Source organism: Mercenaria mercenaria, chromosome 14, assembly GCF_021730395.1.
Source record: "Mercenaria mercenaria strain notata chromosome 14, MADL_Memer_1, whole genome shotgun sequence".
NCBI classification, from domain to species: Eukaryota; Metazoa; Mollusca; class Bivalvia; order Venerida; family Veneridae; genus Mercenaria; species Mercenaria mercenaria.
In genome coordinates, this window is record NC_069374.1 from 39,938,597 (window position 1) to 40,226,954 (window position 288,358).

General features: G+C 35.9%; 3 protein-coding genes across 7 annotated transcripts; 2 read left to right on the plus strand and 1 right to left on the minus strand.

The window, feature by feature from the left end:
* Positions 1-16,334: 16,334 nt before the first annotated feature.
* LOC123527414 (uncharacterized) lies at positions 16,335-46,232 on the plus strand. The gene is made up of 4 exons (XM_045306843.2): positions 16,335-16,492; positions 40,241-40,376; positions 45,385-45,496; positions 46,156-46,232. Exons 1-3 carry the CDS (start codon positions 16,417-16,419, stop codon positions 45,491-45,493), a joined length of 321 nt encoding a protein of 106 aa, XP_045162778.1. The 5' UTR covers positions 16,335-16,416; the 3' UTR covers positions 45,494-45,496; positions 46,156-46,232.
* Positions 46,233-77,178: 30,946 nt separating this feature from the next.
* On the minus strand, positions 77,179-181,510 carry LOC123527412 (uncharacterized). 5 transcript variants are annotated; one of them, XM_045306837.2, is made up of 5 exons: positions 181,186-181,510; positions 144,567-145,415; positions 115,091-115,137; positions 98,237-98,383; positions 77,179-79,584 (listed from the first exon to the last, which is right to left on the minus strand). In XM_045306837.2, exons 1-5 carry the CDS (start codon positions 181,454-181,456, stop codon positions 79,498-79,500), a joined length of 1,401 nt encoding a protein of 466 aa, XP_045162772.2. In that variant the 5' UTR covers positions 181,457-181,510; the 3' UTR covers positions 77,179-79,497. The 5 variants fall into 5 exon arrangements, with proteins under 5 accessions (XP_045162772.2, XP_045162771.2, XP_045162773.2 ...); XM_045306836.2 differs by having other exon boundaries at positions 181,081-181,510; XM_045306838.2 differs by lacking the exon at positions 98,237-98,383 and having other exon boundaries at positions 181,081-181,510.
* Positions 181,511-210,510: 29,000 nt separating this feature from the next.
* Positions 210,511-247,986, plus strand: LOC123527411 (60S ribosome subunit biogenesis protein NIP7 homolog). Its single transcript, XM_045306835.2, has 5 exons — positions 210,511-210,669; positions 223,406-223,492; positions 233,349-233,487; positions 238,186-238,326; positions 240,897-247,986. Exons 1-5 carry the CDS (start codon positions 210,614-210,616, stop codon positions 241,014-241,016), a joined length of 543 nt encoding a protein of 180 aa, XP_045162770.2. The 5' UTR covers positions 210,511-210,613; the 3' UTR covers positions 241,017-247,986.
* The last annotated feature ends 40,372 nt before the right edge of the window (positions 247,987-288,358 follow it).

Consider the following 288,358-nt stretch of genomic DNA (forward strand, 5'->3'; position numbering starts at 1 on the left):
ATTTTGTGCTAGAATCTACCCAAAGACTTTTGAATCTTTGTGACTTCCGAAAAAAATATTATTTGGCATCGGTGCGTGAAACAACGGTGACGTATTTAAGCTGAGACGTCACAATATTATTAATAGCGAAGAACAATCATATAGTGTGTGTAAATACAGAAACCTCATCATGCTCCAAGTAATCAGATCGCCAAGAATTTTAATTTGCTCTCCTCCCATGACTATCAATGTTTGCTAAGTTTCACGACTTATTCGTGACACCAAAACATTAAAAATGTTGCAATCCCACTTCTTTAATTCATGGGCTGTTGTCTTTAAACTCCGCCACCTTGTTAAAAAAGTTTCTACAAACGACCGACCCTGCTAAAACAACAGTAGAAGTCAGTGGGGTTCACCAAGCTAGAAACTAGACCTATCTACCCCAAGATCTGCTGTTTGACTTCCGCGCAGTTTTGAGATAAGGAAAAGAGCAATACTCATGAAAATCGTCGGGAGAAGACGCAAATTCCCCCTTGCTATATTTTGATTCAATTTTGCTTAAATGAAATTAAACAGTTTCAGTAATCGGGGACACATATGTAGGCCAACATCGAGAAACTTTGCATCACGCGAACACCCACATAAGATAAGATAAGATTTATTGAGTCGGAAAGACAATTACAAGTAACATAAGCTCTAATGAGCTTTTAACCGACTATAAATTCTCGTTATGCACTGCTTTGATTCTATTTTGCTAAACAATCTGTAGCTATTACTCTGTTTTATTAACGTTTCGGCGTTAATGGTCTTTATCAAAATGACAACTTTCATGTAAATTTTTCAATTTAACAACAATTAAAATACAAATCCAGAACTGACGCAATATTGTTAAAAGTCATAGTCAAGTACCGCTCATATTCACACCCTATTACCTGATGTCCACCACGCCGAGGGATGCGGATGCCACAGAGGTCAGAAATCAATAACGATGAGTAGTGGTGTTAGTCTTTTGAGCTGTATTGTTTCATTTCGACTTTCCATGAAAATGTTCTGGTGCAAGCATACGTGTAAATGCCTTAACATAGTATATGATTAATCCTGGTCGCCATCTTTGGGAAATAAATTAATGCGAAAATCATATTCAACGGCCCCATTCGAAGTGTTTACAAAATATTTTGATCGGGTTTACCTCACACGTCAAACGATCAATCATCTGGGGATAATCCTGGTAAGTTTCAAGTATGCCCGTAGGTCTACACCGACGTTCTGACCCTCCAAAGGGACCCAGGTATAGTTACCTATGATAAACTTTACCGCAGAGGGCATTTTTAAATGATGCCCATCCCGCATACAAGATATAGCACAAAATCGGCCTGCCTAATAAACTTTGCTTTATCTAGTCAGTGTCAAGATATCACTTTTGCGGGAACTTTTGAAATCACATATTTTATCAAAATTTTGCATTGGAACTGTCACCATTGTATTGGAAATGCTTAAACTTAGAAAATGAGTGGTCAAATTATAGGTTTTTACCAAGAAACAAAAATGTTATTGCTATTTTTCACTTTTACAGCACTTCAGCAGGAAATTTTGAAAACACATTTTTTCCCGAATTTTTCATAGAAACCGTTATCATTGTATTGGAAATGTTCTAAGAAAATAAATGGTAATATCAAAAGTTTTTATCCAGAAATAAAAAGTTAGTGCATTTTTTAAATTTTATCCACAAATAGAATTGCACTTGCAAACGTCATACATGGCGTCAAGTCTGCACGCTGTTGCTCTTTCCGACGACTTTTCCCCCTATTTTCTGAACAGATAGGATAAATATAATATTAGATTACTGTCTGAAATTTTTAAATTTATTAGGCTCGTCTACGAAAAGATATAAGGCTCGGCACAGCCTCGCCTAATATATTTTCTTCAACTCGCCTAATAAATTTAAATTTATCAGACAGTAACCTAATATTCTCTATGTATCATATCAAGAAATACTTTATCCTTCCGGATAAATTCAGTCTTTACCAGCTTTCGTCCTATAATTGCCGATAAAACGCTGTACTCTTCTCAACGTGTTTCGTTTATTTCAACACGCGCCGATTACACAAGGATTTTTATGCATAAAATCGTTTATCTATACCAATACTCGTATTTAGAAAATTATGGAAAGTAAACAATCAACTGTTTGAATACTGAACCCGTCTTGCAAATAGCAATCTTATGATCTGTACTTCACTTGTGAGTTCACTGAACCATATCTTGCGAGTCACCAAGGGAGATTTCCATTGCCTTTATATCCACCTTTTGTCTTTTATCGTACCGAATGTGAAGTTACTGTGTCCACAACAATTATATGGCGCATCTAAAGTTGCTTTTGGGTACTATATGTACTATATGTACTATAAGTAATGTTAAGCATTTAGCTGCACATAGAATGACTGGTTATTGCCTAAACGCATCCCTACCTGGAAACAAAAATATTTACATGAATCTGATAATTAATTATGGAAAGAGAAATTATATCTTGATATGATATCTCCTCTGCGTTTGCAACCATTGTTTTTTTTTTGTATTTTAGCTCGACGATTCAACGAATAGTCTGAGCTATTCTATTCACGTGTTCATGCATTGTCGTTGGTGTTGACGCCGGCGTAATGCTTTGCTTAATGTTTTGCATGAAACTTTATCTCTCCAAAAAACTGAAGGTAATTGGTAGAAACTACGCACGTCTTCGGGGTCAACAGTATCTTGCCATCAAGGCCCATAACTCCAGAATTTGATTGACTGATCCCCTTTCTACATAGAGATGCTGGTTAAAGTTTTGCGTGCCACTTCATGCCTTCAGTACTGCTGAAGGTAATTCGTTGAAAAGGGCAGTATCATACCATTAAGACACATAACTTTGTCAGGCATATTTACTGAATTACCCCGCTTTTTGCAGTTATAAAATATTTATCCGATGGTTGCTTGCAGGTTCATATATTAAAGACTACTGCAGGCTTTGTTTGGACGACTTTGTTTCAGTTTTTCAGCCAAATGAGATATTTTTCTAGACAAGTCAGTGATGGCACAGTGATGGCACAGGAAATTAATGACAGAATCTTCTGGTCGATGAAGGAATCTTGTAAATTTTATGTACATTTCCATTTGCTTTTCTGATTTTAGGTAGTCTAAAACATCAGGGATATGTTGAATAATATTTTCAATTGTGAACATATCAGATTCGTCGCATGAGTCTGTGCTCAGGACAAAGCAAGGGACTCTTTGCGTTGAAGATGTGGATTCTAGCAAAGTCATATTTTGGAAAGAAAGCTGCATAGTATCTCCATCTTCATCTTAACTCTCAATATCCTCAGATTCTTCCAGCAATCTTTCACTGGTGTTTTTTTTTTTTTTGGTTTTGGAGCTTTTTAATGGGCGAAACGTCTTCTAGCCTTGAAACTCTCACTGTTTTTGTGTCATCATTTGGAATTAAAGTTCTTTTAGAGTGTTTTAAATTGTTTGAAGTCTTTTGAGTATGAAATAATTTCCTTTCTTTTTAAGTCGAATTTTGAAACTTTGATCCTTAGATTGTTTACTTCATGGGTTTCCAAATTCTGAAAAATGATTTCACCAAAGTTTATTGTCCGGAACTTGCAGTTTATGCAGCTGAATTCTTCCATTCTGCCTGAAAATAAACAAAAAATGCTTTAAATAATAAATTTCTGGTCCCAAGAAACGTAAAGCATCTTCGAAAATACTCCCAAGACATGGTACAGATAGATCGCGTAAACTCGCAAGTGAGGTTCAGAACAACCGTTCTAGCCTGCGGCGAGTTTCATGAATTTTATTGTCTTAATGCTAAATTTTTAACTAAACTGTCTCGACGCAAAAATGGCTAACTGTTGTAAATTTAGCAGTCTTATTAAAACTGATTTATTAATTGATTCTACTGATGAGAAACTTTGGCCTCTGCTCTGCCACCAGTTACCCTCATAAATTGCTTGGGACTGGAGTGTGTATCATTTTGTATCATTTTATCTGGGTATGTTGTCATCATGTGCCATCGTAAACATGTCTGGTTTGTTAGAGTTAGAGGTGGTTCCATATTTGGGATGGTACCATCAGTCAACAGTTATCCTCATAAATATTAGGGGTAATCTTTGGCTTTCATCACTATGATACACTCCAAATATGCACGGTGGGGAAACCAAGAATGCAACGTCATCAAAACCCAGCGCAAATGAGCTGACCACACACAAATTTACGTCGATTCAGGTCAGAAAAGTCTTGTAACTTTTTTATTACTGCAGCTTTCGACTCGAGATAAAGAGCACCGTACCCGGCCTGGAGTATACTATTCTGCGGTAGTGTTCCATATTGTACTTATAGCTTGGTTTTTGCTCGAAAACGCGAACAGTTGGCAAAGAGGGTATGAGCTGTACCACACTTTTGTCTAAGAAAGTGAGTTTTGACCGTATTTTCGTAAAATGAGGACATATTTGACGCTCATTTAATATCAGTGACGAGCATAATAGTCAATCATTGTTTTATTTTGCGATTTTCAAGGATATCTGACGATATTTTATTCAAAACAAACAACATTATTTAAATGAGAACATCCACACTGACGACGTTGTTGGAGAACATCCACACTTTTAATTACCATTATTGCAGTTATTCGTCCTAAAATGTATGTATTAGGCAGTCAAGCTACGTTGTTCAACAACAAATGTCGTTGGGAAATTAATTTTGGTAAATCAACATTTACTTCCAGTCGTTTATTAACCCGGTAAGTCACATACTGTACGCGGAGCTTAAATTTGTTAACAAAAATAATTTTAAACACTAAACAGGTTAGCCAATAATTAGAAAAATAAAACTTCTCATTCCATTTAAATAATTTTGGCACCAATTACATATGCGAGATAACAAAGTATATGTAAATTTCTTTTGCCAAACCACAAACCTATACTTAAAAACCCTTACAATTTTCCTGGCTGAACTACTATTAACGAAAAATACGGCTCAAGCTCTATAAAATAGTTTGAAATTATTAAGATCTGCTAAATTGTAATGTGAATAGGTGTCCGCAACTAGTAAATTTATTAATACAGTTGTAACAGTATTTAGTGTTTGAAATTATTTTTTGTCCAATGGCATTGCAATACATTTCAAATTATGGGAAATTTATTTTAATAAATCAGCATTTGATTGAAGTGCGATATTGGAGGCTAACCGGAAAACCTGCTCTGCGGGAACACTTAAGACAGTCTCAGCGGAGAGAGAAATCCAAGGATGTGAGGAGTGTGGAAAGGTGTATAAATACTGACGAAAGTTTAAGGCCTCACATGAAAATCTTTCCCGTATGATGCCTAAGGTAGTTCTACAAGTTCGGATCCATTTTTTTTCTTCACTGATTTAAAATTTGATTAAACTCCGATTTTTTTCCAAGTTATAGAATAAACTTGCAACTTTTGGCAAATGTAAATTGATAGTGTCATGTGATTTTTCTGCTTAACAAAATGTTTTGACCTTAAGTAACTTTTTGTAATATGTGCCTATATGAAATCATCTTTTCAAAAGTAAATTATCCCCAATGAAGCTTTTAATGAATCTTCTCAGTCGAAAATATAAGCTTCGGTCTTACGTGTGCCTTAATTTTAGTTTATACAGAATTCATTTTAGGTCGATTGTGAAGGAAGTTCTACAACTTATATTATTCACTCTCGACCCCTCATTCCTGATAGGATCAATCGCCACGAGGGTATGAGAGAAGAGGCCAGTTTCCCTTTTAATGCTGAGCGCCAAGCAAGGGAGCTACTGGTACCATTTTTCACGTCTTTGGTATGACGCGGCCGGGGATCGAACCCACGACCTCGCGCGCTCGAAGCGGACGCTCTTCCACTAGGCTATAGACGATGCCTTTATTTTAAGAGATCAGCGCATTTCAAGCTGATTTAAAGACACTATTTAGAACTATTTAATGTTCGGACAATTTTATTATCACGTTTTATCTTTAGAAATATAATATTGTTGTCATGGGATTGCCATTCAATAAATGAATTTCGGTTCCGTATGCAGAACCCAGACTTTAGTCTACGTAATGATAATACATTGTATGCCTTTCTGCCGGTTTATCAAATGTGCATAATCACCTTAAGTGATAATGCCCTTTTTATGTATAAGGTTGGATTGTATTTGATATTTGAAAGAGACTTCCATTTGCTGAAATAAGATTTAAAATATCTTACAGTTATAATATTTAGTTAAAGTTGATATGCAAGACATGTTAGACTTTTTAAATGAATGGTGCCGAAAATGGAGACTTATGATTAACGAGTCAAAATCAAAGGTTATACACTTTAGAAATAAAGGTAAAAGGCAAAGTAATTTTTCTTTTAGAATAGGAGATATGTGTATTTCGTATACATCGATGTATAAATATTTAGGTTTTACCTTACATGAACATTTAGACTTTTCACATACTGCTGATATACTTGCAAAGTCAGGAGGTCGGGCATTAGGTGCAATCATATCGAATATTCAAAGTAATAAAGATGTAGGTTTCAAGACATATTCTAAAATGTATTATTCTTGTGTGGTACCTATTACTGACTATTGTTCATCAATCTGGGGTTTCAAGAATTATAATGTGATAGACATGACACAAAATAGAGCAATAAGATATTATATGGGTGTGCATAGATTCGCTCCGATTCTAGCAATTACTGGAGATATGGGTTGGATTTCAACTCAACACAGACTTTGGGTCAATATGCTTAGGTTCTGGAACCGTGTTGTAAATATGTGTGATGAAAGACTGACAAAGAAAGTGTTTCTTTATGATTATAACACTGTTGGAAATACATGGTGTTCTAACATTAAGTATATTTTACAACAGGCGAATATGTCGAATTGTTATGATAACAAACTTCATGTAAATTTGAAAGATGTTGAAGATTCATTATTTTTATTACATAAAAGAAACTGGTGTGAAAATGTTAGAAATGTTTCATAACTTCGGACATATGTCAATTTTAAACAAAATTATGAAACTGAAAAATACATTTTATCTTCTGTAACAAAGACTGAACGTTCTCATTTAGCGCAGTTTAGGTGTGGCATTCTACCTCTCAGAATTGAAACAGGACGATATTCTGCCTTAATGCCAGTGACAGATTATGTACTCTTTGCACTGAAAATGTTGTTGAAGATGAAACTCATTTCCTACTAAATTGTCCAAAATACAATGATTTAAGAATAAAGTTGCTGTGTAAATCTAGAGAATCAAACAGAAATTTCGATAGCTTGTCAGACTTAGGAAAGTTTACTTATGTAGTACAAAATCATTATGTTTATGTTTCAAAATTCTTAGTTGAAAGTATGAATAGACGGAGATTGTATCTTTATAGAAACTAATAGGAAACAAAAAAGAATGAACTATTTAACTAGTGAATATGTTTAGCAACTCGTTACTATGTTTAATCTAGTTTTCAGAATTGGTATATATGGAATATGTACATGTAAACATTCTTGTGTTTCAAGTATTTCGAATCTTTTATTTAAGATGGCAGATATGTAAGCCAGATCATTTTAAGTACTTAAGAAACAGACATTTATTTGAAATTAGATTACTACTTAAATAATTAAATTACATGTACATATTGAGTAGCTATGTAGTTGTGAAATACTATTAAAACATTTATCACATAATGACATAATGCAATTTTTCCTGTTGATAAATTTCCACTTTTTCGCATGTTAATTATCTACTGGTATTTATCATTATGTACATTGATTTTCGAAACTTTAAAATTTAAAGTGACTTATAGGCCCAACGTGGCCGGGTGTTGTAAATTGTAAATTTATATGTATTGGTATTGTACATAACACGATGTCACTATAATAAAACTTACTTTCTTACTTACTTACTTACTTAAAGTACTAACTATCCGTGTTTTATGCACTTTGGGGTGGATATAGTTATAAACAAAATAATACAATAACTATTCCAATCCTCTATTTGCTTTTAAACTTTGTTTGCAGGACTTTTATGCAAATTTGTCTTGTTATCTTAAAATAATGTTTTTCCTAAAATGCAATCAATCTTAACACCGTGTCCTTATGCCACGCTATACACAGAGATTAATGTTAGCCTAACATGTGCTCAGCCATTGCTATATGATTTGGCAGATCTATTTTAACTGGTCTATAGCCTCGCGGTAAATGGTTAGAACTGCTGATTGTATGTATAGACGACATTTGTTGTTGAACAACGTAGCTTGTCTGCCTAAGACATAGATTTTAGGAAGCATAACTGCAATAATGGTAATTAAGAGTGTGGATGTTCTCCAACAAAGTCGTCAGTGTGGATGTTCTCATTTTAATAATGTTGTTTGTTTTGAATAAAATATCGTCTGAAATCCTTGTAAATAGCAAAATAAAACAATGGTTGACTTTTATGCTCATCACTGATATTAAATGAGCGTCAAATCTGTCCTCATTTCACGAAAATACGGTCAAAACTCACTTTCTTAGACAAAAGTGTGGTACAGCTCATACCCTCTTTGCCAACTGTTCGCGTTTTCGAGCAAAAACCAAGCTATACTTAAAATATGGAACACTACCGCAGAATAGTATACTCCAGGCCGGGTACGGTGCTCTTTATCTCGAGTCGAAAGCTGCAGTAATAAAAAAGTTACAAGACTTTTCTGACCTGAATCGACGTAAATTTGTGTGTGGCCAGCTCATTTGCGCTGGGTTTTGATGACGTTGCATTCTTGGTTTCCCCACCGTGATATGGGAGGGTACCTGCTTTTGTATATAAACCTAGGTCAGAACTAGGGAGGGAATTCTTTACTTTTGGCTCGGACTTTGAAAATTACAGATCATAGAAACAAGAAATGAAATATTTTACAGTTATAATAATAAGTGACTTTAGACCAGAGGAATGAGAAAATTATAATTTTGACAACATTATTTCCATCATTTAGACTATTTATCCATCACATAATAAACTGATGTAGTAAACTGGATTTTAAGTGTATTTTATCAATGGAGTATAAACCCCCTCACCCGAAGCTACGTTTTTCAACACTGGTGGCAGCGACGGAAACGGACTTACACACGTGCTTATCAGAAATTTGGACATATATTTCTATTTAATATATTTGTGGTGACAATTAAGTGACAATCATGGGACCTAAAAAGCAACAAGAAAAAGATTCTGTCACAAATGAAGATGATGACAGTCATGAACATCTAAGGGGTGTCAGACTTGTTTGAAGAAGCACGATTCCTGGTCAGATTTTGCACAATTCAATGACGTTGTTCCATTATTCGATAAAAACTTGAATATGGGGAATCAGAATAGGCCAGTCATATTACGAGCGAAGGCTCAAAATAGTGGGTTATGGAGCAGTATTTGTGTGCTCATGCAGCTGCAAATCATGAAGTTGATAGGATGTTTCAATACACTTTTCCATGGATTAAAACAGACTGGGAAGTACTTCCGAAATCGTGTTCAACGACTTCGATTCCATAATAGTCTGGATTTAAATGGGTACGTACAAAGTGGAAATAGCTTCAACTTTGGTGACAATAACGAGGAGGTGTTGAACAAGGACGTAAATTCTATACTGGATGAACATGTTGCATTATCCGAGGATGCAGCGCAAACATCTAACTTAGGTTGTCTCAAACAGTTTAACACAGTTAATTGTTCACCTGTCAAAATGGCCAAATTACAGAGAGCTGATCCAGATTTAGGAATTGTGATACAGTGGCTTGAAGAAAACAGACAACCCCTGAGAGATAAGGTAGCTGGGAATTCATCAAGTGTGCGGAATTACTGGCTAAATTATGACCTGTTAACTCTGATTGATAGAGTGTTATTTAAAAAGTACATTGTCAGTGCAAAGGACCATCGGCTTTTGTTGATAGTGCCTAGAGTACTATTTAAGGAACTTTTGATATCCTGTCATGATTCAATTACTGGAGCACATTTAGGAATTTCAAAGACATATTCAAAATTACATCTCAAATACCACTGGTATAAAATGAAGGAATACGTCCAGTTGCATATCAAAAGTTGTGAAAAGTGTGCATTCCGAAAAAGGCCGAAAAACATACCAAGGGCACCATTAACAGAGTACACAGTTGGTCATCCTATGGATCGTATACAAACTGACATAATGGAACCACTTAATGAGACAGAATCCGGAAATCGGTACATTATAGTGCATCATGACAGATTGAAGCCGTTTCATGGAAATAAAACGACCCATTGGCAATCAAACATGGTGAAGTCTGAGGAAAATAATAAAGCAAAAATGAAAGGGTACCAGCAAACTTCCAAATCCTGCCTGGACAGTACCAGTCAACAAGTGAGGAGAAGTTCAAGGAACAGGACCCAATACAGACCATACCAACATGGTACACAATAGTTATAAATATTAAAAGTGTTAATTGTTTTGGATATAGTTCATATTCCTTCTGGATTTTAAGTGCTAACTAATATTCATCCTGGATTATAAGTGTGTAATTATTAATTTCATTATTCTTTGTATGTATTTAATTAGTGGCTGCATTGGTAATAATAATCCCATTCAGCCTAAGTGTATTCAAATGGATTTATTATTCTTTGTATGGATTTAATTAGTGGCTGCATTGGTAATAATAATCCCATTCAGCCTCGGTGTATTCAAATGGATTTATTTATGGGTTTCATTTTCAGATATGAAAATTTGTGCCATTTATTAAAATAATTTGTTGTATAATTAGATATTCTAGGCACACAGGACTTAAAACTTTGGTAGAGACGACTACCATAGCCATTCGAATCAAAATTGTGCCTATTTCTATCATCATACTGTGTTAATGTTAAAATAAATAAAGGCACCAGGACTTAGTGTGAGTGAAATAAACATTGTGTGAAAGTGCTTACAAATATATATTCACCTTTTAGATGAACTGAATTCAACACTGGATTTTATTTTTACATGTGTTTTACTAGGACAGTTGGTGATTTTTTTTTGACACTTTTAATGTTTCATACACACATTAGTATAATAGTCATTTTACATGTATACTACTTTGAGAAGTATTTAGTCACATAGTTCTTCCGAACTATAATCCTGATTTTTATTTAAACACAGAGTATAGCATGTTTGCTAATATTCATGACATTTAATCATTTATATTGAGGAGCAATTTCAGTGATAATATAGTTTAGGTATTCATATTCCTATGTATCTTCACATAGTATTTGAGAGTAAGAGTCTGGCTCAGCAGTCACTTATATTTTAATGTTAAAACTTAATTGGGGACAATTAAGAAGCTAAGGGTGGGGCAGTGTTGTAAATTTAGCAGTCTTATTAAAACTGATTTATTAATTGATTCTACTGATGAGAAACTTTGGCCTCTGCTACTAGAGATGTCATTCACCAGTTACCCTCATAAATTGCTTGGGACTGGAGTGTGTATCATTTTGTATCATTTTATCTGGGTATGTTGTCATCATGTACCATCGTAAACATGTCTGGTTTGTTAGAGTTAGAGGTGGTTCCATATTTGGGATGGTACCATCAGTCAACAGTTATCCTCATAAATATTAGGGGTAATCTTTGTCTTTCATCACTATGATACACTCCAAATATGGGAGGGTACCTGCTTTTGTATATAAACCTAGGTCAGAACTAGGGAGGGAATTCTTTACTTTTGGCTCGGACTTTGAAAATTACAGATCATAGAAACAAGAAATGAAATATTTTACAGTTATAATAATAAGTGACTTTAGACCAGAGGAATGAGAGAATTATAATTATGACGACTTTATTTCCATCTTAGACAAAATCTCATAATAAATTAACATTGAAAACTGGATTAAAAGTTATTTTATCAATGGAGTATAAACCCCCACACCCGAACCTACGTTTTCAACATAACACTGAAATCCACTCGCAAGATCCGGTTGGGGTTCAGTTCGTTTATATACTGTGAAGATGTACAAAAAAAAGAAAGTCTGTCCAATAAGATAATAAATAGTTCCAGATTTGAATAATAAGATAGTATGAATATTATTATTATTGGAAACGAATACAGTAACATCAATTCAACAAAATTCTTGTAATTACAAGTAATTAATTGCTAAAAACTATTGTAACAAGAGAAAATTCTTTAAATCAAGCTTGTAAGCAGTTATATTATTATTTATGAAATTTAATGTAAGAAGGAAGTGAATTCCATATGTGTGCAGCTTTGTAGCTAAATGTTTGTTTCAGGTAGTTCGTTTTAGGTTTAACAATAGAAAGATCCATGTTTTCGGTTGAGCGCAGACTGTAATGATCATTATGAACAAAATGTAGTAAATCTGAAATGTATATAGGACAATCCCCTGTTTTACTTTTGTACACTAATAATGAAATATGGTATTTGCACCTGTTCTCAAAAGATAGAAGTTTTGAATTTCTTAATACTTCATCAAAGTTGCTACACTTTGATTTTGTAATTATTTTTATAGCGCGTCTCTGCAAAGATGTAATTTTATCAGTGTCCGATTTGTGAAAAGTCCCCAGACATTGCAACAATACTCCATGGTTGGCATAATATATGCATGGTAATACAATAGTTTCATCTCATCTGTTAAGAAAAATGCAATTCTTCTAAGTAGAGCAATTTTTGAGTTTAGTTTATTGGCCACGGTACTAACGTGGGATTGCCAAGACAGAGTTTCATCGATATATACACCTAGAACTTTCTGACACTTCACGTTTTCAATGACCGAACCGTCTAAAATTAACTCAAGTTTTTTAATATGTTTTATTTGGACTCTAGTGCTCAATACCATACATTTTGTTTTTGAAGGATGAAGTGACATGTTATTTATTTTACACCAATTATGGACACTATTTAGGCTATACTGAAGTTCAGACTGAATTTTTGTAATACTGTCGGCGGAATTATGTAGGGTGGAGTCATCGGCATATAGATCAATGTTGGTTGTATTTGAAATTAACGCCATGTCATTGATATATATCAGGAAAAGTAGAGGTCCTAGTATGGATCCTTGCGGGACACCGGATTGTACTGTCATTCTTTTGGAATGCAGCTTCTTTACTTCTAGAGTCTGTGTTCGATTAGCTAAGTAAGATTTAAATATATCCAATGTTCTGTCTGTAAAATGGTAAAGTTTCAGTTTATAAATCAGTATTTCATGATCCACCATATCAAAAGCTTTCCTAAAGTCAAGAAAGATAGCCCCTACATACTCACCATTGTCAATGTCTTTTAGCCACGTTTCTATTAGATATGTTAAAGCAGTCTGACAGGAGTGGTTAGGTCTGAATCCTGATTGATTTTATCTCCCATCGTTTGTTTTGGAGTTATGTATTCAATATTAAACTGTACATGGCGCAATTTCGCATTTGAATAAAGAGAAGTAATTCAGAAATCTGATCTATTTTTAGATGAAATAAAACAGTTTATCATATAGCTTACTCCTACACAGTGACCTCCCTTGCCATTCGATTCACTGCGTAGAAGTCGGGACAGGTAGAAAGAATTGCATGTAGATCTATATACAACTACAAAAAATAATTCAGATCATAAGCTGCTTTATAACTGACGAGTGCATTATGTATTAAGGCTAAATTAGAGAAATCTTTTTAATACGTTTTGAACTTTCTTTTTCACGGCATATTTTCATACGCTTCGGTCACGTCTGGTGTTTTTCTGAAGTGTTTAAAGGAATACACCTTCACTTTTCACCTTAGTCATGCTCGATGGATCAACAGACATAAAAACATAATTTTAATGCGAAATGACGCATTCTTCAACCTTAGTGTATTTACATATGTATGAAAATTTCAACGGACTGTAGAACAATGTTCAGAAAACAGTTTATATCAATAAGAATATCTGTCGATTAGCCTGAAAAAACGGGTAAAAACCTTACAGCGGATTAATCTGTCTTTCAGTGAAAACTGTTAGTCTGATATTTTTGCAAGCTCTGAAATACGGTAATTATAGGTCTCAACCGCTTCGCGGTTTCAACCTAAAAATCAAAATGATACACATAGAAATAAACTCTCTATTGCGCCATTTGATACTTTTGAAACAGTGAATGAACCCCTACCTGTCCATACAATTATTCTATAATATTATTTATGGTGTTCTTGTAAAACATGCGTCTTTAGAAACAAAAAGAGTTAAGCGTGATACTCAGCCAACATGGTTTAATGAAAGAAAACCTGCATAAGAATAAAGAATATGAAAAGTGTAAAATTCTGCGTAATAAGGTTTCATCAATGATTAAGAAAGGTAAAAAGGATATTTACAATCAGGCTGTAAAAGAATACAAAATCACAAGCTATCTTTGGAAAAATATTAGAAATATCTCAAACATAAGTACTGTAGATGAGGGCATAGTATTAATACATTAGAAATGCTAAATGAACATTTCACCAATAGATCAAATATTATTGAGAAAACAACTTTTGTAGAATCAGGTTTCTCAAACATTAAGAACTTCATTGATAGTAACATTATTGAACCTATTTCGAAGTTAAGAAGACCCAAATTTTGCCTACAATTTCCAAAATATTTGAGAGACACATATCAAATCAGATCCATTCCTTCTTTGAGAAAACTAACATCATTCATAAAACTCAGTCAGGATTTAGACAGTATCATTCATGTCATAACAGTACTAACTAGACTAATAGAGGTAATGACTTACAGATATAGATTCTGCTAAACACAGATATAGATTCTGCTAAATATGTGTGTGTGCGTGCGTGCGTGCGTGTGTGTGTGTTGGGGTTTAACGTCTTTTTCAACAATTTTTCAGTCATATAAACGACGGTGTCTGCTTGTAGCAGTGAACACAATGCCTAACTTTATAGTGCTGCCTCACTGGAATATCACGCCGTAGACACGTGGCATGATACCCCCACCCAGTCACATTATACTGACACCGGACTGACAAGTCCTAGCACTATCCTCTTAATGCTGAGTGCCAAGCGAGTAAGCTACTAGTACCATTTTTTACGTCTTTGGCCGGGGGGATCGAACCCACGACCTCCGAAGCGGACGCTCTACGACAAGCTAGGCTACCGAGGCGGTGGTTGGTAAATATGGTAAATATGTCGGAACAGTAGTTTTAGATCTACGAAAAGCTTTTGATCTTGTTGATTAGAACATTTTATTGCATACATTGAAACATTATCATTTGTCAGATAAAAGTGTTGAATTTTTCAAATCATATCTATCAAACAGAACGCAAGTCATAAAAACGAGAAGCACCACTTCTAACCTCAGGGTTTTATTTCTTGGCCCAATATATCAATGATATCGCTTTAGCTTCGAAGAGTGGCAATATAGAGACCTCTATGCTGATGACTCTACTATGTATGAATCAGATTATGATTTAGATAAAGTGCAAACTTAACTCCAACGGAATTTAGATGTTGTGCATCAATATAAATAATTTGCCACTTCATCCGCACGGTTTTGTGTACCAATTGTAAAGAATTATTTTTAAGTATTTCCAAGCAAGCAATAGAAAATGTCAAGGTGCAAAAATTATTAGGTGTTTAAACAAATGGGATGTTCAAATTGAAACAGTTGGCATTTGATATAACCAAAGAGATTCTTAAAGCAGTCAACTGTAAGATATACTTTTTATACTTATTTTTAAAATATGTTAGAGAACATGTGGAACGAATTTCATTTGGTATTGAATTCCAAACAACGAAAATTTGTACGATGTTTAAGGTATAACGACGTCATTATGAGCAGCAGATCTTAGATTATATTTTTCATTGCTACAGGGGTATATGAAGGTGCTTAATTATTATTGTAAGCCTTAAAGCCCGTGCGGAAAATGAACTTAAATGACACCCACCCAAGTTCTTTTAGCATATCTTTTGTTTTTGTTTGGAATGTTTTATTCAAAATTATTCTTGCAGCCCTTGAATTTTCATTATTTTCTTTAAAGAACTCATATCTCCTTGACACCATACAGTACAACAATAATCAAATATGGACATTTAATATTAATATAGAATAACGTTTTCATTTCATCTTTGTTGTAGCTGCACTTATTTTTTAATTTTACCGCCTGTAATAACCATGAGAAAGTTTGATTCATATCTAGATCAATAGTGTACTCTTTTGATATTGGATAAATCCTGTTTAGTTTGTTTTGCTTGTTTAACGCTGCACCGATACATTTTTAAGTCATATGGCGACGTTTTAAATCCTATTAATGTCATGATAATTTGTTTTCCATCTTTAAAGGAAGTCAATAAATATGAGCTCACCAAAGATAAGACAAAATGAAATGATAACCTATATCGGGGCCTAATGCAGTTCATTTAGCTAAAGGATTGGTTTTTCTTTCCTTTATCAGTGGAGGTCATTACTCAGGGAATAATTATTTCTACCTCAGGGAAAATGACAGATCTATGCTGTGTGGTTTTCGTTTTTGTTACATTTATTTGGTTAGGATTTAGCTATCCTGTAGAGAGAGGTATGTTAACTCATAACGTATGCATGTTTTACTTATTTATGACGACAAAATTGAGACATTAGATGAACACAAAAATATAATAAATTTAGTATGATTATGCAGATTACTTGTTTCAATATTGTGTAGAATAAATTGTCAGAATGAGATGTAACCTAGGTTACGTTGTATCACACTGTATATAGAGACTATATCTAAGTAGGCCACATTCTAGAGACCTTATTTGGTACCTTTACTAATTGTACATATTTGTCTTTATAAAATCAAAAACAACTTAACAAACAGTGTTGTCTGCGATAAATAAACTAGGTAAAGTCAAAGAAAAAGTTCGTAACCACTCACTGGATAGATCAAAGAAAACATTAATACCCGACATTGGCTCATATTTTAAGATTTTCTTATTTAAAGCCTTTCTTACGGATTAGTTAGCTCATAAAAACAGGCGGTTGGGATTGTAAATTTATTGACAATTCTTAATAGAAGATGCATAAAATGTCTTAAGGTAAAATCAATTAAGAAGTTTTGAGAATATGGACCCTGGTAAAGTTCGAAACCGGTTTATCTGGAATCAAACTATCGGTCAAATCATGGAATACCTTTTCTCACACCTCAACGGTCACCTTTTCTATCTTATCTAGATGAAACATGTATAAAATGCGCTTGTTTTGAGTAAGTCTAATTCAGATTGAAACTGGGTCATTTGTTTTCAAAAACTAGATCAAAACATAGAAACACCTTGTTAAAACTCCAGAGGTCACGTTTTCTATCCGAGTGAAACCTATCTTAAAAATTTAGGTCAATTTTAAAAACCATGGCTTTGAAACAAGGTCATTAGGTCAATTCCTTGAGAAAACGTTGTGAATACTCCAGAGGACACATTTTCTACCTCATTAAAATATAACCTGGTTAGAATAATATTATGTCAAGCTTGAGCGATATAACTGCATATGTATAAAAGAATTATTCATATAAAACATAACCAAATATGTTGCAATATATACAAGAAATTCCAACATAAAATATCTTTGACATCAAACTTGTTCATATCCCATCTACATTTCCAAGTTTGTCTAGAATGCATCCTCGTTTCATCTGGTTCGACAGCGGTTGCATTTCCTGCTAAGAGCTGGAATGTAATAACTGGTAGTGATGATAATCGGACAGCATAGGGATAATCGATTAATCGGATATAATCGGAAGGCCTTCCAGGCGATTAATCGGAAAATAATCGGACTTTAACACTGAACCTTTTGTAACTTATTAACCATTAGCTCACTTGACTAACTGCGTTAGCATTTATTTAGCAGGAGTGATGTAAGTTGTGTGTGGAGTTTTTACCCTTGTAGTCAGATATCAATGTGGCTAATTGAAAAGTATCTTTTGTTTATTGAGGTATAATGTGGCATATTTTTATGATTACACCCAAACGTCTGTGGGACTATCAGGAGTTTCTGAGAAACTGATCCTGCTGACAGACCTAAGAAAATGCTATCAGTTTTGTTTTCAAACTTCAATGCCATCCATTTTTTATTTCTAATTTTCTATTTATAAATATCATCTACAGCTGTATATCAAAAATGTAGAAGCAAAATGCTGATTGAAATTATGAAGTAAATCAACCCACATTACAAAAGTGGGTGGGGTACCATTATATGCGGTCTTTACGGCATAATCGGCAAACGACACTCCCCATTTTTTAAAAAATTTCTTTCACTGCTGCACCTTCACATATTTTGTAGAATCTAAACTACCTCCACACTGATTGTATGGTCTTCCCTGGCTGGGGGATTATAGCTTTGATTGGACATTATCTGACCGAACGCAGTATGCTTTGCCTCCGTTTTGAAGAGTGGAAAAGAAATTAACCTAAAGAGGAAATACCATCAAAAAGATGCGTAACTCACATAAGCGTCAAATAATCGATTATGCAAGTTTATAATCGATGTCGGCGACTTTGGCTCATCAAATGATCGACAATCGATTGTCGGCGACAATCGGAACATCACTAATAACTGGGTGTTTCTTTGCCACCACGCGGGGAAAGGCGGGCTAGAGAACATATGCGGATATTGTATTATGACGTCATAGCGTCTGAGCAATTTTACATCGTATTATGACGTCATAGCGTCTGAGCAATTTTTGATTGATGATATCTTTGAACAGGTTACAGTAATATCAACAGTAGGCAAGAAAAATGATAGCCAGAGTAAGGCAGGTGATTTCCCAACTCTCGGGACAGCGTAGATAAGACACCTCGCTAGTGCTCGGTTTTCCATTCCACGCTGTCCCTCGGGTTTGGGAAAACCCTGTCTTACAAGGCAGTCATATAGAGTAACTTGCCCTATTATCGACACCTTAAGCATGAACGAATACAGTTGATGATAGAGCAATCTATTTTGCAATTGAAATTTATCTGTTTACAAAACCGGATTTCATTTGTTAAAATATTGATGTGCAACTTCATTATCTTTGCACATTGACCAATGAGAATTATTTTAACAAATCTAGTCAAGTTGTTGGAAATTTTCAATTTGCCTTATATCGACACCCCCTCTCCTAATACCGACACCTTTAAGAAAATGTTAATAAAGTTTTTTACTAGCAAGTTTATTGATAATTTGCATTAGATTTTTAAATATGATATCAAATTTGTCTTGCAACTATTACTGTAATGTATTTGTTCTGGTTGCAAAGACCAATGTAACAAGTATAAACCAGACCATGAACAGTTCTTCCTATATGTCGTTAATAATGTAAATAGATCTACACTTGTATTTTTGTTTCTTGATACATAAATAAGGCACAATTTGTACACTATATTGACAGAACTTTCATATTACAATGTTTTCGCTGTAACTGAAATACCCAAAGCCCTATAGAAGCCAGCTGCATTTTGTAACCACCGTAGTATATTTCATTACCATTATCTAAGCTTGAACGAATCATATTTTCCTCTAACGGTATTGCTGAGCTGAATGCCATTTAAAGTACATAATTATAGTATTTGTTTTCTTATTAAAAACTAAGTTTTTATAATTTTACTTTGTTTCAGGGTAGAAATTTAAAATATTTCATCTGGCCATTAAAGTGTCGGTATTAGGAAGAATAATTAAAACGACTTTTTAAAAAAAAAACTGAAATTGCTCTGTACATTTCAGAAAAATGCAGTTATTTAACGTACAAGTACAGTGCAAAAGAATGGAATGAACAGCAATTCCTGTTTGAAGTAAATTGGCTCAGAAATTAAGTAATAATGGAAAAGCGCAATGGTGTGGGTATTTGGAATGTGTCGGATTTAGGCAATGTTACTCTATATAGGATCCTGATAGTCTTACATGTTGCTACAATATCCAGCACAGTTTTCTCCATTCCGCATAGGGCATGACAAATCCTCAAGTGCATAAAAGTGCACCAACAAAACATAAAAGTGCACCAACAAAACATAAAAGTGCATCAACAAAACAAATTTGAATGTGTCATCATATATCACTGTCAAAATTGCTCACACACAAACTGCTGTGGAATTATGACATCAGTTTCATCCTTGTTAGTCCTTAAATTTCAATGACAATTCCATCTTTAAGGAGCCTGTGTTTGTCAACCTGTGACTGAAGCTTGCATGTAAATCTCATGGCCTTGTCTTTGTGGTACTTGCAAGCTATGTCTATCAGTTCATAAACTGATCGTAAAACATATGATCCTGACAAACACAGGCTGCAGGGAGCAGGCTATGAATACTGATGGAAGGAACTGGTGCTCAGTGAATGATAGCTGAATCTGCAGCAACATGTAAAGGTACATAAAAAAATCAGCTATTGTGCCCTTGTTATTACCTACTCCTGCCCTGTCTGTCTGGATGCGATAATGTATCCAAGCTAAGTGGCATTGGATAGACAGCCGTTGCCCAACAGCTGACAACAGAGTTCATTTGGACAAAAGTGGGAATGTCAATGCAGATATGAACAAAGTTTTTGAAGAAGCTGTTTCATTGCAGCCTGTTAGGATAAGAAAGGAGCTAAAAGTATATGCAACATCCCGGTTATATTGTTCTACAGCTCACTTCACCCGCACAATCTCTCAATATTATATGAGCCGTGCCATGAGAAAACCAACATAGTGGGTATGCGACCAGCATGGATCCAGACCAGCCTGCGCATCCGCGCAGTCTGGTCAGGCTCCATGCTGTTCGCTTTTAAAGCCTATTGGAATTGGAGAAACTGTTAGCGAACAGCATGGAGCCTGACCAGACTGCGCGGATGCGCAGGCTGGTCTGGATCCATGCTGGTCGCATACCCACTATGTTGGTTTTCCCATGGCACGGCTCATATATGGACGAAGGCTATTGGTGTAATATTCAGTGATACAGATGGTGATTCTAGTGATTCTGACAGAGACTTCGAAAACTGAAGGGAGATGAAAAAAACAACTCCGTCCAGCAGTTAGATGAAGATGAGAAAATCTTCTGCTTTTTAAACAATCTAGATTCACTCCATAAATAATTCAGTTTCTAAAATGTTGAGGGCATTGTGTTAGATATCACAATGATGAATTATTCACATGCTCTCAATTATCCCTTATCTTCGATCCCCTGCATCCCTGTATTGCACACATTACAGTTAATTGTGTAAACCAAGTGCTTGAAAGCTGTAGATAAAAGTGATTTATGCCTAGTTCCAAAAACATAGGGTCGACCCATTGTACAATAGGTTATTTGACTAGCTATTGACCTACTTCAAACAAATGCATAGTAACTGTATACTTTGAAACTGCTAGAGTGAAAATATATATCTCTTATAACCAGGTCAGTATTTTTGGTATATTGGAATTATATAGTACTTCATAAAATTAGCTGGTCTTGATTACTCTGATGTACCCACATTATAAAATGGAGTGGTCACTGTGATAAGTTAGGTAAACTATTTCCGTTACCATGAAAGTTAGGTAAACTATTTCCGTTACCATGAAAGTTAGGTAAACTATTTCCGTTACCATGAAATGCCATTGCTCTGATACTGATGCAAGAAGTAAAGTTGAATTTAAACTTCTTAACTTCCTCCAATCATGTAAATTATCAGTATTTAAATAATGGAAAATATTTGTAGATACCCTAGTACATACATAGTCTTTTAAATTGTGGTTGAATATCTACTACATTTTTAAGCTTCATCAAATTAAATGGTTTTCAAAAAGGAAAAAGGCATTCCCTTATGTTAGACTTCTATCGCCTACGTTATGTCATTTGTGAGTGGTGATGAAATGCACTACTTCTCTCATGTCTATATTTTAGAAGGAAACGAAGGAAGTTAATTCCACACAAGTATTACTGCAAACTTAATATACTGAAAAAATCTGTTGTTTACAAATTCATATATTTATGTTAAATATATTCTAAATTCTTTTAAAATAAGAAAGCTATTATTAAATTATATGTTCAAGGGCGTAATCGGGGTGGGGGGGGGGGGGGCGATCGCACCCTCTTTTTTCGGCAAAGCTTGCTTTTTTCATTACACCAAACTAGGCCTACCCTTGAATGTCCATTCTTTGATTTTTTTCGGCTCGCTACGCTCGCCAACTTACATATGATTACTAATATTGACGCTGTAACCTTTGTATAAAGTCTGTTGATGACCATCTATATCTCATAGATCAATGGATTGAGTCCCTGCAGCTTTTTTTTTTTTTTTTTACAGATTTTTACCTAATGTTTCAATGTTGAATCTGGCGATTTTACAGAAGGTTGGCTGTATCTATCAATACAGAGGACTGTTATTACAACCATCATATATTTAGATTGATCGGCTATAATTGACAAATTTGTCAATCTTCATCAAAAGAAACTCGAGCTTAAAAGTCTTATTTACTGAAAGTGAGAAAAGACTAGTGATATATGGATAAGGTGCTGATATGACAAATACATTACTGTATAAGTGTTTGTTTATCTAGCCTGATGAGAAATATAAGTTATTCTGTATTTTTACATGAACTGCATATGAAATCAAATTTTATAGCTGTGCCTTTTCCTTTCAGTATATTTTTAATAATAGATATATTATAAGAAAAATACAGTGTCACGCTACAGCTGCTAAAAACATAACATTTATTTTGTCGCGCGTAAAAAAACGCAATGACGAATTTTCCGTTCATAGACATAGATTTCCCTGCGCTTTCGTGAATCTAGATTAGATTTGAATTATCCGAACCCCATTTCTTTTCTTTCTATGGCTAATGCCTAATTCACATTTGACCCGGGCGCCGTGCGATAATTCCTTGCGGAATTTGGGGCATCGTAGATGGCTACGGGCTACGGCGTATGTGTTCACATTATATACGAGTATCGTGCCATTCTTTGTACAGGCTCTTTGAGAAGGCCGGGAGAAATCCATAACGGACGCTGCGCGTAGATTATACGGAAATCGTGCAATTTCAGTGCAGTTACCGTGCAGTCTCCGCAAGCTTCCCACGGAAATTGTACGACGTCCATACTGCTTCCGTGCATGCAGAGGCTGAGCGGAGAAGACACGGTGACGGTATAAGCCTGGACGGCAGTCTAGGTGCTTAGAAATTCTGGGGATCAGTCTGTCCACCATCTCCCGAAACATGGTTGGCTCGATTCTGAGGTAAGCTTAGAAGTCCCCATGGGATTCCCGCATCAACTCCTGCATCGCGGTGTCGTAGTGTCCCAGGGTGGCCCGTCTCAGCAGCAAGGTCTTCACGCACACCGTCCTTTTCCTGTGCCTCTTTCGGACCTGCTGCTCAATTAAGGACGACCAGGCTTGTAATCATCTGCTCTCTTCTCCTGGCCTGCCTCAACTCTCTTAGTCTTAGTGGTACTATGATTTCTCCGAAGAATATATAATATCTATCTGAAAATTGTTTGCGGCAATGATGCGGCCGCGGCAGGGTTGTCGCGCGATGATTGCTTAATATCCGTGCGTTTTCACGGGTACCGCACGGGGCAGCAAGCGGCTACCTCGTTGCAGCTGTGCGAGGGCCGTGCGAAGGTCCCCACGAGTCTACAATCTCTGTACGATTTCTCTTAGGCAACATGTCTACGAAAAATGACCGTAATTATTCTTTGTATCAAAGAATGTGATTTTAGAAAGCCCAGAGCATTACTTTTATGCGAAAATGATTATGTATAGCTATATACCTTTTCACAATAGCGAAAATGACAGTTTAAGTTTACATTAATTTTCTAATAAATGATCCAATGTAAACTTTGTTTCATAAACAAGAATTACCTTATTCTATGCACATCCCATCTGTCATTTTTTTTTAAAAATAGTGTCTTTCTTGATATTACTTTTGTATTATTATCATTATCTTAATTTATTGATTACAAATAGATTAACTGAACTTAAAAGACGTTATGTACTATTCACAGAAAAAAAACGAAAAAATGAGTCACATATCTACCCATCAGTAAGCTTTCAAATGCACGCCAAATCGCACGAAATGACTTCTTGCTTTAAAAATTTTCTGGGGGAGGTCCCCATACCCCCACCTGCGGCAGGGGGGGGGGGGGAAGCCCCTTCCACACATACCCCAACTCGTCGTTTCACGACTCGTACCCCCCTCCGAGAAATTCTGGTTACGCCTATGATGTTCTGTCTTACATATTACTGAATAGTCCGTTTATGTTCGTTAAGTTTTTCATTTATCCTTCATGAATATATCTAATGTACACGTGTTATACGACAAAATTGAGGGGACTTTTCAAAAGTTTTTAAATACAATGTCGGACACTTAAGTGACCTTTGCATTTCTTTCATCATCTGAGCTCACATTATGTGCCTTGTTTTCTTCCTATCGTGCACTATCGGTCGTTATTATCAACTGCATGGCTTGTTAACTCTCTAGTGGTCATAAGTTTGGCCCATTTTAATGACACTTGATCAGAATATTTTCTTCAATAAAACAGCAGTAGAAAATGATACTGGATCATTTGGCGTCGTGAGGCCACTAGATTACATTGTAAATAAATAGAAATCCTCAATTTCTACATGTAATATGTATATGAATATACCTAGTAACCTTGTTTTTGACCCAAAGATTATCCAGTTTCCAATAATAATACATTGTATAAAGTCTCTGATCAGGTTTCGTTTAGATCAAGTAATAATAAGTATTTTTCTATGCTCAGATGTAATCTATAATCTCAGATTCAGGTTTTATAGAGACAATTATACTGACTGCTTTCCTGTAGATCTTTTTGAAAATTTTGTCCCAATGAACAATTGACTGTCACTTCAAGTCAATTATTCATACCTATAATAGGACATTTCTGTCAATTTTTCTGTTCATATTTTATTACACAATATTTGTATTTCTCTTGATAAAGTGTAGGTTCTATTCTGTTCGTAAACATTAAAGAAAATGATTGGGGAGACGTTTATTTGCTGCCATTAAATTACAATAGTTTTAGATTTAGTTACTGTGTTGAAATTTAGAAATAAATAATTTAAATATTTGAATGAAATATGATGTGACGACACTCCGTTGTTAAAAGAAGACGTACAAATGAACATTTCGGAGTTGCAAGAGTTAAATGATCCGGAATATTTCAGATTCTAAAATTGAAATGTTTACACAATTCAATGCATTACTACTTGGATACTGGAATATACGAAGGGTATCCCAGAAGTTACGTCCTTGTTCACAAATGCAAACACCAATCTGTTTGAAATTAAGTATGGTTTGCCGATTATAAACAAAATTTCATTTTTTTCCCTAATCTCGATATATCAGCATCCATAGCAACTGATCTCCCTTTACCCGGTACAGACATTAATATGGGCGTCGTCAGTTAATATCACTGAAAAGCGGATAAATTTTCCGCGAAATGACGTGACGTTTACATTGACGTAATCATATGGGAAAATTAGACCCATCGCGAAAATCACCACAAAAACCGATTGGCCAGGTAAATCGGCTGTCGAGACTGTTCGCTAGTTTTCGGCCTACTCCGTATTTCAGGCCGATGTCTAACCCTTCAAGGCTTCGCCAATGTACAGTTACATTAATACTTTTGATCATATGGATTTAGGGATATTGTTAAGTCTAATTTACAGTGATTGCAAAGATAGATTAGAAAATAGAAACCTAAATGGCTATTGGTGGTTTATTCAGAATACCATTTATAACGGTATTCTCAACAAACACATTATTATAAAACCAAACAATGACTTTCCAAAAGCAATTTCTACTTTCTTACAATCAGATGGAAACTCGCTTTTATAATACTTTCTTTGATGTTCATGATTATGAAATAAAGATTTTAAGTAGTTTTTTATGTAATCAAATAACTGCACATTTATTATTATGTCGTGAGCGGTGTCCAACTAGCTTAGAATTTATGCCAGCTCGAAGATCGAAATTCAACTTCATAACTTATTGAAATTTGATACTAAGCTACACCTGAAGATTGAAAAACGTCAAATTGCAAAATAGCTTTTAATTTCGGCCAGCTCAATGATCGAAATTTATAATATTCCAAAAGCCAAATTTCGATCTCGTATTGAATGAACAGCCTATTCCAAGACTGATGAAATGAAAAAGTCAAATATCGAGCAAGCAATTAGTGTCGAGCCATCTCGAAAATCGTACTTCAAATTTTGAAAAGCTGAATTTCAGTATAATACTGAAACTGCGATCTGCTCAAGATTCAAAGATTAAAAATCGTGTAAGATCGGATATATCGAAATTCAAGTTAGTTTTTATGCCTCCGGCATCTACTGATGCGGGAGGCATATAGTGATTGTCCTGTCCGTCCGTCCGTCCGTCCGTCCGTCCGTTCGTTCGTTCGTTCGTTCGTTCGCCCGTCCGTCCGTCCATCCGTACGAGGTTAACCAAATGGGACCGTTTCGTCTAGCATCAATACCCCTTACTAGAATGACTTGATACTAATGCAGATGTAACCTGTGACCATTCCTCATCTTCAGACATCACCTGACCTTGACTTTGAACTTGACCTCGTTTTGGACTTAGGTTGCTTTGTATCGACAAGGATGCCACCGGGGGCATCAAGCGTTTATTGAACACAGCTCCTTGTTAAAGATCTAAATAGATTATTCTCGGTATTATATTTCAAGCATGCTCGAATTTTCAAAGCAATCGAATTTAAAATTGGTATTGAATGTGAAACTATCTTTTAAACAGCCAGCTTCCGGGAAAACCCAGTACTGGTGTCATATGAGAAGTCATGGTCGTGACCCCTTTCACGGATGCTCGAACCCACGACCCCTGGGTTGAGCGGCCGACACATTATTCACTGGACGACCGCTCCCCTCAAAATATTTGAATTTCGGTCATTCTGCTGGATCTAATTTCAATTCTGCCTCGAAATTCGACGAATTCTTTTTATTTTAATTTTGATTTCCTAGTCTGTGCGAAATTCAATGTAACCGAAATTCAACATCATCCTTTCAAAATTTGAATTTTGATTTTCTACTTCTAACTTGCCCAAAATATGCCGCCTAAAATTTCAACGTTTCTTTTTTAAATTTTGAACTTCGATCCTCAAGCTGTTTAAAATTGACTATTGGCTGTAAACAAATCATATTATGGAGCGTCCGATAATTTTATAAATCTGTACATGTGTGCTGTTTAGCGGATGAGAAGATATCAGTCTTAAATTCCGTAAGGATTGACGGAAACATACGAGAATGTTCGAGTCTTTCCGATAAGGAAAAAAACCTATACTCATCTGCAAAATGCTTAAAAAAGACCATTTTCTTCTTCACCTAGAAAACTGAAATTAGTATGAAACAATAGCTAAATGAATATAGATTACTAAGTCGTTTGCAAAGGTCTTTAAGCACACATAATAATCTATTTATTCTTTGTTTCAGCAAATTATCCATATTTTACTATATTTCTAATTGTAGGTAGACAGACATAAAGTATACGCAAAAAAGACCATTTTCTTTTAAATTCATTTTTAAAATAAAATATTCATAAGAAAGACAATGCATTGAATATTATCACATCGTTTGCAAAGCTAAAATACCTATAATACTTTTTCCATGAATTTAATAAAGTAAAGGGCTCCTTCTTTGCGCTATAAAAAATATTTTCACTCGTGTGAAAAATCGATGGGCCTAATTTTCCCATATGTTCCTGAAAATTTCAACGTCATAGCTATTTCCGTTTAAATTTCGCTGTAACTTTACCACAGGGGAGGAAGTGTTACACGAAGGACGGAGTTCTTCTGATAACCTGTCATGTTTTCCTCTGATTACTGTTACGGAGTTCCTGGAAAACGTTACAGAGTTCTTCTGATATCTGTATGACAAAACAAAGAATCAGTCGACAAAACATAGTTCTCTAACATTATTAACAGAATTCCTGTTCTTCTACATAAATACTTAAACGTTAATTGGTACAGCATTCGGAGGATAAAAATCACTGTCGGCGTTTTGTTTGCCAAAAAATAGTAAATATTTATCTCTTTTTTGCAAAAGTAAAAATTGTTTCTCTAGATCAGTGGTATGTACGTCTGCTGAGACATGGTTTAACACGTGAAACACAGTATATTGATGTCTATCAAGCGTTTAATGACAAAATCCGAAATTTTGATAGAAAATTATCTAAAAGAAGTTGATTAAAATATGTTTCAACCATATTTTATGCACATTTGCATCGATAAAGACCCTCTTTAGGCATGCAGTTATAATACGAGGTAGAAAAATCAATGTGGGTCTAATTTTTCGTGGTTTTATAGAATGTTTCAGTTGTGGGGTGCTTCTTCTGGATGTGTTACAGATTTAGGATGATACTTTTTGGAATACATTTTGACAATATACAATACCAGGATAGCAAATAAAATTTAGATACCATGAATTATGCGGGATTTCTTGTAAGATGTAACAAATATATTATACCAAGTGCATTTTTTTCTAATTTCGAAATTCTAAATCTGATTCAACAGCTATATATAATAAAATGATATATAAACATTTTTAATGGAAAGCTAGTGTTCTATATCTAATGTATATGATACCATAATCACCAATTCGCATTGAATCGTCGTTTGCACTTTAATAAGCTGTTCTTTCATAAATAGTACCTGTTTATGCTACATGTATTAAGCTAGCAAACGATGTGTCCTAGCTTCGGAAGAGCTTGGCAATGCGTGTCTTCATCAACGATTTCAATTCCTCATAAGCTTAAAAAAAAATATCCTCTCGGAATCGGTAATGGAGAACTTAAGAAATTAATTGGCTTTTTTCACGACAACTCGCACATGTGCAATAAAACTTCATTTCAAATAACAAAACATGTATACGTGTTTACTGGTGGAACAACCATCGAATCATAGTCTGCCTGCAGGCGCGTAGCTGCCTACAAGCAGATATGCATCTGCGCAATGAAGATTTGGCAAGCATGCACAATCAAATAGGCTAATCTGAAGCATTGAATCTGTTTGGTCACAGTTAGGAGCCTAAATCATTTAACAGAGGATTTTATACGCAGTTCATAGTTAAAATGGATAGTTTCAGGATTTTCATCTAAAAGTATATGCGTCTTTGTCTTTGTGTGTATGACGGTGGCAAGGGCTTTTCAGGACTGTGCGCCATTAGAAGGCATGTCTCAGGACTGTAGGCATTGCGTAAACGCGAGCACGAGCACATTAAATTCGGGTTGTTCAAAAATTAGGAGATACCTTATAAACATAGTAACTCACTCTCTTTTTAGATTTGAACGAAAGTAACTAATTTATGTGAATATAAATAAATAAACACATAACATTTTTCGATATCGCTCCGCGATATCTTTGGTGATTTATTTAGAGGTTATGGAAAAACATTTAGCAACCGATGTATTTAGAGATTGTTCAAACGATCGGTCAATTTGCATGAAAAAGGGATGGGAGATTTGCTCTGAATAACTTGTATCATCAACTGTTCATCATATGTGATTCTTGACATATCACAACCGACATCTTGTCCCGTTAGGTGGACTTTCCTGTGTTTTTAAACGTCGTTACAGCAACGCCACTCTAGTACATGACTGACTGCCTCAAATGACAAAATAAATGTTGTTTAGCAGTATTTACATCTAACAACAGAATCCTGAAGAAGGAAATAGTATCGTCCTAAATCTGTAACACATTCAAAAGTAGCACCCCACAACTGTAACATATCCGGCTAAACTGCAACATTCTATAAAACCACGAAATATTAGATCAACAGTAATTTTTCTACCTCGTTTTATAAGTCCATGCCTGAAGAGGGTTTTAATCAATGCAAATTTGCATGAAATACGGTTGGAATATCTTTTAATCAATTTCTTTTAGATATTTTTCTATCAAAATTTCGATTTTTTTTTCATAAAACGCTTGATTGACATCAATATACTGTGTTTCGCAGGTTAAGCCATGTCTCAACAGATGTGCATATCACTGATCTAGAAAAACAATTTTTATTTTTGGAAAAAGAGATAAATCTTTACCACATCTTTGGCAAACAAAGTACCGACAGCTATTATTATCCTCCGAATGCTGTAACGTTATCCAGGAATACTGTAACAGAAGCATCCTAAATCTGTAACATGATATCCTCCACAACCGAGTCTCGTGTAACAGTTCCTACCCCGTGATAATGGGCACGCGACTAGGCGTGCGATCGAAGAAAATATAATAGAATATTCAAAATGATAAGGAGAAAGTGTAACATAGGTCTAGGAGCAACGGGACCTGAAGGACCCCCTCCCACAACTATGAGAGTTTGGGTACAGCATGTATTTTGCACCCCCCCCCCCCTCTCCCCGTCGTCCCCCAAACTTTAAATTTAAGAAAGAGATTTTTTCCTAGAATTAACAGAAAAGACCATTTGAGAGAGCATTTATATAAGAATTTGATGCAACGCAAATAGTCCAAAGATTATAGAAACGTAGGAAGTGCATATATTGCTTTAGTGTAATGTACTTTGAGAGAGAGAGAGAGAGAGAGAGAGAGAGAGAGAGAGAGAGAGAGAGAGATTTAACATAACTATGCATACCAAACCTGAACCTGAAAGAAATAGAATGCATTATAGCTGACGAAGGTTTTCATATACGCCGAAACCTAAACCGAAATAAAAAGGAAACCGAAACAAAAACATGCACGTTGGGGGCCTAAATCGGGCTGAAGATGATTAAAAAGAACATTTTTCCTTGCTCATGCAAAATGTATGTCAAATAATATATAGGCTTCTTGTCGTGCAATTCCACGGGAATTAATCTCTCTATGTTTATATATGTTATGCGTAATATGCTATCCGTTTCTTATTTTGGCGGGAAAACTGCACGTGTTTTCTATTGTGCTCCACCGGTTCATTAACATAAAGTTACATGTTGCCGTCATGGTTTCATATCAACAGAAATGATAATGATTTTATCATAGAACGTAATGTTGAATTATTCTGTAAGTTAACCAAATGAAAATGCGCGATTCTGAGTTTGAATGAATTTCGTTTCTGTACGACGGTGACTAGCTGTTTATGATAATTTTCTTTCGGAAATATTAATATTTTGATTATGCATTAAACTTCAAAAAGAACGTTAAGTTGAATCACAAAATGACTGTTAATGACGATCCTTTCACTTATTCTGGCGGACAAAAATTTAATTGCCAACTGAGCAATGTTTAATATATCCCTGTACACCTCGTACTCTCACAAGCTCATATACTCTCCGTTTTCAAGGACAAACATGTACAAGTTGTGGATCGAATTGGATACGATTAACCAATGTTGCTATAAAATATTATTTTAAAAATAACAATAAAACGTTAAATTGATACCTTTGGAAAATAGACCATGGCCCGTTCTACATTTATTTTATCACAGTAGTGACTAAAGGTTCATTCGCACATCCAGCCAATTTTCTCGGAGGGGGCCCGAACGAACCCTCACTATGACCAGGAAGGTCTAATAAGTATTGATCAGTCGTTCCAGCTATGACAAACACGTGTCTTCACACACTAAATGTTTTGATGTGTGTGAGTTGTGTGGATGTTAACCGTTTAAAGGTACAGGGTTGTTAATAAGTTTTTGTTGAACAGGTTGACTAGAAAATGAGTCGTTCAGCTAGGGGGGTTCGGGGGCATGCCCCCAGGAAAATTTTGAAATTCAGCGCTTCATTTCCTGCCTTCTGGTGCATTTTAGGAGCATTTAAGAACACCTTTTCCACTGCAATTTTAGATATAATATACCCTTTATTTTCACAGTTTTATGGGCTAACCTGTTAATTTGAGAAAAATGATAAAATTAAGTTTTCTTAAAGGTAAAATTCTTAGTTTCTTTGAGATAATTAATATAAATATGAATTACGTCGGGGTCGTATGTAGCAGCAGCCACATACACTTTGAATGCGGTTCTAATGTTGCCTTTTCAAAAAAAACATTTTCTTTCCTTCTTCTCTTCTTTCCTTTTCTTTAAAGGATTTTCCGGGGGGGGGGGGGGGGGGGGGGGGTCCGGACCCCCGACCCCCCCCCCCTCTGGATCCGCGCATGAGGAATTTACATGCAAAATATGGAGTCTTAAAGAAAATGTGTTTAAGTTATTATTTTTCTGTATGTTTTCCGAATACTCACTAGTCTAGGGCATGAATTTAAAATTTGGCGTTTCAGTGGAACATTTACTGAAACTGATATTTCTTTATTAGATCCGGGTCCTAAATATAACTTAAAAATACAGAAATATTAACAAGATTATTTAGGAAAAATCAGTATTTCTATTTCTAAACGGCCACGATGGCCTTTGTAAGTATGGACATATTTTAAGTCTCACCGGCGCAAATAATTTGAGTAGTAGACATCTAACCTTTTTATGTTAAAAATCACGCACATTTGTTTTTCTTTTTAGAAATCTCCTTGTTTATTTTTTTGGTTTTTATGTGTTTGTTTCTTTCTATTTTGTTATCTATTTATTTATTTATTATGTTGAGATGGCCTAACATAAATTCACCCAAGTATTAACTTGATACGATAACAAACACAGTCTTGTCAAATATTAACTCGGGCATTTTAGTTTTGAGTTGACACCTAGTTTATTGCGCGACGGGCGCCGCAATATTGGAAAGTCGATGTAACGTCATATAGCATTACGGTCTATGGGGAAAAAGAAAAATGCAAGATTATTTCTTTAAAATACACTTTATTGAAAAAAGGTCTAGAGATATTGATGTATGGTATATAAATATGTATTTTTGTACGACTTTACCGATACTGATAATTCAGAAACGAGGTAAAAGTAACAGGTGAAACAGACTTTACTTTAGTATACAATGTATACTAAAAATGAAATCTTATTTAACAATCGGAACGATACTTGTTTTTACGTGTATCAATCCCGTTCCATGGTTGACATCGATTTTAGACGTATTGGTAAGAGTGTTGTCCCATCGGCTTGCTAGTTTTCTCCAAACGGCCAAGAAATATTTCGTATGCCACTGTCCATCATTATAGCCTTCATTATTGAGTAATAGCCTCGCCCGGCTTCAGAAGGTCCCTTTGATAGGTTTGAAGTGTTGCTCCCGGAAGTCTTGTTGTTGAGCATTCCCTCGGTTTATTAAAGCTACAAGCAAGCATTTCTTTAACATTGTCAAAAGTTTCGTTTGTCTAAGAACTTTAATAAGGATGCCTTCTTAGAATCTCTCAATAGAATATTTATAAATTTCTTTTTTGTATGCAAATCTTGTTTCCTGATTTCTGTTTTTCATTTTTTTTTACAGTTTTTATTTCACAAAGCGTTGTCGTGTTAAGTCAGGACTGTTGAAAACTCTGTAAACCTCTAATAACTATTCGAGATATATTTACTGTAAGATTCAAACTATTATGCAATTTCCTTCATAATGTTCAAAAAATCATTCTAATAATAGACAGATCTACGATGTAAAATATGTTTTTCTTATACACAAATTATCCTTAAAGAGAATTCCTATAGTTTTTTTCCTTTCATAGAATTTTTTTAAATTCACATATATGATAGGACAATTTGTGCTGAAAACAATGAACAAATAAGAACAATAGATCACCAGGCTTGTTTTTGGAAAAATTGTTTTGAACACACCCACTGTTGCTGAAACTGTTAGCGATTTTTCAACATTTTCATAATTTTCTGCTTTTTTATAAATACCAACCAAAATATACATCAAAACAGCACAATAAGATTTTTTTTCTTTTTACAGATTTTACTATATACTTATTTGATATCATAGTCATATTTGTAATACTCTATCCTTACAATAATGGGTACAAATGAAAAACAAATTGTTTCGTATTTACTTTTGTGAACTTCTTTCAGTGAAAAATACCCATAGTGAAGAATATTTTTTTAAATTTTGAAAAATTTCTTTCATAGAAATTTTTCCAGTTATTCTTGTGTATAGATGATTGTATTGTGAGCATAAAAATGGCTAAAAATGTATTGGTCACCAGGCTTAATTTTATGTTAAGACCGCTAGAATACAACACCTGTTCGGACGAAAATGGCGCGAACTTGGCCAAATTGATTACATGTATGTCTGCTAGAAGTTAAAAAAAAGTTTTAAAACTTCTTAATTCTTTCTATAATTGAATACCAAATAATCTGAAAGGTGATATTGTCTTATCAGTACTATGTCAATTATCTTACATTATATGAACAACACTGTCTTTGTACCAAAATGCGATGTGAAAACACAACCACAAAAATATACCTGTCAGGCATGATACTTGTCAATACAACATAAACCAGTATCAACATTTGATTACTGATAAAACTTATCAAAAATGTTATTTCATTCAAGATTCCTCATATCTAAGACTGTCTGTAACATGTTTCAACAAATGTTGACTGCAATTCAGTTTTTCATAGAAAGTGTCGGCTGCGCAGAAAGATGCGCATAAAAAACTATCGGAATTCCCTTTAAATCTTAAACTTAAATTCATAAAATACATGGAATAATCTCTCTCTTTTCTTTTCGGAAGTCCGTCTTAAATGCTTATAATGCATTGAAATATTTTACTAATGAAACAATTTCCAGCTAATTAACAAGTACTACAATTCATATTGAAACATAACCGCAACTACTCTGAAGCAATCTCCAGGTTTGACTGCCAGGGTCGCATGTCTAGCGACATTATTCTCTAAGACTCAATAATAAACTTCATGTTCCATATTAATACATGCTCGCTTTCCTAGCGACATAATTCCCCTAAGACTCATAAAATAAGAAACTTCTTGTTTCATAAACGGTCGCATTTCTTGCGACATACTACTATGTCACGGCTACTAAACGCTAGCGCCACCACCAAATTGTGGTGATAAGGAAAAGAGCTATCGACATTTCCGCGGTGCAGCTATCGCCCGTTTGAAAATGTAAACACGTGAGTAAAATTTATATATTATCTTATATTTTTATTGATAGAACTTTTTTCAAAAATCGAAGAATGTAGTTCCGTGTTACAACACTTTAACTAGCGGTTGGCTATGATTTTATTAAAATAATATGCAAATTGTGGTGTCAGGAGCTATTCTCCCGAATCTGACAGTCGCACATTTTCATATCGGCCAGTATTCGAACACCATTTCGATTAATGGACACACTGTAAGAACATACCTGCGCATGCAAATAGTGTAGAAATGATAAATAACTATATAGGCACACACCATGAATAATAGAATCTCGGGTTAGAAGAAATATTCCAGGATTTTTAAAAGTGGTGGCGCTATAACTCTAGTGATGGCGCTATACAGTAGTGGTGGCGCTGTTACGGCATTCAGTAATACGAACTGCTGACGCATCCGGACCAAAACAAACACCAACATTCTCTAACTGATAATATTCCTGCAAGGAATCATGTTATTAAAGAAAGAAAAACACGATCATAGTTTATTTGTCTTTATGAAACATTCTCTATCCAAGAAAAAAAAGAGAACAAAATACTCACAGACCCTTGGGACTCTTGTAGTCAAAGTAAATTTCCTTTGTTTAAAATGTTAATGTAGAATTATTTTCTAACCTTTAAATATTCTACCTAAATACAAACGTAAGTGTACTTTAAATTCAGGTCATGAAAAATAGTAGCAATACTTTTATTTCAAACAAAGATTTGTGTAGAATTTATTTGTTATATTTAGATTCTGAAAGTTACTTGCCTTTGTATTTTTACGTCGTTTGCATGCATTGTAAATAAAAGACCATACTTTCACAATTCTTTCTAAACAGTACAGTACATTTTCAATTCCAATCGATTAAATATGATTAATCAATACAGCTTAGATGCACAATCTGAATCCATATACATGTAGATTATTTTGCGATCATGTACAGGTTACTACATGTATTTTGTTGAGTAACGTAATTTGGGTGTAGTGTGGGATAGAATGGTAACATCAATTATTGTAGAAATTTCCGCGGCTTCCAGTCAGACATTTTCATATTTTAAAATTGAATATATCAGCCACTAATCATATACAACAGCGCCACCACTACTGTATAGCGCCACCACTTGGGTGATAGCGCTACCATTTTCAAAAATAGTCGTGTTTTAACTTTTTAACTGTGTTTTTTCGTACTTCTTTGGTGTACTGGAATACGTGTTATTCAGTTCTACACGATTTGCATGCGCAGGTATGTTTTTACAGTGTGTCTTATCATCGGAATGGTGTTCGAATACTAGCGATATAAAAATATGCCACTGTCAAATTCAGGAGAAAAGCTCCTGGCACCACAATTTGCATAATATTTTAATGAAATTACAGTCAACCTCTAGTAAAAGTTTTGTTACACGGAACTACATTTCCCGATTTTCGAAAGAAGTTCTATCAGTAAAAATATAAGATCAAATATAAATTTTACTCACGTGTTTACAAGTAGAAACGGGCGATAGCTGCACCACGGAAATGACGATAGCTCTTTTCCTTATCACCACAATTTGGTGGTGGCGCTAGCGTTTAGTAGCCGTGTATGTATAAGCATTACACATGCTCTATGATGGTTTGTGACACATCATACAATCGATACATCATAATAATACGTTTAGCGTTACACACGCCTCACAGACGTTGAGTGGAAACTTTAAAAAATCTTCTTGTGTGAAACTACTGGCCTGATTCTAAAATAATTTTTACACAAATGGTCCTTGTGACCCTCTATCAAGATTGTTCAAATTATTTTGATTTGTAAAAAAACATGGCCGCCAGATGGCGTGGTCAATTTTTCCTATATGTATATAGTCGAAACTTTAAAATTCTTCTTGTGTGAAACTGCTAGCCCGATTTAAAAATAATTTTACACACATGGTTCTTGTGTGACCTTCTACCAAGATTGTTCAGATTATTCCGATTCGTCAAAAAACATGGCTGCCAGGGGGGCGTGGTCACTTTTCCCTTTATGTATACCATACTTGTTCAAATTATATTGGCTTAAGGTAAAAAATAAATGGCCACGCCCCTGTATGACATGTACTTAATTAGAAACTTTGAAACTCTTCTTCTCTTAATCAATAATAGTTAGAGCCTTGATATCAGATTTGTAATGTCTACCGTAATTGTTCAAATTATTGCCCTATGTTCAAAAGTGTGTGTGACATGTATATAATATAGGCTTACATAGAAGAAACCTAACTCTGTACTTATACAAACACACCTGACGCCTTGTACACAGGTGAGCGCTTTAGGGTCAATGGACCTCTTGTTATAATTACTCTTTCATTTATCCCGTTATTCAGCTGTCAAAACAATTAGTAATTTTGAAACATACATTGCTGGACAATGCATAAACTGGGTGAAATAATGACACCTGTCAGTTATTACACATGACTGATTTCTAGACCGGGAAGTCAAGTGTGAAAAGGAATGCAAAACTATTCTTCAAGTACATGACTTATTACCGACCGAAAAGCTAACTGAAAAGAATGCTTAAAAACTGTTTGGTATAATGGATTTTTTTTAAACCATTATACCACAAATCCCCTTAGGGTTCTGCAGATGTTAAAACACGAAAAAAACTAAAAAAACCCAACAAAAACAACATGCGTAATCCCTACATTAATAACAATTTGCCTTATGACAAAAGAAATGTTAAATTATTGTTAATAATTTAAACATTATTCTAATATGCCTTTCTTCTGTTAAAACACTCTTACGCTAGAATGACGTCACGTTAACGTGCGGTGACGTCAATGTTTTTGTTGCGACCAAGAAAGAGCGCTACTATATTTCATCTACTGTTTTAGATTAAGGGCATATTAGAATCGAAATAATTTATAGCAAAACCGTGTTTTAACACTACTTATGCACGATGGGCGGTTATACGTCGGGCGTAATAATTTCACGAGGACGCAGCCCGAGTGAAATTATTTGTACGATTCTTTTGCACACACTTTTGCTATAAATTATTTCTTAAATATTCTAATATGCTTGTCTCGGTTAAAACACGCTTACGCTAGAATGACGTCAAATTAATGTGCGGTGACGTCAATATTGTTTAAGATTAAGGGCATATTAGAATCGAAATAATTTATAGCAAAATCGTGTATTAACACTATTTATTCACTCGGGCGGTAATACGTCGTACAAATAATTTCACTCGGGCTGCGCCCTTGTGAAATTATTACGCCCGGCGTATAACCGCACATCGTGCATATATAGTGTTAAAACACTCTTTTGCTATAAATTATTTCCTAAATATTTTTCAAAACATTAAGACACCTGATCGTTTAACAATTCGATATTCATTTTTGCGGAGAAACCTTATTCAAGCTTTCTGAAAGAAGCGACCGAATGCAGATCTGGAAAGTATTATTCTACGTCAGGAAAATGCACCGGCTTATGAGCGGCATCAACACAGCTTGAGATCAGTGTCTTCGAATTCAAGTTGTTAGAGAATCCGCCCTATAATAGTCCTGATCTGGTCCCCATGGACTTCCGTACTTTTCCGGAAATCAAAGCCCAGTTACGCGGCCAACGCTTTGAGTCGACCTCTTACCTTATGCAAACCACACAGATAATTGTTTTTACTCTTGACATAGAGTGGTTCGAAATGGATCAGCAGATACCGGAAATGTGTAAATACCGGCGCGGATTATGTTGAAAAAGTGAACAGGGAACTTGTAATGTAACGTTTTGTAAACGTCATCGACGTTGTATATGCTCCGGTGTTTGTTATCGGTGATTTCTGATTCTTATACATTTATGTTTCGAAATATTAAATATTGTCCTGCTGATTTCTTTGTTTAAAATAACCAGTATTATTGAAAGTTATTGAAAATCAGACTGGTTCAACAATTCTGAGTGAGTTATGGCTCTTTGTTTATTTTTATAATTAACACTTTGAAAATCTTCTTGTCTAAAACCACTATCAAATTATTCCCTAGGGTCAAATATGGCCCCCGCCCCGGGGTCACATGGTTTATATAGACTTATATAGGGAACAAATTAGAAAATCTTCTTGTCCAAAACCACATGGCTTAGGACTTTGATATTTTGTATGTGACATCATCTAGTGGTCCTCTACTAAAGTTGTTCAAATTATTTCCCTATGGTGAAATATGGCCCCGCCCTGGGAGCAACATGGTTTACGTAGACTTATACAGGGAAAAACTTTGAAAATCTTCTTGTCCAAAACCTCAGGGCCTGGTGCTTTGATATTTGGTATGTAGCATCATTTAATAGTCCTCTACCAAGTTTATTCAAATTATCCCCCCTAGGGTCAAATATGGCCCCGCGCTGGGGGTCACATGTTTAATATAGACTTATATATTAGGAAAACTTTGAAAATCTTCTTGTCTTAAATCACAGGGCCTAGGGCTTTGATATTTTGTATGTAGCATCATTATCTAGTGGTCCTCTACCAAGATTATTCAAATCAAGCCCCTAAGATGAAAAGAGGCCCCACCAAGGGGCCCCAAGTTTTACATAGACTTATATAGGAATTAAAAAAGAAAAATCTTCTTGTTTGAATGTTCAAGGGTTAGGCCTTTGATATTTGGTATGTATCATTGCCTAGTTGATCTCCAACAAGATTCCGAAATGAAATTTGACCTTGATTTTGACCTAGTGACCTGCTTTCACATTTCTCAAGCTACAACCTTCAAATTTGGACCACATGCATAGTTTTGTGTACCGAAATGAACTTTGACCTTGAGATTGACCTAGTGACCTACTTTCACATTTCTCAAGCTACAAATTTGGACCACATGCATAGTTTTGTGTACCGACATGAAATTTGATCTTGACCTAGTGACCTACTTTCACATTTCTGTAGCTTCAGCCTTCAAATTTGGACCACATGCATAGGTTTGTGTACCGAAATAAACTTTGATCTTGACATTGACCTAGTGACCTATTTTCACATTTTTGAAGGTACAGCCTTCAAATTTGGACCACATGCATAGGTTTGTGTACCGAAATAAACTTTGACCCTGACATTGACCTAGTACTTACTTTCACATTTTTGAAGGCACAGGCTTCAAATTTGGACCACATGCATAGTTTTGTGTTCATTTCTACATGTTAAATGGTCAAATAGATTTATGAAATATAAAACTGGATAAAAATAAAAAATACAGCAATAACACACATTAAGATGTTGATCAGATTCCTTACAGAGAGCACATTTTTAAGATGTCGTGATTTTGGAAAAATGTATATAAGTTAATTAGTGTTCCTCACAGGGATGTAAACTAGTAACCCTTTATGTAATAAATAGTATCAAGTAATTTGGTGCCGCACACAGTTGTACAATACAAGTTTCTAAAGCCTATTGATGTTTTTTTTTTTATAGATGTGACACCACCGCCGTCAAGTAGCCTCGTTTGTTCGTCTGTGTATCACGGGCAGTGTATAGATACATACAAGTTCCAGTGTATGGGTTTAGCTATTCCAGGGGTCTGTGGAAATACAACATCCCAACATTTCAAGTAACTATACTAATATACTGTCGTTAAAAGATAATTTTCACCCGTTGAGAGTTAATGATGCACCTCTCCACCTCTCTTCGAAGAAGGTGGGGTATATTGTTTTGCAGATATCGGTCGGTCGGTCCGTAGACCAGTCGGTTTCCGGACATTTGGGCCTAAGATCATGCAAAGTGATAAGGAGGTTGGTCATGACCAGCAGATGACCCCTATTGATTTTGAGGTCAGTTGGTCAAAGGTCAAGGTCACAGTGACCCTGAACAGTTAAACGGTTTCCGGATGATAACTCAAGAATGCTTGGACCTAGGATCATGAAAGCTGATACAAAGGTTGGTCATGACCAGCAGATAACCCCTATTGATTTTAAGGTCAGTCGATCAAATGTCAAGGTCACTGTGACCTGGAACAGTTAAATGGTTTTCTGATAATAACTTAAGAACACTTAGGCGTAGAATCAATAAAGCTGATAGGGTGGTTGAACATGACCAGCAGATGACTTCTACTGATTATGAGGTAAGTAGGTCAAAGGTCAAGGTCACAGTGATCCGGAACAGTTAAACGGTTTCTGGATGATAACTCAAGAACGCTCGGGCCTAGGATCATGAAAGTTGAGAGGGAGGCAGACAACCCCTATTGATTTTTGTAGATCAAAGGTCAAGGTCACAGTGACCCGGAACAATTAAACCGTTTCCGAACGATAACTTGAGAATGCTTGGGCCTAGGATCACGACACTTAATGTGGATGTTGATCATGACCATAGATGACCCGTATTGATTCTGAGGTCAGTAGGTCAAAGTTCAAGGTCACATTGACCCAGTACAGTAAACTCTTTTCTTTTACCAACTAACTAGAGAATGCTTTGGTCTAAGATCACATTTGGTACCGAGTTTACTTATGACTGGTAAATGACCCATAATTATTGATGTGCCCGGAACATCCAGTGCACTGTGACCAAATAATTTCTGTTCCTTGTGCAATTAGTGAATGCATCAAGGGGGCATTTCGTGTTCTACGAGCTCTTGTTTACGTTTGATTCCCTTGAAATAACTGGTGTAACAATGCTCCACAATGCACTTACTACAGTGGCAGTTACAAAATATATTTGACATAAACAGTCATTGGAAATTAGTATATTGTGCAATTACGACGGTAGGATGCGTTTATCGCCCTTCCAGATTTGTTATGCACATGAAAGATTAAAAGAAGTTCGTTTGACTAGCTAGATTTCAATTCTGAATGACATGGGGGCCGTTGTTGGTTATTCCTGACAGCTGTCATTACATAATTGTCAACATACACATGTTTTATTGCAGACGGAGGTATCTGCATGCGAGAAAATGAAATGTAAATATGAGATATTTGATTATTCAATGTATTTTCTATGTCCTGTATTACAATATACGGAATGAAGTATTGAAAATTTGTTTTTTAAAAAAGCTGATGCTATTGCATGTAAAACATATCAGAATTCAGCATTCAGAATTCAGCATTATGTACAAAGAATGAGCTTAATTCCGATATACGAATTTTTAAATGCCACGTGTACCATGCGTTACTTATAAAATTAATTAATATTATATATGTAATTTTTCTTAAGCTGTTAACCTGTTTCTGATTGGTATAAAACATTTATAACAATTTCAAGTTTATCTCAAACTGCCTTGCTTCTGATTAGTTTGACTGATTTGTTAATGATTTTTTTTAACATAAATTTTATCAAATTAATGTTGGTCCTTATTCAAAAAATTATAGCTGTTATTAAACCTGTGTCTTCGATACCAGCTTTATCAAACGAAACAACTGATCATCAACTACTCGACCCAGGATGAATATATATGGATCGGAGACCTTTGCAAACATGAGCATACGCCGCATGCATGAGCGACTAACCTTTCCTCAACCCACCTAGGTCCAAACCTTAACTCTAGTTTCAAACCGAATGTCTATAAACCTTAACCTTGTCCAAAACATCACCAAGGTTAAGCACATTATCCTTTAATTATCAGCTTACTGCGACCCGGACCAGTAGAATAAGTTGATATCAAGAAGGCCCAACAAGCATGAGCAGAAGTCGCAAGTATGGGAGCCTCATTATTACATCAAAGTCCCAGTGATAATTATGGCTTCATTATTAATTATTTTTCTCTCCGATGTGGACGGTCTGGCCAAAGTAGATCAGAAGTGTTTGTATATGGCCTAATGACGTCATTGGTATACGGATATATCTTTGTCTTTTACATAGGCCACTGTTTACTAATATTTTTATATACAATATCCGGTTAGTATACACATTTGAACCTTGTCATGTGCATCAAGGTAAGATTACCAATGATTGATGATTAAATATTATACACAACTTACACTTTGCTAAACAAATACTTCACAAATTTATATATAAACAAGCTTCGCTTTTTAAAAAAGCTAGTATGTGGCCCGTTGTCAACTTAATTTTGTGAAAATACATGTACACGGCTACTAAACGCTAGCGCCACCACCAAATTGTGGTGATAAGGAAAAGAGCTATCGACATTTCCGTGGTGCAGCTATCGCCCGTTTGAAAATGTAAACACGTGAGTAAAATTTATATATTATCTTATATTTTTATTGATAGAACTTTTTTCAAAAATCGGAGAATGTAGTTCCGTGTTACAACACTTTAACTAGCGGTTGGCTGTGATTTTATTAAAATAATATGCAAATTGTGGTGTCAGGAGCTATTCTCCCGAATCTGACAGTCGCACATTTTCATATCGGCCAGTATTCGAACACCATTTCGATTAATGGACACACTGTAAGAACATACCTGCACATGCAAATAGTGTAGAAATGATAAATAACTATATAGGCACACACCATGAATAATAGAATCTCGGGTTAGAAGAAATATTCCAGGATTTTTAAAAGTGGTGGCGCTATAACTCTAGTGATGGTGCTATACAGTAGTGGTGGCGCTGTTACGGCATTCAGTAATACGAACTGCTGACGCATCCGGACCAAAACAAACACCAACATTCTCTAACTGATAATATTCCTGCAAGGAATCATGTTATTAAAGAAAGAAAAACACGATCATAGTTTATTTGTCTTTATGAAACATTCTCTATCCAAGAAAAAAAAGAGAACAAAATACTCACAGACCCTTGGGACTCTTGTAGTCAAAGTAAATTTCCTTTGTTTAAAATGTTAATGTAGAATTATTTTCTAACCTTTAAATATTCTACCTAAATACAAACGTAAGTGTACTTTAAATTCAGGTCATGAAAAATAGTAGCAATACTTTTATTTCAAACAAAGATTTGTGTAGAATTTATTTGTTATATTTAGATTCTGAAAGTTACTTGCCTTTGTATTTTTACGTCGTTTGCATGCATTGTAAATAAAAGACCATACTTTCACAATTCTTTCTAAACAGTACAGTACATTTTCAATTCCAATCGATTAAATATGATTAATCAATACAGCTTAGATGCACAATCTGAATCCATATACATGTAGATTATTTTGCGATCATGTACAGGTTACTACATGTATTTTATTGAGTAACGTAATTTGGGTGTAGTGTGGGATAGAATGGTAACATCAATTATTGTAGAAATTTCCGCGGCTTCCAGTCAGACATTTTCATATTTTAAAATTGAATATATCAGCCACTAATCATATACAACAGCGCCACCACTACTGTATAGCGCCACCACTTGGGTGATAGCGCCACCATTTTCAAAAATAGTCGTGTTTTAACTTTTTAACTGTGTTTTTTCGTACTTCTTTGGTGTACTGGAATACGTGTTATTCAGTTCTACACGATTTGCATGCGCAGGTATGTTTTTACAGTGTGTCTTATCATCGGAATGGTGTTCGAATACTAGCGAATATAAAAATATGCCACTGTCAAATTCAGGAGAAAAGCTCCTGGCACCACAATTTGCATAATATTTTAATGAAATTACAGTCAACCTCTAGTAAAAGTTTTGTTACACGGAACTACATTCCCCGATTTTCGAAAGAAGTTCTATCAGAAAAAATATAAGATCAAATATAAATTTTACTCACGTGTTTACAAGTAGAAACGGGCGATAGCTGCACCACGGAAATGTCGACAGCTCTTTTCCTTATCACCACAATTTGGTGGTGGCGCTAGCGTTTAGTAGCCGTGATGTAGTTACTTTAACATGTTTTAAACTTTTAGAAAGTTCGTTCAAATGTAATTTTATGATATGAGGATTTGCTTAACAAGAAATATTTAACAACGCCCATCGATTACAACATCTCAGACGGAGCCTATTCTATGCTGTTAAAGGAGGAATTGGTACTATTTTTCACATCCTTGGTAAACGCGACCGGAGATTGGATCCGCGACCTTCCGCACCAGAGGCGGCCGCTCAACCATTAGACAAAATTACTTCACTGAAATTGGAATCGTGTGTAATGATAGCTCAATGGTACAGCGTTCGCCTCTGGATCGAGAGCTCCGGAGTTTGAGCCCCACCGGAGAGATAAAGCATTGCAACTGGTCCGACGCAGAGCATTTATTCTTGAGAAAGCGTCTTCATATTACAATTAAGCGCAGCTGCTGGTCAACTGCAAAGAATGTATTCCTTGGCGGGAACCTTATAATCAAAAATGTAAAAAGATATATCATAGTCTACGAGCTAGTCTAGACACTTTCAATGATGTTTTAACAGCACAATTTTTCTCCCAATATTCTCCCGAATCCAGTGTACAGGTTTTTTGGCAGTGGAAGAAAGTGGTACACTGGCGTACATATTTGCTGTGTCAATTCTTTTACACGGAGCATGGCTAGTTAAATGCACGGATCATTGTTAAATAAACAATGCTAGTAAAATACACGGAGCATGCCCAGCAGCTGATCAAGTTTTTCAACTTAAATATGTTTTACAGTCTAGGATATCGGCCTGGTCATTTAGGTAACGATGCAGGAGGTAACCATGGCTTTCCAATCAAAAAGAAATCATTGTGGCTAGAAAATAGCGAGTTACATATCTATTTTAGTTCCATAGATTTTGGAGCCCTCACAGCCATACAGTGTTGTAATGGATGGAATATACCCGCTGTAGGTAACGATGCAGAAGGTAACAAGGACTTTCCAATCGGTCGGTAAAAGGTAATCTGCCTTATAATATCCTGTATCTTGTTGTTACAGTAAATAACAAGTAGTTCCGACTTTGTCCAGTCCCATAACATCCTATGATTTCTAGCCCACCAGTATGTAGCAAGCTTACCATAGATGAGACAAGTTTAAATACGTTTCAGAAGATTTAAAGTGGAATTATGTACATTTTCCTAGTAAAAGTCTTAACAGAAATAGATGTGTGTGTAAACAGGATGAAGGAAATAATAGCTTTAAAACTATTACTGGATAAAAATCCAATATACCAAATTGTTACCAATACGAAATAAAAACTTTCGAAATAAGACTTTTCTTATTTTGACTTAGCAGTCTTTTTAAGAAAAGTCAAACTGCATGCAGGAGTTGCTTCCCTTCCACTTCAGAAATCCCTATATTTAGGTAAGGGAGATTACTGCGTAGGGGATTGAGGAAAAGAACTATTATTTTACTAGTCCGATTTCTTTATTTCTAAAGCACCAACTTCAAATACTTTTGCGGCATTGTCGTTAACTTAAATGCACAGCAACCGAAAATTGCTTTTATAAAACAGTCACCAAAACACACTATAAGTTGCATAAGGCCACTTTAATGACAAAAAATATAAGTCGTAACCGCAAAGTCGTTAACTGTTACATTTATTTTTCTCGTTTTAGATTGGCGAGTGTTGCAAAATCAGTTGTGGTACTTGTTTTGTATAAAATTGGAAAATAAACATGCACAAGTACACATATGATGTTATTATACAAAAACTTTTTACTGCTTCTACCCTTGTTCAAACATACGAATTTTCGTACTAACACATGTGGCACGCCTAAACCTATTGATGTCTGCGTAATTATTCGAAATGTGTATAGTACCTTGAATTTTTAGTAAGTTCTACTTTATTTGGATATGCTTCTTTTAATTTGGATTAAATGAATGAGATTTTTATAGGTCACAAATTATCTGTTTGGCTCAGCCAATTATAATATCTTTAAAAGAACTGTTTCTGACTTCGTAGCAATGTCCTTCGTGACCTACATCCTGGTATATATTAAGAGTTTGTCTGGCCAACTTAGATCACGTGACATACATAATGTAACAACTCAAAAGTATCTTGTGCGACCTATAGGAAATAGGAATTTACTATCAGCGCTTATTTACACACATAGCCCAATGTGAAGATGGGCAGCGGATGATAGGTTGCTTATATATGATATTTAAGTCTTGATTTTATCATTTTGAGGCATGTTATTTTGGATTTCCAGAAACTTCCTATTTAATTTGCATGTAACCCGCTCTTGCAAATAGCCCTACCGTTCAAGCCATAGACAAATATTTTATCCCCAATTATAACAAGATTATTTCGAGATTAAAACAAGAGTGCCAGAATGTCACAATATACGCCCGTCATAGCAAATTTCCTTACGCTAGCACCTGTATTTGCAAATGGAATTTTAATTCTGTGGTTGCGTAGTAATTATTGTAATTCTTTTGTTTTTCTAAATCCTCAAAAAAAACTCCTTACCAGGTAGAGATACCTTAAAATACATCTAAAATTTGAAAGTAACATCTATGTTGTACCACAGAAAAGTGGTCTTGGTTTTTCCCTACGGTCAGTTATAAAAAAGTTACAATATAAGTTACTTATAGTAACAACAAAGGAAAGTTAATCTTAAAAAAAAACAAAAAAAAACATTTCTAAGTCCACACAAAAATCCTTACCAGGTAGAGACAGGTCAAAATACACCTCAAAATTGGATGTGACATGCATGTTGTACTACGACTAGTAATGAAAAAGTTACAATATAAGCTATTTATAGTAACAACAAAGGGAAGTAATTCTAAAGAAGGGACCTGGACATGACACTCCGTCTCATGTTGGTGTACAATTGTGCCAAGTTACATCAAAATACCTCCATGCATGAAGAAGAAATGCTCCGGACAAAGTCATTCTTGCATCTGACGTTTGTCCTCTAAGTGTAACCTTGACCTTAGACGTAGGGACCTGGTTCTTGTGCATGACACTCCGTCTCATAGTGGTGAACATTCGTGCCAGGTTCTTTCAAAATCCCTCCATGCATGAAGAAGAAATGCTCCGGACAAAGTTTTCATCCTTGTTTTCTTTGACATTTAAGTGTGACCTTGACCTTTGACCTAGGGACCTGGTTCTTGTGCATGACACTCCGTCTCATGTATAACAAACATGTGCCAAGTTACATCAAAATCCCTCCATGCATGAAGAAGATATGCTCCGGACAAAGTCATTCTTGAATTTGACCTTTGACCTCTAAGTGTGACCTTGACCTTAGACCTTGGGACCTGGTTCTTGCGCATGACACTCCGTCTCATGATGGTGAACAATTGTGCCAAGTTTCATAAAAATCCCTCCATGTATGAAGAAGATATGCTCCGGACAAAGTCTGTGGACGCCGCCCGCCCGCCGACCCGCCAGGGGCGTTCCCATAGTACGTCCCATTTTTTCAAACGGGCGTATAAAAATGTATGACAACGAAAATGTTTTAATAAAGTATATTTAGATCCACTATTAATTTAGATTTAATGTTATTTGTACCATATCACAAATCATATATAAAAACAAGAAAAACTATTTACCATGAAAATTGACATTACAAAGAAATGACATCAAGAGGAGGAACACTTTGATTTGGTAAGTCACACTTGACTGAGCAACTGACTTAGAAAGCTGTTGTAATTACAAGCCGGCCAAAACTTTAACAAGAAGTTTTAAATTCACAGGGGAAATAATTTGGCCAAAATGCATGTCAGAGTTATGGGACTTGATGCTATAACCTAGTTTTATGACCCTGAAGATACAGTAAAGTTTCAATTCAATATCTGCATTTGATTTGGAGTGCAAAACTTTAACCAGGATTTTCTTATTCCGGAAGGAGGTATAATTTGCCAAAAATACATGTCAGAGTTATGGGACTTGATCCATTGAGGTTGGTAATTGACCTAGAAAAGAAAAAAATAAGTTACAGAGCTATATGCCTTTAAGTAATAGCTATATGTACTTGAATGCAAAACTGTAACCAAGATTTTCTAAGTCCAAAAGGGGGCATAATTTGGCCAAAAAGCATGTCAGAGTTATGGCTCTTGATGCTATCACCTAGTTTTATGACCCCAAAAACACATGTGTAGTTTCAATACAATATCTGAATAACTTGCATGTAAAACTTTAACCAGGATTTCCTAAGTTCAAAAGGGGGCATAATTTGGCCAAAATACATGTCAGAGTTATGGGACTTGACCCAGTGAGGTTGGCAATTGACCTAAAAAAAGAAAAAATAAGTTTCAAATCTATATGCTTTTAAATGATAGCTACATGTAATTGCATGCAAAACTTTAACCAGAATTTTCTAAGTCCAAAAGGGGGCATAATTTGGCCAAAATACATGTCAGAGTACAGGCGCTTGAAGCTCTATCAATAAATATATGCATTACCATATCCCAACCACCTAATATACTATTAGATCTATACACAGAGCTCCGAATTCGGCTATCCCTATCGGGCCTCAGTCAGAGCTCTATTCCCTTCATTCAATTTGGAGATGTGGGATGTCGGCCATATTGAACAGTCGAAAATCGATTTTTGTGCAAAATAATTGGCAATATTGCAAGAGACATTCTGTCTTCATTAAAGTGGTTGGTGCGAATCGTTTGTATGGACTTAGATAGTTGTAAATGCGGTGCTATCAGCTTTGTTTAATTGGGAACGCCAGTGTTCTGTGGTCTTTTTGGTCAGCATGCCACCGAAACAACAAAAGAATAAAGATGAAATTGAACAGATTGCGCAATCTGTGGCGGCGGTGCTTGACCCACGTTTTGATGCATTAGAAGCAATGATTGAGAGTTGTGCTAAAAATAGCGACTTGCAAAAAGTAAAGAGTAATGTTTTATCCATGTACATTTTGTATTATAAAATGGATAGTAGTGAACAGTATTCAAGAAGGGAGAACTTGAGAATTGGTAATTTCAATCCATCTGGAGATCTTATGAATTCTGTTGCTGACTTGTTGAACCATATGGTGGATCTCAATCCTTCAAACAATAAATATCGCATTGATGAAACTACTAAGGTTGCAGTCCCAGTAAGGAAAGATGGTCAATCAAGTTACACATCTCATGATGCTAGTGATGATGAATTTGACAACATACGATCTCAGTCCTTACTTGATAATCCGGTATCCCAGACTGCTTCGGCTCCAGGTGTATTCAGCAGATCAGATATAAGTGCATGTCATTCCACGAAGCCAAAGTCTAGTAAAAAGAAGCAGATTACTGTTCGATTCGTTTCAAGAGGGTCTGTTAGAACTGTCTATGAAAATAAGAAATACCTGAAATTCTCCCCTAATCCAGTGTACCAGGAGGTTTACATCACAGATGATCTCACTCCCCTGAGGCTCAAATTTAAATCTGTCGTTTCACAAATTCCCGGCGTTGAGAAAGTGTTTTTCCGTGATGGAAATGTGCAGTGCACATATAAACATTCAAATTATACTTTGTCATCTCCTGATGACAAATTTAACCAGTTGAAGGTAGACATCACAGAAGACATGATGAGGCGTTTGGGGCTGGAACGTTTCCTATAGGAATGGAAGGAGAATGAGTTGATTGAGACTGAAGAGACTGTTGTTATTTGTGATGGAGGGACTTTACAGCATTCCGCTGAAGTTGAAGCTGTTTCAGATGTTTATGACAGTTATATTTCTAGTCAAAATTTTAATTTTGCTCTTTCTGAGCACAGTTATTATTCCTCAGATAAGGAAAAAATATTGAATTTTGCTTATGTTAATGTTTGTGGGTTAATTTCAAAAATTATCAATCCAGATTTTGTTTCGTTTGTGAAAGAATATGATGTTGTTCATATTGCTGAAACGAAGTTGGATTCTTTTGACAATCCTATCATTGATGGTTATACTTATGCTGGCAAAAAGAGGTAAAAGTAAATCGGGTGGTGTGGGCATTTTCATTAAAAATGATTTGTTTAAAGACTTTCAAGTGCTCGACATGAGCAGTGAGCATTGTTTGTGGTATAAATTTAAGGACTCCAGTTGTATTTTCGCCGTTGTATATATACCTCCTGAAGGGTCTCGTTATGGCTCGTTAGATATTTTTGAAAAGATAGAAAGCAACATTTTAGACATTGTGTCTCAATATAATGATGCATCTTTCGTTTTGTTCGGAGACTTTAATGCAAAAACTGGTAAATTAACAGACTTTGTAGAATTTGATCGTTATATCGCTGAATCTAATTTTGATGATACTGCCGATTACAATCTGTCTATTAGTAATCTGTCTGATCTTGGTATCCCATTACAACGTTATTCAGAAGACTGCAATAATGTTAATAATCATGGACATAGATTACTTGATTTATGTAAGTCAACAGGTTTACTGATTGGTAATGGTAGATGTGGTAGTGATATTTATGTTGGGAAAAATACCTGTGACAATAAGAGTTTACTTGATTATGTATTATTGTCACCTTGTAATTTTCCTGTAATGAAAAGTTTTGATGTGTGGGATTTTGATCCTATTTTTTCTGATATTCATAGTTGTTCGTTGTGAAACTTCGATAAATAGTACAGTGGACGATTGTGTTTCTACTTATACTGATGAAAATGTAAATGATGCATGTGATATTCACACTAATGTTACACGGCTACTAAACGCTAGCGCCACCACCAAATTGTGGTGATAAGGAAAAGAGCTATCGACATTTCCGTGGTGCAGCTATCGCCCGTTTGAAAATGTAAACACGTGAGTAAAATTTATATTTTATCTTATATTTTTATTGATAGAACTTTTTTCAAAAATCGGAGAATGTAGTTCCGTGTTACAACACTTTAACTAGCGGTTGGCTGTGATTTTATTAAAATAATATGCAAATTGTGGTGTCAGGAGCTATTCTCCCGAATCTGACAGTCGCACATTTTCATATCGGCCAGTATTCGAAAACCATTTCGATTAATGGACACACTGTAAGAGCATACCTGCGCATGCAAATAGTGTAGAAATGATAAATAACAATATAGGCACACACCATGAATAATAGAATCTCGGGTTAGAAGAAATATTCCAGGATTTTTAAAAGTGGTGGCGCTATAACTCTAGTGATGGCGCTATACAGTAGTGGTGGCGCTGTTACGGCATTCAGTAATACGAACTGCTGACGCATCCGGACCAAAACAAACGCCAACATTCTCTAACTGATAATATTCCTGCAAGGAATCATGTTATTAAAGAAAGAAAAACACGATCATAGTTTATTTGTCTTTATGAAACATTCTCTATCCAAGAAAAAAAGAGAACAAAATACTCACAGACCCTTGGGACTCTTGTAGTCAAAGTAAATTTCCTTTGTTTAAAATGTTAATGTAGAATTATTTTCTAACCTTTAAATATTCTACCTAAATACAAACGTAAGTGTACTTTAAATTCAGGTCATGAAAAATAGTAGCAATATTTCAAACAAAGATTTGTGTAGAATTTATTTGTTATATTTAGATTCTGAAAGTTACTTGCCTTTGTATTTTTACGTCGTTTGCATGCATTGTAAATAAAAGACCATACTTTCACAATTCTTTCTAAACAGTACAGTACATTTTCAATTCCAATCGATTAAATATGATTAATCAATACAGCTTAGATGCACAATCTGAATCCATATACATGTAGATTATTTTGCGATCATGTACAGGTTACTACATGTATTTTGTTGAGTAACGTAATTTGGGTGTAGTGTGGGATAGAATGGTAACATCAATTATTGTAGAAATTTCCGCGGCTTGCAGTCAGACATTTTCATATTTTAAAATTGAATATATCAGCCACTAATCATATACAACAGCGCCACCACTACTGTATAGCGCCACCACTTGGGAGATAGCGCCACCATTTTCAAAAATAGTCGTGTTTTAACTTTTTAACTGTGTTTTTACAGTGTGTCTTATCATCGGAATGGTGTTCGAATACTAGCGAATATAAAAATATGCCACTGTCAAATTCAGGAGAAAAGCTCCTGGCACCACAATTTGCATAATATTTTAATGAAATTACAGTCAACCTCTAGTAAAAGTTTTGTTACACGGAACTACATTCCCCGATTTTCGAAAGAAGTTCTATCAGTAAAAATATAAGATCAAATATAAATTTTACTCACGTGTTTACAAGTAGAAACGGGCGATAGCTGCACCACGGAAATGTCGATAGCTCTTTTCCTTATCACCACAATTTGGTGGTGGCGCTAGCGTTTAGTAGCCGTGTGTTAGTAAGAAAGCGTTTTGGGATAGGTCTGTTAAAGAACAATTTATTGACAGCTTTGATTTAGAAATCTTATCAAATTTACAAGACGAATGTCAAAATATTTTTGAAAATAAACTATATAGTGATAGTTGTATTAATAGTATAACAGAAAAGATTTCGGAGATGATTTATTCAGCTGCTGATAAATGTAATCTTGTTAAAGATGTTAAACCTATAAAAAAAACTACTGGTACAAACACGTCTAAAAAGAATCAGCGGTGGTTTGATTCTGACTGTAGTGTTGCTAGAAGCAAATATTTACGTTGTAAGAATTACTATAGACGTAGTAAGACTGATATTTATTTTGCCAATATGGTTGCTAGTAGTAAAAGTTATAAGAAACTTTTGAATAAGAAATATAGATTGTTTAAAGATAGTGTTAATAAGGAACTTATAAATCTTCGCTCTTCTGATCCTAAAGCTTTTTGGGGTTTGCTTAATAAATATTGTAATGAACGCAAAAATACATATCGAAGATTTCTAAAGAGGTTTTTTACAAACATTTTGTGGCGTTGAATCAATCTACTTCTGGTGAAGATTCTGATAATTTACAGGATATTAATATTGAAAATATTACTTGTGATAATGAAGTGTTGAATAAGTATTTCAATGTTGAAGAAATACGTAGTGTAGTTAGAAAACTGAAAAACAATAAAAGCCCATCAGTTTTTGATAATATTTTAAATGAATATTTGAAATATGCAAATAGTGAATCTTTTTTACCTTTATTGTGTCAGCTATTCAATATGATATTGGATTATGGTATTTTTCCAGATGTGTGGAGCTGTGGTATTATTTTGCCAATTTAGAAAAACAAAGGTGATACCTCCGTTCCTAACAACTACAGAGGCATTACTATTCTTAGTTGTCTGGGTAAATTGTTCACCAATGTGTTAAACACAAGACTTAATAATTTTCTTGAAAGTCATAACTTACTAAATGAAGAACAGGCTGGTTTTCGTAAACAGTATAGTACAATTGATCATATTTTTTCGTTAAAACTTCTGGTTGATTTTTATTTGAGTTCAAATAAGAAATTGTTTTGTGCCTTTGTTGATTATAAAAAGGCTTTTGACTCTGTTAATCGAGTGCATCTCTGGCAAAAGTTGTAAATGCATAATATTGATGGTAAATGTTTGAAAATAATTTATAATATGTATAGTAAAGCTAAATCCTGTGTTAATGTTAATAATGACTTGTCAAGTTTTTTCATTAGTCATACTGGCGTCCGTCAAGGTGAAAATTTGTCACCTGTGTTATTTTCAATATTTTTGAATGATCTAACTCAGTTCATGTCTGCAAAATATGAAGGCTTAGTTAAATGGACGCATACTTTGAAATTAGAAAAAAGTGGGTGGGGTATGATAAAATTTACCTGCAAAAAAGTACAAGGTTTTGGTACATGAAATGGATACTGTTTCAACTGTTATAAGTACACAAAGGATTGCTCACTAAAATAAAAATGAGAAAACTGAAACAAGAAAGTTATTGTTGAATTACATAAGACTTATTGTGTACATTCAAAGTCAACAATTAAGACTTTTTGGTGCGAAAATAATAGTGCTTCACCTTGTCCAAACATTTATCAATGTCCTACAGATTCTAATTTAAAGAAAGAATGTGAAATATGGTCACTGTCTTGCTTTTCATTTCGCATATGTAAGCTAAAACACATTATTTAGTTTGTTTACAAAGTAGTAATGTGTATATGTGCAAAAGTAACATTCTAATCTTGTTCACAAAAGTTACTAATACACAGCAGGCATGTCAATGATCAAAACTGGACGAATATACAGTTATCCTCACTTTAATGTCATTTATAATTTGTCCTTGAATTCTCCACCATACTTTTCATAACTCTGTTTGCACGAGTTGCACGAGAATGCTGTCGTTCACGTAGAAAAATGGGGTCAAATAAGTTGTAAATGCAATATCATCTAAACGTAATTAATGAATTATGCAGTTCAAGATAAACTTTATCTCATAACGTAACGAACATGTATAATGTTGTAACAACAACTTTACTTACACTGATTTAAGTAGCAGTCGGTTTATAAGTGACTTTATTGATTCATTTTGTGTTTTGTTATTGTTGTCAAAAAGTATAACGGAAGTGCCTCACAACTGAAGCGGAAACCAGTTTGATGCGCAAAGTAGTCCAAAGTAAGTAATATTTTTTGACAGATGTCCACAGAAATTAATAATTTTCTAATATTAAAGACGAATATCTGAATAGGATTCATTATTTGATAAGAAATTATAATCATCGACATGTTGTTTTTTTTTTTAAATCGTACACGTGCTGACATCTAAGCTGTCTCCCGTTGTTTATTAGAGTTACCTTTCGTCCGGCGCAGTAATACATTTGCAGTGAATCGCCGAGAAGTCGTGGGAAAATTAAAAACCATGTAAATAAACTAAAATTAACCACCTTTTCAAGATGAATTTCAAGTGATCGCCATTATGCATTTAACCCGCCTGACCTGTGTAGCATCTTAGATATCTGTTCTAAGGTATTCATTGTGTAGAATGTCATGTTATGCCCTTGCAATGCTAATCCCACTCTGATTTTTTTGTTTACATTTTTATTAATGAGAAATATGGCGTCCATCCCGAGCTGAAATGACGTGGCGTTAAATTGTTACATGTTTAAGCAAACCTGTTGTGTTAGAAAGAAAATCTCATCCCTTCAACATTATTTGGAACACTGTTATTGTAAAAAACCTGTTTTTTCCTTATACAAAAGCTTAATATTTTGTGTTGAATGTACTTTCACAAAGACCTCTGTTTTCCTATTACATTCATAGTACCACATCCTTATCCACAAAATACTGAATATTACAAGTGTCCATCAGTATTATATCAGTTTAGGAATATGTTTTTTATTTTCCCACCATCGATTTCTTGAATATGCACCCCTTCTGCATTTCTGTATGAACTGTGAATGTAGCAATATGCGTCCCCTTAAAATGTCTAAAGCAACTTTTGAAAGTCTCAGTGATGACACTGTTGATGTGTATTTAAGGCTATTTTTGTTATTGTACGCAGATGACACTGTTTTATTTGCAGAAAGTCAGGCGGATTTGCAGAAAGCTTTAGATGCTATGTTTGAATATTGTGAGATATGGGATTTACATGTTAATGATGCTAAAACTAAAATAGTTATATTTCGTAAAGCTAAACGTAACAAAAGGGCATTCAGTTTCATGTATAACGGTAAACAGCTAGAAATTGTTGATGATTTTTCATATTTGGGCATTCTTTTTAATTATAATGTTACTGTGAAATGCTTTTCTTTCCATTGTCCTAAATAAAGAACTCGATCTCCAGTCTATTTGCGCTTTCATGAAGGTTTAATATTACAAATCAGAGCAAGTGAAATTTGACTATGGACAAGTGGATTTTAAGTGTCCGTGGACAAGTGAAAAATGTAAGGATACCCACATCCCTGTCCCGTCAGTCCATGCATCACTCCCCCACCCCACCACACCACACACACACACACACACACACACACACACACACACTTTTCTTCCCTATTTACCGTCTGAAAAATATCATATTTAATAATTAATCATAAATCTAACCCCATTTAAACAATATCAAAAATATTCCATTAGCACCTCTATAAAAATCTCTTACACTATACGTTATACAAGATTTGAAACAAACACAATTCTTCTGAAACAGTGTGTGTGTGCGTGTGCGTGTGTGTGTGCGTGTGCGTGTGCGTGTGCGTGTGTGTGTGAGGGAGAGAGGGTTGGGGACTACAGAACTTCGAACATCGGTGGTATTAAATAATTTCTTATGTAAATATAATAATTTTGACTTTTATACTGAGTTATTTTTTAGGGTTTATCCAGATTTTTCCAAACATTGCTATTTGCATAATATTAAAATTATGAAAAAATATTTGACTGTAGTGGGCATACATATAACATCTTAAAATTAACGATAAAGTTTGAAGACAATACCGCTTATAAAGTAATGTTTACAATAGACCTTTATCACGGACACGGACATGGCAATGTAAGTGTAAACTTACTCTGTACAGCGGTCAAATTTGAGGGGTTTTCTCAAACATATTATTGTAATCATGGTAACTTTTTGTACTTCGAGTGTATCGAGAATATGTATAATTATAATTACAGCGCATTGTCTTTTAAATTGTGTAGAGGTAAAGTTTAATCCTGTAAAGTTGCATGCTGTACATACTTACAAAAACAGTGATTTTTGACGTATTTGTAACTGTTTGGAAAAGGATGGGGTGCTCTAAAACAACTAAAAGATACACAGGGAATTAAAAAAGAAAAGAATATGTCGGAATAGAAATTACAAAGATAACTGACGGTCGGTGTAGGAGTGTAACTAGGTGGTTTAAGGATCTGGGTGTTTGGGACAATACTTAAAAATTAGAACAACATAAAACTTATTTGTTTGTTGTCTCATGATTTGGTAGTCAGGGTGTAAGAGTCAGAGGGATGGAGGAAAATAGATACTTAGAAACAATATCAGCTATAACACGGCCTGTAAACACTGGATCCACATACTTTTGTTGGCTAGTAAAGTAAGTGGAGGAAAGGGTTAATGATACTTCCGAGGAGGCTCTAAGTAGCAAAACAAAAAGACTACTTTCTTTAACAATTTGGAACCTTATTTCAGTTAGACGTGCAATATAGTTCTAATCACAAATGACTGTAACTGACATTTATGAAGATCGATTATCAGAGATTACCTGTTTTATGTCAGCGCTTTCGAGAGTTATGATACAGAGCCTGTTCAAAACGAAAGTTAAGTTTTGCAATATATTCCGCTCCGGTTGGTAAAACATTAGTATTTCACAGAAATAGTACCTATTTATTTGAGAAGCTTATTTTATTATAAAATAAATAATGTAGTTGACTGTTTGTTCTTACTTGCCTATTTGCACTTTTGAGATACGAGATGAAGCCATCACCAGTTGTACAGGCGTAAAGAGTTGGAGCATATGAGAAATTTATCCTTTAATAAGATCAGTCTTTAAGAAATGTTGCTTTTTTATTATAGTGATTGTAGTAAGAAGGCACTGAGAAGGTTGACTTAAACATTGAACCAACACTATTACAAAATATGAGGTTTAATGATTATAGAGGCAGTTACTAGAAAAATTTAGAAGGTGGCCAACTTTGACCCGAGAGCAAAGAGCACAGACGTCGGTGTGAGTACATATTATAGAAATCCTTATTCGCTTAAATTGATTGAGCTTAATTACAGTAAATGACAACGAGATGTTATGACAAAACTTTGTTTATAGGTAGCTTTCTAATATAGAAAGGCTTGGATATAAATGGGGTAGCTGCTTGTTTGTTACTGAAAATAGAAAAATGGTTTTCGGTCAAGAGTTTAGAATGACATATTATCACCAAACATGAGAAATAACATAGCTAAAAAAACACCAGCTTGCAATTGCATTTGAGATGTTTGGATCAAAGTCGCTGTATCTAAATTAATAGATAATGTTCTGCCATAAACTATTCTTATTTGAGTGAAAAGACCTAGCAGTGGTCTATTTGAGTTGAGGTCAGAATTGTTTTACCTATACAAAAAACAGTTACCATCCAATGAATTTAGATCAAAATGTAATTTACTGCCACTACGATGAAATTTGCTATAATCGCGTTGCTTGCCGATAGACTGTCAAAATAATTCTCAAAAATTTCAAAAGTAAAAATATGGTATTTAATCAAATGGCAGACAATAAATAAAATTACAGGTATGTGACGTTTGATTAAACTGAACATGGTATTTTTTTCATCTGATGTATATGTAGATATAGAGTGTTCGTCTGTGTTCTCCTTGAGGAGAAGAGAAGATTTATTCGCAGGAGAGGACAGCACTGCCAAGAATTATAAAGACATGTTGTGCCTTGATAATTATAGTTACGCGAAAACCTTTATTATATTAATATCTTAAAAAAAAACGAAATCCTGTGGTTACAATTTTTGTGTTTTGAGAAAATCCCCAGATATTGACCATAGTACATAGTACGATTACATTGTCCGTGTCCGTTATAAAGGTCTAATAATCAGACCATGTACATGTCAACTCATTCATTTCTATAGAATACTAGTCAGTTAGGTGTTTATTCGTCACACAATTTCGTGTAAGTTAGGTTTTTATCCATTCCTCATGTAAACTGAGTTCAGTTTTTATCAAATCAAAGTTAGGTTTTTTTTTCCCTTTTCTCGCTGTCAGTACATTTGAACATGTATTGTGTCAACATGTAGTGGGTTAACAACATAGTGTAAAGGGGCCTATAAAGCAGTATATCTTTGCTTTCAAACAACAAAATAGTCGAGGCATCAAAAGCATAGAAGTATTTTTAAAGATTTTTTGTAAAAGTTTTCATTGAAAAAGTTGCCTTGTTCGTCGTTTTTCCACCTGAATACACAAAGGTTGATATATTTAACATGATACATTTTGAAATAAATATACACTTGATCAATGGAGATAGATATAACAACAGAAACATTCCTTTATACATCGTAATTACACAGAAAACAAAGTTGTGTCGGCTTTACATCCGCCATGTTGGCACTGAGTTAGGGTCGCTGAACAGAGTTACGATTATCCGGGTACATGGCGTGTTTCAATCCATGCAATATTTTCAGAATAGTTTTCCAAGTTATAAAAAGAAATTAACAGAAAAACAGCACATGTCAGTTACATATCGGCCATATTGGAATGCCCATGTGACGTCACACCAAGTTATTTGTCACATCACGTGACTTTCATTGAGGAAATGTAAACAAGGCAGACGTAAATTTTATCCTGAAAAATTATTTTTTATTATAAAGAGTCTTCGATGAATCTTTTGAGGATGGGGAAAAATATGTTTTATTTGATTCAAATTGAAATTATGCTAATAATTCATGTTTTCTCTGCATAATTCATCTTCTTCCAAGAAAAAATTCAAAATGAAAGTAAAAAGTTTTCCCACAGTTTGCACATGTGCGGTGATAGATCTCGCGAGATATAAGTCAAAACTAAACATGGCGACGGGCCAAGGGAAGGAACGGCTCACGGGCTTCCGACGATAATTCCTCCAATTTTACAATCCACAAACAGATTTCATTTTAACTTTCTGTCTCCTCGACGTCATCATATGTCCAGACTGACTTCGAGATGTACGACGATGAAATTCAGGCACCAATCGCACCATGCTCTTGAAACGATGATTCATTGAATTCAACATCATTTCCAAAAGCATGGTTCAAAGATAACCTGTAATTTAGTATCCTAATTGAATTATTTCCAGTTCCTTTAGCAATCTTTTTTTTTTCCAGCAGTTTTAATAAATGAATAAAATATGGTTATTCTCTATGTTCGCGTCCTTGTTGTTACTGTTTCTTCTCCGAAACAGATGAAGTATTAAACAAATGACGTAAGAAGGCCGAGAGCTTTATGCAAATTTACATGAGGCGCATTCGGGTATCTTTAAATAACGAAAGTTTAACGTGAATTATACGGTAGAAGGCTACAGTATACTGAATTTCTTCAATTGCCAGGGCTCTTTCTCCGGACATAGACATGTTACGTAATTGTCTAGAAATATAACGAAGGTTTTATAACTCACTTTTTAATAGAGAAGGCGAGTTCAGTTTTGAAGAGGCAGTAAGAAATTGTGTTTTAAATATAGTTATCATGCCTTAACTTAATTTTCGACTCGTAACATTACACATAATTATGCGCATTTGTATTGTTAGAAGAGTATAATAAATTATGAGTCAATAAGGTTTAAGTAATTAAAATATGATAATTTTGGGACAAGTAATTTATTTATTTATTTGGGTTTTACGGCGCACCAACACGGTATAGAAACCAAAATATGGCGCCAAACAGGACTACAAATTTTGGTTTCACATCTCATTTACATCAAAATAAAAACATGAGGTATGGAATCAAAATGTGCATACCTGCTGGAATCACAGAGTTACGGCAAAACCAAGTGTTAAGACCGTATTAGTCGCCTCTTACGATCATGCAAGGGTAAGGCAGTGGTTCCAATTCTTTTCATACATAGATCGTCCTAGAACCACATGGAACAAGTAAACATCGATGTATAATTTCTTGTAGATCTAAATGTTTAAAATTCGGACGTAGAATAAATGTTTTGGTTATTAAGAATGAAACAATTAAGAAATAAATTACTGTACGGCTGAACTTATTTCCATGTTGAACAGAAGTCACTTAAGTCAGTGATAGTAACAATCCCCATCCCCCACCCCACGCCCGGGCGACCACTTTCCCGCAACTGCGTCTTCGAGGCAAGGAACCTTGCACTGTCTATTTCGACATTTCGAGACATGTAGAATAAAATACACTGCCGACATACCGGCCCGCACCTTGGATTAGCACACAGGCGGCGTATTTCAATAATCAAAAGGGCTTGTCCACTTTGCAACAGCAAGTTGTAAGAAGTTACCATTATAGTAGGCCCTATTCACGTTTCTTCGAGTGAAATTTCTAACGATGGGAAGATCACAGCCAAGTGTCCTAGATAAACAGTCGAGGGAGTAAGACTTCCCTGGCACCACTGTATATTTTAAAAAAAATACGACCAAATATGCTTTCTTTTTCTCTGTTGAACATGAAACTCCATTTGTCGGCCAATTCCAGACCCGGGTCTAGAAATATTTGACTCTGTGTGTGTGGGGGGGGGGGGGGGGGGGGTCTAGAACTAAGACGTCACCGTCGAGGCGCATAGCGCTGAGAGCCGGTAGGTATTGAAGGGGGCCTCTGCCCATATAAGGGTTGGGGGGGATCGGGTTAAGAGGTCTCTCCCCTGGAAATTTTTTAAATAAAGGTATGAAACGGTGGCCTCTGGTGCGTTTACTGGTGGGGCACTACCCTCATTATAGAAGGGTCAGGGGGGCTCTTTCCCTGAAAAGTTTTGAAATAAGGCATGAAATGGTGGTCTCTGGTGCATTTCGAGGTAATGGAGAGATTACTCCCTTCTTGATGGTGGGGGGGGGGGGGGGGGGGGTCAGGGAAATCCCACCCTGGAAAATATTGAAATACAAGTATGAAATGTTGGCCTCTTGAGAGAAAATAGTTTTTCCTTTGCCAAAAATAGTAGGGTGCATCTTTGATTAGTATGGGTCACTTCTCAGTCAACTGTGGGGTGCACGAGCCACCTTGGCCCGGCCCTGGAGCCGGGCCTAAAGTCCGAATCTGACTGTCATTAAGACAAGTAAATGGTGAAACAAATTTTATGTTTTTTATATATAAGTACTATACGCGCATGGGTAGGGGTGAGTTATGTCAATTTCTATATTTACTTTATAAATGATTTATATAATATTTATCGATCTGAAAGGGTCGGTGGTTAGAGCGCTTGTTACTGCCCTTATCGCGCACAATGCTTGTTCCTGTCCTTATCGCGCACAGCGCTTGCTCCTGCCCTTACCATGATACTCAAAATCCTGATGGAAAACAACTTGATGTAAGCACCTTCGTAACGGGAGCACTGGTCTAGAGGTTAAGGTGTCGGTTCGTAGGTTCAAGTCCCACTGAGGTCACGACCACATCTTCTCATATAACAATAGTAGACTTGCTTTTTCAGGAATCAAACAAACTTGAAGCTTTTATAAATCACAATCGAGCTAAAATAAATTTGTATTAACTAACACCTTAGTATATTATGAAAAAATCCATTACATGCTTCCCTCAGTTGTTTACAAATACGATACTGGTAAGATGCGTATCTTAAACAATAAACCCGTTTAGTGCCTCATTTTCTTTATGCGCATATGACCTTGGCATTTTGATTTATGGTCAATCAAGAATCAAGAGCAGTCACTTAAAATTACCATACCCGGATAGTAACACAACAGATTAAAAAAAAAACATTCATCACTATTTTCTGATTATTTTCTGAAAATAAAGTAATGGTGTTCTGCAACAGAAACCCGTGGGAAACCACACGTTTGACCCCAGTAATTTGCATATCTATGACGTCATTACAATGTGGAGAAATTCGTAAAATGGCGGCCGCTGTTAGAAAACATGACAGAATCACAGCGGTGAGGAAAACGTTTTTCTTGCAAATTAGAAGCATCTACACTGATTCAAATGGTATTCATTATAAAAAAGGATAATTTATGTTTATTTTTTCTATACTTTATTTTCGAAATCTTTGCGTGGAGTTTCATAGCACATTCTCAATTTTCCTTCTTATATTGACATTTTTTGACAAGAGTGGCCTATGACGTTAAACGGCATGCGATCAGTATGGGGCGCCGTTTTACTATTTTATAGGCATTTTTTGATATCAAAAATTCGATTTCTTGGTATCAAGAATTCCATTCCTTGATACCAGAAAATCATTTCTTGATATAAAAAAATCAGTCATATTTCTTGATATCAGAAAATCGATTTCTTGATATCAAGAATTCATTTTCTGATATCAAGAAATCGATTTTCTGATATCAAAAATTCGATTCTTTGATATCAGGAATTCATTTTCTGATATCAAGAAATGCTGTCCATTTTCTGATATCAAAAAATAGAATTTTTGATATCAGGAAATGAATTTTTGATATAAAAAAATTGTGTTATTTCTTGATATCAAGAAATCAAATTCTTGATATCAATAAATGATTTTCTGATATAAAAAAATATACTTCTTGATATCAAGAAATCAATTTTTTGATATCAAAAAATCAAGCCTATTTTTGATATAAAAAATTCGCACTTCCCGATCTAAATATAGATGGATTGAACAGGATCATATAGAATTGTATAATCCCCGCTATGAAACGCCTAGACTGTCTTGACATGATGATTATTACTTCATCATGTGCATTTCCCAATATATTCGGTACAAATTATAATATTTCTTGTAGATAAAACAGTTTGTTATGTACATTTACTAGTTTGTCCGGTACATTCCTTAGTTTGTGTTGTGCATTCACCAGTTTGTGCTGTACAATTGATAGTTCGTCATGTGCATTTTCCAATATATTCGGTACAAATTATAATTTGTCTTGTAGATTAAACAATTTGTTGTGTACATTTACTAGTTTGTCCGAAAAGTTTCTTAGTTTGTGTTGTGCATTCACTAGTTTGTGCTGTCCAACAGTTCGTCATGTGCTTTTCTTAATATGTTCGGTACTAATCATAATTTGTTGTGTAGATAAAACAGTTTGTTATGTACATTAACTAGTTTGTCCGGTACATTTCTTAGTTTTTGTTGTGCATTTACTAGTTTGTACTGTCCAATTAATATTTCGTTATGTGCTTTTCCCAATATTTTCGGTACAAATCATAACTTGTCTTGTAGATAAAGCAGTTTGTTATGTTTTAATAAACAGATATGTATTAATTATCTTTTCAAAAGTTTCCGAAAAAATGATAATTGCCGAAAAGAACTTATTTAACATAAGTAGTATATTTGTTGTATGTATGAGAATCCACTTGTAAAGACAAAAATTGTAAGGGTACTCGTTGTGTAATTTAATATGAAATCGGATATTTTTAAGCAATCAATTGGACAGCACAAACTGGCGAATGCCAGGGTTCCCACGCTTCCTGGAAAACTGGAAAAGTCCTTGAATTTTTCATTTCATTTTCAAGGCCTTGAAAGTACTTGAATTTTAAAGAAAGAGCAAAAAACCTGGAAAAAGTTCGGAATTTAGTTCTTTCTGTATGCTCGCAATATTGCCAGTGTACATAAAAAATATTTAAATACAGAAACACCGGCATTGCTATCCCTTTTCTTGAAAAATTTGCGTCTTTAAGATTCTTTTCACTTCAGTTGAGATGTTAGTGGTGTTACACCTACTTAGTCTATACGGAGTTGTCTTTCTTTGTAAAGCGTCTGGTGATTAAGATCACAGGAGCCTGAAATTCTATGCAAAAATCACGAAAAGTCTGTATATGAAAAAAGACCCCACTTTTATATAATAAAAAAACTACAGGAATGAAACACATTCACTCCCCACCCACCACGAGAAAACAAGAAAATTTCAAAGTAAGCAGTGCGAGTGTTCTCGGGTGGCGTAATTATCTAAAGGCAACTAAAATATATGCGTGACTGTGCTTACTGGTCGCTTCACCGTATTAACTAACACGAAATCAACGATTTCAACAACATTTCGTTCATCGTCCAAACCATTGCGTGACGTCACACCTTCATGTATATTTCTGCGCCAGAGAGAATACAAAATAATTTCAAGAACCAGGTAAAAAATATCTGTATATGTCATGTTTTATTATTAATATATTAATATTTCTTTCAATAAATATTACATCTTTGAATTTCTTTAACCATTAAATAATAAAAGAATTAGGCATATCATGTTGGAAAAAACCCATTATGGGAACTAACTCTAGCATTGACAAAAGAGGGGAAGTAACTCAACCATTGACGGAAGCAGCGCATAACAGAAAAAAGAATATCATGGCTGCTCAGCTACGCTTGGTGATACGGAATGAGTTTTCTGATATCAAATATTAATTGTGTTGTAAATGACAAATGACATTGTTTACACGATGCTGTTCTGTTCTGTTCTAAATTGTGTACGGATCGGGCCGGATATTGGCATTTACACAAAAGCATTGTAACGAAAATATAGTAGTACATAAGTGTCACTGATCCCTATAATATGACAACAAAAGTTACTTCCCTTTTATTTACTTACCTGCAGAAAACGTTTGCAGAACGATATAAATAAGCAACAAGAATACTCGTTAAAAGTAAGTATTTTAGATATTTTATCACACAAATATTGTCAATATGATCTTAAAAAGTACGATAACTTACCTGTCACAATGATATCTATTGGTTATTGTTAGTTTGACGCATTTAATGGATTGGTTCCTTGTGATCAATACGATATCTATGATTTTGTCATTGAGACCGGTTAACAGAATATTAGCCAATCAAAAGCAAGCACGTAGATGGCGCTACTGTTAGCATGTAGGTTTAAATAGGCGGATCTAAGCAGTGGTTGTCAGAATTTATTTGAAGCTCTTGCAGTGCAGATCGGTAAGAAGATAAGCTGAATTAATATCTGGGACTTTGGATAAATAACTACCTTTCCTGACTCGTGTTTCTATAGTGTATATCGCTACAGAAAGAGTAACAGGAAAAATAGAAAGACCGTGTCGCAGATTAATATACAGGCTATAGGACAGATGCCCAGGTCTACGGACGTAGGCTATTGACATTTAATGAATATAAGGAATATAGGATAGTAGATCAAGGATACAGATACTCAAACCAATCAGTATAGATAATATAGGATAAAGACCTATGCCATAGACTTTATAATTCGTTGTTTTATGCCTCTTGATTCATAGTAATTTATATCCTTTTAATCATTGAAGAAATTAATTGTCTCAAATCATTAGGGTTTGGAAACCCATGCAAAATTAGTATATGCGTTTTAAGATAAATACTGTAGGCCACAGACAAATTGATATACCATAAATTTGACTGATTTGTTACATATATTTAATATTTCTTGAATAATTGTTTTAACAAAATCAAGATAGCAAAGAAGCTAGAGGAAAATTTATATATATTAGAAGGAGTCTGCTCGATACACGTTACAAATTTGGTGGCAGCGGTGGGATAAGATAGATAAAATCACCATTATCTTCGACTCGCAACTCTATATATACAATGGCTGAAGGTGTGACCCAAACCTATGACGATGAGTTATTATTGTTGCATGAGCAATTTAGAGAATTGCAGCGCCAGAATGAAGCTCTTAAATTGCAGAACGAAATACCATCGTTAGAAAGAGAGATAGACTCTATGCAGATGTCATTTCAACACCAGCTTCAAGGATTGAAAGCCAATGAGGAAGATCAAGCACCTCTATCCTCAACACCTAAAATTATGAAGAGAAAATTGGCAACATCACTTGATGAGAGACGACGTAAGTTTCTTCCGCCAACACCTGTATATAATGCAGGTTTGAAAGATGTTAAAACAGAGATATTCAAAACATCGCCATTGAATTTCAATACAAATATGAGTCCCCGAGACAAATTCGTTACATTTCGAGATAGAAAGCCTAAGCAAACGTCTGAGCAAAATACGACTACAACGAGTAATATAACTACAGAAAATCAATGCCAGACAGAAAATATGAATGGTGAATATGGCTCAACATCAAAAAGAACTGTCATGATGAAGCCAGCTACATATGATGAAACTAATTCTTGGATAGATTATAAAGCACATTTTGAGGCATGTTCGGAGATAAACAAATGGACAGAAAAAGAAAAAGGACTTTATTTATCAGTTTCGCTTAGAGGACAAGCGCAGGGCGTTTTTGGCAACTTAACAAACAAAACACCAAATTATGAAGAGCTGGTTTCCGCCCTACAAGAAAGATTTTCGCCACCCAATCAAACTGAGTTATATAGAGCTCAGTTACGAGAACGTAGGCAAAAAGCTACAGAAAAGTTATCAGAAATGGGACAAGACATAAGGAGATTAACAAATTTAGCATACCCGTCAGCGCCGTCGGATGTAAGGGAAACTCTAGCTAAAGAACAATTTATAGATTCGCTAATAAGCTCCGATATGAGACTCAGAATTAAACAAGCTCGTCGAACTAGCTTAAACGATGCTGTAAGACACGCCGTTGAGTTAGAGGCTTTTAACAAAGCAGAAAGGAAGACATTAGATGGACAGGGATACTTGCGATCATTCAAACATACAGATGATAGTCAGTCCAAATTAAAACAAGATGTAGGGAGATTACAAAAGGCAATGTTTCAGATAGAGAAATCATTACGGGAAGGTAAGATGAAAACCGCTTATAACAGAAACGATTTTAATAGAACAGGTCCTCGAAGTAGAGAAGGACATGAACAAGGTCGAACCTTTAGAAATTCAAGTCGTGAAGTAGGTTATGCCAGATATAAAAATAATTATTACACAGAAAGAAAAACTGAGAAAACATGTTACGAATGCGGTGAATATGTACATATGAAATTCAATTGTCCCAAGCGACAAACTCAAAACCCTGTTTCTTCTGTCAAACATAATTTAAGGTCTTCAGCTAAAGTAGGCTCCGGGATATATGTAAATGCCAATTTTAATGGTTTCACGGCTTCTTGTTTAGTCGACACAGGTGCCACATTAACTGCGATTTCTGGTAAATTAATGGACCCTATAAGTGCTCCAACAAACTTAGATTCATTTGATTCTGATATTGTAACAGCCTCTGGGGCACCACTTAATATAAGAGGACGAACACGTGTAACTATTGAAATTGAAGGAATAGAAACTTTAATAGGAGTTGTAGTTTCGGACATAGACGTGGATGCAATAATAGGATTAGACTTCCTGAAATCAACAAATGCTTCTATCAGTATTGCAGACAATACAATGACACTGAATGGGAAAATTTGCCGTCTAAATAGTACAGGTCAAATGGGTTGTTATAGAATTGTAGTTTCTGAAAGGTCCGTTATTCCGGCTTATGCAGAAAAGATAATTGATGGCAAAATTGGAGATACCCATAGTCCAAATAAGGGCTTATATTTGATAGAATAAATTGATCGCCCTATCATGGAAGACAAAGGTCTTGTTGCACGAACTTTAGTAACGGCAGAAAACAAAATATCAGTTAGAATAATAAACCTCTCTGAAGATTCTCAGACACTATTTCCCGGTACTCACATAGCTTCAATGAGCCCTGTAACAAACGTCAGGTCTTCAGTAAAGCCGACTATAAACAAGAGCACCGCCTTGCGGGTGCTGACGCTCATCTGATTTTTTTTGTGTAATAGAAATATTGTCCTACCCATGATTTTCTAAGTCTAAAAAGGGCCATCATTCTTGCAAAAAGCAGGATAGAGTTATGTTTCTTGATGTTCAGTGTCCACTTATGATGGTGAAAAACTGTTGCAAGTTTTAAAGCAATAGCTTTGATAGTTTATGAGAAAAGTTGACTTAAACATAATACTCAACCAAGAAAATGATTTTCTAAGTCCAAAAGGGGCAATAATTATTGCAAAAAGCAGGATGGAGTTATGTTGCTTGCTGTACAGGGTCAGCTTATGATGGTCAACAAGTGTTGCAAGTTTCAAAGCAATAGCTTTGATAGTTTAAGAGAAAAGTTGACCTAAACATAAAACTTAACCAAGAAATCTGATATTTTCTAAGTCCAAAAGGGGCCATAAATCTTGCAAAAAGCAGGATGGAGTTATGTTTCTTGCTGTACAGGGTCAACTTATGATGGTGAACAAGTGTTGCAAGTTTCAAAGCAATAGCTTTGATAGTTTAGGATAAAAGCTGACCTAAACATAAAACTTAACCAAGAAACTGATTTTCTAAGTCCAAAAGGGGCAATAAATCTTGCAAAAAGCAAGATGGAGTTATGTTTCTTGATGTACAGGGTCTGCTTATGATGGTGAACAAGTATTTTAAGTTTCAAAGCAATAGCTTTGATAGTTTAGGAGAAAAGTTGACCTAAACATAAAACTTAACCAAGAAATCTGATATTTTCTAAGTACAAAAGGGGCCATAAATCTTGCAAAAAGCAAGATGGAGTTATGTTTCTTGCTGTACAGGGTCAGCTTATGATGGTGAACAAGTATTCCAAGTTTCAAAGCAATAGCTTTGATAGTTTAGGAGAAAAGCTGACCTAAACATAAAACTTAACCAGGCAACGCCGACGCAGACGCCGACGCCGACAACCGCTCAAGTGATGACAATAACTCATCATTTTTTTTCAAAAAATCAGATGAGCTAAAAATAGCACAAATTTACCTAGTCATATGTTAGATCTCTATCAAAGAGCCACAAGTGGTTTAGACGAAAAGCAATGTAAAGCTGTTTTAAAACTTAAATAAATTCTCTCATATTTTCTCTAAAACGGATGCAGATATAGGGCGAACAGGTATCATACACCATCATATTCCTACAGGTGATGCCCGTCCAATTAAACAGTCAATAAGAAGGTTACCGGAACATATGAACCAGGAAGTTAAAAGACAGGTACAAGAGATGCTAGAAAGAAATATCATCCAGCCATCTTCAAGTCCATGGTCAAGTGGATTGGTACTTGTACAGAAGAAAGATGGGACACGTCGTTTCTGTATTGATTACAGGAAGGTCAACAATGTCACGACGAAAGATGCATACCCAATCCCTAGGATAGATGAATCACTTGACCAGCTATCTGGGTCAAAATGGTTCTCCTGTTTTGATGTAAACTCGGGATATTGGCAGGTAGAAGTCGATTCTAAAGATCAAAAGAAGACTGCGTTCATGACAAGGCAAGGTTTATTCGAATTCCGTGTAATGCCTTTTGGATTATGTAATGCCCCAGCAACCTTCCAGAGGTTGATAGAAACTATTTTAGCTGGGTTACACTGGTCCATTTGCTTAATATACCTCGATGACATTATAATCACAGGGAAAACCTTTGAAGATATGATCAACAATCTCGATCAAGTGTTTAAACGTTAAGAGGATGCAGGCCTAAAGTTGAAAGCAAGAAAATGTAATTTGTTTGCTAAAAAAGTTGAGTTCTTAGGTCATATAGTGTCGGAAAAATGTATTCAAACTGATCCTAAGAAGATTGAATGCATTCAGAATTGGCCAGAACCAGAAAATGTACATGAGCTGAGATCCTTTTTAGGCATTTGTGGTTACAGGAAATTCGTATTTAATTTTTCAGAGATAGCTAAACCCTTACACAGACTTACAGAAAAAGGAAAACGTTTTATCTGGACTGAAAAATGTTCAGAAGCATTTGCAACTTTGAGAAGAAAGCTAACAGAATCACCAATATTGTCTCATCCCGACTTTACCAAACCATTTATTCTAGACACTGATGCAAGTGACATAGCAATTGGAGCTGTTTTATCACAGAACATTGAAGGCCAGGAACACACATAGCATACGCAAGTCGTACATCGACAAAATCTGAGCGTCAGTATTGCGTAACAAGGAAGGAATTGTTGGCCTTAGTTCATTTCGTTAAATATTATAGACATTATTTGTATGGAAAAAGATTTACAATAAGAACAGATCATGGCTCATTACGTTGGTTATTGAACTTTAAAAATCCCGAAGGACAGGTTGCCAGATGGCTAGAAATACTTTCATCTTACGATATGAAAATACAGCACAGGCCTGGCAAATTACATAAAAATGGTGATGCTTTAAGTAGGATTCCATGTAGACAACGTGGTCTTAATGGCCATCCAATTCAAAGACGAATCCACAAATTAGCATCTGTTCAGTTGACTGAAACAAATGAAGGATCGTTGTTATGTGCTCAACAGAATGATACAAACATTCAGACTGTTATGAAATGGCTTGAAGAAGGACATAGACCGGACTACAAAGATATAGGTAGTGAAAGTTATTATCTTAAGTCACTGTGGACACAGTGGTCGCGACTGGATATTAAAGACGAGTTATTGGTCAGACAGTGGGAAGACCTAGACACTGGCACTGTAAAATGGCAAACAGTTGTACCATTAAGTTATAGACTTAAGGTTTTAAAATATTCCCATGACATAAAAGCATCCGGCCATCTTGGTATCAAGAAAACTTTAAGTAAAATACAGCAAAGGTACTATTGGCCAGGACTTCAAAATGATGTAAGAACATACGTTTCAGGTTGTGAGGCTTGTTTAAAACGAAAAAGTCCAATACCAAAGAAGAAAGCACCCATGCTAGTTGTACGATCAGGGTAAATGGAAAGGATAGCAATAGATATATTAGGAGAATTGCCAAAGACAGAAAAGGGAAACAAATATATTGTAGTGGTAGCAGATTATTTCACAAAATGGACAGAGGCTTTCGCTATGCCAAAAATGGAAGCTAGCGACGTTGCAAAAAAATTGGTTGAAGAAATAATAACAAGGTTCGGAATACCAAATATTATACACTCAGATCAGGGTAGACAATTTGAAAGTGCACTTTTCCAACAAATGTGTGAACTTTTGCAAATAAAGAAAACAAGAACTACTGCCTATCACCCTCAGTATGATGGAATGGTAGAAAAATTCAATAAAACATTAGCCACTATGTTAAGCATGTTCGTTGAAGACAACCATCGTGATTGGGATGAACAACTGCCCTATGTCATGATGGCATATAGAGCCACAGAAAATGAAACAACTGGAATGACACCAAACGTTTTAATGTTAGGTAGAGAAACATCAACACCCTTAGACCTTGCCTTTGAAATGCCCCCTATTATAAAATCAATACCTTGTTCACAATGGGTATGGGAATTACAAGAAAAATTAGAAAAGGCCCATAAAGTGATTCGAGAAAATACAGGCCGTTCAATTGTACGTCAGAAAATGTATCATGATAACAAATTGTCCTTTACAAACTTTAACATAGGTGATAACGTATATGTTTTCTTTCCAGTTAAAAAGGTAGGTTGTGCATCAAAGTTCACATCGTTCTGGCGAGGACCATTCAAGGTAGTTGACAAAATATCTGAAGTCTTGTTCAAGGTAAACTGTGGTTATCTCGAATCTTTACAGGTTATACATATAAACAGGATGAGAAAAGCCAAAGACCAACGTCTCAAAGAAGATACAGCAAATGAACAAGAAATACAGACACAAGAGATAGAAGAAATAGAAAATAACGATTCTTTTGTTATTTCAGAGGGAGATGAAACCTGTCTATCCAATAAAGAACCTGTAAGAGTGAGTGAGTGAGTGAGTTGGGTTTTACGGCGAATCGACACAAAATGGTCATATATCGCCGAGAAGAAGTCATACTGCCGAGAAGAAGTCATATTGCAAACGCCAACTGTAAAGCCTAAACATTGATGTAAAAATGTAAAGCATATCTAAAAACATTCATGTAAAAATGTAAAGAACACTATGAATAATGTAAAACATATCTAAAAGCATCCATGTAAAAATGTAAAGCATATCTAAAAACAGTAATGTAAAAATGTATGTACGTGTGTGTTAAAATATCAGCTGCAAACATAATAATATTGCAAGATGTAAATAAAAATAAGAAGTGTTAGATCTTTTGATATATTCCTATCTGCTTTAAAAAAGGTTAAAATATTTCCAACTGAAACGTTGTCAAATAATTCTCTCAAAGATTGAACGTCATAATATGTACTGCGTTGTGTAGCAAAGTCCACACAGTCGATTAAAATGTGTTTTATAGTTAGCGGTGTTTGACATGGTACACATTCGGGTTGATCTTCTTTATTCAAAAGGTAAGTTGATGTCCCTGCCTTCAGTTTGAATCTGTCTGCAGGTTTCATCTGTAAGCTCTCTGTATTTTTCCAATCAGCCTTTTTGTAGTTCCAACGAGGTAAGCTTGGTTCCTGTAAGGTCCTATACTGCAAGGTGAGGTAAATAGGACGGTGGTCGCTACTGCCTAGTTGCTGGCCTACTTCTCTTGCAATATTCTTGGTGATGTCTTCAGAGCAGAAACCAAGATCAGGAGTGGAAGTGGTGTGCCAACGTCTGGAATAGAAAGTGTCCTGGTCGTCAGGGTTGTTGATCAGCAATAAGTTGTGATCATCTTGCCAGGATTCTACCTCTTCTCCACGCCTGTCTATGTGGTCATATCCCCAGCTCTGTGAGTGGCTGTTGAAGTCGCCAATGACTAGGAAGTTTGAGTCCTGCACTGGGATCGTGTCACGGGATAGAGGTTTGTCATTTGGGGAGTAGAGGTTGGTAACATTTAACTCCACATCTCTAAGTTTTAGGCGTAACGCCTGATACTCAGAGTCATCCATGTGCACGGTGATCTGTGTTGCTGCTATGTTGTTTCTCACCAGTGTTAGGATTTTTCCCTTGCTCCTACCCCATCTGTCACAACGGAAGCACTGGTAGCCTCTAACCTTGAAGGATTTGTCCTCGCTAAAGTGAGTCTCTTGGATGCAGCAGACCTTAATGTCCTAATCAAACAAGATGTTCTCTAAGTCCATTTTCTTATTGAGGAGTCCTTCTGCATTCCAATGCATAACCTGTAAAGGTTGCATTGGCTTCTTTTTTTTCCCGTGTGGCCAGTAGATTTCCTCCCTCGTCTCCTAGCTCTAAGGCGATGGGAGTTACCTCCAGTAGTATGAGGTGGACTCTGGCTCAGAGCCCGGCACTGATTCTGCCTGGAAGTATCTCAAAGAACCAGCGCGATCACAACTAAATCTAGATGATTGTGTAGTCATGGTGTAACTGCCTTTTACCATAGTCTGTTAGGGAGCGCCAACTGGTATCAGGGTTACCTCTCCCTTAGATTCCAGCCAAAAGACCTACCCTGGAATCACAAGGGATCTGTTCATTGGCAGCAGGACATACCCAAGCATCGGTGAGCCTTGCATGCCGCATGTCTGGGGGCAGACCTCCACCGAGTCATACAGTTCTGCCTGAGGCCACAGTGTGCTCAGTATCCATGTGTCGCCACGAGAAGGCACTGCATAGGGCTTATCTACAGAGAGGCTATGTACTGGCAGGGAAGACTTACGCACTCACTAGGCTTCCTTTTTGCCCACAGGGCTAGCCAGCGGCAGAGGCTGAAAGGGGAAGGTGACAAGCACACAACACACAGCACACCATACTAGACGCATCAGTAGACATTGATGTTTTAAATATATTATCGTTGCATATAGAAAATATTGATAGTAGTTATCATAGAGAACAGTTGTTGTTGTTGCTGTAGTTTAGTAGAGTGAACCCTTAGACCCTGTTACACAACACGGGTTGAATTGGTACCTTAAAGGCACCAGGATTTGAACGAATCTTCGAAACGTCGCGGACACAACACGAATTAGGAAGTACTACCAACTATGACAAGGGTATCCAGGAGAAAAATAGACGATCATACCTTCTGCATCGGTGAGTGAAAATTTCTTTGCTTTTTTTTTTTTGTTGGCTTAGTCATGGCAGATCAAGATATTGCAGCAATTTCCGAAAATTTGGGGCGTGAATTGTCTAACGTTTCGGCTATTGTAGGTACTCAAAGTATATCTCAGGTTATACCACAATTTGATGGGGATCCAAAACAATTTAAATTTTGGCTGAAAAATATTGAAAAATACGGTGTCCTTACGGGGTTAACTGGGGATAAAAATTAAAACTAGTTGCTTATCAATCAAGCAGATAGGCAGTTAGTGATTTCATACAAAGATATCTAACGGAAATGTTGATAAGTAAAAACAGAGTTGTCTTCAAGGTTCGCTGAAATACATGATCCTCAGCATGTATTCTGTTTACTTAGAATAATGAAACAGGCTCCAGGCGAGAATGTTCAAATTTATGCTGAAAGACTTCTTACTTTGGCCAAAGAACTATAAAATACACAGAATGGCAACTTGGGATAATCCCGCATCATCTCGTGTTAGCGTGTTATCTTATTTCAAGCGTTTGCCAACTTGATCAATCATGATCAAATCAACAGACGCTTACTCAAGAATAAAACTGGTGGTACGCCCGGCACGTAATAAACCAATTTGAGTCCTTTTTCAAACGAAAACTGTTGATGTCTCAGACTTTCAATCATAAATTCATTCCTTCCCCGTGTAGAAAATACTAATAACATTAAAAAATGCATCATTATCATGATAAACAAATGATCCGAAAGTAACCTTATTTCAAAGCGTTAGCTGACTTGATCAATCACGATCGACAGACGCTTACAACGAGATCTCATTCAGCTGTCACGGGATGTTGGCGAGATTTGCTCTATATGCCTTTCAAGTTGCCGATCTGTTTATTTTATAGCTCTTTGCTTTGGCAGAAGCTTTCGTAGGTCACAATGGTGATTTAAATTTAATAGAAAGACAAATGATTGGATTTTTTGTAGATGGTTTGGCACACGACTTTTTAAAAATGAAAGTTATGAGAGATAATCCACAAACTCTTCAGGCCGCTGATATGATTAAGGTGTTCCTGAAAGGATTTACTAAACACGATGACATCATCAACGTAAGCGATAGCAAATGATTACTTCTTTCATTAAAGATTGAAAATAACCTGGTGAATTTGAAAGCCCAAATCCCATAGAGTTAAATTCCATTAATCCGTGAAATGGCGTAGCAAAGGCAGTCTTTTCTTTATCTTGTTCTCTTATGGGTATTTGATGGAAAGCGCTGGCTAAATCTAAACTGGAAAACCAGCAGCTTTTTCCTGATATTGGTAGGATATTGTCTATACGAGAAATCGGATATGAAGTCTGTCAAAAACCAGGTCATCCGGTCAAATCAAAGGGAAAGCTTGTCTCTCGAGGCCAATTTTATTACCCTATCTTCATGAAATTTGGTAAGAATGCTTATCTTGATGATTCTTAGACCAAGTGTGACACTGTTCATGTAATGGTCAAAAACTTGGTCACGTGCTCAAATGAAAGGAAAAGCTGATTAACACTCTAAGAGGCTATATTTATGACCCTATCTTCATGAAACTTGGTAAGAATGTTTATCTTGATTATTCCTAGGCCAAACTCGCGACTGGGTTATGTGGCGTCAAGGCCAAGTTTAACAGGTGAGCGATATGGGGTCATCATTTAACCCTGTTGTTGAATTTGTTGAAAGTTTGAATGAAATTTATTACACCTGAATATGCCAATGAACAATTTTAAGCATGGTTCTTCATCACGTAGTTCTTCATAATTTTATAAACCGAAAGTAATGAAGTTACTTCATAGTTCTTGATAACATAGAATAAAGCCTATGTATGCACTACTGATGTTCGTGTGTTTACTAAATGACAATGCCACTATCTTTCTAAAATAGAAATTCAATTGTTACAGTGTTTACAATGAAACAATTCCAATAATGTCTTCACAAACTGTGAGAATTTTTAATAAAATCTGCACTGTAGTGCAAAAATGTTATAAGAAGTGCGATTTTCCCATAAACTCCAATTATAAAATTTTGCTTAAGGTCCAGATTCTTTCAAATCAGTCTAGTAAAATGCAAGCACGAGAATATATATATTTTGCGAATTTTTCTTAATGTGTCCTGAAATTCTAAAACGGGGTGGTTTAATAAAATTCTACATTGTAGATTATATTTTACCTTTAATGTGCAGAACTACCGTAATTAAATCCACAAAAATCTGTATTTGATTTGTTATATTAACAAAATAATTGTTACACAATGCAAATTCATATCAGTAGAGATAATTTATCAATTTACATGAACCAGAGAATAGAAAACTTAAGGCTTTGACTTTATTTCATTTCTTTTTTCTTTTTGAAAGTTCTTTATAATTTACAAGGAAAATGTTTTTTTAAGATGTTTTCAGCTTGAGCATTTTTATACGATCTTTATTACAGAATAAGTGCAGTGCATATCTACATTATTTGTTTTTGTGTAAGGTGATACCACTGTATAGCAGAGTTTTAAAACAGGACAGAACTGAATAAAATTTTATTAAAAACCTGTACATGGTACATCGGCATGCATAATTTAAACAAGATCAGGTTCAATCTGAAAATGGTTCTTTTAGCCATTTCAAGGACATGCTATTACAGATTCCGTCTTCAGTAAATGACAGACACACAGACATACTTAATATACTGGTTGGGAACCATTTTCCGGACACATTTTCATATTTCGGCTCCATTATTCCCTAAAAAAATATTTGAAATAAATGAAGCCCACACAGCACAAACTTCAGCTCCTTCCACATCCGATGTTGTAATCAGCATCGTGTTGTGATGTAAAATATAGGTTCCATGGGGCCTCAAATGGGGTCACTAAAATAAGTTATTTTTCCCGTCAGGTAAACCAGTATCCGGACAAATATTTTGACGGTGTTTTGTTGTTAATTTGATATCAAAATAAGTAATTAAACTATTTCTACACCTCTTTTTATCATTCAACTCTTCAAATTTGCACATGAAACATATACCGACGTTCAATAGCAGCTACGAAAGCAAACCGAGGTTGACTATAAAAAACTCGAATTTCGTCTTATACGAATTCTTGATAATTCCAATAGATATAGAATAAAATTAGTGCAAAAATCGACAGCCCTGCATCTTACGTAACTTTTAGCGTGAAATTAAAAGTAGAACATGTTATCACCAGACAATCATTATGTAGTTTGATTATTTCTTCCCCACTTGATACCTCGGCATGTGTGAACTACTGCGCATGCGCAATGCTATCTTCATGCCCCGTTAAGACAGAAAGTTGTTTTGTAAATGCAGGTTAGTTATCATCCAAAACCCAAACATTATACAGCCTTATAAAATAGTGATTTGTTGTAGACATGAAGAACAAACATCTAAATGATCTAGATAAAACAATTACATGAATAACAACGAAATAAAGCGGATATTACATGTGTCCGGAAACTGGTCCTGTCCGGAAACGGGTTCTCAACCAGTATGGATGAAATATAAGGATAAGCATATTCTTCAGACTGCCATCTATTTATAAAACAGTTTTTTTTTTTATAAAGTCGTAGCAAGTTCTACCTTATTTGACTGATGGACAGGCAAGCATATAGTTAGAAAATTAAATAGCATCTACAGGTATTTTCAATATAGTCTTCTTATTATAAAATTTCCTCATGGAATTTATTCTGTGCTTTGAATTATATTCTAATGATAGGACCCATTTTATTGTCATAGTTTTTAACTAATTTTTGCACAAAATTGATTAACGTGGATGTCTTATATCCATATATCAAGTTTCCTGAAAAATATGGGCAAATTTAAAAGACATGCAGTAAAATGCACATGCCTTCACTATAAACAGTAGACTGGCATCAGTCCTTACAGACTATTTGATCTCAACAGACTTTGTAAGTCTATATAAACAGCACACTATCATTTTAAATTATGTTATTCATTAATTCCTGCATCAAGGAAACTCTGGCCTTAGCTTATCAGTATTGTTACAAGTGATTTATTGCTTTTTATTGATTGCATGCTGGTAAACTGGCCATCACCTCTGAAGCTACCTAGGGTGCGAGTAGTTTCTACTCTCTCTCTCTGGGTCTGTTCCAGTAACTGTATAGCTGTTCTATGCCAGTAGTAGTATTTTTATGCCCCCCCCCCCCCACCACAGACAACAGTTAGAGGCTTCAAGGTATTTCCTAGCCTGTTTCCCTGGCTGCATGGTTATTTTTTATATAAATACTGCAAGCAAAATAAAAAAAAATAAGAAAATCTTAAGCCTCTAAAATAGCACATTTTATCTGATGGCTGAACCATACATGTTCATCCTATGTTCGGAGCCAGGGGCAATAAAAAAAGTCAATGTAGAAACAACCTGCTGGAGTTACTTCCCTCTTAACTAAAAAACATATATATGTATAAAATAAGAACAAACATAGGGATGGGAGCCAGTCTAGGTATTTCCCATTGAAACCGATTTTAACAATTTTCATTGCTTCAGCATTGAAAACAAAATTATTTTACCATGTAGAAGCAGAACATTTTTTTTTTCTGTAACAAAATTAACTTGCTAAAGCAGTTTTAATATTATAACTTATAGTCCATGTAATTAACAGAAACATTGTGAGAGGATTAAATGATGTTAAATGAAAAAGTTTGTAAAAACTGATTGTCTGACCTTCTCCAAATTAAGCTCAGTGTAATTATGTATATGTTTTCACTGTCTTATTTTTGTGTATGCTTGCTATGCCATGATGGGCTGACAGCCTTATGGAATAATGTTACAAATAAACTCCTAATAATCTTTGTAATTTGAAAATTGCTGTTATAATTTATTCAATCCTTTTGCTTGACAAAAGTCCATGAATCTTTTGTTTTCCAGCTCTGTCATAATTTTGTTCAATGCATATATCTGAAAAGAGAAGAAAAAAAAACAGACTTCAAAAGAAATCTTGAAATTTTAAAACTTAAAATTTAGTGACTGTTCTGTGTTCAGATGGTCACTATGTTGCATAACTATTGAAGAAATCAGTGCAAGAATGCTATACTTACATTTGATAAAATCATCAAGACCTTCTTCAATTTGTCACAGTGGTTTCTTTTTTTATCAAAGGAATTTATTACATAAATGTTCAGCAAATACATGTATAAATACAAATGTCATATAAAGCCTACTGTTTGACCAACCAATTCCATAACAGGGCTTTTTATTAATTTCTTACCCAGATACTAAAGGCCTTCATGGATGGTAGAAGGAAATGTTTGAACTTTGATAAAAACCATTAATCAGTTTGATTTTCTAGGAAAAAATGTATTTCTCATAGGAAAATGCCTGAAAATGGCCTATGAACATTTGATTTTATTGCATTTTTACATGAATATGTGTCTGTATGCTAACTAGCTGAAGTTTCTAAAAGTTTTACATAGATCCAGCAATAAACCTCTTTTTTTTTAAAAAAAGGTAGAGGTATCACTTAGTAGATGTAATTCATACCTCTTGGAGGTATCACTAGATGTAATTCACACCTCCACTTAAACCTTTGTTGGAAAAGGTTATAAAGCGTAAAAACAAGAGCTGTCACAGGAGACAGTGCGCTCGACTATTTTGATGCTGGATAGTGAAACTGGGCACATCTGAGAGCAAACTGGAGCTGTCACTGGAGTGTTTTATGACTCCAATGGTGGATGAAGATATTGCACAATAGCTTGAGTCTGTGTCAAAACTAGACCTATCAGGCTATCACTGAAGGTGATGAATGTACCCCCTGCACGCACTGACACAGTACATTGCAATTTGACGCACACAAGACTGCATAATAATATGGATTGTAAGTATAAAGACTCTATGTATATAGTATAGTAACAAAAAACAAAGTCCCATTACTTTGCAGAATATTTATCTAAAAGAATGTAACATGCACCATGCACAAGTAGGGTTAGTACTGATCACTTGTGTGAAGTTTCATTAAATTGGGTGCAATGGTTTGGGAGATTAGGCGCGCACAAGATTGCATATGCAGACTGTACATCAGTCATTATATAGCATAAAACAATGAATGCTAAAGTATAACCAAAGGCTTCACAAAGATTTTATAAATAATATGCATATATGAAAACAGATATCTTTAGGTACTTTCTTTGAATGAATTCATCATTATTTAAGTGTAACTAATCTTTCTTCGAAACTATGTATATGCTTAAAAAATATTCTAATCAGTCACTTTTAACTGGCAAAGATTCATTTTCCTTGTTCAAATATATCATATAGTGTTTGAAACTGCAAAAGTGGTCACATGCAATAAAATCATATTGCTTGTACTGAAGTGTTATTGCTCACTATACATGTACTGCAAAAAAGTCTATAAATCACATTTATTGCTATAGAAAAATACTGTCAGCAGAACTTCCTGGACGACTGCGGAATAACTCCGAAAAATTGTTCATGGACGTCCGTGGAATCACTCCGGTAAATTGTCCATGGAAAGTTCTCGGAAATCCCTGGACATTTTTCCGCAGTTTTCCACAGTATTCCATATCAAGCTCCTGAAAGTTTGTCCGATTACTCCAGAGTCTGGACTTCCATGGAAATTCAAAGACATTCCATGGAAATTTCTGGAATTTTGACAGCCGGGTTGTGTCATAGGATGTGGGCGATAAGGTGGAACAACTATTTTAAGTTTGAATCAAATCCATTTAGTAATAACTGAGACACAGTGAAAGTGTATCAAAACTTTAACCTAATTCTAAGTAAAAAAGGGGGGATAATTCATGAAATACTGGTGCAAAAGTTATGGCCCTTGTGTCATATGATCTGAGTGATGATGTTGAAGAACTATTTAAGTTTGAATCAAATCCATTTAGTAATAACTGAAATAGAGTGAAAGTGCATCAAAGTGCAAAACTGACTGGTCAATTTCTTCCCCCACCTAGCAGGTCAAGTATATGCTAGGGGGGAAAGAACTGACCAGTCAATTTCTTCCCCCACCTGACAGGTCAAGAATATGCTAGGGGGGAAAGATCTGACCAGTCAATTTCTTCTCCCCATCTGACAGGTCAAGTACTGGTAAGGTGGAAAGAACTGACTGGTCAATTTCTTCCCCACCTGACAGATCAAGTACTGGTAAGGGGGAAAGAACTGACCGGCCAGTTTCTTCCCCCACCTGATAGGTCAAGTACTGGCTAGGGGGGAAAGAACTGACCAGTCATTTTCTTCCCCCACCTAACAGAGCAAGGACTGGCTGGGGGGAAAGAACTGACCGGTCAATTTCTTCCCCCACCTGACAGGTCAAGTATATGCTAGGAGGGAAAGAACTGACCAGTCAATTTCATCCCCTGCCTAACAGAGCAAGTATATGCCAGGGGGGAAAGAACTGACCGGTCAGTTTCTTCTCCCCACCAGACAGGTCAAGTTCTGGCAAGGGGAAAAGAACTGACCAATCAATTTCTTCCCCCACCTAACAGAGCAAGTACTGGCTAAGCGGGAAAGAACTGACTGGTCAATTTCATTTCCCCACCCGACAGGTCAAGCACTGGCTAGGGGGGCAAGAACTGACTGGTCAATTTCTTCTCCCCACCCAACAGGTTAAGTACTGGCTAATGGGGAAAGAACTGAATGGTCAATTTACTTCCCCCACCTTACTGGTCAAGTACTGGCTAGGTGGGAAAAGAACTGACCAGCAGTAATTTCCTTACCTTAGAAGAAATTGAAACACGAAAAAGGCCATCAATTAAAAAAATATAACAGAAATTAAAATAAGTTCATTTAAAAACATTTCTTTAATTTACACAAAATATGAAACATAAATGAAAACCGACTATCAGAAATAAAAAACAGGCTAGTTAAGAATAACCAAGAATAACCAGTTCCAATTCACTAACGGGAAATAATTGAATAGCCAGGAAAATTGACGAGGGGGGGGGGGGGGGGGGGGGGGGGGGAAAGAATTGACTAATTAGTTTTTTCCTCCCATAAGAATGATCAAGAGACTAACAAGTTGCAATTCAGGGGGGAAACTAGAAGATGCTTTTGTAAAAAAGTGCTTGTCTCCCCCAATGCATTGTTAAGTCGTATAGACAAGAAGAAGTCAATAGGGGTCAGGAGCGAAAGTCACAGAGACACTTATGGTTGGCTGCAATAGGGATCATCTACTTGATAAGTCCAGTCATCCCGCTAAGTTTCAACATTCTTGGCCTAGTGGTTCTCAAGTTACTGTTCAGGCTCCTGTGACCTTGACCTTTGATCAAGTGACCCCAAAATCAATAGGGGTCATCTACTCTGCATGTCCAATCATCCTATTAAGTTTCAACATTCTGGGTCAAGTCGTTCTCAAGTTACTGTCCGGAACTGATTTTACATGACCAGGCCCCTGTGACCTTGACCTTTAATAGAGTGACCCAAAAATCATTAGAGGTCATCTACTCTGCATGTTCAATCATCCTATGAAATTTCAACATTCTGGGTCAAGTGGTTCTCAAGTTATTGATCGGAAATGGTTTTTATATGTTCAGGCCCCTGTGACCTTAACCTGTAACAGAGTGACCCCAAAATCGATAGGGGTCTTCTACTCTGCATGCTCAATCATCCTATTAAGTTTCAACATTCTGGGTCAAGTGGTTCTCAAGTTACTGACCAGAAACTGTTTTCAAAGTTCAGGCCCCTGTGTCCTTGACCTTTAATAGAGTGACCCAAAAATTAATTGGGGTCATTTACTCTGCATGTCCAATCATCCTATGAAGTTTCAACATTCTGGGTCAAGTGGTTCTCAAGTTATTGATCGGAAACGGTTTTCAATGTTCAGGCCCCTGTGACCTTGACCTTTAACAGAGTGACCCCAAAATCGATAGGGGTCATCTACTCTGCATGACCAATCATCCTATGAAGTTTCAACACTCTGGGTCAAGTGGTTCTCAATTTACTGACTGGAAACTGTTTTCAATGTTCAGGCCCTTGTGACCTTGACCTTTAACAGAGTGACCCCAAAATCGATAGGGGTCATCTACTTTGCATGAACAATCATCCTATGAAGCTTCAACATTCTGGGTCAAGTGGTACTCAAGTTATTGATTGGAAATGGTTTTCAATGTTCAGGCCCCTGTGACCTTGACCTTTAACGGAGTGACCCCAAAAACAATAGGGGTCATCTACTCTGCATGACCAATCATCCTATGAAGTTTCAACATTCTGGGTCAAGTGGTTCTCAAGTTATTGATCGGAAATGGTTTTCAATGTTCAAGCCCCTGTGTCCTTGACCTTTAACAGAGTGACCCCAAAAACAATAGGGGTCGTCTACTCCAGCAGCCCTACCATCCTATGAAGTTTGAAGGTTCTAGGTCAAATGGCTCTCCAGTTATTGATCGGGAATGAAGTGTGATGTACATACGTACAGACGGACAGGGCAAAAACAATATGTCTCTCCTAGAGGGGGGAGGGAGACATAAAAATTGACTATGTGGAGGGGGAAACTGACTGGGGAAAAAACTGACCGTTACACCGGGGCTTATCTTTCAGTCCCACACCTTTAAATCATGACGAAATTGAATTTGCAAATGACATCCTTCTTTTTAACAGACATTTATGTTTGGCACAATTTTTTCAATGGAGCATTATTGATACCGACCAGCAAACACCTTTCAACACAAGTTCTGACTTCCACATGGTAAATCCACCAATTTAAATTCGTACATCATATCCACCATTGTCAACATCTTAAAATCCAATCAAATGTCACACCAGCCAAGAGAAGAGCAGTGGCATCCTTAAGAAATAATTCCGACATTGTAATACAAGAGGGTCATGATGACCCTGGATCGCTCACCTGAGTAATATGAGCTACATGTTTCAAATATCAAACTGATGCTAAAATATTAAGAAAATCAGTAGGTTATATTCATGGTCAATGAAATTCAGTTTTACAATCGGTGTGCAAAACTGTGTGTCATCCAAATTTCAAGGCTGTATCTTAAAAAACAAGAAAGTAGGTCAGCAGGTCAAGGTCACAGTCAAGTGAAATCATATTACTTGTGGTCATCAGGTAATTATAATTAAACAGTCTTGGAAATAGGATCAGATAATTTTTTAAGTATTTTCTCCTATATAATTCACATAATAACTAAGTGACCCCAGGGCAGGGCCTCTTTTCACCCCAGGGGTACAATTTGAACAAAATTTGTTGAGGACATAAGACAATGCTTACAAACCAAATATCAAAGGCCTATGTCTTGTGGTTTCAGACAAGATTTTTTTCCTATATAAGTCTATGTAAAACTTGGGACCCCCTGGGCGGGGCCATATATGACCCTAGGGGGATCATTTGAACAATCTTGGTAGAGGACCACTAGATGATGCTACATACCAAATATCAAAGCCCTAGGCCTTGTGGTTTTGTACAAGAAGATTTTCAAATTTTCCCTATATAAGTCTATATAAACCATGTGAACCCCAGGGCAGGGCCATATTTGATCCTAGTGGGATAATTTGAACAATCTTGGTAGAGGACCACTAGATGATGCTACATACCAGATATCAAAGCCCTGTGGTTTTGGACAATAAGATTATTAAAGTTTTTCCTTTCGGTTGCCATATGGCAACCAGAGTTCTGCATGGAATTCAATTCTTTGAAAATTTTTTAAAGGAGGTCACCCAAGGATCATTCCTGTGAAATTTGTTGCAATTCTGCCCAGTGGTTTTCAAGAAGAAGATTTTTTTTAGAAAATGTTGACGGACACACGACGGACGATGCACGACACACGACGGACATAATGAGTGGTCACAAAAGCTCACCATGACTACATACAGAAAGGGCTTAGACAGCTCAACATGAATAAAGACTTCTATTCTGAAATACCATGTGACGGAACTAAATCTCAAAAGAAATAAATTCATTCCTTAATTATCTCAAGAAGTACAATCTCTTACCTACCAAAGATATCCAGTTTTTGCAAGCAAAAAAACTACAGAGCCCCCGTGTTTTATATGCTTCCTAAAATTCATAAAAAAGACCAGTCCTATTGTTTCAGCATGCGACAGTCCGACAGAAAAATTATCAGAATATAATTATGTAGATTTTTTTATCAAGCCATTGGCTCAGAACGTACCATCTTATCTACATGACACAAATGACTTCCTGTTGAAATTCTAGGTAAAATACCGGCAAATTCGATCTTGGTCACAATAGACATAACTGCACTCTACCACATAGAGAAGGTATAAGCACTAAAATCAGCTCTAGACAATCGCAGGGAACAGACTTCTAAAACTTGGATCATACTTCATCTAATGACCTTTATCTTACACAGAAGGTAAAGCCTATAATCTGGTGGAGATATATTGACGATATATTCACGATCTGGCCACACACACACAAGAGGAATTAACTTTCTTCATTCAGGCCTTAAACAGTTTTCATGACCCTGAAGTGTTAACCTTTGTACAAGGCTTCAAGTGTGTTTGTATAACATAATGATACAAGTGCAGAGTAAGGTTTCTTCTACGTTAGCCTATATCAAAGCTCTAGAGAAAAAGATTTTTAAAGTCTGATAGCTGAACACTTATCTTTAACAAAAAAGACCCATATGTTCAATGAACTGGAACTATTTGAACAACTTTGAAAAAGGGCTGCCAAGATATCATTTTTGTAACAAGTTTCATTGAAATACATTCAGTGGTTTTGGAGGAGATGTTGTTTAAAGAAATTGTTGATGAAATTAGTGTCCATGCCGTCTGGCAGCCATTTTTTTTGATGAATCAGAAAAGTTTGAACAGTCTAATTGTAGAAGGTCACAAATGGAAAATTTGTGTGAAATTATTTTAAAATCGGGCTAACAGTTTTACACAAAAAGATTTTCTAAGTTTCTACAAATTATTAGCTCACCTGTCACATAGTGACAAGCTTTTGTGATCACCCTTCGTCGGTCATCAGTCCATCCGTGCGTCAACAATTTCTTGTCTGCACGATAGTGGTTTCATTTATGATTTTATTTTAAACAAACCTGCACACAACTTGTATCACCATAAGATCATGGTTCCTTTCTTGAACTGGCCAGATCCCATTATGGGTTCCAGAGTTATGGCCCCTGAAAGGGCCAAAATTAGCTATTTTGACCTTGTCTGCACAATAGCAGCTTTATTTATGAGCTGATTTTTACCAAACTGGCACACAACTTGTATCACCATAAGATCTTGGTTCTTTTCTTGAGGTGGCCAGATTCCATTATGGGTTCCAGAGTTATGGTCCCTGTAGGCCCCTGAAAGGGCCAGAATTAGCTATTTTGACCTTGTCTGCACAATAGCAGCTTCATTTATGATTTTATTTTAACCAAACTTGCATACAATTTTTATCACCATAAGATCTTGGTACCTTTCTTGAACTGGCGAGATTCCATTATAGGTTCCAGAGTGATGGCCCCTGAAAGGGCCAGAATAAGCTATTTTGACCTTGTCTGCACAATAGCAGCTTCATTTATGATTTGAATTTAATCAAACTTGCACAAAACTTGTGTCACCATAAGATCTCGGATCCTTTCTTGAACCGGCCAGATCATATAATGGGTTCCAGAGTTATGGCCCCTGAAAGGGCCAAAATTAGCTATTTTGACCTTGTCTGCATAATAGCAGTTTCATTTATGATTTTATTTTAACCAAACTTGCACACAACTTGTATCACCACAAGATCTTGCTTCCTTTCTTGAACTGGCGAGATTCCATCATGGGTTCCAGAGTTATGGCCCCTTAAATGTCCAAAATTGGCTATTTTGGCTTTTGCAGCCATATAGAGACTTCATTTATGGTTTTATTTGATACAAACTTCCAAAATATCTTCAACAATAAATTTTGGATTCCATGACAAATCAGATCCAATCGTAGGTTCCAGAGTTATTTTATATCTGATTACCTCCCCCGATTGTAATCAAAATGGATTTATATCAGTAAGTACTTAGGACTTATTTGAAATTTCATTATTGCTATTAGTTGGACTGAGACAATCATGGTAGATAACTATGGACTGATTTTATGTCAAATTACCTCCCTTTATTTCAAATTAAAATGGGTATATCTCCGTAACTAGTGAAGATACTGATCTGAAATTTCATTTATGTCAACAGATTTATTTGGCAGATCCTTTTTTTGTTCACTCACTATAAATTTTGTTTTTAATTACTTCCCTTTTACGTTACTATAAATAGCTTATTTTTAGTAACTTTTTTATTATTGGCTGTAGGGAAAAACTGAGACCACTTTTCTGTGGTACGACATGGATGGTACCTCCAATTTTTAGGTGTATTTTGACATATCTGTACCTTGTAAGAATTTTTTTTTTCTTTTTGGTTAAATTTCTTCCCTTTGTTGTTCCTGTCCTTTGTACTTATATATTTTTTCTGAGGACCTTCTTGTCCTCAAGTGCAATGATAACAGGTGAGCGATATAGGGCCATCATGGCCCTCTTGTTATATACATATAGGGAAAAGTGACCATGTCCCTTGGCAGCCATGTTTTTTGACGAATCGGAATAATTAAAAAAATTATTTTAAAATCGGGCTAGCAGTTTCACACAAGAAGATTTTTAAAGTTTTCACTATATATATACATATAGGGAAAAGAGACCACGCCCTCTGGCAGCCATGTTTTTTGACAAATTGGAATAATTTGAATAATCTTGGTAGAGGGCGGGTCACACAAGAAGCATTTGTGTAAAATTATTTTAAAATCAGGCTAACGGTTTCACATAAAAAGATTTTTAAAGTTTTCACTATATACATATAGGGAAAAGAGACCACGCCCTCTGGCAGCCAAATTGGAATAATTTGAACAATCTTGGTAGATGGTCACACAAGAACCATTTGCATATAATTATTTTAAAATCAGGCTAACAGTTTCACACAAAAAGATTTTTGAAGTTTTCACTGACCATGCCCTCTGGCGGCCATGCTTTTTGACGAATCGGAATAATCTGAACAATCTTGGTAGAGGGTAACACAAGGACCATTTGTGTAAAATTATTTTCAAATCGGGCTAGCAATTTCACACAAGAAGATTTTTAAAGTTTTCACTATATACATAAAGGAAAAGTGGCCACGCCCCCTGGCGGCCATCTTTTTTGACAAATCGATATAATTTGAAAAATCTTTGTAGGGTGACTAAGGACCATTTGTGTGAAATTATTTCAAACTTTATTTCGATTTAGGAGATGTTGTTTGAAGATTTTTCTATTTTTAGCTGTGGCGGCCCCTATGTGCAACCAAGTGGAATCGTTCGAACAACTTTGGTAGAGGACCATCCAAGGAACACTCACGCCAAGTTTCATCAAAATCCATTCAGTGGTTTTGGAGGAGATGTTGTTAAAACACAATTGTTGATGACGGACGAATGGACGCACGACGGATACAGTGTGATCACAATAAGTAACAATGAGCACTTTGTGTGCTCAGGTGTGCTAAACACGATCTATCACAGGAGAAAGTGCGTTCGACTATTTCAGTGCTGGATAGTAAAACTGGGCACATCTGAGGAAGCTGGAAGCTGATGACCCAAATGGTGGATGAAGATATTGCACAATAACTTGAGTCCGTGAAAAATTGGTGCCAGAGTTATGCAACTTGTGTCATATGATTTAGGTTATAAGGTGGAACAACTATTTTCAATTTGAATCAAATCCATTTAGTAATAACTGAGATAGAGTGAAAGTGCATCAAAACTTTAACCTGAAATTCTAAGTAAATAGGGGGGATAATTCATAAAATACTGGTGCAAGAGTTATGGCCCTTGTGCCATATGATGTGAGTGATGATGTGGAACAACTATTTTAAGTCTGAATCAAATCCATTTAGTAATAACTGAGATAGAGTGAAAGTGCATCAAAACTTTAACCTGAAATTCTAAGAAAAAGGGGGAGATAATTCATTAAATATCGGTACCAGAGTTATTGGCCTTGTGTCATATGATGTGGGAGATGTTGTGGAACAACTACTTTCAGTTTGAATCAAATCCATTTAGGAATAACTGAAATACTGAAAAGACAGGACCTCTTAATTAAGCTTAGCATAGAACCAACGTGCGGGAATCACAACAAGAGATATCCGAACGATCCCCTTCATCTACACATACAACACTATCAAATCCCCAATAAAAAGGATACTACAAAGCTACTCGGCCTAGATTTCATTAAGGTAATCATTCTGACCAAATTTCATGAAGATCAATTGAAAAATACAGCCTATATCGCATACATAAGGTTTTTCCTTGATTTGACCTAGTGACCTAGTTTTTGACCCTAGATGAACCATTTTCAAACAAGGCCTAGATTTCATCAAGGTAACCATTCTGACAAAAATTCATGAAGATCAATTGAAAAATACAGCCTCTATCGCATACACAAGGATTTTCCTTGATTTGACCTGGTGACCTAGTTTTTGACCACAGATGACCCATTTTCAAAAAATCCTAGATTTCATCAAGGTAATCATTCTGACCAAATTTCATGAAGATCAGTTGAAAAATACAGCCTCTATCGCATACACAAGCTAAATGTTGACAGACGACACATGGTGGACGCCGGACATCGAGCGATCAGAAAAACTCGCCTGAGCATTGTGAGCTAAAAATGCATCAAAATTAACCATGAATTCTAAGTAAAAATGGGACATAATTCATGAAAAATTGGAGCCAGAGTTACAGACCTTGTGTCATATGATGTGAGTGATGATGTGGAACAGCTATTTTAAGTTTAAATCAAATCCATTTAGTAATAACTGAGATAGAGCGGAAAGTGCATCAAAACTTTAACCTGAAATTCTAAGTAAAAAGAGGGAATAATGAATAAAATATTGGTGCAAGAGTTAAGCCCTTATTTGTACCCATTATTGTAATGATATAGTATTACAAATATGACTTTGATATTAAATATGTATATAATAAAATCTGTAAAAAGAATAAACCTTATTGTGCTGTCTTGATGCATATTTTGGTTGGTATTTATAAACAAGAGGGCCATGATGGCCCTATATCGCTCACCTGAGTACCATTGCTCTAAATGATAAGATCAAGTTTTGACAAAGATCACATAGGCATACACATAAAATGTGTGATTATCATCAGGATAAACATTTTGTTGTAACAGTCCCTTTTGACCTATGGGTCACATACTAGTCAGGGCCAATTTCAATATCAAGTTTGAGTATCCTACTCTCAAATGCTGCATTTTTGTACTAGCATGACTATTTCTTACCCTGGAAGACTTAAATAACATTTAAAACCAATCTCATTAGATTCTGCCAAGGAATATTCATCTACATGAAATAAATGGAGGTAATCTGTCATATATTCAGTCAAAAGTTATCTACCCTGATTGTCCGAGACAATCTGATGGCATAAATGACATTTCAAATCAGAACCTTCATTAGTTACCGAGATACATCCATTTTAATTTGAAATAAAGGGAGGTAATTTGACATAAAATCAGTCCATAGTTATCTACCCTGATTGTTTCAGTCCAACTAATGACAATAATGAAATTTCAAATGAGTCCTATAAATACTTACCGAGATAAATCCATTTTTATTGAAATCAGGGGAGGTAATTAACAATATATTAGAAAAGTATTCATATTGATAAACGTTCAATCAATAGTTATCTAACATGACTATTTCTTACCATGGAAGACATAAATAACATTTCATATTTCTTACCATGGAAGACATAAATATCAACCAAACAAGAGGGCCATGATGGCCCTATATCGCTCACCTGAGTACCATTGCTTTAAACAAAAACAAAAAGAAAAAATTCTTATAAGGTACAGATATGTCAAAATACACCTAAAAATCGGAGGTACCATCCATGTTGTACCACAGAAAAGTGGTCTCTGTTTTTCCCTACGGCCAATAATAAAATAGTAACTAAATAAGCTATTTATAGTAACATAAAAGGGAAGTAATTAAAAAAAATTATTGTAAGCGGACAAAAGGATCTGCCAAATAAAAACAAGAGCACTGCAAGGCAACGCAAATGCAGAGCAATATTCACACAAAACAAAGTCATATGAGCTTTGACCCCTAAGTGTGACCTTGACATTGAAGTGAGCCATCCGAAACATGCGCTCTGCATATTGTTTCAATGAGGTGAACATTTGTGTCAGGTTTTTCTGAAATCCATCAAGGGGTTAAAGAGTAACAGAGCGGAAGGGAAATTGCTAACCAACACACAGACAGACAGACGGACACTGAGGCGATAACATAATACATCCCTGCAAGCGTATAAAAAGGAATCCATATCTTATGGTGATACAAGTTGTGTGCAAGTTTGGTTAAAATCAAATCATAAATGAAGCTGCTATTGTGCAGAAAAGGTCAAAATAGCCAATTTTGGCCCTTTCAGGGGCCATAACTCTGGAACCCATTATGGGATCTGGCCGGTTCAAGAAAGGAACCAAGATCTTACGGTGACACAAGTTGTGTGCAAGTTTGGTTAAAATCAAATCATAAATGAAGCTGCATTTGCAGCAAGAATTGTTACGAAGCACACATGGACGACGACGAAGGTGATCACGAAAGCCAACTTGTCACTATGTGACAGGTGAGCAATAATAACAGCAAAATAAAGATTGTCAGTTGAAATATGTTGCAAGTGATTGTCCTAAGTATGACCTGGCACTCATAATATTCCGTATGTTTCCGTAAATTATTTCGATGTCGAACCTAAATAACTATTACTTCAGGTCAAAAAGCCAATTTTGGTCCTTCAGGGCCATAATCTGAACCATTATGGGATTGGCGTTCAAGAAAGAAACCAAGATCTTATGGTGACACAAGTTTTGTGCAAGTTTGGTTAAAATCAAATCATAAATGAAGCTGCTATTGTGCAGACAAGGTCAAAATAGCTAATTTTGACCCCTTCAGGGGCCATAACTTTGGAACCCATATCGGAATCTGGCCAGTTCCAGAAAGGAAGCAAGATCTTATGGTGATACAAGTTGTGTGCAAGTTTGGTAAAAATCAAATCATAAACAAAGCTGCTATTCTGCAGACAAGGTCAAAATAGCTTATTTTGGGCCTTTCAGGGGCCATAACTCTGGAACCCATAATGGAATCTGGCCAGTTCAAGAAAGGAACCAAGATCTTATGGTGATACAAGTTGTGTGCAAGTTTGGTAAAAATCAAATCATTAATAAAGTTGCTATTGTGCAGACAAGGTCATAATAGCTAATTTTGGCCCTTTCAGGGGCCATAACTCTAGAACCCATAATGGGATCTGGCCAGTTCAAGAAAGGAACCGAGATCTTATAGTGATACAAGTTGTGTGCAAGTTTGGTTAAAATAAAATCATAAATGAAATCAATATCGTGCAGACAAGAAATTGTTGACGGACGCTTGGACTGACGACGGACGAAGGGTGATCACGAAAGCTCACCTTGTCGCTATGTGACAGGTGAGCTAAAAACCAATCTCATTAGAAGCTGCTAGGTATATTCATTTACATAAAAAATAAAGGGTTCTACCCAGGTGCCCGCTCGTGATGAAATAATGCACGGAGGGGAAAGTCGCAAAATGACCTTTCATGTGTCGGTGCGACGTTAAATCCAAATAAAAAATAAATAAATAAGGTAACAAGGTAATTTGTCATAAATTCAGTCAATATGTATCTTCACTGACTGTCCAAGTCAATCTGATATCATAAATGAAATTTCCGATCAGTATCTTCGTTAGTTATGGAGATATACCCATTTTAATTTGAAATAAAGGGAGGTAATTTAATATAAAATCAGTCCATAGTTATCTTTCCTAATTGTCTCAGTCCAACTAAAGGCAATAATGAAATTTGAAATGAGTCCTAAAAGTACTTACTGATATAAATCCATTTTGATAACAAAATAGCTAATTTTGGGCCTTTCAGGGGCCATAATTCTGGAATCCATTACGGGATCTGGCCGGTTCAAGAAAGGAACCAAGATCCTATGGTGATACAAGTTGTGTGCAAGTTTGGTTAAAATAAAATCATAAATGAAGCTGCTATTGTGCAGACAAGGTCAAAATAGCTAATTTTGGCCCTTTCAGGGGCCATAACTCAGGAACCAATGATGGAATCTGGCCAGTTGAAGAAAGGAACTAAGATCTTATGGTGATACAAGTTGTGTGCAAGTTTGGTAAAAATCAAATCATAAAAAAAGCTGCGATTGTGCAGAAAAGGTCAAAATAGCTTATTTTGGCCCTTCAGGCATACATGTGATCTCCCGCGCGGGAGGGTCAAAATCCCGATTTTTTCACCTTGCCTCCCGTCTCCCGACCAAAACCATAATTCTCCCGCTTTTCAAAAAAAAAAAAAAAAAAAAAATCAGTATTATGACTGGGTTGATAATTACCAAAGAGTGCCAAGCATGTTTACACAGTAAATCAAAGTGTCACGGACTGTTGTGTATTATACATGTTTGACACACATGTAGCTGGAGGAAAGAGTTGTTTTTCACAGGTGAATTTTGATAACATGATTGTTTGTTTTGATAAGGGATTAGACAAGCTGGGCCTTTTCCACCTGTCTCACGGGGCCGAATATCGGTCCATTCTCAGTGCCAATTAGGCACCATTTTTTACCAGTTTGAAGCAAAAAAAACTCCCAGTCATAAGAAATAATTCCCAGCTGAAATGATTTTTTGATTATTCAAAGAAAAGAAATGAATGTTATTTCCTCTTATGCAGTTACGCCATTTTCTTCCAATGTTTACCAAATTAATTTGCTAATAAAATCGGACTTATTTCATTGAAAAATGGATGAAAACACACACCCACTGATTTGATATCATCAATCTACATTATTTTGGTAAGGGTAAATACATGTTGATGTATTTCTTTTTTCTGTTTTTCACATCAAAATCATTAATGATCAGTATTTTTATACGAAAGTGGGTGGGGTAAGGAATTTACATAATATATATGAGTTGTGTTCAGACTAATTTACAGCTTCGTTTTTTTTTCAGTCCTCGAGTAGAATAATGTTAATGCATGTTCACCACCATTTCAGACCAAAATTGAGACTTTGAGTCTACAAATTTAATCTGTTAAGAAAGTTTAAAGTTAGAACAAGAGGGAGCTTCTGTAAGACAGCATGCTCGACTTTTCTCAGTGATTGACTCTGAATTAAAGCTTTGCCAGTAAAAGGGGCAATTAAAGCTTTGCCAGTAAAAGGGGCATAATAGTCAATAGCTTGTAACAGAGATATTGGACATTATATAAAACTTTAACAAAACAAGAGGGCCAAGATGGCCCTAGGTCGCTCACCTGAGAAACACACCATAACACAGCATATTAAACAGAGTAAACATGTTTGACCTAGTGATTTCATGGAAAAAATATTCTGACTAATTATCATTAAAATTGGAGCAAAAATATTGAGTATAAGTAAATATTTTCTTTGATTTGACCTAGTGACCTAGTTTTTGACTCAAGATGACCCATATTCGAACTTGACCTAGATTTCATCAAGGCTATCATTCTGACCAAATTTCATGAAGATCAATTGAAAAATACAGCCTCTATCGCATACACAAGGTTTTTCTTTGATTTGACCTAGTGACCTACTTTTTGACCCAGATGACCCATTTTCAAATTTGGCCTAGATTTCATTAAGGTACTCATTTTGACTTAATTTCAGTAAGATCAACTGAAAAATACAGCCTCTATCGCATATACAAGGTTTTCCTTTGATTTGACCTAGTGACCTAGTTTTTGACCCCAGATGACCCATATTCAAATTTGACCTAGATTTCATCAAGGCAATCATTCTGACCAAAATTCATGAAGATTAATTTAAAAATACAGCCTCTATCACATACACAATGTTTTTCTTTGATTTGACCTAGTGACCTAGTTTTTGACCCCAGATGACCTATTTTCTAACTCGGCCTAGATTTTATCAAGGTAATCATTCTGACCAAAATTCATGAAGATTAATTGAAAAATACAGCCTCTATCGCATATACAAGGTTTTTCTTTGATTTGACCTAGTGACCTAGTTTTTGACCCCAGATGACCCATTTTCAAACTCGGCCTAGATTTCATCAAGATAATCATTCTGACCAAAATTCATGAAGATTAATTGAAAAAATACAGCCTCTATCGCATACACAAGGTTTTTCTTTTATTTGACCTAGTGACCTAGTTTTTGACTACAGATGACCCATATTTAAACTTTGCCTAAATTTCATCAAGGTAATCATTCTGATCAAAATTCATGAAGCTTAATTGAAAAATACAGCCTCTATCGCATACACAAGGTTTTTCTTTGATTTGACCTAGTGACCTAGTTTTTGACCCCAGATGACCCATTTTCAAACTTGGCCTAGATTTCATTAAGGTAATCATTCTGACCAAAATTCATGAAGATCAATTGAAAAATACAGCCTCTATCGCATACACAAGGTTTTCCTTTGAATTGACCTAGTGACCTAGTTTTTGACCCCAGATGACCCATTTTCAAACTCGGCCTAGATTTCATCAAGGTAATCATTCTGACCAAATTTCATGAAGATCAGTTGAAAAATACAGCCTCTATCGCATACACAAGCTAGATGTTGACAGACGACAGACAGACGCCGGACATCGAGCGATCACAAAAACTCACCTGAGCATTGCTCAGGTGAGCTAAAATTTGTAAGTTTAAAAGTGGCATAACTCTGTCAAAGTTCTAATCAAGGGTTATGAGGATTGTTTCTTCTGGTGTAGACTTATGCCTTATTGTGTGGCCTAAAATGTTGGATTTTGTCTCTAAATTTTGTGTCCGCGCGCTTAATTTTTGTCGATAAAAAACCTCCAGTTTTGAGACCCCAACTCCAGCTGAAAAATGGCAAACCTCCAGTTTTGGGATTCTGAACTTATCACATGTATGCCTTCAGGGGCCATAACTCTGGAACCCATAATGGGATCTGGCCAGTTCAAGAAAGGAATCGAGATCTTATGGTGATACAAGTTGTGTGCAAGTTCGGTTAAAATAAGATCATAAATGAAACCACATTCGTGCAGACAAGAAATTGTTAACGAACGCACACACTGACGACAGACGAAGGGTGATCACAAAAGCTCACCTTGTCACTATGTGACAGGTGAGCTAAAAAGCAGAAAAATATGAAAATGTTGAAAAATCCCTGGCAGTTTCAGCAACAGTGGGTGTGTTCAAAACAATTTTTCACAAAAACAAGCCTGGTGACCCATTGTTTTTATTTGTTCATTGTTTTCAGCACAAATTTTCCTATCATATAATTACCATATTTTCCCGTATTAACGCCCCCGGGGGCGTTACATTTTCCAAAGAGGGGGCGTTTATTTGAGGTAAAAAAATAAAAAATGAAAATTTTTACAAAACTTAAAAACATCGTTCAAACTAGCTGTAAAGTGTTTCTGTGTTGTTTAATCCCCCCAAAACGTAATTATTTGGCATCCAATTTAATGCAGTGTGTCTTTTATGCATTTAAATACGGTACCTCGTGTATTCCATGTCTGGCTTTTTGACACGCTCGCGACACTACACATTACGTCATGACCCAAACAGCTGTGTACTCCGATAACATTTTCCTTAGTACATGCGGGTAGCTAATTGCGCAATACACAATGTCAATGGTTTGACACGTTGCTGTGCCTGCTTTTAAATAAAAAGTTCTTAAAACTGCCGAAGAAAAGGGTATATCGTAAACACATTGCTGCAAGTTTGTTTAAAGTCGGCAGGAAGCGTGTGCGCGAGTGGTGTAAAAACAAATCAAAAATGTATTTACCGTTTAATTTTCTGTTACATACCTAATTAGTACAAATGTTTTGGACTTACGGTACATGGACTGTTTAAAAGTGTGTTTAATTTTTAATACATTGGACTTTAGTACTGTAAATTACTTATTATGTGGACTTATAAAAATGAGGTAGGTGATTTTTTCCCGTTCTTGTTGACTTTTTTTCCCCTCCAAAATGGGTGGGGGGCGTTAATTAGAGGGGGCCTTAATTTGGGAAAATACGGTATGTGAATTTGAAAAAAATCTATGAAAGGAAAAAAACAATTGCAAAAAGAGGCCAATGCCGGGTCAAGTAGGACAGCTCTCTATACTTCGTATAGTCAAGCTAAAAAGGGTATATTTTTGTTAAAATGATAGCAAGAATTATGGAACCTATGTCATCGATGTCATGGGGAGTGAATGTGTGAAGTCTCATTCAGCTGCAATGAGTAATAACCGAGATATGAGCTTGCTCAGGGAATCGTTAATAAGGTGTCCATACACAATGCTGATGATTGGGGGAGAGGGGTTATAGTATTACTCCCCAGACTTCTGTCATAACAATCTTAAAAGCCACCAAGTCTGAAATAATGAGGAGCAACTGCCACTAGAAGCTGGAAAGCAATGCCATATGACTTGTGAAATGTGTCAGTTTAACTTAAAATTCAGCAAAGTACAGAAAGCCAAAAACTCTGTCACAGACTTGGTCCATCAAACAGTAGTACAAAAGGACTGCTTTACATTTAAGTTTGCCAATGCTACCACTTTGATACTGTACTATTTCGCTAACTTTGATTTTCAATAAAATTAATAAAGCTAATGTACCTCTTTCCTTTGTTTAGCCTTCATCTGTTTTTCTTTGTCTTTCAGTTGTTGTTTTTCTAGTTTAGCATTGGCCTCTTTTTGCTTTTCTTGTTTTTTGAGAGCTTCTTTCTCCATCACTTGCAACCGGCTCTTTACAGCCCTCTGAGACTGTAAATCATATCAACTAAATTTTCTAAGTTTGTTTATCTGTACTAACTAGTAACCAATACAAACTCCCTTTATGATATTCATCACAGGAAGATAGAACTGATGTCAAGCAACATAGATTGACTTTTATCAGAATTCAAAAGAGAGAGAGTCAACTGTTAATGTCATTTTAACAAGTGATAATCGCCTAGGTAAGGACTTAAATTCTAAACATTGACACAACCACCCTGGCCATACCCAGCTCAACATATTCAAGTGTTAATGTGGTAAAACAGTGAACAAACAAAACTTTCTATGGAAAGTAGGTATTTTTCATGGAACAGTTTTGAAAATCTACTTATCAGATATCACGTCATGAGTGATTGCAAATGTTTTCCACTGACAACTTTGGAAATCACTCTTGACATCTTTCAAAATGTTCGACAAGATAGCACTTAAGGTATTAGACCCATAAAAGCACACCCTGGTACCGGCGCTCCCAAGTACAGGTGGCACTCACACATACAGCGCTCGATAAGCAATTTTGGAGGAGCGGCGGTGTAAGTATTTCTTATTGTATCTCCGGTAATCCAAAACTTTTTGTAAAATGAAAGATATCTGAGCTCTGGTGAATCATTGATGACTATGTTCCGTGAGTGTCACAACATTTCATCTTAAAATAAACAAAATACGGCGAGTTAAACGTGAACGTTTGACTCAAAAATGTCAAATGTAAAAAAAAACACGTAAAATACTCAGTAAATACTCCAGATGTATTCATTTTGATATATCTTCATATAGTCATATCTTCCTACAATAACCAGTTCAAATTCCAAGACTTAATTCGTTATATTTAAAGAATGACTCGTGTTTAAAGAAGGTAAGTGGTTTCAAAACGGCACTCACATCGCACAGGTGTGTATTTTTTTGACGCTCACCAAGTACAGCTAGAGAAAGTTCTTCAGAAATGTGGAGAAATCGTTAGCTCTAAGGCAACTACAACGGAAAAGAGATGAATCGGATTGTTTAGTTATGTGTGGTAGAGATTACACCACCAAGAACAGTTTGATGTTGGATTAAACAGTAGTTAATGGAACTAGTCATTACGTCTCATGTCTGCTATTAATTAAATCGGAATGACTCACATCGATTCCCGAGAGAGCCAAACAAGAACTCATTAATTGATAAATTCATTGAATTAATAAGATATTAAAATATGAACGTCTTTTGTACCGAACAGACATTTTAACAGATTCTTTGGTGGCTGATATATTCCATTCCGCTAATTTTAGGCGCCGATTTATAACGTAAATATCGACTTTTTGCTCAGCGCCCCCACTAATTATCATGTTTTCAATCTACGCTCCCGCCCTTTCTTATTCCTATTTAATATGTAAATCGTCGGGGGGGGGGGGGGGGGCGGTGCTGATCAGCAGGCTCCGAGCAAGAAGTTGAGGTTTGAAAGGCATAACATTGGTGGGCACCCGGGCACCCAGCCGCTTTACATCTTGAATCTCACTCAACGCCAGCACCCACTCCCCACTCCCTCCCCCATCCACATAATCGTGTTTTCGCTCCGCGTCGCCACATGTTATCGAATTTTGGCTCGCTAACCACTCCGCGTTTAACTTTTTTTAATTCTCGTGTTTTCGCTCGACGGGGTCGCGTGGCAAATTGATGAAATGGTATAAAACATCCACTGTAAAAACCTTCTATTTTTCTGTTATGAGTGTTTACTGAATCTTAAATCTAATGAAACAAGTAAAATATGTTTCGTAAAAAGTTCAACATTTATTATACATTCAATGTAGGCGTATGGTAAGTTGTTAAAATTAAAGAAAAGAATAGAAAACTTGTCAGTCCATTATAAATGAGTTTTACTAACTCTATGATTAAACATTTATTCCACACCCCAACAAAAAAGTATCGACCTGGCTCTATATATATCATACGGATGCTCATGGCATTATACTGGTACTCAATTCCTACCATAAACCTACTCTGACTGCAATTTTCAGAGGTGCGTAGGTTAAAGCCCCACTGGGACCAATTTTTTTCCCCTTATTTTCCTTTTTACTTCTTTCAAGACTTATTATTGATTTATTGTACAAAAGTGGAAAATTTTCATTTGATAAGCGATTTCTTGCTGTCCAAAGTGAATTAACGCTGAAACAGAAGGGGTAGAGTTAGACATCTTTAAAAATACTGAGTTACATGCGGTAAAAGTTCTCTATTTTGCCTAAAATCACTCTTTAGATTTCATATTGTGGAAGAAATTAATGTAGGTTGATTTTACTTCCGCCCCAAGATTATTTTTGAATGAAATGAGCTAAAATTCAAAAATAGACCCACAGGATTTGGCCTTAATTTTTCAATGTTGGAGTTAGAATTCTGTCTCATTAAATCCGTTTACTTGAGGCACCCTAGAAGAAATGATATTGACAGTTTTATTTTGTGTTTTATAATTGTTTACCAATAGTTTGAAGTTTCTTTTATTAAAATTAATGGTATAATGAATTGTCTGCAAACGTTTTGGATAGTAATTTTTCTCTGCTTGAGCTTGAGGAAATACCATAAATTATGCAAAATTTATAAAGAAACGGCAAGGTAAAAGTTGTTTAAAAATTGCAACACAGTGCGAAACACGGTCAAGATCTTTAAGAAGATATACCAAGCAAATGCTATTTTTTAAACATTACTATTAGGGGTCCAATACCTTAATCAATTTTCTGTAAACTGTCTGGAAAATACATCTTCATCTAAACAAACTTATCACTTTCTAACAGATTTTCAAAGTTAAAAATTATTAGGAAACACAAGAAAGGGGATGGCACAGGAAGAGGTCACTCACAAATAATTAAAATATAGCAAAAAAATTACAAGGGCAGGCAGGTGGAGGAAGAGGTTATGTGTAGGGGTGTAGAATGTGGATGAGGCAATAACTCTAGAACCCATGAGGGAATCTAGCTGGTTTTCAAAAGGAACTGAGATCTTATTGTGACTTAAGTTGTGAGTAAGTATGGTTAAAATCAAATGTAAAATATCACTTCTATCGTGTTCACAAGGTAAAAATTAACAAATTTTGGCTCTTTCAGGGGTCAATCAGGGGCCATAACTCCCAAACCTATGATTGGATCTGACAGATTCATCAGGGAATCCAAGATCTATTGTTGTTGAAGATATTTTGCAAGATTGTATCAAATCAAACCATAAATGATGTCTCTATATGGCTGCAAAAGCCCAGGTGCACAACTACACATGCTGATCAACATTCCTGTAAAGTTTTGTGACTCTCTATCAAATACTTTTGGAGCTACGTGCGACACAACATTAAAATGACCAATTTTTACAAAGTCAGGGGCCATAACTCCTACACGACTGAATGAATCCGGACGCGAAACCCCAGGTGCATAACTACACATGCTGACCAACATTCCTGTAGAGTTTTGTGACTCTACGTCAAATACTTTTGGAGCTAGGCGCGACACAACATTCTCAGAAGGACGGACAAGAGCAAATCTATATGCCCCCCCAAAAGTGGGGGCATAAAAATCGTCTGTTTGTTGACAAGATAATGTCACACTTTCCCTAGGGCATTAAGTTATTTGATCTTTACATAGTTTTCTATTCAGATTGCTAATCCATGTGGCAATTATGCATGCTTTTTCCCTGCTTAGAGGTAAAAAGTGCATAGTTTACATGAGGTTCTAGGTCAATAGCCACCAAAGCCTACCATAAAGTCTTAGCAGAGTTGTCTCCATTTTTTCCAAATATTTTACCCTGGATCATTTTTTTTTTCAGCTCAAACAGCTCTTTTTCAGAAAATGGTATTTAATTTTTTTTTTCAGTCCTTGTACTTTGATGCAGTTAACTACACATATATCTAAAATAAGACAGTTCCTACTTGAAGTTTGTACTTTTAGTTACACTGCCTACATCTATGTTTTATATGGGTGATTTAAAAAAAAATGAGGCAAATCAAATAAACTTACTTAAAAATACAAATAAAAGGATTCTTAACACAGATTTTATGTTTTAATATGTGTAGCAAGTTTCATGATGATATAATGCTGTTGATCAAATTTACTGAAGGGAAATGTGGCTAAATTTGTTGCAAGTGTAACACTTTTTTGGGACATTTTTACAAAAACAAGTTTTTGAAAGTGACTGTGTAAAGAAAATGCTATTTGAATATGCAAAATGTTTGTTTCTACCTTGAACATTCAGGCATATGAATATGGATAGTATTCTAATACATCAACATCTGATGTATACATTTTGTGCATCAAAGTAACATGACCCGTTGAATTTTTTTACAGCTTAAAACCGCCATTTTCAAAATATATATGATTGTTCACAGACTAATGTTTTATCTGCAAAAAGTATTCTGAAGTTTTAAGATCAGTGCTTTTATATAACAAGAGAGCCATAATGGCCCTATATCGCTCACCTGTTATCATTGCACTTAAGGACAAGAAGGTCACAAAATCATAATCAAGATCAATAAGTCCAAAGGACAGGAATAACAAAGGGAAGAAATTTAACCAAAAAGAAAAAAAAAATCTTACAAGGTACAGATATGTTACAAGAGGACCATGATGGTCCTGAATCGCTCACCTCTTCCCACATGACCCAGTTTTGAGTATGACGTCGTTTTTTCTATTATTTGACATAGTGACCTAGTTTTTGAGCTCATGTGACCCAGTTTTGAACTTGACCTAGATATTATCAAGATAAAAATTCTGACCAATTTTCATTAAGATCCATTGAAAAATATGGTCTCTAGAGAGGTCACAAGGTTTTTCTATTATTTGACCTATTGACCTAGTTTTCGAAGGTACGTGACTCTGTTTTGAACTTTATCTAGATATCATCAAGGTGAACATTCTCACTAATTTTCATGAAGATCTCATGAAAAATATGGCCTCTAGAGAGGTCACAAGGTTTTTCTATTTTTATACCTACTGGCCTAGTTTTTGACTGCACGTGACCCAGTTTCGAAACTGATCTAGATATCATCAAAATGAACATTCAGATCAATTTTCATGAAGATCCTTTGAAAAATATGGCCTCTAGAGAGGTCAAAAGATTTTAATAATTTTAGACCTACCGACCTAGTTTTTGACCGCAGTTGACCCAGTTTCAAACTTGACCTAGATATCATCAAGATGAACATTCAGACCAATTTTCATGAAGATCCCATGAAAAGTATGGCCTCTAGAGAGGTCACAAGGTTTTTTTATTATTTGACCTACTGACCTAGTTTTTTAAGGCATGTGACCCAGTTTCAAACTTGACCTAGATATCATCAAGGTGAACATTCCAACCAATTTTCATGAAGATCCATTCAAGGGTATGGCCTCTAGAGAGGTCACAAGGTTTTTCTATTTCAAGACCTACCGACCTAGTTTTTGATCGCAGTTGACCCAGTTCAAACTTGACCTATATATCATCAAGATAAACATTCAGACCAACTTTCATACAGATCCCATGAAAAATATAGCCTCTAGAGAGGTCACAAGGTTTTTCCATTATTTGACCAACTGACCTAGTTTTTGAGGGCACGTGACCCACTTTCAAACTTGACCTAGATATCATCAAGTTGAACATTCTGACCAATTTTATTTCATGAAATATATGGCCTCTAGAGAGGTCACAAGGTTTTTCTATTTTTAGACCTACTGACCTAGTTTTTGACCGCACGTGACCCAGTTTCGAACTTGACCTAGATATCATCAAGATGAACATTCAGACCAACTTTCATACAGATCCCATGAAAAATATGGCCTTTAGAGAGGTCACAAGGGTTTTCTATTATTTGACCTACTGACCTAGTTTTTGATGGCACGTGACCCAGTTTCGAACTTGACTTAGATATCATCAAGGTGAACGTTCTGACCAATTTTCATGAAGATCTTGTGAAATATATGGCCTCTAGAAAGGTCACAAGGTTTTTCTATTATTTGACCTACTGACCTAGTTTTTGATGGCAAATGACCCAGTTTTGAACTTGATCTAGATATCATCAAGGTGAATGTTCTGACCAACTTTCATGAAGATCTTTTGAAATATATGGCCTCTAGAGAGGTCACAAAGTTTTTCTATTTTTAGACCTTCTGACCTAGTTTTTGAAGGCACGTGACCCAGTTTTGAACTTGACCTAGATATCATCAAGATGAACTTTCAGACCAACTTTCATACAGATCCCATGAAAAATATGGCCTTTAGAGAGGTCACAAGGTTTTTCTATTATTTGACCTACTGACCTAGTTTTTGATGGCAAATGACCCAGTTTTGAACTTGATCTAGATATCATCAAGGTGAATGTTCTGACCAACTTTCATGAAGATCTTTTGAAATATATGGCCTCTAGAGAGGTCACAAAGTTTTTCTATTTTTAGACCTTCTGACCTAGTTTTTGAAGGCACGTGACCCAGTTTCAAACTTGACCTAGATATCATCAAGGTGAACATTCTGACCAATTTTCATGAAGATCCATTGAAAATTATGGCTTCTAGAGAGGTCACAAGGTTTTTCTATTTTAGACCTACTGACCTAGTTTTTGACGGCACGTGACCCAGTTTCGAACTTGACCTAGAATTTACCAAGATGAACATTCTGACCCATTTTCATAAAGATCCCATGAAAAATGTGACCTCTAGAGATGTCACAAGGAAAAGTTTACGCACGGACGGACACACAGACGACGGACACTGCGCGATCACAAAAGCTCACCTTGTCACTTCGTGACAGGTGAGCTAAAAAGTTACTAAATAAGCTATTTATAGTAACATAAACAGGAAGTAATTAAAAAAAATTTATTGTAAGTGAACAAAAGAAGGATCTGCCAAATAAAAACAAGAGCACTGCAATGCAACGCAAATGCAGAGCAATATACACACTAAACAATGTCATATGACCTTTGACCCCTAAGTGTGACCTTGACCTTGAAGTGAGCCATCCGAAACATGCACTCTGCATGTTGTTTCGATGAGGTGAACATTTGTGTCAGGTTTCTTTAAAATCCTTCAAGGGGTTCAAGAGTTTACACAGAGCGGAAGGGAAACTGCTAACCAACAGACAGACAGATGGACACCGAGGTGATAACATAATACGTCCCTTTGGGCGTATAAAAAGGAATCAAGATCTTATGGTGATACAAGTTGTGTGCAAGTTTGGTTAAAATCAAATCATAAATGAAGCTGCTATTGCGCAGACAAGGTCAAAATAGCTAATTTTGGCCCTTTCAGGGGCCATAACTCTGAAACCAATTATGGGATCTGGCCGGTTCAAGAAAGGAACAAAGATCTTATGGTGACACAAGTTTTATGCCAGTTTGATTAAATTCAAATCATAAATGAAGCTGCTATTGTGCAGACAAGCTAGGTCAAAAAAGCTAATTCTGGTCCTATCAGGGGTCATACCTCTGGAACCCATAATGGAATCTGGCCAGTTCGAGGAAGGAACCAAGATCTTGTGGATATACAAGTTGTGTGCAAGTTTGGTTAAAATAAAATCACAAATGAAGCTGCTATTGTGCAGACAAGGTCAAAATAGCTAATTCTGGCCCTTTCAGGGGCCATAACTCTGGAACCCATAATGGAATCTAGCCAGTTCAAGAAAGGAACCAAGATCTTATGGTGATACAAGTTGTGTGCAAGTTTGGTTAAAATAAAATCACAAATGAAGCTGCTATTGTGCAGACAAGGTCAAAATAGCTAATTCTGGCCCTTTCAGGGGCCATAACTCTGGAACCCATAATGGAATCTAGCCAGTTCAAGAAAGGAACCAAGATCTTATGGTGATACAAGTTGTGTGCAAGTTTGGTTAAAATAAAATCATAAATGAAACCACTATCGCACAGACAAGAAATTGTTAACGAACGCACACATGGACGACGGACGAAGGGTGATCACGAAAGCTCAACTTGTCACTATGTGACAGGTGAGCTAATAATAACAGCAAAATAAAGATTGTCAGTTGAAATATGTTGCAAGTGTATTGTCCGTAAGTATTGACCTGGCACTCATGAATATTCCGTATGTTTCCGTAAATTAATTTTCGATGTCCGAACCTAATTAACTATATAACTTCATGTTATAAAAAGCCAATTATATACCATCATTAATCATGTACAGATGTAGCTGTGTGGACAAAGTGTTTTTCCACTAATCTCAGGGTTGTGTGTTCGAGACCTCAATCTGACCAAATTGTTTTTTTATTTTATTTTTTTTTATTTTATCTGTAACATTAACAGACCGAAAACTTGTCACACTTATCATGATTCATCAACGAAATACTCTACTATCGATTAACATTCTTCTACGCACATAAAACCGTTCTACAAAATGTCTTTTAAAAATCTTCAGGACCGGACCTGCATTCATTCATTCAACGGACAATTCAAAAAACTGTTATTAATGACACAAAATGAAATGTTTCATAAAATGATATATTATATATACAAAATTCAAACACAAGGAATACTTTTTTTAAATGTTTAGAAAAGAATTCGAACCCCTGGTAACGTGCTTTAAAGTCGGAGAGCTTACCACTACACCACTGTACCGTTGGTTATCTAAAGTGATTATTTTGATAAATCTAGATACTTTCAGGCCACAAACATCAAATAACCAAAACGCCCGAAAATATTGGCGAAGGTTAATGAGTGCCAGGTCAATACTTACGGACAATAACAATTGATTAAAAACAACAAGATTTGTTTTCAAAAGTGAGATAACATGTATCTTTTTTTATCTATCACAGAAGCATCAACACCATAGATCATGTGCGACACTTATTATCATGTATCAAAACATGCAGATTAATGATGCAATTATAAGTGATGTTGCAAGTGTACACTATTTTGACATGTGAACTAGACACATTTCTGATGAGGTTTAAGCAAAACTGTGGCATCTTCACTGGAACAACTGTACATTTCAGTTAAGAAAGATATGTTCTCATAGTTGTAGAGGCTTCATGGTATGGAATTACTTACTTCTGAGTAAAATTTGATATAAAATGTGTGAATTTACCCTTCATTAATAACATTATGAATTCTGAAACAGATATTTTATTCAAATAAGCAATTTTAATTGTTTTGAATAAGAGTGCAATGCATACTTGTTTAAAATAAGCAAGTTTGGAAGCCTTTTAATTACCATGTTAATGCTTAATGTAGGTAAAGTGTTACACTCGCAACAATAAAAAGTAATGACTGCAAATTATTACATGCAACTGTATTTTTTCTTCACAGAAAATAACATAAACTCAAATAAACATGGTTAAACTTAATGTTTATTGACAGAATTGTGTCAGACATTGTTCACTGTTGACATTGGGACGTACCGATGCTTTTGCAAACAGCTCAGACCCAGATCAGACCGCCCCTGAAAGAGCTGTCTTATCAGATTTTGTACTGTTTGCTTACAGCATAACAAACCAGACCTTTAAATTCTTGTTATTGTGAAAAACTTTTTATTTTCAACAGGCAGGTGTAATAATAATATGAATTAATATCATTTCTATAAGGGGTTTAAACTAAAATAAACAAGACCATGAGGTTCAAAAGCCACTATCCTCAACAATGTAAACAAGAGGGTCATGATGACCCTGGATCGCTCACCCGAGTAATATGAGCTACATGTTTCAAATGTCAAACTGATGATTTTTAGAAAATTTTTGGAATATTTTCCGATGTACAATCACGTAACCACTGGGGCGGGGCCAATTTTACCCCGGGGGTCATGATTTGAACAAAGTTTATAGAAGTCTACTAGGCAATGTTACATATCAAATATCTAAGATCTAGGCCTTCTGGTTTATTTTTAGCAAATTTATGAAGATTTCCCTATGTAAAATCAAGTAACCCCTGGGACTGGGTCAATTTGACCCTGGGGGGGGGGGGGGGGGTCAAGATTTGAACAAATTTTGTAGAGGTCCACTAGGCAATGCTACATGTCAAATATCTAAGCTCTAGGCCTTCTGGTTTATTTTTAGAAAATTTTGAAGATTTTTCTATGTACAATCAAGTAACCCCATGGGACGGGGTCATGATTTGAACAAATTTTGTAGAAGTCTACAAGGCAATGCTACATGTCAAATATCTAAGATCTAGGCCCTCTGGTTTATTTTAAGAAATTTTTTGAAGATTTTCCTATATAAAATCAAGTGACCCCTGGGGCCGGGTGTTTCAATTTTAGATCCCCGGGGTTCATTTTTAAGATTTTAGAAAAATCTATTTAAGTATGTAGAGGGTAGTTCACACTAGGCAATGCTACACGTCAAATATCTAAGCTCTATGGCTTCTGGTTTTTGAGAAGAAGGTTTTTTAAGATTTTCCTATGTAAAATCAAGTGACCCCTGGGGCGTGGTCAATTTTGAACCCGGGGTCATGATTTGAACAAAATTGGTAGAGGTCCACTAGGCAATGCTTCACACCAAATATCTAAGCTCTAGGGCTTCTGGTTTTTGAAAAGAAGATTTTTAAAGTTTTTCCTTTCGGTTGCCATGGCAATCAGAGTTCTGCATGGAATTCAATTCTTTGAATAATTTTTGTAGAGCTTCACCCAAGGAACATTCCTGTGAAGTTTGGATGAAATTGGCCTAGCGGTTTATGAGGAGATGTCATTTAAAGTAAAAGTTTACAGCCGGATGCCAGATGGTGAGTGATCAGAATAGCTCACCCTGAGCCTTTGGCTCTGGTGAGCTAATAAATTGTACAGTTTGGTAAAAATTAAGGACCATTTAAGGGATATTGCATTATTAATACTGGCCTATGAGAGACATTGTTCATACATATTCACTGGCAAAATCCAACATGACATTATATGGGATCCAATTAACAAAATCAACTATCATAGGCCAGTACAGCTTAGTACTATGTGCGGAATTTCTCTTATGAGCAAACTTAAATCCCAGACACTGTTTTTACAGATCCATTGGTAAAGTCTGATAAAAATCCAACAACAACATCAGCTAATCACAGGCCAGCACATCTTATATGCATGGAATTTCTCCAGGAGCGAACTCATCCAAAACATTGTCTAAATAGAATTCCTGGTAAACTCAGCTGTAAATCCAATCAGCCATTCAGGAGATACTATATTAACTACACTGATCATCAGCGGCCAGCGTAGGTCATAAGTATGCTCAGAATTTCTCCATGTGCAAACTCATCCAAGACGTCATCAAAATAGATCCTTGGTGAAGTCTGGTGAAAATCCAAGAAGCCCTTCAGGACATATTGCGTTCACATCACTGATCAATCACTGGCCGCAGCACAGGGATTAGTATGCACGAAATGCCGTTCTGGACATATTGCGTTCACATCACTGATCAAACACTGGGACTAGTATGCACGGAATTTTTGAGCGAACTCCTCCAAGACATTGTCAATATAGGTCCACTGGTAAAGTCTGGTGAAAATCCAAGAAGCTGGTCAGGAAATTAACATGGGCAAATAGCGCACAGGCCAGCACAAAATGTATTTTTAGAATAGCGACCTTGATCTTTAACCAAATTTACTCAAATACGATCACACCCTTCCTCTCTCTATAAGCAATCTATTCACTACATTTGGTCAAATTCAAACAAGCCGCTCATGGGATATTGCGTTAACATCATGTGCACAGACACACGGAAGGACGGATACACAGAGGACCTGACAGAGCCAATTTCCATAGCTCCAAACCCTGAAAGGGCGGGAGCTAATAATCTGTTATCGGGCAACAGAAGGGTTAAGCATTTATTGTGATTTTGCTATAGACAAGATAGGTGCTACAGTTTAGTCCATATTAAATGGACCTACATAATAAAAAATTATGGTTTATTTTTTACCATACAATACAGTTTGTTCTATAATGTTCTACTGTTCTTTATTCAGACTATAAACCCTTTAATTTTCTTATCATTTACATATATTGATGATTTTGCAAAAACTGTATACCCACATCAGACTGCTTCTAAAAGAGCTGTCTAATCAGGGTCTGCACTGTTAAATTTGCTTAGATTATGTTGCAAGTGTAACATGATGCTTCCTTCCTAAACATGCTACTAACTTTTACTCATTTAATAAATAGTATCAAATACATTTATAAAATGGCTAAAAATGATTAAACATGGATCAATTCATCAAGAAAACAACAAAAGATTGTAATATTCCTTGACTGACATGTTGTCTGATGATGTTCAACTTTTGATTTTCGAGAGTTTTTGTTAATTTGGTTAAAATAAATTGTTTATAAACCTCTTTTCTAAAATATTTACAACTGTACATGATTATGCTAAGCAACTGTTGTCCACAAACCTAATACATTTCATGTTTTCTTGGGAAACATCCATTACCTAATGTGTTGCAAGTGTAACAGATTTGAAAAAAAAAAATGTTTATTTTTGTATGACATATTTTGGTATGTGACATACAAAAAGGATCAAATGTTATTTCACTGACCCCAATGTTGTATTTTACAGGCAAGATCTTGTCTTTTGATGTTTTAAATGAAAAATACTAAAACTTTTCCAAGTGTCAACAGAAAAAAAGGTGGTTTAAGATGCTTGAAAATCCAAAATTTTGAAACATTTTGCAGTCATATCCAATAATTTTGATGAAATTTTCTTTTTTTAAGTGTATACCATCATACACAATAAAATATAAGAGTTATATGTATGATTTCTTTAAAATTATCTGTGTTCAAATTTGGTACATATGTTGTCAAAATACACAAAACTAGTTAATTAAATAAAATTCCAGTGTGGTTGTACAACTAAATCGCCCCAATGATTTTTGTAACTTCAATGTCATGAGATATAAAGTCCATATAATTAAAGAGCCAAGACTGAATTTGAATTTTGAGCTTTCTGTCATGTTAATATCAAAAATTGTAAAAGTGATCCAAATTTCTATGCTATAACTTTAAAAACAAGAAAGTAGGTCAGTAGGTCATGAGTTAGGCTATTCAATATGAGTACTGAAATCAGTATCAAATATCACACGTGGTCCAAATTTCGTTGCTTAACTTCAAAAACAAGAAAGTAGGTCAGTAGGTCACAATTAAGGCTATTCAAGATGAGTAATGAAATCTGTATCAAATATTATAAATGTGGTCCAAATTTCGTTGCTGTAACTTCAAAACAAGAAAGTAGGTCAGTAGGTCATGATAAAAGGCTATTCAATATGAGTACTGAAATCCGTGCCAAATATTATACAAGTAATCCAAATTTCGTTGCTTGACTTCAAAAACAAGAAAATAGGTCAATAAATCACGATTAAGAATTTCAAGGCTGTATCTTAAAAAACAAGAAAGTCTGTCAGTAGGTCATATTTATGGTTACTGAAAGTCAGTCATAAGACTAGTGTGCAGAAGTGCACACGTCATCAAAATTTCAAGCCGGGTGACCTAGTTTTTGACTACATAAGACCCAGATTCAAACATGGTACAGAGATCATAAAGATAAACACTCTGACCAAGTTTCATGAAGACAAGATCATAAATGTGGCCTCTAACTGCTTTTCCTGTGATTTCAGCATATAACCCAGATTTTGAGCCCACAAAAACCCCAAACAAACCAAATTCGAATTTACCCTAAAGATCATCATGACAAAAATTCTGACCAGGTTTCATGAAGATAGATTCATAAATGTGAAGTTAACAAGCTTTTCCTTTGATTTGACCTGGAGACCTAGTTTTTCACCTCAAATGACCCAGATTCAAACCTGACCTAAAGATCATCAAGAATAATATTCTGACAAAGTTTCACAAAGATATGGTCATCAATGTGGCCTCCAGAGTGTTAACAAGCTTTTCATTTGATTTGACCTCATGACCTAGTTTTTGACCCATTATGATCTAGATTCAAACTTGACCTAAAGATCATCAAGAATAACATTCTGACCAAGTTCCGTGAAGATAATATTATGGTCATCAATGTGGCCTCTAGAGTGTTAACAAGCTTTTCATTTGATTTGACTTGGTGACCTAGTTTTTCACCCCAGATGACCCTGATTCGATTTTGACCTAGAAGTCATCAAGACAAACATTCTGATTAATTTTCATGAGTTTTAAATTTAAACTTAGGTCTCTAGAGTGTTAACAAGCTTTACCTTTGATTTGAACTGGTGACTTAATTTTTGACCCCACCTGACCAAAATTGGAACTTGACCTACAGATTATCAAGATTAACATTCTGACCAAGTTTCATTAGGATATGGTCATAAATGTGGTCTCTAGAGTGTTAAATAGCTTTTCCTTTGATTTGACCTGGTGACCTAGTTTTTTTACCCAACATGAACCAGATTCCAGCCTGACCTAAAGGTCATCAATATTAACATTCTGACCAAGTTTCATGAAGATACAGTTATAAATGTGACCTCTTGAGTGTTAACAAGCTTTTCCTTTGATTTGACCTGGTGACCTAGTTTTTGACTCTACATGCTCAAGATTCAAACTTGACCAAGAGGTCATCAAGACAAACATTCTGACAAATTTTCATGAGTTTCAAATTAAAAATTAGGTCTCTAGTGTTAACTAGCTAATCCTTTTATTTGACCTGGTGACCTAGTTTTTGACCCCACATTACCCAGATTCAAACTTGGCCTAAAGATCATCAAGGTTAACATTCTGACCATGTTTCATGAAGGTAGAGTCAAAAATGTGACCTCTAGAGTGTTAACAAGCTTTACCTTTGATTTTTGACCTGGTGACCTTGTTTTTGACCCCACCTGACCTAAATTTAAACTTGACCTATGAACATTCTGACCAAGTTTCATAGAAATATTGTCATAAATGTGACCTCTAGAGTGTTAACAAGCTTTTCTTTTGATTTAACCTGGTGACCTAGTTTTTGAACCCACCTAACCCAGATTTAAACTTGACCTTAAGATTATCAAGATTAACATTCTGACCAAGTTTCATTAATATAAGGTCATAAATGTGGCCTGTACAGTGTTAACAAGCTTTTCCTTTGATTTGATCTGGTGATCTAATTTTTGAACCCACCTGACCCAGATTTGAACTTGACCTACAGATCATCAAAATTAACATTCTGACCAAGCTTCATTAAGCTATGGTCATAAAAGTGGCCTCTAGAGTGTTAACAAGCTTTTCCTTTGATTTCTGACCTGGTGACCTAGTTTTTGACCCCACATGACCTAGATTTGAATTTGACCTAAAGATCATCAAGATTAACATTCTGACCAAGTTTCATAGAGATACTGTCATAAATGTGGCCTCTAGAGTGTTAACAAGCCTTTCCTTTGATTTGACCTGGTTACCTTGTTTTTGACCCCAGATGACCCAATATCAAATTTGTCCAAGATTTTATTGAGGGTAACATTCTGACCAAGTTTCATTAAGATTGGGCCAAAATTGTGACCTCTAGAGTGTTAACAGTCAAACTGTTGACGGCGGACGACAGACACAGGGCGATCTCAAAAGCTCAAGATGCTCAGGTGAGCTAAAAATTCCAGAAATTAATTCAGATCAACACCCCTCTAAGTAATACAAGAATTAGTTGTTGAGTTACCAATGTCCCCCGCCAAGGGAAATTTTTCACAAAATATGCCAATACAACATCTGACAACAAACTTACAATGTACATAAAATCATAATTATATATCATATAATTCATGAAGTTTAAAAATGTCTGGAAATCTACAATTGATGAATGCTTTCAAATGCTAATATTTGTATTTTAAAGATTAATGTGAATTTCCTTTTAACAAGAGCTGTCCGTAAGACAGCCAGTGCTCGACTATTCGAATTGTTGTCACAGAAGCAGGAATATTAATCTAATGTTAATAAGGTGTCCGTAAGACAGCCAGTGCTCAACTATTCGAGTTGTTGTCACAGAAGCAGGAATATTAATCTAATGTTAAAAAATCAATAGAGTTTCAACCAAAACTTTAACAAGAAGTTTTCTTAGTCCAAACGGGGACATAATTTGTTCAAAATACATCTCAGATTTATGGGACTTGATGCAATCAACTAGTTTTATAACCCTAAAGACATAATTATGTGAAGTTTCAATTTAATATCTGCATTTGTTTTGTAGATGGTAACTTGCACGTAAAACTTTAACCAGATTTTTTTAAGTCCAAAAGGGGGCATAATTTGCCCAAAAAACACATCATGTCAGAGTTATGGGACTTGACCCAGTGAGGTTGGTAACTGATCTAGAAAAAGAAAAAATAAGTTTCAAATCTATATGCCTTTAAGTAATAGCTGTATGTACTTGCATGCAAAACTTTAACCAGGATTTTCTAAGTCCAAAAGGGGGCATAATTTGGCCAAAATGCATGTCAGAGTTATGGGACTTGATGCTATCAGCTAGTTTTATAACCCCAGACACATTTGAAGTTTCAATTCAATATCTGCATTAGTTTTGGGGATAGTAACTTGCATGTAAAACTTCAACCAGGATTTTCTAAGTCCAAAAGGGGGCATAATCTGCTCAAAATACATGTCAGAGTTATGGGACTTGACCCAGTGAGGTTGGTAATTGACTTAGAAAAAGAAAAAATAAGTTTCAAAGCTATATGCCTTTAAATGATAGCCATATGTACTTGCATGCAAAACTTTAACCAAGGTGTGATGCCGACGCCAACACCAGGGTGAGTAGAATAGCTAGACTATTCTTTGAATAGTCGAGCTAAAAATTAATTACAAATTTCTGAATGAGGTGAAAATGATGAAGACTAGTTCAATGAGACATAAAAATAGTTCTTACCCTAATATCACTCATACTTGGAACATATTCATGCTTCCTAAGCAAATCTGAAAATGGAGAATATAATTAAAGTTTATAAAAAATAAAATAAAACAAGAGCTGTCCGTAAGACAGCCAAGCTCGACTATTCGAAATATTGTCACAGAAGCAGGAAATTATTACCCAAAATGTTAAATATCAAAAGAGTTTTAAGTTCGAAACGGGACATAATTTGACCAAAATGCATATCAGTTATGGGACTTGATGCTATCAACTAGTTTAATAACCCCGAAAGAAACATGTGAAGTTTCAATTCCATATCTGCATTAGTTTTGGAGATAGTAACTTGCATGTAAAACTTTAACCAGAATTTTCTAAGTCCAAAAGGGGGCATAATTTGCTCAAAATACATGTTAAGAGTTATGGAACTTGACCCAGTGAGGTTGGTAACTGACCTAGAAAAAGAATAAATAAGTTTCAAAGCTATATGCCTTTTGGTAATAGCTGTATGTACTTGTACGCAAAACTTTAACCAGGATTTTCTAAGTCCAAAAGGGGGCATAATTTGCCCAAAATACATGTCAGAGTTATGGGACTTGATTCTATTAACTAGTTTTATAACCCCGAAAACACATATTAAGTTTCAATTTAATATCTGCATTAGTTTTGGAGATAGTAACTTGCATGTAAAACTTTAACCAGGATTTTCTAAGTCCAAAAGGGGGCATAATTTGCTCAAAATACATGTCAGAGTTATGGGACTTGGCCCAGTGAGGTAGGTAATTGATCTAGAAAAAGAAAAAATAAGTTTCAAATCAATATGCCTTTTAGTAATAGCTGTATGTACTTGCACGCAAAACTTTAACCAGAATTTTCTAAGTCCAAAAGGGGGCATAATTTGGCCAAAATACATGTCAGAGTTATGGGACTTGACCCAGTGAGGTAGGTAATTGATCTAGAAAAAGAAAAAATAAGTTTCAAATCTATATGCCTTTTAGTAATAGCTGTATGTACTTGCACGCAAAACTTTAACCAAAATTTTCTAAGTACAAAAGGGGGCATAATTTGGCCAAAATGAAGGTCAGAGTTATGGGACTTGGTGCTATCAACTAGTTTTATAACTCCAAAGACACATGTGAAGTTTCAATTCAATATCTGCATTAGTTTTGGAGATAGTAACTTGCATGTAAAACTTTAACCAGAATTTTCTAAGTCCAAAAGGGGGCATAATTTGCTCAAAATACATGTTAGAGTTATGGAACTTGACCCAGTGAGGTTGGTAATTGACCTAGAAAAAGAATAAATAAGTTTCAAAGCTATATGCCTTTAAATGATAGCTGTATGTACTTGCATGCAAAAACTTAACCAAGGTGTGACGCCGACGCCGACGCCGACGCCCGGGTGAGTAGAATAGCTAGACTATTCTTCAAATAGTCGAGCTAACAAAGAACTATACATGAAAGTTTAAATAATGACCTTGGCAAAAAAAGATGAACAAGAGGCTCATGATGACCCTATATCAAACTTGGCCTTAGAATCATCAAGATAAACATTCAGACCAAGTATCATGAAGATAGATCAAGATTTGAGTGGTGACCTAGTTTTTGACCCCACATGACCCAGTTTCTAATCTGACATAGGAATCATCAAGATAAACATTCTTTCCGAGTTTCATGAAGACAGGGTCATAAAATGTGGCCTCAAGAGTGTTAACAAGCTTTTGCTTTGATCTGACCGGGTGACCTGGTTTTTGACCCCATATCACCCAGTTTTGAATTTGGCATAGGAATCATCAAGATAAACATTCTGACCAAGTTTCATGAAGATATGGTCATAAATGTGGCCTCTGAGGGGTGTTAACAAGCTTTTCCTTTGATTTGTTCTGGTGACCTAGTTTTTTATCCCACATGACCAAGTTTCAAACTTGGCTTAGAGATCATCAAGATAAACATTCTGTAAAAGTCTGCATCAAATCAAAGCATAAATGAAACCTCTATATGGCTGAAAGAGCCAGAATAAAAATTTTTGTTTTTGACCCCATATAACTTCTTTGAGGCAAACATTTCTACCAAATAAAACAAGAGCAAAGTTAGAAGATTTTTCAAAGTTTCTAATATAAAGGCCTATAGTAAGTACATGTCAGACACAGGGGTGTGGCCATCTTTTGACCTTAAGGCAATAATTCGAACAAGTATGGTCTACATAAAGGGAAAAGTAACCACGCCCCCTGGCAGCCATGTTTTTTGACAAATCGGAATAATTTGAATAATCTTGGTAGAGGGTCACACAAGAAGCATTTGTGTTAAATTATTTTAAAATCGGGCTAGCAGTTTCACACAAGATTTTTAAAGTTTCCACTAAAAACATATAAATAGGGAAAAGTGACCACACCCACTGGCAGCCATGTTTTTTGACAAATCAAAGTAATTTGAACAATCTTTGTAGAGGGTCACACAAGGACTATTTGTGTAAAATTATTCTAAAATCGGGCTAGTAGTTTCACACAAGAAGATTTTTAAAGTTTCCACTATATACATGTAGGGAAAAGTGACCACGCCCTCTGGTGGCCATGTTTTTTGACAAATCAAAATAATTTCAATAATCTTGGTAGAGGTTTAAACAAGGACCATTTGTGTAAAATTATTCTGAAATCGGGCCAGTAGTTTCACACAAGAATATTTTTAAAGTTTCCACTATATACATATATATAGGGAAAAGTGACCACGCCCTCTGGAGGACATGTTTTTTGACGAATCAATACAATTTGAACAATCTTGGTTGAGGGTGACATAAGGACCATTTGTGTGAAATTATTTCAAAATCGGACCATTGGTTTAGGAGGAGATGTCGTTTGAAGATTTTTCTATTTTTGGCTCTGGCGGCCCCTGTGTGCAATCAAGCAGAACCCTTTGAACAAGTTTGGTAGAGGACCATCCAAGGAACATCCATGCCAAGTTTCATCAAATCAATTCAGTGATTATGGAGGAGATGTCTTTTAAACACAATTGTTGACGATGGATGGACGCACGACGGACACAGCGTGATCACAATATCTCACCCTGAGCATTTCTCAGGTGAGCTAAAAATAAAATAATAGGTTAGTAGGTCATGGTACAGATTATTCAAGAAAACTACTGAAATCTGTTATAAAATTATACAGGTGGTCCAAATCTCTTTGCTGTAGCTTCAAAACAAGAAAGTAGGTTAGTAGGTCAAGGTATGAGTAATGAAATCTATATCAAAAGTTATACATGTTGTCCAAATTTCTTTGCTGTAACTTCAACAAGAGGGCCATGATGGCCCTATATTGCTCACCTGAGTCTACTTAAACCATGTGCTCCCCGGGGCAGGGCCATTTTTAACCCCAGGGGATAATTTGAACAATCTTGGTAAAAGACTATTATATGATGCTTAACCCCGGCGAAATGGAATTCATGAAATCATGAAATTTTCATCACCATTATGAATTATTCATTAACTGTTCTGGATTACTTCTTAATCTAACTTCATGACGTTTTATGCATGAAGTGTCGTTTGATCTACTTTATGAAGATACCAAGCATTATTGACATATTCATAAAATCCTTGAACTATTCATGAACTAGTTTAAGAATGAATCAAGATTTTTTCATGAATGTCAATATACCTTTAGAATTCAAGAAAAATTCTTGAAAAAAAATGATGAACATTTTATGAGCAGTTTAAAACATTCTTTGTGTTCTTAAGAAAAAGTCATGAATATATAATGAGTATATCTATGATTCATTAAAAGTACTAAAATTCAAAACCTTTTTCTAGTTCAGTACCAGTTCTTGAACCCAATTGTGAGTTTCTGAACTGTCCATCCATTAAACATAAAACTTAGGTTTACCTTTAACAATAAATGAATAAGTTCATGAACTGTTCATGAATGTTCATGAACATTAAATTCACGTCACATGATCAGTTTCCATTATTTTTCTGCATGCTGGGAAATTTTTTGCACATGTGATTCAGCAATTTTTGAGAAGTTTGTGCAGCAAATGAGAAGGATATATTTATCTTACTACAGTTAGGAATGGTATAAAAGGAACATGAGTATACTGAATATCAAATAAGTAATTATGGTGTTGTTATAAATCGTTCATTTTAAAAATATGAAATCCTTCTAAAATGTCACAAGTTTTCACTACCCTAAAGCAAAGCTAGTATCTAAATTTTAATCTTGAGAGTAAAGTAAATTATACATTGTTTAACTTAATGTTTTGTATTTTATACAGCCAAATAAAAAAGAGATTGCAAAAAGTTACAATATAAGTTATTAAAGTAACAACTAAGGGACGTAAATCTTGAAAAATAAAAAATAAATAAATAAATAAAAATTCTATGTCCACACAAAAATCCTCACCAGTAGAGATAGGTCAAAATTCACCTGAAAATTGGATGTAACATGCATGTTGTACTACAGAAAAGTGGTCTTGATTTTTCCCTACGACCAGTAACAAAAAAGTTACGAAAATAAGCTATTTATAGTAACAACAAAGGGAAGTAATTCTAGGATCTTGCTCATGACACTACGTCTCATAATGATGAACAATTGTGCCAAGTTACATCAAAATCCCTCTATGCATCAAAAAGAAATGCTCCAGACAAAGTCATTCTTGTTTTTGACCTCTAAGTGTGACCTTGATCTTAGACCTAAGGACCTGGTTCTTGCGCATGACACTCAGTCTCATGGTGGTGAACATTTGTGCCAAGTTACATCAAAATCCCTCCATGCATGGAGAAGAAATGCTCCGGACAAAGTTGTCATTCTTGTATCCTTTGACCTCTAAGTGTGACCTTGACCTTAGACCTAGGGATCTGATTCTTGCGCATGACACTCCGTCTCATGATGGTGAACAATTGTGCCAAGTTACATCAAAATCCCTCCATGCATGAAAAAGAAATGCTCCGGACAAAGTCATTTTTGAATTTGACCTTTGACCTGTAAGTGTGACCTTGACCTTTGAGATAGGAACCTGGGGTTTGCGCATGACACTCCGTCTCACTGAGGTTAACATTCATGCCAAATATAAACAAGATTGCTCCATGCATGTCAAAGTTATGGTCCGGACAAACAAGCCATTTGGACAACTATGTCTTCGCATCCGCAAGCGGGCTCGACAAAAATCAATATTTATGTTTAATGAATTTCAATACATTATCTCAGCTCTTAATAATAAGTGCATGGATACTACTTAATTAGTACAGGTATTATTTAGTAACTGAAAATATGATGGATTACTGTATCATCTATGGCAAAGAAGTCCTTTTATAATGTTTTGTATTGTTCATGAAATATTCAAGAATTTAAGAACAAAATGTCTTCATGAAGTTATAAGAATATTTATTCTTGAAGTGTTCATGGAAAAAACATGAAGTGCAAATGAGACATTGAAATAAAGAACAAAATAATGGATGAATTCTTCATGAAGTATTTTTTTCAGGAATATTTTCAGGAATTCTTCATGAAGATTAATAAATACAAACTTTATGAACTCTTCATGAACACAGGCTATGCTTAATTTCATGCATTTTTAATGCATTTACAACTTCATGAATAATTCATGAATCTGTTTTCATGAGCTACTGATGCATTTGTCTCATTTGCACTTCATGTTTTTGTCATGAAGTCTCCTCATGAAGAAGTCATGAATGCTTCATGAGTACTTCATGAAGTATGAATAAACATTTGACAGGGGTACATACCAAAATATTAAAGCCCTAGGCCATGTGGTTTTGTACAAGAAGATTTTTCGCTCTAAAAGTATAATTTATATAAACCATGTGATCCCCGGGGCTGGGCAATTTGACCATGGGGGATAATTTGAACAATCTTGGTAGAGGACCACTAGATGATGCTACATACCAAATATCAAATCCCTACGCCATGTTGTTTTGTACAAGACAATTTTCAAAGTTTTCCCTATATAAGTCTATATAAACCATGTGACCCAAAGGGCTGGACCATATCTGACCCTAGGGGGATAAATTGAACAATCTTGGTAGAGGATCATTAGACCAGGCTACGTACAAAATATCAAAGCCCTAGGCCCTGTAGTTTTTGACAGGAAGATTTTCAAAGTTTTTCCCTATATAACTTTAAGTCTTTGGACAAGAAGTTTTCCCTATATAAGTCAAAGTAAACCATGTGACCCCTGGGTGGAGCCATACTGGACCCTAGGGGGATAATTTGAACAATCTGGGTAGAGAATCACTAGATGATGCTACATACCAAATATAAAAGCCCTATAACCTGTGGTTTTGGACAAGAAGATTTTTAAGTTTTTCCTTTCGGTTGCCATGGCAACCAGAGTTCTGTATGGAATTCAACTTTTGAAATTTTTTTAAGGAAGACCATCCTAGGCTCAGGTGAGCTAAAAGCAAGGTGTTGAGAGGAAGGACGCCAATGCCAATGCCAGGGCAAGTAGGATAGCTATCCATATACTTTCTACAGTCAAGCTAAAAATGATAAACTGTCTTATATATGTACTGTTTTTTTAGTCTTTTTAGAAGCAAAAATCATTATTTTACACAATATTTACACATTTTTATTGATATAATAATAATTAATCTATCTTTTGAAGTTCAGTGACTTACTGCATGCAAATTCATGTAACTTTTTTGTTCTTATAAAACAATATGGCTGTATCTTGACATAATAATGTCATTGCCTTTATTTAATACATGTACCAATTTTCAGTTCTTACCTACACCAGTTTATAATGTACAAATGTTTAACCTATCATTTGTGGTACATTAAATTATTCTTTATCTCCTGCCATTAAATAAAGATAACTCATATGTATACTAGATGTTATCAAGAATCATTACATGACTAAATTGCTGGTCCATAGTTTGTCCTATTGACCAGTCTATAGTTCAACACTAAATTTTGTTGGGGCAAGCTGAAGAAAACAAGAGGGTCACAATGACCCTGCATCGCTCACCTAAGTAATAAAATGGCAAACTGATACTAAAATATTAGAAAGTAGGTCAGTAGGTTACATTCATGGTCACTGAAAGTCAGTTTTAAGATCCGTGTGCAAAACTATACATGTCATCCAAATTTCAAGGCTGCATCTTAAACAAGAAGGCCATGATGGCCCTATATCGCTCATTTGAGTAGAGTTGTTTGCTAGAACAAATTTCTTAGCTCAAGCTTTAAAAACAAGAAAATTAGGAGAGTGGGTCAAGATAAAGATTACTTTTGAAATCTGTAAAAAAAATATTACAAGTGGTCCAAATCCCTTTTGCTGTAGCTTTGAAAACATGTTAGCCGTCACACACAGTACAACTCTGACATCACACACCAAAAATCAAGGCTCTAGCTATTATTGATTCAGAGAAGAAGATGCATGTGGTCCAAGTTTGAAGCCTGTATCTTCAAACATGTGAAGGTAGGTCACTAGGTCGATGTCAAGGTCAAAGTTTATTTTGGTACACAAACCTATGCATGTGGTCCAAATTTGAAGGCTGTAGCTACAGAAATGTGAAAATAGGTCACTAAGTAAAGATCAAGGTCAAAGTTCATTTCGGTACACAAAACTATGCATGTGGTCCAAATTTGAAGGCTGTAGCTTGAGAAATGTGAAAGTAGGTCACTAGGTCAAATTTCATTTCGGAACACAAAACTATGCACGTGGTCCAAATTTGAAGCCTGTACCTTCAAAAATGTGAACGTAGGTCACTAGGTCAATCTCAAGGTCAAAGTTGATTTCGGTACACAAATCTATGCATGTGGTCCAAATTTGAAGGCTGTAGCTACAGAAATTCGAAAGTAGGTTACTAGGTCAAGATCAAGGTCAACTCATATCAAGGCTCATCTAAGCCACTCAAAACTATACAATCATGTGGTCCAAATTTGAATCTTGTAGGATATGGACAAGAAGTTTTTCCCTATATAAGTCTATATAAACCATGTGACCCCCGAAGCAGGGCCATATTTGACCCTAGGGGGATAATTTGAACAAACTTGGTAAAGAACCACTAGATGATGCTACATTACAAAGATCAAAGCCCTAGGCTTTGTGGTTTTGGACAAGATTTTTAAAGTTTTCCCTATATATGTCTATGTAAACCATGTGACCTCCAGGGCGGGGCCGTATTTGACCCTAGGGAAATAATTTAAACAATCTTAGTAGAGAACCACTAGATGATGTCACATACAAAATATCAAAGCCCTAGGCCCTGTGGTTTCGGACAAAAAGATTTTCAAAGTTTTTCCCTATATTAAAGTCTATATCAACCATGTGACCTCCGGAGCGGGGCCATATTTGACCCTGGCAGAGGACACTAGATCATTCTACATATCAAATATCAAAGCCCTAGGCCCTGTGATTTTGGCCAAGAAGATTTTTGGGCCAGCAGTTTCACACAAGAAGATTTTTAAAGTTTCCACTATATACTTATAGGGAAAAGTGACCACGCCCTCTGGCAGCCATGTTTTTTGACAAATCAAAATAATTTGAACAATCTTGGTAGAGAGTCACAAACTTTGGACCATTTGTGTAAAATTATTCTAAAATCGAGCCAGCAGTTTCATACAAGAAGATTTTTAAAGTTTCCACTATACACTTATAGGGAAAAGTGACCACGCCCTCTGGCGGCCATGTTTTTTGATGAATCGGTATAATCTGAACAATCTTGGTAGAGGATGACATAAGGACCATTTGTGTGAAATTATTTCAAAATTGGACCATCCGTTTAGGAGGAGATGTCGTTTGAAGTTTGTTGTTTTTTTTAGCTCTGGCAGCCCCTATGTGCAAGCAAGCGGAACCGTTTGAACAACTTTGGTAGAAGACCATCCAAGGAACATCATGGCCAAGTTTCATCAAAATCCATTCAGTGGTTTTGGAGGAGATGTCGTTTAAACACAAATGTTGACGACGAACGCACGGACGACGGACGCCAGACACAGCGTGATCACAATACCTCACCATGAGCACTTTGTGCTTAGGTGAGCTAAAAACAAGGAAGTACTGGTCAGTAGGTCACATTCATGGTCACTGAAAGTCAGTTGTAAGATTGGTGTGCAAAACTGTACATGTCATCCAAATTTCAAGGCTGTATCTTAAAAAACAAGAAAGCAGGTCAGTGGGTCACATTCATAGTCACTGAAAGTCAGTTTTAAGATCAGTGTGCTAAACTGTACATGTTATCCAAATTTCAAGGCTGTATCTTAAACAAGAGGGCCAAGATGGCCCTAGGTCGCTCACCTGAGAAACACACCATAACAGTTTTAACATGTTTGACCTAGTGATTTCATGGAAAACAAGAGCTCCGCCAAGTGGGGCAATATACGCCCGAAGGATTACATCATAGGATGGGAGCAAAATTTAAAGAACTTGACTGTTGTAGCCCAAAGGAGTGGAAAAACAAAAGGAAAACTTCAAAAAACAAATCTAAGTCCACAAAAAAAATATTCAAAGTCCAAAAAAAAAAAATCCTTATTAGGTACAGGTATGTAAAAATACACCTAAAAATTAGAGGTATCATCCATGTTGTACCACAGAAAAGTGGTCTCAGGTTTTTCCCTACGGCCAATAATAAAAGAGTTTGAAAATAAGCTATTTATAGTAACATAAAAGGGAAGTAATTAAAAAAAAAAATATTGTAAGTGAACAAAAAAGAGATCTGCCAAATAAAAACAAGAGCACTGCAATGCAGAGCAATATACACAAAGCAAAGTCATATATGACCTTTGACCCTTAAGTGTGACCTTGACCTTGAAGCAAGTCATCCGGAACATGCGCTCTGCACATCGTCTCAGTGTGGTGAACATTTCTGCCAAGTTTCTTTGAAATCCTTCCAGCAGTTCAAGAGTTACAGAGCGGACACGAAACAAACTGATGTGACTTTTGACCACTAAGTGTGACCTTGACCTTGAAGCGAGTCGTCCGGAACATAAGCTCTGCACGTTGTCTTGGTGCGGTGAACATTTGTGTCAAGTTTCTTTGAAATCCTTCAAGGGGTTCAAGAGTTACAAAGCGGACAAGAAATTGCTAACGGACAGATGGACGGACAGATAGACACCAGCGTCATAACATTTTACGTCCCTTTGGGCGTATAAAAATATTCTGACCAATTATCATTAAAATTGGAGCAAAAATCTTGAGTATAAATAAGTATTTTCTTTGATTTGACCTAGTGACCTAGTTTTTGACCCCAGATGACCAATATTCGAACTTGACCTAGATTTCATCAAGGCTATCATTCTGACCAAATTTCATGAAGATCACTTGAAAAATACAGCCTCTATCGCATACACAAGGTTTTCTTTGATTTGACCTAGTTTTTGACCCCAGACTACCCATATTCGACCTTGACCTAAATTTCATCAAGGCAACCATTCTGACCTGATTATATGAAAATCCAGTGTAAAATGCAGCTCCTATTGCATACACAAGGTTTTTCCTTGATTTGACCTAGTGACCTAGTTTTTAAACCCAGATGACCCATATTCGAACCTGAACTAGATTTCATCAAGGCTATCATTCTGACAAAATTTCATGAAGATCAGCTGAAAATTTTTAGCCCCTATCGCATACACAAGGTTTTTCTTTGATTTAACCTAGTGACCTACTTTTTGATCCAAGATGACCCATATTTAAACTTGACCTAGATTTAATCAAGGCAATCATTCTGACCAAATTTCATGAAGATCAATTGAAAAATACAGCCTCTATTGCATACAGAAGGGTTTTCTTTGATTTGACCTAGTGACCTACTTTTTGACCCAAGATGACCCATAATCAAACTTAATGCAGATTTTATCAAGGCAATCATTCTGACAAAATTACATGAAGATTAATTGAAAAATACAGCCTCTATCACATACACAAGGTTTTTCTTTGATTTGACCTAGTGACCTACTTTTTGACCCAAAATGACCAGTATTAAAATTTGGCCTAGATTTCATCAAGGCAATCATTCTGACTTAATTTCAGGAAGATCAATTGAAAAATATAGCCTCTATTGCATACACAACGTTTATCTTTGATTTGACCTAGTGACTAAATTTTTGACCCAAGATGACCCATATTCAAAATTAACCTAGATTTCATCAATGCAATCATTCTGACCAAATTTCATGAAGATCAATTGAAAAATACAGCATCTATCGCATACACAAGGTTTTTCTTTGATTTGACCTAGTGACCTACTTTTTGGTCCCAGAATGATGATCCATTTTCAAACTCGGCCTAGATTTCCTTAAGGTTATCATTTTGACTTTGATCAACTGAAAAATACAGCCTCTATCGCATATACGAGCTTTTCCTTTGATTTGACCTAGTGACCTATTTTTTGACCCCAGATGACCCATATTCGAACATGACCTAGATTTCATCACGGCAATCATTCTGACAAAAATTCATGAAGATTAATTGAAAAATACAGCCTCTATCACATACACAAGGTTTTTCTTTGATTTGACCTAGTGACCTACTTTTTGATCCCAGATGACCCCTTTTCAAACTCGGCCAAAATTTCACTAAGATAATCGTTCTGACCAAAATTCATGAAGATTAATTGAAAAATACAGCCTCTATCGCATACACAAGGTTTTTCTTTGATTTGACCTAGTGACCTAGTTTTTGAACTCAGATGACCCATTTTGGAACTCGGCCTAGATTTCATCAAGGTAATCATTCTGACCAAAATTCATGAAGATTAATTGAAAAATACAACCTGTATCGCATACACAAGGTTTTTCTTTGATTTGACCTGGTGACCTAGTTTTTGACCCCAGATGATCCATTTTGGAACTCTGCCTACATTTTATCAAGGTAATCATTCTGACCAAATTTCATGAAGATCAGTTGAAAAATACAGCCTCTATCGCATACACAAGGTTTTTCTTTGATTTGACCTAGTGACCTAGATTTTGACCCCAGATGACCCATTTTCGAACTCGGCCTAGATTTCATCAAGGTCATCATTCTGACCAAATTTCATGAAGATCAGTTGAGAAATACAGCCTCTATCGCATACACAAGCTAAATGTTGACAGACAGACAGACAGACAGACAGACGCCGGACATCAAGTGATCAGAAAAACTCACCTGAGCAAAAAAAACAAGAAAGTAGGTCAGTAAGTCAAGGTTACAGTCAAGTGACCCCTAATTACTTGGGGTGATAAGGTAATTATAATTAAACAGTCTAGGAAATTATGATCAGATAATTTTTAAGTATTTTTTCCTATATAACTCATAAAAACTGTGACCCTCGGGGCAGGGCCTCTTTTCACCCCAGGGGCATAATTTGAACAATCTTGTTAGAGAGCCACTAGGCAATGCTACATACTGAATATCAAAAGCCTAGGCCTTGAACTTTCAGTCAAGAAGATTTTTAAAAGTTTTTCCTATGTAAGTCTATGTAAAACTTGGGACCTGTCAGGATACAAGTTATATGACCCAGGGAAGTGCCTATGCCTTTAGTATCTTGAACAATGAAATGGGTCCTATCGCTAAGGTGACTATGTCTTAGGCTAACTGACAAACGAAATAGAATGTCCTTTGTTAAAACGTATAGCTGGTGAGACCAAGTATCTCGTATATAGAATTTTCCTCTGGCTACCTTGCCTAAATGATTCGTATACCAATGATTCGTAAATGATTTCAATTATGAGCTAGACAATTTCAGGGATCAGACAAATCACTAAATGTTTCCAACTAACAATCTTAAATAGCTCAAACTCCTATAGGCTGGAGACTCTATACTTGACTGGTCTTTTTGTTGAAGTTACCGTCAGACAATGTCTTTGAATCAACAACATACGAGTCCTATCGCATAGATGCTCGGCCTCTGTCCTCTTAATTGAAGTTACAACTCTATATGAATGTCCTGACTCCTGGATGCTCAACGCCTATATGCTATCACATGTAGCATTCAACTACCATATAGGTATATCCCTAATGCCTTGGCTGTACTTCGCCAATAACGCTGAACTGTCTATAAGCTGGAACTCTCCTACTATCTCAGTAGATTACCAATTTAAACTCTGGGTCTCAGTCTCAGCTTCCCGATGCTCAGCCTATATCTGCTATCGTCTATAGCATTCAACTACCCTTAAGGTAAAACTCCTATGCGCTGGCCCTATAGCTCGAAACCTTATTGAAATTCTGCAACTCTTCTTTAGTCTATGCACTTCCAAAGTCTTCTTTTTGATAATTTATCCGCCCTGACAGGGTTTACTGCAATAGTCTCCTTATCAAGGTACTGGGATAAATTATTAGTTGAATCCTCGATGTGTCTTCTTCGACCGCTGGATACCGAATGCCCTCTCTGTTATCCACCTACCTATTCATACCCCAGCAGACGTGCTATTTTTAGAACTTGTTTCTGATTGGTCCAAATTTAAACGGAATTCAATTCTTTGAGGGCCACCCAAGGATCATTCCTGCAAAGTTTGGTGTAATTCTGCCATGTGGTTTTCAAGAAGAAGATTTTTTTAGAAAATGTTGACAGACACACGATGGATGACACACAACTGACGACGCATGATGGACATTGAGCGGTCACAAAAGCTCACCATGAGCCTTTGGCTCAGGTGAGCTAAAAAGTGAAAATTTATTTCTGATGTCATGTAATTAAACACTTTTGACCTTTGACAGTAGTTCTGAAAACCTCTGAATAAATTTATACTAATTTGTTCGAAAGGTATGCAAGAATTGTGGTTTATACATACTGTAGTTACTTTTGCTTCTGATTAATTCCTTTCAGAAGGTTTTAGTTATTTCAATTAAAAGTAATAACAACAAGACATAATTCTTGTACAGTCCAATTTCTGTCAATGCTCTATATTATTCTATGCAGTTGCGAAGCATTCACATCATAAAAACAAGAGGGTCATGATGACCCTGGATCGATCACCTGAGTAATATGAGCTACATGTTTCGAATATCAAACTGATGCTAAAATATTAAACAAGAGGGCCATGATGGCCCTATATCGCTCACCTGTTATCATTGCACTTGAGGACAAGAAGGTCCTCAGAAAAAATATCTAAGTCCACAAAGGACAGGAACAACAAAGAGAACAAATTTAACCAAAAAGAAAAAAAATTCTTACAAGGTACAGATATGTCAAAATACACCTAAAAATTGGAGGTACCATCCATGTTGTACCACAGAAAAGTGGTCTCGGTTTTTCCCTATGGCCAATAATAAAAAAGTTACTAAAAATAAGCTATTTATAGTAACGTAAAAGGGAAGTAATTAAAAAAAAAATTATTGTAAGTGAACAAAAGAAGGATCTGCCAAATAAATCTGTTGACATAAATGAAATTTCAGATCAATATCTTCATTAGTTACGGAGATATACCCATTTTAATTTGAAATAAAGGGAGGTAATTTGACATAAAATCAGTCCATAGTTATCTACCCTGATTGGCTCAGTCCAACTAATGACAATAATGAAATTTCAAATAAGTCCTATAAGTACTTACTGATATAAATCCATTTTGATTACAATCAGGGGAGGTAATCAGATATAAAATAACTCTGGAACCTACGATTGGATCTGATTTGTCATGGAATCCAAAATTTATTGTTGTTGAAGATATTTTGGAAGTTTGTATCAAATAAAACCATAAATGAAGTCTCTATATGGCTGCAAAAGCCAAAATAGCCAATTTTGGACCTTTAAGGGGCCATAACTCTGGAACCTATGATGGAATCTGGCCAGTTCAAGAAAGGAACCAAGATCTTGTGGTAATACAAGTTGTGTGCAAGTTTGGTTAAAATCAAATCATAAATGAAGCTGCTATTGTGCAGACAAGGTCAAAATAGCTAATTTTGGCACTTTCAGGGGCCATAACTCTGGAACCCATTAAGGGATCTGGCCGGTTTAAAAAAGGAACCGAGATCTTATGGTGACACAAGTTTTGTGCAAGTTTGATTAAATTCAAATCATAAATGAAGCTGCTATTGTGCAGACAAGCTAGGTCAAAATAGCTAATTCTGGCCCTTTCAGGGGCCATAACTCTGGAACCCATAACGGAATTTCGCCAGTTCAAGAAAGGAACCAAGATCTTATAGTGATACAAGTTGTGTGCAAGTCTGGTTAAAATCAAATCATAAATAAAGCTGCTATTCTGCAGACAAGGTTAAATTAGCTAATTCTGGCCCTTTCAGGGGCCATAACTCTGGAACCCATAATGGAATCTGGCCAGTTCAAGAAAGGAACCAAGATCTTATGGTGATACAAGTTGTGTGCCAGTTTGGTAAAAATCAAGTTATAAATAAAGCTACTATTGTGCAGACAAGGTCAAAATAGCTAATTTTGGCCCTTTCAGGGGCCATAACTGTGGAACCCATAATGGGATCTGGCCAGTTCAAGAAAGGAACCGAGATCTTATGGTGATACAAGTTGTGTGCAAGTTTGGTTAAAATAAAATCATAAATGAAACCACTATCGTGCAGACAAGAAATTGTTGACGCACGCACGCACGGACTGACGACGGACGAAGGGTGATCACAAAAGCTCACCTTGTCACTATGTGACAGGTGAGCTAAAAAGTAGGTCAGTAGGTCTAATTTACGGTCACTGAAAGTACGTTTTAGGATCTGTGCGCAAAACTGTACAGGCCATCCAAATTTCAAGGCTGTATCTTAAAAACAAGAAAGTAGGTCAGTAGGTCAAGGTCACAGTCAGATGACCACTAATCACTTGGGGTCATCAGGTAATTTAATAGAACAGTCTAGGAAATATGATCTGATAATTTCTTAAGTATTTTTTCCTATATAAGTCATTATTGCAAGTGACCCCTGGGGTGGGGCCTCTTTTCACCCCAGGGGTATAATTTAAACAATCTTGTTAGAGATCCCTTAGGCTATGCTGCATACCAAATATCAAAGGCCTAGGCCTTGAACATTCAGACAAGAACATTTAAAAAAAAATCCTATGTAAGTCTATTTAAAACTTGGGACCCCCAGGGCAGGGCCTCTTTTCACCCTAGGGGCATAATTTGGACAATCTTGGTAGAGGACTACAAGGCAATGCTACATACCAAATATCAAAGGCCTAGGTCTTGTGGTTTCAGACAAGAAGATTTTTAAAGTTTTTTCCTATATAAGTCTATGTAAAACTTGGGACCCACTGGTTGGGGCCTCTTTTCAAATCAGGGGCATAATTTGATTATCATTGATAGAGGACCACAAGGCAATGCTACATACCAAATATCAAAAGCCTAGGCCTTGCAGTTTCACACAAGCAGACTTTTAAAGTTTTTCAAATATAATAGACTTAGTCTATGTAAAACTTGGGACCCCTTGGGCAGGGCCTCTTTTCACCCCAGGGTAATAATTTGAAGACTCTTGGTAGAGGACCTGAAGGCAATGCTACATACCAAAAATCAGAGGCCTAGGTCTTGTGGTTTCAGACAAAAAGATTTCTAAAGATTTTTTCCTATATAAGTCTATGTAAAATTTGGGACCCCTGGGGCAGGGCCTCATTTCAACCCAGGCATAATTTGAACATTCTTCATAGAGGATCATTAAATGATGTTACATGCCAAATATCGAGACTCTACACCTTACAGTTTTGGACAAGATGATTTTTTTAAGTTTTTCCTCAACCCGAGTTACGAGTGGAATTCAATTCTTTGAACAATTTTGAAAGGGGCCACTCAAGGACCATTCCTGTGAAGTTTCATCAAAATAGAAAAGGTGGCTTAGGAGGAGATGTTGTTTACAGGGAAGTGTGGACGGACGGACAGACGCCGGCCGGCTGGACGGCGGACGGTGAGTGATCACAACAGCTCATCCTGAGCTTTTGGCTCAGGTGAGCTAAAAATAAGAGGGAATAATTCTGCAAAGACTGATAAGTGTTATGGTTCTTGTACAATGCACTTCCTCTTAATGTTGTCTTACATTGTGTTTCTGTTTAAAAGGGAAGGCAATGCTGTTCTCATGTTAATTCCATCTTCTAGGATTTCTTAAATCATTTAAAGGAGTGAAAGAATTTTCAAAATCGTGTTTAAAAATGAGACAGTTATGAGCATTTAAAAATTTGATCAAAATGGCAGCCATTTTGTTTCCATGGCAACAAAAAACAAGAGGGCCAAGATGGCCCTAGGTAGCTCACCTAAAAACACACCATAACAGTGTAAACATGTTTGACCTAGAGATTTCATGGAAAAAAATATTCTGACCAATTATCATTAAAATTGGAGCAAAAACCTTGAGTATAAACAAGTATTTTCTTTGATTTGACCTAGTGACCTAGTTTTTGATCCAAGATGATCCATATTCGACCTTAACCTAGATTTCATCAAGGCTATCATTCTGACCAAATTTCATGAAGATCAATTGAAAAATACAGCCTCTATCACATACACGAAGTTTTTCTTTGATTTGACCTAGTGACCTTGTTTTTGACTCTAGACAACCCATATTCGAACTTGACCTAGATTTCATCAAGGCAACCATTCTGACTAAATTTCATGAAAATCCGGTGTAAAATGCAGCCCCTATTGCATACATAAGGTTTTGCCTTGATTTGTTCTAGTGACCTAGTTTTAGAACCCAGATGACCTAGACATCATCAAGGCTATCATTCTGACAAAATTTCATGAAGATCAGTTGAAAAATACAGCCTCTATCACATACACGAGGTTTTTCTTTGATTTGACCTAGTGACCTACTTTTTGACCCCAAATAAAACATAATCAAACTCAACCTAGATTTGATCAAGGCAATCATTCTGACCAAATTTCATGAAGATCAAATGAAAAATACAGCCTCTATCACATACACAAGGTTTTCCTTTGATTTGACCTAGTGACCTACTTTTTGATCCAAGATGACCAATATTCAAACTTTACCTAGACTTCATCAAGACAATCATTCTGACTTAATTTCATGAAGATCAATTGAAAAATATAGCCTCTATTGCATACACAAAGTTTTTATTTGATTTGACCTAATGACCTACTTTTTGACCCATATTCAAACTTGACCTAGATTTCATCAATGCAACCATTCTGATCAAGATCAATTAAAAAATACAGCCCTATCGCATACACAAGGTTTTTCTTTGATTTGACCTAGTGACCTAATTTTTGACCCCAGATGACCCATATTCAAACTTGACCTAGATTTCATCTAGGCAATCATTCTTACCAAAATTCATGAAGATTAACTGAAAAATACAGCCTCTATCACATACACAAGGTTTTTCTTTGATTTGACCTAGTGACCTATTAAGAGTCAACTTCAGGGTGGACGGATAGCTCAGCAGTTTGCACACTGGCCTTCCAATCCTGAGGTCGGGGGTTTGATCCCCGGCAGCTACTCAGGAATTTTCAGAAACGCTTTTCAGTGTTTTCCACCCAACTAGAGGTGTACTGGTCAGGAACCAAGGCAATACTTGCATGTATCAGTGCTATACACTGGGCACGTTAAAGAACCAGGCTGTCTATTCGCAACGAGCTAGGCTAAGTTAGCCGGACAAGCCTGTATCTGATTTCTGATCTCTCTGTCATGGGGGCTTTGTCTCACTCTGTCCCTCTGGTCAGATCGCTCTGTGTCTGTACTAGTAGAGGATGAATTATGTGCCCTGTGTGGCTACATTTGAACCATGTAAAGTGCCTTTGAACGTGAAATTGATCATGAAAAGGGCACTTAATATAATTCTGGTATAATAATAATAATAACTAATTATGTGGACATTTGTACCAAAGCTATGGAGTAGACATGAACCAGACCCTGTAATACCATGTTAAACTTTGATGATCCCAAAGTTGCTCATGACACAATTTTGTCTCATTATGGAGAGCATGTCATGCAATTTCAAAATCCCTTGACTGGTTGTCTAGTTATGGAAAACCCTGTTGACCATTGACGTTCAAGTGTGACCTTGATCTTTCAGCTACCCTCAAGATTTGCCCAGTACACTGTCATCTTGTTATGGGGAACATATGTGCCATGTAATATTACAATCCCTTGATGGATGGCACAGTTGTGGATAGGAAGACATAGGGACACACTACTCTATGCCAAACTTGATGGAAATGAACATGTTGAAAAATTTGACCCAAGCTGTGGGCGAGTAGCTTTAAGACTGGTATGGGACTAAAACAGGAACTTAATTCAAAAATTCTATTCTTGATATTCATTTTAAACATATAAAATATCTAATAATTTCTATTTATTCCATAAACAGAAAAACTCTAAAGAACATACTGGAAAATTTTAGAACATTATTGAAGCTTAAAGATCCTTCTTAACACTATTGAATATTCCTGGCCCCGAAAATTGTCAATGACTTATGTGTGTTAATTTGCTTAAGAAAATTAATAACTTAAAGCAAATTAATGTACTTAGGTCAATTAGCAAACTTTTTTGGTGAAATTGGAGCCAGTTACAGTTTCTATTTATTCCATGCATAGATCTTTTAGTTAAACAAGAGCACCGCCTTGCGTGTGCAGATGCTCATCTGATTTTTTTGTCTCTGTGTAATAGAAATATTGTCCTACCCATGATTTTCTAAGTCTAAAAGGGGCCATAATTCTTGCAAAAAGCGATGTAGAGTTATGGTACTTGCTGTGCAGAGTCAGCATTTAATGGTGAATAACTGCCCAAGTTTTAAAGCAATAGATTTGACCGTTAAGGAGAAAAGTTGACCTAAACACAGAACTTAACCAAAAAATCTGATATTTTCTAAGTCCAAAAAGGCCAATAATTCTTGCTAAAAGCGTGATGGAGTTATGTTCTTGCTGTACATAGTCAGCTTTTGATGGTGAACAAGTGTTGCAAGTTTTAAAGCAATAGCTTTAATAGTGTAGGAAACATGAGGGCCATGATGGCCCTATATCGCTCATCTGAGTTTAATTGCTTGCTTGAACAAATTTCTTTGCTAAAGCTTCAAAAACAAAAAAAAACTAGGTGAGAAGGTCATGGTAAAGATTCTTCAAGATAAGTACTGAAATCTGTTAAAAAATTATACAAACCTCTTTGCTTTAGCTTAAAAAACAAGAAAGTAGGTCAGTAGGACAGGGCTAAGAAAATTAAAGATGAGTATTGAAATCTTTATCAAAAGTTATTGACATGGTCCAAATTTCTATGCTGTTATGATCGGTGTGCAAAACTGTATATGTCATCCAAATTTCAAGGCTGTATCTTAAAAAACAAGAAAGTAGGTCAGTAGGTCAAGGTCACAGTCAAGTGACCCCTAATTACTTGGGGTCATCAGGTAATTACAATTAAACAATCTAGGAAATATGATCAGATAATTTTTGAAGTATTTTTTCCTATATAACCCATATACAAGTGACCCCCGGGGTGGGGCCTCTTTTGACCCCAGGGGCATAATTTGAACAATCTTGTTAGAGAACCACTACATACCAAATATCAAAGGCTTAGGCCTTGAACTTTCAGACAAGAAGATTTAAAAAAAAATTTCCTATATAAGTCTTTGTAAAACTTGGGTCCCCCCTCGAGGGCAAGGGCAGGGCCTCTTTTCACCCCAGGGGCATAATTTGAACAATTATGGAAGACGACCATTAGGAAATGCAACATACCAAATATCAAGAGCCTAGACCTTGCAGTTTCAGGCAAGAAGATTTAAAGTTTTTTCCTATATAAGTCTATGTAAAACTTGGGACTCTTTTCACCTCAGGGGCATAATTTGAATAATCTTGGTAAGGGACCACTAGGCAATGCAACATACCAAATATCAAAAGCGTTTGAGTTTCAGACAAAAAGACTTTTTAAAGTTTTTTCCTATATAAGTCTATGTAAAACTTGGTACCCCCGGGGCGGGGCCTCTTCTCACCCCAGGGACATAATTTGAACAAATTTAGTAGAGGACCACAAGGCAATGCTACATACCAAATATCAAAGGCCTAGGTCTTGTGGTTTCAGACAAGAAGATTTTTAAAAAAAATTCCTATATAAGTCTATGAAAAACTTGGGACCCCCGGGGCAGGGCCTCTTTTCACCCCAGGGGCATAATTTGAACAATCTTCATAAAGGACCATTAGATGATGTCACATGCCAAATATCGAGGCTCTATGCCTTATGATTTTGGACAATAAGATTTTTTAAGTTTTTCTTTTCGGTTGCCATGGCAACCAGAGTTCTGTGTGGAATTCAATTCTTTGAACAATTTTGAAAGGGGGCCAGCGAAGGATCATTCCTGTGAAGTTTCATCAAATTTGAACTGGTGGTTTAGGAGGAGATATTGTTTAAAGGAAAGTGTGGATGGACGACGGATGCCGGACGATGGCTGGATGGACGCCGGATGGTGAGCGATCACGATAGCTCACCCTGAGCCTTTGACTCAGGTAAAGGCTCAGGTGAGCTAAAAAGCTGACCTAAACACAAAAATTAACCAAGAAATCTGATATTTTCTAAGTCCAAAAGGGGCCATAATTCTTGCAAAAAGCAATATGGAGTTATGTTTCTTGCTGTACAGAGTCAGCTTTTGATGGTGAACAAGTGCTGCAACTTTCAAAGCAATAGCTTTGACAGTTTAGGAGAAAAGTTGACCTAAACATAGAACTTAACCAAGAAATCTGATATTTTCTAAGTCCAAAAGGGGCTATAATTCTTGCAAAAAGCAGGATGGAGTTATGTTTCTTGCAGCACAGAGTCGGCTATTGATGTTGTACAAGTGTTGCAAGTTTTAAAGCAATAGCTTTGATAGTTTAGGAGAAAAGCTGACCTAAACATAAAACTTAACCAAGCACACAGACGCTGTCGCGGATCAAGTGATGACAATTTTCAAACAAGAGGGTCATGATGACCCTGGATCGCTCACCTGAGTAATGTGAGCTACATTGACATGTGTAAGAGATCAGGTAAGAAAGTCAAATGTAAGTAAGTATTGAAATCTTTTCCCAGTTGTGTGAACATGTTTCAAATGTCAAACTGATGCTAAAATATTAAAAAAGTAGGTCAGAAGGTCACATTTATGGTCACTGAAAGTCACTTTTAAGATCAGTGAGCAAAACTGTACATGTCACCCAAATTTCAAGGCTGCATCTTAAAAAACAGGAAAGTAGGTCAGTAGGTCAAGGTCACAGTTAGGTGACCCCTAATCACTTGGGGTCATCAGGTAATTATAATTAAACAGTCTAGGAAATATGATTTGATATTTTTTTTTAAGTATTTTTTCCTATATAACTTTGGGGCGGGGCCTCCTTTCACCCCAGGAGCATAATTTGAACAATCTTGTTAGAGGTCCACCACACAATGCTACATATCAAAGATCAAAGGCCTTGAACTTTTAGACAAAAAGATTTTTAAAAAAAATTCCTATATGTCTATGTAAAACTTTGGACTCCCAGGACAGGGCCTCTTTTCACCCCAGGAGCATAATTTGAACAATTTCTGTAGAGGACCACTAGGCTACCAAATATCAAAAGCCTAGGCCTTGCAGTTTCAGGCAAGAAGATTTTTAAAGATTTTTCCTATGGATATAAGTCTATGTAAAACTTGGGACCCCTGGGACGGGGCCTCTTTTCAACACAGGGTAATATAACTTGAACCATCTTGGTAGTGGACCACAAGGCAATGCTACATACCAAATATCAAAGGCCAAGGTCTTGCGGTTTCAGACAGAAATTTTTAAAGTTTTTTCCTATATAAGTCTATGTAAAACTTGGGACCCCCCAAGGTGGGGCCCCTTTTCAACCCAGGGGTACAATTTGAATAATTTTCATAGAGGACCATTAGATGATGTCACATGGAAAATATTAAGGTTCTACACCTTGCGGTTTTGGACAAGAAGATTTTTTAAGTTTTTCCTTTTGGTTGCCATGGCAACCAGAGTTCTGCATGGAATTCAATTCTTTGAACAGTTCTTAAAGGGGGCCACCCAAGGATCATTCCTGTGAAGTTTGGTGTAGTTCTGCCCAGTGGTTTTCAAGAAGAAGATTTTTTTAGAAAATGTTGACGGACACACGACAGACAACTGATGCCGCACGACGGACATTGAGCGGTCACAATAGCTCACCATGAGCCTTTGGCTCAGGTGAGCTAAAAATGAAAAATAAAGGACCATGATGGCTCTAGATCACTTGAGATTCAAAGCTTGCTTGAACAGTTTGGTAAACACACAAAGAAAATATCTGTGAAATTGTTTTGAGATAGGGCCAGTGTTTTCTGACAGGAAAATTTTTATTAAAATTTTCACTAAATAAATATGGGTAGGTTATGACTCTGTGTGTGTGTGTGTGTGTGTGCGTGCGCGTGCGCGTGCGCGTGTGCATGTGTGTGTGTGTGTTCGGGACGTAACTGTTGAAAAACTGCGGACAACTGCAAAATTTCCATGGAAAGTAGGTATTTTCCAAGGAAGAGTATGGAAAAAATACTTTTTATATAATATGTCACGAGCGTTTGTGAATATTTTTCATTCTGGAAATCACTCTGAACATCTTTCAAAATGTTCATGGAATGTTCACGGATACTGCATAAATGTAGCACTTAAAAACATTTCTGGCTGCTTTACTCTTGTCATTTTCTAAGAGATTTTAATCACATCAGGAGACAATTAACTCCAGACTGGGAATACCAGTTGTCTTCAGTTTTTCCACAGTTACTCTGGAATATATACAGCCAAGTTGGAAGAGGTTCACCAAAGGATCATAAATTTTCTGTGAAATTATTTTCAAATTGCACCAGCAGTTTCAGAAGAGAATTAAGATTTTCAAAGAGTTCCCACACATGTTTTTGTAGATTATTAATTTTGAAGGAATTATTTTTCTAAAGGATTACTTAAGGTACATTAACAGAAATCATTTGAATTCGGGCCAGCAGTTTCAGAGAAGAATATCTTCAAAGTTTTTCATATAGCACTACGGGGAAAACTTGCCCCGCCCTTTGGCTGCAATTTTTTTAATAACAAAATACAATGACCTGAAACAGTGTAGTAGATGGAAAATACATATAGGAAAAGTGACCACACACTCCCTGGCAGCCAATTTTTTTTTGACAAATTAGAATAATTTGAACATTTTGGTAGAGGGTTACACAAGGATCATTTGTGTGAAATTATCATAAAATCAGACCAGCAGTTTCATACAAGAAGATTTTTAAAGTTTCAACTGTATACATATAGGGAAAATTGACCGAGCCCCCTATGGCCAGACAGACGCCGGACAAATGATGGCCGGACAGACGCCAGACAAATGATGGCCGGACAGACGCCGGACAGTGAGTGATCATAATAGCTCAACCCAAGCACTTTGTGCTCACTGGTGAGCTAAAGATACAATCTCAATCAATTACCATCAGTAAGATACCAGCTTACATATAAAAACTTACCTAAAAAATTGCTCAGTAAAAAGAAAGGGCATAATTTTGTGAAAAAAAAGCAATAGTAATGGAATCTGTGCACTGCATATCAGATGAAGTGTGTGATGTTTCAATTAATTCCCACTATTTGTTACACATAAAAAAACTTATTAATAACCAAATTTGGTCGCGAACACCAGCAAATGGGTGAGAGCAAAATAGTCGAGGTAAAAACCTGAAAAGAGCAATTTAAGGCAATGCCCACCATGACCCCACATGATTCAGATATTAAGCAGTGCACTTCTACTCAAGTTATAAATACAAGAGGGCCATGATGGCCCTATATCGCTCACCTGTTATCATTGCACTTGAGGACAAGAAGGTCCTCAGAAAAAATATCTAAGTCCAAAGGACAGGAACAACAAAGCGAAGAAATTTAACCAAAAAGAAAAAAAATATTTTTACAAGGTATAGATATGTCAAAATACACCTACAAATTGGAGGTACCATCCATGTTGTACCACAGAAAAGTGGTCTCGGTTTTTCCCTACGGCCAATAATAAAAAAGTTACTAAAAATAAGCTATTTATAGTAACGTAAAAGGGAAGTTATTAAAAAAAAATATATATTGTAAGTGAACAAAAGAAGGATCTGCCAAATAAATCTGTTGACATAAATGAAATTTCAGATCAGTATCTTCATTAGTTATGGAGATATACCCATTTTAATTTGAAATAAAGGGAGGTAATTTGACATAAAATCAGTTCATAGTTATCTACCCTGATTGTCTCAGTCCAACTAGTAACAATAATGAAATTTCAAATAAGTCCTATAAATACTTACTGATATAAATCCATTTTGATTATAATCAGGGGAGGTAATCAGATATAAAACTAGAGATGCTTTTGAGAAAAGCGCTTGTCTCCTACAACTGCCCCTAAGTAAAATGTATGTTTCTTTAGATGGTTTAGACGAGTGGATCCAATTAAATGGTCTGGATGAGTGGATCCAATCAGTAATTCAAGGGCCATAAATCAAAAGTGCTTGGATGGATTTGGCTAGTTATTGAACTTGGCTAAGGTCTTATGGCCAAACACATTTTGTTCAAGTTTAGTGAAGATCAGATGAGAAATGTTGGATTTAGAGAGCGGACAAGAGTAAAAAGGCTGATTTTTCGGTAATTCAAGGGCCGTAATTCCAAAATGCCTAGACCGATTTGCCTAGTTATCAAACCTGGCCGAGGTCTCATGGTCAAACACGTTTTGTTCAAGTTTGGTGAAGATCGGATGAGAAATGTTCAACTTAGAGTGCGGACAAGAGTAAAACTGCCAATTTTTCGATAATTCAAGGGCCGTAACTCCAAAATGCCTGGACCGATTTGGCTAGTTATCGAACTTGGCTGAGGTCTCATGGTCAAACACATTTTGTTCAAGTTTGGTGAAGATCGGATGAGAAATGTTCGACTTAGAGTGCGGACAAGAGTAAAACTGCTAATTTTTCGATAATTCAAGGGCCGTAACTCCAAAATGCCTGGACCAATTTGGCTAGTTATCGAACTTGGCCGAGTCCTTATGGTCAAACACATTTTGTTCAAGTTTGGTGAAGATCGGATGAGTAATGTTTCAATTAGAGTGCGGACAAGAGTAAAAAGGCTGATTTTTGGTAATTCAAGGGCCATAACTCCAAGACGACCGATTTGGCTAGTTATCGAACTTGGATGAGCTCTTATGGTCAAACACATTTTGTTCAAGTTTGGTGAAAATTGGATGAGAAATGTTCGACTTAGAGTGCGGACAAGCTTTGTGACAGACAAACACACAGACACACGCACACACACAGACTTGAGTAAATCAGTATGTCTCCCACACCACTGTGTGGTGGGAGACATAATAACTCTGGAACCTACGATTGGATCTGATTTGTCATGGAATCCAAGATTTATTGTTGTTGAAGATATTTTGGAAGTTTGTATCAAACAAGTGAATGAAGTATTGCCATGCAATACAAAGTCCCCTACTGGAAGGCACCTAATTTTTTCTACTGCAGTATAACATAATGAACTGATATCTGTCAATGATGTATAAACAATATTGTACTACATATACAATATGTTATAACATTATAACAACACACTTGGATTAAAATGTGCATATATAAAAACCCACAGTTGTTTTCATATTGAATTTTTTTGGCTGATTATAAAAATGTTATCATGTAAGTTATCTATAGTAACAACAAAGGGAAATTAATCTTTAAAAAAAAAAAAAAAATAATAATAATATAAGTCCACAAGAAACTCTTTACCAGGTAGAGATAGGTCAAAATACACCTAAAAATTGGATGTAACATGCATGCTGTACCACAGAAAAGTGGTCTCGATTTTTCTCTACCGCCAGTAATAAAAAAGTTACAATAAAATCTATTTATAGTAACAACAAAGGGACGTAATTCTAAAAACAAGGGTGCCTCATGGTGGTGAACATTTGGTCCAAGTTACATCAAAATCCCTCCATGCATGAAGAAGAAATGTTCCGTACAAAGTCATTCTTGAATTTGACCTTTGACCTCTAAATATGACCTTGACCTTAGACCTAGGGACCTTGTTCTTGCGCATGACATGTTGTCTCATCCAGGGGAATATTTGTGCCAACTGATCTAAATCCTGCTTTGCATGACAAAGTTTTAGACCGGACAGGAAAAAAATCCTCTTGACCTTTGATCTCAAAGTGTGACCTTGACCTTTAAGCTAGGGTACTGGGTGTTGCGCATGACACGTCGTCTCATCATGGGAAACATTTGTGCCAAGTAATATTAAAATTCCCTTCATGGATGGCAGAGTTATGGACGGGACAGGAAAAAAACTCTGTTGACCTTTGACCCCCAATTGTGACCTTGACCTTTGAGCTAGGGGTCCGGGATTTGCGCATGACACGTCATCTCATCATGGGGAACACTTGTGCTAAGTGATATTAAAATCCCTTAATGAATGTCAGAGTTATGGACCGGACACGAAACAGACCCTGTTCATGCTATGTTAACATTTGACTGCTAAGTGTGACCTTGACCTTTGAGCTAGGGGTCTGAAAGTTGTGCATGACACATCGTCTTATTATGAGGTACATTTGTGCCAAGTAATATTAAAATCCCTTCATAGATGGGAGAGTTATGGACCGGACAGGAAAAAAGCCTTGTTGACCTTTGACCTCCAATTGTGACCTTGACCTTTAAGCTAGGGGTCCAGGTTTTGCGCATGACACGTCGTCTCCTCATGGGAAACATTTGTGCCAAGTAATATTAAAATCTCTTCATGGATGGGAGAGTTATGGACCGGACAGGAAAAAAGCCCTGTTGACCTTTGACCTCCAATTGTGACCTTGACCTTTGAGCTAGGGGTCCGGGATTTGCGCAAGACACATCATCTCATCATGGGGAACATTTGTGCCAAGTAATACTAAAATCCCTTCAAGGATGGGAGAGTTGTGGACCGGACAGGAAAAAAGCCCTGTTGACCTTTGACCTCCTATTGTGACCTTGACCTTTGAGCTAGGGGTCCGGGTTTTGCGCATGACACGTCGTCTCATCATGGGGAACATTTGTGCCAAGTAATATTAAAATCCCTTCATGGATGACAGAGTTATGGACTGGACACGAAATTGCGGACGGACGGAATGACGGAATGACGGAAAGACGGAATGACGGAATGACGGAAAAGAGCATTCCTATAGTCCCCAAAACTGGTTTTCAACCAGTAGGGGACTAATAAAACCATAAATGAAGTCTCCATATGGCTGCAAAAGCCAAAATAGCCAATTTTGGACCTTTAAGGGGCCATAACTCTGGAACCCATGAATGATTCTGGCCAGTTGAAGAAAGGAAGCAAGATCTTGTGGTGATACAAGTTGTGTGCAACTTTGGTTAAAATAAAATCATAAATGAAGCTGTTATTGTGCAGACAAGGTCAAAATAGCTAATTCTGGCCCTTTCAGGGGCCATAACTCTGGAACCCATTATGAGATCTGGCCGGTTCAAGAAAGGAACCGAGATCTTATGGTGACACAAGTTTTGTGCAAGTTTGATTAAATTCAAATCATAAATGAAGCTGCTATTGTGCAGACAAGGTCAAAATAGCTTATTCTGGCCCTTTCAGGGGCCATCACTCTGGAACCCATAATGGAATCTCGCCAGTTCAAGAAAGGAACCAAGATCTTATGGTGATACAAGTTGTGTGCAAGTTTGGTTAAAATAAAATCATAAATGAAGCTGCTATTGTGCAGACAAGGTCAAAATAGCTGATTCTGGCCTTTTCAGGGGCCATAACTCTGGAACCCATAATGGAATCTGGCCAGTTCAATAAAGGATCCAAGATCTTATGGTGATACAAGTTGTGTGCCAGTTTGGTAAAAATCAAATCATAAATAAAGCTGCTATTGTGCAGACAAGGTCAAAATAGCTAATTTTGGCCCTGTCAGGGGCCATAACTCTGGAACCCATAATGGGATCTGGCCAGTTCTAGAAAGGAACCGTGATCTTATGGTGATACAAGTTGTGTGCAAGTTTGGTTAAAATAAAATCATAAATGAAACCACTATCGTGCAGACAAGAAATTGTTGATGGACGCACGCACGGGCGGACTGACGACGGACAAAGGGTGATCACAAAAGCTCACCTTGTCACTATTTGACAGGTGAGCTAATAAAGCTCTCTCTAGAAAAATCTGAATGTCAAACTAAACACCCACTCCTGTACATCTCTCCATTTTGGTACAATTGCGATACCTTATTTGGTTTTGACTTTTCATCATACATGTATAAAAATAAATTCTGGATTCATTATTGGCCTATTAATAAGCTGAAAATTGTGTTGACCTTCATTCCTACTCACTGAAAGTGCCTTCCATAAAATGACAGATAAACAATTTTTTAAGGGAGCAAATAGAATGCCTGTTTGAAAAGTCCATGAAAAGTAATTTTCCTTGGATAAAGCATGCCTTACATAAAGACTGCTATTCTGTCTGAATGCTCTTGCCCATACAATATGTGCCATTTTTAAGTAATCTTACTGTACTGCTACAAGTTTCAGCAGAAAATTCCTTGTATCATTTCAGTCATTATATTTTACTATATGCTGTGCACCAGATCCTATCATACCAACATATTGAAAATTATTTACAGCATTGACAAATCATCTTTGAATAGTTGTGCAAGTTGTGAATTGTTGATATCTTAAGGAAGTACCTGGTGTGGGTGTGGCTGGGGGTGCACATGGAAATTCCATACCACTCTCTCTTATAGTACCGGACTGCTTCTCAGACAAAAATATCTTCTTCACTTTTTTTAGTTCTTCTGCCTGAGCAGACACCTTGTCAGCCGTATGATAAACTGCACCATAAATAGATGTCAAAACAGCTTCTTTTGAGACAGAGTCTGCTGAAAGCCCTTGGGTTGAATATAAATTCTTTTGCTGGTATTTTATTACAGATTTGTTTAGCTTGTGTGACAGCTGTAAGTTACATGAGACGGCATTCACAGATATTTCTTCACTGTTTTTGAATACAACTTCAGTGTCATCCTTCTCTTTACTAGGTTTATTTGCTACATCCAACTTTAAGCTTGATGCTGATTTCACTCTTTTATTTATATCTAGTTTATATATCATTACAGGCTGGTCTGCAGATTCTAAACAACTAGCAGAGTTAAGGTTATTTACAATTGGATTGCAAGTTAAATTACCATGTATATAGTGAGTTGAAGGCAGTGAACTTGAGTTAGTTTTAGCACTAGCTACACGAATAGGATATATATCGTGCATTTTTTTATTAGAAAAGGGTACATTATATACACGTTTTTGTGCCAAACCATTTCCTGGATCTTGCTGAGTGTTTGACAAAACAGAACCTTGTGAAACCTTACTGGGTGGCTCGCTTGATATACGGCTTGGTTTTTCATGCTGAGTATTAGTTAAAATCTGCCGGCTATGTACAGATGATGTTTTGTCATGTAAACCAGTTGCTGCAGTAAGCAGGCATCCATGTTTGCCTTTTTTATTTTTACCATTTGAGCAATTTCTTTTTCTTGATCTTCTGCCTACAAAAAACAGATGTAAAACATTAACTATAACACAGTTTTAAGCATTGATAAGTTACTACAGTTACGAGAGATGTGTTCTGTATTAATAGAAACAATTTTTATGAATTCAAACTTCAACGTTTGTAACTGTACAAAAAAACTACTAAAAATTACTGCTGAGAAAACTAGACTATTGCCCAATTGTCAACGCTGTACATTCTATACATCATGTGTTAAGGGAGCAGTATGGAATGTATTACAATCAGTATCAAACAATGTTTAGTAAAACAAGAGGACCAAATGAGGCTTACACTCGCCTGAGGAGGACTTTGACCTTTTGACCTTGTTTCTGACCAGGTTTGGTAAACATCCATCAAGCAGTGCATTAAAAGTTATTTAAAGGATTTTCGTTTTTTTTTGGGTGTTTTTTGCCGTCATGACCCCAAAATGTGAATCATTTTAATAGACTTAAGACTAAGAGTGGTCTAACAACGGGTCTTACAGATCATATTATGTGCCCCTACCTGCAGCCAGGCGAAAACATCTGAATAAAATTGAGAAAGGTCCATCGAGCGATGCTTCTGACTTTAAGATCTTTCTCAGGGAAAATGAGAAGTTGCATAAAGGTTTTCCCTTTTCTTTAGCACCCAAGCAGCCCCTAAAAATGGTTAATGGAATTCTTTGAATAACAAGAGCTGACTCTAAAACAAGTATGCTCCCAACCCCCATAATGGGTTGTCCCATGTTCAGTTCCACGATCACTATAACCTTGACCTACTAACTCCCAAAACATTATTTTGGGGTCATCTACTTCATTAGCCCAATCATGCTATCAAGTTTGAACTGGGTCAAGTGCTTCTCAAGTTATTGAGCGGAAACCGTTTTCAAGGTTCAGATCCCTGTAACCTTTGACTTATTGACCCGAAAATACAATAGGGGTAATCTACTTCATAAGCTTACTGGTAATCATTCTATCAAGTTTAAATTTTCTGTGTCAAGTGGTTCTCAAGTTACTCTGCATAAATAGTTTTCAACGTTCAGGGTCCTGTAATCTTGACCTTTGACCTATTGATCCCAAAAATAACAGGGGACATCTCCTTCATAAGTCAAGTCATGCTATCAGATTTATAGGTTCTAGAACAAGTGGTTCTCAAGTTATTGAGCAGAAACTGTTTCCAAAGTTCAGACGCCCATGACCTTGACCTTTGACTTACTGATCCCAATAACAACAGGAGTCATCTAATTTATAAACCCAATCATGCTTTAACAACAGGAGTCATCTAATTTATAAACCCAATCATGCTTTAACAACAGGAGTCATCTAATTTATAAACCCAATCATGCTTCAACAACAGAAGTCATCTAATTTATCAACCCAATCATGCTTTCAAGTTTGAAGGTTCTGGGTCGAGTGGTTTTCAAGTTACCATGTAGAAATAGTTTTCAAGGTTCAGGTCCCTGTGACTTTGACTTTTGAATTAAAGACCCCAAAACAATAGGGGTCATCTACTTCATAAGCCCAATCATGATATCAAGTTTGAAGATTCTGGGTTCTCCAGTTATTGAGCAGAAACTGTTTTCAATATTCAGGCCCTTGTGACCTTGACCTTCAATACTGACCCCCCCACCTCCAAAAAAAAATATATGGGGCATCTACTTCATAAGCCCAATCATTCTATCAAGCTTGGTTCTCGGTAAAGTGGTTCTCAAGTTATAAAGCGGAAACTGTTTCAAGGTCCAGGCCCCTTTGGCCTTGACCTTTGACTTACTAATCCAAAAAACAAGAGGGCCAAGATGGCCCTAGGTCGCTCACCTGAGAAACTCATCACAATATACCATAACAGTGTAAACATGTTTGACCTAGTGTTTTCATGGAAAAAATTATTCTGATCAATTATCATTAAAATTGGAACAAAAACAAGTAATTTCTTTGATTTGACCTAGTGACCTACTTTTTGATACCAGATGACCAATAATCAAACTTGACCTAGATTTTATCAAGGCAATCATTCTGACCAAATTTCATAAAGATCAATTGAAAAATACAGCCTCTATCGCATACACAAGGTTTTTCTTTGATTTGACCTAGTGACCTAGTTTTTGACCCTAGAGTTCGAAAATGGGTCATCTGGGGTCAAAAACTAGGTCACTAGGTCAAATCAAAGAAAAACCTTGTGTATGCGATAGAGGCTGTATTTTTAGCTCACCTGAGCACGAAGTGCTCAAAGGTGAGCTTTTGTGATCGTCCTGTGTCCGTCGTCCGTCTGTCCGTCGTCGTCAACAATCTGACTGTTAACACTAGAGGTCACAATTTTGGCCCAATCTTAATGAAACTTGGTCAGAATGTTACCCTCAATAAAATCTTGCACGAGTTCGATACTGGGTCATCTGGGGTCAAAAACTAGGTCACCAGGTCAAATCAAAGGAAAAGCTTGTTAACACTAGAGGTCACAATTTTGGCTCAATCTTAATGAAACTTGGTCAGAATGTTACTCTCAATTAAATCTTGGAGGAGTTCGATATTGGGTCATCTGGGGTCAAAAACTAGGTCACCAGGTCAAATCAAAGGAAAAGCTTGTTAACACTCTAGAGATCACATTTTTAACCCAATCTTATTAAAACTTGGTCAGAATGTTACTCTCAATTAAATCTTGGAAAAATTTGATATTGGGTCATCTGGGGTCAAAAACTACGTCACCAGGTCAAATGAAAGGAAAAGCTTGTTAACACTCTAGAGGGCACAATTCTGGCCCAATCTTACTGAAATTTAGTCAGAATGTTACCCTCAGTAAAATCTTGGACGAGTTTGATATTGGGTCATCTGGGGTCAAAAACTAGGTCACCAGGTCAAATCAAAGGAAAAGCCTCTTAACACTGTAGAGGCCACATTTATGACTGTATCTTCATGAATCTTGGTCAGAATGTTTATCTTGATGGTCTCAAGGTCCAGTTTGAATCTGTGTCATGTAGGATCAAAAACTAGGTCACCAGGTCAAATCAAAGGAAAAGCTGTCACTTAAAGTACATCCAGAATGTAAATACATTGGAAAGGAAGCCAATCCATATCTTCACAGATTGCCAAGCAGCACTAACATCAGTTTTTGGGTCAGACATACCAACATACAAAATTGCTCTCACACTTAATATAAGCGAATAGCTTCAAAAATTAAAGAGAGAGGTTATGAGCTCATTGCAAACTGGATTCCTGGACATATGGGTATCAAGGGAAATGAATTGACAGACAAAATGGCAAAAGAAGCAGCTGTAGAGACACAGGAGTTTAAGGAAGAAATTAGTGGATTAACTGACAAGAAAGAGGCAATCAACAGTATGAAAGAAAGAGCTAAAGAGCAATGGCAAAGACAGCATGATCTGGATTTAGATACAATCAGAACAAGTGAACTTTTTGAAAAAGTAGGAATAAGGGATTGTACTAATCTGATGTAGACAGACAGACCTTCACTGCTTTTAATAGGCTGATCAGACTGCAGGCTGAATGCACATTTGGCCAAATTTGACGAGAAGTTATCAGAAGAGTGTGACAACTGTAAATGCAAAGAAGATATTGATCACTACTTGTTCTCCTGTAAACGTTATGATGCACAAAGAGAGAATATAGAGAAGATAATTAAAAAAACACTCAGATCTGAAAGCAGCATAGGTGTAATAGATCAAAATTTATTGCTCGGGGACAGAGAAGTAAGCAAATGTGTGAAATCGGTAATAACAGCAGCAATCTTAGACTATATAAGGGACACGAGAAGATTCCAATAGGTTATTTATAATGATCCACACCACACCATTGTTTTTAGTGAACTGTAAAGTACAAGTGTTTTAAGTACAGAGGAGTACCGCATAATGACGGGCATTAGTTCATACAGCACAGGAAGTTAATAGGCAGCAGTAAAATGCCAACGACAAAACAACAACAATTATAGGCAAAACACTTTTAAACTCCATGTATGTCAATGTGTTTTCCGCTTACAGTGTAATACACTGTTAAATTTCTACCTCAGTCAAGTAAAGCTATGTGTGTATTGATCGGTTTATTTTTAATGTTTAAACGTTAATACATTTCAAATTTTGAATATGTATATGGAAGGTGTTACGGTAGGTTTAACAAGAGTGTAACGATGTATCGAAATTCATTGTACAGTATCACGATACATTAGTTTGGCGATACACGTATTGTATCATAGGCCTGTTTCACGATACAGCGAAAAGTAGACACATTGAATGAAAACTTTCAAACAATCAGTGTTAAAGATAGTAACTAAACAAGAGCTCGTCGAACACGAAATGCCCCCCTTGATGCATTCAGTAATTGCACAAGGAACAGAAATTATATGCTCACTGTAAACAAAAATTCTACCATTCTGGTTTAATCTGACCTTTTCATTTCAGTACACAAAACTATGCTTGTGGTTCAAATTTGAAGGCTGTAGCTTGAGAAATGTGAAAGTAGGTCACTAGATCAAAATCAAGGTCAAATTTTATTTTGGAACAAAAAACTATGCATTTGGTCCAAATTTGAAGCCTGTACCTTCAAAAATGTGACAGTAGGTCACTAGGTCAATAACAAGGTCAAAGTTTTTTTCAGTCCACAAACCTATACATGTGGTCCAAATTTGAAGGCTGTAGGTACAGAAATGTGAAAGTAGGTCACTAGGTCAAGATCAAGGTCAACTCATGTCAAGGTTCATCTTGTCACTCAAAACTATACATGTGGTCCAAATTTGAATGATGTAAGTTATGGACATGAAGATTCTAAGTTTTTCCCTATATAAGTCTATATGAACCATTTGACCTCTGAGGCAGGGCCATATTTGACCTCAGAGGGATAACTTGAACAAACTTTGTAGAGAACCACTAAATGATGCTACATTACAAAATACCAAAGCCACAGACTTTGTGGTTTGGACAAGAAGATTTTCAAAGTTTTTCCCTATATATGTAAACCATGTGACCCCCAGGGCGGAGCCATATTTGACCCTAAGGGAATAATTTGAATAATCTTAGTAGAGGACCACTAGATGATGTCATATACAAAATATCAAAGCCGTAGGCCCTGTGGTTTTGGACAAGAGGTTTTTCAAAGTTTTTTCCTATATAAGTCTATATAAACCATGTGACCCTAGGGGTGGGGCCATATTTGACCCCAGGGAAATAATCTGAACAATCTTGGTAGAGGACCACTAGATTTTGCTACAAACCAAATATCAAAGCCCTAGGCCCTATGGTTTTGGACAAGAAGATCAGAAACCATTTAACTGTTCCTAGCCAATGTGACCTTGACCTCTGACCTAATGACCTCAAAATCAATAGGGGTCATCTGCTGGTCATGGCCAACCTAACTATCAATTTTCTTGACACTAGGCCCAAGCGTTCTTGAGTTATTGCCTGGAAACCATTTTACTGTTCCTGGTCACTGTTACCTTGACCTTTGACATACTGACCTCAAAATCAATAGGGGTCACCTGCTGGTCATGACCAACCTCCCTATCAACTTTCGTGACCCTAGGCCGAAGCGTTCTTGAGTTATCATCCGGAAACCGTTTTACTGTTCAGGGTCACTGTGACCTTGACCTTTAACATACTGACCTCAAAATCAATAGGTGTCATCCGCTGGTCATTACCAACCTCCCTATCAACTTTCATGATCCTAGGCCAAAGTGTTCTTGAGTTATCATCCGGAAACCGTTTTACTATTCAGGGTCACTGTGACCTTGACCTTTGACATACAGATCTCAAAATCAATAGGGGTCATCTGCTGGTGATGACCAACCTCCCTATCAATTTTCATGACCCTAGGGCTAAGCGTTCTTCAGTTATCATCCGGAAACCGTTTTACTGTTCAGGGTCACTGTGACCTTGATCTTTAACATACTGACCTCAAAATCAATAGGGGTCATCCGCTGGTCATTACCAACCTCCATATCAACTTTCATGATCCTAGGCCCAAGTGTTCTTGAGTTATCGTCCGGAAACCGTTTTACTATTCAGGGTCACTGTGACCTTGACCTTTGACATACTGACCTCAAATTCAATAGGGGTCATCTGCTGGTGATGAACAACCTCCCTATCAACTTTCATGATCCTAGGCCCAAGCGTTCTTGAGTTAACATCCGGAAACTGATAGGTCTACATTCCGACCGACCGACAGACCGACCGACCGACCTACCGACCGACATTTGCAAAACAATATACCCCTCTTTTTTCAAAGGGGGGCATAACAAATGTCTCATTTGTAACAAATTCTTTAACTTTAAAGCAAAATTTCAAGTACAGTAGATTTCCACCTAACGGGCACGCCAAAACAACGGGCCACCAAAATTGCAGCCACGTTTTCAAAGTACAAAATAAATTTACTCTTTATTCATTATAAATATTGACCAGTACAGCAGGCACGTCGCTAATGCGGCATTGCGGCCACTTTTTGTGGAACAAATTGCTTATTTACTATGGACCCAGACATCCTTTGTTTATTTAACACATTGACCTTGTTTATTAAATGATCCCCTGCCTCGGGCAATTTACAACAAGGTACATCGATCAATACATGTGTATTTCAATCAGGTACACTTAATCGGTATCGCCTAGATGCTTGTTATACAAACATAAGAGCAAATTCAAACGTTTACAGATCCATGATGAAATGCTGAAATTATTTTGTCAATTTTGTTGTGAAAACATTAATTGTTGAGCAATTAGCAGCAGTTATCCTCATGTAAGTATCATTTTAACCTTTTTGATCTCAAAGAAGAAATTAATTGTATTGAATGATACGATAATTGTGTCAATTATGCAGGGGAATTTTGTTCTTTAATTTGGTTTGTAGGCCTAACTGACTTTCTTGAACATTAAATATATTTATTGACGGTCGTATGCCGTACCGAGATATGTTTGACTGACCACCGTGACAGTGGTCAGTCAAGTGTATACACGAAGTTTTCGTGCATTATGAATTTATAAAATGTTTTTCATTCGACGGTCTGAACAGGTAGATGTCGCACATAAACTTGTCTGTTCTGTCACTATGTCAAGCGAAAACGACAATTCTTCTTCACACAAATTAGATGAAGCTTCTAGGTTTTCGGCTCAAGTTGTTGAACAAGACTCATCGGGCGAGGGCAGTTTAGGACGACAGCCGTTTTCTCACAGTTCTTCAAGCAGACAGCAATCTGTACAAGAAAGGGGATCACGTTGTGACGGTCAAGGTCGTTTCGGTCAAGAAGAAGGAGGCGCACGTGGCCCCAGTTCAGGTAAGCCCTCAGGGGATTGTGAAGGGAATGTATTTGAAGCCTTTGGACTTTTTAGATCTTACTTTGACAGTCAAATAAGTGATTTAAAGAAACAGTTTTCTGTCGGTGCAAGCAGTTCGAGCAACACCAAAGTAAAAGATAAATTACCTAAATTTAAGAGTGAATCGCACAGGCAGCAGTTTGAATTTAACAGTGACGTTATTGACTCTGTTGAAGAAATTATTATCCATTCTGAGGATATAGCACATGTTAAATCTCTCGCTAAGAATTTGCTGAAAAAGGTGCAGCATAGAAATAAACTCATTAAGATCGCAGAAAATTCCCCTGGGGGCTGGGCCACGGTCCGCGAGTACGAGACCCTTTCACTTGGTGACGATAGTGAAGACGAAAAGAAACTGAAGTCTGCTGAAATTAAAGCTATTAAAAAGCTTAAAACTTCTCATGTCAGTAATGCTCAAAATTCTTTTAATTTCATGCGTCCTGGTGCTATGGGCCCAAGATTTCCAACAGCGAACCAAACACAGCCACGCATGCCGACCTCTCCACCTTACCAGGATTATCAAAGTGGACCTTTTCAGGGAGGACCCTACCAAGGCGGACCCTTTCCAAGAGGGTTTGAGTACAATTTTCGTGGGAAAAGACGAGCCTCGGGTACAGACATCTGCTTCGCATGTGGGAAAACAGGCCACTTCCGGAAAGATTGCTTATGGGCCAATTTCACCAACACGTACACCCCGTCTGACACAAAGTCCATTGGAAGAGGAACCGGTGCAGCAAACGCCAATAAATGATAAGTTTTATTTAAGTTTATTTGAGTACGATAAATTCTTTGAAGTTCATGAAATTGATTTTCAAGAAAAAATTTCTGACAATAACTTGAACAGTACTAATGTTAAAGGTAGGCTTAAACAGCACGTACAATACTGGAAAGATATAGGGTCTAATAATGAAATTATTGATGTTTTGACTGAAGGTTATAAGATTCCCTTTTTCAATACTCCTTCGCGTTCTGTTTCAAAAAATAACAAGTCTGCGCTTAATAATCTGGAATTTGTAAGAGAATCAGTATCTGAAATGCTCAGTTGTCATTATATTGTTGAAACTCCTTTTGTACCGCACGTGGTTAATCCTTTAAGCGTGTCAATTAACAGTCAAGGGAAAAAGCGGCTTATATTAGATCTTAGAATTGTAAATAAGTATATTTGGAAGGAAAAGATTTCTTTCGAGGATTGGAAAGTAGCTTCCGAATATTTCTGTAGAGACAGTTATTGTTTCAAATTTGATCTTTCTAAAGGTTACTATCATATTGATGTATTTCCATCCCATCAAAATTTTCTAGGCTTCTGTGTTGACAATAAGTATTACTGTTATACTGTAGTCCCTTTTGGACTTAGCTCAGCCCCTTTTATTTTTACCAAAGTCTTGCGTGAAATGGTAAAATTTTGGCGGTCAAGTTCGATAAAAATAGTTATGTTTCTTGATGACGGGTGGGGCTCAAACGGAAATTTTGACAGTACGGTAAGGGACGCTACTTTTGTTAAAGAAAGTCTTATTCAGGCTGGTTTTGTAATCAATTCTGAAAAATCAATCTGGATTCCTGTACAGCTTCTTGAATGGATAGGTTTGATTTGGAACAGTCGGCAGTTTTCGCTATCTATTCCCGAAAGAAGAGTAAATGATTTAAAATCCTGTTTGTCGGGTATTTTGAACAATTTGCCTTTCGTCTCGGCAAGAAAATTGGCAGTTTGTACCGGCAAAATTGTTTCTATGATTCCTGTAATAGGAAACGTTGCTAGACTTATGACACGTTTTCTGTACATGGAAATAGAAAAGCGTTGTTCATGGGATTTTGTTTACAGCTTACCCTCAGATAGCCCTTGCATTCCTGAACTGTATTTTTGGCTTGGTAATATAGACAAAATCAATCATAGGGAATTGTTACCTTATAGGCCCACTCAAACTTTGGTTTATTCTGATGCGTCATGCTTTGCGGCAGGAGCCTATGTCGTAAATCTACCCGCGATTGCTTTTCATAATACTTGGTCAGAGGAAGATAAAATTAGAAGTTCTACCTTCCGAGAAATAAAGGCCGTATTCTTAGCTTTAAGAGCTTATGGTACACAACTTAGTAATCAGTCGGTTAAATGGTTCTCGGACTCACAAAATTGTGTCCATATCGTTAAGGTTGGTAGTTCTAATCTAGAGTTACAGTCTCTTGCTCTAAGCATTTTCAATCTTTGTTTCAAGCATAGTATTGACTTAGATTTACAATGGGTTCCTAGAACTCAAAATGTAATAGCTGATGATATCAGTAAAACTCGAGATACTGATGACTGGGAAGTCTCAGACGAGTTTTTTGCTTTTCTTGATTCGTTATGGGGTCCGCATGACGTGGATAGGTTTGCCACTTACCGGAACAGGAAGTTGCGCAGGTATAATTCCAAGTTCTTTGATTTTGAAACAGAGGCTGTGGATTGTTTTACGCAAAATTGGCACGATACTAATAATTGGTTAGTGCCTCCCATTCGATTAGTCAATAAAACAGTCTTTCATTTACTCTCATGTAATGGCCACGGCACGTTGATTTTACCAAAATGGCCCAGTTCTTCCTTTTGGCCAATTTTGTTTAAGCAGAATGGCGAGAAACAAGATTTTTGTCGTGAAATTTTAGAATTTAAGAAAGAACAAGATATTTTCGTTAGAGGCAGCCAGTCAGTCTTTGGGTCAAGACGATTTAATAGTAAAATTTTGGCTGTGAGAATTTAATTTTTGCCTGTGTCATCTAAATGAATTAATTAACATATAAATGCCGGTATTATTAATTAATCACTGGTTTTATTTTCGCCGCTTTGAATGTTTATTTCAATGTTCATGTTCATTTTTGTTTGTTTGTTTTTAGCACTTACATTTTTTTTTATTGTTAATACTCATTCTCTGTCAATTTTGACAGGTAATACACATTTTGAGATAGTCCCTATGGTGTAGTAAAGTCTAAAAATAGATTCATTTTCTGTCCGAGGAACGCATAAAAATAGATTTATTTTCTAAAAATAAATAGGGCGTGGGAAATGTCACTCTTTTATGTACATGTACGAGGTTGAGATGTTCACGTATAGAGAAAACAAATCTGACGTTATATTCCTTAAATTATTATTTTTTTTTTTACACACTATATATGTAGATCTAGTTACTTTAATTTTTATTTCTGATTTGCTTCAGTATTGTGCAGGTAACAGGATATATTTGACTTATTTCTTGGTTCAGAATGTATCATGGGGTCCAGCGCTGTTTCTAGTAATATATTGAATGCCTCCTACATCAGTTATGTAGTGCGAAGGCCTGTTTTATACAGGAATGTTTTCTTTCTTGAACGAGGCCGCCTACATCAGTTATGTAGGGCGAGGGCCTGTTTTTATACAGGAATTCAAAAATCTTCACATATATAATGATGGTGCTTTTCTCATCACAGTTATGTAGGTCGAAGTCCTGTGTTATACGGGAATTTATTTATTTATTTATTTTTTTTTTTTCACATTTATAATTTCTTGAACGTGGCCGCCTACATCACAGTTATGTAGGGCGAAGTTCTGTGTTATACAGGAATATAAAATCTTTTCTTGAATGTTGCCGCCTACATCACAGTTATGTAGGGCGAAGGCCTGTGTTATACAGGAATATATATATAAAATATATATACATTCTTAACATTCATTATTTTTTTTTGAATGTTGCCGCCTACGTCACAGTTATGTAGGGCGAAGTCCTGTACAGGAATTTTATAATTTTCTTGAATGATGCCGCCTATAAGTAGAACGTTTTCCGGTTTTACACAAAAATTTATTTATTTATTTTTCTTGAGTGAGTGAAGCCGCCTACATCAGTTATGTAGAGTGAAGTCCTTTGTCATACAGGAATTAAGTTTAAGTATCTGTAAATATGTTTTCCTATTTTATACATTTGACAGACGCTTTTCAAGTTGGTATTTGGCAAGAGATAGATTTACAGATAACTCATCCAGATCTGGTAGGACTCGGCAAAGACCTTAAACAATTAGTGAGAACATCTAAAGCTGACAACACTTATAAACAGTACAATTGTTATTTTAAAAGGTTCTGTAATTGGTGTAAAATTTATAAACTAAGTTCTTTACCAGCATCTGATATTTCTGTTGCATTGTTCATAACCTCACTGAAAAAGACCAACACTTCCAAATCTCAGGTTAATGCAGTTATTTATGGCATTTCTTTTGCACATCTCATTGCGGGGTTTTCTGATCCATGTAAGTCTAAATTGGTTCATTTGGCAAAAGATGGTATAATGAGAGAAACAGCAAATCCTGTTGTACAGAAACAGGAAATTTCTGTACCAGATTTACAAACAAGAGCTGTCTGATGACAGCGCGCTCGACTATTCGAAGCATTGATTGAAGAATGGGGTCAAAATATTTCCACGGATATTCAGACAAAAGAAACTAGAGCTATCACTAAAGGTGATGAATGTACCCCCCACATGCACTGACACAGTACATTGCAATTTGACGCACACAAGATTGCATAATTATGTGGACTGTATGTATACAGTATAGTAACAAAAAACAAAGTCCCATAACTATGCAGAATATTTATCTAAAAGAAAGTAGCATGCACCATGCACAACTAGGGTTGATACTGATCACTTGTGTGAAGTTTCATTAAACTGTGTGCAAGGGTTCGGAAGATTAGGCATGCACAAGATTGCATATGCAGACTGTATGTACATAGTATGTGAACAAGAAACAAAGTCCCGTAACTCTGCAATTTTTGTAGTTGAAACAACCTAACATGCCCCATGCACAAGTACTGTTGTTACTGATCACTTGTGTGAAGTTTCATTATATTGTGTCAAGGGGATGAGGAGAGATGGTGCGCACAAGATTGTGTCTATGTATATAGTATAGTAACAAAAAACAAAGTCCCGTAACTCTGCAAAAAATTTTTCTGAAAGAACCTAACATGCCCCATGCACAACTACTGTTGTTACTGATCACTTGTGTGAAGTTTCATTAAATTGTGTCAAGGGGATGAGGAGAGATGGTGCGCACAAGATTGTGTCTATATATATAGTATAGTAACAAAAAACAAAGTCCTGTAACTCTGCAATTTTTTTATCTGAAAGAACCTAATATGCCCCATGCACAACTACTGTTGTTACTGATCACTTGTGTGAAGTTTCATTAAATTGTGTCAAGGGGATGAGGAGAGATGGTGCGCACAAGATTGTGTCTATGTATATAGTATAGTAACAAAAAACAAAGTCCCATAACTCTGCAAGTTTTTTTTCTGAAAGAACCTAACATGCCCTGTGCACAACTACTGTTGTTACTGATCACTTGTGTGAAGTTTCATTAAATTGTGTCAAGGGGATGAGGAGAGATGGTGCGCACAAGATTGTGTCTACGGACAGACAGACGGACGGACGGACAGACAGACAACCTGAAACCAGTATACCCCCCCTTACAACTTTGTTGTCGGGGGGTACAATAAATAGATTAGACAAACAATGTTCCTGTATTTCTTTGATTTCGATAAGTCTTGCACTAAATGGCAACGTAACAGCTAATTTCAAAGTCCAAAAAGGGCCATAATTCAGTCAAAATAGTTATGTACTCTTGCCTACAGATGGAAATCATAATGATAAACAAGTGTTCAAAGTTTAAAAGCCATATGTCAAATAGTTTTGACAAAACATGGACTTGTATGAAAACAGAACCAATTTCAAAGTCCAAAAAGGGCCATAATTCAGTCAAAATAGAGGACAGAGTTATGTACTCTTTCCTACAGACAGAGACTATTATACTAAACAAGTGATAAAAGTTTCGAAGCCATATGTCAAACACTTTACAAAAAATATGAACTGGTACGAAAAACTTAACCAAGATTTCTAAGTCAAAAGGGGCCATAATTCAGCCAAAATCCCTGATGGAGTTATGTACTCTTGCCTATAACTGGACATGGTGATGGTAAACAGGTGTTGAAAGTTTCAAAGCTTTATCTCAAAAGACTTTGTCAAAATATGAACTGGTACGGAATATTAACCCAGATTTCTAAGTCAAAAAGGGCCATAATTCAGCCAAAATCCTTGATGGAGTTAGGTGCTCTTGCCTATAACTGGACATGGTGATGGTAAACAAGTGTTGAAAGTTTCAAAGCTTTATCTCAAAAGACTTTGTCTAAATATGAACTGGTATGAAAAACTTAACCCAGATTTCTAAGTCGAAAGGGGCCATAATTCAGCCAAAATCCCTGATGGAGTTATGTACTCTTGCCTATAACTGGCCATGGTGATGGTAAACAAGTGTTGAAAGTTTAAAAGCTTTGTCTTAAAAGACTTTGTCAAAATATGAACTGGTACGAAAAACTTAACCATGATTTCTAAGTCAAAAGGGGCCATAATTCAGCCAAAAACCTTGATGGAGTTATGTGCTCTTGCCTATAACTGGCCATGATGATGGTTAACAAGTGTTGAAAGTTCCAAAGCTTTATCTCAAAAGACTTTGTCAAAATGTGGACTGGTACGAAAAACTTAACCAAGGTGTGACGCCGACGCCGACACCGACGCCGACACCGACGCCGACGCCGACGCCGACGCCGTGGTGAGTAGGATAGCTCTACTTATTCTTCGAATAGTCGAGCTAAAAATTGTTACACGTTTTGGCTTTACATCGGACTTAATAGATGCTAGATTCACAGTTATGTGCCTCCTGAGTTTCGCAGGATTTTTTCGTTTTGATGAACTTGTTAGATTAAGAGGTTGCGATTTGAAATTTGACGAAAAACAAGTTAAAGTGTATATTGTTTCAAGTAAGACTGATCAGTTTAATAAAGGCCATACTGTTGTTATCGCAAGGACTGGGAATTTTACGTGTCCAGTGTATCATTTAGAACGTTACCTTAAGTTAGCAGAGATAAGCGTAGATTCGAAACAGTTTATTTTTCGAAATGTCAGGTATATTAAGAGTGAGAACAAGCACGTTTTACATGGTCAGAATCATATGTCTTATACTAGAGCTAGGGAGATTTTACTGGAAAAGCTTGCCATGTTAGGCTTAGACGCTAAAAAATTCGGCCTTCATTCCTTCAGAGCCGGTGGGGCGACAAAGGCTGCAGTTGTTGGTGTCAATGATCGTTTGTTTAAAAAGCATGGTAGATGGCGATCAGACAATGCCAAAGATCGTTACGTTCGTGAACCTGACGATATTAAAAGATCTGTTTCTTTAAATTTGGGAATTTAGCGTTTAAAATAGGAAGCTTGTTTTTCTCTGGTCAAAAGTATGAGCACTTTGCTATGAATAATTATTTTAAAAATGCATTTGTATCTCATTGTTATTATGTTGGTTTCTTCAAAAGAAAAATATTGTTTACAGTATTTGCATTAATGATATATTTTTGATGTTTTAAATTTCTTAAACTGATACATAATTAACTTAAACAATTAATGATATATTCTTGATGTTTTAAATTTCTTAAACTGATACAAAATTAACTTAAACAATTGACCCGTTCTTTTTCTGTCGATAAATACATCTACCTGTTTGTACCAATCCTATACATTCTTTCTTGTTTATTTCTGGTATGAATTTAAGTGAGATAATAAATAATTTATGTTTGGCCTAAATGAAATGAAGAGAAAACATAAATATATTTATTGACGGTCGTATGCCGTACCGAGATATGTTTGACTGACCACCGTGACAGTGGTCAGTCAAGTGTATACACGAAGTTTTCGTGCATTATGAATTTATAAAATGTTTTTCATTCGACGGTCTGAACAGGTAGATGTCGCACATAAACTTTTTAAATAAATAAAAAGTTTAATATGATAATATAATTCTTGATCGAGTATATTTCGTATGTTATGTATATATTTCTACATGAATTTATCTGTTTCAGTTATGGTGATTTTCTGTTACCATGGAAATGGAAGTATGTTTGGGTACGAAAGACGGGAGACATGCAAAGTGTGGTTGTTGATTTATATTCTACATAGTGAGTGGGAATATTGGTTCAGGACTATTCATGTGATACCTTTAGATGATCACGTGCTATTTTTTTTTTCCTTTTCTGACATGTTAAGAGACAGTGCAGCCATCGTTTCAATATGGCATTATTTTTTTTTTCTGTTGAACCATTATTCATGTGTGATAATTGAATGTGCAAAAATTTGAATAAATACATCTACCTGTTTGTACCAATCCTATACATTCTTTCTTGTTTATTTCTGGTATGAATTTAAGTGAGATAATAAATAATTTATGTTTGGCCTAAATGAAATGAAGAGAAAACATAATGAAAATTATGACAGTTTGCACACATTCTTCAAAACATCATAGAAATTGATTCCTTTTAGTCTTTTGTTGAAATCACTTGAGCGAGTCCAATTAATTTGCTGATTAAATGCATGCAGATTTTTATTTCATGAGAATTAAGCCACTATAGTCCAGATAAGCCTGTCCATCATACTCTGTATACAATCGGGTGAAACACAATATAGGGAACAGTAGTGTTGCACTTGGAGGTGAAAACATAAGTTCTTAATTTTGGCAAAAAAAGTATTTTTCTACATAGTAGAGTGCTTGAAGTATAAGCAACTTAAGTGGTTTGCTGGTATTTGCATCGGAAATGTAATTTTTAAAGGCTGATAAAATGCATATTTTTGCTGGTTACGGACACTACAAGTGGTACATTTTGTAAAAAAAAGCTTCAAATTTATGATAAACTTGAATTATATTTACTGTTTTGTAGGACAAACACATGGAAATACACAATGCAAGGCAAAAATAGGACTGAGAAAGGTATAGATACTGAAAAAAGAAACATATTGTTGGATATTACTTTGTTGCTAAAAAACATGTATATTTCAAATCATCTGACATCTTCAATTTCAGTTTTAATGATGTAAACTTAATGAAAAATCAACAAAAATTCTGTCTTTGTTGAAACAAAATGACTTAGATTAAAGGGAAAGTGATATAGTTTTCAAAAAAATCCTAAATATTGATAGATACAAGTAATTGGTTACAGACACTACAATAAAGCCTCAAGAATGGTTTTGCATTAGATTATGTCAAAAACATTAAATCCACTCATGAATTATTTGGTATAATGTTAAAATGATATCTGAATGGAAAGTGTATTTAAATTTGATATTCTTCAAACAGAAATATACAACTTGCCAAATTAAAACCAATGAAAAAGAAAACAGAAAAACAAAATCTGAAAACTTCCTGTTTTCATGAAATCTTGTAACTTAACAAGCAATATTAGGTTCTCTAAGTGATACATTATTATCAATACTTTGTATTCATATCACAGTGACACAACACTTACACTTATTTACTCAAGAATGTCACTAACCAGAAAAAAGAAATTAAGTTCATGGTTATGGACACTACAATATGAATTATTTAACAAAAGTACACATATCTATAATCTTTTTGTAACTTTTTTTTTCCAGATTTTCAGATGTCTTGGTGTTGAAAATGTAGCCCTATTATCAGTCATAGTAGATTCATCTATAAATGCAACAACATTGTCTCTTATCTCCTATGACAGATCCTGTTTGTGCGGACACATAAATTTCTTTCTACTCTTTTTTTCCTTCGTCATGTGATTTTGATATTAGTTCTGCTTTCTTAACTAATCTAGTTTTGAGTTACTCTTCTCTACTTCTTGTCGCTGTCTCTTTCTACAATCTTTCTTTCTTTCTCTCTCATTTTTCTTATAATTTTCACATTGGCCTAGATTGAGTTTCTGCCTTTCTTGCCATTTAACCTCTTCTAACCTATTCAGCATTTTTGTGCCTTTAAAGTTTCAGCACTGCAGCTGCCTCATCAGATCAAAACTCTATATCTGAATCACAAATGCACAATGAAATCAGACATACTTCTACTTTATTATAAAGCAATTAAATTGCAATATAAATTTAGATATTATAACCATACGACACAGATGTGCACACATACACATGCCATTGCCCATTCTCTATAAAGCAAAAATGATCATAACTGCCGCCAGTAAAAATATACTCAGAGAAGATTCATTCCCTTCATCTGCACATAAAGCTTGTTCATCTGTTAAAGTTTGAAGCAAATCAGGCTAAAAGTTTGGGAATCGTTGACAGGATTTTCCCCTATCATACTATATTCCATAAAATTAGCAAAAATTATCAAAGGGCCATAACTAAAGTAAAAACAGTCACGGAAAGAATTTCTCCCTTTACGGTCATCTGATCAAGCTTGTTCATCCGTGAAAGTCTGAAACAAATCAGGCTACTAGTGTTGGAGGAGTTGGACACATAAAAATGTTTCTCTATATTCCTTATGATTATCGTAAACAGAAACTATCAAAGGGCCATAACTGTAGTAAAATAGTCACAGAAAAAATTCATCGCTTTAATGTAATATACACATCTTGAGCTTGTTCGTCTGTGAAAAGTTTGAATCAGGCTAATAGTGTGGGAGGAGTTGGACACAAAAGATTTTTCTAGATATATTTCTATATAAAAATATCATAGTATCATAACTGTGGTTAAAATAGTCACTGAGAAATTCCTTCTTTTATGGCTATCTACACATCAAGGTTGTTCATCTATGAAAGTTTGAAGCAGAGCAATCTAATGGTGGGAGGAGTTGGACACACAAGATTTTGAACGAACTGACAGACGTACATACACAGAGCAGCAACACTATATGCCCATCACATAAATATAAAATCTCATCTAAATGAATATACATGTACCTGTCATCACATGGTTTGTACTTAGTACTTCTTGAAGAGATTTTTCTTTCATTTGCAAGTTTTTAGATATTACTTTTAATCATAAATACTTGTAAAGATTTATTCACTTGAACTGTAAGATGTATAATAATCAGAACAGAAATGTCAGTAATACTGGATGTTTTTTTACATTGTTTTAATTTCTGTAGTGTCCGTAACCAGATAACACCGCCCCTCTGAAACATTTTGAAAAGAAACATTGTAAGCTACATGAATTTGAACTATCTTAACAATGATGCTCCTGAAGAAATTTGTCTAAGTGAATAACTGTTAATTATCATTATCACATCTTTACATTTTTAATATAAATCTGTGCAATTTAGATGATAAACATGATTTTTAGCACTTTTGAACTGTATCTATATTTTTATATCTGAAAATATTTGTCAACAAATACATATATTTGTTTTTTTTCTCAATATTAATAAACTTTGAAATGATAATTTTTCATTTTTCTGTAAAAAGATGCAAGTTTTAATTTTTTCAGCTCTGGTTACGGACACTACAGTTTCAAGTAGCATTACTAAATAGACAAAATTTACCTTTTATAGTGAAATTATTAATAGACTTTATTAAACTTGTCATCAGTGAACCTTTTAAATTGAAAAAAAGTAGTGATCCTTTATCTCTCATCGCTTCAATGTTTGCTATGACATCTTTCAATTTCATGCTGCAGCAACAGAAAATGATGCTGTATATAAAGATGCCGCAATAAGGGTTTTCCAATGTGGTTGCAACATCAACAAGTTGATGAAAAATAAAGTTGATTAATTAACTTGTGAAATCAGTTATTACTTTCATAAGAATAGCTATAAATAAAATTTAAAAAAATGTACACCATTGAAAGACAGGTTACGGACACTACAGGGTTTTTGTAGTGTCCGTAACCATATTAGTGGTGCTACAGCAAAAATGTAGTTAACAATAAAGGAAATAGCATAAAAATTTAATGTCAACAGTTAAATTTGATAAGAAAAAATCAATAAAGACTCTCATAATATCTTACAAATCTATAAAATACAATTGGTTACGGACTCTACATCATTTCATAAAAACCTGATTTTCAATTTTAAAAATTCATACAAATAAATTTCAGAAATACATGATTTTGATTTTTTTTTCTTTAAGTACTATTACAACAGAGAAATGATTCTGGACCAAAATATTAAAGAAAAAATAATGTTAACATTGCAATTAATCATTATAACAAAAGGAAGGAATTTCAGTGAAAAACTGCATAACATCTTACCCATTTCACATTTTTCTCGACAGCTTCAACAATTTTCATCCGATCATGATAAATCAAACACCATAATAATCCTTAAAAAATTGTCTTTATGCTGATAACACACATTTACATGGAAATGTATAATATCATACCATTATTTTATTTGGAAAATATGGAAAATTCTAAGTGCAACAACATAACGCTTCAAAAATGACTTTTTCCAGATGCGTTTTTTGCCACTGCTTGAAAACTATTTGAGCTAGATCAATAAAATTTGGCACAGAACTTCTTCATATTTAGTGTTATGAAGTGTAAATGTTAAATTGCAATAAAGGGTTAGGAAATTTTTGAAAACCATGTATAACAATGCGATATTCTAAATGCTCCCTATATTGTGTTTCACCCGAATGTATATAATGACCAAAAGACAAATTCAGTCAGTAATACTCAGTATGTATCTAGACAACTAAATACAATCTACATGTACATAATTGACCCAAAACATGGATTAAGATCAAACTCCACATCCAAATCAAACAAATAAATGAGGGATTTTAAGTATGACACTACATGGTTATATCTAGAAACATCATTATGACCTGAAATGTCACTGGGGGACAAAAATATTGGGGGGAAAATGTCCGTTTCAGAAATAAGCACTGGGGGGCAAATGTCCTATCTATCATTTTAACTGGGGGGCAAATGTCCAGCAGTCCACTTTTTTATTGGGGGGCAAATGTCCTGGGGGGCAAATGTCCGGATCCCGTTTCGTATTGTTGCATCAATATCCCGATATGTACTGTATATTGTGAGACTAACGTATCGTTACACCCCTAAGGTTTAACATGCCATTTTTGTGGGCAGCGAAGCGTGCCCACTGATTTACCACATCACAAATTTATGGATGATACGCTTATCCGAAACAGAACAACAAGTAGTTCCACGTCCTCCAACAATTTTACGTAATTCAAGTCTGTTTAACTTTCAGAAAGCTTCCAGTGTGGGGAATCACGTGACTTACAAAGGCAGATTACACGGAAAAATGGCCGATAATTTCTCCGATTCGTCAGGAAAATCAAGGTATTTCTATTGATAAACATTTGTTTTAGATGTTCTAATATGTCCTATCATATGCCCCTTACCTTCCGATTTCCTCTGGTACCTTTCCTTTGTTCCATTCACCTATATTTTTCGAGAACACTTGGGAAGTTTGAATACATTCGCAGTTTTGGGGATGACGGTATCCACGGACCGACATTATTTTGTTCAGAAAATACTAATTACTAAAGTAAACGACAGTACAATGACATTAAAACTTAACAAAGTATCCAGTCCATCATAAACATGTAACGGCCTGGCAAAATCAAAGCTACCAAAAAGAGAATGTCGAAATATACGAAATGGCGCTGAACACGTACATAGTCATCTAGGGCGCTGTGCACGTACAATGTCAATGATTCAATCTTATATTATAGAAATACTTATATTGCCACGAGGCTTCTGTGTTTAAAAGTGTTTTACACATTTATAATGTCAAAGGTTGAATCGCATTTTCTGAAAAACAAGATCTACGAAAGTTCATGCACTTAAGCAGACGTGCTCTATATTTGTCCGCATAATTTAATTCTGAACGTGCATGAAAGAACATGCAAATGAAAATAAAAAGAACACCTTTTTACAACGTCTTTATAGGTGGACTGCAATTTTTCCCATTTAATTACATAAATGCAATATTCAGAGTAATATCAATGACAACACATACTTACATAGTGTTATATAACGTCTCGGAGACACATATAGACACTTTAGACATATGACATATGACTACACATTTTCTTCAAATATGAGAAAAAAAAACAACAACACGCAAATGCAAAAAAAAAAAAAAATGCAATTAGAATATGAGGGTGAAAAGGATGATGGATGTTACATAATTTTTTTCCCTAGTTTGTGTAAATTCATATGAAAGTCATGTTTTTATTTACATATTTTCAGTATGTTTGTTGGCGGTAGGAAGAAAACCTTCATATTAGAGCTACCAGTATTACACAGATGCGAAGAATTTTTTTCATCTGGCTCAAAAGATGTTATACAGAATCCTATCACCACGTTTTGTCGGTCCTAGAGGGAAGTTATTATGCGACTATCAAGACAGGAAAAAAATAATTCGGTAAGTATAAAAATATCTGAAACAACAAAGAATTTAGTACAAAGAAATAGACACGTAATAGGAGAAATAATAAAGGTTACTGTTGTTTGTATTAAGCAGAATATAGAGACACATGGCCATACGGAAGAGGGTAGCAACTTCAAGACAATGTTAAACATATTTGCGCAAGATGGTGAAATTCAAAAGGAGCTTTTGGGCAATGCACAGTATAATTAAAAAAAACAACAAAAAAACTACAAAATCTGACAATGCACATATAGAGATCTAATTCAAAATACGCATCTCCTGACATTCAAAATGAGATAATGAGAGTTTGCTTTAATCAAATATGAGAAAAACTGTAAGCGGACTGTATAAATGCTCCTTTATTTGCCATCATTGTTGACGATGCAACTAACAAATCAACCAAGAAACACCTCTTGCTATGCATTAGGATCAGACAGACTGGTGATAAATGTGCCTCTGTAAAGACTTCCTATATGATTTATTGACTGCAAATCTATCAAAGGTGTTAAAGTTAATCGCAATATCTTGGATTTCTTGTAAGAAGCTGATCTAGGTATTCTAAAGTTAAGAGCGCAATGCTATAATGGGGCATTAAACATAATCAAAGGCCTGAAGGGCCTGAGAGTCGGCTAATGATTGATGTACTGGTAGTATAGTCTACCAGTTTCAGTTTGGTTTTAGTTTTTTTCCCCAACTGAACAGAGATTTTGTTACAATAGATGAAATGGACATTCAATCGATGCCTAGTAAAACTTTGATTGACATTATACAAGTATTTAAACCCAATATATTTCTCTAAAATTGAAGAGTGGTTCGCAAAAATAAAAATGTTGAAAGTACAAACTACAATTTGACAGGTGACACTAAGATACTGCCCATGACTATAAATATTTTTCCAGTAAACATTTGCCTCCGGCATTACCAAAACAGGCAATTATCGGCTGGTATATATTCGCACATGATAAAATTTGAATATGAAAATTTATATATTGAAATTTTATAGCACGGATTGCCACATACAATTTGTAATGGATGGACGAAAGAACTGTTCAGATATTTTACAGATAAGGGGCCTGGCAATAACCGTGTCACACGCTAGGTATTGTTCAATCATATTATAAGGGATGTGAATTTAAAGTATACTTACTTTTGCGTTTAAAGATATGTAAATGTTGCTGAGTGTCAATATATAGTGTCATGAATGTTTACACTGACAGGAAAATTGCACATTCGAAACTAAGAGAAGTTACTCGGACTAGCTACCAATTTCGGAAAAGATAACCAATATTAATAAATGCAGCTCTTTTTTAGTTATAACCATCATTTATTCTATTTCAGACCTGTTAACCCCTTCAAAACAATGTCAGTAGTCCCCAAGTCTATGTACTTTCAATTATCCGTTTTGATTCATGTAGACAGACAGGCCCAGACTGGGCTGAAACAAGAGCTGTCTGATGACAGCGCGCTCGACTATTCGAAGAATTGATTGAAGAATGGTGTCAAAATATTTCCACGGATATTCAGACAAAAGAAATAAATAGATTAGACAAACAATGTTCCTGTATTACTTTGATTTCGATAAGTCTTGCACTAAATGGCAATATATAAGCCAATTTCAAAGTCCAAAAAGGGCCATAATTCAGTCAAAATAGTGATGTACTCTTGCCTACAGATGGAAATCATAATGATAAACAAGTGTTCAAAGTTTAAAAGCCATATGTCAAATAGTTTTGACAAAACATGGACTTGTATGGAAACAGAACCAATTTCAAAGTCCAAAATGGGCCAAAATTCAGCCAAAACAGATGACAGAGTTATGTTCTCTTTCCTACAGATAGAGACTATTATACTAAACTAGTGATAAAAGTTTCAAAGCCATATGTCAAACACTTTACAAAAAATATGAACTGGTACGAAAAACTTAACCAAGATTTCTCAGTCAAAAAGGGCCATAATTCAGCCAAAATCCTTGATGGAGTTATGTACTCTTGCCTATAACTGGACATGGTGATGGTAAACAGATGATGAAAGTTTCAAAGCTTTATCTCAAAAGACTTTGTCAAAATATGAACTGGTACGAAATATTAACCCAGATTTCTAAGTCAAAAAGGGCCATAATTCAGCCAAAATCCTTGATGGAGTTATGTACTCTTGCCTATAACTGGACATGGTGATGGTAACCAAGTGTTGAAAGTTTCAAAGCTTTATCTCAAAAGACTTTGTCAAAATGTGGACTGGTACGAAAAACTTAACCCAAGGTGTGACGCCGACGCCGACGCCGTGGTGAGTAGGATAGCTCTACTTATTCTTCGAATAGTCGAGCTAAAAATGTTTGAGCCATTTTTACGTGGTCGGTAGCAGGGTGGGTTTGGGGAGGGGTGTTCCTTCCCGCTTTGAACTGCAGTCAGATTTTGAAATGGGCATTGTGGCAGGTGGTAAAAGGGCAAATGTATCGATTTCTAACTGAAAATTTTATGTTTCAATTTCTAATTATTACCTCTAGATTCTTTTTAGTATTACAATATTCAAAGTATGAATGACTGTCACTTCATATTTTTACTTTCAGGTCATGCCTCAGCACTAGAATATAAGTCTGATATTGATTCTATGTATGTATTATAAAAATAAATTCTAGAATCATTTCTGTTACAATAATATCTATCATGTCTGTTACTTTAATGTTTAAATTTCATAACACAGCTCGATATTTACCCAAAATATTATATCCGGATATGATTACACTTTCTTTTATACCGCCAAAATCTCCAGTTTCAACAATATGTTTTACAAATTGTGATGATATGAAGACAGTTTAGCAGCAATTGGCAGTAACTGACATTGAAGTTTACGGTGAAATTATTTAAATCATTTCATAAAAAAATTGTTTCGTTTCGTCAAAGCACTCTAACATAGACGATCTACTTTCGATTTCAAAAACTACAAGAAAATACAATTTAATGTTTCGCCGATTTGTTTATTTCTCGAAAAATAAGAAATAAAATCATTTTTAAAATCAGTAGTAATTAAACAAATCAGTAAGAGCTCTTTCTCGGGATAATTTATCCGCTTACTGACTGCAAAAATCAAGCCATGTGTCATCATGAAAAGCAGAATGGGTGACGGTTTCATTTTTTTGCGAACCAGAATCGTAAGCAAATTATCCAAACCAGTCAAAATTCCAGCAGCCAATTGTATAAACAATGGTTAAAATATACCACGGTAAAACTATAACCGCGGTATATATCGTGGTTAGGTTACCACTGATTATTTTCTCTTGTATAAACCAGTTTAACCGCACGGTAACCTAACCACGTAAAATATCAATTTAACCGCGGTAAATTTTCCGATAATGCACTGCGCACATAACCGGCCTTCCATACAGTTCTCTGAACAAGGCACTTTTATGATGTCATCAGTATAATGATGTCATCAATACACGTGTGTACAGTACATATTGTGTTTTACCAATTTCAAGGTTATCGAACAGTGTAAACAACTGCATTAACTAGAGAGAATCTGTGCATTTAATTATAATTACGGATTTTAAAAGTATCTTCGGAGTAATGTCTGTTTATAGTGACTGTAGGACTGTAATTTTAAGGAAATGCTTCTTGAAATGGCTACAAACGTGTTTTGCTGAATGTGGATTATCAAGTAAGATGTTTGCTTCTTTTTTTCACATACTGAATCAATGTGTATTTAATGTACTGTAGAGCTAGTGCGCAATGGTCTTTGTGGTCGCAGTTCGCCTGGACATACTCTGTTGATGTTTTCTACTAACAAATGCGGCCTCATTGCGAATAAACGGACGAAAATATTTTAAAATGGGTCTCGTCAATACAACCGAATAGTGAATTACAGACGGGGGCCCTGTAACGGTATAAAATTCATTCGTGATTCGTCGTCAAATAAAATCTGTTCCCGTAGTGTCAGAGCTTGGTTCCGTTGCATCCGTCGTTCCAAAGTCGGTCCAACAAGCCTGTCTGTGTTGTCAGCTAACACCTGAATACCTTTTGCGTAATTTTTCATCCGCCAAGTCCGTCAAATTTTGTCTGTAAATACGTCGAATTGTACGGCGGCCATGTTTGAGTGGTTACTTTGTGGTTACCAAGCTCCCGTAGGTGGGTTAAAATTAACCGTGGTTATATTGGGGTTACCATGACTGACGTTATTTATACAATCGCTTACCACGATGTTACCATGTTGGTTACTGGCATTTAGTGGTTACCGTGCAGTTAAAGTTTTTATACAATTGGCTGCAGAAAGGTTACAATCTAGATTCTTTCTAGTATTACAATATCCAAAGTATGACTTCACTTCATCTTTTTACTTTCAGATCATGCCTCAGGACTAGAATACCAGTCTGACATAGATTATATGTAGGTGTAATAAAAATAAATTCTAGAATCATTTCTGTTACAATAATATCTATCATGTATGTTACATGAATGTTAAAATTTCATAACACAGCTCGATATTTACCCAAAATATTATATCCGGATACGATTACACTTTTCTCCATTTTTAACAATATATTTTACAAATTGTGATGATACGAAGACATTTAGCAGCAATTGGCAGTACCCTTACAGAAGCAAGCCTCTGTGGCGTACATGCTGCGTATTTGCTGTGTATATGCCGCGAACACAGTAGTACGCCAGAGGAGTACATTTTACATACACCGCATGCCGCGTACATGCCGCGTACTATTTCGACGAGTACACAGCATGTACGCAGGAGGTCACTAGTACACTTCAAGTACGCAGCACAGACTCTGAAAATTTAAGGAGTACACTGCATGTACGCAGGAGGGACTTGTACAAGAAAATAGTACACTGCATGTACACCGCAGATACTTCGAAATTTATAACACTTATATTTAGTTGCATTAAAGTTGTTTCCCCTTGATGCAGTTACGCCATTTTCTTCAGATGTTTACCAAATTACATGCTACAAAAATTGATTTATTTCATTGAAAAGTGGATGAAGAAAAGCATACTAATTTATTTGATAACATCAATCTACATTATTTTGGTAAGGGTAAATACTTATTGATGCATGTCACTTATCTTTTTTCTGTTTTTTTTCTGTCCAAATGATCAGCATTTGCATAAGAAAGTTGGTGGGGTAAGGAATTTACATTATCACAGCAGTTTCGCCACAAGAGTACACAGCATGTATGCAGCAGGAGTACACAGCATGTACGCCGCAGGACTCGGGCCAGGGGTACACAGAATGTACGCCGCAGGAGTACACAGAATGTATGCCGCAGGAGTACACAGCATGTACGCCACAGGAGTACACAGCATGTACGCCGCAGGGGTAGTACACCGCAGGCTCATTTGCATGTGAAAAGTGTATGTGCCGCGTACATGCTGCGTACTATTTCCCGCATACTAAATTCCTCCAGCATACATCCTGTGTACTATGTAGTCCACAGCATGTACGCAGCAAGTAGTACGCGGCAGAGTTCATTTGCATGTCAAAAGTGTACTACAAACGTACTATCAGTGTATGTGCGGTGTATATCCTGCGTACTATTTAAAGCCCTTGATTTCAGTACACATCATGTACGCATCATATACGCTGTATGTACACAGCAAGAGTACGCAGCAGGCCTTTTTCTTCTGTAAGGGTATCTGACATTGAAGTTTACGGTTAAATTATCTCTTATTTAAATCTTTTCATAAAAAAGTTGTTTCGTTTCGTGAAAGCAGCCAAACATAGACGATCTACTTTCGATTTCAAAAACTACAAGAAAATATAATTTAATGTTTCGCCGATTTGTTTATTTCTCGAAAAATAAGAATTAAAATCATTTTTAATATCTGTAGTAACTAAACAAACCAGTAAGAGCTTCTTCTTCCGATAATTTATCCGTTTACTGACTGCAAAATTCATGTGTGTGTGTAGAAACCCACGCAAAGTTTATAGAAATCATACGATGCGTGTATACGTTCAATGTGGGAGAATTAAGGCTGATCGGGATCGGCTATGTTACCTAACGCATCCAGACGATTCAGATTTTGTTTTTAAAAAAGCATTGTGTGCATTTCTGTAATTTTATATACGTTTTTATACGCTTAGAAATTATTAGACATGCGTATTTGCATTATTTCTGTACGTAATTTACGCTAATACGCATCTTATCTGGAGCCCTGTGGAACTATTTTTTGTCTTTCGCTGGATGTTACGCAAGCTTTGTAAGCCTGCACAATTCATAAAATGCACATTTATGCTTAATGAGTTACATTCGAGTATTGCACAATTACAAGTCATAAATATGACAGATTACATCGTATATTGATCATAGCAAAGGGAATTCACACAATTTAACTTCATTCATGCAGTGAACTGTTTGAAGTTTGAGAAATCTAATGGAACTACATCCCTTCACTGTGTTATTTGGTCCATTTAGACTTAGAGAATCGCTGGATAGCAAGGACTCGTCAAAACGATTTCATCGTTTAGCCGACTCAAAAATACCGTGGTGTGCAAACGCTTATAAAAAAAAGAGCTACGGACGCAACTGATATACATTGCAAAGCTCATTGTTTGAATTTAGCCTTAGTACACAGTTCTAAAATCCCATGTGTCAAAACTTTGATGTCAGCTGTGCAAGATATAAGCTTTCTGTTCGATTACTCAGCTGAATGATCGGTAGCGTTTTCCGAGGAACTGGCAAGGGACACAGTTCCAAGGGAGGAATTGGAACAACGCATTAAAATGCGAATCCTTTCTGAGTCTCTGTGGGCAAGAGCACGTTTCCAGTGATAATCCATGCTCAGAAAATACTGCATGAAGATGGAAATGAGAAGGCAGCCTAGTATCTTGCTGCAGTTCTTAGATTTGACTTTGTCATTTCTCTTGAATCTGAAAATGTGTTGAGTATCATCGTAGCGCTAACGAGCCTTTTTTTCAGAAGGAAGATATGGACTTACTAAATGCCGTTACAGAAATAAAGATACAAGTTTTCTCGACTGAGCGGAATGACTCTGCAGTGTGGCTTGCCCGATACAAAAAGGCAATGCGTATAACCAGAGACTTCGGCACTAAAACATCTAAGTCAAGGCGTGTTGGAAGGTAAATGCATACAGATAACATGATGCAGAATCTGTCTTGGATTACTTTGAGTTTATGGTATCAATGTATTTTTCAACCATTTTGTCTAGAAATGGCAACTCACATTCTACAAAATGAAGTCCGTTTTGCTGGCAAAATCTACTGAAAACAAGTCAGAAGTGCCAGTGCCTATTTACACCGCATATTCACCAGATCTTCGTGGCACATTTCAGATATTTAAAAATGAGGTAACAAAGTAGAAACTACACTTGAATATTGCCAGTCAGAAACCACAGACTTCAGACCACTCTTATACATCCCTCTGTGTGTAAACACTATTCTGTTTGTGCTTCTGACTATGCCTCCAACATCTGCATTTTGCGAACGCTCATTCAGTAAAATGAAAGCATTCAAAAACTACTTTCGTTCAACAATGACAAGTGATAGAATGTTTTACTAGCTCTATACACATTTAAAAGGATGTTTGCAAAGATGTAGACCACGTCTTAAATGCTTTCGCTTCAAGAAAATGCTGAATATGGACTTTTTCTGACCCAATGCCAGCTCTTTACGATTCTATAAATTAGACCTTTTCCCTCTATTTCAGACAAAAGTTACCGAATAATTATTATTAAATGCTAACAACATATTAAACATCGTTAGAAATTATTAATAAATAACTGAACCCAATGGTGAAATTTGAATAGCTAAAAGTCAAGATAATTATTGGTACGATTTTGTGCATGGTGTAGTATTTTTAACTGAGGGAAATCAAATGTAAAACTCTAGTTTCTTAAAAGTGTAGTCCAAGATGTTTTTTCAAATATAAAAGAGTTGTGGAAATGGTCGCTGAATTAAATAGAGGCAAATAAAAACCAGGTCAGTTCTGCCTATTTTGCATTGTTATTTCTTAGTGCCTCTAAGTCGTTCTTCGGGAAATTGTGAGTGAAATAGGTCAGTATCGGCTTCTGACCACAGTTCCAAATTCTGGAAAAAAAGTCAAAATAAATTTATAAAATAAATTGCCAATCATATGTTGCTGGAGAGGTACTCAGATGTGCCAAGAATGTATCACATGGCATTTGAATACCAAACAATTTTCCGGGGAGCATGTCACCGAACTCCTAGATTATGTGTCAACACATGTATGGCGGGAAAGGAATGCCCCTGCAAAAGAAATAAATCTGACAAATCAGTTTCCTTATTCATAACTCGAAGGCATAGTAGATTCACTTTATATGATAAATAGTGTTGTGTATTCAAATGTTTTCCAGTAAATTATTTTACACAGCTATGACTGAGTGAGTAAATCAGGGTTTTCTGCCCATATTCTCTGTTGTGTTTAAACAGTACAGTCATATTTTGTGCCTTTATCTACCCAAAGACTTTGGAATCTTTGTGAATTCCGAAAGAATATTTTATTGCGAAAAACAATCATATAGTGTGTTGTAAATACAGAAGCCTCGCGGCAACTTTAGTATTTCTGTAATATAAAATAGAATAGTTACTCCTGTACGTGCACAGCACCTTCGAAGACTATGTACGTGTTCAGCGACATTTCGTAGATTTCGACATTCTCTTTTTGGCAGCTTTGCTTTTTGCCAGTTCTTTACATGTTTAGGCTGAACAGTGTATTTGGTTACAGTCATTTACTTCAGTAATTTGTATTTTCTGGACAAAACTGTACCCGTCCGTGGATAGCGTCATTCCAAAACTTGCGAATGTATTCAAACTTCCCAAGTGTTCTCGATAAATATAGGTGAATGGAACAAAGTATGAGTACCGGAGGAAATCGGAAGGTAGGGGGCATATGATAGGATATATTAGAACATCTAAACAAAGGTTGATCAATAGAAATACCTGGATTTTCCTTGCGAATCGGAGAAATTATCGGCCATTTTTCCGTGTAAGCTGCCGTTTTAAGTCACGTGTTCCCCCACACTGGCTTCTGAGATTCAACTTTATCAAAAAAATGCATTGCTTAAGTACATATTTGTCGTAATCTATATTTTATAACAAAAACAAAGCGTATGAAAATGAGCATGCTTGCTTTGATCACATGACCAAAACAATTTGCACAGAAATGGGTTTAAGGAAAGATATATTGCATGAAATCAATAGAATCCCAGATATCCAATGGGCAGAAAAAGAAATTAAAATCATACTACGACAAATTAGAAGAATACTGCAAACCAAAAAGTAACATCATATTTAACGGGTATCTTTTCAAATCCAGAACTCAACAAGAAAGTGAATCATTGTTCTTGTTCAGAAACACGATAGAGTCAACAAAATCACTGGCAAGCCTATTTCTGAGTCTATTGATAAGCAGACCGGTGCTTGAGAAGATATGCTCTGATGGTACAGACGTTGCAGGAACAGAAAGGACGCTCCTAGCAACATGAGCGACCTTCGGAAATTCGCGTTCGTGAAGTTTCCACCAGTCCAGAGGATTAGCGTTCGGCTCCATTTTAACGAGTAGGTAACGCTGTAGCTCATCAGATTCCTCGTGCTCATTGGAATCAAACACAAGAAAGTCTAGTTTCCTTCGTTTCCGTGGCATTTGATCACACTCACGATCAGAATCTCGGGATGAACGTGATGGTAGCCTAAGCGGTACTTCGTCGATGCGGCTTTCTAAGGTTTCCTCCGCTACCTTACGCTGATCACGTGATAAGAATGGGAGACACTTGTAACGTGGATCCAGTAACGACGCGAGCACAGGTGTAGATTTTGCAGTTTCCGTTGACGCTGGCTGATACCGTTTATTAAGTTCACAACTAATTGTCTCCTTTACCCTAGAGACCAGAGCACTGTCCGCGTTCTCTACCGCCAAGCACGTGTTAAGTAATCCGCACATCATAGGGTAAATCACAGAACATGAAACGTCACTCTCGGTACACATGTACGTTGTAGCTTCTGTAAGCACACTTAAACATTCCGAAAGTTCACTCACAATGTCCCACTCATAGTCCTTCAGAAGCAACACAGAGTCACTTTTCTTTGTGAATCTACTATCTAGCATAATGTCCGTTACAACACGCCGTTGCTCACACAGTCTCTGAAGCATGAGCTGAGTTGAATTCCAGCGCGTTGGTACATCCTGGACGAGAACGTTCTCCTTTTCTCCAAGCACTTGCTGGCGTTTCTTCATTTCTGCCGTTACCGTTGTAGAATGTTTGAAATGCCCCACAAGCTTTCTGCATCTGGCAACAGTCTTAGATACAAACGGAAGCTCTAAGGCAGGCTTTACACACAACTGTAACGTGTGTCCAAAGCAACCTAGATCACCCCAGTCCTCGCACTTTGCTCCGGCACATTCCATGTTGCGTGCATTATCATGCACGCAGGTATCAATCTTCCCGTCGAGTCCGAACTCACTAACAGAGTCTTTTAGTTTAACTACCATTATTGAGAAGCTTACACTTTATCTTTACCTCTCTTAATATTTAATGCTTAATATTTTTGACACAGATTCAAGCTATTGTGCAATATCTTCATCTACCATTGGAGCCATTAGCGATAAAGAATGGCAGTGACTGTGGGAAAGCACTACAGACTTGTTTATGAGATTTCATTGATAATATCTTCCTTATATCCTAATAACATGAATGGCTGATACTATATAAACCATGCTATAAATGAATTTTATTTTTCAGACTTGATTTTATCCTAAGTACAGTGTACTTTATGTTTTTATATTGTGCAGGGTTCTAGCCAGGCTATTATCGCCTGTCGCGTGCGACATGCCTTCAGGCTTTGAGTTGTATATTCGACATCCCTTATTTCCCCCGTCATCCCTTAATTGCCAAAGCGACATGTCTTAAACGCATTCCAATAAACACCTCGATTAATCCGATAGTGTATTTGAAAGTTTACCATGTGCTGACCCGATAGTTCAGGTAAAGCGATGTCAGTTAAGATATACGATAAACCAATGACAGCTTCCTATGTAGAAACGTGTGACGTAAATTTCATCGTAGCTCCGCCTTTAAATCCTTTGACAGACGGTATCTTGTGATGTGTACATGAAAGTGTTTAAGATTTTTCATGTAATCAGAAATAATGACAGATGACTTTCAACAATTATTGTCCGAATGTTTTTCGCAGTCAAGGAAAGACAATGGAAGGTACTAAGTCAAATATTGTGCAACACGTACGTTAATATGATTTTGAACAATTCTCGGTGTAATATTAATGTTTTTTTGACATGTATGAATTGTGTTTTCTCGGGTGGAATATCGAAAAGACAATGCCAGAATTAATGTTTCTGTCGTCACTTTCAAAATAGAACTTGTAGAGAAAAGATTGAAATATTGTTGATCTATTACTTAATTATTGATGATGCCTGGAAATAAACGTAAATCAGAAAGTGGGACATTGTTAAATATGAACTATTTCAAGAAGCTCCGGAAGGAGAACAGTGTTAGTGACTCAGTAATAGAGGAGACAGTGCGATGTGAAAAGCGAGATAAGATAAGATAAGATTTATTTAAAGTTGGCAAGACATCGAACAAGTACAACATAAGCTCATGTGAGCTTTTGAACCGACTACAGAGACGAATCTGTGAATGACATTCTTCCTGGACCAGGTACACCTGGGAAAACAGTCACAAATTCAGAATCCAACCCAGCCACGCCGGATGGCCAAAGGGAATCAGGCATTGATCCAAAATGGAAACAAGCGTTTCCCTGGATGACAGTCTCAGAGAATGGTAATTTAAATCATTTTTAAGTAATCCCAAAAATACTGAACGGTCTATTGAATGTATCATATCATATGTATCAAGCGATCAGTTAACGTATTTAAAAAAAATTGAAAACTATCAGTTGTTATACAAATTATAAGAAGACCACAATTTATATTTGAAATCTGATTCCTTTGGGGGGAAAGTATTGGACATGCATACTTAGAAAATAGGGAGGAAGAGTTGATGACTAACTAGAAATTAAGTTGTCATGGCTTTTACACACATGTGGGGCTACAGTATGTTTTAAGTGTTTGTGTCTTTTTTTTTTTTAAATAAAAGTTCTTGAAATTCATTAAAAAAACATTTAGATCTCTTATCATAGCAGTGACAGATCCCTTTGGCTATGTAAATAACAAAATTGTTTTAAATTCTTTACTTCAGGCCAAGGTATGTTGTGTTCAGTATGTGTAAAGCACCAGAGAAGGCCAAAGATGTGTGTTCCTGGTAGAGCTGTGTGGGTTGACATTCCATGAACCTCGATAAGGCGGTCATCTTTAGTATTTCATAAGGACTCAGACTCGCACAAGAAAGCATTGGTATTTGATGTTGCAGAAGCAAAAACAGGTGGTGGGATCGAGGCTTGTTTTGTGAGGGAAGAACATGTGAACCGTGAGGCAATGACAGCATCTATGACACTGCTTTACTTTCCGTGTAAGGAGGAAATTCCCCACACCACCAAACACAAACCTTTAGTTGATGTAGCTAAGACATTAGAACAAAATTGATAAGTTTACGTTGTCATTCAGCAAATAAATTCCACAGGAATAGAAGACTGAAACTTTAATGTGCAGTGCTAAAACTGTGTTGTTTTGCTAAAACTGTGTTGTTTTATGTAAAACAAATAGTGAACATTTTCAGAAACTTATATAACTGGTTAAGTTTACATGGTCATTTAGCAAATAAACACTAGAGGAATATTTTATGACACATTATCTCTATTTGTTCTTGTTGAGCATGTAAATGATGCTTATTAAACATTGAAAATAACACTGTGTTTTTCACTCTGAAATGCACCAGAATGCACCAAAATGAGTTGTAGTAATACAAAATTTTCTGGGGGTGGCCCCCCATACCCCCGCCAGCAGGAGGGGGTACCCCTCCTGCACCCACCCCATTGTTGTCCACGCTCTTTTTCAAAAATACCCTTCAGCAACATGCCTTCAGAAAATCCTGGCTAGAACCCTGTTGTGCTTTATTTTTATTTCGGAAACGAGGGGTATTTTGTATAATGAATGAATCATATATGAATATATTTAGATTGGTATCTATCTAAATACTGCCACTTCCTCTTTCCGAGTATTACGTGCAGGTGCGCGTCTGTGCGAGAAATGTAAAAACAGAAATGTACACGAGGGTAAAAGCAATACTAATGTATTTGTGAAGAGTTGAAAAATCAAGACGACAGTGTTATTAAAAAAGAGGAGTATAAACAGTTAAAAGAGATTAAAAACAGCATTCTACACTTTATATCGTGTAAGAACATTTGGTCACTCCCTGTCTGAATTGTTCCAGGGTAGGGATCTGCACAACCTCGGCCGTAAGAGAGTTCCATAGGACAATAGTAGCTGGAAAAAAGGAGAATTTGTAATAATTGCAAGGTAATATGATCTGCTTGTAAGACATGGGGTGCATATCATGTCTTGTGAAGCGGGTAGGGGGTAAAACATAAGGGGGCATGGGCCCTGCAACCAGTCCATTTACAATTTTGTAGAACATTAATAACCTGGCATCAGATCTTCTGTGTTCAAGCGAATGCCACCCCAGTTTAACTAGCATTTGGGAGACACTGCTGTATGTGGAGTAGTCATTTGAAACCAATCGCGCGGCCCTGCGCTGAACCATTTCAATTTTATGGATGTTTTGTTTGGTATATGGACTCCAAACAGAGCTGGAGTATTAAAGTTTGGGTCTGACTAGGGTTTTGTAGGCAAACTCTTTTACTTTTGGGTTATTAGTGGGAATGTTCCTTTTCAGAAAGTTTAGGGTTTGACTTGATTTGGAGGTGACCTGGTTACCATGTTTGTTCCAGTTAAGGTCTGAGGAGATAGTGACTCCAAGATATTTGGCATCACTTACCGTTTCAAGGATTTGGCCATGGAGTGAGTATTTGGACCTAAATGTTTTTTTGACCTAGTGATATTAATGCTATAATGCACATGCTTGTAGTATCTTCCCTCCACACATATACCTGGAATAGCCAGTGGTCAGTAACTTTTAGAACTAGCAACATATGTGTTTGTATTTTCTCTCTAGCACGCAATCTGTGGCTATATTATAAAAGAATAAACACCTAATACAACAAGTAGTAAATGTCAGTCTGTGAAACAGGTCTGCCTTGCAGTCGAAAAATTTAGACTACCAGGTATAATAGTCAAAATATGTCAAGTTACCTTTTTTTAGCGCTTCATTTAAAGCTTCTGGTTTATCCAAAGCATTACTGTTCAAGTCATTTTTAATATCCTTGGTTGAAATTGAACTTGGGATTTCCAACTGACCTTTCATCAAGACATCTCCTGTAGTATGCCTAATTATTTTGGCTGAAGCTGAATTTGAATACTGAAGTCTCCATTCAGGCGAAACTCTAAAAAGTTCACAGCTTCCCAATGATGTTTTTGATCTAGACTTTGGTCTCATATTGTTGCTTGATAAGAGCAATTTCTCACCTAGATGGAAAGCATCTGAAATTCTATCTTTTCTGATCAAACTACTGTTGTCATTAGTGACTGTGCTAAATTCTTTAAAAACCTCTCTAAAAGCTATGCTCATTTTTTCTTTAGCTGTTGAAAAATACCCCTTCAATATATACTTTGGCGATGCTGCTGACTGGAAGAGTTAAAGTTTTAATATGTTTTTTAGCGTTTTTGGGTTCAAATTTTGCACTGATTGGAACTGGCTTTTTCCCATGTTAAATTGCAATGCCAAAGTATCCCATCGGGCGACAGGTTGTGAAACATTTGCATATCGTTTTTTTAAACATTTTTGTTTAGTTTTTTGATATATACATGAACGCTTGATCAGTGCTAACTAAAAAGCGAAATTTTTATTCGTCCCCCTTTTTTGCGGCGTATAGTAAAATGTTCCCCCAGCGAAATTTTTGGTTAGTCGGGAGTTCCTTCCCTATCATATGTTAGGGGCGGTTCGGATACTACTCGAGCTAACCCGAGCCCCCTGTGTATTCCGAGTATAACTCTTGTCCCGGGCGATGGCAGTTGTGTCACCCGAATTCTACCCCCTTCTGAAGGGGGAAAGGCGGGTGTCGTTCCGAATGCTTAAACTTACATTCATCTTTCACCCAACTGTTTTCCGACTATCATGGGCGGCGCTGTCAAGAAACAGTTGTTAAAAGAAATGATATGTTAAAATGTTAAAAGAAAAAAAAGTTAAAAAAGCGGGTATGTACAGTTAAAAAGGGGGACAGAGGCAATAGAAATACATACTGACCACCGCCCCTCTCTCTAAAGAACTGAGACGGGGGCTAATTTAACATAAGTTGGTGGGGATTCCAGGTCGGATGGTCTTGGGGTAGGAGTTAGAAAAGAAATGAGTGTGAGAAGGGGGATTAAGTAATTTAGGTTTCAGTTGGAATAAGATGAGATTGGTCGACTGCAACTGTTTGGGTCCTTTTTTTTATAAAACTTTACAAAATTTTTTGTGAAAACCTTCTATATTGGAGGTATTCCATTCTAAAGTTTTCAGATTTGTGAACATACTGGTTAACTGTAGTCGTACTGCGACCTAGCGCTGACCTTTGGACTTTTTCGACTTTGTGGAGGGTTTTTTGCCAAGGATGCCAGACGCTTAAAACAGACTCAAGTTGAGGGGGGACATAGCTGTTATGGCAGCAATTTTGACCTTTTTATTGTCATTTTCACATTCCTTTGTATAAAAGCGAAGAGGGGAAGTTGCTTTGGAAGTGTATTGTAATGTTTTGGACCAGTTTAAATTTTTGGGAAATGGTTAGCCTGTTTTAGCTGCCCCCAAAATTTTTTTAACTTATTTTGTGAAGTTTTGGGGGTGCCCAAAAGGTTTTTTCTTTCTGATTTTTTAAAGACTTCCACTTGCCCGGGTTTGAACCCCATGGCCCATGTCTTCTCCAGGTTTTAATTTAATGAGGCTTGTTGCGAGATAGACTTTCAAAATGGATTTGTGGTAAGGTATATTAATGGTGTCTTGCAAACATTTCTTGCGTTACATTGCCCGAGTCTGGTAAGTCTTTGATAATACCGGGAAAGGACACCCCCAAAACAGCCCCCTGGGGAACCCCAGACAGTACGGGAATTTTCAGGGAAAAAAATGACCATAAAACAGCGATTTCTGGGATCGGTTGGACAGGAAAGATTTGCCCCAATTGGTAATTGTGGGGTTGAAACCAAGGCTTTGTAGTTTATAAATTAGTTTTATTGACGCTTTTCAAATGCTTGGAGAAGTCCATGAAAATAACTCTGTTTGTTGCCCCTTTCAGGTTTTTGTAAAGTTCCTGAGTGAAATTTAAGAGTGATCTCACAACTTGACCTGATCTAAACCGTGCGGAATGGCAAGTAGCTTATCCAAAAAAAGTAAAAAAATTTGGGAAAAACAAAAATGTGTTTCAAGGAGTTTAGAAGCAATGCAATTAAATTAACATTTTAAACATGGCGTCTTGGTAGCCTGGTAAAATTTTTTAATGCAATTACTATAAAGGGCTTTATCTAAATAAACCAGATGATATTGAATTGAAACTTAAAACAAGTTTTTCCCACTAATCAACCTACCAAAATTATGAAGTTAAATAATTTTGATTTTGATCTTGTCTTGATTCGAAGCCTTCCGGGCCGAAATAACAATCGTTGTAGTCCCCAAACCTCGGTAAAAAGTCCCTTTTTGAAAAAGTCTCTCAGGTAGTGTTTTGTTTTAAAAACTTGTAACTTTTATATTTAAGCAAAATGTGGGCCCGGGTTGTGTGACGGTCAGAACTGACTTAACAAATCTTTTTGATCTATAAATTATGGCTCAGTCGTTAATTAAAAACTGGTTTATGTTTTTCCACGGGTTTTTTTCCCCTGGTTAGTAATTTCAATTAAAGTCTCGAAACCAGTTCTGAGAATCAGATTTGTTCTCTTTTGTTTCTCTGGGTTCTCTGTAATTGGGCTTTCCCAGAAAGTAATGATCTACTATTCTGGGTCACCACTTTCACGTGGGGGGTTTGTCCAGTTTACCTTGATCAAATCAATGAAATTAGGGCCTCATTTATAGGATTTGCTTTGAAACCTTTTTTTTTATTTTTAAAGGTCATTAACTAACAAGCCCTTTTTACTCTAATAAGTTTTTTGAAAAAAATTACCCCCCTTTTGGACTTTAAAAATGCATTTTTAAGTTTTACTGCAAGTTATTAATCCAAAAAATGCAGAGTTTTTTAAAAAATTAAAACATTTTTTTCGGGTCTGAAAATAAGGTCAATCAAATATCACATCCTCACTCTTACTTAAGTCGACCCTTTTTGGGAAAAAGTTTTGCATGAAAGTTTTTTTTTTTTAAACTAATGCAGATACTGCGTTAAAAACTTCAACATAACTTCCATGTTGTAAAGGACGGCATCAACTACCATAATCTTACTTGAACTTTCCCAAAGTTATCCCCACTGTTTAAATTTTAGAAAAGTGTTTTACGTTTTGCATCAAGTTACGATTGGGAAATAATGATACAGTCCCCAATGATGTAAGGGAAAAGGCCCAAAGCATCAATTCCTAACTAATTTTTGGACAATTATGCCCTCATTTTGTGCATATAATTGTTGTGTTTGATGCAAGTTGCTATCTCCAAAACTATGGGGCATTGGGTTGACATTTCCCACTGCTTAAAGGTTGTAAAGCAAGGTGAAAAGCATCAAGCCCCATAACATTACCTTTTTTTTGCAAAGTTTTGCTCTTTTTTGTAGTAAGAAATGACGGTTAAAAATTTTACCCTAGTTGCTCTTGTCAAAATAAGTGCGGTACGAGTTGAAAAATTCTTATTCTTTTCGGTTTTAAAAGGAGATAAGTATTAAGTCAAATAATCCTTGAATTTTATTTCAGTTCAAGAAACCCAAAATCATTCATATTCAATGCTTTTTTAATGGCGGGGCGTGCTGTATTTTTCTTTTAAAACCGTTTAAAAATTTTCTTTAAATGCAGAGTAACTTTGAAATGCTTTTGGCATTCTGCCCCCATCTGTAAAAAAAGCGAATAGGAAGAGGTTGAGAAATCTGTTTTTACAGCAACATCCATAAACAACATATTTCAGGGTTCTCGATCTGATTTAAAATTGAAGTTTTCTTTCTAGTTTACAAGGGGCAAATTTGAGAAAAAAATCTAGGGTTAAAACAATAATGGGTGTAAAGGGCACTATATAATCCCCAAAAGAATTTAAATTTTATGTTGAAGTTATAAGTAAAAAATCAACCCCTCTACATGCCCACAAACCTTCTTTCCACAAAACATATGGAATGTTTCTGTTAGCTCGTATTGATGCACGTAGCCAGTCCAAAGGTCAGGGTTTTTTCCGGTTAGCGAAGAAATTCCCTTCCTGGCCTTTGCAAAACTCGTTCAACGAATGTAGAATTGTCAGTTCCTTATGAAAAGGTACGGTAAGCCACTTAGCTAGGTTTTCTAAACTTGCCAGGGAGAGTGAAATTGTTTTCATTAGTGACGTTAGTATTTGCAATAAAAATTGTTGGAAATGGGTTGGGAACCCCAATTTAGCAACATAAAAACGGGACTTGGTTTTTTAAAAAATCAAATAGCATTTAGACTTTTTAGGCTGTACTACGTACAAAGTTTGAAAAAAAAAAAACTACTGTTTGTTTTATGCATTTGTGAGCTGGTAATTCGTTTTTTGTCATTTTTTAAAAAAAGAATTTTATTAAAAAAAAACATTAACGGGGGAAAAAGAGACGGGGTTGAGCTTATTCATTTTCGTAAATATTTCTTCAAGGGGCATGACTAAAAATTTAATTTCACGTCCCCGGCTAAAGGGTTTTGGGATTTTGATCACCTGTAAGATATACAAAATAGTTTTAAAAAGGGGAAATGTTTAGCAACTGTCCCCCGGCATTCAGTCAAATGTGGGAAAAAGGATTCTCTCACACTCTTGGCAAAGGTTACCCTCCAAAAGATTATTATCCCCCGTGTCAAAAAATGGGTCTTGGAAAAAAAATGCGATGAACACCGCAAAATATCATGTGCAGGGGCTCCACTGTTTTTTTAAATGAATTTCAGTCACAACAATAAAAAAAAAAGAAAGAATTTTACCCAAAAACCCTTTTTAATTTAAATGGTTCGGGGTAAGAGTCATGTGTAACATAAGAGGGGTTTAAAAAGTTGTGCCTTTTCCCTTTGAAAAAAAAAGTATAAAAAAACAAAAAAAAGAATTTCTAGTCATAAACATTAGGGCTGAACATTTTTCTAAGTGTTACTTTATGTCGTTTTATAATAATCCAGTTTGATTTTTTTCCCCGAAAGAAGTGTCCGTTTACTTTAACAACGATAAAGACTGTCGTCTTTGGTAAACAAACAATCTATATTAGGTTCTTCACAAAAAACATTTTAAATTTTATTTCATTTAAAATGCAAAATTTTGTAAGTAAAAGCAGCGGCAAGCAAACAACTAACACACTTACCGGGTACTTTAAAACTTACTTTTAGTCCACTAAATTTAACACAATTTTGATAGAAAATACGCACTTTTCTCGGTCAGCTGTTTTTTTTGGAAAATGAATCATTTGTGTCAAAATAGCAACCATTCTTTATTTTTGTTACAGCTCAGAAGTTTTTAACTGTTGGTTTTGGGAACGTTTCCATCATTTTCAGTTACTCGATAAAGGTTCGGAGTACAAAGTTTCTCGTGTCACTCAGGGGGAACTGGGTGACTTCAGGTTACCGGGTTTGTTGCGAATGCGCTTTTTTGCAGTACGACGGGGAACCCGTCAAAATGTTTGGAAGGATCGATAGGGAACAGGGTAAAACGCAGACGAAACTGCAGACCACAGACACAAAGAAGGGGTTTCCCTTATGCAGACCATATAGGTTAAGAAGGATATTGGAAAACGGAGACGAAATAGAATATGAAAAAAATAAAAAAAGTATGGGGGTTTAATTGCTATTTTGGCATTAATCATGCAAATTGTTAAAATTTTTAAACTTTTTTTCCTTTTAATTTAATTTTGGGTAAATCTTTGAAAAAAATTTTAATTGGTTAATTAATTATATTTTAATTGTTTTTAAATTTGAAACCCCCCCGAGTCTAGTATAAAACCCTTGAGACGAATGTCATATGCACGACCCTTCCGTCAGGCAGTCCATACAAACATTTAAAGTTTTTTAATTCTCCCTTTTCTCCATACATGGTACCCTTGGGGGTTGACCCCTGATCGTTAAAAACCTGATCCTGAACATTTTAGAAGGGGTTAAGAATCGCACTGTTACTACTGAATGCCCCACCCCGTTTTTATTTGATTTTATTCTTGTTAATACGTTTTATTGGGCCCATCTTTTTCCTTTTACGTTTACTGTCAATGTCTCCTCCCAAACCCCCCCCCCCTTTGGGGGGAAAAATATTTTTTTCCTGTCCGTCCGTCCGTGTCCGACGTCACACTTCATTTCCGAGCAATAACTGGAGAACCATTTGACCTAGAACCTTCAAACTTGACACGGTAGTCGGGCTGCTGGAGTAGACGACCCCTATTGTTTTTGGGGTCACTCTGTCAAAGGTCAAGGTCACAGGGGCCTGAACATTGAAAACCATTTCCGATCAATAACTAGAGAACCGCTTGACCCAGAATGTTGAAACTTAATAGTATGATTGGTCATGAAGAGTAGATTACCCCTATTGATTTTGGGGTCACTCCATCACAGGTCAAAGGTCACAGGGGCCTGAACATTGAAAACAATTTCCGATCAATAACTAGAGAACCACTTGACCCAGAATGTTGAAACTTCATAGGATGATTAGTCATGAATAGTAGATGACCCTATTAATTTTGGGGTCATTCAAGCAAAGGTCAAGGTCACAGGGGCCTGAACATTGAAAACCATTTCCGATCAATAACTAGAGAACCACTTGACCCAGAATGTTGAAACTTCATAGGATGATTGATCATGAAGAGTAGATAACTCCTATTGTTTTTGGGGTCACTCCATCAAAGGTCAAGGTCACAGGGGCCAGAACATTGAAAACCATTTCCGATCAATAACTAGAGAACCACTTGACCCAGAATGTTGAAACTTCATAGGATGATTGATCATGTAGAGTAGATGACCCCTGTTGTTTTTGGGGTCACTCCATTAAAGGTCAAGGTCACAGGGGCCTGAACATTAAAAACCATTTCCAATCAATAACTTGAGTACCACTTGACCCAGAATGTTGAAACTTCATAGGATGATTGTACATGCAAAGTAAATGACCCCTATCGATTTTGGGGTCATTCTGTTAACGGTCAAGGTCACAGGGGCGTGAACATTGAAAAATATTTTCGGTCAGTAACTTGAGAACAACTTGACCTAGAATGTTGAAACTTAATAGGATGATTGGTCATGCAGAGTAGATGACACCTATTGATTTTTGGATCACTCTGTCAAAGGTCAAGGTCACAGGGGCCTGAACATGGAAAACCGTTTCCGATCAATAACTTGAGAACCTCTTGACCCAGAATGTTAAAACTTTATAGGATAATTGAACATGCAGAGTAAATGACCCCAATTAATTTTGGGGTCACTCTATTAAAGGTCAAGGTCACAGGGGCCTGAACATGGAAAACAATTTCCGGTCAGTAACTTGAGAATCACTCAACCCAGAATGTTGAAACTTCATAGGATGATTGCTCATGCAGAGTAGATGACCCCTATCGATTTTGGGGTCACTCCGTTAAAGGTCAAGGTCACAGGGGCCTGAACATTGATAACCATTTCCGATCAGTAACTTGAGAACCATTTGATCCAGAATGTTGAAACTTCATAGGATAATTGAACATGCAGAGCAGATGACCCCTATTGATTTTTGGGTCAGTCTATTAAAGGTCAAGGTCACAGGGGCCTGGTCATGTGAAATCATTTCCGGAAAATAACTTGAGAACCACTTGACCTAGAATGTTGAAACTTAATAGGATGATTGGACATGTAGAGTAGATGACCCCTATTGATTTTGGGATCACTTGATCAAAGGTCAAGGTCACAGGAGCCAGAACAGTGACTTGAGAACCACTAGGCCAAGAGTGTTGAAACTTAGCGGGATGACTGGATATGCCAAGTAGATGATCCCATTCGCAGCCAACCATCAGTGTCTCTTTGACTTTCGCTCCTGACCCCTACTGACTTCTTGCCTATACCACTTTGCATTGGGGGAGACATGCGCTTTTTTGCAAAAGCATCGTCTAGTTCTTTTAACTTTTATTCTGGCACAGACGCGCACCTGCTAGTTATACCAGCAGTATAGATACATACATGTACATAAAAGACAAGAATTGTTTGATCTTTTTCTTATAATAATTAAAATGATCTTTTTATAATATAAATAATAAAAAATGTAGATCTATACACAACTGTTAATTGATGAGAGCCAATTGGAATATTTTAATATGAATATTTGAAGAGACAAGATGAGTTTGAAATGTTTATAAATGACATAAAAGATGTACATGAAATAAATAATGAAAAATAAATAAATGAACTCCATAATTAACTTGTTGTTGTTAGTCACAGTAAATTTTAAATAAAAAATGAAGTTGAGCAAGTATAAAAAATATATATTCTTAATATTTTTAAAGTAGATCAAAATCTGTTATGATACTTGATCTATTAAATTGATATTTTCATTGCCATCTTGTAATTTAATTTTGATTGTGTTGTTTGTGGAATATATATATTAAACAACGTGAATATGTCTTTAGTGATAGGACATTGTCAAACTAAGTACTTATCAAAGTCCTTAGATAAGGAGAGTTATAGTGTGTTTTCTTAATCAGGATATAGAGTTCGACAGTTCAGTGAGGTGGAAAACATTTTTGAAGTAGCTCCATTCTTCTCGATGAGTACTATAAGCTGACAGATAGTTTTAAGTTGTATTACCAATGAACATTATTTATTTGCCAATAAAACTGAAACTGAATTATAAGAATACTCTAAATGGGCCTTCCTTATAATTAGAGTATGTTTTCAACTTTGTATAATATTTCCCTTTTAAAGACTGAATTATTGAGGTACACTATAATGCAATAGAATATACATTGTCTTAAGCTTTATGTTTTGTGTAAATATGTTACATATTTTCATCCAGAACCAAGATGACAAATATATGTATATTTCAAGATCCGATCAAAATTAATTAATACAGTACACGAGAGAAGTAACTAGCTGTAAGTTAATTCCAGTCAATGCAAAGAAAAACTTCTATATGAGTGACACCCAAACTCCAGACATCTTAATTCATAACTTTATCATGACATCAGGGGTTCTAACTGACCAATCAGAGGCGCATCTGAAGACAAGTCTGCCAGTTTTCACTTGGGTAAAAGGAAGTATTTTTACAATGAAAATATAGTGACTTTAGAAATTGTTAATTGGCCCTTGAATAAACAGGGTCATTTTTGATACAGATAAACGTATATAAGCAAGAGTCATATCATTCGTTATCGTGACCCATGCATTTCATGACTTTTATAGAGATTACTCTTTTAAATATTTACTTATGTATAAGAATATAAACTTCATATAGACATATATTTTTATTTTTTGCATTTATTTGAAATTTATACCAGAACAGAATTTTCAAACATGAGAATGTTTAACATGTGTTGTGATCTTTACAATATTAGTATAAAATACCCAAGTAAAGCTTCTGTGAACTTGTGACATGAAAAATTATCGAACTGAGTCAGTAGGCCTATATTTGCATTAAGATGCAAGTAACAATTTTAAGTAAAAAAAAGTGTGGCAATCTCTTTTGTAACGCACATGAAACTTGTGTAAAAAATGTTGACACGGAAAATGAACGAAATATATGTCAAGACAATATGTTAACACCTTTCTTTGTGTAGATTTGCTGAAATGTTTTTATATTTTCTGACACAAGATAATGTTCTTCTTTTTTATTTCGGAATTCTTTTAGTTTAGTCTTTGTTTATAGTTGTTATTACTTCCCTTTAATACTTGAACCCTTATCATTCATAGATGAACATGACAGTTTAATTGATTTAGATATCAGACGAGATGACAACGCGGTTACTGTTGAAATATGGAAAAGTGACTTAGGTTAAGTATGGATGATGAAAAATGCATATTGCATAATAAAAAACTGAACTCTAATTACATGGAAGGTGAAAACAAACTCTTACGAAAACAAGTTGGAAACAAAATAGCAGGATTACAATTAACTGAGCTAGTGGTGTAGAAGAAAGATGGCATTACAACAAATCTATGGTACCTACTCCATCACCATCATGCCAAATACACCATACACATAGAGACCACTGGGCCACATTTAAAAAAGTCTTTGTTTGCTGTCTCCCGACCCTACTTTTTAAAGTTGGGTAGGTAGGTAGGTAGGTAGGTAGGCAGTTCTTTTTTTTTTTTTTTTTTTTTTTGGTGGGAGTATTATACTTTTACTAGTAGGTATATGATCGTTTCTTACAGAATATTTCTTCTGTAAAGATAAGACAAATCAGTGTATGTCATATAAAAGGATGAACTTAAATAAAACAATTTAAACTTTCTTACTTATTATTTTGCTTACTTGAAATATATGTGGCACTTGTCATATCACAACTTAAAAAACAAGAGCGCCGCCAAGCGGGGCAGTATACGCCCGAAGGGTTACATCAGATGATGAGAGCAAAATTTAAAGAACTTGACTGTTGAAGCCCAAAGGACAGGAACAACAAAAAGAAGAAATTCCAAAAAAAAATTCTAAGTCCACAAAAAATTCTTACCAGGTAAAGTTATGTCAAAATACACCTAAAATTGGAGGTACCATCCATGTTGTACCACAGAAAAGTGGTCTCGGTTTTTCCCTACGGCCAATAATAAAAAAAGTTTCAAAATAAGCTATTTATAGTAACAAAAAAGGGAAGTAATACAAAAAAATATTGTAAGAGAACAAAAAAGGGATATGCCAAATAAAAACAAGAGCACTGCAATGCAGAGCAATTTATACAAAGCAAAGTCATATATGACCTTTGACCCCCAAGTGTGACCTTGACCTTGAAGCGAGTCATCCAAAACATGCTCTCTGCACGTCGTCTCAGTGTGTTGAACATTTGTGCCAAGTTTCTTTGAAATCCTCCAAGCAGTTCAAGAGTTACAGAGCGGACACAGCAAAGTCATATATGACCTTGCACTCCTAAGTATGACCTTGACCTTGAAGCTAGTCACCCGAAACAAGCGCTCTGCACGTCATCTCAGTGTGGTGAACATTTGTGCCAAGTTTCTTTGAAATCCTTCAAGCAGTTCAAGGGTTACAGAGCGGACACGAAACACACTCATATGACCTTTAACCCCTAAGTGTGACCTTGACCTTGAAGCTAGTCATCCGAAACAAGCGCTCTGCACGTCGTCTCCATGTGGTGAACATTTGTGTCAAGTTTCTTTGAAATCCTTCAAGGGGTTCAAGAGTTACAGAGCGGACACGAAATTGCTAACGGACGGACGGACAGACGGACACCGGCGTCATAACATAATACGTCCCTTCGGGCGTATAAAAATTTGACCAGCATCGTCCAATAAAAACTTTTGGGGCGCAGCATTTTAAGTGGGTAGGTAGGGAGACAGCAAACAAACATATTTTTAATTTTGACCCTGGGTGTGTACTATCAATCACAAGGGTTATTTGATAGACAGTCTAGGAAATGACAGAGAAAGCGACAGAATAATACCCGATTCATTAAAAATTCAACTTTCAAAAATATACAGCAGAGACTTAAATAGTATAAACATTAACAATACCTACTGCCTTCTTGCTGGAGAGCTAACGGGATAATGTGTAAACACAACAAATTTCTGATGATAGAATCGTTATTACCATAGCTGCCTGAAACAAATAATACTGTTGTATCACACATAATAGAATTAAATTTCTATGATGTAACAAATTGTCCAAATTGAATTATACCACTTGTCCATCATTTAACTGCTACCCAGTTATTGCTGAAAATGTGTATAATTTTAAGGATCGCAGCAACACTTTTGTTCTTATCACCAATTATTATTAGATGACACTGTTTTAAATAATGAGTTATTGATGTCAAAGAGTTTTATTTATACTTCTTTTATACTTCTTTGTTGATGTTCATCTTGAGAAGAAACTCTTCCTAATGACCTTTCCAAGATTTATTTACACAATCTAACTGTCATATCGGCTGTCAGTTTTGCATACAGGTGTAATACAGAGCCTGAAACAAGTTCTCCTGGAGTTTTAATGGACACCTATGATTAAAAGTATTAAATTTTATGAATTTTTGTCGCTTAACAGTGAAAAAATAACCATATATAGTGAAAAAGTATTAAATCTTATGAATTCTTGTCGCTTAGCAGTGAAAAATACCCTATATAGTGAAAAAAGGCCCGCTGCGAAATTTTGAAATCGGTCTGCAAAAACTAAAGCGAGAGGAAGCTGATTAAAAAAATTTTTTTTGCTGGATTCTGGAAAAAATGGAGCGGGAAATCCGTTGACAAAGTAATCAATTTCGTGTGGCCTTAGAGGTAATACTAAATGCTGATCAATTTTGGTACTATATTATTCTAATTCATAACCCATAGAGTCTAATATATTTTTCTAATTTATAACCAAAATATTACAATTTATTAAGACCGCGTCCTTCGAAATGGACATTTTCGTGCCAAACTTCTACGAAATGGACTTTTATTTTTTTAAGTGTTACTTAAATGTCAATGATATCGGTATTTTCATAAGTGAATATGATAAGTAAGAGGTACATAAATGTTGGTAGTTTTTAATAATATATCTATCTAATTGATAACTTATCGCGACAGCGTCCTACCAATGAAAATTGGTATTCCAGTCCTCGAAATTTCAAATTACAAATATTGAAAACGGGATATTTTTGTGTTTTATCTCTATTTAAAGGGCAAGGAACGGCTGACAATAAATCAATTTTATATAAAAGCCATCCTCAAGCTTTTCATAACGATGCTTGAAAGATTTTTTAAAATCGAACTACTATTGAAAAAGATATGGCAGTTTGAAATTTAAGAAACTGATGATGGCTGATCGTGGAGGCAGCCATTTTAGTGTGTTTATGACGTCATTTATTTAGCAATTAACCTTTTAAATAGTTTAGTTTCATACGTTTCTTGAGTGTAGTATGTAAAAAATAGAAAAAGTGGAAACTCCACAGGTCGCTCAACACAACAAAAACGAATTTAAGAGCTGCAGGCTCGATTTGATTGAGCCTGTTTATGGACGGTAGTGGAAATTGATGATACCATCCACGCCCTCTAGCCCCGGGTTCAGCAGAACTCGACATTTACACATGCTATAAGTACAAAAACAATTTAGAGACATCGGCAGATACAGCGCTGCACATGGAACCTTCAATGATACACTAGCGTGTAATTCCATGAAAAGAGGCGTATGGTCCCCAGTTGAAATAATGGGTAAGATCACATCGGAGCTCCAGGGAAGGGTAGGCTGTTGTGTAAATGATAATTACTCCCACCAGTAAAATTACCGACCAATAAAAAATTCGGCCCTGGAAATATGTAAAACTTTTTTCCCTGCACATTGAACGCTGTGATGTAAAGCAAGGACCTCGCCGTGGAGTTTGCAGAGTTCAGCTCTTCAACAGGGAAGGTACGATATGTGTACTAACTACACCGTTCAAGTGGGTTATCGGTTATAGAGTCGGTCTCTACTCTACCCTAGAGCTTCGATGTGAACTTACCCAATGGGTTTGTCCTAAACGAAAAAAAACAATGGGCAGAACTAAACAAACTGGAATTTAGAAAGGGGATTTATGGTTATGGAGCCTGCATATCACAGGAACTGCCAAAAGACAAGATTAAAAAGCAGGTACCATATCCAAGGGGTGATTATACAATACCCAAAGCTATGAAAGCGGGAATATTGGAATCACCCAGGTCGAAATGTTCAAGCTGAGAAACTAAACTGTACCAACTGCACGACATAAAAGTCGTGCTGAACGATCTGAGAAGACTGAAATATAACAGCCCTGATTGAATGTACGGGGAGACATTTTTACGGCCGTCACACGGCACAAACAACGCTGCTGTGATAATAAAATAGAAAAAGTGTAAAACGAAAATATTGCAGGCTCGGTTTGATTGAGTATGTTCATGGACGGTAGTGGAAATTGATGCTACCATCCATGCCGACGGCACAGGTGGCAGTAACATACCTAGGATACAGTATGGGTCCATGAGCCATATGCACTTAAATTTATTACAATTATAATGTTTTCTTAGGAAAAAAATGACAAAAAGCCATTTTGAAAAAAAATTGCATAGAGATATTATATGAATCTGCCAAGCTGCCGAGCGATAATAAATAAGAAATAATTACCATATACTATTGGGTTCTTGACCTCCTGTCATAGTCTGAGTTCTTACTCAAAACATTGCGTTTCGTTTAAGGGCCACGACGATAGGAACTTGACATCTAGTAGTATTTTGGTAGAGCTTATGTATGGTATTCACCTCAGGCATTGTTTGTTGTGAATCACCATACAACAAGATCCCATCCACGAATATCGAGTGCTCGTCATCAGTTGAATTGAGATAGATTGATTGACAATAATTATTTTATACATTACCAATCATTTTAAAAATCATTTATTTTCCAATCAGTCGGCAAGGAAGCCCATAGGAAAATTTTACCTATATTTTATATACTGAGCTAGGCCGTGCACGCTACACTGTTATAACTGTATCGTCTGCATAGAGTAGTAATAATATTTTCAAAAAATGCAGGGCTTTATGCCCGTGAAAATCAATTATGATGCCGTTGTCATCTCGAATGAGGACAGATTCTAGGTCATTAAGGTATAGGGAGAAGAGTACAGGCGAGAGATTCTTACCCTGTCTCACCCCGGAGAAGCTAGAGAAGAAGGTAGATGTTGACGCATGACTTAATGTCAGAATACATATTACGGATGACGTTATGGATTTTGCTTGATATGCCAGTTTCATACAATTTATTCCAAAGTCCAACTCTCCACAATGAATCCAAGGCAACTGAAAAATCTATAAAAGAGCACATCAACTTTTTCTTCTCTGACCTTAATTTTTCAGTAAGGAAATAAAGGGTGAAGATACGGTCACTTGTAGAGTACCCGGATCTAAATCCGGCCAGAGTTTCATTTAAAAGATGATTATCATTAAGAAATTCATTTATACGATTGTTAATTATATAAGTACCGCTGTAAAAACTTTTCCGAGACAACTAAGTATTGTGTGCGGAGCTTAGCGGGGACCCTTTATTTTTAAAAATGGGCTTTATACATCTAATTAACCAAGAGTCTGGTAGGACACTCGAATCCAGAATCATATTAAATAGAGTAGCATAAAAAGGGATTATGAGTATATCGTTTCCTCATCAAAATCGAGGAAATCCGATAAAAAATCATCCAATTCAATATAATCTGGAGGATTAGAAGTATGACCATTCGCATCTCCCGTCAACATAAGAAAATCATAGTTACTACATTTCGATGCAATATCAGTTTGAAATTCAAAAAGGCAGTGGCTACGATTACGGTACCGTAATCCTAGCCTCCGATACTAAGATTACGGAAGTTCCGTATTCATAGACAACCCTATGAGGATATGATTAGGATTACAGAAGTATTTAAGAGGCATCAAATATATGTTAGGACATGCATATTTACTTACATGTATTTCACTTAAAATAGCAATTTTTCATGCCTGCCGTATGATTTCGTGTTATCGATCCGCCATTTTGGGTTAGTATAACTTCCTTCCTCCTAGCCTATCCTCATATGATTGTCTATGAATACGGAACTTCCGTAATCCTAGAATCGGAGGCTAGGATTACGGTACCGTAATCGTAGCCACTGCCATTAAAAAAACTCATCCTCGCTAAAAAATCGTGACTGCTCTGGTCGGACATACACAGCACCAATGACAATTCTTGCTTTTGACCTTTAAAAAAGTATCAATTTTGAGCCAGTAAATGTACTCGCAATTAGATTCTAAAATCTGAATTTTATCAAGAATAGACTTCTAAATAAAAAAAACAACAAATTCCTCCTGATTTGCGTTTATATCTTTCTAAACGCAGCTTTGAGAAAAATGTATAGTTCGGAATATCAATAATGTCAAATGTGTCGAGTTTCGTTTCAGTTACACAAAATATAAAAAACTGTTCGATCATTTTTTTTTAAATTTCTGGGTAATTATGCCTTGTCTTTAAACCAAAGACATTTAGGCTACCTATTTTTCAGATTTTGTCCACAAAAGTTTGATTCAGCTCAGTAACACATATTTTCATTTGATACAATGTTAGGTTCAGAACATATATGATCGCTAGATTCAGACTTATCAAGTTTATCTTTCCAATCAGAATATCCCCAGATACAAAATATGAACTTTGTAAATGTACACAAACCCTCTGCTTAGAGGAACAAGGCAAATTCAGACACTGTTCACAGAACGCAACAGACCCCGTGAGTTCCTACTGCCCAGTGTTCACGTAACCGGTGTTGCTATCAGCACTATCTGGCATACGTGGCTCGAGCTCAGGTTGTTGCAGTGGCCGATGCACCTCTATCAGGTAGCCCGTGGAAGTGCGAGGAATAGCACGTGAGGGAGCATTGTCGTTAGACTCGCTTAGGTCTGTGACCATGCCAGACTCCGCTAACTGTTGTGTATCGTCTCCGCCGTGCACCGGGTCATCGTCGGTGATGTCCTCAACTAGCAGAGGCTTTAATAGAGGCCTCAGCAGGACGCTGAAATTTCTCCTGGATTCAACTTTTGACATCCGAGTTTCTCGATCCACGGAGAACATCAAACCATCCAGGAAATAAGTTGCGCACGGTATCACCAATAATTTCCAGAGCTGCAGGGAACTTCAGTTTGACATTCCTAGCACCATACTTATTTCTGGCCGCCTTGTATTCAGGCCATAGCTCCTAGCGTGCCTCACGAATCTCCCTATAAATATCGTTACTTTTCGTAGTTTGATTTTGGCGCTATTAAAAAAATATTTACTACTTATTTAATCAGTTTAAGCAAAATTATTTATATTTTGTACAAAATGTATGTGCTAATAATATTAAGAAAAAAAATTATTCAGAAATAACAAATATAGGCATATTTTCCTTACTAAAAAGGTTATTTTCTAAATTGATCTTGATCTAAATATAAAGATACTTGATGCTTATTTCGTCTTCATTGTTGCAAAATAATCTATTTTCCGTATAAAAATGAGTACCAAGAAATTGAAATGAAATCAATCAAAAATAAACAATATATGGCTTATTTTCGCAATTATAAAGTTATGACCGTTACCGCTTTTGATGCAGTATGAACAAAACTATGTATCTTATTTCATCATTTCTAGTGCACAATCAATTATTTATCGTATATAAGTATGTACATATATGATCATTAGAGAAATAAAAATCAAAGTAAACATAGGAGCGAAATATATAATTTATCTATAAAAACATACTTCTTTGTTTAGTATAGCTTATTTTCGCACTTACAGAGATATTTTCGTAATATTGGTAGTATTTATGTAATAATATAAAACAAAATCAAGTTACATATAAAACAATAAAAATTTGGCTTATTTTCGTAAACATTTCTTATTTTCTCGAAAATAACCATATTTTCGCACTTTAGGCCTACCGGGTGGATCAAACTTAACTGCTGAGACTTAGCTGACGATATAGAATACAGGAAACTGCTGACCACATAGGTAAAGAAGGGTATCGGAAAGTGCTGACGATATATTAAAATAAAGGTGTTTTAAACGTGTCTTTTTGTTAACGTAAAATAGTTAATTTATAAGTATTTATAGCTTTAGTACTTAACAATTATTTTTTACTATAATCTGTGAGATAATTCACATTTTGATTTAAAGCGAAAAATATATATATTATAATTATATCATAAACGTATAATTTGTAGTGCGTGATCCAATTTTACAAAATTAGAGGAAATTCAGTTTGGACAATGCGTGTAAATAATTAATTATTCTTAACTAATAGGTGGGCATGTGGTCTAGTGGTAACACGCTTGACTGTCAATCCAGAGGTCCGGGGTTCGAATCCCGGTCCAGGCACTGGAAATTTCTGAGATGCTCTTGAGTGTTTCCCCTCTAACTTAGAGGCCAACTTAGAGGCCTGTACTGGTTCTTCCCAGGGAAGACGGCTTCGCGTGTATCGGTGCTATATAGAACCAGACTGTCTATTCGCAAACAGCTAGGCTAAGTTAGCCAGACAATTCTGTATGTAAAATGTTCTCTCGCTTTATCTCACTCTGTCCCTCTGGTCAGATCGCTCTGTGTCTGTACTAGTAGAGGATGAATTTCGCGCCCTGTGTGGCCGCGTTTGCTATATGTAAAGCGCCTTTGAACGTGTTTATCATTAAAAGGGCGCTATATAAATCTGGTATAATAATAATAATAACTGCACAGAGTGACATCCTGTATACTTGTTGTTCACACTTAGCGATAACCCCAATAACTAGCCTGGGGCCACCATTTGCTTGTGTAATCCACAGATATTTAATTGCCTTAAATTGCACACGTAATACTGAATTGATGCACATATATATATACAAAATAATGAATGCTGTCTTCTGATCATGTTGACTATAATTATACATATATATAGATGCTGAACTATTTTTGTGTATATTTGCATGCTGAGTTGTAAATAAACTGAAATCAGAAATGGAATTAGAAATGACCGGTTAAGTGTAAATCGTATTTAATACTTGTATTGCCAAAACGTGCAGACAAGTTAAATAAAAATGTAATCTTATTCAATGTGCGAAAAGAACATAAGTTGAATACAAACAAACTATACTGTATAAATACGATAGCGATAGAAGTGCTGACCAGTTAAATAGAAAGAGAGAAATATTGAAACTGCTGACCGCTTCTGTAGAATTGTGAAACAATAATTTTGCTGACCATTTCCCTCTATTTCTATGTGGTCAGCAATTTATCGTTAAAAAGTGCTGACCAGTTAAATATAGTGTGAAATATCGAAACTGCTGACCGCTACTGTGTAAGTTTGAAACAATAATTCTGCTGACCATTTCCCTCTATTTCTGTGTGGTCTGCAATTTCACGCAAATGCGATATCGCTAGAACGTGGTGACCAGTTAAATACAGTGTAAAGTATTGAAACTGCTCACTGCTTCTGTATAAGTTTGAAACAATAATTCTGCTGACCATTTCCCTCTATCTCTGTGTGGTCTGCAATTTCACGCAAATGCGATATCGCTGGAAAGAGCTGGCCAGTTAAATACAGTGGAAAATATTGAAACTGCTGACCGCTTCTGTATAAGTTTGAAACAATAATTCTGCTGACCATTTCCCTCTATTTCTGTGTGGTCTGCAATTTCACGCAAATGCGATATCGCTAGAAAGTGCTGACCAGTTAACTACAGTGTAAAGTATTGAAACTGCTGACCGCTTCTGTATAAGTTTGAAACAATAATTCTGCTGATCATTTCTCTCTATTTCTATGTGGTCAGCAATTTCACGCAAATGCGATATCGCTAGAAAGTGACAGTGTAAAGTATTGAAACTGCTGACCACTTCTGTATAAGTTTGAAACAATAATTCTGCTGACCATTTCACTCTATTTCTATGCGGTCAGCAATTCCACGCAAACGCGATATCGCTAGAAAATTCTGACCAGTTAAATAAAGTGTGAAATATTGAAACTGCTGACCGCTTCTGTATAAGTTTGAAACAATAATTCTGCTGACTATTTCTCTCTATTTCTATGTGGTCAGCAATTTCACGCAAATGCGATATCGCTAGGAAATGCTGACCAATTAAATATAGAGTAAATATGCTGACAGCTCATGTATATATTAAATGCGCGCAAATTGCTGACGGATTCCTTCTATTTCTTTGTGGTCAGCAATTTCTCACATATCTTATATCGCTAGAAAGTGCTGACCAGTTAGATATATAGAGTAAATATGATAACCGGTAATGTATATATTAAATGTCAAAATGGCAAAAATGAAGAGCGTTTTAAGATAATAGGTCCATCAGTTCAAAAACAAGACAATTCAGTAGACTTGGTTTATTTGCTTTCATACTGTATAAGGCAGAAACTAGGAGGACATTTAATCTCATGCTTAAAAAACGACAAAATGACGGAATTCCCATCAACTAAAAATACTTTAAGTTTTCATCGGGAAAAAACATGTTCGCGTTGGTGCCACAAACACTGCTTGGAGGCACTAGTTGATGTATCACATAGTCGCTAGAATAATTAGATTTCATTATGGACAAAAAGTGTTAATATATTGTTATAATCCAAGTAAAACCATTCTCATAGCACTGTGTAACTTGTGTATATCTATTGTAGTCGCTATATTTTACAGTAACTATGACCTGATTGTTAAGTTATGTTTATTGTATGTACATATATATGCATGACGAGAAACTGTTCTTCTTCTTTTAATTTATATGTTTGTCATATCGTAATGATTATCGTGTTTACTTTTTAGAAATATGAGTAAATATTTACCAGTATACTTGAACTTCAAATAAAATTGCAATAGTTACAGAGATCTGTGTTAATATATTGTATTATTTCTGTCGATATGACACAAAATTGATTAATATATATTTTCTGATAGAATATGCAACACAATGTACACATTTTTAATTTGAATAACATATGTATGAACATTTATGTGTTTTTGATATTACATATTTTAATTAAAGAAAGCTAGCTAATTCATTGATAAATTATCTTTAACACTGCATTTTTGTTGTTACAAATGTATTTACTTTCACTTCATATAATAAGAAAATATAAACTTTCACACTTGTTTTATGTTGTAAAATACCCTATTTTAAAGGCAATCCCAAGGTGGATTGATTTTCCTTCTTTATCTATATGGTCAGCAGCTTCCGATAATCCTTCTTTACCTATGTGGTCAGCAGTTTCATATATATTCTATATCGTCAGCTAAGTCGTCAGCAGTTTAGTTGCGATCCCTACCGGGTCAATGGTGGTCTACTGCCCTAAATCCGGATTAAGGTAGCAGGGTACACTTAGATTCGAAAATTTTGGGCACGGCTAGGCTTACATGTAGCGAATCGCAATATTGCACTTCCCAAATGAGAAGATTCAGGGTGGCCATTTTATAAATTGCGTGCATGTTTTGTGCTTTTAATTAATGGCAAGATCAGGACTCTCATACAAGAATACAGAATGTTATCAAAACGAAAGTTTTACATATTCCATTTAAAATAGCATGCCAAAAATCATCAATTTTGCACTTTTTGAACAGCTTGCAATGATCCCGCTGCAGGAACAATGCCCAATTTTATTGCATTTTTCAATTTAATAGTCCCTACTGAACTACAGGATATAGACGAAATGGGGGCCCATCCAGCTCGTTTTCCCCCCACAAAATAGCGAAAAAGGTTAGAGATCACCAGTTGTTTTCCCATAGACTTAACTTGTAACATTATGGCGTGTACGGCCTTCCATACATCGAAACATGTATATCTAATTACAAGTTTTTCAAGAACTATCTTAGTTCTACTAAAATATCGGACGAAAAACATATGAATAGTGATACTTTATTTAAGTAATTTTCGTGTGAATGAGATGACCCCCTGTTTACATCATTGACACAGCGGGAGAAATTCGTATGATAAAACTTTTTTCAATACACATAAAATGTAGCAAATTTTGTCAAAATGTATAAGTAAATGCAGTGAAAAAATATCAATTTTGAAAAAATAATCACTTCCTGGGTTTGTTTACATGACTGACCAATCAGAACGCACAGACGTTACCTTATTCCCAGGTATACACTTACCTCATTCCCAGTAAGTTCCCTGTACATTTTGGAATTGGTGGTCTCTGACCTATATATGAATGTTTCGTATCACATTTTCCAATTTTACAGTGATATTGTGAAACATGATCCAATACCAAATGTCTTACAAAGTTTCATCAGGAAATGTTCAGTTTTAAGAAAGATAGGGACAGTTTACTGAGGTCACCCCCTGTCGATTTATATGCCCAGACTGTCCCTGTCGTCGTCAGATTGCAATTTTTCGTGAAAATTTCAGTTATCTGCATTTGATTTGACTTGGAAGCTGAAATACGATCCATTCCGTAAAAAATAGGGATAAGGTCTAATAATTTTGATCATTCTCTAACATAACAGAGATAAAAATGATCCTTTTTGACCCAAAAACTCAGATAAAAATTAAAAAAAAAAATATAAAATTTCACGCTTATTTTTGCACGAAAACGTCTTTCAACATCATTTACAACTGATTTGTGGCCATTTACATAACCTGTGATGGCTTCCGACGAAAGTCATGTTTTAGCTCTATTACAGGTTAGAGACCACCAATTGTTTTCCCATAGACTTACATTGTAACATCAAGGCGTGTACGGCCTTTCATACATCGGAACATGTATATCTAATTACAAGTTTTTCAAGAACTATCTTAGTTCTACCAAAATATCGGACGAAAAACATATGAATAGTGATACTTTATTTAAGTAATTTTGGTGTGAATGAGATGACCCCTGTTTACATCATTGACATAGCGGGAGAAATTCGTATGATAAAACTTTTTTTCAATGCACATAAAATGTAGCAAATTTTGTCAAAATGTATAATAAAATACTGTAAATGCAGTGAAAAAAATATCAATTTTGAAAAAATAATCACTTCCTGGGTTTGTTTACATGACTGGCCAATCAGAACGCACAGACGTTACCTTATTCCCCGGTATACACTTACCTCATTCCCAGTAAGTTCCCTGTACTTTTTGGAATTGGTGGTCTCTGACCAAAAGTTCCTTTGTATCAATCAACAAGCACGGAACCCTTCCGTGATTTGAATTTCCCGCGCCAAGGTGACTCACCGATTCATACAAAGCTAGCAGCAGTTAGTTTTACAACTTACGTCAGAATTTTACATGTATCGGCTGTTTAAATTTTCTAAAGAATTAACAATCATTATCTCTCACCTTAATTTACAGACATCCAAAATCACGAAGTTCTAATTATAACAAATATTGACGAGGGCCAAAATTCGAAGTGTACCCTGCTACCTTAAAAAAAAGGCAGTAGCTAGTGGGCCTGCTTGATTTGCATTCGCCGCTGGCGTATCGGGGTAAGCCGGTCATATGACCGGCGTACGCCTATAGGATGAGCGAATCAAGCAATCCGGTTAAACAAATATGGCGGCTATTGCTGTGACAGTAGCTGAAATATTTGAGCTCAGAGAAGATGTTTATATGCTGTTAGGACCTCTGAGCTGAAACGAATCCCGTACTGAAACCTAAACAGGAATCGTGCCAGAAGTCTGTCACGCTGTAATTTCATCAAATGAAATGCAATGGACTCACCTTTTACTTTAAAATATTTCTAATCCATTTTTCTTTTGATCTGACATAAAATAATCTATGCAACATAATTTGAACACAAGTTATACACTCAAGTTTCAAACTGGTAGGCCCTGTCTGCAATATTTTGTCGGCCATTACAGTTGTCACCTGATCAGGGTACTCTTCATTTTGAAATATAGAATAATTATTTATTGACCTTTTCTGAGAATTTAAACCTTATAAGGTAGGTTTTCTATGAATTTTATCGAAAATGGTTATGTTTATGATTAAATTAAATTCATAAATAGGTGAAATTTTGATCTTGATTTTCAAAAATAACCACGTGCACTGCTTTGAACTGTTGCATGACGTCATCAGTTTCTCGAAAGAGACTGTGCGAGATGTTGTGGTTTGGTACTGGTTAGTTAACCAAATGGGGTTTCTCCATAACTTAATGGACGCGACCATCAGAAAATAAAAACAGCGTCAGTTAAGTTATGGTAGCCAGAACTACTGTGACAGCTGTCTGTAGTTACAGAATTAATTAGTGATACAAGATTTAGCTTACCAAAAGGTTCCTTCTAGCGCACATTAAATATTCTTTTTAAGGGATCTTTAATAAAATAATTATGAACTATGTTTTTTGCTAGTTTACGTGCATTCTTATCTATTTATTTTAAGAATACTTAAAAGTTATTTCACACAAACATTTATTTAACTTAAAATAATAAACAAACACCTTTAGATGAGCGATCCTACCTAAATATTATTAGCGGACAATAAATACCATCACTCTGTCAAATTTTGGGGAACCAATGTCGACACAGGTCTGTCCTAGTGGCACAGATCAGAATTTGGTCGTACGTTTGCCAAATTTTAATTAGCAATACAATGGAAGAAAAGTTCTGCCATATGCCAGTAATTGCTTTGCATGAATGGATACTTACAACTCCAGAACGACTAAACCAGGAGAAAAGGGGCTTTTGTATAAGTCGGCACCAACAAACTGATGGATTTGAAAAAAGTGCGTACAAAAAGTTCACAACTTGACAATTACAAAACAATTAATCAAAAGGTATTAAATTACCAAGTTCAAAATATTTATAGCTCAGTAAAGTGAAGAAATGCATTATACAGTTCTAGATAAAAACAAGGGAAGTAATTGAAATGTTTTTATCCGGTGACGGTACGTATCGTGCAATAGCATTCACAGACAAGTAAAAAATCTCGAATAACTTTATTAGTACAGTATGTTTTGATGGTTATACTTAAAATGTTAAAATATTAAAGTTGGTATGAAATAAAATCGTAAAAAGAACCTCTGGAAGCAGCAAAGAATGAAACCGAGAAGAATAATAGTAGACGATATTTTTAGGCGGGAGTCTATTTTTAGATGATGAATATTCATTTAGTTAATCTCGATTCTACAATATGACATGTAAGATTTAAAGATGCGTAAAAACACATTGGCAAAGAGGCTATTTGTAATGAAAATGCATGAGTACAAAATGGCGGCGCCTACTGGAATTCGGATGCCTTTGATGATACCCTCGTATCCATTACCTGCTCAGTCAAGAGTGACATGTTCACCATAAGTGAGAAGGAACAACAAGGTTTAGCTTACCAATAGGCTCCTTCTAGCGCATATTAAATATTCTTTTAAAGGGTCTGTTACAGATGTTTATGACGTACCTTGAGGGTCGAAAATGCCGATTTAGCTTTAAGACAATTCGATTTAGTATGACCAAGGATCGGACATATTCCAATTAGTATGACCCTGGTTGAGAATTAGCTTAAAGCTATTTCATTTGTCTTAAAGCTAAATCGGCGTTTTCGACCCTAATGGTACGCCATAGATGTTTAATAAAACAATTATGAAAAAAAGTGTTTTGTTAGTTTAGGTGCATTCTTATCTTTTTTAAAGTATTTAAAGTTATTTCACACAAACATTTTTTTTTAATTATAATAATAATCACTCACTTACTTCAAAATCTCCTTACGAGGAGTTTTCATCATCATCATCTTCAGTGATAGCCTCCCTCCAAATGGAGTATATTCGCAATTGGATAAAAACTATATTACACATGCGCAGCAGGCAGGACTGACTTCTTCCAAATAAAAGTTCCTCTTTGTACAGTACCTACTGTCAGTAGGTTAATAGCGAGCTCGAAGAGCAGGCCCAAAGGGCCTGCTCGAGAATCGAGCTTTACGGTAACGCAAGTATACTTGCAGACTTGGTGATGGATTTGAAAAGTTTCGTTGGAAGTTTTTAAAAAGCGCACCCTAGCGGATAGGTGCTCACAGGAAGTACTTCTTTCCGGAGTGAATACAGAACTTCATTCAATTGCTAAAAATTATTCATCTCTCAACAATAATGAAAGAATGATTTCAAGTTATTTGAAAACAAAAATTATTTTAATTTAAAAGATCAAGCATCGGCCAAAAAATGGAAAAATGTAATTAATAAGCATAAAGAAAAGGGAACGCGATAATGACGTCACCGTGACACCGGCTTCCCATTAATTTTGCAACGTATGACATTCCCTGTTATAGGTATGGTGACACTAAATGTAGACTTTTTATTAGTGAATAGGTTCTCCTGAAATTCTTGTGAGTAGTAAATAGTTTCTTTGTGACAATGATGCATATATTTTTTTGGCTTAATCCGATTTCTTTGAGCTCGCTTTGAGGCTTTGCCTTATTTCATATTAGCGAGCTCGAAGAGCAGGCCCAAAGGTCCTGCTCGAGAATCGAGCTTTACGGTAACGCAAGTATACTTTCACACTTGGTGATGGATTTGAAAAGTTTCGTCGGAAGTTTTAAAAAAGCGCACCCTAGCGGACTGGTGCTCACAGGAAGTACTTCTTTCCGGAGTGAATACAGAACTTCTTTCAATTGCTAAAAATTATTCATCACTCAATAATAATGAAAGAATGATTTCCAGTTGTTTGAAAAAAATATTATTTGCATTTAAAAGATCAAGCGTCGGCCAGAAAATGGAAAAAATGTCATTAATAAGCAGAAAGAAACGGGAACGCGGTAATGACGTCACCGTGACACCGGCTTCCCATAAATTTTGCAACGTATGATATTCACTGTTATAGGCATGGTGACACTAAATGTAGACTTTTTTTATAGGTTATAACACACTAAATAGTTTTTGTTCTTTATTCTATATAAAATTGACCTATTTCCAATGGCCGCAGCACACACCAGGACCCATTTTAAATGTCTGTAACCTACATTTTCTTGAAGAATATTGTTAGTGCTAAAGAAAAATCAAAAGAAAAGTAGGGGTCATGTTTGATGCAAGAAAATAATTTCAGTCAAACACACAAACTGCAAAATCAGCTAAAAAATGAGACCCCAAATTATACTAGTGGTGTATGATCTACGTTTCCATGAAAAAATTTGTCATGTTGTTATTTCATTATGAAACTGCTACCTACATGTCAGTCATAGATCTGTCATGTGATTTTAGCAAAAAAAAATGCAAAGAAAATAAGGAAAATAGTTCTACAGAGCAAAAAAAACTGAGGACTATTTGTGTCCGCCATTATGCGACTACCATTTTTTTTCGCGCCATTTTTCTATTTAGTGTCTGTATGCCTTAAGTGAATAGGTTCTCCTGAATTCTTGTGACTAGTGAATAGTTTCTTTGTGACAAATAAATGATGCATACTATTTTTAGCTAAATCCGATTTCTTTGAGCTCGCTTTGGGGCTTTGCCTTATTTCATATTAATTAATAAAAACTTCTCTAAGAGATTAGTAGGTGTGTTTGTTGGCCAGGACTAGTTGGAAACCTTCTACGGTTGTCTTGTCAACAGCAGTTTGAGGCAGCTTATTCCATAGGATGATGGTGGCAGGGAAGAAGCTGTTCTGATAGATGTTTGTTCTTGTTTTCAGCCATATTTGTCTACACCTCGCCACATCTCGCCGCATTCTGTTCAATTCAATTCATTCAATTCAATTTATTTCGATCATGGCATATTACATGCATGTGATCATGACAACACAATTAACAAAAATATAACAGTCAAGAAACAGTTACATAAACATATGAATAGTATGCTCTTTCATAATAAGATAATGTAGTTAATTGTTACAAGTATCAATTTGAAAATATTTTGCCTAACATTACAGTTACTAAATTATCTAAATCAAAAGAAATTTACATGGAGGATGAATCTAAACGAAAAGCAGCCAAAATAATTTTGCAAAAGCTAGTTTAGTAAGTTTTGGTCTATTATTATTGTTCATGAGTTCCTCAAATTTGTAAACATTAGGGTGAATTCTGTAATAAGCTGCAATGTATTTCTTTCTGTCATCATAAAAAAATTACATTCAAATAAGTAATGAAACTCATCCCCTAGAGAATTGGAATTACACAAATGACAGAGTCTCTGATTTTGTTCAATATCCATATATCGCCCTTTTTCAATTGGCAATTTGTGATTAGTAGTTCGAAATTTGCACAAAATAAAAGCTAAACTACTAGGAAGTAAATCAAGGTATTCTTCAAAACAATGGTTTGTCTTAAATAATCTGTATGTCAAACATTTAGAAGAGTTAAAAACATTGCTACTCCCCAATTCTGCAAAAACTGATCATACAACCTCGACTTCACTAAAGATTTGAAGTGAATATGTCATTTACAGATTGATTTATAAAATACTCAGATAATCCTAATTCATCTAGACATTTTTCAATAGAAGATATCCATGGTGACTTGATAATATTATTAGAATGTAAAAATATAAACAGTGTTATATAAAACCTTACATATCTTCTCCTCCCTTGCATTAATAACTTTACTCCAATAACATAATAATCTGGATTTAACCAGTAAGCTAATGGTTTTATACCCAAATTTACCAAAAACCATACAATTTGGTGTGGAAGGTTTAAGTTTAAGTATAAACTTACAGTATTTTAATTGGAACTGTTCAATGATTCGAATATTCTCAAAGCCCCATACTTCCGACCCATACAACAAAATAGGAGAAATCATAGAATCGAATAAATGAATCTGAATAGAAATTGGAAGGTTAAGTTTGCGAGATTTTGTAATTAAAGCGAACATAGCTTTTCTAGCCTGGTCAACCAGTCTTTTCTTTGTTTTTGAGAAGTTACCATTATAATTAAACTGTACCCCAAGATAAGAGAAGTCTTCTACAAGATCAAGTTTATATTATCATAGAAAAATTCAAAATTTCTACTACCAACTTTAGATTTTGTAAACACAACAACTTTTGTTTTAGCAGCATTAACTTGTAAATTCCATAAGGCACAGTAATCTTGCATAGCAAAATAATGCATTTTGTAACTCAGTTTGACTTTCAGCCAAGATCACAGTGTCATCAGCATATAATAATAGAAATAATCGTAAGTATACTTCAACATCATCATCGCTTTAAGCAGTCAAATGTAGTTTTAGACAATGTGGATAACCCTTCAAACCTTGTAGACATATATGTTGTAAGATCATTTAAAAATAGTGAAAATAAAACAGGAGAAAGATTTTCTCCCTGGCGTACACCAGTATCACTAGAAAAGAAATTAGATAGTGTATTACCAACTTTAACACATGATTTAGCTAGTGAATACATGTTGTATATTATTCTTAAACATTTACCATCTATGTTGTTATTTAACAGTTTCCGCCAGAGTGCTAATCTGTTAACAGAATCAAATGCCTTTTTATAATCAATAAAAGCACTAAAAAGTTTTTTCTTTTTACTTAAATAAAAATCTATAATAAGTTTCAAAGAGAATATATGATCTATTGTACTGTAACCTTTACGGAAGCCTGCTTGTTCTTCACATATTACATTATTACTTTCTAAAAAGCAATTTAATCTATTATTCAGAACTGCCGTAAATAATTTACCGAAACAGCTTAGAATTGTTATACCACGATAATTATCTGGATTATTCATACTACCTTTATTCTTAAAAATAGGTAAAATAATACCTTTACTCCAAATTTCGGGAAAAATGCCCGAATCCAAAATTATATTGAACAATTTACAAATAACTACAACAAACTCATCATTGTTACAATATTTCAAGTACTCATTCAATATATTATCAAACATTGATGGACTTTTACTATTTTTCAAACTAGTTATACATTTTCTAACTTCTAAAACATTGAATGGTCTGTGAACCGTCGCAATCGGCGTACCCCGGAGGCGCAAACGAGAGAAATAAAGTGGTTGCGCCGGTTCCGGAAGTTGAAATCGGCGTAAAACGGCGTATGCCGCTTTGCAAAACAAGTCCCGCCAGTGTCTACCCAGTAAACAGGAAGTGCACGTGTATTGCTCGAAATTGAATTATTTCAGGACGAATAAAAAGAATGAGGCCGTTGACAGACGCGGAAACTAAAACCTTCTTTGAAAAATTATCAAAATAGTAAGTATTAATTATTATTGTTACTCTTACAGTTGATACAAGAGAAAAACTTAAATTTGTTATCTGTTTCCGCGATGGAAGTGTCTCAGTAGTTCAACTTCAACACCGATACTTTACAAAATCCCTGGTGGACATCAAGTGAAGGTGCAGGGTGACTGTACATGCGCGGGGCCAGGTGCTCCCGAGTGTGTTGTTAAATTAAAATACGGAACGTGTGTGTTGTTAAACAGGCTGGTAACATAATTTGCCCGATCGGGCTTTCGACATAAAAACTAATATTTCTTAAAAAATAATGAAGATATTTCTTTCAAACTTGGTCCGTTTATTAAGCATAACATATGATGCATATGAAGATAGAAATAACTTTGTTGACTTCAGTTTTGTTAGAATGGGGATAATAAGAACAGAGTTACCTCTGCTTTATTTATTTATTTGTGTGCTTCTTAGTTTCGTCCTTAGCTAAAGACTTTTTTTTTTGCATTTATCAGTTTAATTTGTTTGTCTGCTTCCATGTTTTTTTTGGTTTTTATTCTTATTTGTGGTGTCGCCTGGTGGAGTCTCAGCGCGTGTGGACTGGCCATACAGCTGGCAAAACCAGGCGAAACATATCTTAAACTTTTTATCACTACTTCATCAATCCATTTACTCATTATCTTAACAATAGTTTTTCATTTTAACTAAGTACTTACATTTAAATAGTAATATAAGTCATAATTTAGTATATTCTTAATATACTTTTTTTATATATATCTTTTTTCTCTCTCTTTCATGCATGATGCCAATCTGTTTTTATTGTGATAACATTGTAGATGACAGAGGAGGGTGTGGCACTGTGTATGACCCTCTCAGTCCCCTTTTCCCTCTCTACATCTTTCTTTCGGTAGGTTGGGATAAGTACTTTACTTGGGGAATTAGGTTTTCTGTCTCACACTTGTCACACACCCGACTGTCAACTACTAATTTCTTATTTTATGCCCATAGACTTGTATTTTTACTTGCATGTACCAATATAATATGCTTATCTTTTTTTTATGCTATGCTTTAACCATGTACTTTTTTTTACAGCCTTTTTTAATAGTTATATTATTTTTACATATGTTTGTCGGGAAATAGCTTTAAGCTAATGTTTTTGTTATATATAGTATCCGACGTTAAATAAAGTTTCTTGTATCTTGTATCTTGTATCTGGTTATCTCCACAGAGGGCGCTGGTGAAATAAAGGGTAAACATTATCTAGCCTGACCTTAGATTTACTATTGAATGTAGTAGAGATTAATTTGTAATTTCCTAGGTATTTGACCCTAAACACTAATTAATTTGCAATTTCCTAGGTATTTGACCCGGAACAAAATAAAATCTTAGAAAATAGTCAAATACTTAAATACATTTGTTTAAAGGATTTTTGAGTAGTTCATAGATGAACTGTTGGTAAACTTGCATAACTATTATTGTTTTGCACAGAAATACCAAGGAATATGAACTATTGATGCTGGGCTATAATATATTAATTTCAACTACATTTATCAAATGCATCATAGACTGAACATTATATTGTACTGCAAATGTCTACATAAATCATCATCAATGTTCTTTCACAGATGTTCAGCTATATATTTCCGCAGATACTTTTTGTAGAACAGTTCAAGCTTTGGTGAAAGGCTGTATTTAAAGTACTCATGATCTAGTTCAACTTTTTGTACAAACATATCCTTGAATTTATACACAATGAAAAAGCAATATTGTCGTTTACTTATATACATCTGTCCCTGTGTCTGATAATAGTATCATTTCCTCTTTCCCAGCATATGGACATTTCACCTCAACTATTGTTTGTTCATTGATGACTCCGTCGGGTGTTGCAGCCAGATATGGACTTTCTCTACATATGAATAATCTGCAGTTGTTGACACTATGTCCCGTTTGCTTTTCAAATTTTGTAATTGCTGTTTCTTCATATTGCTTCCCATGAATGATTGCCTTATTTGTTAAGTTTAATGTTCCACGTTTCTGTATTGTCTTGGTCTTGGGTCAGATAGCTTGCACTGTTTTTTTCTTGATGGAATGTCCTGTGCCTTTAGTGGTGTGCCAACATATGACTGTTTTGGTTTGTGAAATGTTTGCAATATATCTGTGCAACTTTGCTGGACATGTGCGTCACTTCCCGAAACAAATGCATTTATCATCAACAATACTGACGAAACATGCTTGCAGGTTCCATGCGGTCCTTTTCCTGCTGGACATTCACAGTGGCTGTTCTGGATTTCTCTATTATCTTTGTGCAGTTTAAGGTTGAAATTGTATGTTATGTTCTTCATGGCTGCCCCCACTACACAGTAAAGTATATATTTGGACTGTGTACTTTAGCACTGCATGCACAGATTTTCTTGCTTGCAAACCTTTTTCAAGTGCCTTCAAGTCTCATTATCCACAGCCTCTCTTAACTTGAAATATCCTTCAATTTGTTCATTTGTCAATTTAGGGAACTCGGTCCTATGGTCTGCTTGCAGTTGATGAAACCCTTCAGTGGGCCAGTCTGGATCCAGAAGTTCTGGTAGAAGAATAGGTTCACCCCTGAAGTCTTGATTTCTGTCATATGCTTCAAGTCTGAAAGTAAGAAAAAGATAGACACCATAAATTTCTCAAACAAGATATAGTGCTAGCATAAGTCATTAACCTGTAAAATGTAATCCAAAGGGCTACTATCCAGTATTTTTGCTTTGTATAAGCAACACTAAATCTACAAATATTGAGATGCAATAAAGATAGCACCAATAAAACTTGCAGTATACACCATGGCCAACATGTAAGACATTGCCTCTATGTACTGGTTTCTCAATGTTTAAATGGATTAATACTATTAATTATTTAATTATAACAACATAAAAATATACCTTGTTAACAAACCTTCCTTTCTGCCTTTGATTGATGCCCCACTTTTTATCAATTCTCTCTGTGATTGTATAACTTTCCATCCAAAATATTTTGATTTCTTCTCAGAATCCATTGCAAAGTGTAGCTAGATAAGAATCTGGGTCAGCATTGTTTACCCCTTATTTTATCAGCGCCACCTAGCGAGTAGCTGGCTTATTATCCCCATTACTTCCCTTTTTCAGATTTTTATGATGCATAACTTTTAAAGTCAAAAAAAGTTATGTTTCAATGCAATGTTCAAAACAGAAAAGGGTTCAATGGCTTTCTGTTGCTCCAAACTTGTGCGCCAATACCTTTTTTCTATATATTTAGGTTTTTTTTTTTTTTTTTTTGGGCATTTATTTTATTCCACAAATCACACAAATATGATAACATACAAGCTCTATGGCTTTTGAAAAGACTACATTAACAATGTTTGTTATGGAACTACTTAAAATATCATAACCTTACATACTACCTCTTATTAAATTTTTTATATAAAGACAGCTAAACTTCAGTTTTTGTAGTTTATAATTCAGGTAAAATCTCTTGGCACTGGCACCAATGTTGGCTCCAGTGGCTCCTCTTTGGCTCCAACTTTTGCCAAATGGCGAAAGTGTTGGCGACAGCTTAGAAATATCCAGAGCCACCCCTGCTTCTATATGGACGTAATTCTCCAATCTTGGGCGGAGTACCATATTAACAGGGCCGTCGCCGGCTTCGAAAAAGTGGTCCGGTCATGGGACGTCGAAGGCGTCCCGCGAGTGCCGAAGGCAGAAGAGGGGATAGAGCAGGAGAGGAGGTGTCCCCCCTCTCATAAGGGGGGTTTGGGGGATCTCCCCCAAGAAAATTGTAAGATTTGGGATGCCCGTAAGTGCGTTTTCCTTGCATCTTGAAAGCATTTTCCATTAAGATTTTCAGTCAAATTTATAACAGTTTTCAAGGATAACTATCCGACATTTGTCCAATGAATGTTAATGTATTTCACTTCTGAGTGTCAGCCAATACAAAAGAAAACAACTATTTCGACCCCTCTGTGAGTCTCATCAGGCGGTGTCATTAATAATGAAGGCTTTATCAAAATTTGAACTTGACAACTATCCGTCTATGTGAGCAACCATACACACATGACAATAAGCGGGGTCATTAGTTTCATAATGCAACCACGATCTATTGGTGAACCACGAAGGCTGAAAACTTCTGTTCACTGGATTTTTCTGACCAAATGGTGAGTTTTGGAAATTTAAATGTCTTAGGTTCGATTTAAAGCAATTATTTAAGATTATTCAAAATAATTAGAAATACTCAGCTTAATTTCGGTTAGTTTTGTTTTATTATACCATGAAAAACACAATTGTTTCCAATATTTTTAAACATACATTTTTTTCATCAAAGCAATTATTATAGACTATAAAAAAAATCGCCCTTTAGACCATACCGAATTAAAGATATATCAGATTAATCCAATCAAAGAGGGTTGATATTTTTGACATGAAGTGTGCCGAAGTTTTCACACCCCGCGGGCAATCATGACAGATACCGCTCGTTGCGGATAATTAGCAAGACAATATTTCGGCACTTTTAATCTAAGCAAAAGCTGAAATTTTATGTGGAATAAAAACTGGTACGGCCGATATCATGCTCGACCAAAAAAGTGGTCCGACCATGGCCGGGTCGGCCGGACCGCCCGCGACGGCCTTGATTAATAAGTATTCTAATGGGTAATTAACCAAAAAAGGTACTGGCTGAATAGAGATCAATGCAAACACCCATCAGACTGCACCATATTCTAAGGGGTATTTACCAAAAAAGGTACTGGCTGAATAGAGATCAATGCAAATAACCATCTGACTGCACCATATTCTAAGGGGGTTTTATCAAAAAAGTACTAGCTGAATAGAGATCAATGCAAATAACCATCAGACTGCACCATCTTCTAAGGGGTATTTACCAAAAAAGGTACTGGCTGAATAGAGATAAATGCAAATAACCATCAGACTGCACCATATTCTAAGGAGTATTTACCAAAAAAGGTACTGGCTGAATAGACATCAATGCAAATAACCATCAGACTGCACCATATTCTAAGGGGTATTTACCAAAAAAAAAAGGTACTGGCTGAATAGAGATCAATGCAAACGCCCATCAGATTGCACCATGCTGGACGCTGTTGGCTCCACACCTGCAACCAGTGTAGATCACATCCATGCAGTCCGACAATGCTCTACACAGCCAGCAAAGGTAAAACCAACCGCGCCAAGCTAGGCAATGGTTAAGATGTAAACCAAAAATATGTATTTTCAAGCAACCAGTAAGGGAGATACTAAATTATAAAATAAGTTCTTTACTATTAGACATTAATTTGTTATAAATGGTGAAAGGAGAATGATAAACATTAAAGTTGCTTTTATCTAAGAGATAATAGTAAAGCATTTCAAACTAGGCAATTTCCATGTTACTTTTGACAGATCTTAATGTTAACTTTTTATGAATAAATGTCTACCCAATTTTTACACAAAAAAGAACGGACAACATACATACACACATAAACAAGACAATTCACTACAACAGTAAAAGGATACCACTACTTCTGTCAATTTATGATATAGGAAGACATATAAGGGCGAAAAAAAAAAAAAACACATAAAAAAACATGTTATAAAGGAGACAAGATCAGTGAGAGTCCGTTGCAAGACTCATTTACAAAGTAAAATGAAGCCTTGAACAAGGTGGAAAACAAAAAGCCAACTATAAGTACTGGAGGTGAAAAAAGGGAGAAAAAAAAAATAGATGAACAGAAAAAGTTCAGTGACAGCGCTGGAAAAAGATAATAGACTCTAAATATGTAATTAATCTCTAAGGGTTAATACTTTGTTTATAGTGCAGATGTTTGAACAATTTTTTTACAACTAACGTTTTTCTATAATGTTGTAAGTCAAATGAAAGTAAAATGTATACATGCATGTACTAGCGCAATAATTTGGAGCATTAGAAAGCCATTGAACCCTTTTTTGTTTTAAACTTAACATTAGAACATATTTTTTTTGGACTTCAAAAATTATGCGTCATAAAAATCTGAAAAGGGGAAATAATTCTACCAAAACTGAAGGCAACCAAGTTATTTTTATTTTAATTTGTATCATATGTAATGCTTAATAAATGGACCAAGTTTGAAAGAAATATCTTCTTTATTTTTCAAGAAATATTAGTTTTTATGTCGAAAGCCCGATCGGGCAATGTTACCAGCCTGTTAAAATCCTGAACATATTCATAATTTTAACATGTCCAAAACATTGTGGAATAATTTAAGGTAGTATGCGCCCTTTGTCGAGATTTTTAAAAAGTCATCGGATTCCTTTCAAATTTGGATTAAATAAACGTGATACAACTGCCGTTGGTTTTATGAACTTTTTGTTTTATTCTGACGTCGGTACCATAGCAACATAATGACGTCAAAGCGCCATCTGTCGGTTCTAACTGAAATCGGGGTGTTTCTGTATTTTTGCGTTGTATCTCTTTTATTAGTGCATCAAAATTTAAAATTCAAACTACACTAAAATCGCGAAGAAAATATCTATGAAAACATTACTATATATGTGTCGTTAATTCTCCGAGTGTGTGTAAGTCTGTAAAAATGCAACGTCAAAACGTTATAAACGTACCTGTTTTTAACGCACTGTTGCATCTTTGACTTCGTACAACGAAAAAACAGCGCGGTAATTTTTTTTTAGAAATTTGCTGTGAATTCCTCTATCATTTTTGCACTAAATGGACTAATAAAAAACATACCTTCTCGATTTAGATTTTGCATAATTCAACTCAATTTGAAACGCGGCGCATTGTGCGTGTGACGTTATTGTTGGCCGTTTGTCCTGATCTCCTTGTCTTACCCGGTTGATAAGCTCATAAATAAGGCTGTTAAATACGGGAAAAGCACATACACTTTAAAGTACACACAAAGGAATTCCTGAGGGGTGATATGCAAAATGTTCACCGCGAGATATATGAATATCGACCGAAGGCGCCATAATGAAGGCCGGATTCACACATCTACAAACACCAGAAAAGGTCATTTAAAATGTATCATCTCAGTCTTTTTATCAATGCGAAAGTATAGATATCTCAATGGGAGATAAGAAAAAATAATATCACATGCATAAAAAACCAAAATAGCGTAGGTGCGCATGTGATATGAAATTATGCATCATATCACATGCGCATAAATTGAAAATAACGGCTCTGTGCAGGAGTTATAAAATCACTGGTGGGTATGATATATCATTCGAGTTAAACTAATGGAAATATAATGGAAAATTTGCATTGGATATTTATGTGAGATAAAACAATATGTATATCTTGCTCTCACGAGAGGGTGATATAAAACAGCCGATCGTCGATGAAATGAAAAAAAAAAGACAAAAATAAAAACAAAACAAAAACGCACAGGTATATTGAATGATTTTCAAGGCATCCCCCCTTTATTTTTCATAAAAGTGAAATAAAGGCTTGATATTCTTGTTTAGAGGGGTGAACGATTTTCATTTCACACTCTCTTGAATGCTATATTTTATTTTATTATATACCTATATAAATTCTGTAAAAATATCGGCTTGTATTTCGTGAGATCCGATCTGGCAAAATCCACTCGAGCCGAATACTGCATCCCAGATCAAGCTACTGTTACAATAACTCTATTATACCGACAGAAATCGTCATAAAATAATTATGAGACCAACAAAACCCATATGGTATATAGTAGTAACTGGGTGAAAAATATGCTTCCGTGATTCAGTCGAAAGAAGTCTCTAATAGATTAATCAGAGAACAATTCTTTAAGACTATGTGACTTTCATTCTTATCTTTTCCTACTTACCTTGTTCAAACTATGATGTATGTATTAAATTTGTTCATGTATTACTGTGAATGAAATATAAACTAACAAATTGATCCTGATTTTCCTATTTTTCGTGCATTTTCGCGGGGCAAAATGCGCATTATTTAACTCATGAAATGAATTTTACATGGAATAAGAAACTTTTCATGCATGTTTTCGAGTTGTTTGCTTGAAAATGAAAACAGGGTATTTATTTTACAGTTCGCTTTCTGAAATGCGGCAATATGCGGGTACCATGATTTCAGTTGACTTGTATTTCACTGCAAACTATTTAACACCCCTTTTTCTTTTCGTTTTCTTGTGTGGATATCTTGTGGAAAAATAGATCTATGACGGGGTGAAAATGTAGAAATTGTATTAAAATTGTTTTGAAGAATTTTATATGAAACAAAGAAAAAATTTCTTTTATTGTTATGTACCCTTTGTGCATGTTCTGTTATCAGCAAGCGCTCCATGCAAGCGACCACTGGGATTCAGATTACTTTCATCAGTGAGCCGTAGCTTTTGAAAAATAAACCCTATGCCTTGTATCATATTTTTTTTCAGTAAATCAGTTACTAAAATAATTACTAACTAGCATGTTATTTTTACAAAAAGGACGCCAAATTTAGAGGTGTTTTACTGTTCTTGCACTGTTCTACTCTCTACAACGATGACAAATAGAAATAGCAGGTATTATTGGAATAAAGTTCTTTTTTCACTTCTAAAATATGTTTGTTACCATTGCAGAATTGACAATGGTCTGTTGTCTTCCTTAGATTAATCTTATTACGGAAACTGACTGACAATGCCGAAGATAGCCGATATTCGTAGTATGGTACATCTGAGATCGTTGTCGAAATTGTCATGGAAACAAACATATTTTAATTTTTTTTTTTTTTTTTTTGTTAAATATTATAACGACAATAAAATATCCTTAAATTGAAGTGTATTTGTGTTGGTTTCATTGATTTATACCCAACACAATTGAACAGTTTTCATAAGTTTTCATTTTAAACATTTGTTTTAGTGTTTGGATATCGAAATTTTAAGAAATTAAACTGATATGAATCACTGCAAAGTGACATGATAAATATTTGACCTTACACAAACAATGCATCGCATTTCATATCGAGCTGAATGCTGAAAAATCTAAATCGAGAAGGTATGTTTTTTATTAATCCATTTAGTGCAGAAATGATAGAGGAATTCACAGCAAATTTCTAAAAAAATATTACCGCGCCGTTTTTTCGTTATACACAGTCAAAGATGTAACAGTGCGTTAAAACAGGTACGTTTATAACGTTTTGACGTTGCATTTATACTGATTTACACACACTCAGAGAATTAACGACAAATATATAGTAATGTTTTCATAAATATTTTCTTCGCGATTACAGTGTAGTTTGAATTTTAAATTTTGATGCACTAATAAAAAAGATACAACGAAAAAACACATAAACACCCCGATTTCAGTAAGAGCCGGCAGATGGCGCTTTGACGTCATTATGTTGCTATGTTACCGACGTCAAAATAAAATAAAAACTATATTTTCGCAACGGCAGTTGTGTGACATGTATTTAACCCAGATTTGAGTAGAATCTGAAGATGTTTTAAAAATCTCCAGAAAGGGCGCATACTACCTTAAGTGTCTGGTCGTCCGGTAACCGGACGCCTAGCCTGCGTTCTAGCGTAACCTGGCGATTTTCTAGTCGTCCGGTAATCGATTTCTCAGTGAATAAGCAGTGTTCTGGTTTAATTTTACCTTAGACAAGCTTACTGTCACTGAGTGGCTGCTTTTTAATTTCTGACTTTTGCAGCCACCGCGACAAGCCAAAGTATGTCAAAAACCTGGGATTTGCTGCAAGCAAAATTTGCTCGCAACTCAAATACATGAATGGAAATTTAAACTTAAACACCATGAAATATATAGCATGTTCACGAAGAAAGAACGTTTTTCTCACGATCTGCACCGATGATATTCTTGAAATACACAGCATTACCTTATTCCGGCCATAAATCCACAGCTATCCCGCAGTATTGACCTTGTTTTTCAGCCATGATATTTTATGATGCAGAAGACCAGTCAGAAGACGCGCACTTTACAATATTTACATTTCAATTATTGGAGAATCTGTGGAAACCTGTATGCTGAATTCTCATTTTTTACGTTCTTGTGAACTTAAAATTAAGATGCAGTATAAGACATACTATGAATCAATTCCAGAAATCCCCATAAGTTTTGGCCAAACTTTGGCAGCCATATTGTATATATATTATTTCAAATATAATTTTCAATGACTGGTTATAGACTCTGCTCTTACCTTTTAAAATTTTGACATGTTCAGATAAGTATATATGAAGTTATGAGGGAATTCCAAAAGTTTGCACTTTTGTTTCATTTTTAGCTCATCAGAGCACGTAGTGCTCAAGGTGAGCTATTGTGACCGGTCATTGTCCGGCGTCCGTCCTCAGTCGTGCGTCGTCCGTCAACATTTGCCTTGTGAACACTCTAGAGGCCACATTTGTGACTCAATCTTTATGAAACTTTGTCAGAATGTTAGTCTTGATGATCTCTAGGTCAAGTTCGAAACTGGGTCATGTGGGGTCAAAAACTAGGTCAGTAGGTCAGATCAAAGGAAAAGCTTGTGAACACTTTAGAGACCACATTTTTGACCCAATCTTTATGAAACTTGGTCAGAATGTAAGTCTTGATGATTTCTAGGTCAGGTTCGAAACTGGGTCATGTGAGGTCAAAAACTAGGTCAGTAGGTCAGATCAAAGGAAAAGTTTGTGAACACTCTGGAGACCACAGGTGTAACCAAATCTTTATGACACATGGTCAGAACGTTAGTCTTGATGATCTCTAGGTCAAGTTTGAAACTGGGTCATGTGGGGTCAAAAACTAGGTCAGTAGGTCAGATCACAGGAAAAGCTTGTGAACACTCTAGAGACCACATTTGTGACCTAATCTATATGAAACTTGGTCAGAATGTTAGTCTTGATGATCTCTAGGTCAAGTTCGAAACTGGGTCATGTGGGGTCAAAACTAGGTCAGTAAATCAGATCAAAGGAATAGCTTGTGAACACTTAGAGACCACATTTGTGCCCCAATCTTTATGAAACTTGATCAAAATGTTAGTATTGATGATCTCTAGGTCAAGTTTGAATCTGGGTCATGTGGGGTCAAAAACTAGGTCAGTAGGTCAGATCAATGGAAAAGCTTGTGAACACTAGAGACCACATTTGTGCCCCAATCTTTATGAAACTTGGTCAAAATGTTAGTCTTGATGATCTCTAGGCCAAGTTCGAAACTGGGTCAAGTTGGATTAAAAACTAGGTCACCTGGTCAAATCAAAGGAAAAGCTTGTGAACACTCTAGAGGCCACATTTGTGACCCAATATTTATGAAACTTAGTTAGAAAGTTTGGCTTGATGATTTCTAGGTCAAGTTTAAATCTTGGTCATGTGGGGTCAAGAACTAGATCAGTAGGTCAAATCAAAGGAAAAGCTTGTGAACACTTTAGAGGCCACATTTGTGATTCAATCTTTATGAAACTGGGTCAGAATGTTTGTCTTAATCATTTCAAGGTCAAGTTTTAATCTGGGTCATGTGGGGTCAAAAACTAGGTCACTAGGCCAGATCAAAGGAAAATCTTTTCAACACTCTAGTCTGAGACCACAGTTTAAGTTTGAAACTCACGAGAATTAGTCAGAATGTTTGTTTTGATAATCTATAGGTCAAGTTTGAATCTGGGTCATGTGGGGTCAAAAACTAGGTCACTGGTCAAATCAAAGGAAAAGCTTGTGAACACTAGAGGCCACAGTTGTAACCAAATCTTTATGAAATTTAGTCAGAATGTTTGTCTTGATGATCTTTAGGTCAAGTTCAACTCTTGGTCATGTGGGGTCAAAAACTAGGTCAGTAGGCCAGATCAACTCTGGTGAGCGATATATAGGGCCATCATGGCCCTCTTGTTTCAACATTTTACCCCAAAAATAGGGTGTTTGCATAATTGGATTTTGGTAGATGTTTGATAGCGTATGTCATTCCTGATATATTATACATCACACATGGCAAATATCATTTCTGTGCAAATTTTTCCCCCTAAATTTCATATTTTTACTGGACTATTAAGGACTTCTGTTCTTTTAAGTTCAAATGTAATGAAATTATTTGCTTTTTAGTAATCTCCTTAACTTTTTGCTGGATATATTTCTTTGCCATTCCTCAACACAAACACTTTTGGCAGGGGATACCAATTCACCGCAGCGGTCACACTGGGAATTTTTTTCTCTGAGCCACTGCTTTTTCCGAAGATAAAATTATGAGGCCAACAACAGCAAAGCGATTGACGTTCTTGTAGGACTACATTATATGTACCAAAATACTCATATCACTCAAGAAATTAGTGCAGTTATTACATATTTCTTAGTAACCCTTTAAAAAGCTACTTAGAAAATCAATTTTTGTTAACGTCTAAAATTATCATTTTTATAAACATCATTCTGCCATTTAATAAAAAAATTCTGAAAATCACATTTAAAATAAAGATGTCAAAAAAGAAGAAATTTTGTTTAAGCAGTGTCGTATTTTGCACATTGCCTCTAAGTGGGTGGGGTTCGATGCCTTCGCATGTTTTATTCTCGAAAAATACTTCAAAATTCGATGATCGAATTTGCTTGTTTCTTTCAATATATGGAAGAAATTACTTTTTCAGACATTTTCAAAAACTGCATTAGTCAGATGTTATATTGATTTTTATTGGTGCAGATCAAGAGATTTAATTATATTTCTGGTGTAATTCAGGTACGAGCAGAAAACATACAGCTGAAGATTGTTTATTGGATTGTTTCCAAATGAAGAATTTTAAGAATTTTGCCTTTAAACGAGGTGGGAACATTGTATTGCCTGGCAATACCTTCCTCACTTGCTTTATTTCTCTTTTACAGTATTGGAGAAAACATCAAATTACTTCTTGATAGACCAGATGGATCCTACTGTTTTAGGCTACATAAAGATAGAGTTTTCTATGTGAAGTAAGTACTCCTCCAGACAACATAAAGACAGTTTTTGTTGGCAGTGAAGCGTGACCACAGATTTACCATACCACAAATATACGGTCAGAACGCTTGTCCGAAACCGAAGAACAAGTAGTTCCATGTCTTCCATACATTTTACGTAATTTAAGTCTATTTAACTTTCAGAAAGCTTCTGAGATTCAACTTTATCAAAAAATGCATTGCTTAAAGGCCTAGATTTTGGCAGTGGGCCAAGGGATTTCTGTCTTCACCAGCACAGTTGGGGGCTAATGACCATCACAGTATGGTTCCAATAAACAAGGGTCAATGTTTATTGGAGAGTCAGTCTACCTTACAAGTGTATCAATTAGTGAGAAGGGGAAACAATGTAATTTATTTTAAAATGATATATAACTGATAACTTTTAAAGTTATACTAGATTTTTTTTGGCATTTCTATGTAAAGAAAAATATTTATTGATCAAACACAATAATAAGATAATCAGAAACTTATTTTCACAATAATGAAATAATGATAAACTTACTTAAAGAAATATGCAAGTTTTTATTTTTTCAAAGTCTGTCTGGAGAATTATGATATTTCAGAAAAATGTGACTTTCACTCATCTAAAGCTTGCAGAATACTGTAAATAACATTTGTCTAAAAATTGAAAACAGTATGTGCGTTTCAAAGTTACAAAGCAAAGCATGTAAAAAGTCACTTTTGGCAACATACTGAAAATGAAAATTCGGTATAGATGGAACACAATAATTTTAAGTTCAAATAATGTTGATTACATGAATACAAGAAACCCAGTTTCCAATTAGAAAAACATTGTTTGTCAGCACAAAGAACTCATGAAGTTTTCACTATACTTGTGTTTTATTATCATTATTATTTTCAGTATTATTACTGTATCTTTAATCATCCTTTATGTAATATAATAATAATAACAATAATAATAACAATAATAATAATAATTATGATTATTTTTATTATTATTATTATCATTATTATAACATCAAAGTAATAGTTATTATCATCTATATAATATCAAAATAATAATTAATATTATTATCATTCCACATTCACTGAAGAAAAATTAATTTCTTTCAACTCCACTGCACACATCTTCATGGTCTAGTTGGGGTCCCTGCTGTGCTAATTGCCCTCTAATCAGTTACGGTTACATAATCGCTGATAAGCAGCAGATAAGATGGGAGTTGTATATTGGATTTGGGGGGGGACACTTATATAGTAGTGAATCTAGGCCTTTAAGTACATATTTGTCGTAATCTATACTTTATAACAAAAACAATGTTTATGAAAATGAGCATGCTTGCTTTGTTCACATGACCAAAACAATTCTTCATCACGTGACCAAAATAAACTATAAATAACCTGTAAAAATCACTTCAGCACCATCCGCGTAGATCTATAAACGGTATTAAACCCAAGTTACCTCTTTTGTCATGTTTGTAAACGTTTTAAATTGAAACTCAGTTCCTGCTAGAAAAGTTAATCGAAATTTTATTATTATAACAACACCAAAGAGCTTGTTTTGGTCACATGATCAGAAAACATCTAACTACAATGGCGTGCGTTCTATTTCGGATAAAATTGCACCCGTGTATCCGTCGAACTTTGTAGCATAGAAATGGGTTTATGGAAAGAAATATTGCATGAAATCAATAGAAGAGGCGTTATCTTATTTATTATCCCCCGATGAAAGTCGGAGGGATATAGTTTTGGCGTTGTTTGTCCGTCCGTCCTTCCGTCCGTCTTTCCGTCCGTCCGGAGCCATATATCTAGGAAATGGTTGGGAATAATTATATAAAACTTCATATACATGTTCACCACTATGAGTTCTTGTGGCCCGTCAAGTTTCAGTCAGATTGCCCTAGTAACACCAGAGTTATGGCCCTTAGAAGTTTCTACTGTTAACTATATAGGGTACTATAAATATGGCAATTTCTGCATCATAACTTTTGATATATTTGACCTAGAACTATGAAACTTAAACAGAATTTAGTTCACCATAATGTGGTTGTGTACACACAATTTCGTTCGCATTTATTTGTAAATTAAGAGTTATTGCCCTTTAATTTTATAAAAATCCACATATTTGTACGTAACAAACTTACCATTTGGTAGAATTTCATTAAATTTCTTTCATTCTTTTCCATGAACATTTATTGTAAACATGTGAAGTTGTGTACCCACACCTGGTCACCCCCTTACCTTGATCACACCCCTCCCCCCCCAAAAAAACCCCAAAACAATCATTCCTTATTTTAGATTTTTTTCAAACAAACTTCATATACATGTTCACCACTATGAGGTTATGGGGCCCATCAAGTTTCAGTCAGATTGCCCTAGTAACACCAGAGTTATGGCCCTTAGATGTTTCTAGTGTTAACACTATATAGGGTACTATAGATCTATAGATATGGCAATTTCTGCAACATAACTTTTGATATATTTGACCTTGAAATATGAAACTTAAACAGAATTTTGAGCACTATAATGTGGTTGTGCACACAATTTCGTAGGGATTTCTTTTGTAACTTTAGAGTTATTGCCCTTTAATTGTCTAAAAATCCACATATTTGTACATAACAAACTTACCATTTGGCAGAATTTCATTAAATTTCTTTCATTCTTTTCTATGAACATTAATTATAAACATTTGAAGTTGCGCACCCACACCTGATAACCCACTTGCCTTGGTCACACCCCCCCCCCCCACCCCCCAAAAAACATATTTTGTTTTATTCCTTATTTTAGATTTTTTTCAAACCTTCCATGAATATTTATCAACATGATGCAAGTTGTACCATTCCCCCACCTCCACCCACCACTGATCATGCATCCTCTGCCCCCCACCCACCACCCCTCCCCCACTTCACCCATTTTTTTATTTTTTTTATTTTCATTTTTAATTTTCCATCAATATTTATAATCAGCATATGAAATTTTGTTTCCTCACCCGTTCCCCCGCACCCCCACCCCCTTAAAAAATAAAGTTATACATATATCTATATATATATATATATATATATACATATTTCCATTCCTTTTTTTTTTTTTTAAATGTTCAAACCTTCAACATGTTAAGTTGTGACTGCACAAACCTTGCCCTCAGCCATGTTCAAGATATCTTACTTGATTGTGTTCTCTTAAGGACATCTGTTCTTTTAAGTTCAAATGTACATGTTAAACAGCAACATCTGGTGCCAAACCACTCAAAGACAATATTTCGTTCCAGTTAAACTTCAAGCGCACATTTCAATAATTGCATTTAATTTTAAAAGCTAAGCTTATTACAGTAAGCATATCCCATTCAAAATAAATTCTTTAGTCAGGATCAAAGTATCATACATTTATTATGTACTCTTTAATTAAACATTTGCTTTCTGTTAAACTGATTTTGACTAATGAAATTATTTGCTTCTTATTAACATCCTTAACTTTTTGCCGGACATATTTTTTTGCCATTCCTCACCACAAACCCTTTCGGCTGGGGATACCAATTCATCAAATTTGCTTGTTTCTCATAGAGAACGATACGATCCTTCCATAATATTTACGTAAATAATTTTTATTTGCACGACTTAGGAAAATAATTGCAGCCTTAACGGAGGGGGCGAAAAGTTCGTACCTGTTTCCCGAAAATACAAACATATTCACTTTAATTTAATTTAATATTACATTCCAGCTGGTGTTTGCGATTGACATATCATTAAAGGGTATAATTAATTCGAAAGAAAAATTATTTTTAACAAGTTCGCCTTTTAATCGCCGGTAGATTTGTGGTGTTTTTGTCCCCAAATATTCACGTACTGTCGTACGATTTCTTCTCAGATAATTCTACAATACGTCACCTCAACGCAACAAAGTCGTATCTTACTATAAATTTATAATAAGATACGACTTTGTTGCGTTTAGGTGACGAATTATAGCGGGATTCGGAAGACTGCAATGAAAGCATTTGAGACAATTCAAACTAAGTTAGAAAAATGGCAGTTTTCAATATTTGCATTCTTAACGATAAAATTTGTAAAAATATCCTTCGGAAGCATAGAATGTAACCAAGAAGAATAATAGCAGACTCGGTTTGAGAGGTAATGAAATGTGCAACACCTTTTACACTCCTTAGCACCGGCTTAAGCGGAACTCTACATATGTTGAATGGACTCCATGATCCCAAAGGACCAGAAAATATAACAACACTAAAGCATGCATGTTGTCATGATTATGAGGCATATAAATTAATATACAGCTGAAAAATGACTGAATGCTACCCGAAGATCATGATGTGTGCTGATATTGGAGACAGTAGTAGTTGTTTTGTTTGTTTTAAAATTGAATGAAACATTTTATTTCATTGTAAATATTCTTTTATGGTTGCTTTATGTTTAAGAACTATTCTGAAGTGTCTTTTATCTATGTAATTTATGTATAATATATTCGTAGCCTGCTTTTACCACTTGAGATGAGATCTCATTTGAAAAAAAAAAATTAAAAAATCGCCTGTCAGTGTCACAGGGGCTTGAACATGGAAATCCGTTTCTGATCAGTAACTTGAGAACCACTTAACCCAGAATGTTGAAACTTCATAGGATGATTGGACATGTAGAGTAGATGACCCCTATTGATTTTTGAATCACTTGATCAAAAGTTATGGTCACAGGAACCAGAACTTTGAAAACAGTTTCCAACCAACCACTTTAGAATCGTTTGACCCAGAACCTTCAATCATGATGATAGGAATTACAAAGTCGATGACCCTTTATGTTTCTGGGGTCACTTAAGGGAAAGGTCACAGAGGCATGAAGATGGAAAAACTCTTTCTGGACCAATAACTTGAGAATCACTTGACCCAGAATATTGAAACTTAATAGGATGATTGGACATGCAAAGTAGATGACCCCTGTTGATTTTGGGCACACTCGATCAAAGATCAAGGTCACAGGGGCCTGAACATGTAAAACAGTTTACTTGAGAACCACGACAGGTTCGATCCCCGGCCGCGTCATACCAAAGACGTAAAAAATGGTACTAGTAGCTTCCTCGCTTGGCGCTCAGCATTAAGAGGATAGTGCAAGGACTGGTCAGCCCAGTGTCAGTATAATGTGACTGGGTGGGGTATCATGCCACGTGTCTACGGCGTGATATTCCAGTGAGGCAGCACTATAAAGTTGGGCATTGTGCTCACTGCTACAAGTAGACACCGTCGTTTATATGACTGAAAAATTGTTGCAAAAGACGTTAAACCCGAACACACACACACACACAGAATATTGTAACTTCGTAGGGTGATTGGACATGCCAAGTAGATGATCTCTATTGCAGCCAATCATTAGTGTCTCTTTGTCTTTCGCTCCTATCCTCTATTGATTTCTTGCCTATTATGGCTATGCATTGGGGGACTAGGGATACAGGAGGGGTATATTGTGAATATTGATGATGGATGTTGGTTTGTCTGTAGACAAATCAGTTTCCGGATGATAACTGGAGAACGCTTGGCCCTAGGATCGTGAGATCAGGAGATTTGTCATGACCAGCAGATGACCCCTATTGATTTTGAGTTCAGTAGGTTAAAGGTCAATATCACATTGACAATAGAACTGTTTTGCCAGAAAACTAGATTATGCTTTGGGCTAAGATTACATTTGATACGGAGGTCATTTAAGACTGGTGAATGACCCATAATTATTGATTTAAGGTCAATATGTTAAATGTCCAGTGGGCAGTGACCAAATAATTTCTGTTCCTTGTCAGTTACTTCATGCAAGTGTTCTACAAGCTATTGTTATAATTAGAATCTCCAAACATCACATAATTATCAATTAGTCCATGACCTTTGCTCACATTTACTGTTATTCCCCTTGTTGCAGTAAAAGCAGTGTGTTTCACATTGATTTGTAAAAAATGCTTATAATTCAAAAAAGATTTTGAGCAAAATTAACCAAACCTCACAAAATTTTCAATAAGCACATGAGCTTTGCTCATATATTATTTTATCCCCTTTGACAGAGTTTTACCCCTTGATTTGGTAAAAGAAAGGTTGAAAATGCTTATTAATCAAAAGTTGTTTAACTAGAATCACTAAACTTAAGCTAACTGTTCATGCCCATAACAAGAAGCTGTCAACCGCTGCCCACATCAGTTCTCTCAGTGCTTTGATTCCTTGTGAAGTAAATATTGTATCCAGGGTTCGCACAGGTCTTAAAAAGTCCTTGACTTGAAAACTTTTTGAAAATGACATAAACCATAAAAAAAACCTAGAAAAGTACTTGAATAAAAAAAAAAAATGCTTGAATTTCACCTCAAAGTCCTTGAAAACATTCTGTCTACTACATTGCTTTGCAGAAAAGAGAAAAAGGTAAATTTTTGAAAACGCTGGATTGGGTCACAAATTGATTTCCTCATATGCTTTAATAGTTGTCTGTGGCCGCATTTTATCGAGATTTACAGTGTGCTATCTCTACTACATCACTGTGTATTTCCATTTCCGTATTTAACTGAAACACTGATTGTGATGGTAAAGGTTATTATGTCTCTCCCCGTACTGGGGGAGACATATTGTTTTTGCCTTGACCTTTGATCTACTGACCTCAAAGTCGAACCTGACCTTTATTTTCTGATGTTACACCTGTGTACCAAAAATTATTTAAATCAGCCACGCCTTTCATTAGTTATTATCAGGAAACCATGAAAACCAACGGACCGACCGACCAACAAGCTCACGCCTATATACCGGCCCCCCACCCCAACTTCATTTTGTGGGGGTATAAAGACAAATGTTCTGACAAAGTTTCAAGAAAATCAAATAACAAGAGAGCCATGATGGCCCTGTACTGTTCATCTGACTCAAATAGGTACATGATTTCTTTGTACAGGATCTCTACATAATGCTACATACATGGTACCTAAGCTCTAGGCCTTAAAGTGTTAGAAAAAGAGATTTTTTGAAGTTTTTCCTTTATAAGTCTATACAAAACAAGGAGCTGCGTTCAATAAACGCTTGATGCCCCCAGTGGCATCCTTGTCCATAGATTTTGCACCTAAGTCCAAAACGAGGTCAAGGTCAAACTGAGGTCAGGTGATGTTTGAAGATGAGGAATGGTCACAGTTTACATCTGTATTAGTATCAATTCATTCTTGTAAGGGGTATTGATGCTAGACGAAACGGTCCCATTTCGTTAACCAAGAGATGGCACATAATTCCATGCAGAACTCATTTTCTTAAAATAAACCAGAAGGCCTAGAGCTTAGATATTTCACATGTAGCATTGCCTATCGGACCTCTACAAAATTTGTTCAAATCATGACCGCCGGGTTCAAATTGACCCCGCCCCATGGGGTTACTTGATTGTACATAGAAAAATCTTCAAAATTTAAAAAAAAAAAAAACCCAGAAGGCCTAGAGCTTAGATATTTCACATGTAGCACTGCCTAGTGGACTTCTACAAAATTTGTTCAAATCATGACCCTGCCCCAGGGGTTACTTGATTGTACATAGAAAAATCTTCAACATTTTCTTAAAATCAACCAGAAGGCCTAGATCTTAGATATTTGACCTGTAGCATTGCCTAGTAGACTTCTTCAAAATTTGTTCAAATCATGACCCGGGTCAAATTGACTCCGACCCATGGGTTCTTGATTGTACAAGAAAAATCTTCAAAATTTTCTAAAAATAACCAGAAGGCCTAAAGCTTAGATATTTGACATGTAGCATTGCCTAGTGGACCTCTACAAAATTTGTTCAATCTTGACACCCCCCCCCCACGGGGTCAAATTGACCCAGTCCCAGGGGTTACTTGATTGTACATAGGGAAATCTTCATAAATTTGCTAAAAATAAACCAGAAGGCCTAGAACTTAGATATTTGATATGTAACATTGCCTTGTAGACTTCTACAAACATTGTTCAAATCATGACCCCCGGGGTAAAATTGGCCCCGCCCCAGGGGTCACTTGATTTTACATAGGAAAATCTTCAAATTTTTTAAAAAATAAACCAGAAGGCCTAGAGCTTAGATATTTGACATGTAGCATTGCCTAGTGGACCTCTACAAAATTTGTTCAAATCTGGACCCCCAGGGTCAATTGACCTGCCCAGGGGTACTTGATTGTACATAGGAAATCTTACATTTGCTAAAATAAACCAGAAGGCCTAGATATTTGATATGTAACATTGCCTTGTAGACCTTCTACAAATTTTTTTTCAAATCATGATCCCCGGGTAAATTGCCCCCCCCCAGGGGTTCACTTGATTTTACATCGAAAATCTTCAAAAATTTCTTCAACATAAATAACCAGAAGGCCCAAGGCTTAGATATTTCACACGTAGCATTGCCTAGTCGACCTCTACAAAATTTGTTCAAATCATGACCCCGGGGTCAAATTGACCCCGCCCCATGGGGTTACTTGATTGTACATAGAAAAGTCTTCAAAATTTTCTAAAAATAAACCAGAAGGCCTAGAGCTTAGATATTTGACATGTAGCATTGCCTAGTGGACCTCTACAAAATTTGTTCAAATCTTGACTCTCCCAGGGGTCAAATTGACCCAGTCCCAGGGGTTACTTGATTGTACATAGGGAAATCTTCATAAATTTGCTAAAAATAAACCAGAAGGCCTAGAACTTAGATATTTGATATGTAACATTGCCTTGTAGACTTCTACAAACATTGTTCAAATCATGACCCCCGGGGTAAAATTGGCCCCGCCCCAGGGGTCACTTGATTTTACATAGGAAAATCTTCAAATTTTTTAAAAAATAAACCAGAAGGCCTAGAGCTTAGATATTTGACATGTAGCATTGCCTAGTGGACCTCTACAAAATTTGTTCAAATCTGGACCCCCCAGGGTCAAATTGACCCTGCCCCAGGGGTTACTTGATTGTACATAGGGAAATCTTACATTTACTAAAAATAAACCAGAAGGCCTAGATATTTGATATGTAACATTGCCTTGTAGACTTCTACAAATTTTTTTTTCAAATCATGATCCCCGGGGTAAAATTGGCCCCGCCCCAGGGGTCACTTGATTTTACATCGGAAAATCTTCAAAAATTTTCTCAAAATAAACCAGAAGGCCCAGAGCTTAGATATTTCACACGTAGCATTGCCTAGTCGACCTCTACAAAATTTGTTCAAATCATGACCCCGGGGTCAAATTGACCCCGCCCCATGGGGTTACTTGATTGTACATAGAAAAGTCTTCAAAATTTTCTAAAAATAAACCAGAAGGCCTAGAGCTTAGATATTTGACATGTAGCATTGCCTAGTGGACCTCTACAAAATTTGTTCAAATCTTGACTCTCCCAGGGTCAAATTGACCCAGGCCCAGGGGTTACTTGATTGTACATAGGGAAATCTTCATAAATTTGCTAAAAATAAACCAGAAGGCCTAGATCTTAGATATTTGATATGTTACATTGTCTAGTAGACTTCTACAAACTTTGTTCAAATCATGACCCCCGGGGTAAAATTGGCCCCACCCCAGGGGTTACTTGATTGTACATCGGAAAATCTTACAAAAAATTTCTAAAAATCATCAGTTTGACATTTGAAACATGTAGCTCATATTACTCAGGTGAGCGATCCAGGGTCATCATGACCCTTGTTGTGAAATGTAGGTCCAGTTTGAGACTGGATCGTCTGATTTCAAAAACTAGGCCACAAGATCAAAACATAGAAAAGATTTGATATTTCTTCAGTGGTTGTATTTTAAGGCCATCATGACCCTCTTAGTCTGATATTGTCAGGAATGTTTTTTGCATGACTCTATCAAAATTGTTACCTGTTTGAGCTGTAAAACCATGATGAGTGTTATAAGGCTATCTTGACTATGTTTTTTTTCAGTGAGGAGTTGATGAAGAGAGCTGGAAACATAGGAAGACCAAACCTCATCAGTTTTGGTACATGCTTTGGCAAATTCACAAAATCTGGCAAATTCAGGCTACATGTTACAGCCCTGGATTATTTGGCACCATATGCTAAGGTAAGAATTTTGAAATGTTGAACATGATCAGTTATGCCCCTTACCCACCCTTTAAAGAAGCAGGGGTATATTGCTTTGGACCTGTTGGTCTATTGGTAGGTAGGGCCAAAATTAAAATATGTTTGTTTGCTGTCTCCCTACTTACCCGCTTAAAATGCTGCGCCTCAAAAGTTTTTATTGGTCAAAAATGCTGGTCAATTTTTTTTTAAGTTGCGATATGACAAGTGCTGCATATATTTCAAGTAAGCAAAATAATAAGTAAGAAAGTTGAAATTGTATTATTTAATTTCATCCTTTTATACAACAGATACAGGTTTGTCTTATTTTTACAGAAGAAAATATTCTGTAAGAAACTATCGTAATATTCTATCTAGTGGTAAAAGTATAATTCCCCTCCCCCACAAGAAAAAAAAAGAAATGCCTACCTACCTACCCAACTTTAAAAAGTAGGGTCGGGAGACAGCAAACAAAGACTTTTTTAAATGTGGCCTAGAGTGAATGGTTTCTGCTCAATAACTTGAGAACCACTTGACCCAGAACCTTCAAACTTAGTAGCATGGTTGGGCTTATCAAGTAATGACCCCTCATGTTTTGGGGGGTCCAAAGGTCAAGGTCAAAGGGGCCTGAACCCTGAGAATGGTTTCTGCTCAATAACTTGAAAACCACTTGACATAGAACCTTCAAACTTGATAGGAAAACTGAGCTTATCAAGTAGATGTCCACAAAAGTTTTTGAGTTCAACAGGTCAAAGGTCAAGGTCACTGCGGCTTGAACCTTGAAAATAGTTTCCGCCCAAAGACTTGAGAACTACTTGACCCAGAACATTAAAACTTTAGCATGATTGGGCTTACAAAGCAGATGATCCCTTTAGTTTTTTTGGTCAGTAAGTCTAAAGGTCAAGATCACAGAGGCTAGAACTTTGAAAATTTTTACCACCTGATAACTTGAGAACCGCACTACCCAGAACCTTCAAACCAGGTAGCATGATTGTGCTTATGAAGTAGATGACCACTTTTTTGTTTGGGGTCAGAAGGCCAAAGGTAAAGGTCACAGGGGCCTGAACCTTGAAAACAACTTCGTCCAATAACTTGAGAACCACTTGACTCCGAACCTTCAAACTTTACAGTATGACTTGGTTTATGGAGATGATGACCCTTATAGTTTTTGGGGTCAGTAAGTCAAAGGTCGGGGTCACAGGGGCCTGAACCTTCATGACAGTTTCTGCTCAGTAATTTGAGAACTACTTGACCTAGAACCTTAAAACTTGGAAGCATGATTGGGCTGATGATATAGATGACCCGTTTTGTTTTGGGGGTCAGTAGGTCAAATGTCAAGGTTCCAGGGACCTGAACATTGAAAATGGTTTCCCCTAAATAACATGAGAACCACTTGACCCAGAACCTTGAAACTTGATAGCATGACTGGGCTTTCAAAGGTCAAAGTAACGGGCCTGAACCTTGAAAACAGTTTCCATTCAATAACTTAAGGTACCTTCCAACTTGATGGCATGATTAAGCTTATGAAGTTGATGACCCCTATTGTTTTGTTTGAGGTCAAAGGTCAAGGTCATAGTGGTCACGGGACTGAAAGTGGAACAAGCCATCATGGGAAGCATACTTGTTTTACAAACAACTCTTGTTCTTACAATATCTGAGGTATTTAAAATGTTTGACATGTCTTATTCAGAAAATATCTGATGTACTTCAAACATTTCACATGTTTTACTCTGAAAGTATCTAAGTTATTAGTCCCCTACTGGTTGAAAACCAGTTACAGGGACTATAGGATTGCCCTTTTCCATCCATTTGTCTGTCATTTCATCTGTCTGTCCGCAATTTCGTGTCCAGTCAATGTCTGTATCATTCATGAAGGGATTTCAATATTACTTGGCACATATGTTCCCCATGATGAGACAAGGTGTCGTGCGCAAAACCCAGACCCCTTGCTCAAAGGTCAAGGTCACAATGGGAAGTCAAAGTTCAACAGGGCTTTTCCTGTACAGTCCATAACTCTGCCATCCATGAAGGGATTTTAATATTACTTGGCACAAATGTACCTCATGATAAGTCGATGTTTCGTGCACAACTTTCAGATCCCTAGCTCAAAGGTCAAGGTCACACTTAGCTGTCAAATGTTAACCTTACTTGAACAGGGTCTATTTTGTGTCCGGTCCATAATTCTAGTCATTCATCAAGAGATTTTGATATTACTTGGCACATATGTTCCCCATGAGACGACGTGTCATGCGCAAAACCAAGACCCCAAGGTCAAAGGTCAAGGTCACAATTGGAGGTTTTAGGTCAACAGGGTTTTTTTCCTTTCTGGTCCAGAACTTTGTCATCAATCAAGGGATTACAAAATCATTCATAATTTGGCGTAAATGTTCCCCGTGATGAGACGATATGTCATACACAACACCCAGAACCCTAGCTTAAAGGTCAACACACTAGGAGGTCAAAGGTCAGTAGGATTTTTTAGCTCGACTATACGAAGTATTGAGAGCTGTCCTACTCGACCCGGTGTCGGCGTCGGCTTCCTTCCGCGTCCGCACTTTGTTTAAAGTTTTGATGCACTTTCACTTTACCTCTGTAATTACTTGATGGCTTTGTTTCAAACTTAAAACAATTATTCCTCATCATCACCCACATCATATGGCACAAGGGCCATAACTTTCACACCAGTATTTCATGAATTATCCCCCCTTTTTACTTAGAATTTCAGGTTAAAGTTCTGATGCACTTTCACTTTATCTCATTTATTACTAAATGGATTTGATTCAAACTTAAACTAGTTGTTCAGCCTTATCACCCACATCATATGACACAAGATCCATAACTCTGGAACCAATTTTTCATGAATTATGCCCCCCTTTTACTTTGAATTTCAGGTTAAAGTTTCATGCACTTTCACTCATATCTCAGTTATTACTAAATGGATTTGATTCAAACTTAAACTAGTTGTTCCACATCATCACTCACATCATATGACACAAAGGCCATAACTCTTGCAGCAATATTTCATGAATTGTCCCCCCTTTTTACTTAGAATTTCAGGTTAAAGTTTTGATGCACTTTCACTCTATCTCAGTTATTACTAAATGGATTTGATTCAAACTTAAAATAGTTATTCAACATCATCACTCACATCATATGACACAAGGGCCATAACTCTTGCACCAATATTTCATGAATTGTCCCCCCTTTTTACTTAGAATTTCAGGTTTAAGTTTTGATGCACTTTCACTCTATCTCAGTTATTACAAAATGGATTTGATTCAAACTTAATATAGGTGTTCCACCTTATCACCCACATCATATGACATAAGGTCGATAACTCTGGTACCAATATTTCATGAATTATGCCCCCCCCCCCTTTTACTTAGACTTTCAGGTTTATTTTGATGCATTTTCACTATATCTCAGTTATTACTAAATGGATTTGATTCAAACTTGAAGTTGTTATTCCACATCATCACCCATATCATATGATACAAGGTGCAAAAATTACTTTTGCACCAATTTTTCATGAATTATCCACCTTTTTGCTTAGAGTTATACTTATTTAATGTTCTTTATCTCTCTTATTACTTAATACTTTTGACACAGACTTAAGCTATTGTCCAATATCTTCATTCTTATTGGAGTCATTAAACACTCTAGTGACAGCTCCAGCTTCCTCAGATGTGCCCAGTTTCACTATCCAGCATCGAAATAGTCGAGCGCGCTGTCTCCTGAGATGGCTCTTGTTTCCTGCCCGGTCTATAACTTTGTAATGCAATACAGGATTTAAATATCAATTGGCACAAATATTCCCCTGGATGAGACAACGTGTCATGTGCAAAACCCGGACCTATAGCTGAAAGGTCAAGGTCACACTTGAAAGTCAAAAGCCAGGAGGGCTTTTTTTCCCCCGTCCAGCTTTAACTCAACAATCCTTAAAGGGATATTAATATTACTTGGCACAAATGTTCACCACCATGAGACGGGGTGTCATGCACAAGAACCAGGTTCCTAGGTTTTTTTGTTATAACATATTATATATATAGTACAATATTGTTTATACATCATTGACAGATATCAATTCATTACGTTGTACTGCAGTAGAGAAAATTAGGTGGCTTTGAATTGCATGGCAATACTTCATTCACTTGTTTGATATGAATGACACATTCAGACAATATCTATAGTGTCTAGTTTAGCTCAGTAGGGAGAGCATTGGTCTACGGATCATGGGGTCACGAGTTCGATCCCCGGGCGTGGCGTATGTTCTCAGTGACAATTTGATAAAGACATTGTGTCAGAAATCATTCGTCCTCCACCTCTGATAATTCATGTGGGGAAGTTGGCAGTTACTTGCGGAGAACAGGTTTGTACTGGTACAGAATCCAGGAACACTGGTTAGGTTAACTGCTGGCCGTTACATGACTGAAATACTGTTGAAAAAGGCATTAAACCCAAAACAAACAAACAACTCTGTAGTGTCTAAAACATTTGACACATTTTATGGTGACAATATGCAACGTTTTTGAATTACTCTACAGTTTATAGATTGAGTTGATCCTTTCTGAAATGTGTAATGCATGAAACTTACTCTGACACTGATAGCTGTAAAACTACACTTTATTTTGATTGAGGAAAGTACATTCGATTGAAATGAATAATTTGTAACATGAACATTAAATGTTGAACAAAATTTCAGTATAAAATATGGTTGAAAGCAAGTGCTGAGCAACAGTTTCTATATGGTCATCATGTGATGAAATCAGGTCTTGGCAGAATAACAGAGAATACACCACAATACCAGGGTGTTGTTGTCTACAACATGAGTGATGTTCCATTGGTATGCTATAAATACTCTATACAATCATTTGTGAGTTTCTTGTAAAATTTTATCATGCCATTACTATAACAACTGCCTGATAAAGCCTGTCTGAGAAAAGCAGCCTTCCTGAGAACACTTCACACTGTTTAAAGCTATGATAAAGTCCAAGGACATTAGATTGTAAGAGCCCTGCTTAATTTAATGAATCGGTTATCGTATATTAAGTAATTTGCACTCCTGTTTAACTAAAAATTATAAGTTGTTAATAATGGCATGATAAATAGAAGAACAGGTTACTGTCTTTTGAGAAGGGGGTTTCTTGCCTCCCTCCTTCCAGGACCATATCTAGCCTCGTCTGAGAAACCCTTTCTCAAAAGACAGTAACCTGTTATTCTTTATATCTCCCAGATTGAACTTTAAAAGTTGCCCGAGTAGTATTTCAAAGGATACAGTGAGTATTATTGTTTACCATTACAAAGGCATTTCTTTGGGGTATGACACACATTTAGTGATAGCTTTCAGTAGACAATGATTTTTGTTCAGCAGTAATTTTGTTTAGTATAAATTTTCATGCCCCCCTTTGAAGAAGGAGGGGTATATTGTTTTGCAGATGTCTGTCGTTCGATCCGTAGGTATGTAGACAAATCGGTTTATGGATGATAACTCAAGAATGCTTGAGCCTAGAATCATGAAAGTTAATAGGGAGGTTGGTCATGACCAGCAGATGACCCGTATTGATTTTGAGGTCAGTAGGTCAAAGGTCAAGGTCACAGTGACCCAGAACAGTTAAATGGTTTCCTGATGATAACTCAAGAATGCTTGGGCTTAGGATCATTAAAGTTTATAGGGAGGTTGAACATGACCAGCAGATGACCCCTATTGATTTTGAAGTCAGTAGGTCAAAGGTGAAGGTCTCAGTGCAGGGCACTCGTTTGGCCATTTTTGGGGCTGAATATGGGTACCATTCCCCCTCCTAAAATAATATATTTTTTTCCCCTTTCTCAGAAGAAAATTCCCCTGATGATAGGTTGTTTGACACAAATAGATATTAACTCTTTCTTTTTAGCTCGACCTTTCAAAGAAAATGTAGAGCTATTGCACTCGCCCCGGCGTCGGCGTCAGCGTCTGCGTTGGTTAAAGTTTTTGATAATGTCAATATCTCTGTTACTATCAAAGCGATTGACTTGAAACTTAAAATAGATATTTACTATCAAAGTCTACACCAGGACAAACAATCCCCATAACTCTGGTTTGAATTTTGACAGAATTATGCTCCTTTTTAACTTAGAATTTTTGGTTAAAGTTTTTGATAGTCAAATATCTCTGTTACTATCAAAGCTTTTGACTTGAAACTTAAAATACTTATTTACCATCAAAGTTTACACCAGGAGAAACAATCCCCATAACTCTGATTTGAATTTTGACAGAATTATGCCCCTTTTTAACTTAGATTTTTTTGTTAAAATTGTTGATAAAGTCAAATATCTCGGTTACTATTAAAGCTTTTGACTTGAAACTGAAAATAGTTATTTACTATCAAAGTCTACACCAGGAGACACAATTCCCATAACTCTGGTTTGAATTTTGACAGAATTATGCCCCTTTTTAACTTAGAATTATTTAAAAAAAAAAATGATAAAGTCAAATATCTCTGTTACTATTAAAGTTTTTGACTTGAAACTCAAAATAGTTATTTTCTATCAAAGTCTACACCAGGAGACACAGTTCCCATAACTCTGATTTGAATTTTGACAGAATTATGTCCCTTTTTAACTTGGAATTTATTTTACTGGCAAAGCTCTAATTCAGAGTCAAGCACTGAGAAAAGTCGAGCGCGCTGTCTTACAGACAGCTCTTGTAATATTATATAGTGCCTCTAAGGAAGATTACTGTTGCAATATAGTCACATCAGTTAGAAATGATTGAAAACAGTATTAATAAGTGTGAAAAGTAGTTACATATACATGGCTTAAACTTCCTCTTTTCGTCTTAAGATGTCGAAAAATTCCCCTTCCTGAGGGTATGGGTACCTGTCCCCAAAAGTTGTCTAGTGCCCTGCAGTGACCCAAAACAAACGGTTTCCGGATGATAACTCGAGAATGCTTCGGTCTAGGCTCATAAAAGTTGATAGGGAGGTATAACATGACCAGCAGATGACCACTATTGATTTTGAGTAGGTCAAAGGTCAAGGTCACAGTAACCCAGAACAGTTATACTGTTTCCGGATGATAAGTTGAGAATGCTTTGGCCTAGGATCACGAAACTTAATAGAGAGGTTGATCTTTAGCAGTAGATGGCCCCTATTGATTTTTAGGTCAGTAGGTCACAGGTCAAGGTCACATTGACCCAGAACAGTAGAACTTTTTATGCCAAATAACTAGAGAATGCTTTGATTTAAGATCGCATTTGATATGAAGGTCACTTATGACTGGTAAATGACCCATAATTATTGATTTGAGGTCAGTACATCAAATATCCAGTGCACAGTGACCACTTCTGCAGTTACTGAATGCATCAAAGGGGGCATTTCATGTTCTACAAGCTCTTGTTGCATTTCTGGCTAAGGTGCCCTGATTCTCCCCTTTCAGGGTTTTGGTGTAGCAGCAAAATCAACACAAGAATGCCGGCACACAGATCCTATGACAATAGTTGCTTTTCACCAAGCAGATATTGGAGAATATATTAGAAATGAACAAGAACTGACTTGATAATTTTTCTGGTATTGTGAAAAGATATACATTAGTTATACCCCACAAACAAGCCAGTTTGGGGGCTATATAGGAGTGAGCTTTTGTTCCGTCGGTTTTCATGGTTTCCGGACAATAACTCATGAAAGGCTTGACAGATTTTTAACCAGGTTTTCATAGAAAACCAGTTATTAGAATAGGGTATTTGTCGTCGGACGGGCGGGCGTCAAACTTGGTTTCCGCACAATAACTTTAGTTTGGAACAAGCTATAGACACCAAACTTGGCCTGTAGATAGATGGTAAGGAGACGGAAGTTTGGATTGCATTTGGGTCAAGGTCAAGGTTGCTGTTGCTAAAAATAGAAAAATTGGTTTCCGCACAATAACTTTAGTTTGCATTGATGTATTGAAATTAAACTTGGCCTATAGGTAGCTTATAGAAAAACCAAGGTTGGGATTATATATGGGGTCATTGGGATCAAGTTCAAGGTCAGGATAACTTATTTAATCTTCACACTTAGAAAATTTCACGGTTGTGCAGTGGTCTAGAGTGTTGGGCCAAAAGCTACTTTTTAGTCGTGAAGGGCATCTGAGATCCAAAAAATTTTATGCCCCCGGCATCTACTGATGCTGGAGGCATATAGTGATTGTCCTGTCTGTCTGTTTGTTTGTTCGTTTGTTCGTCCGTCCGTACGAGGTTAACGAAATGGGACCGTTTCGTCTAGCATCAATACCCCTTACTAGAATGACTTGATACTAATGCAGCTGTAACCTGTGACCATTCCTCATCTTCAGACATCACCTGTCCTCAGTTTGACCTTGACCTCATTTTGGACTTAGGTTGCTTTATATGGGCCATCTCTTGGTTAACCAAATGGGACCGTTTCATCTAGCATCAATACCCCTTACTAGAATGACTTGATACTAATGCAGATGTAACCTGTGACCATTCCTCATCTTCAGACATCACCTGAACTCAGTTTGACCTTGACCTTGACCTCATTTTGGACTTAGGTTGCTTTATATGGGCCATCTCTTGGTCAACCAAATGGGACTGTTACGTCTAGCATCAATACCCCTTACTAGAATGACTTGATACTAATGCATATGTAAGCTGTGACCATTCCTCATCTTCAAACCTCACCTGACCTTAGTTTGACCTTGAACTTGACCTCGTTTTGGGCTTGGGTTGCTTTGAATCGACAAGGATGCCACCGGGGGCATCAAGGGTTTATTGAACGCAGCTTCTTGTTTTTTCTATTTAGCTCACCTGTCACATAGTGACAAGGTGAGCTTTTGTGATCACCCTTCGTCCGTCGTCAGTCCGTGCGTCCGTCCGTCCGTCAACAATTTCTTGTCTGCACGATAGTGGTTTTATTTATGATTTTATTTTAACCAAACTTGCACACAACTTGTATCGCCATAAGATCTTGATTCCTTTCTTCAACTGGCCAGATTCCATTATGGGTTCCAGAGTTATGGCCCCTGAAAGGGCCAAAATTAGCTATTTTGACCTTTTCTGCACAATAGCAGCTTTATTTATGATTTGATTTTTACCAAACTTGCACACAACTTGTATCACCATAAGATCTTGATTCCATTCTTGAAATGGCCAGATTCCAATATGGGTTCCAGAGTTATGGCCCCTGAAAGGGCCAGAATTAGCTATTTTGACCTTGTCTGCACAATAGCAGCTTCATTTATGATTTTATTTTAACCAAACTTGCACACAACTTGTATCACCATAAGATCTTGGTTCCTTTCTTGAACTGGCCAGATCCCCTTATGGGTTCCAGAGTAATGGCCCCTGAAAGGGCCAAAATTAGCTATTTTGATCCTTTCTGCACAATAGCAGCTTTATTTTGATTTGATTTTTACCAAACTAGCACACAACTTGTATTACCATAAGATCTTGATTCCTTTATTGAACTGGCCAGCTTCCTCTATTGGTTCCAGAGTTATGGCCCCTGAAAGGGCCAGAATTAGCTATTTTGACCTTGTCTGCACAATAGCAGCTTCATTTATGATTTTATTTTAACCAAACTTGCACACAACTTGTATCACCATAAGATCTTAGTGCCTTTGTTGAACTGGCCAGATTCCATTATGGGTACCAGAGTTATGGCCCCTGAAAGTGCCAGAATTAGCTATTTTGACCTTGTTTGCACATTAGCAGTTTCATTTATGATTTGATTTTAACCAAACTTGCACACAACTTGTATCACCATAAGATCTTGGTTCCTTTCTTGAACTGGCCAGGTTCCATTATGGGTTCCAGAGTTATGGCCCCTGAAAGGGCCAAAAGTAGCTATTTTGACCTTGTCTGCACCAAAGCAGCTTCATTTTTGATTGGATTTTAACCAAACTTGCACACAACTTGTATCACCACAAGATCTTAGTTCCTTTCTTGAACTGGCCAGATTCCATCATTGGTTCCAGAGTTATGGCCCATTAAAGGTCCAAAATTTGCATTTTTGGCTTTTGCAGCCATATAGAGACTTCATTTATGGTTTGATTTGATACAAACTTCCAGAATATCTTCAACAACAATAAATCTAGGATGCCATGACGAATCTGTCAGATCCAATCGTAGGTTCCAGAGTTATTTTAGCCAGAGCTAAAAATAGAAAAACTTCTTCTCATGGACTGCTTGATGAATCTTCATTAAACTTGGTCTGTAGCATTATTATAAAGTCCTGTCACAAGTTTGTTCAAATGGGGCACTTTGCCTCCTTTAGGGGCCGCTAGAGCCAAATAAGAAATACCTTTAAACGACTTTTTCTCATGAACCGCTAGAAGGATCTTCATCAAAGTTGGTTTGTGGCATTATTATAAGGACCTCTCCCAATTTTGTTCAAATGGGGGCACTTTGCCCCTTTTATGGGCCACTAGAACTAGAAAAAGAAATGGTTTTTAGCTCACCTGTCACAAAGTGACAAGGTGAGCTTTTGTGATCGCGCGGTGTCCGTCGTCCGTCCGTGCCTCCGTGCGTGCGTCCGTAAACTTTTGCTTGTGACCACTCTAGAGGTCACATTTTTCATGGGATCTTTATGAAAGTTGGTCAGAATGTTCACCTTAATGATATCTAGGTCAAGTTCGAAACTGGGTCACGTGCCATCAAAAACTAGGTCAGTAGGTCTAAAAATAGAAAAACCTTGTGACCTCTCTAGAGGCCATAATTTTCAATGGATCTTCATGAAAATTGGTCAGAACGTTCACCTTGATGATATCTAGGTCAAGTTTGAAACTGGGTCACGTGCCTTCAAAAACTAGGTCAGTAGGTCTAAAAATAGAAAAACCTTGTGACCTCTCTAGAGGCCATATATTTCACAAGATCTTCATGAAAATTGGTCAGAACGTTCACCTTGATGATATCTAGGTCAAGTTCGAAACTGGGTGACGTGCCATCAAAAACTAGGTCAGTAGGTCTAAAAATAGAAAAACCTTGTGACCTCTCTAGAGGCCATAATTTTCAATGGATCTTCATGAAAATTGGTCAGAATGTTCACCTTGATGATATCTAGGTCAAGTTTGAAAGTGGATCACGTGCCTTCAAAAACTAGGTCAGTAGGTCAAAAAAGTGAAAAACCTTGTGACCTCTCTAGAGGCCATATATTTCACAAGATCTTCATGAAAATTGGTCAGAATGTTCACCTTGATGATATCTAGGTCAAGTTCGAAACTGGGTCACGTGCCATCAAAAACTAGGTCAGGAGGTCAAATAATAGAAAAACCTTGTGACCTCTCTAAAGGCCATATTTTTAATGGGATCTGTATGAAAGTTGGTCTGAATGTTCATCTTGATGATATCTAGGTCAAGTTCGAAACTGGGTCACGTGCGGTCAAAAACTAGGTCAGTAGGTCTAAAAATAGAAAAACCTTGTGACCTCTCTAGAGGCCATATATTTCACAAGATCTTCATGATAATTGGTCAGAATGTTCACCTTGATGATATCTAAGTCAAGTTTGAAAGTGGGTCACGTGCCATCAAAAACTAGGTCAGTAGGTCAAATAATATAAAAACCTTGTGACCTCTCTAGAGGCCATATTTTCCATGGGATCTGTATGAAAGTTGGTCTGAATGTTCATCTTGATGATATCTAGGTCAAGTTCGAAAGTGGGTCACGTGCCTTCTAAAACTAGGTCAGTAGGTCAAATAATAGAAAAACCTTGTGACCTCTCTAAAGGCCATATTTTTCAATGGATCTTCATAAAAGTTGGTCTGAATGTTCATCTTGATGATATCTAGGTCAGGTTCGAAACAGGGTCATGTGCGGTCAAAAACTAGGTCAGTAGGTCTAAAAATAGAAAAACCTTGTGACCTGTCTAGAGGCCATACTTGTGAATGGATCTCCATAAAAATTGGTCAGAATGTTCATCTTGATGATATCTAGGTCAAGTTCGAAAGTGGGTCACATGCCATCAAAAAGTAGGTCAGTAGGTCAAATAATGAAAAAACGTTGTGACCTCTCTAGAGGCCATATTTTTCATGGGATCTGTATGAAAGTTGGTCTGAATGTTTATCTTGATGATATCTAGGTCAAGTTTGAAACTGGGTCAGCTGCGATCAAAAACTAGGTCAGTAGGTCTTGAAATAGAAAAACCTTGTGACCTCTCTAGAGGCCATACCCTTGAATGGATCTTCATGAAAATTGGTCAGAATGTTCACCTTGATGATATCTAGGTCAAATTTGAAACTGGGTCACGTGCCTTAAAAAACTAGGTCAATAGGTCAAATTATAAAAAAACCTTGTGACCTCTCTAGAAACCATATTTTTCAATGGATCTTCATGAAAATTGGTCATAATTTTTATCTTGATAATATCTAGGTCAAGTTCAAAACTGGGTCACATGAGCTCAAAAACTAGGTCACTATGTCAAATAATAGAAAAAACGATGTCATACTCAAAACTGGATCATGTGGGAAGAGGTGAGCGATTCAGGACCATCATGGTCCTCTTGTTTAAATTGGCAATTCCTGGCCCCTTTTAGGGCCTGCTAGAGCTAAAACTAGAAATGCCTTTAAACAACTTCTTCTAATGAATGTCTAGATGGATTTTCATCGGACTTGGTTTGTAGGATCATTAGTCCTCTCTCATATTTGTTCAAATAGGGGCAGTTGGCTCCTTTTAGGGGTTGCTAGGACTAAAAGTAAAAATACATTTTAATGACTACTTATCTTGATCTTCATCACACCTGTTCTGTAGCATCAATATAAGGTTTTCTCATAAATTTGTTCAGTTTGGGGTGTTTGGCCCCTTCAGGGTCAGATGGTCAAGGTCCTCTTCAGGTGAGCGACTTAGAGCTTCTTGTTTGACATAGTTATGGCCTCTTTTAAAATTTGCCAAACTCGTGGTTTCTGGACAGCTTGACAGATTTAAATAATTTTTGGTACACAGAACCTGGTGTAACATCATAAAAAAAAGGTAAAGGTCAATTTTCGCTACAAACCACCAATTTTTTTAAGTAGTTTTGGCCCCTTTCCAACTTAAAATTTGCCAAACTCATGGTTTCCAGACAATAACCCATGAAAGGCTTGACAGATTTAAATAAATTTTGGTACACAGGTATAACATCATAAAATATAGGTCAAGTTCAACTTTGCCTACAAACCACCATTTTTGTCGAGCCCGCTTGCGGAACGCGAAGATATAGTCATCCAAATTGCTGTTCAGTTTATGTGCGTGCATCCGTGCGTGTGTCCGTCCGTCGTGATTTGTTTGTCTGGGCCATTTCTTTGACATGCATGGAGCAATCTTGTTTATATTTGGCATGAATGTAGACCTCAGTGAGACGGAGTGTCATGCGCAAACCCCAGATCCCTATCTCAAAGGTCAAGGTTACACTTAGAGGTCAAAAGTCAAATTCAATAATGACTTTGTCCGGAGCATTTCTTCTCATGTGCATGTGTGTCATGTGCAAGAACCAGGTCCCTAGGTCTAAGGTCAAGATCACACCTAGTGGAATGAAAACTTTGTCCGGAGCATTTCTTCTTCATGCATGGAGGGATTTTGATGAAACTTAGCACAATTGTTCACCATCATGAGACGGAGTGTCATGCGAGAGAACCTAGAATTACTTCCCTTTGTTGTTAGTTGTTACTATAAATAGCTTATATTGTTGCTTTTTTATTACTGGTAGTAGGGAAAAATCAAGACCACTTGCATGTTACATCAAATTTTGAGGTGTATTTTGACCTATCTCTACTGGTAAGGATATTTGTGTGGACTTTTTTTTAAAGATTTACTTCCCTTTGTTGTTACTATAAATAACTTATATTAGAACTTTTTGCCATTTTTTTATTTGGTATAAATGTTTGGCTCAAAGAGACAGTGTCGTGTGCAATTCCCAGTTCTTTTGACAGCTGGCGGGCTCGACATGTTGCCCATGGGCATCTAGTTTGACATAGTTATGGCTCCTTTCCAACTTAATATTTGCCAAACTCATGGTATTCTATTTTTTCTATACATAAATTGGTATTTATTTTTGTCTAAAAACATACAAAAAGTCATTTTATGTTTGAAATAAGTCTATTAAATTTAACAACAATCGATAATTTCCAACCTTAGATATTTTGTATGCAATTAAAATGAAACATAATTAACTGTATAATAACTGAAATCATTGTCGAATTATAACACGAGGCTTCTTCACAAACACTTGTTTCAGTTTTTCTACCTTCAAGTTAAACAACCTAAATTGCACCTTTATGTGGCCATTTCTTTCTTATGGTTGCCATACTTCTGTGACAAGGTCGTGTTGTGGGGGTGTTATTCGTCACTCCTGTGACAGTTCTAGTTGAAACTTGTGTTACTCAGTTTGGTGCTTTTCGCTGTTGACAGGAACTTATCATTGACTAAATGTTTTGGGATACTGAGTGCACAAGTATGTTTTGGTTAAAGGAGATGCTGAAGTATTACCAGAAGTGAACATGTTTAACAATTTAGCCCAATATTTTACAGCAAGTTTGATACATAAATGTTAAAGCCCTCCAATTTGTTTTGTAATGAGAATGCTTCTGCAGAACCATACTGTTTTGGAATCAGTACATGAAATCAAGGTCACAGTCATTGTGAGAATGAAAACTGTTCTTGATTGATAATTGGAGAACTCTTTCGCCAATAGCCATCAATCTTTGTAGCATGATTGCCTGTTGATTAATCCTTTTGTTTTTAGTCCAACTATTTGAATTTTTATGCCCCCCTTCGAAGAAGGAGGGGTATATTGTTTTGCAGATGTTGGTCTGTCTGTCAGTCGGTCGGTCGGTATGTAGACCAATCCGTTTCCGGGTGATAACTCAAGAACGCTTGGGCCTAGGATCAGGAAAATTAATAGGGAGATTGGTCATGCCCAGCAGATGACCCTGTTGATTTTGAGGTCATTAGGTCAAAATTCAAGGTCACATTGGCCAGGAACAGTTAAACGGTTTCTGGACGATAACTTGAAACTTGATAGGGAGGTTGGTCATGACCAGCAGATGACTTTGAGGTCAGTAGGCCAAAGGTCAAGGTCACATTGACCCGGAACAGTTAAACCCTTTTCCGACGAAACATTGAGAACGCTTGGGCCTAGGATCATGCAACTTAATAGGGAGGTTGATCATGACCAGCAGATGATTTTGAGGTCAGTAGGTCAAAGGTCAAGGTCACATTGAACCAGAACAGTAAAACTTTTGTTTTGTTTACAGTGAGCATATAATTTCTGTTCCTTGTGCAATTACTGAATGCATCAAGGGGGGCATTTCGTGTTCGACGAGCTCTTGTTTTTTAATAGTAGAGCTTTTGTAATCGCCCTTTTGCCAATGTCCACATCACAAAGTTCAGATTAAAGTTTTGCATGTAATTAGGTTTCTCAGAAACTACTAGGCCAAATGTTTTCAAACTATATACATGTTTTCGGCATCATAAGATGGCCACCCAGGACAAAAATAAAATCTGAAAAGTAGATCCCTCAGAAGCACGGAGAACAAGGCAAACAGTGAAAATTGCAGACTCGGTTTGATTGAGTCTGTTCATGAGCAGTAATGGAAAATGCAACATTGCTCATGCCCACTGGCACCGGCTTAAGCAGTATTCAATCTTCAAACATAACTGTAGCTTTAGCATTTTTAGCTCGACTATACGAAGTATAAGGAGAGCTATCCTACTCGCCCCGGCGTCGGCGTCTTTCCGCGTCCCCACCTTGGTTAAAGTTTTGGTGCACTTTCTCTTTTTTCAACTTATCTCTGTAATTACTTGATGGATTTGATTCAGACTTGAAATACTTATTCCTCATCATCATCCACATCATCTGACATAAGGGCCATAACTCTGGCACCAATATTTCATGAATTATCCCCCCTTTTCACTTAGATTTTCAGGTTAAAGTGTTGATACACTTTCACTCTATCTCTGTTACTACTGAATGGATTTGATTCAAACTTAAAATACTGGTTCAACATCATCACCCACATCATATGACACAAGATGCATAACTCTGGCACAATTTTTCATGAATTATTCCCCTTTTTACTTAGAATTTCAGGTTAAAGTTTTATGCACTTTCACTCTATCTCTGTTATTACTGAATGGATTTGATTCAAACTTAAAATAGTTCTTCAGCATCACCACCCACATCATATGACACAAGATGCATAACTCTGGCACAATTTTTCATGAATTATTCCCCTTTTTACTTAGAATTTCAGGTTAAAGTGTTATGCACTTTCACTCTATCTCTTGTTATTACTGAATGGATCTGATTCAAACTTAAACAATTGTTCAACATCATTACCCTTATCATATGACACAAGGTGCATAACTCTGGGACCAATTTTTCATGAATTATTTCCCCTTTTTACTTAGAATTTTAAGTTAAAGTTTTGATGCACTTTCACTCTGTCTCTGTTATTACTGAATGGATTTGATTCAAACTTAAAATAGTTGTTCAACATCATCACCCACACCATATGACGCAAGGTGCATAACTCTAGCACCAATTTTTCATTAATTATTTCCCCTTTTTACTTAGAATTTTAGGTTAAAGTTTTGATGCACTTTCACTCTGTCTCTGTGTTTACTGAATGGATTTGATTCAAACTTAAAATAGTTGTTCAACATCATTACCCACACCATATGATGCAAGGTGCATAACTCTGGCACCAATTTTTCATTAATTATTCCCCCTTTTTACTTAGAATTTTAGGTTAACGTTTTGATGCACTTTCACTCTGTCTGTTATTACTGAATGGATTTGATTCAAACTTAAAATAGTTGTTCAGCATCATCACCCACACTATATGACACAAGCTGCATAACTCTGGCACCAATATTTAATGAATTATGCCCCTTTTTGCTTAGGATATACTTATATAGTGTTCTGATACATTTTATCTTTACCTCTCTTATTACTTTAAGTTGATATTTTTGACATAGACAAAGGCTCTTGTGCAATATCTTCATCCACAATTGGAGTTATTAAACACTCCAGTGACAGCTCTAGTTTCCTCAGATGTGCCCAGTTTCACTGTCCAGCATCGAAATAGTCGAGCACGCTGTCTCCTGTGACAGCTCTTGTTAAAACAGCTAAGCTCAATATGGAGTGCAGATCTACAGTCCTTAAGTTTGATCCCTGAGTGGGTCGTATGTTCTCTATGACAATTTGATAAAAGATATTTTGTCAGAAATCATTAGTCCTCCACCTCAGATTTATGTTGGGAAGTTGGCAGTTACTTGTGGAGAACAGATTTGTACTGGTATAGAATCAAGAAACACTGGTTAGGTTAACTGCCAGCCATTACATAAGTGAAATACTGTTGAAAAATGGCCTTAAACCCAAAACAAACTTTGTTACGCCCCTTTTTAGCTCACCTGTCACATAGTGACAAGGTGAGCTTTTGTTATCACCCTTCGTCCGTCGTCAGTCCATGCGTCCGTGCGTCAACAATTTTGTGTTTGCACGATAGTGGTTTCATTTATGATTTTATTTTAACCAAACTTGCACACAACCTATATCACCATAAGATCTCGGTTCCTTTCTTGAACTGGCCAGATCCCATTATGGGTTCCAGAGTTATGGCCCCTGAAAGGGCCAAAATTAGCTATTTTGACCTTGTCTTTAAAATAGCAGCTTTATTTATAACTTGATTTTTACCAAACTGGCACACAACTTGTATCACCATAAGATCTTGATTCCTTTCTTGAAATGGCCAGATTCCAATATGGGTTCCAGAGCAGTGCTCCAGCTAGCTATTTACAGCAGGGCGCATCGCCCGTTCCGAAATTCGTTCCGCCCTGTTGCCCCGCCAGGCACCCTGCCCGTTTTACAACCATTCATTTCTTTTTTTAGCCAAACTTCCCTTTTTTGCCTCAATGATTATAATACACTGCTTTATTGCCCCCTTTTTATTGAGGGATACACGCCGGGGGGCATTGACATAATTAGCAAACAATTAAACAATTACTTGCTGTAATCGTGCCCGAGGCAGACCATGATATTTTAGACTGCTCCACTAGCATTAAAATCATTGAACCTTAGTGTTAAAACAGTTTGCAAACCAGTCTGAAATCATTATCATTTCGCGCCACCTGTCAAAGTGTACTTTCGTTTTCGGTAATATAGTCGTAAATACCCCTTTATACACAACTGAAACTTAAGTCCAGACAACAGACATTTATATGTAATTAATAAAAATCGATCACAATCAAATTTAAATAGGAAAATATTTTGATTTTATCGTTTTACAAGTTTTTGAAATCGAAAGTAGGTTGTCGTCTGCTTTGTGAAATTGCCGATTTTTCATGAAGATTTCTTTGAAATTAGTTTACTAAGATGTAATGACAGGGTACACTGTAATGTCAGATACTGTAAAATGCTGTTAAACTGTCTTTGCATCATAATTATTTTTCAAAAATATTGTTTAAACTGTACATTCGACGACTTTTAGAAAAAAGTGTAACCATATCCGGATATAAAATTTTGGATACCCGGAATATGTCTATTACAAGTGCTAAACTTGCTTTTAGACTGTTGTAAGTTAAAAACTTTGCCTGATTTCATTCACTTAAGTGAAAGTTTAAACTTTATTTTCTGTATATAATATGTTGCACGTATAAATTTATAAATATCAAGTAGCCTACATGGAGATGTGTACTGAAATTGTAACAAGTAAATAGGCCTAAACACATAGATATTGTTATTCAGTATGCAATTACAAAGAAATGTTACAAGTTGAAAATCAATGCCAAGTAAAATACAAACAGCAGAAATTTTAGTTAATAAACAGGTGCATTAGATATGACAGACATAGCCTATTAAAGGGAATTCCTATAGTTTTTTATGCGCATCTTTCTGCGCAGCCGACACTTTCTATGGAAAACTGGACTGAAGTCAACATTTGTTGAAACATGTTACAGACAATCTTAAATATGAGGAATTTTGAATGAAATAACATTTTTGATAAGTTATATCAGTAATCAAATGTTGATACTGGTTTATGTTGTATTGACAAGTATCATGCCTGACAGGTATCTTGCTATTTTTGTGGTTGTGTTTTCACATCGCATTTTAGTACAAAGACAGTGTTGTTCATATAATGTAAGATAATTGACTTAGTACTGATAAGACAATATCACATTTCAGATTATTTAGTATTCAATTATAGAAAGAATTAAGAATTTTTAAAACTTTTTTTAACTTTTAGCAGACATACATGTAATCAATTTGGCCAGGTTCGCGCCATTTCCGTCCGAACAGGTGTTGTATTCTAGCGGTCTTAACATAAAATTTAGCCTGGTGACCCATATATTTTTAGCCATTTTTATGCTCACAATACAATTATCTATACACAAGGAGAAAAAGAAAAAATTCTATGAAAGAGTTTTTTCAAAATTTAAAAAAAATATTCTTCACTATGGGTATTTTTCATTGAAAAAAGTTCACAAAAGTAAATATGAAACAATATTGTTTTTCATTTGTACCCATTATTGTAAGGATAGAGTATTACAAATATGACTATGATATCAAATAAGTATATAATAAAATATGTAAAAAGAAAAAACCGTATTGTGCTGCCTGGATGTATATTTTAGTTGGAATTTATAAAAAAGCAGAAAATTTTGAAAATGTTGAAAAATCGCTGTCAGTTTCAGCAACAGTGGGTGTGTTCAAAACAATTTTTCACAAAAACAAGCCTGGTGACCTACTGTTTTTATTTGTTCATTGTTTTCAGCACAAGTTTTCCTATCATATATGTGAATTTAAAAAAATTCTATGAAAGGAAAAAAACTATAGGAATTCTCTTTAAAAGACCATACCTAAAGTGTGCCAAAAAACATGCCTAAATTATGCCAAATTCCATGCCTAAAGTATGTTAAAATGCACTGTATGCATGGACCAGTTATATTTTTTTCCCGGGGGAGCACGTTCCCGGACTGACCACCACCCCAGAAGTGCCCTTTTCAGTGCCAGCACCCTGCCCTTTTTTAATCCTAGCTGGAGCACTGCAGAGTTATGGCCCCTGAAAGGGCCAGAATTAGCTATTTTGACCTTGTCTGCACAATAGCAGCTTCATTTATGATTTTATTTTAACCAAACTTGCACACAACTTGTATCACCATAAGATCTTGGTTCCTTTCTTCAACTGGCGAAATTCCTTTATGGGTTCCAGAGTTATGGCCCCTGAAAGGGCCAGAATTAGCTATTTTGACCTTGTCTGCACAATAGCAGCTTCATTTATGATTTGAATTTAATCAAACATGCACAAAACTTGTGTCACCATAAGATCTCGATTCCTTTTCTAAACCGGCCAGATCCCTTAATGGGTTCCAGAGTTATGGCCCCTGAAAGGGCCAAAATTAGCTATTTTGACCTTGTCTGCACAATAGCAGCTTCATTTATGATTTGATTTTAACCAAACTTGCACACAACTTGTATTACCATAAGATCTTGGTTCCTTTCTTGAACTCGCCAGATTCCATCATGGGTTCCAGAGTTATGGCCCCTTAAAGGTCCAAAATTGGCTATTTTGGCTTTTGCAGCCATATAGATACTTCATTTATGGTTTTATTTGATACAAACTTCCAAAATATCTTCAGCAACAATAAATTTTGGATTCCATGACAAATCAGATCCAATCGTAGGTTCCGGAGTTATTTTATATCTGATTACCTCCCCTGATTGTAATCAAAATGGATTTATATCAGTAAGTACTTATAGGAGTTATTTGAAATTTCATTATTGTCATTAGTTGGACTGAGCCAATCAGGGTAGATAACTATGGACTGATTTTATGTCAAATTACCTCCCTTTATGGTTTGGTATATCTCCATAACTAATGAAGATACTGATCTGAAATTTCATTTATGTCAACAGATTTATTTGGCAGATCCTTCTTTTGTTCACTTACAATAATTTTTTTTTAATTACTTCCCTTTTACGTTACTATAAATAGGTTATTTTTAGTAAGTTTTTTATTATTGGCCGTTGGGAAAAACCGAGACCACTTTTCTGTGGCACAACATGGATGGTACCTCCAATTTTTAGGTGTATTTTGACATATCTGTACCTTGTAAGAATTTTTTTTTCTTTTTGGTTAAATTTCTTCCCTTTGTTGTTCCTGTCCTTTGACTTAGATATTTTTTCTGAGGACCTTCTTGTCCTCAAGTGCATTGATAACAGGTGAGCGATATAGGGCCATGATGGCCCTCTTGTTTAATGTAGAATTTCAGGTGGAAGTTTTGCATGTAAGCAGGTTTCTCAGAAATGACTGTGGCAAATGCTTTCAAATTTCATACGTCATCATGGGATTACCTCCCAGGACAGGTTACAAAACTCTAGCTTTTATTTTGTCAAAATGCTGCCCCTTTTCTAACTTAAAATTTCAGGTTAAATTTTTGCATGTAAGCAGGTTTCTCAGAAATTGCAAGACCAAGTGCTTTCAAACTTCAAAAATGTCTCATGAGATGACCCCATATGGCAAGTTACATGACTCAAGCTTTTATTTCGTCAAATTTATGCCCCATTTTTAACATAGATATTTTGTGACAGTTTTGCATGTAAGCATGTTTCTCAGGAATCACTTGACCAAATGTTTTCAGATTCTCTACACATCTTTGGCATGGGATGACCTCACATGGCATGTTTTATATCTCTGGCTTACATTTTAGCAAAATATGCCCCTTTTTCTACTTAAAAATTTTTGTTAAAAGCTTTTTTGTATGTAAACTGTTATTTGGTGGAAGGTCTTGATATTGGTCAGAACTGTAAACCATGTCAGCTTACACAGTATTTGAGAAAACCAACATAGTGCATTTGCGACCAGCATGGATCCAGACCAGCCTGCGCATCCGTGTAGCGCAGGCTGGTCTGGATCCATGCTGTTTGCTTTCAAGCCTATTGCAATTAGAGAAACAGTTAGCGAACAGCATGGATCCTGACCAGACTGCACAGGCTGGTCTGGATCCATGCTGGTCGCAAATGCACTATGTTGGTTTTCTCATGGCGCTGCTCATTTATGTGCCAAGATGGTATAGTTTAATATATATATATTCTTTCATTTATAAAACATGCATAATTTATGCTGTGCAAAAGCGTATCAAAATAGACAGCTGCTCCCAAAGTGAACAGCTGCATGAGTGATATTATTGAGCCACTTGTTTTTATTCAAAGAATAAAGTTGATTAATCTATCTACAGAGTTTTATTCATATTGAGATCATTTTGATTCATATTTATCATGCCGAGTCATTATGGAGTAACCCATGCCATAATTAGTTTGTGTTTTGCCACACCTGCATCTCTTCACTGAACTGAGGGGATCTGTTCTATTTATACCCTCGGATTCTGCCTGAAATGCTTGCAGTCAGTTAGAGTCAAGGAAATGCTGGCAAGTTATAAAAAAAAAATTATGGTCCAAACAGGACTAAAATGACACTAAAAGGTTTAACAAATGCAGTATATAAATGATAATTTATATGGTATTGACATTTTGAAATGTAAACAACAAAATGAGAACTTTCAGCATTGCAAATATGGAGCTACCCATAAGAGATTGTACAAAAATAATGGTAAAAGACATAAACAACCCAATGAAACAATGTTTAGAAAAGTGCAGAGAAGAGGCAATGGACAACGATATTTCATCCACAGTAGCAGGAAGAATGCTTCTCCAGACAAACAGATACAGAGTCTCTTACAGAAATGGGCAATAGATGCATAGAGTTGGAACTGTCAGAATTTCTCAAACCGAGTAGACATGGAACAGCTTAGGGTCGGCAGAACAACAAGCTCAGGCGAGACAAGCTGTTAATTAGCTACTACAAGATACTAACCTGTATGCTGTTAATCACTTTTCACTGAATCACCAATGAGGCACAGATGGTGCATTTTTGACATCAGTATTTATTTTAATCAGTCCTATAGTTCCATAACAAATTTATGCATTGCACAAATTAAAGCTCACCCTGAAACAAAATGAAATAAAAACATGACAAAATATGTCATGGAAACATAGATCATACACCACCACTACAATCTGGGGTCTCATTTTTTAGCTGATTTTGCAGTTTTTGACTGAAAATATTTTTCATTACATTATGAAAATGCTACCTACAGGTCAAGCATAGATCTGTCATTTGATTTTAGCAAAAAAAATAAGGAAAATAGCTCTACAGAGTAAAAAAACTGAGGACTATTTGAATCCGCCATTATGCGACTACCTTTTTTTCGCACTAATTTTATCCCCCTAATATTCAGTTGATGATATTGTTCAATAATCATTTTTGCTTTAAGTTGGTTTTTTTGACAATGTCTGCAAAAATATATGTCTAAAATTAAGTGAACATAAAAATGCAAAAGTGCTATTAGAAATGGCGGGATCAGTATAATGATATAGAACTTTCTAAAGTTATTGTGTGTGAGGTTCTAATGACTTTTTATGATGGATAAGACTTTGCAAGTAAGACACAGAATAGTATCCACTTGATTGCCTTGCGTAGAGACCCACTGGAAACTGCGTTGCGTTAGGTTTTGGTTGATTTTACTGAAACAAACCCAAATAATTCTATGAAAATACACATGCTTCGTTTTAAGAGTTAGCTATAAGAAGTGTTTTAATAAATACTTGTTCCCAATATGTTTTAATAATTACTTGTTCCCAATAAGCACTATATATGATGTGATGTTGTCAAAAACTGACAAAAAATTTGGTTTGAATAAACAGCACAAAATTCAGCTAAATGGACACATGTGCTAAGAAACAGAGACATTTGCACTCCAGGTGCACCCATTGTTTTCATTAAATTCATTTTAGAATGGGTAGAAATTCCTTTAAATCGTTCAAGAACGGAAATTTATACAATGGGCCATATTTCTACATCTGTACTGCGTAAAATTCACCGCTCAAACAACGTTGGAACCACTTGATCTAATAAAGCTAGGGCCAGTGTGAATTATGCATGCCCAATTTGGGGCTTCACAAAGTGGAAATAAATAGAGAGTATCCAACTTGAATTCTGCAAATCCATTTTAGGGGTCAGACTTTATACTAGCGCTATCCGCTTTACATAACAAGGTTTTTACATATTATTAAGTTTTGGTTTAGGTTAACCAACACAGAAAACATGATATTGAAAAGTATTTACCCTAATGCCATGAAAAATGTGAAAATGACCCAAAAATGGGCCAAGTAAAGTAAAATCCTTCTGAATGTAATAGGTTTTTTGGAAATATGACCCGCTCTGAAATTTTGAAATAAGTCTGCAAAAATTGAAGCGAGCGGAAGCTGATTTTCCAAAAAAATAAATTTAATTTTAAAAAAAAAATGTTGAGGGAAATCTGTTGACCAAGTAATCAATTTGGTGTAGCCTTAGTGTAGTGTTTACACACATATTCATTCAATTTGTCCAGTCTTAACTTGTCGATTCCATAATATTCACTAATACCATATATTTGTTACATGTATTTAGTTCACTGACTTATATGAATTACATTTATAATTTTGTTTGTATATAAGAATATACCAAAATGTGTACAACCCACCATAATAAACTTTTTTAATCCCCCGCCACAAGTGGTGGGGGGTTATAGGAATGGTCTCCGTCCATCCTTCCGTCCTAAATCCGTCCTTCGGTAACATTTTGGTTCCGCTCTGTATCTCCTAAACCCCTTGAAGGATCTTCATGAAACTTGGGTCAAATGATCACCTCATCAAGACGATGTGCAGAACCCATGAGTCAGTCATGTCGGTTCAAGGTCAAGCTCACAACTCGAGGTCAAAGGTTTGAGCCTTCCATTTCGTGTCTGCTCTGTATCTCCTAAACCCCTTGAAGGATAATCATGAAACTTGAATCAAATGATCACCTCATCAAGACGATGTGCAGAACCCATGAGTCAGCCATGTCGGCTCAAGGTCAAGGTCACAACTCAAGGTCAAAGGTTTGAGCCTTCCATTTCGTGTCCACTCTGTATCTCTTAAACCTCTTGAAGGATAATTATGAAACTTGGATTAAATGATCACCTCATCAAGACGATATGCAGAACTCATGAGTCAGACATGTCAGCTCAAGGTCAAGGTCACAACTTAAGGTCAAAGGTTTGAGCCTTCCATTTTGTGTCCGCTCATTATCTCCTAAACCCCTTGAAGGATTTTCATCAAACTTTGGTCAAATGATCACCTCATCAAGAGGATGTGCAGAACCCATGAGTCAGCCATGCTGGCTCAAGGTCAAGGTCACAACTGAGGGTCAAAGGTTTGAGCCTTCCATTTTGTGTCCACTCTGTATCTCCTAAACCCCTTGGAGGATTTTCATCAAACTTTGGTCAAATGATCACCTCATCAACAGCTCATGAGTCAGCCATGTCAACTCAAGGTCAAGGTCACAACTCAAGCTCAAAGGTTTTAGCTCTGTATCTCCTAAACCCCTTGAAGGATTTTCATCAAACTTGGGTCAAATGATCACCTCATCAAGACGTTGTGCAGAATTCATGAGTCAGTCATATCAGTTCAAGGTCAAGGTCACAGCTAAAGGTCAAAAGTTTACCCTTCCACTATCCATAACAGTGGCGGGGGATTTAGCTGTCTTTCAGACTGCCTTGTCTAGTCTTGTTTTGCTAAAACACAGTATTTAGTATGTTTACAAAGAAGTGCACATGAACCTTTGCGAAAGGATGAGATCACTTTTAAAAATGTTCTAGCATTGTTCTTGAATAGTGTTCAAGAACTGTACTAGAACTAGTCTTGAAGTGTGCAAGAACAATTCAAGTACATTTTTAGAAATGTTAAATTGGACAAATTTTGAAGAAAAACTTCTTAAAAATGTTAGTTTCAGTTTATGGACTATGCTGTTTTGAAATTTATGAATTAGGTGGGTGGGGTACATGATATTATTTCTGAGGAATTTCGAAGTTACTGTAAAACAAACTTTATTCCAATGTGACAATACATTAAAACCATGAAGTGCTGAACTCTCACTAAAAAATAATTAAAAGACTAAAATGGGATTAGTTATCAGTATGTTCGTGTCACAATTTTCAGCACAAGTATTCTATGTCATCAAGCATAAATGCGAAAAACTATAACGTCCATAATAAAGCTAAATTATTCGTGTAAATGAGCTGAGAGCTATTTTGTCGCTATGCGACAGGTGAGCTTTTGTGATCAACCTTCGTCCGTCGTCCGTTCACAATTTCTTGTGAACATGATAAGAGACCACAGTTTGCAATAAATTTTAATCGAACTTGCACACAACTTGTTTTGGCATAATATCTAGGTTCCTTTCGAAAACTGGCCAGATCCCATCATGAGTTCCAGAGTTATGGCCCCTTAAAGGTCCAAAATTGGCTATTTTGGCTTTTGCAGCCATATAGATACTTCATTTATGGTTTTATTTGATACAAACTTCCAAAATATCTTCAACAACAATAAATCTTGGATTCCATGACAAATCAGATCCAATCGTAGGTTCCAGAGTTATTTTATATCTGATTACCTCCCCTGATTGTAATCAAAATGGATTTATATCAGTAAGTACTTATAGGACTTATTTGAAATTTCATTATTGTCATTAGTTGGACTGAGCCAATCAGGGTAGATAACTATGGACTGATTTTATGTCAAATTACCTCCCTTTATTATCCCCCGACGAAAGTCGGAGGGATATAGTTTTGGCGTTGTCCGTCCGTCCGTCCGTCTTTCCGTCCGTCCGGAGCCATATCTAGGAAATGGTTGGGAATATTTATTTAAAACTTCATATACATGTTCACCACAATGAGTTCTTGCGGCCCGTCAAGTTTCAGTCAGATTGCCCAAGTAACACCAGAGTTATGGCCCTTAGAAGTTTCTAGTGTTAACTATATAGGGTACTATAAATATGGCAATTTCTGCATCATAACTTTTGATATATTTGACCTAGAACTATGAAACTTAAACAGAATTTAGACCACCATAATGTGGTTGTGTACACACAATTTCATTTGGATTTATTTGTAAATTAAGAGTTATTGCCCTTTAATTGTATAAAAAACCACATATTCCGTCTTTCCGTCCGTCCGTCCGGAGCCATATCTAAGAAATGGTTGGGAATATTTATTTAAAACTTCATATACATGTTCACCACAATGAGTTCTTGCGGCCCGTCAAGTTTCAGTCAGATTGCCCAAGTAACACCAGAGTTATGGCCCTTAGAAGTTTCTAGTGTTAACTATATAGGGTACTATAAATATGGCAATTTCTGCATCATAACTTTTGATATATTTGACCTAGAACTATGAAACTTAAACAGAATTTAGATCACCATAATGTGGTTGTGTACACACAATTTCATTTGGATTTATTTGTAAATTAAGAGTTATTGCCCTTTAATTGTATAAAAATCCACATATTTATACATAACAAACTTACCATTTTGTAGAATTTCATTAAATTTCTTTCATTCTTTTCCATGAACATTTATTGTAAACATGTGAAGTTGTGTACCCACACCTGGTCACCCCCTTACCTTGATCACACACCCCCCCCCCTATCCCCCGACCCCCCCCCCCCCCCCAAAAAAAAAAATTCATTCCTTATTTTAGATTTTTTTCAAACAAACTTCATATACATGTTCACCACTATGAGGTTATGGGGCCCATCAAGTTTCAGACAGATTGCCCAAGTAACACCAGGGTTATGGCCCTTAGAAGTTTCTAGTGTTAACTATATAGGGTACTATGGATCTATAGATATGCCAATTTCTGCATCATAACTTTTGATATATTTGACCTAGAACTATGAAACTTTAACAGAATTTAGAGCACTATAATGTGGTTGTGCACAGACAATTTTGTACGGATTTCTATTTGTAACTTCAGAGTTATTGCCCTTAAATTCTCTAAAAATCCACATATTTGTACATAACAAACTTACCATTTGGCAGAATTTCATTAAATTTCTTTCATTCTTTTCTGTGAACATTTATTATAAACATGTGAAGTTGCGCACCCACACCTGGTCACCCACTTGCCTTGGTCACACCCCCTCCCCCCCCCCCCCCCCTCCCAAATTGTTTTTTTTTTTTTTTTCATTTCTTATTTTAGATTTTTTTCAAACCTTCCAAGTTGTACTATTCCCCCACCTCACTTCTCCACCCAGTCATGCCCACCACTGATCATGCATCCTCTGCCCCCCCCCCCCCCCCCCCCCCCCAACTCAGTTTCACACCCTTTTCACCCTTTTTTTTTTTTTTTTTTCATTTTTAATTTTCAATCAATATTTATAATCAGCATGTGAAATTTTGTTTCCTCTCCCGTTCCCCTGCACCCCCACCCCCTAAAAAAATAAATATATACATATATCTATATATAGATATATATATTTCCATTCCTTTTTTTTTTTTTTAAATGTTCAAACCTTCAACATGTTAAGTTGTGACTGCACAAACTTTGCCCTCAGCCATGTTCAAGATATCTTATCTGTGTTCTCTTAAGGACATCTGATCTTTTAAGTTCAAATATACATGTAAAACAGCAACACCTGGTGCCAAACCACTCAAAGACAATATTTCATTCCAGTTAAACTTCAAGCTCACATTTCAATTAACTGCATTTAATTTTAAAAGCTAAGCTTATTACAGTAAGCATATCCCATTCAAAATAAATTCTTTAGTCCGGATCAAAGTATCATACATTTATTGTGTACTCTTTAATTAAACATTTGTTTTCTGTTAAATTGATTTTGACTAATGAAATTATTTGCTTCTTATTAACATCCTTAACTTTTTGCCGGATATATCTTTTTGCCATTCCTCACCACAAACCCTTTCGGCGGGGGATACCAATTCATCGAATTTGCTTGTTTCAAATTAAAATTGGTATATCTCCATAATTAATGAAGATACTGATCTGAAATTTCATTTATGTCAACAGATTTATTTGGCAGATCCTTCTTTTGTTCACTTACAATAATGTTTTTTTAATTACTTCCCTTTTACGTTACTATAAATAGGTTATTTTTAGTAAGTTTTTTATTATTGGCCGTAGGGAAAAACCGAGACCACTTTTCTGTGGCACAACATGGATGGTACCTCCAATTTTTAGGTGTATTTTGACATATCTGTACCTTGTAAGAATTTTTTTTTTCTTTTTGGTTAAATTTCTTCCCTTTGTTGTTCCTGTCCTTTGGACTTAGATATTTTTTCTGAGGACCTTCTTGTCCTCAAGTGCATTGATAACAGGTGAGCGATATAGGGCCATGATGGCCCTCTTGTTTAATGTAGAATTTCAGGTGGAGGTTTTGCATGTAAGCAGGTTTCTCAGAAATGACTGTGGCTAATGCTTTCAAATTTCATACGTCATCATGGGATTACCTCCCAGGACAAGTTACAAAACTCTAGCTTTTATTTTGTCAAAATGCTGCCCCTTTTCTAACTTAAAATTTCAGGTTAAATTTTTGCATGTAAGCAGGTTTCTCAGAAATTGCAAGACCAAGTGCTTTCAAACTTCAAAAATGTCTCATGAGATGACCCCATATGGCAAGTTACATGACTCAAGCTTTTATTTCGTCAAATTTATGCCCCATTTTTAACATAGATATTTTGTGACAGTTTTGCATGTAAGCATGTTTCTCAGGAATCACTTGACCAAATGTTTTCAGATTCTCTACACATCTTTGGCATGGGATGACCTCACATGGTCAAGCATAGATCTGTCATTTGATTTTAGCAAAAAAAATAAGGAAAATAGCTCTACAGAGTAAAAAAACTGAGGACTATTTGAATCCGCCATTATGCGACTACCTTTTTTTCGCACTAATTTTATCCCCCTAATATTCAGTTGATGATATTGTTCAATAATCATTTTTGCTTTAAGTTGGGTTTTTTTGACAATGTCTGCAAAAATATATGTCTAAAATTAAGTGAACATAAAAATGCAAAAGTGCTATTAGAAATGGCGGGATCAGTATAATGATATAGAACTTTCTAAAGTTATTCTGTGTGAGGTTCTAATGACTTTTTATGATGGATAAGACTTTGCAAGTAAGACACAGAATGGTATCCACTTGATTGCCTTGCGTAGAGACCCACTGGAAACTGCGTTGCGTTAGGTTTTGGTCGATTTTACTGAAACAAACCCAAATAATTCTATGAAAATACACATGCTTCGTTTTAAGAGTTAGCTATAAGAAGTGTTTTAATAAATACTTGTTTCCAATATGTTTTAATAATTACTTGTTCCCAATAAGCACTATATATGATGTGATGTTGTCAAAAACTGACAAAAAATTTGGTTTGAATAAACAGCACAAAATTCAGCTAAATGGACACATGTGCTAAGAAACAGAGACATTTGCACTCCAGGTGCACCCATTGTTTTCATTAAATTCATTTTAGAATGGGTAGAAATTCCTTTAAATCGTTCAAGATTGGAAATTTATACAATGGGCCATATTTCTACATCTGTTCTGCGTAACATTCACCGCTCAAACAACGTTGGAACCACTTGATCTAATAAAGCTAGGGCCAGTGTGAATTATGCATGCCCAATTTGGGGCTTCACAAAGTGGAAATAAATAGAGAGTATCCAACTTGAATTCTGCAAATCCATTTTAGGGGTCAGACTTTATACTAGCGCTATCCGCTTTACATAACAAGGTTTTTACATATTATTAAGTTTTGGTTTAGGTTAACCAACACAGAAAACATGATATTGAAAAGTATTTACCCTAATGCCATGAAAAATGTGAAAATGACCCAAAAATGGGCCAAGTAAAGTAAAATCCTTCTGAATGTAATAGGTTTTTTGGAAATATGACCCGCTCTGAAATTTTGAAATAAGTCTGCAAAAATTGAAGCGAGCGGAAGCTGATTTTCAAAAAAAAAAAATTTAATTTTGAAAAAAAAATGTTGAGGGAAATCTGTTGACCAAGTAATCAATTTGGTGTAGCCTTAGTGTAGTGTTTACACACATATTCATTCAATTTGTCCAGTCTTAACTTGTCGATTCCATAATATTCACTAATCCCATATATTTGTTACATGTATTTAGTTCACTGACTTATATGAATTACATTTATAATTTTGTTTGTATAATATACCAAAATGTGTACAACCTACCATAATAAACTTTTTTAATCCCCCGCCACAAGTGGTGGGGGGTTATAGGAATGGTCTCCGTCCATCCTTCCGTCCTAAATCCGTCCTTCGGTAACATTTTGGTTCCGCTCTGTATCTCCTAAACCCCTTGAAGGATCTTCATGAAACTTGGGTCAAATGATCACCTCATCAGACGATGTGCAGAACCCATGAGTCAGTCATGTCGGTTCAAGGTCAAGGTCACAACTCGAGGTCAAAGGTTTGAGCCTTCCATTTCGTGTCCGCTCTGTATCTCCTAAACCCCTTGAAGGATAATCATGAAACTTGAATCAAATGATCACCTCATCAAGACGATGTGCAGAACCCATGAGTCAGCCATGTCGGCTCAAGGTCAAGGTCACAACTCAAGGTCAAAGGTTTGAGCCTACCATTTCGTGTCCACTCTGTATCTCTTAAACCTCTTGAAGGATAATTATGAAACTTGGATTAAATGATCACCTCATCAAGACGATATGCAGAACTCATGAGTCAGACATGTCAGCTCAAGGTCAAGGTCACAACTTAAGATCAAAGGTTTGAGCCTTCCATTTTGTGTCCGCTCATTATCTCCTAAACCCCTTGAAGGATTTTCATCAAACTTTGGTCAAATGATCACCTCATCAAGAGGATGTGCAGAACCCATGAGTCAGCCATGCTGGCTCAAGGTCAAGGTCACAACTGAGGGTCAAAGGTTTGAGCCTTCCATTTTGTGTCCACTCTGTATCTCCTAAACCCCTTGGAGGATTTTCATCAAACTTTGGTCAAATGATCACCTCATCAACAGCTCATGAGTCAGCCATGTCAACTCAAGGTCAAGGTCACAACTCAAGCTCAAAGGTTTTAGCTCTGTATCTCCTAAACCCCTTGAAGGATTTTCATCAAACTTGGGTCAAATGATCACCTCATCAAGACGTTGTGCAGAATTCATGAGTCAGCCATATCAGTTCAAGGTCAAGGTCACAGCTAAAGGTCAAAAGTTTACCCTTCCACTATCCATAACAGTGGCGGGGGATTTAGCTGTCTTTCAGACTGCCTTGTCTAGTCTTGTTTTGCTAAAACACAGTATTTAGTATGTTTACAAAGAAGTGCACATGAACCTTTGCGAAAGGATGAGATCACTTTTAAAAATGTTCTAGCATTGTTCTTGAATAGTGTTCAAGAACTGTACTAGAACTAGTCTTGAAGTGTGCAAGAACAATTCAAGTACATTTTTAGAAATGTTAAATTGGACAAATTTTGAAGAAAAACTGTTCTTAAAAATGTTAGTTTCAGTTTATGGACTATGCTGTTTTGAAATTTATGAATTAGGTGGGTGGGGTACATGATATTATTTCTGAGGAATTTCGAAGTTACTGTAAAACAAACTTTATTCCAATGTGACAATACATTAAAACCATGAAGTGCTGAACTCTCACTAAAAAATAATTAAAAGACTGAAATGGGATTAGTTATCAGTATCTTCGTGTCACAATTTTCAGCACATGTATTCTATGTCATCAAGCATAAATGCGAAAAACTATAACGTCCATAATAAAGCTAAATTATTCGTGTAAATGAGCTGAGAGCTATTTTGTCGCTATGCGACAGGTGAGCTTTTGTGATCAACCTTCGTCCGTCGTCCGTTCACAATTTCTTGTGAACATGATAAGAGACCACAGTTTGCAATAAATTTTAATCGAACTTCCACACAACTTGTTTTGGCATAATATCTAGGTTCCTTTCGAAAACTGGCCAGATCCCATCATGAGTTCCAGAGTTATGGCCCCTTAAAGGGCCAAAATTTACTATTTTTGGCTTGTGAACACGATAGAGACCACATTTTGCAATCAACTTTAATCAAACTCGCAGACAACTTGTATTGACTTAATATCTTGGTTCCTTTTGAAAACTGGCCAGATCCCTTCATGGGTTCCAGAGTTATGGCCCCTTAAAGGGCCAAAATTTGCTATTTTTGGCTTGTGAACACGAGAGAGACCACATTTTGCAATCAACTTTAATCAAACTTGCACACGACTTGTATTGGCATAATATCTCGGTTCCTTTCGAAAACTGGCCAGATCCCATCTTGGGTTCCAGAGTTATGGCCCCTTAAAGGGCCAAAATTTGCTATTTTTGGCTTGTGAACACGATAGAGACCACATTTTGCAATCAACTTTAATCAAACTTGCACACAACTTGTATTGGCTTAATATCTCAGTTCCTTTTGAAAACTGGCTAGATCCTGTCATGGGTTCCAGAGTTATGGCCCCTTAAAGGTCCAAAATTTGCTATTTTGGCTTTTGCAGCCATGTAGAGACTTCATTTATGGTTTGATTTGATACAAACTTTCAGAATATCTTCAACAACAATATATCTTGGATTCCATGATTAATCTATCAGATCCAATCATAGATTCCAGAGTTATGGCCCCTAATTGACCCCTAAAAGAGCCAAAATTGGTGATATTTACCTTGTGAACATGATAGAAGTGACATTTTATATTTGAATTTAACCACACTTACACACAACTTAAGTCACAATAAGATCTCGGTTCCTTTCAAAAACTGGCTAGATTCCATCATGGGTTCTAGAGTTACTGCCCCAGAAAGGGGCAAAATTTTCTATTTTGGCCTTTTCAGCCATATAGAGGTTTCATTTATGCTTTGATTTGATACAAACTTGCAAAGAATGATTATCTTGATGATTTCTAGGCCTGGATCGAAACTAGGTCATGTCAGGTCAAGAACTAGGTCATAAGGTCAAATCAAAGGAAAAGCTTGTAAACAGTCTAGAGGCCCCATTTATGACCCTATCTTCATGAAACTTGGTCAGAATGTTTATCTTGATGGTTCCTAGGCCAGGTTTGAATCTGGGTCATATGGGGTCAGAAACTAGGTCACCCAGTCAAATCAAAGGAAAAGCGCGTTAACACTCTTGTTCATTTGATGTGCATGAAACTTGGTCAGAATGTTTGTCTGTATGAAATATCTTATGAATTTTTATCTGGGTCATGTGGGGTCAAAAACTAGGTCATCGGGTCATATCAAAGACTGAGCTTGTTTACACCCTAGGGGGCACATTTTTGGTTCTATCTTCATAAATTTTGGTCAGAGGGTTTGTTATCATGAAGTCTTTGACAAGTTCGTATCAGGGTCATGGGGGTAAAAAATTAGGTCACTAGGTCAAATCAAAGAAAATGCTTGTTTACACTTAAGATGCCACATTTTTTGGTCCAATCTTACTGAAAATTGGTCATAATATTTGTCACCATGTAATCACTAGGTAAAACATGTTTACACTGTTATGGTGTGTTACACAGGTGAGCGACCTAGGGCCATCTTGGCCCTCTTGTTCTATTTCCATTCATTACTTTTCTAAAAAAACACATTACAATTAACCAGGTGTCGGCAAAATTTGTCATTTTTAGCTCACCTGTCACGTAGTGACAGGGTGAGCTTTTGTGATCGCCCTTCGTCTGTCGTCCGTCCACAATTTCTTGTCTGCACGATAGTGGTTTCATTTATGATTTTATTTTAACCAAACTTGCACACAACTTGTATCACCATAAGATCTCGGTTCCTTTCTTGAACTGGCGAGATTCCATTATGGGTTCCAGAGTTATGGCCCCTGAAAGGGCCAGAATTAGCTATTTTGACCTTGTCTGCACAATAGCAGCTTCATTTATGATTTGATTTTAACCAAACTTGCACACAACTTGTGACACCACAAGATCTTGGTCCCTTTCTTGAACTGGCCAGATTCCTTCATGGGTTCCAGAGTTATAGCCCCTTAAAGGTCCAGAATTGGCTATTTTGGCTTTTGCAGCCATATAGAGACTTCATTTATGGTTTTATTTGATACAAACTTCCAAAATATCTTCAACAACAATAAATCTTGGATTCCATGACAAATCAGATCCAATTGTAGGTTCCAGAGTTATTTTATATTGGATTACCTCCCCTGATTGTAATCAAAATGAATTTATATCAGTAAGTACTTATAGGACTTATTTGAAATTTCATTATTGTCATTAGTTGGACTGAGCCAATCAGGGTAGATGACTATGGACTGATTTTATGTCAAATTACCTCCCTTTATTTCAAATTAAAATGGGTATATCTCCGTAACTAATGAAGATACTGATCTGAATTTTCATTTATGTCAACAGATTTATTTGGCAGATCCTTCTTTTGTTCACTTACAATATTTTTCTTTTTAATTACTTCCCTTTAACATTACTATAAATAGCTTATTTTTAGTAACTTTTTTATTATTGGCCGTAGGGAAAAACCGAGACCACTTTTCTGTAATACAACATGGATGGTACCTCCAATTTTTAGGTGTTTTTTGACATATCTGTACCTTTTAAGAATTTTTTTTTCTTTTTGGTTAAATTTCTTCCCTTTGTTGTTCCTGTCCTTTGGACTTAGATAATTTTTCTGAGGACCTTCTTGTCCTCAAGTGCAATGATAACAGGTGAGCGATATAGGGCCATCATGGCCCTCTTGTTGTGCACATGCCTTTACACATGAAAGAAGTCCGAACTATAGGTATAGTGTTCGAGAAGGGCCTGAGCGCTTCCGTAGAGCGCATTTACAGGGATTGTACTGCTCAGATAAATATACATATAACTTTACTATGGGCGGCGGTTACCACCAAAATTAGTAAATATACAATCCATTCATAAACAAGTCAGTCAGTGCAACACATTTCAATGTCGTCTAGTTCAAAACTCCATCCCATCCGATATACTTACACTCAATGCATTGTATTTTGAAACCATTTAATACAAAACTTCATTCCATCCATTTAAACATGGAACGATGCATTGAAAACCTTGTTGCGATGCACCGTAATATGAAATCATCCAATAAAACATGAAACCATGCAGCTCAATGTGAAGCCGTTTAACACTACGTGAGTACGTGCAGTGTAAGATGAAATGATTCATTACAACTTGACGCTGTCTAATGCTTATTGACACCGCTTTGTGTAATTAAGAGCGGTGTATAAAAACTTGATGCCATGCAGTCTAATGTGAAGACATTTAATGCATCATGAGTTCGTGCAGTGTAAAGTAAAACGATTCATTAAAGTTTGGCGCCGTTTAATGCATACTGAAACCATGTTGTGTGATTTGGAGCGGCATATCAAAATTTGATGCCATGCAGCCAAGTGTCAAATCGTTTAACTAAACACCAGTACGTGCATTGTAAAAGGTTAATAAGACTATCAGTTCATAAGTTTCATAAATATTGATTCTGGAACACTTTTACATTACGTGCCTTCTGTTGCCTTAACGTATGTTAGGGTTTCACCTGGCAGCTAGGTATAACTTTTATTTACACTGTCTTGTGACTTTGGAACATGGAGCTAAGAGTGAGGTTAGGTGAACCATAAACCGAGTTAAACTCCCCAGTGGTGGTTTTGCCACTGACCGTTCCAAGGCGGTGCCCCACTGTGTTCCTGTATTTGTTTGTTTTGTCCTTGTGTGTTTATTTTGTTTGTATGTGTGGTGTATGAGTGTGTGCCTTTGGGGAGACTGTGTTTTGGAACGTGGCTTTCCCTGTTGGATATTCTTCCTTGTTTTCACATAACAATATATATTGAAATTTATCCTAAAACCAACCTTGTGGTAAACATCGAACATTTAATTTTAAACATTTCCTCCGATTTATCTGAATATTTAAAGGGACCTTATTTCGTGAAACATTTTTCTTCTCAGTTAAAGCTTTGTCAGAAGTATGCTTCGTGAAACAGAATCAGTAAAAGAAAAAAATAATGACAAAATTGAGTTAATTTTTTTAATCCTATGAAATTTATGTTTACATGTTTATGCTTTTAGACAGTATATCAAACTTACATGTACTTCATAATTTTTGTTTGTTTGTTGTTGTTTTTTGGAGGAGTTGGGGGGAGTTGTTTGATTGTTTTTGGTTTAACGCCGTTTTTCAGCAGTATTTCAGTTATGTAACGACAGGCAGTTAACCTAACTGGTGTTCTTGGATTCTGTACCAGTACAAACCTGTTCTCAGCAGGTAACTGCAAACTTCCCTACATGTATCCATGTGAGACACATTGTCTTTTATCAAATCATAACGGAGAACATAGCCAAGCCCGGGCATCGGACTCGCAACCCCAAGATCCATACATCTGCGCTCACCCTAATTGAGGTTATCAAGCAGGTGAGAGGTAGAGAGAGGGAGGGGAGTGGCGGCGGAAAATCTTAAGCCGTTTTTAAACTGTTCTTCATTTAAGTTGGACAAAACAACAACAACAACAACAAAAGGCTTAACATAAGAAGAAAGATGTTTCACGAAAGTAAGGTCCCTTTTAATATCCAGATAAATCGCAGAAACTGTTTAAAATTAAATGTTAGAATAGTACCACAAAGTTGGTTTTAGGACAAATTTCAAGATGTTTTTCTTTTTATGTAAAATTGATCCATAATTTATATTTATAACAGGTCAAACTCATGTTTCGTTAAATGGTTTCACATTTTGCTGCATGGCATCAAATTTTGATACGCCGCTCCAAATCACACAACATGGTTTCAGTATGCATTAGACGGCACCAAACTTTAATGAATCGTTTCACTTTACACTGCACGAACTCGTGTTGCGTTAAACGTCTTCACATTGGACTGCATGGCATCAAGTTTTAATACACCGCTCTCAATTACACAAAGCGGTGTCAATATGCATTAGACAGCATCAGGTTGTAATGAATCATTTTATCTTACACTGCACGTACTCGCGTTGTGTTAAACGGCTTCACATTGAGCTGCATGGTATCATGTTTTGTTGCATGATTTCATATTACGGTGCATCACAACAAGGTTTTCAGTGCATCGTTCCATGTTTAAATGGATGGAATGAAGTTTTGTATTAAATGGTTTCAAAGTACAATGCGTTGAATGCAAATATATTGGACGGGATGGAGTTTTAGACTAGACGGCATTGAATTGCACTGCACTGATTGACTTGTTTATGAATGGATTGTATATATTTACTAATTTTGGCGGTAACCGCCGCCCATACTTTACAGTAAGTCCACAAAGTGCAACAAAAGAAATAGCAATATTAATTTTGTAATAATATTATTTATTTACAAGCGTATGTCTGACAAATGACATCGAGAATTCTAACTGACTATTTAGAAAGCTGCATTTTCAAGTACCTGATATTTTCCACTTCAGTTAAAAAGCATTTTTACAATAGATAATGACTGACTACAGAAGGAATATCACGGTAATAAAAATACGCTTATCCCAGAGGATGCTACAACCTACTAAACTTCAAAGTTTAAGTTTAAAATTATATTGAACACTTTTGCTTTTATTTTAGGAGAAAAATAAACTAGAACTCTATGATAAACAAGAGGACCATGCTGGCGCTGAAATGCTCACCTGTCCACACGCAACCCAGTTCATTGTGGCTAAGTTTCATTGAAAACAACCAAGTAGGTCACAAGGTATTTCTATTTTTAGACCTACTGACCTAGTTTTGGACCGCACATGACCCAGTTTCGAACTTGACCTAGAAATCATCAAGATGAACATTCTGACCAACTTTCATAAAGATCCCATGAAAAATGTGATCTCTAGTGGTCACAAGCAAAAGTTTACGCACAGACACACGGACGACGTAGACCTACTGACCTAGTTTTTGACCGCAGTTGACCCAGTTTCGAACTTGACCTAGATATCATCAAGATGAATATTCAGACCAACTTTCGTACAGATCCCATGAAAAATATCGCCTCTAGAGAGGTCACAAGGTTTTTCTATTATTTGACCTACTGACCTAATTTTTGATGGCACGTGACCCAGTTTCGAACTTGAACTAGATATCATCAAAGTGAACATTCTGGCCAATTTTCATGAAGATCCATTGAAAAGTATGGACTCTAGAGAGGTCACAAGGTTTTTCTATTTTTAGACCTACTGACCTAGATATTATCAAGATGAACATTATGACCAATTTTCATGAAGATTCATTGAAAATTATGGCCTCTAGAGAGGTCACAAGGTTTTTCTATTTTTAGACCTACTGACCTAGTTTTTGACCGCAGTTGACCCAGTTTCGAACTTGACCTAGATATCATCAAGATGAATATTTAGACCAACTTTCATACAGATCCATTGAAAAATATGGCCTCTACGGAGGTCACAAGGTTTTTCTATTTTTAGACCTACAGACCTAGTTGTTGACCCAGTTTCGAATTTGACCTAGATATCATCAAGTTGAACATTCTGACCAATTTTCATGAAGATCCATTGAAAAATATGGCCTCTAGGGAGGTCACAAGGATTTTCTATTTTTAGACCTACTGACCTAGTTTTGGTTTCGAAATTGACCTAGATATCATCAAGATGAACGTTCTGACCAACTTTCATAAAGACCCCATGAAAAATGTGACCTCTAGAGTGGTCACAAGCAAAAGTTGACGCACGGACGACGGACGCCGCGCGATCACAAAAGCTCACCTTGTCACTTTGTGACAGGTGAGCTAAAAATGAGTAGATCGTTTAGACAGTTTGAAAGCAAATATATGGTACGTATTATTTAGTATGGATGATTTTGCACTGTGAATACATACTTTTTACACTTTACATTTAATTGACAAGTACATACACATATACACTAGAAATGTATTTGTTTTACATGTAAGATCAAAGCATTGAAAATATACTGGGCGTCATTGAAAAGTACCTCTTTATTTTTTTATACAATATCAACGTCACCGTTTCATGGCTTGTGCGGGGTCTATCACTCATAGACCCTGTCTGATCATGTCTCCTAACCTGTTCCATGACTGTCAGGTGAAAACAGCCCATACGACGTGCAATTTCACTGAATGAAAGTCCGGCGTCAACCATGCCAATGGCCTGATGACGTTGATCGTCCCTTAAACGTGGCAAAGATATTCTGGTTTTGAACGTTTTCCTCTTTAAGTCTGTCGACTAACTTTCAACTGAGATTAATGATGTGCGATTGAAGTTGCGTGTATGTCGAATTTGCTCGAAAAAGTCATTTTGCACTTGCAGCCCGTGACTCAAATGGAGTTCATCGAATTTGACAAATCTTTACACCAGTGACTTCTCTAGCCCATTTCACAGGAACTTCGGAATATATCGGAAATTTACGTAAAATCAAATCACGTGGAGGCTTATCAGCTAATCGGCTCGACCAATGAAATACTGGTTCTTAATTGTACATGACTGTCTTGTAATGGAGAGTGTTTCTGCAGCAGACGAGCACCCTTTTATTGAATTAAAAGAGGCTTATTATATTGGAAAACTGCCACAAAATTTCAGAAAATTCAATTCTACTATTATTACTTATTTCCTCCATTTTCGCTCAGTCAGGGAAGTTTCTTTCGAGCACTACACGAACGGACATGTCCGAGTAAGTATACATGTATATTGGTATCGTAGCGTATGCAGGTCAAGTTCCAAGACAAAGAAAAGTTAGTTGTGAAGTTTTTCCTGCTGGACTTTTGTCCTTTTTTCACATTACCACTCTCTGGTTAAAAGTACTGAGTGATAGTATAAATAATGAAGTAGTTTCAGTTGACGTCCATACTTTAAAAAGTAAATACGCGCCGTTGTTTATGATTTATGTTGCTATTTAAAGCGTATTTTGTACATGTATCCTCCAGCATTTGATTGGTCAGACGATTAGATGTTCGGATCATGATCGCCGATTTCCGTGGATTCTCGTTAAAAACTGTAGTGAAATGGGCTGTTGGGTCAAAAACATAGTCGTGTTATGCTTTTAACACAGTTCAATGCGATTTTTAAAATAAAAGGGCCAATAGGATGGTAACTTTTCAGTGACGCTGAGTATACAATGCATGTGGCGTTCACTGTTGATGTATAATTGTAATATTATATTTTGACGTTAAACTGAAACAAACATATACCTTTTGCATATTCATTTATATAAAAAATAAAAATAAACATACAAAAAAAAACGGGAACAATGTTTATCTATTTTATTTTGTTGGGTTTAGAGTAACAAGTAACACCGAAACGACACAATTAACTTTTCCCAGGTTTTGTTAGTGGGGAAAGACTCCAGGTGCCCCTCCAAACATTTTTTCGGGCTCAGGTGAGCACCTAGGTAGAGACCCCAACCTTCGATAAGTAAGCTGGATAGTCAAGTTCCTTACGTGAAGAATTTTACACATCAAGTGAGGTTTCGATCCTACGTCGGTAATGGGCAAGGAATTTGAAGTCAGCGAACTTGACCATCCGGTTACGGAGGCACAAAATTTAAACTAAAAGCTATATCATATAAATTCTTCGTTATTTCTTTGCATACAATTCGGTTGTAAGAGTATCAGAAAATTAAAGGAAATAAGAGATGTCTTTCATCACTTGTTTGGTTGGCGCATGTTTACAAATTTAATGTTAGTAGGCCATGATGTCCATGAAGCCGTACGGTAAAGTGATAATTTTGATGACACTTAATTTGGTTTTATTTTGTAATTGTGAGAGATCTTTAAGTGATCAGAAAGATCGGACAGTGGGATGTTATAAAAAAGTGATGCTTTATTTAGATTAGAAAGTGAATCGTATTGTACAATAAGGAAATCGAAGGTAAAATACTCCTTTTATTTCGTTCACTGAAGAAAACATGGCAGACATATTTCTGTAAAAAATCGGTGCACGTGTGATTTGTGTTACAGTTTAACGACGTTTTCTTAGAAAACTAACGCTCAGCTCATTTACACTGACATATCCTTGATTGATGAATATATATTTTGTATAAATATGAGAGACGTACGGTACCAACTATTTGTCCCGAAAATTTCTATGCATTTTCTTCTAGTATACTGTTGGGACATACTTTTGAGTGTCATTGATACTTTATAATTTACTCGAAGATATATTTTTTTCATTATTACTAGTTTCCATACCTCAAGTTTTTATTTCGATGTAAATGAGATGTGGAACCAAAATTTGTAGTCCTGTTTGGCGCCATATAACCTATACTGTGTTGGTGCGCCGTAAAACCCAAATAAATAAATAAATAAATTCTTTTTGATCCCCGTGCATTTCCCTTAGGAAAAACAACTGCTAAATTTAGTAGTGAAATAGCATTTTTTTTCCAAATAAATGCCTTTTTTGCAAGTTTTTTTTTCAAGAGTGAACATTTAATTAGCAGTTTTTTTTTAAGAACTGGTAGAAACTTGTTACAAAAAACTTTTGTCCACCAGTTTTTTGTAGCAGTTTTTCAACATTTAAATCAAATCGTCACCTTCAAAGCATTTTTAGCAGTTCATAGCAGTTAATTTCTTGGACCAGTTTTTCTGGCTGAAGTTGTGATGAATAAAAAGCAGATTTTAACCAGTTTTTAGCTCGACTTTTCGAAGAAAAAGTAGAGCTATTGCACTTGACGTCGTCGGCGTCGCCGTTGGTTAAAGTTTTTGATAAAGTCAAATATCTCTGTTACTATCAAAGCTATTGACTTGAAACTTAAAATAGTTATTTACTATCAAAGTCTACACCAGGAGAAACAATCCCCATAACTCTGCTTTGAATTTTGACAGAATTATGCCCCTTTTTAACTTAGAAATTTTGGTTAAAGTTTTTGATAAAGTCAAATATCTCTGTTACTATCAAAGCTATTGACTTGAAACTTAAAATACTTATTTACCATCAAAGTCTACACCAAGAGAAACAATCCCCATAACTCTGGTTTGAATTTTGACAGAATTATGCCCCTTTTTAACTTAGAATTTATTTTTTTTAAATTGATAAAGTCAAATATCTCTGTTACTATTAAAGCTTTTTACTTGAAACTCAAAATAGTTGTTTACAATCAAAGTCTACACCAGGAGACACAGTTCCCATAACTCTGGTTTGAATTTTGACAGAATTATGCCCCTTTTTAACTTAGTATTTTTGGTTAAAGATTTCGATAAAGTTAAATATCTCTGTTACTATCAAAGCTTTTGACTTGAAACTTAAAATACTTATTTACCATCACCGTCTACACCAGGAGAAACAATCCCCATAACTCTGGTTTGAATTTTGACAGAATTATGCCCCTTTTTAACTTAGAATTTTTTGTTAAAAGTCAAATATTTCTGTTACTATTAAAGCTTTTGACTTGAAACTCTAAATAGTTATTTACTATCAAAGTCTACACCCGGAGACACAATTCCCATAACTCTGATTATAATTTTGACAGAGTTATGTCCCTTTTTAACTTGGAATGTTTTTACTGGCAAAGCTCTAATTCAGAGTCAAGCACTGAGAAAAGTCGGGCGCGCTGTCTTACGGACAGCTCTTGTTATTTAAATGCTTACGGTCAGAGACCACCAATTCAAAAACGTACTGGGAATGAGGTAAGTGTATACCTGGGAATAAGGTAACGTCTGTGCGTTCTGACTAGTCAGTCATGTAAACAAACCCAGGAAGTGATTATTTCTTCAAAATTGATATTTTTTCACTGCATTTACAGTATTTTATTATATATTTTGACAAAATTTGCTACATTTTATGTGTATTGAAAAAAAGTTTTATCAAACGAATTTCTCCCGCCATGTCAGTGATGTAAACAGGGGGTCATCTCATTCACACGAAAATTACTTAAATAAAGTATCACTATTCATATGTTTTTCGTCCGATAATTTGGTAGAACTAAGATTGTTCTTGAAAAACTTGTAATTAGATATACTGTTTCGATGTATGGAAGGCCGTACACGCCATAATGTTACAATGTAAGTCTATGGGAAACAATTGGTGGTCTCTGACCTTACATAATAAGACTACACACTCGAATTTCATGATTTGTGAATAAAATAGCTGCACCAGTTTTGGCGGCAAAATGATTGTATAGTTTGAAATTCTTGACCATGTGGAGCACAGATCTATGTGAATAGCATGGTATCAGCTACAGTAAGTGCCTTTATATATTGTTTATAATATATACACAAGGCATGTCAAAAGTAAAATGTGATATTTTTTTCAATTGATTTGATTCATGTAATTCTAAACAGATACAGACTTATTTTTGTCATCAGTTTTCATGACTTTGAATTCTTGTACATGTAAATGTATAAAGGTGCCCAGCTAATTCACTAGCTTATTGAATCATCTTGCACTAAGTGCCAGGATGAGCTATTGTGATTGTTCTTTGTCTGTCCACCATTTCATCCATCAATTGTATATTTTCTTAAAATAACATCTTCTGAACTTACAAGTTGATGAAAACTATTATCTGCAGACAGCTCGCAGCTCATTCACCGCAGACTTTTCAGCCTCGGGCCAATACGACTGCCCTCTGACAAATAACAGGGCCAATATCAATCACTTATTTCTTAACATATATATCTGTGTATGATTGTAATGGTATTTTCAAAACAAAAGGGTTATTGACCCTAAAGTGCTCACCTGAGTACAAGGCTTCAAGTATGTTTGTGTAAGTACAGAGTTAGGTTTCTTCTATGTTAGCCTATATTATATACATGTCAAACACACTTTTGAACCTAGGGCAATAATTTAAACAATTATGATAGACATTACAAATCTGATATCACACGCCAAATATCAAGGCTCTAGCTATTACTGATTCAGAGAAGAAAAATGACCACGCCCCCTAGCAGCCATGTTTTCTGACGAATTGGAATAATTTGAACAATCTTGGTACAGAGACACACAAGAACCATATTTGTGTAAAATTATTTTTAAAATTTGGCTTGCAGTTTCAAACAAGAAGATTTTTAAAGTTTCCACTATATACATATAGGGAAAAGTGACCACGCCCTCTGGCGGCCATGTTTTTTGACGAATCCAAATAATTTGAACAATCTTGGTAGAGGGTCACACAAGGATCATTTGTGTAAAATTATTCTAAAATCGGGCAAGCAGTTTCACACAAGAAGATTTATAAAGTTTCCACTATATACTTATAGGGAAAAGTGACCACGCCCTCTGGTGGCCATGTTTTTTGACGAATCAGAATAATTTGAACAATCTTGGTAGAGGGTCACACAAGAATCATTTGTGTACAATTATTCTAAAATCGGGCTAACAGTTTCACACAAGAAGATTTCTAAAGTTTCCACTATTTGTTATATACAGGGAAAAGTGACCATGCCCGCTGGCGGCCATGTTTTTTGACGAATCCAAATAATTTGAACAATCTTGGTAGAAGGTGACTAAGGACCATTTGTTTGAAATTATTTCAAAATCGGACCATCGATTTAGGAGATGTCGTTTGAAGTTTTTTCTATTTTAAGCTCTGGCATCCCCTACGTGCAACCAAGCAGAACCATTTGAACAACTTTATTAGAGGACCACCACCCAAGGAACATCACGGCCAAGTTTCATCAAAATCCATTTACTGGTTTTGGAGGAGATGTCGTTTAAACACAAATGATGACGACGGACGGACGACTTGACGCATGCATGCACGCACGCCGGACACAGCGTGATCACAATAGCTCACCATGAGCACAAAGTAGTGCTCAGATGAGCTAAAAATGTGTTTCTCAGGTGAGCGACCTAGGGCCATCTTAGCCCTCTTGTTTCCAAAAAAATTTAGGAGCGGGTGAACGAAATAAAAACATTTTTTATTTCACCTATTTTTGGAGCGGGCGAGGAGCGTTTTGAAGAATTTTAAAAAAAAAAACACCTAGTCACAAGAATTAACAAGCAATGCCAAAACATATCAAAAAGGTTTGAAAATACATAAAAGAACCAAAGATCCTTAAATATTGAAGGTTTAATGGCAAGGTGTCTCAAAAATACATGGCAGCCACTCAACACCTGACTCCAATATATCTTTAAATATATTTACCGAAACGCGCTACATTGTAATATTTACAAACATTGAGAGATGTAAACAAGCTGAAGGGAGAACAGACGGATATAAGAAAATCTGGCAATTTAACCAAATTTCTAGTGTATAAAACTAATGTGTTCGCTAAGTTTGTATCGTAGGCAAACCAGTGCCCTAGCCACATAAAGGGTTTCTCCTTGGATTCTGTGTCGCTACATGATAATAAGAAAGATGTTACTTTCATGTAGTGTATAACAGAAATCATTATATATATTGAAAACACTGCAATCACCTCACCCGTACATTAGGTACCCATGATCTATATATTATAGTGTCTTTCAATGCAATTTCGCCAGATGCCAGGAAATCCATCATCCACTGATGGCCCAATTCACTTGTACATCCAATTTTCTGTTGTTCTTTGTTTTAACATTTAACTTTGGCAGATAAGGAAGGACATACTTTTGATTCTGCAAGTCTTAACAATAAATGCATTATCATCTCCAGTTTCTTTTTGATCTGATGATACCCATTAAACAAATCAGAAAAAAATCTATAAACAATAAGCAAAAGTTTAAGGATATTCCGCCAATTGAAATTAGAAATTCATGTGAAAAATTAGAATCCTCGAAACAGCTTGGGAAATGCAAGGACACAAAAAATAAATGATAAAAGTTGAAATGATGTATCTGTAGGTAAATTTGCGAGCATGAAAGCTACGCTGAACCTTATCTCCACAGTGCATTGAAAGAAAATGAGTGAACATTTTTAGTGCAGAATTTTGGTATATTCTTGCATACCAGACGGGGATTTCCGGTATTTTTACCGGTGCTGGAAAACTCCATCTTACACCCCGGGGTGTAAGATGACTCTCGTGCTGTAAATGACGTATTACGAACTACATATATGTAGAAGATTTATGTAGTAATTTATATTTTATTTAAAAAACGGAATAAAAATTCAATACCTTGACTGTTCCTATTAGTTCCTGATAGTATATTTCTCGATTCAAATCACGTTATTTTATCAAAAATACATAACGTTACGCTGCAGCTGATAAAACAAAACCGGAACTAAACATTGTTATTTGTTTTGAAACGTCATGACGTCTTTCCTGTTTACGGACGTTGGTTTCCCGCGCTTTGTTTAAATACACTGCTATAAGAAATAGTTCTAAAAGGAAAGCCGTTCGATTGATTTTATTTTTATTATTATTTCTTGAAATCGGTATGCAAGAAAAAGAATCAATCACTGGTCGCGGGTAAAGATGGGAATATCCGGCACTCGGGTAACTGTTTAGGCGGTAACTCGGCTGGAAGCCTCGTTACCGCCTAAGCAGTTACCCTCGTGCCGGATATTCCCATCTTTACCCGCGACCAGTGAAAGATTCTTATAGTATGCAACTCGAACTGCTACAAAATATGTATTTTCAAATCAAAGAAGTGCCAAAATAATGCATACGAGCGTTACTTTTTCAAGAAAATGTTGAACATTCTAACACGTGGTCAGTTTTTCTAAAATATTTCGCGGCCATGTTTATTCCAGGGAATTAAATATATGATTGTTCTTTTACCTCAGACTTCCTTACTGAAATATATATTTCTCCTTATCCACTGCTAGGGGTATCCATTGCACTGTCCGATCTCCTTGATCTGTTACCGATCCTTGAACCCTAAATAAACTCGAAAGCATGTATTTTACAAATGTCAGATTGTATTACACAAACACAAGTATATAGTCATATTGCCCTTACTATATTTGTCCTAAGAATGCACAGACTACACAGCAGACTTGTTCAATTTTTTTCACGTGTTTTCACCAATATTTGATCTCGAGTTAAGGTTGATTCATTGACTGGATTATAGGTAAGAGAACTTATTCCCATGTGTACAAAAAGTATTAAAAGTACCGAAATTGGAATTCACTCGAAATCAATATTATTTTGATGGACATTTTAGAATGGACAAATTATTTGAGGATATTCAGAAACTGTATTTGATACGAGTCTATTTTTTTACGACTAAGAGATTATCACATGTTTTCACCCATTTTTGGTCTCAAGGTAAGGTATGCACATCATGGACTCATGGACTGGGTTACTAAGTTAAGAGAATTTAATTCTTACCATGTGTACAAAAAGAATTAAAATTACCGAAATTGGAATTCACTCGAAACCAATATAATTTTAATGGGCATTTTAGAATGGATAAATCATGTGAGGATTCAGAAACTGTATTTGATACGAGTCTTTTTTACGAATAAGAGATTTAGCGAAATTGGCATTTTGTAACCTACTGCCTTCTTGCTGGAAAGCTAACGGGATAATGTGTAATCACAACAAATTTCTGATGATAGAATGTTATTACCATAGCAGGGGGTCGAACGTAAAGTGTTGTGGGAGTCTTTATGTGAGGAGTTGTTGTTGTGGGAGTCAAAATGGCGGAAAATGAGGGTTTTTTTTGTCGAGAATTTTCTGAAAACTTTGTAAGTGTAACTCAGTTTTCTCTTAATTCCAATATGGCCAGTCCAGAGAGCTATGTTTTGGCTTTAATCGGCATCAGTCGTTGGCTAAAAGATTTAAGAACAAAAAAGTTATTGAAGGCACCATTTGGCTGGTTGGGGTAATATTTTGAAAGACCTTCACTTTTTTCTTTCTCTATTTTAACGTAACTAAACCCTACTCAGGCCTTCGTGTTGTTAACTATGATTAATTACTTGCTATTAAATTAAGAAATTCATCCAATTTTCACGCTCATAAATACATTTATCGCCGATTTTTTTTCATTTTATGCATGCTATGTTGTTGTGGGGATGACTTTATGACAGTTTTTTTGTTTTTGGTAAACATTGTTGGGAAGGTCCTGGGTTCAGGTCTGGCGAGAATGAGTCTGGGCATCATTGAAAAGACTGTAAGCTCAGTGTTATGCACATATTGGTTAAAGTGAATATGTCTATGATATTTTTATGCTACATGGGTAGAATTTTAAAAAAGTGCGGAAGGATAAAATATGTTACAAGCATTGTTAAGAGGTCAATTCTCGATGGAACTTATACATGTATTGGGAAAAGCTTTTGTTAAAAGGTTACACAAAAATACAGTTAGTTAATTATATAGTCCCTTTACACAATTTACTAAACACAATTAACTTTAATTACAGATACAGGTACATTTGTACAATTTTAAGAAGTTTTCAATATATGTTAACTGACCTTAAAATAATTATTTTTGACAAATTTTCCCCGTTCTGGATTGATTTGCAATTAAGCCATCTTACACTAGCAGAAAAGATATATGGACAAATGCCAAAAGATATAAACACATTCCCTTTAAAGGAACAAGTCTTTATTTTGAGCAGTATGGCAAAATAACAAAATCTCATAAAAATTATTTTTAATGTATATATTTATTAGAGTCACGCTTTGCTGTTGACCAAATACCACAACTTCAAAATATTGATAAATATGAACAATACTACACTGCAATTACTGTCCAAATTTCAATTTGTCTGCAGCCAATTTGGATTAAGGAGAGGTAATTCTTGCATACCAGACGGGGCGGGATTTTCGGTATTTTTACCGGTGCTGGAAAAATCCATCTTACACCCCGGGGTGTAAGATGACTCTCGTGCTTTAAATGACGTATTACGAACCACATATTATAGTAGAAGATTTATGTAGTTATTTATATTTTATTTCGAAAAAACGGAATAAAAATCCAATACTTTGACAGTTCCTCTTTGTTCTTGATAGTGTATTTCTCGATTCAAAAACACGTTATTTTATCAAAAATTCATAACGTTACGCTGGAACTGATAAAACAAAACCGGAACTAAACATTGTTATTTGTCTTTTAAACGTCATGACGCCTTTCCTGTTTACGGACGTTGATTTCCCGCGCCTTGTTTAAATACGCTGATATAAGAAATATTTCTATAAAGAAAGCCGTTCGACTGATTTTATCTTTATTATTATATCTTGATATCGGTATGCAAGAAAAAGATTCTGTCACTGGTTATAGGTGCAGATGGGAATATCCGGCTCTCGGGTAACTGTTTAGGCGGTAACTCGGTAGGAACCTCGTTACCGCCTAAACAGTTACCCTCGAGGCCGGAAATTCCCACCTATAACCAGTGAAAGAATCTTATATTCCACATACTTTGTGTACTGGTGAGCTCTTTTGAAAGAAACCATTTGACAGCAACATTCTGTGACTCCCATATAATATACATTTTCATTTTTAAGAATTTTTTATGTTGTCATTTTGCTCTAAATAAAGACTTGGCCCTTTAAAGTCAAACTTCACTTGAACATCATATTAAGAAAACGTTTTATCCCCGCCTCAGATTTGGCTAATTGGGACATGTCTTTTATATCCATTCAAGCTGCATACAATCCAATGGGCATGCACTTGTGATATATTATATTGCAGACATCATGCCAAGATTCAAGAAAGCAAGCCATCTTCATGTCAAGGTATTGGACCTCTAATAGTTATGTTTACAAAGTGGTATTTGCTAGGTATATTCTTAAAGTTGACTGTGTTTTGCATTGTGTTGCAAATAAATTTTAAACAACATTTACCATGCCGTTTTTTATAAATTTTGTAAACTTTATGGTATTTCCTCAAGCTGAAGTAGAGACAAATTGCAAAGTGATGGCCACTGTCCAAGACGTTTGCAGAGAATTCATTATATCATTGATTTTAATAAAAGAAACACCAATCTATTGGTAAACAATAATAAAATGTTCACAAAATAAACTGTCAATATCATTTTTCTATGGTGTCTCAAGTAAACGGATTTAATGAGACAGAATTCTAACTCCAATATTGAAAAATTATGGTCGAGTCCTGTGGGACTGTTTTAAATTTTGCTCACTTCATTCAAAAATAATCTTGGGGCAGAAGTAAAACCTACCTGCATTTCTTTCACAATATGTAATCTAAAGAGTAAAGGCAAAATAGAGACCATTTATCGCATGTAACTCAGTAATAACTTAACTAGGGAAAAAGGAAAATAAGGGGAAAAAACTGGTTCCAGTGGGGCTTGAACGTACGCCCCCTGAAAATTTTCAGTCAATGTAGGTTTATTGTAGGAATTGAATACTCTTCAAAAAGAAGGTACTCAATTACGGGTCTAATACCTTAAGGTAGCAGGGTACACTTCGAATTTTGGCCCCCGTCAATATTTGTTATAAATAGAACTTCGTGATTTTGGATGTCTGTAAATTAAGGTGAGAGATAATGATTATTAATTCTTTAGAAAATTTATACAGCTGATACATGTAAAATTCTGATGTCAGTTGGAAAACTAACTGCTGGTAGCTTTGTATGATCAATGAGACACCTTTTCACGGAAAAATTCAAATCACGGAAGGGTTCTGTGCTTGTTGATTGATACTCAGGAATATTTTCGCTATTTTGTGAAAAGACGAGCTGGATGGGCCCCATTCCGTTTATATCCCGACGTTCAGTAAGGACTTTTAAATTGAGAAATGCAATAAAATTGGGCATTGTTCTTGCAGCGGGATAATTGCAGGCTGTTCAAAAAGTGCAAAATTGGTGATTTTGGCATGCTATTTTTCATGGATGGTGTAAACCTTTCGTTTTGATAACTTTCTTTATTCTTGTATGAGAATCCTGATCTTGCCATTAATTAAAATCACAAAACATGCACGCAATTTATAAAATGGCCACCCTGATTCTGCTCATAAGGGAAGTGCAATATTGCAACTCGCTACACGTAAGACCGTCCATGCCCAAAATTTTCGCATCTAAGTGTACCCTGCTACCTTAAGAAAAGACACGGGTCTAAGCGTCCAATACCAGCAGTAGTTTACAGAACTGTAATGTCACCATCCCAATTATGTAAACTACTGCTAATCAAGTGTGTGTGTGTGTGTGTGTGTTGGAGCGGGGGGGGGGGGGGGGGGTCGCACTGAACATTATCTAAACAACAAAGATGGCGGCACTACACGAAAAGGTGAGTTTTTTTTCTTCTAAATATTGTGTTTTTGGTTGCGGGTTTACCCTGCTACCAAAGTTACAAGTGTATTTCTGACAATCATATAGCATCCAATTTTTATTCCTAATCACATTCAAAGGATGTCCATGTGCTATACAAAATAGTCCCATTCATGAACAGTGCGGATGAATTATCAATGATCAATCAGTTCTCATGAATGGATAGATCTGATAAGGAACGGCCCCCCCCCCCTTTGGATATTGTTGCTATGTCTCACAAGCTTTCTCCAAAATGGCGGATACACATGATACCGCTATGACGGATTCTCTTTTATAAAGTATCCAAATCTCAAATTATTGTAAAAAAAAGATCAAAAACCTGTCAGATCACGCGCTATATAAATCATTAAATAATTATACTTATGGTTACATTAATTCCATGAAAAAAGTGATGAAATATAGCTGTTAAATGTCGGTGCGAATAAGGTCTTCATAGATATGAAAGTCGTAGGATTTGATATATTTGTTTATTTTGGGACGCACAAAGTGTACACAGACTATTGGTATAAAGTATAATACATATATTAAAAAAAGAAAACACGATACAGTTGTGTTCTTGCAAAGAGGAATAAGTCTATAAATAAATTAAAGTTGAAATACATGTTCTGTTCTCTTTAATTCACTGAATAACACACGCGCTTGTAAATTTTGTATGTTCGTGCATGATATGTTGGCGATTATGATTTAAAAGTTCATTCATTTCTTTATTTGCAAATAAGTACCAGTATATTATTTAAATGTGAATTAAAATCATTGTATTTTATTTCAATATGTAGTATTATTCTGGAGACTCGACTGATACTGTTAGCTACAACATCGTTATGTGTGGAAATTCCGCAATGATTTTGTGTACCTGCAGAAGGAATGTCCCGCGGTTCTGACATTCTTAGGAGAAAAGCAAAAACAGTTCACGAATATTTAAAATATATGTAGAGTGCGACGGTACGACGATATGCCAGAGGGCGGTTATGTACCTAATTGGAAGAAGAAGAAGAAGAAGAGTGTGGCCGAAATTTGGAGTATGTAAATGTTTTATTTGCCTTAAATGAATTTCGTTTTCTCGAGTGCAATATCGAATGAAAATCCTGTGACACCTGTCTGAGAACCAATTTAAAAATAGCTGTAATTTTTTGAAATGATAAACTTGAAGAATGAACATGCTACATGGGTTCCGCAATTATTTATTACATGTGGTCACTTCTTTTCTTATTTCTAAATGCCATGTTTACATTTTATATGGTAAGCATCTCTTTTTTTCACACAGGGCCGTGAAGAGAACGTAAAAGAATACTGTTTTATTTAGAACCTTACAGTCTGTAGGTACTTACAATGACGCCTTAGCAACAAAGTCTACGGATTGACGGATAACGCTTTATCTTATTGGCTAATATTGTTGGTTTGATTGACAGGTCGGATCTATGTATTCAACCTGTGTCCATTCACACTGACCATTTAGATTATATATAAGGTATTCCAGCCCATGGTTACATCACTAATTTCCAGCTGACAAATTAGATAAGTTTATGTAAGGTCAGGCAGAGTTCATCTTAGATATGAGACACATTTGAGCCGTGCCATGAGAAAACCAAGATAGTGGGTTTGCGACCAGCATGGATCCAGACCAGCCTGCGCATCTGGTCAGGATCCATGCTGTTCGCTTTCAAAGCCTATTGCAATTAGATAGATAGATATCTTTTATTCCATCATAAGATGAGAAACGTGTAATACAGACAATTGGTAACAATTACACATATTGAAATGAACAGAGTAAACAAGTACATGAATGAAAGTAAACAGAAATTAAAGCAGACGAATTTAAGCATTACATATTTTCATAATGAGCTTATAACAGAAATCGTTCGGATATGAAGTGACATTAGTTATTTATAATAAATATTTACAACATAATAATATGATTATTCTCACAACTTAATATGTAAGCATATTTCCAATTAATGGGCTATATCACTTGTATAATTGGCAGAGCTGTATATACAAGGAATCATATCTTAACAAAGCAAGAAGCGCGACATACAATATCTAAATGCATATGTGATATTATGTACAGCAAATATTTTAGATCAAGGTTAAATTAATCAACTTAGATGATTGAAGTATATTACATAAACAATCTAGATGATTCTATGTTACAATACAAAATTATAGTGGTAATATTAGACGTATTCAATTTCAACTTTATACAGGCTATATATTAATGTATAAAGATGCTTCGATGTACGTCTGATTTCTTTTCTAGCTTTCCCGGTGTCGAGACCCTAAACGAAAGCGAAAGATATTAGAGAGTCAAGCTGAGAATAGAAAGGAGTGGGGAAGGGGTAATTTAGGAAATCTTACAAAAAAAGACTGACGAGAATTTTTGTTAAGTGGTGTGTGTATCTCAGTATGACTTTAAAACTTTGTATTCTCTGTACGTCACACATAGTCATCGAGGTGAAACCTGAATACATGTCCACTATTTGTTCTAGATAATGCATGTTACTTAGCGTAATGAAATTCTTATTTCCAAGGGCTCTATGCAGAGTAAACCACATATTTTGTCGAATGGAACCATTCCTTCTGCAAAATAGCAAAAGGTGTTCTGCAATTGAGTCTGAAATCAGTTTACAATTTGGGCAAATTGAGGCATATCTATTACCAAATAGTTTGCTGACTTGCGATAACAGTTCTACAATACGGCAAGTAATCGGGATAAAGCTGACAGAATCGCCATACGGCGCACGGAATTAACTCTCCATGTAGGCTAAGATTCACTGTTAATCAGATTTGACCTGTACTGAAAGTTCGCGTAATCTTTGACTTTTCTTTTTACAACTGTTTTCCATGTCAATACAGATGGAAATTTCGCGTATAAAGTTTCTTAAATCATATTTGCCGAGAATGCGATAAATATCCGGCATATAAACTAGAATTTTACTGGGTTTGTTAAAAAATTGCACGATACGGGTAGCAAATAGTGTCTGAA

What these genes read in the sequence shown, in the direction of transcription:
- LOC123527412 (XM_045306836.2), bottom strand. Translation starts at nt 181,456, where the DNA reads ATGAGCATAGCTTTTAGAGAGGTTTTTAAAGAATTTAGCACAGTCACT. An exon ending in AAATGAAGCGCTAAAAAAAG is followed by an intron (nt 145,416 to 181,080) that starts GTAACTTGACAT and finishes TGTTTTTTGTAG; the next exon opens with GCAGAAGATCAAGAAAAAGA. An exon ending in AGGCTAAACAAAGGAAAGAG is followed by an intron (nt 79,585 to 98,236) that starts GTACATTAGCTT and finishes TTCTCTTTTCAG; the next exon opens with ATATATGCATTGAACAAAAT.
- LOC123527414 (XM_045306843.2), top strand. Translation starts at nt 16,417, where the DNA reads ATGACAGATCTATGCTGTGTGGTTTTCGTTTTTGTTACATTTATTTGG. An exon ending in TAGCTATCCTGTAGAGAGAG is followed by an intron (nt 16,493 to 40,240) that starts GTATGTTAACTC and finishes TTTTTTTTATAG; the next exon opens with ATGTGACACCACCGCCGTCA. An exon ending in ACAACATCCCAACATTTCAA is followed by an intron (nt 40,377 to 45,384) that starts GTAACTATACTA and finishes TATCTATTTTAG; the next exon opens with TTCCATAGATTTTGGAGCCC.
- LOC123527411 (XM_045306835.2), top strand. Translation starts at nt 210,614, where the DNA reads ATGAGGCCGTTGACAGACGCGGAAACTAAAACCTTCTTTGAAAAATTA. An exon ending in GATAGAGTTTTCTATGTGAA is followed by an intron (nt 223,493 to 233,348) that starts GTAAGTACTCCT and finishes GTTTTTTTTCAG; the next exon opens with TGAGGAGTTGATGAAGAGAG. An exon ending in ATTTGGCACCATATGCTAAG is followed by an intron (nt 233,488 to 238,185) that starts GTAAGAATTTTG and finishes ACAAAATTTCAG; the next exon opens with TATAAAATATGGTTGAAAGC.